Source organism: Anolis sagrei, chromosome 4, assembly GCF_037176765.1.
Source record: "Anolis sagrei isolate rAnoSag1 chromosome 4, rAnoSag1.mat, whole genome shotgun sequence".
NCBI classification, from domain to species: Eukaryota; Metazoa; Chordata; class Lepidosauria; order Squamata; family Dactyloidae; genus Anolis; species Anolis sagrei.
In genome coordinates this window covers 192,973,945-193,262,302 of record NC_090024.1, presented here as the reverse complement: position 1 = coordinate 193,262,302, position 288,358 = coordinate 192,973,945, and the positions used below count along the sequence as shown (strand labels likewise).

At 39.9% G+C, this 288,358-nt stretch overlaps 1 protein-coding gene and 1 pseudogene across 3 annotated transcripts; both read left to right on the top strand.

The window, feature by feature from the left end:
- The first annotated feature begins 582 nt into the window (after nt 1-582).
- LOC132772645 (PAT complex subunit Asterix-like) lies at nt 583-1,092 on the top strand (annotated as a pseudogene).
- A 63,866-nt stretch (nt 1,093-64,958) lies between these two features.
- On the top strand, nt 64,959-278,523 carry LRRN2 (leucine rich repeat neuronal 2). 3 transcript variants are annotated; one of them, XM_060772969.2, is made up of 2 exons: nt 64,959-65,534; nt 275,019-278,523. In XM_060772969.2, the coding sequence occupies exon 2, from the start codon at nt 275,274-275,276 to the stop codon at nt 277,422-277,424; it is 2,151 nt and encodes a 716-aa protein (XP_060628952.2). In that variant the 5' UTR covers nt 64,959-65,534; nt 275,019-275,273; the 3' UTR covers nt 277,425-278,523. The 3 variants fall into 3 exon arrangements, with proteins under 3 accessions (XP_060628952.2, XP_060628953.2, XP_060628955.2); XM_060772970.2 differs by lacking the exon at nt 64,959-65,534 and adding an exon at nt 96,172-96,242; XM_060772972.2 differs by lacking the exon at nt 64,959-65,534 and adding an exon at nt 197,011-197,029.
- The last annotated feature ends 9,835 nt before the right edge of the window (nt 278,524-288,358 follow it).

The following is a 288,358-nucleotide window of genomic DNA, read 5'->3' as shown; positions in this document are numbered from 1 at the left end:
GTGTAGCCTCTACATTTGAGCATAAAAGAAGACTGCGAACAAAGAGGGGTTTTCAGGGTTGCTATCACAGGTAAACCTGCTTAGGCATATCTTGAAATTCATGGCGAATGTCCTATTCAACATAGTAGGGTGGAGACATTGTGTGTGTGTGTGCACTGTTGGAAGCAGCAGTGATGGTGATGGTTTGTGTTGCACTTTGGACTTGCAGCCTCTCAGCTATTCCATTGGTCATTCCTCTCATGGGAGAAGGAATTGAGCTGTATGTGGTTGCTCTACGGAAAACCGCTTATATAAAGGAATATTGGATACTTCTTCATAGAAATATTTAAATAATGCATCTATCAGCATAATCAGGTATCATGTCTAAACAGGTATCATACCACATTGGTGTCATTGTATTGTCGAAGGCTTTCATGGCTGAAATCACTGGGTTGTTGTAGGTTTTTCCGTGCCATATAGCCCAGAAAAACCTACAACAACCCATTGGTGTCATTCCTAACAGAATTTTAGTCCCCATTTGTCAAATCTGAGGACCCTTCAAATGTAATCAATATTTAAAATGTAATCCATATTTAAGGCGTGCTGCGAGGGTGGGATGTCCAGCAACCACATGGTGGACCTCTGGCGGCCCAACTGCATCCTAAGATACAAGCCTCCATCCACAGAGAACAACCCAACCCTGGAAGACCCTACACCTGACTACATGAATATTTTGGGAATGACTTTTAGTATGTGTGGCTTGATGTTGAAGTTAAAGTGGTGTGCCTGGATTGCTGTCTACTGTTCGTTCATCAGCTTTGCCAATTCTTGAAGCTCAGAAGACACCAAACAGATGATGAGCAGCTTCATGTTGTCTATCTCTGCTGTAGTGATGTCCTATCTTCAGAACCCCCAGCCCATGTCTCCTACTTGGTGAAGTGCTAACTGTTCTTTTTCAGACTTCCTCTTGCAAAGGAGAACTCCCCTTCCTGTTGACAGAGGACCATTTTCTCAGGCAATGCAGATCCACTCTCACAAACTGTGGTGTTGCAAAAGTATTGGAAGAACTCATTTTGACATGCCAATAAAATTATTGTTGGGAAAGAAACAAAATGTAATCCATATTCAAACATACTTGGCATAGATTCCTCAGATTAGAATTAAAATAATTCTTAAATCCACCCACCTGCCTCTCCCTCTTTCCCCGCTCCTACTAGTCCTACTAGGAAGAGGAAGCATTTCAACATCTAAATCCTACCCTGGAACTTTTTGCGGTCATGGCCATGGTGCTATTTGTTTTCCAGGCAAAATACTGTATGGATCTTCTCTGCCCATTACACCTCTCTTCCTCCTCTGGTCATGCTGTGTGGGGAATCTGGGAGTTGTTGCCCAAAACGGTAATGTTTTCGAGCTTTACAGCTGATGCCTGCAAATGCCATCTGAAGGAGGCCAGCTTATCTCCTCCTACTTCTTTCCCATACAGGGAAGAAGTCAAAGGAATGAAGTGCTTTTAGCTACTTCACTTCTCCCTGTTCCCTTTATGGAGAAAAGCAGATAGCTTTCTGAGTTGAAGATGAGAAAATACAGGCTGTAATTTACTGAGCATTATGAGCTGGAAAACTTCATATTAGAAAATCAGGCACAGATTCTGCATCTAAAGATTTAACCATCCTTGAAAATATTTTTAAATGTCCAAAGGCAAAGCTTGATTTGATTTTGCCATTACTGTGCCATTGTATATAATGGCATTTGAGCATCCATGGATTGTGATACCATTGAATCAAACTTCAGTGAACACCAAAGGCCCACTGTATGTAAATACTGGCAGTATTGTCACTTTATATAGAACTCAGTATTATTTCTATGAATAATAATAAAAGACCAGTATTAGCAAATGAAGCATTTTCTGGATGCTTCAGGGAAAGGGCAAAGAGTAACAATGCAATAACCTATTCCATGTGCCTGATTCCGAGCTTTCAGCTATTTAACACCTGAAATATATTTTTGGTCCTTTGCCATCTTCTCCTTAAAATTCAGTAGTTCAAACACTCACATAACTTAAGTTTGTGAAAGGGGAACTACAGCAACCATGACACCACATACAGCTAATAAATTAAAATTATAATTAAGATTTTTTATAATAGTCGTGTGGGGCAAAAATTATTCCAAAATATTAGCTTGAAATTTTTCAATAACACATTCATCAATATGCAGATGGTCCACAGGCAATGACGGGTTTACCATTTTGCTAAGGTGTGCTGTTGGCTTGGAAAGCGGGAGTTCCACCTCCTTTGCAGGTGTGATTGGTGGGGATGAGATACATGGATTTCTCAGTGGTGGACCCTCAGCTAGTGATAACAGATCTGCCCCTTTTCTCCTGACCTTCAGGGGGGAAAAGACATGACCAAGCTTTTGACAAGTAATTGGAGCAGTGCAATAAGTGACTATGAAACAATGTGACTGACAAATGGAACGGCCCTGGATTATGTTTGAGTTATGTTAATTGTTGGTTTTAATTATGTTAATTGTTTGAGTTATGTTAATTGTTGATTTTAATAATTCTGGTTTTAATAGTCTGGTTTTAATTGTAGTTGTTTATTTGATATTATGTGTGTATGGCATCAAATTGCTGCCTGTTGTAAGGCTGCCTTGAGTCCCCTCTGGGGTGAGAAAGGCAGGATATAAATATGGTAAATAAATAAAATAAATAAATCTTCCTGCCAATTTTTTATGATGGATTTTGCTTATGTGGTGTAATTCTAAATTTGAAAGTGTTCTGTTTCAGAGCAATTCCAGACAGAATGATAGAATTGATAGTTTATGGGAACATGCTACAAAGTGTGGGCCTACTGTGACTACCTCCTTCAGGGCCCAAGGAAGGGGTCTCATAACTTAACTAGCACAGGACCTCATTGGTCCTCAATCCAGCACTGACTTCAGCTAGCTTTGGCAGGGAGGAATCCCACTAAACTGAATGCAGACAAGAGAGGCAATCAGTGCACAACTTCTACATATGCATATTTCAGGTCGTGAATGGACAGATTAAACTGCTCTCACCTTTGGCATGAAGACAGGCAGTGCAATCCTAATTCAGAAATATGATAACTGCAAGAAGTGACAATTAGGGAAAATTCATTTCCTGCAGTATGTTCTCAGAAATCAGCCAACAGAGCAACCTCTCAGAAGAACTGCCCTGCTGGCTAAGGATTGCTGGTTGAAGAGCCAAAAAAGAAATGGAGAAAGGTGCAGGGTGAAGGAATGCTAAGTTAAACCAAAGCCAAAGCTTCCCCAGTATAGAAACATGGACCAAGTTACTGCAAAAAGTCAGGACAAGACAAGGTAGTCTTTAAAACATTTCCAATATGCTTATGTTGAGAGGGGTCTGGAGTCACAATAGCCCTTGGCTACCTTGCCCAGCTAGGAATGCCCTATAAGTGAGTCTGGAAATGTGGCAAAAGACAAGGCAAGCGAAGATAGATTTTAATATCTGAGATGGTGGTTAATCGATAGACAATTCAGAGGTATTTCTGTAGCCCTGTTAGATAGATGACACATTGTACTTTAGTTACCTTTTGTAACAGCTTTCCAGCCCGTTATTGTGTATTTATGAACACATTAGAACTATTGTTCCTGCCAACACCAATTTAGTTGGTGCTCCACACAGGGCCGTAGCCAGAAAAAAATTTCGGGGAGGGTTGACAATTTCGGCGGGGGAAGGGGTGAAAAATTCGGGGGGGGGGGTTGAAAATTTCAGGGAGGGTTGAAAATTTCGGGGGGGGGGGGTTGAAACCTGCCTCCTAGCTCACGCTGAAGCAAAGAGCACAGCAGGGGCAGAGCAACATTCAATAGCCCGCAGCTCCACCCCTGTCAACCACCTCCACCAAGTCTGGCCTCCTTAATGAGAGCATTTAACACACACACACACACACACAACTTGGTTGCTTCACTACATCGGCTATTGCTGCAAGTAATGACAGTGTGAATAAATTGTCAATATTTCCTTGAGATAGTGCTTACAGTTCTGGAGGGACTCTTAATTTTTTGCATCTCATAGACTTAGCATGGGGATTTGGTTAACCAGTTAAAATTCATGAGTAAACTAGGTTTTTTTAAAAAAAATCTGAAACATTTCGGGGGGGGGGGGTTGAACCCCTAAAACCACCCCCTCGCTACAGGCCTGGCTCCACATGAAGGGAAGAACAATGAGCTCAGAGAAAAAAGACTTCTGTCAGAGAAAAAAAGACTTCTCTCTATAGCCACATGCATTTCTTGTGTCTGATACTCATTGGTGACCCTAGTATTCATTGTAATGATGAGCAAAAGGAGGAAATTATGGTCAGCAAAAATAACTGTATCTCACAAATGTTACTAACTGCTCCTCTCCCTAGTTTTAAATCAAGCAGCGTTTCAGCAGTGTTAAATGAAGCACTCATATTGTGGATTATTTTAGGAGTAAGTGCAGCCTGTCGCTTGGGGAATTTTCCTTTCATATGGAAATGAAAACATTTAAAACAGTACAGATTCACAAGGAGCTTTTAAAAGCACGTGTGGTGTGTTTATGGGGGAGGGGTGGGCTATATAAGATTATGCAGGATCCTTGTCCTTCTGTCTTACTCTCTTTTGCTTTCTTTCTCATTGCAAACTTTTTATTGAAAAAGCAATACTTGATGCAAATATAGCAAACATAGCAAACAAAGTACATGCATGTTGAAAGCAAAACAAGAAATTCCATGCACTCTTTCTACCTGCCTATCTCCAATGTAGCCTCCAAGTACAATAGTTTATTTTCAATCCTCTTTTTTCTTATTTTTGTATTCTTTTAGCAAATTTCTAGGTCAGACAGCTACAGGGTAACATCAATTCATACCTTACCTTATCTCCATCCCTGGGGAAAGGGCACCACAGAAATGTCAGAAGGGAGAGCTCTTGAAGGAAGGTTTGATTTACTTTAAAAAGAGGCCGCAAAAACAGTGATAGAAGTATGCAAGGTCATAAGAAATTTTTTTAAAAAACAGAGTTTTTTCTGACGAAAATTAATGTCTGGCATCCAATATTGCAGTTACAAATATGCAGCCTCAAACTGATTACAGATCATAGTACGTCAGTATGCAGTAATACTTCATAGTCATACTATTAAGTTATGTATATTCTCCAGGCCTGCACAACCTGCAACCCACCAGATGTTTGGGCTTCCAAGTCCCAGAATCCTTAGCCAGCTTGTCCAATGGCCAGAAATTCTGGGAGCCAACACCTGAAGGACCATATGTTGTGCCGACCTGAATGTTCCTTCCCAGTCCACCTTAGCATCTAGTAGCCTCCTAGCTATCAAAACACAAGGAAGAAGTATTGTTGAAGGCTTTCATGACCAGAATCAGTGTTGTGTGACTTCTGGGATGTATGGCCATGTAGATCCTCTGAAGATGCCAGTCACACATACAGGAGAAACATGAGGAGAAGTTCTGCTAGAGCACAGCCTTACCTCCAAGAACTCACACAACACTACAAGGAAGATATTTCTAGTTCCCTTCCATCAGCTAGAGAGGCTGCACCAAGAATGTGCAACGGGGGTTCTGTTCTAATTCTAATATTATCTAGAGTGTACACTGAGCCACATGTATTTGCATATTAATTTTCCCATGTTTCTCCTAAGTGTGTATTTTCCACAGTGTACATTCCAAGCCATACTGTGACTGTATTGATTTGACAAACTTTATTGGGAATGTAAATTATTGCCCTTAGAAAAGCTGACAAATGTTTATAAGGTTTGCATTTTGATCCTTTCTGGTTTGTCATTCCATATCTGCAATTTTGTGATTTTTTTTAGAAGATCATTCAACCTCTGGAGGCTCCAGATGAATGAAACACCACTCTAGACCTGCTGCAGTTATCCATTCCTATAAACCTGGTGGAATACATTGTTCTGTATTTCAAAAAATCCATTCACTGCAAAATACAGCTTCAAAAACACTTGTGTGGACTTAAAACAGGCTTCTCCTAGGCCCTCAACCAATGAATTGCAAATCCAGGAATTGCCATCATTTATATGTTTCTTTTCTTCCACTGTAATAAGAACGAATAAAGTCAGTAACAAATAGATTCCCATTATACAGTATTTTGTTTATTTCTCTTCTGTTGTTTCTTACTGCCAAGCCTTGTCCAACCCCAGGAGAATTGCAGAATGCCATAACTCTGAATGTGTAGCTGGATTTTGACTCAGCCTTTATTGTCTTAGACATTTCTGTTCCATTTTCTTGCTCTGAATTGATGCTACTAGTGATAGACTAGTTAGAAGAACTGTGTTTTATGCCTCAATTCTCTGAGCATGAAAGACATGTGATCTGATAATAGACAACTGAGATAATGTAATTATCATGGCAACTTGCCTCTTCTCCATCTGGAAAGGTTTTGCTGACATATTTTAAGGAATTGATCTTACAAATGGCTATAGTGAAACACAATATCCAAGACTCCTGTGCTCCATTGTAGTGATCACTCTCATCTGAATCCTCTTGGTAATCCCAACTTCAGTTGATCCAAGGGAGCAATTCTGGAGACTTCCTGTTCACCAAACGTTGCTTGATGATGCTTATTATACGGTACTTCACATTCTTTCTTCCTCCAATATATGCCATATATATTGCAGCCATATAGCTGCTTATTTTAGGCCACATCCAATGAAAATTTCATTTTCCCCCAAGCTTCAATGCAGCATAGGCAAAAAGAAAATCAGAAAATGGGGAGAAAATTTCTGCTTAGCTCAAAATCTATGCTAATCAGAAGACAAGCTGGTGAATTGAATATCTAGGGAGAACGTAAATGGGGCAGAGTGAACTTACATGCCCTTCCTCCCATTTCTACTTCATGGTGCACAATACTTCAACTTTCTGCTGGCCCCATTTCCATCTAGAGTCAGCAATGGCTTCCCCCTTCCAGCATGTGAATGTTTGCTATTATGAGGTTGCATGGTTTCCCAGCATCTCAGGTGACAGAACTATAGCAAGTATTCCTCAAATCCATTTCTCATGATCTAAGACAGTATGAGTGCTAATATTATTTCATGTGCCTTACCTGAGGCAATCCCAGAAATTTTACAGCAGCTTTGCAGAGTCAAGATTAGTGCTTGGGATTTTTAAATTTTGTTTTGTTTCATTTTGCTTCTCATAATTGTAGACTTATATACAAACAGCCAGCAGGGATTCCACGATAACCCTAAAACAGCACCAGAGTTCAGTAAGCCCACATTCCTTTCATCAGTAACAACTAAACCAGGAACCATCATTGTTCTTTCTCTCTTCTGTAGATATCCATTTCAGATACAATTCCATGTATAATCCAGGGAACTAGGGACAATAGCTTTCTTTAACTAGTTTCCCAGTCATTATTGTCAACAACGTCCATGTTTTACTATGCTTTTGTGTCTTGTCTGAACTTGCTGTATATCCCACAGTGTAAGAGAAGTTGCTTCTGGATGTCTACATGATGGCCAGAGACTTCTGGTTCTTATTGAAGGGTAAACTGGATTAAACCAGTTTAGCTCTGTGTTAAGGTAAATTGGGGAATTTTCTGGAGTTTGGGTGAAACTCTGGACCAGCTCTGTGCTTTGGATATAATCTGGACAGCACAACCAAATCTGATGCAAACTAGTTTGGTATTCACATGGGACACCACCACTTACAAGGAAGGTCAGATGACCATCCAGCCAGGCAAAATTGGCTACAGCCCAGGTAGGCCATATAGGATTTACCCTGCTGTCATCAGGCTTCAAACATAGATTGTGTGGACACCTCCCAAGACTTCATTTTTTAAAATCTGGACTGGCCCCACAATAATTGATCAGTACAGATGAGCCCTAAGAGAAAAATATGAAAGAAAACAATAGACATTTCAGTGTGTGCAATCTTTCAAGTATTTTCTTTAAACACACACATATGCCACATTTTCAGTTATATTTTTATTAAAATTTTCTGGAAATACAGGTACCTGTGGACAATAAATAAATAAATAAATAAATAAATGTGTCTCTTCCTTTCTTCCTCTTTACAGACATCTTGAGAGGGAAAGAAAGTCACCAGGATGGAGAGTTGCTGAGGGAACACAGAGTTCTGTACAAGCTCAGCACCACAGCTCTTTGTGGGTTTGTATGTTTTCTTTTAACTGGAGATGCTTTGCATTGCAGAAGTTTTATAGCCCTCTCCCTCCCCTCATCAAATTTACGAGCCAGCAATTGGCACTGGGAGGGAAAATAAACTCTTTATTAGAGCACAACATTCGTATACTGTTTGTTTGTTTGGTTTTTTTTAATGTGATTTAACTGCCTGATATAGTCATAACTTCAATGTTTTCACTTTAACAGTCCTTTTTTTATTAATATTATTTTATTGTCAGACCCAAATTCAATTAGAGGACTGTTATGGAAATCAAGCTAGCTGTGTATTTCGGGGTAGGGCAGTCATTTTATTGGATGAGGCCACAATCCACTTTGCAAGTTATGTTCACCCAAATCTCATGGAAATCAATAGGTTGTAAGTGTGCATTAGCTTTGTCTCAGACTGCAGTCCCAGGGCAAAATAAACTTTGGCATCGGGGGTGGGGGTTGGTTGCATGCTATCTGCTGTGGATATTATTTGCACAATGAAAGTACACAGCACTCCCAGCATCTTGGGCTGAAAGGTGCATCTACATTGTAAAATTAATGCAGTTTGACACTACTTTAAGTTCATGGCTCAGTACTATGGGATCCTAGGATTTGTAGCACTCTCTGGCAGAGAAGGCTAAAGACATTGTAAAAGTTCAACTCTCATGATTCCATAGCATTGAGTCATAGCAGTTGAAGTGGTGTCAAACTGCATTAATTATATGGTATAGAGTGCAAAATTCTACAGTGTGGGTGCAAAATAGTTGAACTTATTGACATGCAAAGTTGAAATTAATGCTGGACTGGAAATCAGGAAGCAGCTATGGTCTATCTAAATACCAAATGAAAATATGGATTTCAGGTAACTTAGGGGTGCATCTAGACCAGGCATGGACAGACTCTGGCCCTCTGGGTGTTTGGGAGTTGTAATCCAAAACACTTGGAGGGCTGAATCAATAAATCTCCAGATTTAACATCTTCAGGGAAGGGCTTTCTTTAGGTCCCACCAGCATCATAGGGTTACCTATGATAGGGTATTCCACAGCCGAGGGGCCACCACCGAGAAGGCCCTGTCTCTCGTCCCCGCCAGCCGCGCCTGTAAGTGGGGACAAAGTAGGATATAGATCACTTTTTGGAGATGCATCTGTCACAGCAAATTGCTGTGGTTCTTTGTTCAGCAACAAGCCAACTTCCTTCTTCAGCAGAAGCACTCCCCTCCCTCCAGTTAAGGAGCAGACAATCATAACTTGTATCTTTGTAGAAAACTTTATACAGTTGGATTTACAAAAGTCTAGCACAGTTTCTTGACTCTCTTCCAGCCCTTCTTTCAACACTTTACACTCCCCATGAGTTCATAACTTCACTATAATATTTAGCTCTTCTCTTTTATCTTCATTGATCCTTCAGCTCAACACTTCCAACTCCACACAACTCTTACTCTCTAACTACAGAGAAGCTTGTGCTTCTTTATTACTCTTCAGCTACTCCACCCTAGCTGTAAATTACTCAGTGCTAGCCAAGTGGTTGCATCCTTAATACTTGCTGCTGGAATGGTTCTGATTCTTATAATCACTTACTGTCGCTTCAGAAGGAGTCCTCACTGGCGCAATGGGTTAAACCCATGTGCCGGCAGGACTGCTGACCAAAAAGCCGATGGTTCAAATCCAGGGAGTGGGATGAGCGCCTATCTGTCATCCCCATCTTCTCATGCAGGGACATGAGAGAAACCTCTCTCAGGATGGTAAAACATCCGGGCATCCCCTGAGCAATGTCCTTGCAGACATCCAATTCTCTCACACTAGAAATGATTTGTAGTTTCTCAAGTTTCTCCAAACATGAAAAGAGTCACTTCAGAAATGATATAAAGTTACAAAACTCTGACATCATCAAAGAATAGCTGCCCATGTATCTTATAGTAAAAGCATTGCTTTATGGCCAACTTTCATGGTTCATGTAAAAAGAGTAACGAAATAAAGCATGTGTATGGAAACATTTCAGCCTTATCCCTGGCTTTCTAGCCTGTTTCTTGATGATATCAGACAATGTGAGCACAAGAGCTTCCAGTCCAGCACTGTTTTGTATTTCATGTTGCATTTCATTATTTTTTAAAAAAACTGCAAATTAAACATTACAAAGCACAAAAATACTCATTATAAAAGACACTGACTAACAAACTAGAAGAAACCGAAAAAAAAGATGTTATTCAACTATGTTTTTGCAGCTACTATAATACCTGTAATTTACATTTTATCTATATAATAAATCATACTAATTAGTCAAACTAACAATCATCAAAACATGCTTATTTTCTTTCAAAACTCCAGTCAGAGGTTTTCAGTGTTTTAAACATCTTGTTAATGATTTTTTAAAATCACTTTAGACAGTTTTCCATTTCCCCTAAATCAAGTTTTAGTATCCATTTTTTAGTGAATTGTTCTTCCAATTCTCAGCATATAGTGTTCTTGCAGTGGTTGCCATGCATTAGAATATTCTTCTAGGGCTCTTTTATAAAAGACTTGCTTTGCATATAATCAAAATATAATTTTAAAATACACAAAACAAAGCATAATAATCTTTCCCATCAGTTTTCCTTCAAAATCTCCAAACAGAAAATTTTTAATCGAATATTAGTGTTGTTGCTTTTTGTATCATACTATGTATTTGCGGCTAGTATTTTTTAGCTTTTTCGTATGATAAAAATTCCACATTAGATGATCCTTTATACAACTGAGACCATTATCTGGTGTCATATTCTAATGATACATCATTTTCTCCTTGAGATCAGAACATAACACACTTGCTTGGCTACAAAATAGCATCTGCCCCCAAAATCCCTTACTGAGCATGCATGAACAGCAAAAGGGAGAGAATGGAAGAAATAGAGGAGCCTTCCATATCAGTTATTTCCAGAATAAAATAAATAAATAAAAGCATTGATCTGTAAGGTTGGTCACCAAAATGGAAAACGTAAGAAAAAGGAAGGAAGGAAGGAAGAAAAATGTCTGGGATAAATATTGCAGAAAGCTTTCAAGTAATCTCTAGAATATTCATCATTATTTTGCTTACTTATGTAACAGATACCTGACCCAATTGTTTAATTTCACATGTGTATATTGTTAGTTTTAAATACATAGTTTGATGAAATATGCTGGGATGCTCTACTTTTTGAGGTAAAGGAATCTATTCCTATTCATTCTATATTATTTCTGCCCCAGTACTAAATGTTCTATTAAATAAGTAATGCCTAGAAACTCACCTACTTCATTAATTGACATATATTTGGATTTGTGTGAAAATGATTATGATGGTAGTAGTGATGATAAAACAATAACTAAAATAAACATGTTCTTAATTCATCAGTCCTGTTGTTGGTGATGTTTTTTGTGTTGTCAAGCTGGCCATCCTATGAATGTGAGAGGTCAAAGATTCAGGCATCCATTCCATTTTCAATAAACCAGATCTAACAATTGTAATTTCAATCAAAAGCAGACATTTTGTGAAGATAATATACCCTACTTACTTGCACATTTTTCTGAAACTTTGGTCAAAAGCCACACTGGAAATCCTTCCAAAAGTAAATCTCCTATCCACAAAGAGGAGTTCACACAAATAAGGAATCTACTTTGCAGTAGATTTGCTCATGTATATTTATTTATTGACATTATTATTATTATATTTATTTATATCCCAGTTTTTCTCTCCACAGGAGATTCAAAGTGGATAATAATAATAAATTTTATTTCTACCCTGCTAGAATGTCCTCAAAGGGACTCGGGGCAGCTTGCAAAATAGAACAAAGTTCCACATATAAATAATACATAGATCTAAAAATGATAAAACCATGAAATTACAATAACAAACACACAATTACACTATAAAACATTAAAATTAATGAAACCGAATCATAGCTGTGGATATAAACAGGATGTTATGCAACACATGCTATTATTTTACTAATTGAGTTGTCTGTAGGGCTGTTCCCAACCAGAGTAGATCCACTTTGTGTGTGTGTGTGTGTGTGAGGAGTGACTTGAGAAACTGCAAGTCACTTCTGGTGTGAGAGAATTGGCTGTTGCCCAGTGGTCGCCCAGATATTTTGATGTTTTACCATCCTTGTGGGAGGCTTGTCTCATGTCCCTGCATAGGGAGCTGGAGCTGACAGAGGGAGCTCATCTCTGGTCTCCCCAGATTCGAACTTCTGACCTGTTGGTCATCAGTCCTGCCAGCAAAAGGGTTAAACCATTGCACCACTGGGGGCTCCTAGTAGATCCACTTACTTAAGTGTCTACTGTTGTGAAGGGGACAGTGGGCACCTATTTGGTTTGATTTGGCTTGATTGATGGGTGGCAGTAATATGAAGAGTGAGTTACATCAAATAAATAGCCTTGGTTTTAGTGTTAGAAGAATTTAGCCATGAAACACACACACACACAAGAAAAGACTCACATTAAACAGAACAAAGAAAACATGCAGCAAATGGAACCCTAATGAGAGAAGCAGGGCAATAAACACTATCACCATCTTTAGAGATGCAAAGAACTCTGCAAACATAAACAAGGAAACAGGCCCAGAAATTACCTTCTTTGGAGATTCAAAGAACTCTGTGTGTCCCAGGGTCGTAATACAAGCGGGCAATGGCAATAAAACCTTAGAGAGAGCAGGCTTGGACGTGGGAATTTTGATATATCTTTATTTTGATAAATTGAACCAAATGAAAACCTCAAACAGTCCCAGGAAATCCCATATGGTATATTGAATGATTGTGATCTGATCAAAGTGCCAATGTGCAAGATGAAAGGTAAGAAGAGAAATGAGAGCTGGGATGAAAGAATGTCTGCGAAGTGAATTGTACTTCCAAAAACTATAAGAATCCATGTAAGATCTCATTCAGTGTAGCGCCTTCTTTTCAGGATGGTCACCTGCAGCTTATTTGCAAATAAATCTCTGGGTTTTTTTTTCTATCTCCTCTGCCTCCAAGTTCCTTATCTGCAAAACTGGGACTAGGAGGTTGTTAAGGATTGTCACATTTGAGCCACAACAATTGAGCCATTGATTCTTCTATAGATGAGACTACTTGGATTAAAGATATGAATTGTAACAAAAGTTTTGCTGCAGAGAAGGGCAGAAAGATGTAGTGACGCTGTCTAAACATTGTCAGCTCAGATGCAGCTTTAGAGGCCTATAGTTCCCCAAAGTGCCATGGAATGGTGGAGCAATATAATTTTTATAGGCTATCATCAATTGGAGTTAGACTTTTGTCTTAAATTATTGTAAATGCTACCAAACAAGATGTATTTGAAAGAACCTAAAAGGCAGGTTGAGCCGATGCCAGAAGATCACCCGATTTTCAAATTTGTTTCCACAAACATGAACTTGTTGCCCAAAGGGTACACATTGTTGAGTTCTCCTCTCTGTATTATAAACTGTTAGAAGTGAAAAGGCATCAAAACTTATAAAGCATAAATAATGACAGAGGGATTTCTAGAGAACATCTCTGCCCCTTTGTTTCACCTCTCTGTTTCTTTGATCTATGCACTCAAACTTTTGTATTTCCTTCCTGTCTGCAAAGTTCACTTCTCCTGTCTTCCAAAAAGTCCATTTGATTTTATGAGCTTTTTTATTTTTATTTTTATTTTATTTTTTTTGGAAGGGCACATCCACAAGGCTCCTGCTGCAGGATGACTTACATCTATATAAGGAAGACAGTTTCCAGGGTTCTTTTACTAAAATTTTTAGATAATATTTATTTATTTGAAACCTTTATATTCTGCCTTCTCACCCCAAAGTGGATTCAAGGGGGAGTACAACATACAAATGGCAAACATTCCATGCCGGAACATAAAATAATTATAAATATACAGAAACTTTAAAAACAGTCAAATCTACTTTAAAATCTTCTTTTCTCTAACTCCTTTTCTGTCTAAGATAATTTTCCTGAAACAATAAATTGATGTTTTCCTTTTTTTTTAACATATAAGGCATCCTATTCGTTGTCTGTTTTCTACTGCAAGCTCATTTTGCTCTGGTTAAATACAAAATATTCCAACATAAACTGCGCCCACTCACACTGTCATTCTCCTTCCATAGTGGATGCTCTCACTGATGGCACAAATAATGAAGGCATGAATATTCCAACATAAACCGTACCTTTTGTCTGTGAGGGACAAGGGAAAGGTTTTAAGGATGGCAGAGGTGGGCACTTCAGCTGCAATCATGTGTTGTGTGATTTCAACTACTACAAGGACTGCGGGTTTGGAGCCCAGCATGTCAAGCTCTCAAAGGATCAAATGAGACACAGATGGGATAAAAGCAAAGATCAGTGGCCTTTCTTCTCCTATGGTCAAAAGAGGATGTCAGCAGACTCTGCATTCTAACGATTGACTTAAGTGCAATTGCAAACAGACTGGTTTTGCATAGTCTGATTAATTCCATGCCAGTAATCTGATCTAGACATTATTGAAACATAAATACTGTCATGGTGCAGATCTATGTCTTCTAACAGTGAGGATAAATGGCATTTTAGCTTAACCTGACAGAACACTTTCTGAATCACAGTTGTTACCTGGGGTTTCAGGAACAGTGCCAGGTTAAGAAGCATCATCAAACTACAAAACTGTTCCCTTACAGAGAATAGAACTAAGGTATGTACACAGTGGCAAGTATACTGAGAATGACTTAAGGCCCCCTTTTGATATGAAACAGAGGTCTATTTTCTTGCTATTGCACTCAGTCCAAAAAAATCCCATGGCTGGCATATTTCAAGTGCCAGGAGGGATTGTGCTGTTCCCTCTTATTGGAAGAAGGGGGAAGGCAATTGAGGATTTGACTACTTTGAGCTCCTGGAGGAAGGAAAGGGCAGATGCATTTGAGAATGCATTTGATAATGCTTCCTTATTTCTTCTCCCAACTAAGCTGCTACTCTATAGACCTTTGCTCTTTGTTCCTTCTTCCCTAACTTTCCCTAGGTTTCTTCTAGGATTTGCCAGCTGGCAATGGGATGATGTAGGACTTGGTGTTCAGAAGAATGCACACTTTTAAGAACTTCACGAACCTATGTTTAAAGCAGGAATGGCCAACTTTGGAGAGCTAAGAAGGCATTGGTTGCATAGGAGACCTTGGAGGGTTGCATCTGCTCCTGCAAAATAAACAAGCAAGCAAACAAAATTGACCCCAAAACACTTGAATGGAGGCATTTTCACTTTGATTTTGGTTTCAAAACCAAAAATAAGTAAATATCTCGGGCCCCACAGAATGTGGCAGAAATGTATCTCAAACATCTCTGGTAAACAGTTTAGAGCATTTTGAGGTCAAAAGCCTCATTTTTTGGGGGAGGGAGATGCAAAATTTCTTTTTGATCTCTGGTACATTTGAAAATATTCTAAAGCAAACATTTTTTTAAAAAAAATACATCTTTAAAAACTCCTGGGGCATGCAGCTCAAGCACTACACTCTACCCACTCTTGGTACACCAGAATGGCATTTCTCCCCAACTCTATTTCTCTGAAGGATGCTTGCTTCTCTAAGGACCAAGCAGGCTCTATTTCTATTTTTTTTAATAGAACGATCTTACCACAATGATCTTGGTGAGGTTCCTGGAAAATACAATCTGTTCAAGCATCCTTCAAGATGGCTCAGACAATACAGCACAGTAGACTGCACTATACTGTCAACAATCTGCAGCCAATAAACTCCTTCCATAAGGAGCATCTTGAGAAAAGAGACAAAAAGTTTAGGTAATGTGAGCACTTTGAAAAGTGATGTGAGCACTTTTCAACAAAACTGGAAACAAATGAAGAAAGGTGCAAACATAACATGTGAAATGCACTTCCTTCCCTAAGAAGTGTTTTCTCCCAAACAGTAACAATGTGATTATTAACAGGTCTGGTATGTGCATTCCTATTTTCCATTACATTCCCTTGCACCTGTTTTTCAAATGAAAGAAGCAATTTTTGGGGAAGTTGGAGATATTTTTAAAACTACACCAGGGGTTGTGGTTGTAGTCCTAAAATGTAATCTTCCTAAGCTCTCCAGAGAACAGTAGCCTTTATACAGTATTTTATGAAGAATGGGCAGGGGTAGACAGGAGGTAGGCCTGAATTTCCTCTTAATTGCTTAGTGATCTTAAGTAACATGGGGAAAGTTCCTGAATTTTAACTACCATGACTATCAGCATTGGACTGCTGGAATGAAATGTGGCTTTAGTAATCAGGAATTAAGTTCTGTATGAAAGCTTGGTGAGCTCAGTTCCATTATGGGACTGAAAGCAATTTCTCAAGGTGTATCTTTACCAGTTATAGCACAATCCTTTTGCTTCCATTCTTCAGAATCCTAAAACACATAATTTAATTGGAGACTAAGAATTCCCTGTAAAGTAAACCATCTGCAAATCTTAAGATTCCCCAGAGTGGAACTATGATGGTTAAAGTTGTATGAAAAAGTATAACACAGGCACCCAGTTCTTTAATTCTATATCTTTTGCAGTTGTCTAGGGTTGATGGATTTTTATGTTATAATAAAAGAAAAAGCAGATTAAAAAGAAAGATTTGGACACAACTTTAATGATCAAGTGATATTAAATATTAAATGCAAACAATTTTATCTATAGATTATGTATAGCTGTCTTTTTATGCTATTAATATGTGGTAAGGTGTAGTAAACTGAGTTTTGCTCCAGGATTTTGGGAGTTCAAGGTGGAAATAATTACTGGGGGCCCATCTACACAAACCTAAAGTCTGGGTTTTTTTTTCTGGATTAGCCTGAGGTATCCAAACAACACTTCAGGCTAATCCAGTTTAACTAGGTTTACTCCGGATTAAGAAAAATACCTGCAAAGATCCAGACCTTTCAATAAGGTCCATATCTTTGACATAGGGAGTGCGTGGAGACTCTGGAAAAAAGTAAAGACCTGGCTCTTTGAGAAAGCTTTTGGGAATGCAGCGTAATAGATAAATATGGTACTATGAAAGAATGAACATGGAATGGATTAGACAATGCTAATGGATAATGAGTTTAACTCAAAGACATAGGTGATTATTTGTTTTTAAGGATTTTTATATGTTTTTATATGGATTTTTATTATGTCATGTTAAATGTTTTTAGTCGTATTTATGATTGCTGTGGCATTGAATTGCTGCCAGTTTGTAAGCCACCTTGAGTCACCTTTGGGCTGGGAGAGGTGGGATAGAAATAATGTAAATAAATAAATAAATAAATAAACACTCTTGAGATCAACACCCACAATCTCCACAGTGATCCTACCTCCATGGTCTCAAGCAGCCCACAGAGGAGGGATGACAATGCCATTCTCTCCTCCCTTGCCCACTTTCCTGCCTTAAAACATGTTAAAAATAAGTAGTTGTCAAGGCTGGAGACTTCTAAGAGGTCCATTGCACCTCAAAAATATGCAATGCTACTTTTGAGAGGAGAGGGGTGGAATTCCTCCTTGAAAGTTCCCTTGCATCATTTGCAGGCACAACACAGCCCTTAAAAACCTTCAGACTATTTGTAACTTCTTTAAAGGCAGGAATGTGAGGGAGGGAGGGCAAGGAGTTGGTGGTGGGTGGCGATACCCCCTCCCCCCCAGCTGATGCTAGTTCAGCATGGGAGGGAATGTGGCTATCTTCTCACCAAAATCTTAGAGTTTGGGGCCTGTTTGGCCACAAACCTGACAGAAGTCAGCATTTTTAATGTTGGGTTCTATCAGGCTTTCGGCCTGTGTGGAAGCACCCTGAGACATGGAAACCCTCTGGCCACTTTGAGCAAGTTACACTCTCTCATGACAAATTGAGAAAATTTTATTGACTTTCAATTGGCATCTAATCTGCTTTAGGTTTTAGTCTGAACCATAAATTAACTATCCAAGGTGCTAGCCTTGTTTGGCTAATAAGATTCAGCAGTTTGGATAGCTTCATTAATATCTAAATTAAATTCTGGAGTGAATTCACCAATTCAGAGATATAGAAGACCCCAGCTACACCAACTCTGGGGATATCATTCTCATTTTTAAGTATTTTTTTTGTTCTGACCAGTTTCTTATATGTGCCATTACCAATGTTGTGCCATTTTTATCAGATATATGTATTTATTTTGTTATAAATAGCACGAGATGTATCTTTATATGTGATGGTACAAAGAAATGGAAATTACAGTTGTTCCTCTGTATGCACAGGTTCTGCATTCATATAATACGAGTATAAAAAGAGTAATGTTAAAACTGCATACATAAGTTATCTTATTCAGTGATATTCCCACAAGATTCCTAGAAGTACCTTTTAAATTTGTGCTTCCCAGAGGTAGAATGGATGACTGCGATTTGGTCATAGCATCTCCTCATTTGCACTCTGATACTAGCCTAAATCCTGTTGTAAGCCTCAATTAAAGTAGACCCATAGAATCAATGGTATTTACATGTGCAGAGTTTAATCATGTATTCAGATCACCAAATAAGCAGTTACCATAGCCTGTGAAGCTCATATACAATAAGTGTGTGAACATAAATTAGTCAGTCATAAATACTTTTAATCAATATGTATTTCAGCTGTTTTTAAATTGCATCCAACAACATATGGAAGTTTATTGCAATATAAACATTATTGCTTCAAAATACAATAAATAAACTTCATATTTCAAGAAATCTGTCTTACACCTCGCCTTACCATAGTTGTCAATTTCATCATAAAATCTGTCTTCCAAACTCTACAGAATTGCTAATCAATTGAGGGTGTGATAACTTTTATCCAGTTGGGTGCAAAAGACATTCTGCTTGCTTTATTTATTTCAACACATCCCTCTGTATTTTTATACCACCTTTCAAGACAAAGCTTTGTAACGGAAAATGTAAAACAATAAAACAATAACATTATTATTATTATTATTAATATTAATATTATTATTATCTGCATTTCTATACCGCCTTTCTCACCCCTGGGGGGGACTTAAAACAGTTTACAACATAATAAATGGCAAATTCAATGCCTCACATATATCAAAATATCACATATCTAAATCAATAACATATAACTGTAGATAAAACCATAAAACTATAAAAATATCAAACACAGAGATAAGCATAAAACATATTATTGCTGCAATTAACAATGTAGACCCCTTCTCTTCTCCCCCCCCCACTCCCCAATTCTCTCTCCATAGCCCTTCTTTTTATACCCTCCCTGCTCCCCCCCCCCCACCATCCCAACAGACACAAAGGTACAGATTGAATACTAAATGGGGGGGGGGGGGGTTAAAAAAACAAACATCCTGGCCCTTCTAGGGGGATGGTAAATGTGATATGAGGTCCTTGGGGCAGGTGGAGGGAGAGTCTTATCTGATTATGGTAGTAGCTACTGATCAGTTTAGTAAAAGTCCAGAGGAACATAGATTTTATCAGTCATGGTGTCAAAAGTCAGGTGTGAGCTATCACTTGCCAGTAGACTGAGGATGGGGAAGGGCACTGAAGTGTAGCTGCCCCTGAGGAGAGTTGGTGTGTAGGCTGCACATTCCACTCTGGAGGAGCCAAAGTATTACATGTGCAATACAGCCACATAAAACATTTAAAGTAAGGCCAACATGAAACCTATAGAATAAAAATAGGTAACTAATCTGTACATTTACATTGAATTGAGTGGTCCTTGAGGTAGGAAAATTTGTGCACAGCCAGGAAGGGAAAGATGTTCAGACAAAATTCTACAAAATTGAAGGTACTGTAAAAAAGAAAAAAAGAAAAAAAAAGCCCTGCTTCATGTGACTATTAACCCAATGGATCTTATCATTGGTGAACGTGTGTGCTGGATCAAAAACAAAAGCCTGAATCCTATTGATAGTGCCAGCCAGAATACACCTGTTGAGTCGAAGGGATCTGCATATATGCTAATTCACCCTTTAACAATCGATTTAATAGGGCTAGTTTATTTGTGAATAAGATTTAGGTGAAGATTAAAGCATACACATAAACTATGGTTCCTTGGTATCATCTCCTTTGCCTTTTTAGTCATCTCTTAATAAGATTGTAAGCCTGAAGGTAGGGAACTATTTTGTTGTTCTTTTAACTTGCAAAGTGCTATGTGGAGTGATGGCAGAAATAACAACCACAACAATATCATCTTCAGAAGTGACATATTCATTCCTAAATACTTGATTATCTAATAAACATATAGGACAGAATATGGAGATGCAATGTTAGTCCAATTCAAGCCTGAGCAGAAGCCTGGAGGAGGAGGAGGAGGAGGTGATTATAGGAGGAAAAATGTTCTTGACTCAGTATCAAAAACCTCCATAACTTTGGTCCCCATGGCTGAGCTTAGGTTCTCTGTAGGTTTTTAGAGCTACAGGACATAATTACAACAAGACTGCAGAGACACTTTGCTTGCAGGGAGTAGTGAGCTTGTACAGCTTTCTCCTTAAATCTATAGTTCCCACTCTGCTCAACAAGTTATTAGTACATTACAAAGAAACTCTCCTGCTGATCTTGAGTAAATGTTGACCTGCAAGGGCTAGGAAGCAAGCCAAGGGTGTGTCCAAAGAGAGAGCACAGGTAGAAGAGACGTAGGCACAACAGGGCTTTTAAAATACCTGTTTACTGCAATTGACGGAAGTATGTTTATAAGCCTGGGCAGATCTGGCTCGATAGTATTTTACACAGCCAATTTTTCTCAGTGTCACTGCCAAGAGGGGAAGGCTTATCGACCCTTGGCTTAGAAGCAGTCACATTGGGAGCCCAGAATGCCAGGGGTAAAGTATGGTAGCTCTGCCAGGGGCATGAAGGTGACCATAATTCAGGAGTGTGCGGGGCCAAGGTGAGTTATGACTCTGTCCTACACAAGTGACAAGCCTGCAATCATTTACTTGGTGCTGCCGGCAGGTGATTCAGTTTATTCTTCACAGGGGAAAAGGAGGGGAGATTAGGCCTTGCTCGAGCAGCAAAAGGACTTTTGCAGCCGCTTCTATTTATTATCCTCTTTCCCCCAACCTGCCACTGCTTCTTATTTCATTAAATCAATAAAAAACATAAAAAGATTTCTGCATGTGAATAGCAATGAGATTTGTCTTTGGGATGGTTTAAAAGCTTCTGAATTCATTTGTCTTGGCTCTGCCTGGGCTTGTATTGAGGACAGGCAGAATTCCCTGGAAAATGCCTGTGAGAAAAAGGATCAATGTCACTTTCTGTGTAAATAATCCCCATTTCTCAGGTGCAATTGACTATTATTCAAGAGACTTACGCACTACTTCAATTGTATTCTGGTAGTTCTGGAAAGGAAGTCAGGGAGCCTGTGTGCTATACAGAGAGGGTATATCAGACTGGTTTCAAAATAATGAGATCAATCTAGTTTTGAGTCCTGAGAGTAAATTTGACAATACCACTGGGAGTGCCTGAAAGATCAGTAAGACAGGTCACAAAGAGGGTTGGTTTCAGGGTGTCCAGGGGTCTGTGAGGGAAGGGAAGATACCACCTCCTGTAGCTGGAGGTGTTGATGGTAGGAGGGTACATATTCTTGGCTCAGTATCAAGGACTTCCATGCTTCAGGACAAGGCTTTAACCTGCTTTGGAGCGGGTTAAAGAAATCCACTCTGAAGCAGGTTTAAGTTCCCATGCCTTTCCCAAAGACTTGGGGCTTTCCAAGGGGGCTGTTCCCATCCTCCCTCCCCAAAAAGCCTTAACCCCTCCTCCCCCCTGCCTCCTGGCAGCCTCATGGTGGCCCAGTAAGGCTTTTTAAAATTTTAAGGCTTTTTTTTGGGGGGGGGGAGGTAGATTACCTCTTTGCTTCTTTGAGCTCATGGAGCCTGAGGAAGCAAATTGTCCCCACAGAGCCCATACCCCATTAGACCTGGGCCTTTCAAGAAAGCCAGGTTCTAATGAGGTATCTACTTAATTTGGCACAAAGTAGGATTTTCCTGCTTTGTCCCAAATTAATCCTCTTTTGCCTGAGGTATCATTTGGACACTTCAGATAAAAGTCCGACAGCGCCCAAATTTTACACCCTGTCTGGAAAGGCCCCATAAGTTTGAGTGCCATAGCTGAACTTAGGTCCTCCGTAGGTTTTTAGAGCTACAGAACAAAATTACACAGCTATAGCGACATCTGGGGAGTACAGCCTGCTGTTTGGAATCAACATCAGTTTGAATTGCCAGTCTCAAGGCAAAGAATTATAAGAAGTCATGGGACCAGGGATCTTGAAGTTGTTGACTTGGTAATATTCAACAAACTATGTTAAGGAACCTTGAGATGATATCGCGCGACACTTCTAAAACAGGTTCTGCTGTTGCAAACACGTTTTGCTTAAGCCTGGATTACATGTGCCTAGCCCCAATTCTTATCACGCCAAGGCTTTCTGAACGTGCTTTGGGAACCTTACTACAACTGTAGTGATATAACTCTTCCCAATTCATGCAATTCCCCTTTCTAATGTGAGAATTGTGGAGTTCTGAGAGTTTAGTGGATTTTAGTCAGGGGCAAACAAAGTCAGGACCTGAGAGCACGTCACATACAGACCAGTTTATCCTGGGATTTCTGCCTCCGTTGTCCACACTTGCTGCTTTGTTGTGGAATTTAGATGCTCCCAAGATGGCCGCTGTGGCATGTTTTCTAGAAACATTGGTGGTTTTCGAAAAATAAACTTAGGATGTGTGTCAAGACCCAGGCAGACCAGCGAGGCAAGACAGCAGTTAAAGAATTAACGTAAGGTCTTTAATGTCAATTAACACATGAAAAAGGGCTCTTAAAAGCAGAGCAGTAAACACAAAAGAGCTTGCAGCCAGCAGGAATGTAAATAAACAAAGGTCCAAGAAGTCAGCGCTGCGAAAAGGAAAGCAATGATAACACAATCAATTCCGAAGTCCAAACAAATCAATAAGCAGTATTCAGCATGAAGAGCGGTCCAATGAAGTCACAAAGGGATAAACAGGAGCGTAGAGTGGTCAGGCAGTCCAAGGGTCAGGGCAGGAGATAAGACTCACGATTCCAATTCCGGTAAGGTCATCAGCACAGTCAGGAAGCCACGAAGTTGTAAGCAGGAACTCAAGGCAAAAGTTTAGGAACAAGGCACATGGAAACACGACACTTTGAACTCTGCAACTAGACTGCTCCCAAGCTACTCCTTAAATCTCATCAGAGTCACTGGATTCACCTCCAGGTGCATCCATTTCCACAGGTGAATCACGACTTCTCCATTGCTGCCATTCTGCACTTCAGACTGCATCCTGCGAAGCAGTATCTGAAACCCAAGTGTCTGTGAAACCATGGAACTCATTGCTGGAAGTTGGAGCATTAACCACATCTAACACTTCTTGGACCCTGGTCCAATCCAGCTCTTCATCCTCGCTGTCAAACTCCCCGCAATCTGCTACATCTTTAAGCCGTTTGGAAATAGATTCCCCATCACTGTCTGAGCTGCGTGCTACTCGCTTTACACCACGGTAATCCTCCACCTCCATTTCCTCACGAGTAAACCCCTCAAAGTCTTCCTCATCCGTAGGCTCTAAGAACAATTCCCTAATGCGCTTCAGCTGTTGCTGAGCATCTTCCTCTTCCAAGCCTCGTTTCCTTCTACTAACACCAGTAGTTACATGAGGCACACGCTGAGTTACAACAATGTGCATATGCAAATCATTGTCTAAGTTCTGTTCCTGGGTTATAGAGGCTGTATGGCCATCTGTGCAGAAATGTTTGGCCATGTACTTGTGCCTAGGAACAACAGGGTGATGTTCCAGGGTTATACATGTCTGTTCCTCATTGCTTTTATGCAAAACCTTTGTTTGTGTGTCACAAACTTCATTAAACTTGTGGAGGATGAAGTTTCTCTTGCCAGGATAAAGTTTTAATGCTCTAGTCAACTGCTGCCATGTTTTTAGGATACAAGCAATCAGGAACCAATATGTATGAGCTAGGAACAAACCAATACTTAAAAATCCCATATTTTCTGAGTGTAGGGACATACAGACATTCGAAGATACACATTTTTGAAACATGGATATTCACACACCTAAAAATCTCACCATTTTTCAGTTTATAACTATCACTTCTGTATTTTCAGGCAACAGCATTTGGCCACCCTTGATTTTGATGCAACAGCTCCTGGGATATGGTTATGTCTGGACAGGTCCTAAGACATTCTACAAAATGTTATTGTCTTGCAAGAAAAATAAGTGTTTAATTAGGTGGGAAGTGCATATTAGAGACCTGGTTAAGTCATAGAGCTGAAAGTTCCTTCATTTATTTATTTATTTATTTGAAATAATTGAAGTGATCAGAAATGATCAGGGAGAAAGGGTTAACTTTTTGCTTTCCAACCAAGAGAAAGACCACCCATAACATATCCACAGTAGATGTCATTGCCCCCAAAACTCCCTGCGGAAATAGTTTCATAGTACTGCACGACAGACACCACTTTAGAAAACAGTTTAGCATACATTCAGAAGTCTGAAAATAGACTCAATATAGCTTCAATCTGACATTAAACCGGTTTACAATGTGTTTAGGATGTTGTCATGTCATAGTAAGTTTTTTTCATTCAAGTCCAAAGAGCCTCTAAAGCAATTTACAGCCTTGTGTGGTAATGTCTTTGGGATGGATCTGCAATCAACTGAAGGGAAGAGAGCTAATTAAAGTAAGCTTCCTTACCCCATTCTCCACATTGATACAAAAATGCTATACATTCATGCTGCACAGAAGCCAGAGTCTTGAACTACTTTTAATTTCTGGATTTTAAAATATTTACTCCCTTGCTTTTCTCGTAAGACCCTAGAAAATGGTGGACACTTTCAGCTAGAGTAAGGTCTTGACTTACCAGCTGAAATCCATGTAAAACATTTAACCTTGCTGAATTATGACCAGTTTCATTAATTCACAGCAACACTGGCAAACTTGGTTAAGTGTGCGCCATATTCCTTTACTCTCCTTGCCCAGCATTGATGATTTTAGGTAAAAACAGATATTGGGAGAATTAATCATGAGCCTCATAGATCTTAAACAATTTGTTCCCAAAAAAGCAAGAGAAGTGCCCTGTATGTTTTCTCCTCAGGAGTTAAAACAAGATTCATTGTTACTGAGTGGGTTGATGGTGCAAAATGAATTTCTCTCTTCTTGATTCATAGCTTGTCTCTGACTGACTAGGGGCAAAGGTTTGGACAAATCATCATCTCTCAATTTTGGTTTTCAACATATTCTATGAGAAAAATAATAGCCAATTTCATCTGTTGTCTGGATTATGAGTCAACTGAAGGTTTTGCATCATTATGATGCAGCAGTCCCCTTGATGACTTATGCTATTATACCCAGCAGTTATACAACCTTATCTCCTTTCCCAGATGTTGCACAAGGATATAACCAGTATCTTCTGTAAAGGATTTTCACAAGTTACTCAATGGCTACCAGATGGCATCTGATGAAGCTTGGGCTGCCTCCCCACCAACCCAAATGTCCACTGATTGGCCACAAGGGTACATTGGAAGAGCGCTCTCATGCCATTGCATATCTAGCAGCTGTCACCCTTCTGCATGAGTATGTTGCCAGAATTTTACTTTACTGGCTTGTACCCAGCCAGCCTTCTCTGGTAGGATACAGGCAGTTAGAAGTATCTGACAAACAGTCATTCCCAGCTTCCAAGCATGCATATATTGTGTTTACATGAACTAAATTATCCACACATTAGGGTTTTTTTTCCATGTCTGGAGTGACTTGAGAAACTGCACGTTGCTGCTGGTGTAAGAGAATTGGCCATCTGCAAAGACGTTGCCCAGGGGACGGCTAGATGTTTTGATATTTTATCATCCTTGTGGGAGGCTTCTCTCATGTCCCCACATAGGGAGCTGGAGCTGATAAAGGGAGCTCATCCATGCCCTCCCCAACTTCAAACCTGTGACCTGGTGGTCTTTCAGTCTTGCCGGCACAAGGGTTTAACCCATTGCACCACCGGAGGCTCCCCACACATTAGATTACCATGCACTTTGGAAGACATCTAAAGAAGTAACTTGTCCAAGCCATATGATTTACACATTCATTGCTACATATATCCGTGTGTGGATCTGTGTGTGCACAAGCATTTGAAACTCCCTTAGGGAAGTTAAAGAGTCAAAGTCACATAGGATACTTGAGAGTACTTAGATAGGATACTTAGAGTAGGTTGCTCTTCACAAAGACCATCAGGTTTATATTTCTAAACCAGATACACACTCCATTGAGAGAAAGAAAATGTTATGAAAATTGCTAAACTCAATATATGTGCAGTGCTGAACAAGACCTTGATTTAAAAAGGGAAAAAATGCAGCTGCTGCTCTGCAAAGATAATCCTTTAACCCTTTATTCTTAGAGAATAGGTTCTGGATCATTTCACTCTAGCAAAAGCACAAGAATCGCTGAACTAGCAGAGAAAATAAATTAGTGCCGTCTCAGCTAAAATCACACGCAATTTAAACCTGGATCAGAGTGTACTTGTCCATGCAGAGATAGCATCTCAAAAATGACATGCATTAGTCATTTGCTGCTGTTAGCAGTCTGAATAACACAGTGTATTTGTTCTCCTGAAAGCAGTGCAAATGATTTCGAGCCTAGCAAGAAGGAAGATTTCTTCACTCCATGTTTAATGCAAGGCCTGCCTATAGTATGTGGGAACTGATGAGGAATGATGAAAAAGGGTCCATGTTCCATTGCTTCCAATTACATCTGAAATATCACTGCCAAATGCTAGACATTTTTAATGATCTGAATTATATATTACATTGCTTTTGTAGGAACCTCAACATGAAGGCCAAATTCTTGTTGATGGCTTGACATTAGTGTGAGGAATACAGTTACTGGGCATTTCATCTGTCCAGTGATTTTTATAATGCATAATCATCATGGCGGTATATTTTAGTTTGCTTAATGGCCTATACATGCTTGTACCACAGGCCTGTATTTCTCTGCTTTATATATAATTCTTAAGAAACACCTGTTTAGCAGATTGTAAGGTAGTGGTAGCCTTGGTGCTAGTAAAGATGTTTTTCACTGAAAGGAGAAATGCCTAGGCTTTTTTAGCCGGAGTGTGGGTGTGGGGGGGCAAACCTCCTTACAATGGGTAAGCATCACTATAGCTTCTAGAAATCCAAACTTATTTGGGAATCTATTGGGAATTTCATTGTTTTGATCTCAGAAAACCGAAGGCTGAGAACTGTTGTTGTCCGTAGGCACAAGTTTGATATCCTGTGCATATTCAGGGACATAAAGTTGTGTCAATATTCAGCTGAAGCAACATGGGAACACTTTTGCTTTTATTGTTCTTCATGCTTCCTTTTACTCTCAGTAATACAGCTATAGCTTCTATCCATTTTGACATTACAGTATATCTTTAAACCATGAAGGGATCTGGTGTGCCATAATATTACATATGGATATCAGTTATTTGTGGGCCAATGCACAAGGAAATATCCAGTGCCTCTACATATAATTCCTTTTGCACTAAGGCAGCTACATACCTTTTGATTGCAGCTCTGCCCCTGGCAATTGATTGAAAGCAGAGGTATACCCAAGTGCTTTTTTCTTGCTCTTGGACACCTAGTTGGAACAACCTTTGTCCTTTCTTCCCTAGACAAGCAGAAGCAACCAAATAGCACCTGGACATGTATTCACACTCAATAAATGTGCAGTGGTGGAGCTGCTCTAGGGAACTATTTGGCTGGCCTGGCACACCTGGAGAAAAACAAACGGATTTAATTCATTTGTCTTTGGGTTATTATATAGTATTTGTGGTAAAAGACATTCAGAAGTGATTTCCAATTGCCTCCTTCTGTGCCGTACTAACAAAGTTAGCTAAGATGCCACTGCTGTTGTCTCTGAGAGATCCTCTGAAAGTGTCACCTCCCACTGCTGCTGCTACCCAGTAGCAGTTTGGCACACTTAGTCTGGCTCCTCAGCAAATACCTGTCTGACTTGGCATTGATGCTATCAACATAATCTGTTGCCTCATAGAAGGATTCAGTCCCACTACCGCTGAAAATCAGTGCCACAGTGGAAAAGCCAAAGCTTTTTGTTTCTCATCTCATGAGAAACAAAAGCCCAGCAAAGCACAAAATGATGTTGCATGAGCAGTGAACTCATCAAAAGATCCTAGTTCTCCCACAGTAACAATCTATCTACTGGATAACAGCTAGGCTGAAAGTAAGCAATATCTTACAGGAAGCTGGTTTCAGTTTTATTTAAAATTGTGAGAAAGAAAAAACAACTCATATCTGACTATGAATTCTTTTCAGTCCAGGCATGCAAAAGAGCCATAATGCAAAATGTAGATTACAAATACACATTCCCTAAATCACAATATGGAGCACTTGATATCCCAAGAAGGAATGAGATCTTCCTGACAAATACAGTTAAGGGAATGAAATCAGCACACAAACAAGGACAGACGTTACTTCAGCAGTGAGAAACACACAATCCTGTAGATGTTATTGAACTATACTTCCTTTCAGTCCTATGTAGTTTAGCCAGTGGTGAGGGATGATGGAGTTATAATCCAATCGTTTCTTGAGGTTTGCAGATTCTCCATCCTTGCTTTAATTCAAGAAAGGTTACAGGAGGTCTAAGATATGAGATTTTGATGGAGGATGCAATTTTAATTATTTTGGAACCCTTGCTAATATTGTAATAGTTATTGATGGAGTTTTCAACAGTAGTTCATCTCCATTCAGCTCTCTGCATGAAGTTTGCTCACCCAGCTGTGTTTGAAACAAGGTCACCACCAAGCCAGTGACACTTGATCAATAGACTTTGGCAAGGAAAAACAGAGCCCTTGGCAACATTCATTGGATGGTCCCCAATGCTATAACACACAGTTGGAATCCTCTCTGGTTCACAGCATCTGCTGATGATGGCAAGAAAATGACATACACAGCCAATGCAAAGAGCTGCCAATATTGGATTTGTTGCACCAGATCAAAGAAACTCCCCATCTGGCCTAGAAGTCCTAGATCAAAATTTAAAAAATAAGGCACACATGGTGTTTTAAAACTTTTTTTATCTATAAAGTAAGCCCTAGTGCATTCTATCCCTTGCTCAATAAACAACTCTGCAACAATTTCATATAATTCATATTTTTATCCAATATATTGGAGCAGGAAGAAGACAGACAGACAAGATTCATGAAGATCACAATACTCTAACAATTTATCCCCCTTTGCTTGAACATAGCAACTTGGATGTTCTTGTCACGTGGAGTGCATAGACTCGAAAGGGTAAAACAGATTCATTGCAGTAGTCCAATCAGGATGTAAGCAAAGTATTTACCACCATAACCAGATCTGAATTCTCTAGGAACAAGCTTTAATTGTGTAAAGGCACTCCTGGTCACTGCTGATACCTGGGCCTTCAGGTTCTGAGCTGAATCCAGGAGTATCCCCAAACTGTGAACCTGCCTTTCAACTGACCAAGAGCACTTATGTCTTGTCTGGATTAATCTTCAATTCCATAATCCACCTTTTAAGTCATGTAGCCACTCTTCAACATGGTCAATTTATGTTGGGGGTGGGGGGTGGGCAGGATTACTGGGGATGCCTCCAACTATTTTCCTGTAGTGGGCCACATTACAATAGGCATCTGCAGGAACATTGGAGTGGGGGAGTCCTTGGAATATCTCTGCAGGTGATATCCAGCTGGAGGATATTAGCTATATAGGTCTCTGCTCTATTGGTCCCTGTAGTCTAACAACATTGCAATGACTATGTGGGAGGATGGTAGTGATGCCCGAAAGTGTGTTTTTGGAAGAATTTGGGTCATTTTGTGGTAAGTAAAAGAACTAAAACTTCTACAGCCACCAAAAAAGGCATGGGAAAAAGTGTTAGTTGGACTTGTGCTATCAGAACTGATAAATAGGATGCAAGGTATGTGTTACATTGGAAAGAGATGAACAATGATGGAAGCGATCAAATCAAAAAGAAGGGTCAAGAAATCCTTTTTTGTAGATATCAATTGTACATTAAGTGCTTTTGTATTAGTAAGGAAATGTGTATTGTTTCAGTTAATGTGGGGGGGGGGGGGGGAATCAGGAAGAAGTCCCCTGCAGTTTGATGAAGTGGAAGAGATCACCTGACCTATTAAAATGCAAGAGGAATCAAATGAGATTGATTCTTATATCACTTTTTATAAGTCATATTACTTAGCTTTTTGTTTCTCATAGGCTTAGTTCTAAATGGTTTGCATACATGCCTGTGGAAAAAACTGGACCTCAAATCCCTCATCTACATCAAAGCTTTCTAGTCAATTAGAAGTGAAGTGCAGGCATATCAAGCCAGTGAGGCTTCTACAGTGCCTTGAAATCCTTCGTATTTTTCTAACTCAATATTTCATTATCTAAGCAGCATGAGTCTGCTTTTGAGGGATTGCAAATTGACAGTATATCCAGAGAAGGTGCTAGTCTTTTTGAAAATTGAAGTTTGTTTCTAAGAGCTACTTTTGCTCTAAGAAAAACGTTTGGCTATACAAAAATAACATAATCTTTAGTTTTTGATAGAAAGTTATGAACACTTTTTCATACTAGTAAAGAACTTGAAATTTTAAAGGAAAATTATGTTGGGCAGTCAGCTGGACTTCAAATCTTGTAATTGTCAGAAATTGAGAAGAAGATGATGATGATGATTATATTTGTATGCTGGTTTCTCTCTTGACAGTGACAGTGCTAAAAATGCAATATACAATATAAAACCTAAAGGCTATCAACGCTGAAATAGAATTAAACACTCTTTAATGTTGATGATCATTAATGATCAAATGCTACATCACAATCTTACATTTTGAGCCTGGCTGCATCTAATCATAAGTGTTGATCTGAGGTGTTGCTGATCAAGTCACTAGGAAGTGGCATCTGCAGCGTGCTCACAATTGCCGAACACATTGAGACAAGCACTTCTGCAAGATGCCAAGGAGTCTCTCCTGCTGCCTGTTTTCAACATACACAACTAGGAGACTGTTGGAGATGTAATTTCCAAGCAACCCAATCTGGTGTACCTTGAAAAAAATTCAATTCAGGCACTGCCAGATTGAAAAGACAACAGAACTCTGTCATTGTAGGTGCATAATATGTAGGAGGAACTATCATTGCTAGCTTCATATATTCTGGTCCAGGAATTTGAACATTTAATTAAATCTGAATCTTTGAATACTCAATCATGTTGATACTAAACTAAGGCTGATCCAACCTGGGATAATTGAATTTGGATAGTCCAAATTAGGGAGAATTTAGTTTAAAAGTCCATCCAAATTTGCAAAGTTCTTTATATTCAGGACAGAAATAACACCAGGTTTTATTATCAATGCGAAAGGCAAAGAAAGTGAAACTGACAAACATTTCCTATCCCTAGCTGTACTCAAGTGAGCTTTCTGTCAATTTCATCAGATATGAATGGAGAGCAGAGATCTTGTTATAGTAATGCTTCCCTTCATATCACCTTTAGGATGAATTAGAACAGTGTACTCCCTTGTACTTGTAGGGAAGGCTGAGTGAAGGAAGATAGATGCTTTTGAACTGTGGTGTTGGAGGAAAGTTCTGAGAGTGCATTGGACTGTGAGAAGATCCAACCAGTCCATACTTCAGGAAATAAAGCCCGACTGGATACTAGAAGGATACTAGAGGCAATGATGAAGTACTTTGGCCACATAATGAGAAGATAGGAAAGCTTAGAGAAGACAATTATGCTGGGGAAAATGGAAGGAAAAAAGAAGAAGGTCCAACCAAGGGCGAGATGGATGGATGGTATCCTTGAAGTGACTGGCTTGATCTTGAAGGAGCTGGGGCTGGTGATGGCTGACAGGGAGCTCTGGTGTGGGCTGGTCAATGAAGTCACGAAGAGTTGGAAGCAACTGAATGAATAGTCCACAACAACACTCCCTTGTAGGGATGTGGTTTGAAAACTACAGCTGATATATGCACATAGTTCCTTTTACTTCTTGGTCTGGAGAACTTGAAGTATTTTAACCAGTTTTGGAGCTGCTGCAACTGCTACATTTCAGGGATCTGCCCAATATGTGTCAGAGCCTAACCTGGCAGATCAAGTATCTGCAACCAGATTTTAAAAATCTTTGACCCAGCCTTCCAACCTTTGGAGTACTATCTTCCCCATTGACACTTTGACATGTTCACTTTGACTTGAGACACTGTAGGTAGCCTGTGTAAAGGTCTTTTTAAAACATTGAGAGTTTTATTGTGCAGGGAAGCATAAGTCTGATAAGTAGTAATTCAACTGGACATAACATGAGCAGATGTTTTACAAGGAATCCCTTTTCTCTCCCCAGTCACAGCTCTCAGCAGAGTGCATATGGACAGTGATTCTAGCTGGTTAAACTGTTCTGCAAAGAAATATTCCCATGGAAATGTTCCTGCTGCCTATGAATGACCATTCTGTATGTGCCCATTTTTTTCATGGCATTTCATCCATTGACACTTAGAAGGTGAAGAAAAAAATGAACTCATGACAGTTAGATAAGTGACTTCCCATGTTGCCATCCAAGAAGTAGGATGGACTCTTACAAACAGCTGCATAGAAAGGACCTTAGTCAGCCTAGCTAGTGTTGCAACGTGCTGGGGACTGCAGTCTATGAACATCTGAGTGTCATGTGATTCATTCCCCTGGTGTAAATGAAAACATGTGAATAGTGAGGATTTGTTTTGAACCATTGATAGCCTATAGCCCATGATCATTTTCATTAGTTGCTATGTAGCCATGATGTCCCTGAATCCCCAAGATTGATGCCATGCCTTCAGTTTTGTCCAGGTTTTAATTGCTTTCTCTTTTCATCAGGTTTGAGCTATAAAACACTTGGTAAAGTGATAAAAAATTCTCCCCTCTCAGTCCAGTCTTAGATATGGGAAAAACCTCCCAGTTATGCTCCAAGTAACTTTGGCATAAACAAGAGCAAATGTGATCTAAAATATTCAAAATTAATCTAGAAATAAGAAGGGTTCTGGAATACAATTTAGTTTTCATTCCAGCACCAGAAACAATCTTAGTAAGATAGCTATGTCATTTTATTTGTCAAAATAAAATGGCATAGTTATCTTTCTGAATAATATGTCAAAATTCAGCAGATGTTGATTCTTAACCAGCATCCAGTCTATTTTGAAATTCAGTGTGGGCTAAAAACTGTCCAGTCACAATCCTATGCTTGCATAGTTCTTAATCTCAAATGTGAAAGCAGATACTCCAATTAGCCAAGAATAAGAAAATTCATATCTTGTCAAGCAGATGTGGTTCTATTTCGAGCCAGACACAGACTTATCTGAGTTCATTTAAAGATGGCTCTAACCACACTTAATTGATAGTGTGGTTTGCTGAGTGGAAGAGTAGGAGAAAGCAAGATGGCATTATTTATTTGTTTATTTATTTACTACATTTCTATCCCGCTTTTCTCACCTCAAAGTGGCATCCACCATAATAATGGCAAAAATTCAATGTTAAACATATATATGAAAACCAAAGCATAATATTTAGACAATAACATATAATTATAAATTAAAGCTATTAACCATATTAACCATATTAAAACATGAAGCATTAACCAACAATTACACATTAAAACATATAATTACTAGGGCTGGGCGGTTTCGTTTCGTTAATTCGTAATTCGTTAATAATTCGTTAATTTTTTCAATTACAAAATGATAACGAACCATTCTGGAGCAATTATAAAAAAAACGAATTTTCAAAAACGTTTTGTAAATGCTTCGTATTTTGATATTGTATTCATTTTGTTATTGTTTTGAGGTCGTTTCGTTATTATTTCCGCATGTCTGGGCCAGTTTTATGGTTTAATTAGTGAAAAAAAATTATAATATCACACCAACAGTCAACAACAGAGGGAGAGGGAAGCTTCAGTAGGTTTTGGAGGTTTTTTAGCGTATTTCGCGGTCGCGTCCGCCATTAACGAATCGATTTGTTATTGTTTCGGAAATCGATTCGTTAAATTTTTACCATTTACGAAATTTCGTAAATATCGAACTTTTTAAAAGGAAAATTTTGTAATTATTTTAAATATCGAAACAAAAAAAAAAACCCAAATACAAATCGATTTTAGAAACAAATTTTTCCGTTGTTACCCAGGCCTAATAATTACACTTCTTAGTATAAACATTAAAATCACATAATCCAAAATCGTAATCTGAAATCATTCCAATTGTCAATTGCACATATTCCCTATTCATTTCTTGACTCCATTACTTTACTGACCAAAGACTTGGTCCCACAGACATGTCTTTGCTTTCTTTCTGAAGATCAAGAAGAAGTGTTCTTATCTAATTTCACTGGGGAGGGAGTTCCAAAGCCAAGGGGCCCCCACTGAGAAGGCCCTGTCTCTCATCTCATCCCCACCAATTGCACCTGCGAAGGGGGTGGGACTGAGAGCAGGGCTTCCCCAGAAGATCTTAACCTTCGTGATGGTTCATAGAGGGAGATGCATTCGGACAGGTAAACTGGGCTGGAACTATTTCATGCCATAGTCTCAAACCAATCCAGAGGAATAGGAATAGGGAAAGAAGTCATTGTTGCTGTTTCTGCTGCTGCTGCTGTAGTTGGGAGAGAACTAAACATGCTGAGTATGTATCTGTACATGACAGTTTGTACTTCTGAAGTTCAGGGAACAGGAGAAGACCAGGGGAAAAGAGAATGCAAAAGATAAAGTGGAGAGAGGGGGTGGGAGGAGAACAGTGCCTGAAGGATGTGGCAAGACATGAAAACTTGTAAATTTAACAGCTTTGGCAACTTACATAACAGAGACCTTGTGAAGGGATTAAGGGGAAGCTCTATGTTTCACTACTTTTCCAAGGGTTTAAATGTGTGTTTTAATTGAAGTTTGTCCTGGAAATGGAACAGTACTGATTGTGCTCAGAGAAAAGAGACCTCTTGTCCACCCACGGGGTTCAAAGCAATCAAGGCTGAGAATTTCAAAGGAACGGTTTCTCATAAACTAAGAAGAAAGGCTCAGATTAGACTTTTCTTTACCTAACCTGCTAGATTTTTGTATATGCAGCCCTATCAGCATGGCAAGTGAGCAGAAATGGCAGAAGATTTAGGTCAGAGTGGGCTTCAATAGAACTGAAAGCAATGTGTCACATATTGTAGGGGGAAGAATCTAGAATAGATGGAGAATTCTGGGTGACCAAACAGGCAGTCAGAAGAGCAAGAATCTTCCCTGGCTACCTCATTGGGCAAAGATGTTAATAATTATACAGGAGAAGAAAAGTGACAAGCTTAGGAACACAGGCTTATATAAAAGTATCACAATTTTTTAGCTTTTGGATTTTATTGTATTTTCCCATGGTACTCCTCTCCCAAATTTTTCAAAAATTTTAAAGGACCTTAGGTTTACAAAGTATGCACTCTACCACTGAGACCTGGTCACTCTCAAAACATTATGAATCATTCCAAGAAATGGAAGGGGGAAAGAGTTTGGGCAAAAGTATGATAGCTGGAACCCAGTGCTGGTAGTGCTACGTTGGTTGCATAATGCAGCTCTGGATTAGAGAAGGGAACATGTGCGCCAGACACAGCACCATGTGCATGAGAGACCGCATGCAGTGAGAGATGCATCTATGACAGTCGACAAGGTAGTTCGGTAGAAAGCGGGGGGGGGGGGGGGGGGAGCAGCCAAGCATACTGATGTAGGCTATCTGGAGATCGTACAAATAGAATCTGGCACAGTGTCCTTGACTCAATTTTCCAGAAGCTATTAAGTTGTGAATGCTCTTTCTTGGTGGACACCCAGATCCATTTTTTGAGAGCCTCAAAAATTTGGTCAGGAAAAAAATGTTTTCCAATCAAGCAACCAAAAGATCAAGGAAGATCCAGTCCATTGGTGACAATGGGGAACCTTGGACCTCTTCACATGTGTTGCTAGTGGTGCCTGCACTGCCCCACACCATCCAGGTTTCCCCCTTATCTCTTTCATCACATGAAGGTAAGCCAGCTGGGTTCAGGCTTCAAAAAGGGAGAGCAGACTATTTCTGCTTCAATAACCCTTATTTCCTAAGCTGCTTCAAGCCTCAAGCTGGCTGGGTTCAGGTTTTAGGGGGACTTGGCTACTTTTCTGGGATCTTTTGCCCTCAAAATCAATTCAATGAAGCTGAGTTAAGGGAGGCATTCTTTTAAAAACCTTATTTCAGTGGGAGCCACACCACCTGAAGGAGCATTAGCTTTCCTTTAAAAAAAAAGATATAAATGACCTCATCGTTTTATGGTGGCTTTAGAAATGGTACCCCACATTTAAAGCTTGCCTCAAATGAAGGGCGCCATTAATGACAGCTTCTTATGTGTGTAGAAAGTAAACTGCTTATTTATTGCTATTTGAGTCAAAAAGCAAGCCAAGCCATGTAGAGCTGCAAATGGCACTGATAATTTAGATCACCAAGCTGTCTTTCTCAGAAGCCTGCTCGCAACAGAAAAATGGAAGCCCAGCTTGGCTAAAAGACAAGTCATAATTTTCTTCTGTTCTGATTGGCTCAACAGGCAGGGCTCATAGGTAATCCCCACGCGAGCACGTGGCTGCCTCTCTGTGCTCCACGTGTAGCCAGAAGAAACAGAAAGCAGTCATTTTTGGCAGCTGCATGTGGCTGGAAAAAAAATGGTGGCGGAGCCTGTGCTGTTCTGGCTGGGTGAAAGGGCCAACCAACTGAGTCCATTTGTAAAAATGAAAACATGCATAATCCTAGTCAACACAAATGAGTTCTGCTGTTTGCATTAATATACATATGCATGCACATCTAAGGTTTTTTTGTTTTTGTTTTGTTTTGTTTTTGCTGGCATATATCACCAGGAGGATGATGATAATTTTATTTCTTACCCACTTCTCCTCAGGGCTCAAGGCAGGCTACAACTGGGTCTAATATGCTGTCTCTTATGTTAGAGGAGATCACTTGAGCAAATGTGCACAATATCTATCTGCTAGGTGAAGTGCGGACAAACTGGTGCATATTAGGAGAAATGGACTCAAGGATACATGTACAAATTTTGTGATGATATTGAGGGGAGAAATCACAAACTGGTGTGCAGCCCTTTCAATGCTAGTTTACAGAACAAGCTTCAGTTTTAAAAATGTAACTAATTTCCATTATTAATTGCCATCATTCTTAGGTAACTTATTGCATGACTTTAAATTAATGGTTACATTGTGATATTTCCAATAAAGGAAAAGGCTTAGAAGAGGATTCTTGCAAAATACTCATTCTCAGTTGGAACTGGCTGCAGTTCCAGTCTCCATGACTTCATTAGTTATAACAGATAGTTTTTACCATTATGAAGTGAACTTTTTTAGTAGTAAAGAATGCAGCTAGTAAACTATAGCTGAGAAAGTATTCCAGTCCTTTAGAATTGGGGTCTAGCATCCACTTACAGCAAATGACAGAACTGGGCCTAAAACAACTAATTCCATCCACTATACAATTCTCTGTGTCTGGCTAAAATGAACTTGGGTCAAGGCGTTGTGGAAGATAGATTCTCAAGAATGATAGTGCAGAAGCAAACAAAGGAAATAGAAGCATGTGGGTGTGACTCATCCCCCATTTCAATTTCTATGAAAACAGTATAAGAAAAAGAAAAGTTTACTGTCCACCTCCTCCTGCAGTATATTTCATGCTGCAGACCTTTTCTCAAGCTTGCACAATCCAACTTAAGTGAAACTATCTGTCAGGGTCTCCCAAATACAATTTATGCCTTTCTGTGCCACCAGCTGCTGTTAATATTTGGTTAACAAGGGCTCAAAAACCCATTTATCTGACGACATAGGCCATGTTCACTACAATGCCCCAAGCATTCCTTACAGATATAATGGGCAAATGTTGCTCCCTGCAACAATAAGTAACAATGCTATCAGTTGTTGTGTTACTTTCACAATAACTTGGTTACGCTCTTGTTATCTCCAAAAGTAACATGTTACGAGTAACATTATTATTTGTAACACATTACTGCCAAGCTCTGGTGGGACCGAGTGAACTTAATGTAGGAAACAGGAGAAACTGTGCAGAATTGAAGCTGCCAGGCTTGTCCATCCCTAATCCTCACATATGGTTATCAGTTGTTATCAGACATTTCTTATATAACCTGACCAAAGCTGTAACACAGTGATATGCACAGTTTTCCAAATTGGATTTTGATTTTCCAGAGTGGGTTTGCACTCTGGGGATTTTTACCTTATGACATCTGTCTGCTTTATGAACTGAATAGTGTAAAACAGTTCATAGGATAGGCCCGGATTGGCAGCTATCATCATGTGGTTGCCTAATACTAATGAAAAAGTCATGTAATTCTATTTTCCTCTCAGGGGAACACTAGTACCTTTGAGCAGTGTTAAGCAGTGATATAGTTCAGCAAGAGTTTGAAAAATCCTTGCAAGCATGAGAAAGAGAGGTCCATGTATTCCCTTGATGCTTTTCTCTTTCAGTTTGTGGTCTCTCTTTCATCTCCTTCTAAGCCCTGCTTCCTTCAAAAGAGACCTGCAGAGTAACCTTTATCACTTTTATGACTTACACCAGGCGGGGTATTCTGATGTAAATCTGACTCAGAGCAGCCCTGGATCTAGTACAATTCAGGGGTGTTGTCCAAATTGACTGGGACCACAATAATAATAATAATAATAATAATAATAATAATAATAATAATAATTGGAAACAATAAAAATCGACAAAATTACAATCTGTCAACTGCAAAAGGCCACCTTACTTGGATCTGCGCGCATCATTCACACAGTCCTAGACACTTGGAAAGTGTTCGACTTGTGATTTTGTGATACAAAATCCAGCATATAGATCTTGCTTGCTGTGACATACTGTGCTTTTGTGTCAGTAAAATAATAATAATAATAATAATAATAATAATAATAATAATAATAATAATCTTTATTTATATCCTGCTGCCTCACTCTAGGGCCACCATCTTCTTCATTTTACCATGTTCCTAGTTGGCCAGAGAGCTCTGTCCAAGTGCCACCCCAGTCATGTCTGTAAATGTTTGGAACTTCAGCTAGTCCAGTGGTCAGCAGCCAGATTACTCACTCGAGCGGCATACAGGGAACCAGGGCCGTAGCCAGGGGTGGGGTGTGTTAAAAGTTCATCCCTGCCCTGAGATGTGTCAGGTTAAAAAAGAAACCTGGTTTACTCATAACTTGGTTAACCAGTTAAAATTCTTGAGTAAACAAGTTTGGGGGGGGGAGGGGGTTAGAACCCTTTTGGGGGGGATAGAACCCTTAACCCCCCCCCCTCCCCGGCTACGGCCTTACAGGGAACATACCACCCCCTGCTGCATCAGCTCCACTGGCTGCCAGTCAATTTCTGAGCACAATTCAAAGTGCTTGACTTGACCTATAAAGCCCTATACGGTTCTGCCCCAGTTTACTTGTCCGAACATATCTCCCTCTATGATCCACTTTGGAATTTGTCAAAGGTCTGGCAGTCCGATTGGTGAGGACAAGAGAGAGGGCCTTTTTGGTGATGGCCCCGTCAATAGAACACACTCCCCAATGAAATCAGGGTGACTCCCTCTGTCCTCTCCTTTAGAAAAAAGCTTAAATCTTGGCTTTGGGACCAAGCATTCAGGCAGCTGACCGAGCAGCAACTGCAATGACTTATGAGAACTATCAGTGCATTTTCCTTGGATTGGAACTCTGGGCTATGATTTGGATCTGCGGACTTAGGCTTGGTTATGTTTTATGGCCAATATTTAAAGTATTTTTAAATCATGATGTTTTACTTAATGTTAATTGTCTGTATTGCAATAGTTTGTTTGTTTGCTAATGATTGCCAGTTGTAAAGGACAGGATACAAATGCTCGAAATAAAGAAATACATCAATAAATATCAGAACAGGATGTCCATATGAGCAGCAAGAAGTAGTGGGTTGATCTCATCTCCTTCTTGCAGTTTGTATCCCATTCCAACATCACAGGCATGCAGGCAATGGGCAGGCACTCAGACAGAGTTCTGTGGTCAGCTAGGAGCAGCAGTAGTGATGACACAGAGAAAAGCCATCCCCTTTCCCCATGATCAATTGAAGGAAAGGGTGATTGGTGATGATGTTTGTCTGGACAGGGTATAGTTCCTAATAGGGCTCAATCCAGCCATCCAGATTGCCCTAAAGCTCCAGGTTACACTGGAGTACCAACCAAAGTCAGATTAAAGCAAGCAAAAAAAACAAAAAACCCAGAACAAAAACGGGATCATCACTGGAGACAACTGTGTGCTGTGAAGACTTCAAGTGGTGCATTACTACAGGCATGTGCAGACCCAAGAAGGTTCCCGTATGATTTAAAATTAGTAGTAAAATAATTAAACACAAATAAGCTACCATATTAAAACACCAATACCTTAGAACAATATACAGTCATTTTGAACCATGACAAAAACAATTAAAAGACAATGGAATCCACTCAAGACATTTTCATGCACAAGAAAGATTATTACCTTTTTTTGAAAAAAAAACCAATAAAATTAGAAAAGCTTCAAATCTCTTTAATTTAAAGAAAAACATATTTTCAAAAAGTAGTCCTCTTCTTCGTCTATTGTATATCCTATCAGAACTTAGTGTCCTCCCATGTTTGCTCATTTATAGCAAACCATCAATACATTATATCATATATATATATATCCATTACAAATCAAAGCAACAGACATTTCTGAGCCAGAAAATCCAAAATTACTCACAGACAAAAGAAAAAACTATGGATTAAGATTGACTTTTTAATACCCTAAGTAGATGTTGTGGGGGGGGGGGGGGGGGGAGAGAGAGAACAAATACTGTATTCAAGGGCATATGGAAGTGTCTGGGGGAAAAGGAAAAGAGACTGTCAGAAAACTCTGAAAGCTTTGTTTGAAGTGGAAGAGTGTCAGATTCCTTTTTTATGTTCTGGAAACATTTTTATTGAGCATCTGAAACAGAGCAAACTGATCAAGTTTTCTCTTTGGAACTGGTCTTGAGTCAAAATCAAGTTAATTCAGCTTTGAACAAGACAAAAAGAACCAATGTTATTTTTGTTAATATGATTTTCCTACTTACCCCACCTTCCTCCCTATCATTTCCAATTACCACTGAAAGTCTGATACATGTCCTTCTCTCCTTGTTTCTCACGTTGTACAGCCAAGTTTGCTTGACAGAGGATAGCAAGGCAGTCATGTGAAATGTAGAAAGTGTGCCACATGGAGGTTCAAGGTAAGGCGGTGCTGCGACACATGATGGAGCAAGGGAAGCAAGGGATGAAATATGAGATGAGAGTCTTCCAGGAAGAGTGGTACACAATTCACTGTTCCTGATGTGCCACCACCTCAGGTTGCTATTTCTCTGCTTGATAGTATGGAGGAGGAAGAGTGCCAAGAAAAAGAAGCATTGCTTGTCCTCCTATTCACTTGTTTTCTCCCTGGCATATATCTGGCAGAACACTTCTGAGTATTCCTTGCCTAAGAAAACCTGTTAGTTTGGAAAGGGAACAGTTTGGGAAGGGAACTGTGACAAAGATCCCTCCAGCCATTTCCCAAGCCAGATAACTATCAGACCCATTGTGTAGATATGTAGATAGATTATCCTCTTTCTTAGAACAGTAGCTCAGGATGCTTGTCAATTTAACCTGAGAGCACATGTAGCCTTATCCAGATATTAATGTATGGTTTAATGCAACCATAGATCTCCTGTATAAGTAGCTAGCAAGTACTTGATCACTGACCCAAATGAGAATACTGTTGTGGGCAGACTCTGTATTTTACAGGGTGCTTGGACTGATGTGGTTACTTCATATGGTCTAACTCCAAAGGTCCCCTGGAGGTAACCTCTGGCAAAAGTAACCCCCAAGTAGTATACAAAGCAGGAAAGAAAAGGTGTCAGAAAGAGAAAGCAAAAAGAGATAACCTCCTCACTTCAAAACCTGGCTTCACCCATTGCTGACTTCAACATCATTCACTCCCAGAATGGACCTGCCCCAAAATCAATGGTCTATAAAGTAATGTGGCTCTTAAAGAAGGATTGGCTATTCATATTATAAAATACTGACAACTTAAAGGCAGAGCAAAGCATAGATAAAAAGATAACTTCCTATGATTCAAATCTAAGATTAATTTTCATTGTTTCTTTCTTCTTTAAAGATAAAAAAACAAATTTTGTTAAATCTATTGAAACACTGAAATTTGAGCGAATGTGCTAATTACTCTCTTTAAGAAGAAGTGGGTTGACATGCTAAATGAAATTACTCGAAATCTTATGACAGCAGTATTAATTACAAATTGTTTTCAGTTCAGGCTTCTGATTTGAGGGGAAAGGACATTTCAGGACTTGAGTTGTTCTGCTATACTGGGCACGGAGGATTTCCACTAGAGGGAGCTTTCTGCTACAGTATACTGCTCTTTTCTAGATTGCAGAAGCTCATCCCTTCTTCTAAATAAACTCAGAAGTGTGCTATTCCAGTAATTCATTGAGTATTTGTGCTGCTACCTGATACTATTAACATAAAAACCCTATTGTATTTTGGAAATTATAGTTTAAATTTGAATATAATATCTGAAGTTCTGTATGTTCTTCCTTTTGGAGAGTATATATGTAAACTCACAGGCAAGCCTTCCAAGAGATCATTACAATCAGGGTGGTTCTACCATTGGGCAAAATATAGTACCTGCCTCAGGCAACAGATATTAGAATGGGGAAAATGATCATGAAGCATTTAGAGCACATCTCAGGTTTTGTATCTGAGGATCAGCTAGCTAGTAATCATGAAGTTTTTTAAAACTCTCAGGTTTTGTAGAATGTTCTATGAAGTAATCCTTTATAAAGAAATGGAGGAAGTGCAATGAGTCACACTAACTCTGTATGTGATTTTTATTGCACAATTGCTCTTCTTTATCTATGGGATTGTACTAGAGGTCTAGCTGATATTTTCCATCTGAAATCTTCCCACGTTTCCCCTCTGCACTCTGGTTTTGTGGTCAAATGTCTCCCAGTTCAATGTGTCTCTGTGTATGTAAAATTTAGCTCAGTAATGCCTACCACATATTTCTTTGTAAATGGAATGGAGTTTCAGAGTTAAGCCACACACATACAAACACAGGGAGAGCAATTCTTATCCATTCCAAATTTATGCAGGGTTCTTCTTTATGGTATTTTGAAATCATTTATTCTTCAACACCCTGTGCAGTATTGCTTTCTGGTGGAGAATGGGATACTGATTGAGGGCCAATCTAGATATGAAAGCAGAAGGTTCACACATTTAAGTCTCAAGGAGTTTGTGCATTAAACAAACTGGCTGAGAAGTGGTTAAATAAACTAGTTGAGAATGGGTAGTCAGTACAGGATCACTGCATCACCTTGGAACATGTAACTTATGTTTCTTGATATATTCTGCTATTTTTTTCATACCCATGCTCCAGTTCAGGAAATGAGTAGGAGGAGGGCATGGGAGGTAGGGGGAGACCTGCAAAGAATGGCAACTGGGACAGAGACTGACTTATTTGTTAAAATTGTTGTATCTAGCAGCACACTTGCTTTATATGTTCTGCAGAACTACTACCATCCTTAATTCATCATCAGTCATAACACTTTTTAAATTTAAGAATACATTATAACAAGTTTAATATCACAATGAATCCAGTGATTCTTATTATAGAATGGTAAAGATGGAATGTAAATATATCCATCAACTATTACTGCTTGGATGAAATAATGGTGCAGGAACTGAAGCATTGCATTGGTGTATTGCTGTTGACAAAAGGATTGTGAACATAAGGAGAGGACAAAGTCAGTAGCTAGCCTTCAGGGAATGTGCAGACACAGAGCTCTATGATCTGAACTAATACAGATTAAACATTTTAAAAAGGAATGCTCTATACAGAAAAAGGGAGAAATGCTATGACTTGTGATGCTACGAAATGTAGCTTTTACTGCTCTGTTGCTGTTCCTCATTCATGGAATTGTACAGTAGGTCCAGCTGACGTTTCCCATGTGTAACCTTTCCATATACCCTCACTGCTTTGTTTGCTTTATTAAATAGGAGACAGCTGCACAAAGTCTTTTCACTGCTAGCTCTGAAAGCTCCCTGCCTAAAAGCACCTAAAAGGATGAGCATGATTTCAGTTCTTTCACAACTGATTGTGAATACTGAATGCTGATCCATTATAAACAGCATCAAACTTACTTCACTGAAAAGATGAGTTCTTGTAGATATAGAATAGATCTCTGCATAAAATGAGTTCTTATCCATGACTTTTTCTTGGATTGACATTTCCCATGATTGCACATGTGCTTGTGTTTTCATCTCTTGTTAAAATCCTTCTCTTTGTCATCTTCTGTTAACTCATCTCTCTGAGCCCATTGCCTCTTTGTTTACCTCCAGTTTGGACCTAAATATTCGATTGGACCCAGTGACATCACTAGCAGGATGGGCCACAGCAGATAATTTCATCAGAGGAGGTGACACAACGATTGGGGTTAGGAGAGAGATGGGCAAGGCAGAAGGCAAAGCAAGTCATGTAATGCTAAACAAGTGTTCAGTTCCTCCATCTCACTGAAGGCTGGCAAGGGAGAGCTTTGTCCTTCTCTTTCAGCTGGATTTCTTTACAGCAGTTCAACTCACTCTTGTCCCTTCCCTTGTGTGTGCTCGATGAAGTCCTTCTAAGTCCCTCCCCAATTTCTCATACATTTACACAAAATGTTTCCCTGTTTCACCTCCCCGCTTCTTCATTCCCTATTTCATGCATGGATAAACTAAGGCCCAGGGGCCAAATGTGGCCTCTGGGCACTTACACCAGGCCCTCCTCATTTTCCTTATCCTCTCGGCATATGGATGAGGTGGCCTGCCACATCCTTATACAGAAATAACAGGTGAGGAAGGCACTCAGCAGCTGAGAGCCCTCTGGAGCATTCTCAGCCACCGTTCATCTCGTTCTCCTCCCAGCATAATGCCAAGAGGACAGCCCAAAGATCAGGGGAGGAGGATTGGGGAGGAGGATCAGAAGAGCTGCCCCATGTCTCTTTCCCGCTGGCATAAGGATGGAGCAAGCAGCCCCATCCTTATGCCAGGAGGACAAGCTGTAGATGGCCAAGGCTTGCCCTGCCCACTCCTGGCCCTGCCCTCTCCCAGGCCCTCCCCCTCCTATCCCACCCAGTGTGTGCCCGAAGAACCCTCCGTCCTGGCCCAATCCTCCTAGCTGGGCCCACAATGCGGCCCCAAGGCAAAAAGGTTTGCCCATGCATGACATATTAGATTTTACAGATTTTTTTTTTAAAAAAACAAGCCCTTCAAGTTTCACTTTCTAGCCAATCTGCCTTTCCTCACCATCCACCTGACTGCTCCATGGCAGTTGAAATAACTTTTAACTCCAGGAACAGCTACATGTATTTTTCCTACTGTATGCCAAATCTCATGCTTGTAAAGGTAAATACAGGCTTAATTTGTAATTTTGATTGCCGAGAGACATATTTCCTGCTGCTACATACATTTTGGATTTCTGGACCTTTCCCTGTTCTTTTCCTTCCCTCCTACCACACTCTGATCCTACTAAGTACCTGGGCAGCATCAGGTGTGTGAGCACAATTTTAGGATGTAGGCGGGGAGGAGGGTACAGAAATTTTCTGGCAGCACATGGGGAGCAGACCCAAAATTAATCAGAACATCAGCCCTGGCCTTGGCTTACTCAATTGCTGGGTATGCCTGCCCTGTTTGGCATAAGTCTGTTCACATCAAGGAGGTGAACATAGCACTGAACAAAACATGCAGAATAATCACAGGATGTCTCATACCTACATCTGTTGATAGACTCTATAAGCTAGCTGGCATTGCCCCCCACCCCCACACAAGAAATTCCTGCTAACTGTGAGAGAAATAAGGTTGAACACTGTGAAAGCCATACACTGCATGGCTATCAGCCTCCTTCCAGTAGACTCAAATCAAGGAAAAGTTTCATGAGAACCACCACTCCTCTTAATGTTTCCCCATTAGCAAGCAAGAGCATCCCTATGGGCAGCTAAACCAGGAAATCACAATTAGATGGTCCCCCACGAAGTCTTCCTCCAGGGGCTAACCAAGAATGAGCAACTTGTAAGTCCCTGAACAGATTCAGAAGTGTAGTGGGTAGATCAAAAGACAACTTTGCAAAACCCTAAAAGAATCCTCCACTTGTGCCAGTGTGGGACAGAAGAAACAACTCCAGGCCTGTATGCTTGTCCACAATGCCATGCCTCGTGTACAGAGGAAGAATTGTTTAAAGCTACTGACAATGTGGTTGCTGTTGCCTGATTTTGGTCAAAAATTGTTGAGCCGCTTGTACTCTTATTTTTTATCAGTTTTATACTTTTTTATGCAATGCTTTGGACACAAAATAAAAAAACTGGGCAAAAGCTTGGAAGCCTATTTCAACAGAAATAAATATTAAAAAATCTAATGGCAAAGTCAAGGATTCTCAATCACTTCTAAGTTTCCTTTTCTTTTGTGAGAAAAAACCAATCTCCTGATCATAAATTTTGTCTCATAATTAGTCAAGTTTGAATTGTAATGTTTGAATAGCTGTTGATAGCAATGCTTGAACTTCTGGCTTCTTCCTAAGAACACGAATTCCACAGTTTAGGGAACACTTGAAAGGTTTGCCGTTAGATACATAAGTACTTTAATTTATTCTTCCATCTCTTTGGGTGCTCAAGGGACTGTAAAACTTGCTGTGCTTGAAATGGGCTTGTACCTGAAACCCAGCATGCAGCCTAGACCTTTTGCAAATGATTAGAACAGCACCAAATCAGCAGTTTTTGGGTCAGTATCGCTACAAGGTTATGGTAACCATTTGTCCCCAATGAATTGAGTGGAAGTTAATGCAAAAGACGGCACTGATCAATGTTCAAAAAGGGATGTATTCCTGAACAGACTTCTCAACAGCAATACACAGTAGTGGCTTGAGACATTCATGCTAGTGGAGAATCTGCATTGGGTTGTAATCTAAACATTAAAGGAGTTATTTAAATTAAGAATCCTATCAGAGTTTATTTATTTATTTATTTGAGTTTTTATAACCCGGTCTTCTCAACCTCCGGAGAGGGACTCAGGCCGGCTAACAACAGAGGATTCAATACAATAAGATCAAAGCAAATATACATCATCAATATAAAATACATTAAAATGCAGATCATACAAATTACAAAAAGAGTTAGAGTACTCCCCATGGATAGCTATTTTTTAAATAAAGCCAAAGCTCTGGATGAATTTACTCTCCCATTACTCTCCCAGGATGCACCTACACTGTCGAATTAATACTATTTGATACTACTTTAACTGCTATGGCTCAATGCTATGGAATCTTGGGAGTTGTAGTTTTACAAGACCTTTGACCTTCTTCCAAACTCTGCCATGCCTCATCAAACTACAACTCACAGGATTCCATAACATTGGTCTATGGCAGTTAAAGTGGAGTCAAACTGCATTAATTCTACAATGTTGATTCACCCCCCGTCACAGAAATTTCAGCCACTACTGGTAACATGAGCAAAAACACCTGGACAAAAGTATGTGTACACATCCTTATATGTGTCTTTGCATGAGCTCCTCAGAGCAACCCCCTCTATAGCAGTGCTACAATGGAGCTCACAGGATCAACATGTGGGCCTCTTCACATAGCACAGCTATAGCACTATGGCTCCACTTTAACTGGCATGGTGGCATCCTATGAATCCTAGGGCTAGCAGTTTGGTGAGGTACTATAACTGTCTGGTATAGAACTCTAAATTTCCCTCCCTAAACTACAAATCCCAGGATTTCATAGCATGAAACAGTAGTAGCTAAAGTGAAATAATTGTGTAGTGTGAAAGGATTCCTAGTGGTTCTTGAACAACATGGATGTAGACATCATTACAACCATCTCTCTGTTTTCTTTCTGCTCTGTTTTCCCTGAGCATAGCTGGTCTTCACACCAGCTGGTGATTTCCTAGAAATTTTGCTAGCAACAATATATGTTGTTGAGCGCTACCATTGTTGTAATATCAGTTAATATCAATTATTTTGCAGTGGGTTTATCCTGAATGACCAATGAAAATATAATGCTTTTCCAGAGCCTGGGGGAAAATCCATTTTTATCTAGAACTCTCAAAATCCTCCAGCTAGTGTGTGTTATATTCACATTCTTCATTTTCTCCTTCCACTGAGATTGAATGGATTAGCAAGGCACAAAGTCACATTCTTGGAGTTGCAGTCCAAAAAGCAAATTTTCTAAGCTTTGAGCTTTGCAAAAGACTGTTTACTAGTTTGAAGGAAAACTGCTAGAACTGGTTTGGATTAACACAGCCACTGTATTATTGGACTCTCCTTAGGGTGCTGTCTGTGGCAATCATCATGAAAAGTGCATGTACTTCAAAAGTTATTACTACACCACTGTCCTTCCAGCCACACACAAAGCAGGGGTTCCCATTTCCACAGTCATTTGGGAACAACCAGAGGGGGCAAAAATGTTTGTCTCCCTTTACGTGGTCATCTGGCAAGGTGGGGGTGGGCTGCTTTCTCCGCTTGTTGTGATTTATGCTGTCCTTTTAAGGAGCTGTTGCAACCACTTTAAATCATCCAATCTCCCACACAAAAGCCCAGTATGATGCCTCCAACTCTTTTGGCAAGTGTTTTGTCAGAAGAGAGGTAAGTTTCCCAATCAAAGCAGCAAAGTACATTTTCCCACTAGGGAAGCACTACCTTGTGAATGGCCAATTTTTTGTTGTGGGAAGGGAACCCCATGGAAATTCTGCTCAGGCCTAATTATAGTCCATGTTTAACAGTACGTGCAGGGCTTGAGGAAATTACTCTTTGGGCCAATTACACTAGAATACTGGCTAAATTCTGTGTACTTTCCTTTAAAAAATAACAATAATTTGTCCAATGCCATGACAAACTACACCAGGCCTCCCAGATTTGCAGTTCAAATTTTGCAGATTTAATTTTGGCAGATTTGATTGATATGGTCTCTCAAGGAATCTCTAGGTCCTCCACTGCAATTGAAGTTGACTGCAGTGTCACACTGGTGGATCTAGAAATTCTCATGTTCCCCCAGGTTTAAAAAAGTGTTTTTAAAACAATGTTTTCTTCACTTTTATGGGGGGGGGGTGGCTTGTGCCCCTAATCTCCACATAAGTGGATAGACTATTGTATAACTGTTTCCTGTCTTGTAGTGCTGAAGAACTTGTGCTGAGCTTTCATGTAAGGTGTGCTGAGCAGCTGATCCAACCACTCTCAGGGACCTAAAGGTCACTAGAAGCCAATAATCTCAGCACTAGAGAGTGCCTTGTCAAAACAATGTTGACTCATTTCTTAATTCTGTGCTTCCCCTTTCTCTTCAAAGGAGGAGGAGGAGGAGGAGGAAAATACTGTTTTTTAGTATTTGCAGATGTCAGCAGAGAATGGTGAATCTGCTCTTTTCTCTCATCTGAAACACTGGGAGGAGAAGCAAAACCACAAAGGGAATCGTTAACATCTCTATACAGTAATCTTAGAGAATATGAATTGCCTTCAAGACAGCAATCAAGATCACCAGAGCCTACAGTGGTGCAATGGGTTAAACCCTTGTGCCGGCAGGACTGAAGACCAACATGTCAAAGTTTGAATCCCAGGAAAGCGCACATGAGCTCTCTCTGTCAGCTCCAGCTCCCCATGCAGGGACATGAGAGAAGCCTCCCACAAGGATGATAAAACATCCAGGCATCCTCTGGGCAATGTCCTTGGAGACGGCCAATTCTCTTACACCAGAAGTGACTTGCAGTTTCTCAAGTCACCCCGACATGAAAAAAAGCAATCAAGATACCCAAAGACATGGTTTGATGGGAAGCGCTCCTGGAGAGTTTAGGTTATAGGACAATCTGATGTTTCTGTTTCCTGGGATAAGAGAGAATCACTTAGTGTGGCAGCTAATAGCTACGTTAGGTGTTAGGTAAGGATCAGTGATTCAATATGGAATGAATAGCAGAGAATGGAGAAAATTAACAGGACTTACATTTCGTAGAAAACAGAAAAACAAATGGGACAAATTGGAGACCAGATCCAATAAAATCACTCCTAGAGTTTCATGTAGCTATTTGTGTTGATTTCTGCAATTAGAAGGAAGCAGGTACTCTGGTTAATATCAAAGGATGTGAAGGCTGCTACTGCAATACTTTTTATTAATTTTATTTTATTTATATCCTGACTTTTCTCCAGGTTGCTGCCAAGTCTACCCCAGACAAAATGCTCCAATATTTTTCTGGGCAACAAATATTCCAAACTATTGTGATATTTTCATTCTCACAGCATTAATACGAATGTGTCACCAAACCACTTTCTGTCAGATTCCATAACAACCTTTTGTGGCAGGGCCTATTTGAGTTGATATTCCACAAATTCTTAAGATGACTAATTGCTAACACATTTCCCAAAAAGTTCTGTGATGCAGTGCACCATTAAGAAAAACCTACTTTTATGAGCATGAGTAAGTCTTCATGTGATGACATGATGGTACAAACGTCATGACATCCTGTGACTACAGGCTAAACTGTATGCAGAAATCTAGCTGAACACTTAAATTTGCAGTGAAAGATAGAAACCCATGCTGAACTGCTAAAAAATGATCTGGGCAACTGATTAACTGGGCATGACGTTGTGTGTGAGAATGAGATTTAAGAAAACCGAATTTTTGATAGCAAATGATTCACACACTGCTCTTTTTGCTATCACTTGTCTCTTCTTTACAGCTATTGCATCTGACAATTAATTTATATAACTTTTTTAATATGAAACAGTCAATACCCATTGACTTTGCAGTGATTTCAAATTTGTTGATCTGGAATTATGACACATGGTCAAAATATACTTAATTAGGATGCTGCTGCATGTTGGAACAGAAGCATTTTGAGGGATGCATTAGATGAAGTCAATATTCCAAAATACTTGCTAACAAAAATCAAATAAAATGAAATCAATATATATTTACTTCATCATTAAAGAAAATAGTTGCACAAAGTGTCTCTGGATCCCTGCATAAATAAGACCTTTAGCTACAATGTTACTGGTGATGTTTGGAAGCAGAGAAGAGCCACCTTTAGAGATTTTCACCACAAGAGTAATCTAGATGCACATTCAGAGGTTACACTCAAGGTTGTATTTAGAAATCTACTCAGTTGATTCAAAGGCCAGAAGGTTTTGATGAGAAAGCATTTTGAAAACCTCACCAGGATTCCTGACTTAGCCAAGTAGCAGAGCAGTTTTAGGTGTACTGTCTTTTTAAAAAATAGTGCCACATAGCATGTAATGAGACTTACTTCTGTGTAAACAGGCACGGCTACAGTAAGGATTCGGCTATGTTTGGAAAACTGGGGCTTTGAAAAATGAACATGATAAGTGGGGAAGACGTGAAGAGGCATTCCACTGGTTTCTCCCTATTCCTCCCACCCAACTTCCCTCCTGTGCTGGACCCATTCTAATGGGCAAAAAGACTGTTACTATTGTAATTGGTTTAGGGTCCCTATGAGCCTCATGCCCATAGGCAAAGTTAAAGGTCTCCCCTTGCCATTAAGTCTAGTTATGTCCGACTCTGGGGGTGGTGGTCATCATTTCTGAACTGAAAAGCCAACTTTGTCCATAGATGCCTCCAAGGTCATGTGGCCAGCATGACTGCATGGAACTCTGTTACCTTCCTGCAGAAGTGGCACTTATTGATCTACTCACATTTGCATCTTTTCAAATTGCTAGTTTGGCAGAAGCTGCGGCTAACAGTGGGAGCTCACCCCACTCCCCGGATTCAAACTGCTTTCGGTCAGCAAGTTCAGAAGCTCAGTGGTTTAACTCACTGTGCCACTAGGGCTCCATCATGCCCATATATATTGTAATAAGAACTCAACAGATATCTGTCACTACTAAGATGTCAATAGATGGTGAATTTGCTCCAGGTTTTAGTGCAAACTTTAAACAACCTATCTAAATTGTTGAAACTTTTGGAGAGATTGGGTTCAGCAGTTTTGTTAACTCTTTAAAAGTTCAGAATAATATTAAGACTAACTGTATTTAGTGACTCACCGGCAAAACAATCAATCAAACAAAAAAAACCCTCACCTACTCTTTGCTGAAAGATTACCCTTTTCCATGTCAAATCATTCACAATTCCTTCTACCCTTTTTGGAAACAGAAGGGAGTGCATACTAAACTAGGCAGTCTTGAGTCTCCTTCAAGGTCGAGAAGGGAGGGTTATAAATATAGTAATAAATAAATAAACAAACAAATAAATAAATAGGCTGTTGAGACAACTCCAGTCTCTTAAAGCTAGCATATTTTGGATTTTAAACTTGTTTGGAAGAATGTTTGTGCAGATTGTGTGAGAGCTTGTCCCTTCTCCAGCAACTGCGGACAGCATCAGAGAGCTACTATATAAGTAGAAGCCCTTGTCTTCTGCATGCAAGCACTCATCCCACTCCAGCATCTAGGGAGCAATTTTAACTAGTAAAATATGGATACACAATTTCTCTTTTGGTAAGAAGTTTCAGGGGACAGCATTAAAAGGGTTTTGTAGAATTCCAGCATCACTTTTAAAGTGAAGTCATAGTAATAAAATATTCATAATAATATTGTTCTCCCTGCTTAATGTGAAACCAAGGCATTCTGAATGTGTGAATAACCAAAACTCCTGAACTCCATGCAAAGCGATGGCTGCAAAACCAACAGCAACAAACTTTACCCCATCCATATATTTTCTTACTGAACATTTCAGTTTGATGTCTGGAGGATTTTTAAAATGGGATTTTCATTCTGAAAGCCATTCATATTTCGAAAGGCATTAAAATTAGTACAGATCGAAACTGAATTTAAAATAATCTAGTCACTTACAACTGCTCCACCAAGTGCAGCCATTAGAAGCATCCATTGAAACTAGGCTTATGGACTTTATCAGTCAGGAACAATGTGCTGCAGCACATCACCAACAAAATCAGGTCACTGCATTCACTCCCCCTCACCCTCTTAATGCACGTGTGTTCTGTTTCCTTCTTCCCTAGTTCACTGCTTCAGGCAAGTTGTTAGGAATGAAAGGAAACCTAGTTGCCATCTACAATCTGATGTGTGACAAGGAAATACAAAACTAGAAACCAGTGGCTATTATTAGTCACAGTTGGTGCTTCCAGAATCCAAGACATATATGGCTCCAGCAGCTGTTGCTGAGAAAACTGTGGACTTCCATTGACATTTAGCAGAACAGATCAGGGCCAATTAAAATAGGATGAGAATGGGACTTCAAATCTGACTCACCCTTAATCATTCCACTTCCAATTCTATTCCAAATTCAGGTTTCATGATGAGGTTGTAAACATCCTCTTGTCAAGACCAGAGTCAGATTCCTATGAAAGTTTACCACTCTTTCACTGCAAAGCCAGAGAAAAGTCAAAGGTTTTTTTCTAGCTCTCATTTTATAGGGAGGATATATAAGGGGATATATAATTCTGGGCTAAATAATAAATCCCTCAGACTGATTGTTTCAAAAATTAAATTATACATAGAGCAGCATTGTGGGCATGCATGCTTCTTTGTGACTTTATCAAGCTGATTTGAGAGAAAGCTTAGAAGGGCTGCTAAAAACAGAATGCTAGCTGATGCTGTCAAAATTATGTCAGCCATTGTGTTAGTATTTGGGGCTGACTTTGAGATCTAGTTGACAGCCCAGCATTTCTCAGCTGGAGGTTTCTACCTCAATCTATACAATTTGGATCCTCTCTCTACAAAAGAAGGCATTTAAACAAAATCCAGAATTTTGGCAGTAACTGTCTTCTATATCTCAGCAAATATTTAGATGCCAGAGAAGAGAATTGGTTTTTCTGTCCTCTGTATAGGGCCAGCTCTAGACATTTTGCTCCCTGAGGCACATCAGCCCACATACATAAACACAGACCTCACAAATAGAGATGCTTAGTATCCAAAGACAGTCAAGTTATTTTGGAACAGAAAGAAAAATGTCTGAGAAGCCCACAGTCTCATACATGGCAGCAAAAATACCAATAGACGTAAGTAATGATTTGCTGCCCATTCATTTTATCTGCCTTTCTGTATAACAGCAAAACTGGCATTACCTGAGTGATCTTTCATTGGACTAATTGAGGACATACAGCTCTAAATCTGATATTATTTATATTATAATAATAATAATAATAATAATAATAATAATAATAACTTTATTTATACCCCGCTACCATCTCCCCAAGGGACTCGGTGCGGCTTACATGAGGCCGAGCCCTCAATACAAACAATACAAGCAATACAAACAATAACAGGTACAATACAAAGCAATTAAAAATAAAACACATACACAAATAGCATAAACATTAAACAAATACAGTGCACATTTAAAACTATGGCTGGGCCAAACCAAGGCATTCTGAATGTGTGAATAACCAAAACTCCTGAACTCCATGCAAAGCAATGGCTGCAAAACCAACAGCAATAAACTTTACCCCATCCATATATTTTTCTTACTGAACATTTCAGTTTGATGTCTGGAGGATTTTTAAAATGGGATTTTCATTCTGAAAGCCATTCATATTTCGAAAGGCATTAAAATTGCGGCACTCAGGGAGCACACCACTCCTCTGCTGAGCCAGCTCCACTGGCTGCCAATCCGCTACCGGGCACAATTCAAGGTGCTGGCTTTAGCCTATAAAGCCCTAAACGGTTCTGGCCCTGCTTACCTCTCCAAATGCATCTCCACCTATGAACCGACGAGGACGTTAAGATCGTCCGGGGAGGCCCTGCTCTCGGTCCCACCTGCATCGCAGGCGCGGCTGGCGGGGACGAGAGACAGGGCCTTCTCGGTGGTGGCCCCTCGGCTATGGAATGCCCTACCCATAGACATCAGGCAGGCCCCTTCGTTGCTGGAGTTCCAGAGGAAGGTCAAGACGTGGCTCTATGAACAGGCGTTCGGTCAACAAGGCAACTGAATTCATGAAGACGGTATAAATGAACAAAGGAATGGTAGAAGGATTATGAGAACGGAATCTGATTTTTACTGAGGCGTTGATGACCACGTTGTTTTGTCTTGTATTGTCTGTCATGTATGTTGTGTTTTAACTAATTGTTATTGTTATATAAATTGCATTGTAAACCGCATTGAGTCGCCGATTTAGGCTGAAAAATGCGGTATAAAAATAAAGCAAATAAAATAAATAAATAAATGTAATTAAAGTTTAAAAAATAATGCTAGGCATGGACAAGATGCAGGAGATGGGGCGTTGATGGAGAAATACAAGCAGTCTCTAGATAAATTTATCTTTTAGATAAATCATTGGATCAATGGTGCTATGCTATGATATGATTTCAGGTGTTTAGTAATCTCTGGCAATCATAGCTCAGGTTAATGTACATGGAAAGGAGCAGGCCTTGGAAAAGCCATGGAGCAAGCAAACCATGCCATAGGACAAGTTCAAGAGGTTGGGTTTTTTTTTTTGTCATGTCAAGAGCAACTTGAGAAACTGTAAGTCGCTTCTGGTGTGAGAGAACTGGCTGTCTGCAAGGACGTTGGCCAGGGGACGCCCGGATGTTTTGATGTTTTATCATCCTTGTGGGAGGCTTCTCTCATGTCCCTGCATGAGGAGCTGGAGCTGATAGAGGGAGCTCACCCGTACTCTCCCCAGATTTGAACCTGTGACCTGTCAGTCTTCAGTCCTGCTGGCACAGGGGTTTAACCCACTGCTCCACCAGTGGCTCCTGTTCAAGTTCAAGAGGTGATACACTGAAAAACAGGTATTTTGTTTCCTTTACAATTTTTGTATACCAAACAGATTTTTTGATGCTGATCACACAAATAACTTCAAAATTGTTCCATCACTCAAGATATTTGAAAAACAACCAGTATTGTTTTACAATTACTGCAAAATTTTGAAACATTTTCTTGCTTGACAGAAACTTGCATGATTTTTTAGATTGCTCATAACTTTGACAGCCATAACCAACATGTAATAGAGACTCAGTCTTTTTAAATATCACAAGAATAAATTTCTGATAGGGTAGAAACTTCCCTGGACATTCCAGAGGCATGGACACTAGAGGATGAGGAGGTAGGCAATGATGGCAATCAGATGCAGATGGAAGCTGATGCTGATCCTGATTTCATGCCATCAACATCCAGCAAGCCTCACTTACTATATCAGGCAGAGCTGAATGATCTGGTTAAAGATTTGGGTTTATCAAAGAGCCATGCAGACCTACTTGGATCACGACTGCGAGGATGGACTCTTTTGTCATCTGGTACCAAAATCTCAAAATTTCTCTATTGTGATGAAGATTTGGCAAAATATTTAACCAAGCTGACAGTCTAACCTTTTGCTGTGGCATCAACCATGACCCAACAGAATGGTGAGTGTTTATTGACTCATCAGTCTTGAGTTTGAAGGCTGTTTTGCTGCACAACAGCAATATCGACCCTTCTAAACCTGCAGGACATGCTGCTCATATGAAAGAATCATATGAGAACATGCAAGGAACCACCTTTAATACTTAAAACACAACTGGAATTTGTGAGGTAATCTCAAGGTAGTTGTAATTCTACTGGATCTGAAGCTTGGCTACACAAAGTATTGCTGTTTGCTTTGTGAGTGGAACAGTTAAGCAAGAGATTTGTATTGTATCAGAAAAGACTGGCCTTCCCTCAATAAATTGGTTCCATGGAAGCAGAATGTTGCACATGACCCATTGGTTAATTTAAAGAAGATATATTTTCCAACTTTGCACATCAAACTCGGGCTAATGAAAAACTTCATTAAGGCAATGAACAAGCAAAGTGAAGTCTTTATTTGTGGCAGATATTTCCAAGCATAAGTGATGCAAAGATAAAAGAGGATGTTTTCATTGGCCCACAAATCCGAGATGTGAAGAAGGACAACCACTTTGATGGTCTTCTACAGGGTGCAGAACATGTCCCGTGGACAGCCTTCAAGAATATTGTTTGTAACTTTATAAAGCACCAGATTATATCCAACAGCTTCAAAATCTGCTTCAGGCATACAATTAAATGAAGTGCAACATGTCACTGAAGATCAATTTTCTACATTTCCACTTGTACTTTTTTTTCAGACAACCTGGGTGCTATGAGTGACAAGCATGGTAAAAGGTGTCATCAGAATATTGCCAAGATACAGGATCAGTGCAAGTGGAATATGTTCTATGTTGGGTGGCTATTGTTGGACTCTCATCCACAAAGCATTGGATAGTGATTAAAAATTAAAATCTGCAGCAAAACATTTTTAGTTTTGTGTCCTGATGACACCAATACTGTTATAATATATGCTGCTATAGACATATAGCAATCCTTCAAATGTATGCCTTTTCTGGAAAACTGTATGTGATACAGACATGATACATACATAGTTGTGTTTAGCATGTTTAAATCTACTTGGTTCACCCAAAATTATGAATGAAGCAAAACATTCCCAAAAACTTGTTTATCAATGATATAAGGAAGTGAAATGCGATAGGCTCCCACAAGGTCCTCTCTTGCTCTGGCTGTAGAAATGTATCCTTAGAAGTTTCCCCTACAGGACTACAAGTATCCAGATGACTTCTCAAATTAGTGTTCTATTAGTCATTCTCTTGAATTGCTAGTTATTAAGTAAACACTTGATAAAGGGTGTACTTTGCTTCTATTAAAAGGTAATGAGTTTGTAGAGAAAACCCTCTCCTGTCTGTGGTGGCTCTCTTCATGAAACAGAATCCTGGAAGATAAAGGTTCAGGACTACCAGGAGAATCTTTATATATACAGACATAAGATGACTGGCAAGACCCAAAATGATTATCTCACACACTGAGACCTGGATGTTTGACTACTACACTACTCTGTGTCAGACAGGATCCCATCCACTATATGTTAAGACTTAGAAGATGTAGCATAGATTGTAGTTATAAAGCTGCAGGAATTCTGTCCCATCAACCTCCACACTTCCCAGATCTGAACACTGTACAATGCTTCTTTCGAATCCCACAAAGGCAGAAGCACTGTAACTAAAGAAATCATTCACCCATCTATCTTTGTTGCCCTCATGTCTGCTCATGACTTTGAGTCTAATGTTCATTATTTTTGTGCCTTTTCAAAGCATCACTAAGAATGAATGTGCATAGAATTGTAGTCTATGTTTTCAGTATGATTTTAGCATGATCCAATGTGATGGGTGATAGCTTCCATGTCAAGAGAAATGGTAAATCAGTTCTGGAGTCATAGAATTCAGCACCTTAATTAGCTCTTAGTTTGCACAATTATTCTTCTACATTTGTAAGATAAGCATTTGAGGATTTGGTTATCTGCAGATTACTGTATTTAGAATCATAGAGCTGGAAGAGACAGCATGGGCCATCCAACCCAACCCCCTGCCATGCATGAAACACAATTATAACACCCCCCAACAGATGGCTATCTAGCCTCTATTTAAAAGCCTCCAAAGAAGGAGCTTTCACCAGAATGTGTTCCATTGCTGAACAGCTCTTACAGTCAGGAAGTTTTTCCTAATGTTCAGGTGGAATTTCCGTTACTGTAATTTGAAGCCATTGCTTCAAGTCCTGGTCTCCAGGGCAGCAAAAAACAAGCCACCTCCCTCACCCTTATAAAAACCTTTCAAATATTTAAACATGGCTATCATGTCTCCTTTCAGCCTTACTTTCTGCATGCTGAACATACCCAGCTCTTTAAGCTGCTTCTCATAGGGCATGGTTTCCAGATGTTTGATCATTTTAGTTGCCCTCCTCTGGACATGTTCCAGTTTGTCAATATCCCTCTTGAATTGTGATGTCTAGAATTGGACACAGTATTCCAGGTGAGGGTTGACCAAAACAGAATAGAGGGGTAACATTATCTCCTTTGATCTAGACCAGTGGTTCTCAACCTGTGGGTCCACAGATGTTTTGGCTTTCAACTCCCAGAAATCCTAACAGCTGTTAAACTGGGTAGGATTTCTGGGAGTTGTAGGCCAAAATACCTTGGTGTCAGCTCACAGTAGCTGCTCCCAAATGAAGACACAGGACAACGCTCTGGTATCACTGAGAACTTTACTACAGGAAAAATAGACATGCAAAAAGCCGAGAGTGCCTGGCACTGATTGGCACTCCCTTATATACCCTCCCCCACATTCAAAAATGTAACTCCCGCCAAGACAAAACCCCGCGTAATTCACCCACCAAAACTGCAACCGTTCCCTCTCAGGGTCAACCGCCGCAGGTGTCTTATCAGAGTTCTATGTCAGTGGCCCTGATTTCTGGTGCCAGAATCAGTTGGATGAAATCAGTTCTTAATTGCAGCTCAGCTGGAATGCTGCATTCCTGGTCTGCTTCCTGGAGCTCTTGAACTTGCCCTAACTCTGAGTCCTTACTTCTCTGAGGTTCCTGGTCCTGCTCTACAGGGGTAGATTCCTCATTGCCAGGCTGCTGCTCTCTGACTGCCCCTGACTCACATGCTGGGTGAAGCAGCACTTCATCTCCATCCTTATCTCTAGCCCTGACAGGAACACCTATATTTATCTCGATTGGATTTGTCTCATGTGAAATGATGGCTCTGAAGTTATGAAGAGGTTAAATATAGGTAGAGGGGTAAAACAAAGAGGAAGAAGACCTTCCAACACAGGGAGAGATTTCCACATAGGTCCCACAGAAGCAAAGAGAAATCCCTGGTGTTCAAAAGATATTTCCACAGGGGCAAAACAAAGGCAGAGATTCCAGAGAGAGATTGCACAGAAGAGAGAAGCCCCACATAAGCAAGAGCAGCAGAAGTCTCCAAACTTCCCTTTATCCAGAACCTGCTTCTCCTTCATTTGGACTTTTCTTCACATTAGAGTGAGAAAAGTTGTATGTATGTTGATCTCAAGCCTTTTTCAGTTTAGCTACATCACTCATAGCTTCTTTAAGGCCTGTCCACACAGCCATATAACTCAGAATATCTTCTTTGAACTGGGTTATCTGAGTCCACACTGCCATATATTCTAGTTCAAAGCAGAAAATGTGGGATTTTCTTCAGCTGTGTGGAAGGGGCCTTAGATTGGTCAAGAGCAAGTTTTCTTTAGCAATAGCCTTTTGTGCTGCTTTCCTTTTCTACCTTCTTAATAAAGAAATAACTGTTTTTGTGCTACTTGACTTATTGTCCTTTTGGAGTTACTTCTCTGTTTTTAAGGCTTTAACTTCAAAGATCCTATAACGAGTACCTGGGGGAGCTTTCCCCCCAAACCAGCAAACCCCAACATTACTCTTTCATTGGATATTTATTTTGTTGCATTAATGATTAACCCAGTAAATAAACAAGCAAATAACTTAAAGACATTGTGAATTGATTGATTGATTGATTGATTTTACAGCTTGGCTTTGTCCTAGGATGGGGTTCAAGGAGACTTACAGAGTATTGTATGTTTGATTCCCACTGTTGCCTCTGACTGTCACATATTGCTACTGGCACCTTATTTATAAGTTGTCAGCAGGCTTGGTTGATAAAAAAATGAATCAAATTTGTTTTGGATCTAAGGGGCGCTGGTGGTTCAATTCTAAAGTCATTTCCAATTTTTTTTAAAAAAAGAGTCGGAACTTTCCAAAACTTCCAAATCAATTTATTAATGGCGGACATGATTTCGCAATACATGGAAAACAGCACTAGCACTGAGGAAACTCCAGAGTCTTCTCCCTCCTTCATTTTTACACCAATCTTGATGAAACTTGATATACTGCTACAACACATCCTCCTCTGTTAGCATACCAAATTTCAACATGTTCAGATGATCCATCAGTTTTTAAAAAACAAAATTAGAAATAATTTATTAACATTAAAAAAAAAGAACTACCTCCTTGAATTTTTAAGGAAATGACAAAAGGTTATAGGGGATCACTCCCAACTTTCAGTCACATTCATATTGTTGGAAGTCACCATTTGTGCAGCTGAGGCCCCGCAAGTTTGGAAATGTAGTGTCAAGTCCCCAAAACACACCCCAGAAAAAAGGGAGAGACCCCAATAAAAATATCAAAATTTTAATGCTGAGCAAAAAAGAAGTTTCCAGAAATGACTTTATTAATTTCACCCTCTCCCCGACTCCCAAACAAACTTTTCCTTCTTTTTCTCTCTTCTCTGACACCAAACCCTTCCTTTCTCAAAATCTTCCCTTCTGCCTCTGTTAGCAAAAACTCCTTTCCTCTGGCTTCAAACCCTTTCTTCCATCCAACAGCAACAAGCAACAGCAGCAACAATGGTCCAACCTCTCCTCTCCCTTCCCTGGCTGCCAATGAGCCTTCCAGCCATGTGCTTGGGTTTATGTCCAGCAATGGCTGCTGGATGCTGCAAACCCCTCCCCTCCCCAAAACGTAACCCCCGATTGGCTGGAAGGCAAGCAGCTTAGGCTTCATCTCCCAGCAGACTTAGTTACATTAAAAACGCTTCATCGTAGTTCTGACTCACCTCTGCATCCCTGAAAACAATCACACAAGGTGAATCAAAACTATAGGGGACTACAGCCTCATGGAAACGTGGCGGAAGTCCCTTCGGAAGGCAAAAAATCCGAATTTTTTTTCCGAATTATGCCACAGGATCCAAGTGAACCTATCCAACCCTAGTTGCCAGCCTCATGCTCACATTTCAGAATGCATTAGATTATACATTTTACAGTCTGATTTGTTCCTAGGGATGGTGGGATTTTAGTTTTACCCATCTGGAAACTGCCAAGTTTAAAAAGACAGCCCTAAAGCATGGTATTCAATTAAGTTTTGTCATATCTGCATCTCTCCTTTTGTCTTTCCATGCGTTCTTACCGCCGGCAACATAATCTTCACTCATGATTGAAACATAATGGACTGTTTGTCTGTATAGGAAAAGGTGAATAAGGAACAATGTGTTCATTCCAGTTAAAGGAGAGTGAAGGTCAGCAGAAAGTGGTTGCATAGATCAGTCACCGAATCAAGGCTGAGGAATTCTTAATCAGAAGCATTTTAAATACTTCTAAACACATTTTCTCTGTACTATTGAATAACTGCATCATCTATCTCCCAGTTCACTGGAAAACAAAAAGGATGATTTAGCACCTTAAGTACTTACATTTGACCAATTATTTAAAAAAAAAAAAACCAACACAATGATAAAAGGTGCCATTGTCAAACAAAAGAATGGTTCAACCCTTCTTAGAGAATGCCAAGATATTACTAGTTACATTCATTTGAAAGCTCTGCTCTCTGGTGACATTATGCTTTTAGAACTCTAGCAAAACACACCTCCACATGCATACATGCACCTTGACACACAAACATCAGCCTCCACTCCCACACTAAAGTATACTCCAATCCACCAGCAATCTCTACTGAGAACACATTTCACCAGCTTAATAAGTTACTCTTTGGGTTATGAATCCCAGAGTTCTCCAGTCAATGATGCAAGTTGATTCTTCTCACTAAGAGATCATGGGACCCCTATCTGCTGTCCCATGCAGTTTACTTGCTGATAAAGAACAGTGGCCCCTGATCACCCTTCCCAGGTAATTGGAAGGACTGTAAGGGAAAATATGTGGAGTCCTATTCACACCGTCTTACTGCACATAACAGGAGAAACCAGAGGAGCTTGAACCCCTGAAGACAAGGTTGGGAGAATGTGACACACTTGCCCCCAAAATAAGCTGACAAAAGTGGACCACCAAGACTTCAATGTAGCTTGAGGCTCATGATGTATCATCAGTTAGAACTGTGCTAAATGATCTGAGAAATACTACCATTGAGCCCTCAGGAATATCAAAATACAGACAGTCTATGCTCAGACCTGTAGCTGGGGGGGGGGGGGTAGGGGTCGTCGTCCCCCCCAAAATTTTTCAGGTTAAAAAACCCCTGGTTTACTCATGAATTTTAACTGGTTAACCAAATCCCCATGCTAAGTCTATGAGATGCAAAAAATTAAGAGTCCTTCCAGAACTGCAAGCACTATCTCAAGCAAATATTATCAGTTTAATTTATTCACATTGTCTTTCCTTGCAGCAATAGCCAATGTAGCAAAGCAACCAAGTTGGGGGGGGGGGTGTTGAATGCTCTCATTAAGGAGGCCAGACATGGTGGAGGTGGTTGACAGGGGCAGAGCTGCAGGCTATTAAAGGCTGCTCTGCCCCTTCTGTGTACTTTGCTTCAGCGTGACCCTACCCCCCCCCCAAATTTCAACCCTCCCCGAAATTTTCAACCCTCCCCAAAAAAATTTTCTGGCTACGGCCCTGTCTATGCTATTCGCACTTCTGCAGGAGAGCATGAAGAGAAGGAAGGCATTCCTAAGTAGACGTGCTTCTAACAGTTTTCAGATTTAAAGATGTTTAAATGATAATAGATGAGAAAAATCATTTGTCCTCCCCTTGCAAGTGTCTGCAAGTAGTCAACATTAAAAATAACTTGTCTACCAATGTGGACTACCCCAACACCAACAGATTTGGAATTCCTGTTCCCACTACCTTTGAGGGCTTCACAGGAAGCTATCTTAAGGTTGTTTTTATATTGCCAATTGTATAAAAAATTCTGCATTTGAAATTAATTGCAGAATTTTAAAGTTCATGGCATAGTGCCAGGCTAAGTTAAGGTAGCATTACAGACAGATGTCTGAGGGAATTCAGAGAGACGTATATGGAAATAGATCAAGAAAGTGCATGTATAGATCATCTTCAGACCTATAGCTGTTCTGCTCCATTCCTTTCCCTAAATATTTAGCTTCCTTTTCTTTCAATAAAGTAAAAAAAAAAAAAGATCAGTCTTCTGCAACTTTGGTCTCTTTAGAACTCAAGTCCCATTGACTTAGAGCACTGGTCATACTGCCCAGAGCTCACAGGAGTCCTACAACCTTATCACATGGGGAATCCTTTTCTCTAACCCCCCCCCCCCATGCCATTTTGTCAGCAAGTGTGATGAAACAGCAGGCACGAGGGCCAATGCTGTCACCCTATGCACCGCCCCAGCATGGCGATGCTTCCCTCATCACATGGGAGATACATTGCCCAAATAGGGCAGAAGTGTGCTGGTCTGTATGCTTGAGGAGAAGCCTTCAAGGATGCTTCCATCCCATTTGGGGTTGGGGCCTCTGCCAGAAGCCACTCAATGTCATGTGATAGCTGGCATGGGGCTTCGACCCTAAAGAAGGCTCAAAGCATCCTGGGATGCTTATTTTAGTAAGTGTGATCAAAACTCAAAGTTTGGAGAAGCTACATTTCAGGACCACAGCTCCAAGAGTTCCTTAGCCATGGGACCATAGAACCTCTCAAGGTCTAGATCCAGGTTGGGGAAGACAGTCCTAAATTAAAAAGGAAAAGAGCAAATTAGCCACCGGCCACACCACAATTGCCTATTTCATCTTTAGGAAATATTTAAATAAATTGGCCCAAGATCCTGAAATATTATTTTATTTAACACTGTGAGTGTGTTCCTTCAAGTCACCTGTTGACATAGTGATTCCTTGAATTGCATAGGGTTTTCTTAGGCAAGGAGTCCTCAGAAGTGCTTTAGCCATTTCCTTCCCCTAAATTTTAGTATGCAACGCTCAGTATGCATAGGCGGTCTCCCATCCAAGTACTAACAAGCACTGACCATGCTTCTCTCTTCCAAGATCAGACTGGGAGCTGGTGCCTTGAGGGTATTTATATAGAAACAAGCAATGTTGATCATATTATGCTGCTTCTAACTTAAGCTAGGTCCTTGGCTGTTCTGCATGTCTTTCTCCCCATTGGCAGAATACGATAGGTTTGGAAACTTTGAATGATTTTGCCTGAAGGTCCAGAGGTGACAGTCTCTGTAGAGAGGCAGCTGCCTTTTGTGAAGCCTGTCAGTTTCTCCAGGATTTCCATCACAACCCTGCTCTTACTTCTGCTGTCTGCTCTCCACCCTCCCTGCTTCTCTCTCCCCCCTCCCCCCCTCCCCCTCTTTCCCACACACACACACACACACACACAGACACACACACACACACACTTTTTGTTTACCACACAGAGCTTGTTGGTGCCTTGGGAGTTAAGTGGCAAGGCAGGCAGAAGCTGATTCAGGTGGGTGGCACATTGCAGTGAGAAGACTCCAGCTAGAGGGAGGAGTGAGGGAATCTAGAAGGGGAGGAGGTGAGCGTGGTGTGGTGGTGGGAGCTGCTGAAAGGAAAGGAGAGGCAAATGTGGATGTGCCTGGATGTGCCTGTGATAGCAAATGAGATGTGAGCGGTGAAAGGAAAGGAGAATCTTTCTCTGCTGCTTCTGCTGCTAATGCTGCTGCTTCCTTCCAAGAACAAGCTTTCTGAAAAAGAAAGAGACGGAGCAAGGGAGATAAGGAAGGGAAGAGAGAATAAAGGCAGGGACTGTTCTGCCATCATCTCCTTAGTACTGAATCTTCCTGAGCTTCGTCTGGGCCACAGAACCAACACCCCCTTTGCCTCCTTCTGTCTATCAACTCCAGGCATCAGCCGGAGACAGATGTGCGTGCAGCAAGACAGCAAGATAATAGACAAATAACGCTGGCTCTGGGAGAAGAGAGGAGAATCCAAGGGTAAGTTCAGCTCTATTATTCATCAGCTGTGGCAGTAGCAGGGGCAAAGGGGACTCTCCAATGCAGATAAAGGAGCTGTATTTGATACCCTTTCTTCCTCTTTTCCTGTCCCTTTCATCCTCTCATTTGGGAAGAATCTGAATGCTGAGAAAAGAGTGTTGTATGTAGCTGGCTGGTGGAAACTATCAGGATCTCTCTATTTTTGATGCTCAGTAGAAGGGAGGCGAAATGTGAAATGGGGGGAGGGATACTACATCAGAGGGAAAAATTGGGGGTGACTGACAAGAAAGTTCAGTTATAGAGCTCTAGCCCAGTAGGGTAAATTTTAAGCTGAACTGAAATACATATTTTGTTCTTGAAGCATAATGAAATCCAGGTATGCTATTCCCCCATCTGAGGAGATGAGGCTAAACTCTTAGTGTCTGGTGCAAAAAAATAAACACAGAAGTACTTATCCAGATTGTGATATGGTTTCCTTTTATGTTTAACCTGGAGAGTCTTTGGAGTGGTCCTTGCAGGCTGTGCAGGTCTTGCTTGTAGTCATTATCAATCCTTCAGATTTATCCAGGGATGCTATGACTTGTTAACCATTCTAATTAACCCCTCATGTCACAGATAAACCATCGGATCAACTAAGGCATTAGATAGGAGAAAGAAGTATTGGTGAATGTAGTCTAACCTATCACCTTGCATCCCTGCACTACAAAGCATAGGCAGCTGGCAGAAATGAGAGGGTTCAGCCCAGAATCCCAAGGAGATGAAGGAGAAAACAAAACAAACAGGAAGAGGTGAGCCAGACAAGGGAAAAGTGCTAAGGATGAACTTGGTGCATTAAGAAAGGGGGTTACTGCTTTGCAAGGTTTATCAGCTTATGTAGACAAGCCAAAGAAACAACAACAATCCTACCTTTCACCTTCCATACCACCAGCCCTTAAAAACCTTTATAATGCCAGATGATGGTTTTCTATTATCATCTCTAGTTCACAGAAAGCAAGAGCTGGACTAGCTTGAGAAAAATAGATCTAGGCTTGCCAGCAGGCTCAAACAGTGAACAACAAGGGGTTAGCTATGCTGATGGGTTGATTGAACAAGTAAAAAGTCTTGAAGGAGGTGGCTGTCTGGTCCTTCTTTTTCTTCTGTGGGTACTTAGGAAAATGAAGTGATAAAATGATTTCATACTTGTCCTTATAGAATCTAATATCCCTCTGTTCAGTCTTCCTTTTCATTTCCTTCCTGTTTTCTCACAATCCCTTCCCCTGGTTTTGATCAATTGTGCTCTGATCTGCACTGCAACCCATCGTGTTAATCCTGTGCAGTGTTGCGTAGTGTAGCTGGCTAGGCAAGGCAGAGGGAGTTTAACAACACAAGCTTTCACAAATAACATCTGGGAGAATCTGTATTTCCTTCATTTGGATCATGCAGTACCTTCCTCATGGCTAGGAAGCAAACCCCTCCCTAGTAACTCGATAGGAGTTCTCACTAATGAAGATGGGAGGAAGAGGTCAGTGGAAAATGAGTTTGTTGTTTTGAAACATAATACTTTGCACAAAAAAGCAACAGGGCACCGCCCCCCCCCCCCTGTTTTTTGTTTTGCATCCCCTGTCTTCCAGTCTTTCATTCTTTATGTAACTCTTTCAACAAAAATGTCAACAAAAAAGCATCTTGATGGAGGTCCAGAAAAATTCTCCCTCAGATTCCCTCAATCCATGTTTTTGACATAATGTTGATTTCTAGTTAAAGAGAAGTAGAACATAGGGTTTAAAAATGAAAAGGAGTAACTTAAACTATGCATGAGCTTTCCTTAGTTGCCTTTCTTACTTTGTGTGTATGGGGGAGGGAGTGTGTGCCCCCTTTGTTTTTGTCTATAGAAAAGTGGCTTTGCATTTAAGATTTTAATTTTAATGTTTTTTATGTGATGTTGCTAAAGCTGGATCACTGCTGAGGAGATGGGAGAGGTCCATCTAAAGAAATGATATGTCTTTTAATCCACTCCCACCTTATGGAGCTGATCTTTGTGAGGTTCTGCTATGCACAGCAAGCACCTTTGCAATTGTAATGTCTTTCAGAGCTTCATAGATGTTCTTTAAAGAAAAGGCTTGTCAGATCTTTGGCAGCTGTGTCTCTTTCATCAGGGGCACATGAGACTCTGTGTTTATTTTCAATTCCAACATAATGACTTCCGTCTTCTTCTCGTGTATGAAGACTCGGAGGTATCTATGAATCACTGCTGAAATCTGTGGGTATTTGGAGGATGAAGAGGCTAAATTTCAGGTTTTGGGCAAGAGGGAATCAGAAGAGAACCCAAAGTAAGATAGACACATTTTGAACAGAAATCTCACTCCCCCATCCTCTCACTCTGTGTATGTGTAAAGCTATGGGTTTCTTTAATTTTAGTGACCATACTTTGCAAGCTAAAAAATAAAGGGTATTTGCCCTTGGGAGCAGGAGACTTCTGTGCTTTGTTCAGTATCCACTGAGAAGGCAGGCACATAACATCATGTTAAGTAAGCAGAGTGAATGCTGCAGTTTGCAGGTTCTTAATGGGTTTTTTTCATTAGGAGGAATGAATTCTGTTCAAAATTATTACCTGTAGGAGAAACTGTATAGACTTGAAAACTGGCTCCCTGACATGGATAACATTTCTGCTTCTGCTATCAAAGTTTCAGTAAACAGAACCCATGATTGAACTCACTTAGGATCAGAAAATAAGCTTTCCATCAAACATCCGCCAAGGGCTTTCTGCTTGTCTTCCCAGTTTATGGGTCAAAACGTCTTCTGATTACCAAATTGACCCTTTGCCTTCCCACTGTTAACACATGGAAATACATTGCACTAGGACTGGTGTCACAGCTCACCCTGGGGAAACCACCCCTGTTCAGTTGACCTAGTTCCACACTGTTCTGTAGCCTTATGTTGTAGACAGTGACACTTAACACTAGTTTAGCGTCAGTGTTAAAAGCAAGTGTGAAACACTTGCCATTTTACATTGATACAAAATGACTGTACATGAAGCTACTGTGGTCCTGGAAGAAAAGGTACACTTCTGAAGCAGGAACAGCCTAGTAGGCGAAGACTACCTGAGTTGCCTTTTTTTATTTGGATCAGCATTCATTTTTTTACATTTTTAGATAGAGTCTTATTGTTAATTTTTGCACGTGGTTGCTATAAAGAGATACAGAATTTTATCAGTCACCAAATATGATAGTACTCTGTAAAATATATGCTGAATATGTTGTTTGGATATGTTGTTTGAAATAACTCGGCATCAAAATGGAAGTTTTAGTATGATTGGCATAAGCATTGGTTTGAGAGTATATGAAGAGACAACACAGACAGAAGGTATTGATTGAGCAGTTGTTTGTTGCTCTCATTGTACAAGCTCTGAGCTTTACCTCCGAGCTCAGATTGTACCTTCAGGCAAAACCCAAAAATAACTAGATTGCTGTGTTGCTAGGCCCCAAGGACTCCAGGAAGTAAAGTTGTGGTGATAATGTAAAAATTGGCTAATGAAGATACATCAGTTTTGTTATCCTGGAAGACTGGCCAACCCTGGGCTATGTAATTTAGTAAAGCTGCCACACCATTTTCGAATATCCTCGTTTATAGAACATGCATCTTCATGTTCAACCAGTTCACATACATAAAAGTAAACCTTGAAACAACACTGTACAACAGATTTATTATTCCCATATTATAAGAGACTAAGGGTCATCTAAAGACCTTGTAAACATTACTTTGGAGTATTTGCACCCTCAACCAATATGGTCATTGAAAGATTCAGCAAAGTACATAACTTTAAAGTTTTGAACTTAGACATATTGGCTGGTGATGTCACCAAAGTAAGGAATTAGAATCTTCAGAAGATAAAACACTAAGTTCAAAAAGTGCATGTTTCTTATAAGCCTGTGCAAAGGCAGCCATGGCTTTCTTTCCTCACCCAAACTGGTTTTGGTAGGAAAGTCTTGGGGCCCTTCCATACAGCCATAACCTAGAATATCAAGGCAGAAAATCCCACAATATCTGCTCTGAGTCCACACTGACATATATTCCAGTTCAAAGCAGAAAATGTGTAATTTTATTCAGCTGTGTGGAAGGGGCCCTGGTCTTGGTTCTCCACTGATACCAGGCCCGTAGCCAGGATTTCATTTCGGGGGGGGGGGGGCTGAATTTTTTTCAGGGGGGTTTCAGGGGGGGTGAGTTTCGGGGGGGGGGGCTGACTCTGAGTGAAAGAGGGTCTACCCTAGCAAACCTTTTGTATCATTACCCCAATACCCCCATGCATATGGGATATATTGAGTATGGTGATCAGATCATGATATGAATAAACATAACAGTTTAAGTAATGCACCAGTAAGGCCTTTTCGCAAACCACCATGAGAATTTCGGGGGGGCTGAAGCCCCCCGAGCCCCCCCCCCCCCAGCTACATGCATGACTGATACTGTCTCAAGAATTCACGGGAAATAGTTTTCATGGTCCCTGATGGTGTTGTTGGGATATCTGGACCCTTAGGAGCTCTACCACTCATGAACCTAAGACACTTCTGAAGTGCTAGAGCTTGGCTGTAGCAAAAGGACTTCCTTTTACAAGGTCTCACTACTAAGGGATGGAAAGAATGCTGATGTATCAAGCTCAGGTGCAGCTCAAGAACCTTCACAACACATCTTCACAGATTTTTTGATGGCAAAACCTTATGAAATCCAACAAAAAAATTAAATTCACTCTGTAATGCTAAAGTTTGGGGGGGGGGGGACTGCTCCTGAAACATTTCCACAAAAGACCGCTATCTAACTTTATGTTTTACAGTGTATACTGGCATCTCTCTTCATCTGGAAATTAAAAAAAACAATGCAAATATATACCAGAGTGGTGCTGGTGATATTGTTAATTTCTATATATATTTTTTCAGTTTGTTGTCAGATAGTCTGTTGGGTTTGTATTTTGTGGTGTTACTCTTTTTGACTTTATGAATGAGGGGGACGATTCTTGCTCTAAATCCATATGTTCCTTTTAGTGAGAAAACCTATAGAGTGCAAGCTTAAGGCTAATGCCTGGGTATTCAGTTCTCTCCAAGTAAGATTTATATGTTGCTTTAGCAATTCCCTACTGCTAAGGGTGGCTCAATAAAAGGTGACACCTCTTCTTCTTGCATAAGCTTATAGATCTCACCAGTATGAGCGTGGTGAAAATATTCTCCACTGAATGTATGTCTTTGACTGTTGTATTTTTTCAAGAACAAATAGCTTCCCCTCTTTTTGTTCCTCTTGGTTTTCTCACTGTAAAGCAGTGGAACAATTATGCTGAGAAATATGGAGATTGTTGAGTGTTATTCAAGGTGGAGTGGTGATACACCATAATGTCTTATGAACTGGATTCACTGAGATCCAGATGTGACAAAAGAGGACAATTTAAACAAATAATGTGCTCTTCTATGGCTAGATCAACCGAAGGGCTGTGCACAGGTTTTAACTGTGTGTGTTCAATAAATGTGTATGCAGGGGGGAGCAGGGCTGTGTCTCCCACTAGCCTTGCTTCCTACCCCATTTCTGCCATGTGTACATGATGTGCACATTGTGCCATGTGCACTTTATTGTAATCCAACTATGAAATAGCTTCCCTGTGGAGATGTGACTGGCACTAACATGACAAATTGTTTTGGTACCAGCTCAAACATTCTTTGTTTACCAGGTTTTCCATTGTATTTGCTGTCTCCTCTGTTTTTATGAAGACAGGTTTTTATTGTACTTGTGTTTTATTTAAATCTGGTCTGTGTACTACTCTGCTGTCTGTCAAAAGGAAAGGCAGTTGAAATATGCATTAATAAGGCATACTTAAATTACACCAGTATATAGCCTCTGTCCCATGGTTCAAACCTATTTAAAAAGCAGTATTCCAGTCTATATGGAGAGAGCCTGTGTGTGTCCTATTTGTATGCACAAGTCCTGTTCACATTACCCTGAATATATGGAGGGCTAAAAGAATAGTGTGGAGGTCCTATCCTTAAAAGTGCTCATGCCAGTGGTTCTTGAGAAATTTGGCATGAAAGATTACAAGTTGCCTCCCTCCCCATAACAGGGACAAGTACTATATTTGTGTACATTGGCTATAAGGATTTCTTTCTTTCTTGGAAACTTTCTGTGGACTGGTAGGCAATAGATTGTGGGCCAGCACCACTTCACAGACCACTACTTTGGGTGACATTGTACTAGACATTTTTGCACTGAACATCAAGGTCTATAGAGGGCTTTGTAATTACATTTAGGTGGACACAATTACACAACTCATATGATCAGGAGCTTGAAGGTATAGCCCTTAATCAAAGGAACTCAGTAAATGCATTTGGCTGAATCTGACTGCAAAGAAATGTCTAGATCTTCATAATGTGCATAGATATCTAAGGCTGCCATGTTCATGGACATGTCTGGAGAGCAGAACCTATCTATCTGTTTAGCCTTGCTTGTGTTCAGGTGCCTTTCAGAAAGGACTAGAGTCTCTTTTGCATGCTATACTCAATATACCTAAGTCCCATACCCCATCAAGTACATTCAGTATATAGTGTTATGATGTATGGTAAGGATTTTGGCATGTATGGTTATATACATTATTGATTTCAAATAGTTTTAGAACTATAGGTCACCAGAATCACCTGCCATTATATAGAACCTAAGGAATTGTAGTCCAAAATCAGAAGCTTTTCTGAGCTCTGGTTAACTTATTTTATGAACTGTAGAACTCTTAGAAAGTAAAGCAACACTATATTCATTGGGAAAGAAATCAGGTATTTTACTACTGCTTTAATAGTCATGCCTTTGACATTGTGATATGTGCAGAAAAAGCCAGTTAGTTCATTTCTTGAAATTTAAGTTACACTAAACAAAACGATGTTCTTCCTGGGATGCGTTCTCTTAAAATCTTTCTTTGTTCTACAAGTGCTCTTTCTTTCTTTGGTATACCCTCAGGAATATTTGAAGTTACAACAAGGTTTATTTTATGTTCAACCCATTTTTCCCTATGATTACATCAAAGGCTTCCCTGGAAAAAACTGTTTCATCCTGCTCTCTGCTGTGTTTATTTTCAAAGGCATGTTTCACATGAAGTAACTGGTTACTATATGACATCTATTTTTGTATATACATCTATATGTCTGAGCCAACCACCTTCAGTGACTGGGTAGGTAAGACTCTATTTTGTAATATGGATTTGAAGATATCAGAGGGACATATAGAATAAGTGATCTCTAAAACAACAAAATGCATGTAGGGACTTTCAAGTTTGGCTTCCACAGTGATTTCCATACTGTAACATTATAGTTGAGCCCCCGGTAGCACAAATGGTTATGCCAGAAGAACTACTGACCAACAGGTCAACTGTTCGAATTCTGAGAGAGTGGGTTGAGTTTCCTCTGTCAGCTCCAGCTCCCCATGCGGGGACATAAGAAAAACCTCCCACAGGATGGTAAAACATCCAGGCATCCCCTGGGCAATGTCCTTGCAGATGGAGCCAATTTTCTCACACCAGAAGCGACTTGCAGTTCCTCACTCGTCATGGAAAAAAATTATAGTGGCAGGCTAAAAGGAATAATAGCTGAAGTATGTTTTCCTGTGGATAAAAGGTCTTTTCTGCCAAAATGAATCCTCAAATTATAATATTTGTGTCAGACCTCTTGAAATCACTTACAACATATATAGTCATTAGGATTAACATTTTGTTCCTTTCTGAATGTTCATTGTTTTTCCTGTACTTAAATAAATGTTTTTCTGGTTTTAGTAATTATTTTGCGGTTATGAGATTCTACTATAAATTGTTCAGCTTTTGTGCCTTTACCATTTTGGTCTAGACTAAGTGGTAGAATCTTTCAGATGTAAAGCTGGCCATCCAAGAATTAGTATCCAGTAACTCATGCACAAATCTGTCATCATTATCAAGTTTTCTCAAGTTCCTAGTAAACCGAATAGTCAGTTTACAATAAATACACCATATAGAAACAGCTGGGTTTTCAGAATGTGGTTTTGGAAGAACTTAGAAAAAATTCGTTTGGTGTTTATAGTTCTCACAGTTCCTCTAGCCAACAAGACTACTGGCCATGATGGCTGATGGATACTGGGAGGTGTATCCCCCAAATTAACTCTTCCAAGCTATCGTTTCAGTATCAACAACAAATTTTGGTCAGCCTTTTCCAGTACAGATGTGCTTAACTATAACAGATATCTTGAGCAAGGTCCACCACAGCAAGGGCTTGGTATAATGGAGTCTGTAGTACTGTGCATTTGAGGGGCAACAACTTAGGGAGGGCTAACTTTGAGGAACAGATTTCGTTCTTAATCCACATTAACATTCATATACATAGACATGAGGCAAAAAAAATTAAAACTGTCACTCAAAAATTCCATGACATCTAAAATTAGCACAAATCCCACATATACTGTTTGGGGAAATCATAATATATATCACACATAACCAGAGATTATGTTCTAAGAAATAGCTATTGGAAAAGTTATCATTTGAGAGTTACAGCTCCCAGAATCTGGGAAATGTATTACAAAAAGATAATGTCTGCAAACTCTAGACTACACTAATGTGGCTGGCAGGCATGGCCATATAACAGATGGAGAATGATGCAGTGATTTTCCAGAGACACTGTTGTACCTTTAGTTCAGCATCATCAGAATCCCACTGAGTTTACTGTGGAGTTATGTAGAGGCTTCTTATATTTTGGTGAGATAAGGGAGTCCTAAGACCTGAATTATCTTTGTGGGTAGAAGCAGGAGAGGAATTTATGTGAGCAAAGGGATGCAGTTGGGAGTCATGAAATGAGCATAAGAAAGGGGATAAATTTTAGTAAGCATCGTGGAAATAACAGTTTGACAGTAAGATCCGCTAGCCTATAATAATATCCTGCTGCTTTTGGAATTTAAAACTGTATTGAAAGTGATTAATTCTTAGCTGGAGGGCCAGAAGAACCTCATTCAAGGTAACTGGTTGCTGCTGGTACATTGAATTGAGAGACATCATAACCGAATAATATTGTTGAAAAATATTGTTCACTAGATAAGATCAAAAAACCTGCCTCTCCACCTAGCTTTGTCTTTTAGATCTTGAAATGCTCTTCTTTTGAAATATAATTTTGAATATTACAATCCAAAACGTTCATAGAACTGTCTGTCTGTCCTGTCCTATGACCTTTTTGCTCTACTCAACAGCTTGAAATATAATTTAGATTTTTCAGGCAATAGTTTGTGGGAGAATTGCATTTGCTGAAAGAAAGCCCAATACTTCTTCCATTGCAACCCTGAAAACATTCTGGAGTAATTAAATAGCAAAGATCTTCCCAGTAGAATTTTCTGCTAAATTCTGTCATAAGGAATGTCAACAATTATAATAAGGTCTATAAATTCAGCACAGTTTGGGAGAGAAACACAGTTTGGAGGAACAAAATACCCTCTGCCTGGTTTAGCTATCTTTCTGGACTTATAAACAATATATTGTAAAATGCAACCAGTTATAAAGGTTTGCCAAAAATGGTATTTGGGTGTGTAAGTAATTCCAGCTTTAACCACCATATGGCAGTTATATCGCCTTCTTTATGCCATTGCTATGTAATTCAATTTACCAGGCAACAAAGTTGTTTTGTAGCCATTCTAGACAACCGAGTGGAAGAAGAAGAGCTGCAATTTCACAACTAAACTGAAAATACAGCTGCTGTTATTTGTGGGTCTCAAGGAACACTTGGCATACAATTTCTGCTCTTATGTCTACTATCATAATCATATATGCTGCTCAAAGAAACATCTTGTAATATTAATAGGCATCAGTTTTGATCAATAATTCAATGAATAGCTACAGTACCTAAGGAAAACATGTATAGAATAGGTTGTGAAGGTGGGTAGTCTGACAGTAAGATAGAAAGAGTATTATTATTTATTATTTTATTATTAACTTTATTTGTACCCCGCTAGCATCTCCCGAAGGACTCGATGCGGCTCACACTGGCCGAAGCCTCAAAAACACAATACAACAAAACATAGCACAACAGCAAAACAAGTAAATCAAAACAGTTAAGCAAATAAACAACAACAGTAACAATAACACTGAAAGACATAGCTACTAACAAAAAAAAATAGGTTTCACTTTACACAATACCTGTCTACTGGCAGTTTGAAATCATTACAGAGAGATATGATGGATTGCTTCATAATTTTCTTGTGACACAAAGATGGTAAAAGTCAACTTCTTTGATAAAAAGGGATTGTTTCTTACTGTCAGGACATATTTTGCTCTGAATTTCTGCATCCCTGCCCATTGCTTATGACAATATTCTGATGCTGATATTATGTTGTCCCGTCCCTAACAGTACCCCAAGCACTAATCCATATTTAAGAGAAAGCATGGAACAACATCATCAAAACCGATATAACTTTCATTAGCTTCCTAGTTTGATCAGTGAGCAACTAATACCACTGTTTGGTATTCAAGTGATAAGGAAACTGTGCCATCCAGAAGTATCTTAATATACATACACAGGTAGCTAACTAGGGGTGCATCTATACTGTAGAAGTTATGCATTTTACAACACTTTAACTGCCTTGGCTCAATGCTCACTTGGCTCACTTTCAATATAGTTCCAGAGTTCTGCAGTTTTACAAGGTCTAACCTTCTCTGCTCAAGAGTGCTGGTGCCTCATCAAACTACAAGTCCCAGGATTCTATAGAATTGAGCCATGGCAACTAAAGTGGCATCAAGCTGCATTAATTGTACAGTGCAGATGCATCCTAGGTAACTAGACACACACACATGCACACATCATAATCATCATCATGTTGTAAAAGGATTTCTTTGAATTAGAATTATGGCATAGTAGCCACTAGCTGGTATAACATTATGATCATCATCATCTAGTGTGAATCAGTCTGTCTCCAGCCAGTCTTCTTAACTTTGCTCTTTTAGATCATGTGGGGATTTGGCCTGTAGATACCTAAGGCCATACCACTGGGGCTAACTAATTAATTCCCTCCATGTAGGAGCTTGCTGCAGCCAATTGCTTTTGCAATCTAGCCCCTGCGCCTGGGAGCACAATGGAGATCTATGTCTCGCTTGGACTCGCTTTGCAATGAGGTGTGAGCCACTGGCGCATTGATTGATGATATCTTCTTCTGCCTTTTTCTGTGGGCAGGATGTGCCAGTAGCCACTTTTGCTCTTTCTGCTGGGTCGGCTTTTGAAAATGAAATTATTGTTTCCTGGGAAATAACTTTCCTTTCTCTGCAAATTATCAGTTTACCAGTCACCAACACACTTAGAAAGAAAATCCTGAAAAGACCTACGTGCGTGTATGTGTGCACGCTCATGCGCATGTGTATAGCAAGCTTTTGTGCTACAACACGCCATGGCAAAAATCAAATTTGCAACATGCTTGATGAGATCAAGGCTGGTGTTGCAATTTAAGGGGATAATCTAAGCCTTCATGTCCTACTCTCTGTTTACAAGCCTTATTAAAATGAACAGAAATTGCACTAGAGCTGCAGTGGATGGGATTGTGCCACATTTCAGTGTTTATAGGCTTTTCAGATAGGCAATTCCCATGAGCTTTTTGAGAGATAAATGCTCATTCTTCTCCATGGATACCATCTTCTGCTTGCTTTTCACCTTTGCTGTTACTGCTATCTACTTTCAATTGGGGGCAGCAGTGGCAGATCACTCACAAAAGAGTCCCTCTCCATTATCTGGCTGTGATTCCCTTTCCCTTAATGGTCTTATGCCCATTTGAGACAGCCATAGGTTTTATTTGTGAAGCACCTGGCTAATATTTCTCTTTTCTCCCTGCCACTACATACTTTACTAGGGATGTTATCATAGGGCCCTCCGAATGTTGGTGAACTGTAGCTCCCAGCATTTCTAACCATGGGCTATGTTGCTGAGAGAAATGAGCTACAGTCCAGCAACATCTATATGCATTATATGCAATTCTACTTTACAATTATTTTGGGGCAATTATTTCCCTCAAGAACTCTTCTTTGTACTAAAAGGAAATAGCAGCACTGGGAAAATAAGACTACGATTCTGGCTGGGCTGGACAAAACAGCCCAAATTCCAAATTCTATCATTCTTGGTATTCCAGTAGAAAATTAAAAAAAATATATAGAAGCACCCAGAAACTTGACATCTACATACTCCTGATTAAGGCAGCTATAATCTATCGACCTGCCTGGGAGTATAACTCATTTAACTCAATGGGATTTTCACCTGAATAGACAAGTAGATATCCGTTAAATCTCTACTGTTAATGTTCATTCTTTGTCATTCCCTAATTTATCCGGAAACTCTTTTCATATCTTAATCGCTTCTTGAAGGGCAAGCTGTTAGGCAGCTCTTCAGTATCCTTGGATATTTCTATACCTGATCTGTGGACAATTCCTTTCTGTGGTCTAGCCTGTTGCCTCATTTCTGCACTGTAGGCCATTTTGAACTTGGTTTATGCCTCTTCCTTACCCTTATTTCTTTCATATTTTTTCCTTCCCATGCAATAGAGTACACGAAGCAGGGGAGGAAAAGCCATTTAGAAAACCCAAAGCAGTTCCAGGGCATCAATCAGTTTATAGGCAGTGAAAAATACGTGCAGGTCTGGAGATTGTTGATGGGGTAGAGTATTTTGTGATAAATATATTTATTGCAGGTTGTGTAAAAGGCTGTTCCAATGAGTGGTTTTTAGTAAGGCCATAAATGGTCAAGAAAATTGCTCCGATTGCATCATGGTGCTGCTTGAACAGAGAGAGGCCAGTTTACTTGGAGCAGATAATAATAGAAGAGGGTGAGACCTGCCCAAGGTCAGGCACAAAATGTAATGAGCATTTCTCAACATGAATGATCCAGGGTTTTTGGTTTTTTTGGGGGGGGGGGAGGAGAAAGAATGAATAAAACTGTTTATGTGTATTACTTTGTTATCCTGAGCCTTCAAACTGTTTCATTAGGGGATTGTATCATGTAATTTTCCTGGCAAGATTGATTTAGAGGGAGGTTGCCACTGCCTTTATCAAAGACTTGGAGTGCTTCCACACAACCATATAACCCAGAATAGCAAGGCAGATAATCACAATGTCTGCTTTGAACTGGATTATCAGAGTCTACCCTGCCATATAATCCAGCTCAATGTGGATTTTATACAGCTGTGTGGAAGGGGCCTAAGAGAACATTACCTGCCTATGGCTCTCCAGTAGATTTCTATGGCTAAATGCCTATCTGAATACAAGTTTCCCAGCTTCCTAGTCAAACACACAAATCACTATACCATACTGGCTTTATGGTGGCTATATAATAACCTCATGGATTGGGGTACTATGCTTCTGAATACCACTTTCTACCGGAGGTCAGGTAGTACCTGCATTGATGCAGTGATCATTGGAGCATTAGTTTGACCACTGTGGGAGCAGAATGCAGGGTTAGATACACCATTGGCTTTATCAGGCAGAAGGAGCATGTGCATAGCAAGCTGATGAATGGATGGGATAATAGTTATAGTGCTGATGAAGATGAGAATGACAGTATTTCTCCCTGTGTCCCATTTACGTATCCTCAAGTTAGTTTCAGTGATTGTGCATGGTTTTCCCCTCCTTATTTCATTCTTGCAAGAACACAGTTAGTTATCTTAGGGTGAAATCAACTAGTCTATGATCACCCAGTGAAATTCAGTAGATAATTTCACCCATATTTCCCGAATTTCAGCCTATCATTTTAACCTCAGCTTCATACTGTTTTCTGGGGTTCCTTTCCTGAAGGCCCAGAAGGGGAAAAAATCTCAAGAACACATGAATCACATTTTCACATGATATATAATTCATCTGAAATACTCTCATCACCATTTCTGAATTTTCTGCTTGAGAAATGATAACAGCCTGGTGTCCAGTTTTGCATTTTCTTCTGTCCAGGTTTTGGATAAAGCATCCATCCCCTTCTTTACAGTTTGAGGTCTGCTTGGCATACAACAATTTTCATACATGATAATCATCGCTCCTGTATAAAACAAGTAGTCCAGCACAAACACCCTATCTTTAGTAAAAGAATGTATGTGTCCATTTCATCAAGCATATCCAGAGTTAGAAGCCACAGTCAATTAAGCTTTGTGGCAGAGAATCAGAAATACGTTAAATTTCAGTATTTTCTTTCTTTAAAACCCAACAAAACTCAAAAAGAGTTGCCTAAATAACTTAATAACTTCAGCTCTAGTGGTTTGCTTTATGTTCATAAAATATTTCATTGCATTTTATTTGGAAGAATAAACTAGATTTTCTGAAAGTGGCAACTCATACTGAGTGTTGAACCATTTTTTATCAGTGATATGTTGATATCTAAATGGTAAAAGCAGCATCATATATGCCCCTAATAATGTATTTAAAGTGAATTATTCAGGAGATCTATTTGGTATTAATGCCAACGTTCACCTCTAGCACCTTTTAAATCTTAAATACTTGGAATATCAAGTGACCCCATGGAGACTCTAATGATTCCTATTAGAATGAATCAACCTTTGTCTGTTATATTATGAAGTAATATTTACAGGAGATTATCACTGGACATAACTTTCTTCCCCAAAGTTATACTCTATCAAATTATACTCTATACTGACACCTCATTATATTAGACCGACTTTGTTCGTCTTCTTTCATTTTCCTTGTATTTTAGTTGAATCAGTACTAAAAGTTCAAAGACAAGACACCAAATTGTTCTGTTCTCTAGAGAACTATATGCATATCTGTAAAATTCAGTAATAGCAGCTTGATTTTAACCACCTTAATTGCTGACAATTTTTATTTTTTAAGAAAAGAAAGAGGAGCATTTCTGATTTGCAGTCTAGTGAGCTGTGGGTTCTGCTCTAACAGGTTTTGCTTGAACAACTATAAGATATTCATATCCTTTTGCATTGCTAAGATTTCCATCTTCCACACCATATCCTACTCAACTGATAAAATGCCTTCCAACATACAAGAGAATATTAAGATGGAAATGAGCTGAGCATTTACAGTCAGCTAACCCGGATTCATTTGTTCCCCCTGTTTTTGACTAACATGCAATATCCATGCAAAATATATTTTTGAACAAGGAAAAAGGTGGGTCTGATTGTTTTGACTCTTATCATGGAAATTTCCATTTGTCAAGCTTCATTCACGCACAGAAAATCCTAGTTCAATCCATTTGGTGAAGGAGGATACTCAAGGAATCACATTAGCATGACCGGTTAAAAACATGAGATCCACTTTCTAAGTAGGGAACAGAACTGATATGCTTTGAGAAAGATGCAGAAGAACCACCATCAAATAACTCAGGATCTGGTAGTTACCACAAAGGGCATCAAATCCTAGTCTGCCATGTAATCAAACCATTCCCAAAGGATGGCCTTTCAGTCTCTGTTTCAAAACCTCCAGAAAAGGAGGTTTGAGGCCATGTTTCCCATTGTCAAACAGTTCTTACCCTCAAGAAGTCCTTCCTAATATTAAGTGGAATCTCTATTCCTATAGTTTTATTCAATTGTTTCATGTCATGGGGTGCATCTACATGGTAGAATTAATGCAGTTTTACACCACTTTAACTGCCATAGCTCCATATTATGTTTGTAGTTTGATGACACACCAGCACTCTTTGGCAGAAAAGGTTAGATCTTGTAAAACTGCAGATCTCAGGATTCTATAGTCTTGGGGCCATAGCAGTTAAAGTTGCATCAAATTGACTTAATTCTACAGGGTAGATGCACCCCTACTCCATGTCACAGAGTTGCCAAAAAAAGACATCACTTTGCTTCACTGCAGGGCATGTGGAAGCAGCCATCCCACAGCAACTGGCTCCTCTGAGTGTTGATACCAATGGGGGTGGGGAGCGTGGTGTGCATATAGAAACCATGGCTCCCCCCCCCCCCATTAAAGTCAATGGCAACACAGAAAGTTTCCCATGAGGCTATGGCGGTGAGCCAGTTCTGCCCCCTTTCACCCATGGAGCCGGTGTGAGGTCTTATGATGGGAGCTGACTGGCTCCAGGGCTAGATAAATGCATGCTACCAGTTTTAGCCCTGTGTGATGAGGTCGTGAGTCTCTGAAGTAGTAGGAAGCAAGTGTCTCCATCTTCATTATGGCATCCTTTCACATATTTAAACAAAACTATCATATCATCTCTTAACCTTCTCTTCTCCAAGCTAAACCTACTTAGGTCCCTAAGTCACTACTCATGGGGCTTGGTTTCCCAACCTTTTACCATTTTGATCACATATCTCTGGACATATTCCAGCTTGTCAATATCTTTCTTGAACTGTAATGTCCAGAACTGAACACAGTATTTCAGTTGAATTATGACCAAAGCAGAATACTGTGGTACAATTACTCCCTTTGATCTAGTGTCTAGATCTGTAGTTCTAGACACTATACTCCTATTGGTGCACTTGACTTGCAGCACATGTCTCAAAGGTAAAAAGGGTAAATCAGGGCCATAGGAGTTGTTGTCTCAATTAGTTGCTGAAGGTACAATTTGAGAATGCTGTGGAGGGCTGTTAACTTCATTCCATGTGAGTTTTCTATATCTTGCTGGCTACTGTTTAAAACAGAATACAAGGTGTGATAGCTGTTTAATCTGATCCAGCAAGACTCTTATCATCACATGCAGAACTGCTAAGCATTATTTCTGTAACTAATAATAATTCTGCAACCAATAACACTGTCATCTCCTGAAACTTTTTAACTTGGCTGCAGTAGCAACTATTCCTCTTTTCCTTTGGGTCACTCACAAAGGTAGCGGAGGACTTGGATGTAAGTGAATCCCCTTTTGGTTATAATCTGAGCTTCAATGCAGTGATCTGAGGTGTTGGTCCTATTTGGGGACTGAGCTCAGCATGTAGAATTTTAAGTCCTTTTAAGTCTGGATTCAAACACAGAAAAAAAATCACTGACTGGCTGCCATCGGGTTCCACAGGTCACTGCTTCTTCAATACCTTTTTCTGAGAATGCAAGGACAGACTAGGGTGAAAAGACAGAAGGAAAACTATCTTGAGTTCACCATTGGTTAATTGTAGTAGGAAAGTGGAGGCAAGTGAATGAGGAATGGAGAACTAGCAAAGAATAGGAGAACAAGGCTGAGGGGGAGGGAGGGGGAGACCCAGTGGGAGTGGGATGGGTGGGGGATTTAGAGGGGAAACAGATGTCCACTTTCTGACCTGTGGATACTGTTTCCAATCTACTTTGGAGCCTTGCACCCCAGGTTCCAAATTGCCCTTGGGAGATGAAAAGAAAATTAGGTTCAGCTGCATGTTACATATTTAACGCAGTGTGTGGTTTAGTCCTCTGGCCAAGCAGATTCACAATTTAGAGTAAGCTGCTAAAAGGCTGGTAAGCAGGAATGAAGGCACCTGGCACAAATGCTCTGCTGTGCCACTACTGTGTTCGCAAATTAGAACATAAAAAGCAATAGCTCATAAATGTTTCCAGTAGTCTTGAGAACTCTGGAGAGACTATCCAAAGTTGTGGACTGGGGAATTATTTTATTAGCAAATATCCCATTTTGAATATTGAACTAATGGAAATCAAATTATTAAATTAACAAATATTGAATGAACAGTTCTGAGAAGCTCTGACAGTACATTTTTTTTTAAACTGGGTGAGAATCTTGCATATAGTGTTCAAGTGGCTTTTTGCTCTTTCAGCTTTAGAAGGGAACTCTGGGGTTGTTTTACAGTTTTCTCATACACAGAAATGTCTGTACTTGCACAGTGTGTTCAGTGTGCTTAAATAGAGGATGCTGCTGATAGTTCAAGGGAAACATGGTAGTTGATATAATAACACTAAAGGTACCCAACATCTACAGTCTGAAGAGAAATAACTAAGCACATTGAGATAGATTTCCTGTGTAAATGTGCTTCAACATCATTGGGAAAGCATTCACAATAAACAAGAAGCAAACACGTACGCTAGGTGTCTATATTGTACACCTGTATATATTTTGATCAGAGCTTGGAAAAGTTACTACCAGTCAGTAAAGGCGGATGTAGCAGTAACAACAAAACAACACCAGCTTTCCAAAGCTCTGTGTTTGAACCACAATCTAAGAAAACAGGGAAATAAGAAATACTTCCCCCAACAGTTTTACCAGAATAAGATAATACGGACAGCCAGATGGAAAGCATAATAGATCACAAAATCTCTCAATACATTCATCAGTTTTGAACAAACTTTTATTTCAGGGTGTTCATCAAATGGAGGACAAAAAGCTGTTGACTAAGAAGCTGAGGCTTCAGTCCTAAATATGTGGATTTGCTGGGATCTCAGGCACATTCTATTTAGTGAGACATATAAAAATAAACATGCATAGGATTATTTTGTTAATAAAGGCAGCTGATAAGAGTAGTAACTGTGAAATTTTTATATTGATTTTGCTTTAATAGCCGAACTCAGAAAAATACATGTAAAGGTAAACCTGTGTAAGCACTACTCTATCTCTCTCCCTATCTAGGTCAGTGATTCTCAACCTGTGTATCCTCAGATGTTTTGGTCCTCAATTCCCAGAAATCCTAACAGATGGTAAACTGGATGGGATTTCTGGGAGTTGTAGGCCAAAACACCAGGGGACTCACAGGTTGAGAACTACTGATCTAGGTTATCATCTGATTTGGGAGCAGAACAAGTCATAGTACATAAGTAATCCTTCTGGGTCAACCCTGAGTTGATACACAAGGCAAGCTGGTAATCTCTTTAAAATGAAGAATGGTAGGGCTGGCACCATGATTTGCATGACCTCAGGTGGGAAAAGGACATTGACACTCTATGTGCTATTCAGATCCCATGCTTGCTCAGTGAGCAACAGTGTTGGTGGATAGTCAACCACCAGCTATCTATCATCTGCCTGCTTGTTTTTGTTTCTCCGCCATGCAGACAAGCATCTGGTTGCAGTGATGATGAAAAGGAGACTGTGTGGACAGCTGGTGATAATAGAATAATAGAATCATGTAGTTGGAAGACACCTCTAGGGCCATCAGATCGAACCCCCTGCAAAGCAAGAATCAACAAATGGCCATCCAGATGCAGTTTAAAAACCATCATTGAAGGAGTCTTTACCGCACTCTGAGGCAGCATATTCCATTGTTGAATAGTTCTCCTGTTCAATGACAATGAAGAGATGGTTTGTTCATGTGTGCTGAGTTGTACTACTTGTAAATGAGGGAGCAGCACCACTGATGATGTTTTCTCCAAAGGACCCTCAAAATCTAGAGCAACTATTAAAGAATGATTTCTTCACTAATTGGTAGAAGGGAAGCATTCTTGCTTGGCACAATAGGAGTAACTCATCTTCTCTCTCTCTCTCTCTCCTCCCCCATCATTCCCTCCATGGCAAAACACATTGCGGGGTAGGCAAAGTGTGACTCTCCTGTTCATGTTGACCTGATCCTTCTGGTCAACATGAACCTTCTGTCTCTGTTTGGTGCAGTTAAACAATAACAGATGCCATCTTTTCTCAAAACCTGATGTATTGTTTAATTTCTAACTACAAACCTGAATACAAAAAATAAATGATTAAAATACAGCATGTATGGACAGGTTAGTAGGAACTGGTCTTTTTTACCCACATGGACCTTTTTCTCTAGTGTGGTATCTTCCCATCATAAGTGAACAAAATGACAGGAGCAGGAGAGATATCCCTGTCCCATTCACTCATATGGTTTCCAATACTCAATTCCACACTGACACCCTTTACAGCAGAAATGGGCAAATCTGAAAGTGGCACAGACCAATATTTCCACTTGTGCCCCATCCCTAGCAAGCCATACTATTGTTCCAAAGGCAACCAGAAGTGTGTTGATTTCAGCTAAGTTGTAGCTCTCTTTGGGGGGGAGTGCCTTGAAGGGGAGCAAAAATGCTACAGAGAGGATTTGAATGCTGCAATTTGGTGTCTTAAGTTCTTCATGTGGCCCATGAATCACACTTTGAACACATCTGCTTTACATGGATTCTCATATATAGATCCACAATGAAAACTGGATCAAGATATTGCTATCTTGAGTGGCTCCTCCATTCCATATCCAGTATTGGAATTCTGATAGAGTCAGAACTAACTCTACCCAAGATATTGCTATTAGTTGTGGCTTCTCTGTTCTATATCCAGTAGTGACTTATGGTTTTCGTGTCAGTGGAATGTTGACTCCATTTGACTTTGAGTCCACACTTAGAAATAACTATTCAAGGCATGGGACTATATCTGAAAAATAGGTTTGGGTCCATGACAAAACACAACCAGGGATTTTCCACCTCACTGACACCAAAGTCACTAATGCATAACTGTCCATATACACAAGCTGGTAGCGGAAGTTTACTTCAGCACTGTAAAGAGTACTGTTTTCTCCATCGCACGTTGGGACCAGAGGCTAGCCCAGGAAACACAATACTGACTGTATGGCAAACACAGTCAACTCTTGATCCTTAAGAATTTGGAAATCTCTTCAGAGATTTCCAAATTCCAGTTCTCCTGGTGATTTAGACTCCTATATTACCCAGTAATCAGGGATTCTGAGAGCTGAAGTCCAAAACACCTGGAAGACCAGAGTTTGGGAAACACTAATCTAATGGTAGGATTACTTCACAGGGGCAAGAGGCCACTATAAATGATAATATAATCCAATAATATAAACCATAAGAATGTTTTTCATGTATATACTGTAATCATAGAGTATTCAATGTACAAACAAAACTTGTCAAAGTTCAAAGTATACTCAAAGTATACACAATGATTCAAAATACAAGTATCTTAACATAAAATTTTCCTTACTTGGGAAAGGCAAATGATTCCTGAAGCAGAATCCAAAGGAATATGATCAGTGTAGAAATGACCATGAAGACCTGTTATGGAACTACATGGTCTACCACTTAAGGACATTGATTTCTAGATGGAATGTGGTGATGAGAAAGGTTTGCTTTATGCACCTTCCTCTTGACATGTTTCTTCCTTTCTCCCTGTATTTGTGTCTCTTCAAAATCCATAGCACCACTGGTAACATATTACTTCCAGTTACAACACTTGAGAAGATGACTGTAGGACTCTAAAATCCAGACTAATCATTGACAGTGGTGACTATTTGGCTTGCTTAGTCGAGAAATGTTTTGCCATGTCTTGGCACTTTCAAAGAATAGAACAACATTTCCTTGCAATCTCCCCTTGACATCATCTAAGGTTGAGTGGTTCCAAATGCCTGCTGAGAGTCATATTCCAGAGCTGTGAGATCTTCAGCTATGTCTTCCTTTTCATTGCACAACAGTTTTAAACAGACAAAACTGGTTTTCAGTAAAGCTCTCCAGATACACTTAGGGCATTCTAATGTTGTGTTGATTCCAGATAATTTATTGACACACAATATACTTTCCTCTCCTTGTGCACCTCAATGTTTCATAGCAAAATTAACCATCACTACCTTGACTGAATTTGTCCTTTTTCATTTGGCAAGTGCTGAATTGCCTCCCATGCCATTTTATGTTTCAAAATTGAATTGAGTTATCAAGAACTGTTTATGTTTAATATACACGAAGTCTCTTTCTTTTTCCTGCCCTGATTATGCACCAGTGCCAGTGAAACACTCTCCACGATGTGTGAAAAATGTGACCATTATTTTGTAGCTGATACAAAACAGCAGGAGAGCTGAATGTGAATTGTACTTGCAAAGAAGTACTATAAAAATCAATTTTCCTTTATATATGTATAAAAATTAGTAGAAATTGAGTGATAGATTTGGGCAGCAACTGAATGAGGCATAAGTGACATAGAATGATAACATAATTTAATTATTTGGCTGGTAAAATCTCATTTCCTTTTTTTTTCATACTTCGGTATCCTATTTCAAATGCCACTTCGTATGGCACAGACATTTCCGTATAATGCACTCCCACCTCACATCATAACTTAGAAATATGTATTTGGAAGTTAGTGCCTATCTTTCAAGATAAGCTCTCATTTTTTCAAGCTTCTGCAGACCTTTATTAAATATGTTAAATATTAAACATATGGGCTAGATATATTTGGCACATCCTCAGCCTTAGGCTCATACTGGAGAAAAATTCCAATATTACTCCAGATCTTGCTTTCAGCAATCAGGGGTTTTGCAGAGATTACACTTGCAGCCTGCACAAAATATAAAAAGCACAAAAGACAAAAATTAGCATCTCAGACTCATACCATAGTTAAGATCTCTCAAGGGAGCTGTATTTGGAGCAGACTCATCATGCTGAGAGAACAAGAATGGAGTAAAATCCTGGGAACAGAAGAATCTTCCACATCCCTCTTCCATTGCCAAGCATCCGGTGAAAGCTGTAAACACATCTGGGGACCTGGCTGTGGTGGGTCAATATATGAACCAGCTGTATGGTCATAGTTTCACAACTGTTGTTGAAGCCTAACAAAGTGTGGAAAAAATTTGACTAGGCAAGAGCTTTTTTGAGCAATAACCTCATTCCTTTTTTCAGTGTAACTGTAACCTTTTAGTTACTTTTATAGTTACAGGAATATTGTCTCAATAAATAGTAGATGAGGATTAGGAAATGGATCAAATACCAGTTCATTTTGTTGTCGTGTGCTGTGCTGTGCTGTGAGTATCAAGGCAATAATTAGCTCAATTTGCTGTTTTTGACAGTAACTAGACTTATTATTCTAGTTATATTTTGAAGAATTGTAATTATGATTGCAATTCATTACTATTCTGCATTAATAAGGTAACTGTAACCAGTACTTTGAAAATATGTGAGTGGGCTGTGAGTGAACCTCTTTAAGTGCATGTGGGAAGCATAGTGGTTTAAAGCCAAAGATTTTCTGATTTAGTCTTTCGTTCAGCTTATTTTAGTTTAGGATGAAGTCCTTCAATGGTCCAAATCATTCCCTCTTAGCATCCTTGCCTTTTCCATAATGGGCTAAATTCTATTTTTAGTCCCCATCACAATAAGAGCCTCAAATCAATAGAATTTGCATAAATGTTGACTGAACAAGTTGCCATTGAATCTCTGCCAATTGGAGATTTGTTGTTATGTGCCTTCATGTTGATTTTGACTTTGACAACTCTTACCATAGGGTTTTCTTGGCAAAGTTTATTTAGAGAAAGTTTGCTATTACATTGCTATTAGCAGAGAGAGTGTACCTCACCCAAGGCAGAGAAAGTGAAACTTGTCCAAGGTCATCCAGGCATTTTCCATTGAGTGAACATTTGAACCCTGGACTCCCAGGTTTCCAGTGCTATATTCAAACCACTACACCCACATTAACAGCCAGCCAGTACTGAGTTGAATTGTCTGGGTTGCTATATGGATTGTTAGAAGAATTACAGACACAATGTATGTGCAGCAGTTTGAGCACAAAGAGGAAATTGGTATATTGAAATGCTAAGGATTAGTTTTGTTCTTTTTGAGTCATTGTCTTTTGCGGATAAGAATTTTTGAAATATGTAAACCCACAAGAATTGACACTTTCTCTCCATCACTTGTTAGGAGGTTATAAAACAATAGAGTTTTATGACAGATACCATATTGCACATATATCTTTGTGTGGGCATGTTGTGCATGCATAAAGAAAGAATAAAGATGTTCATTTCAGCAGGTAGGTATCAGTAGGAAACTACTAAAATAACACTTTGGTTAGTGCCAACAAATGAAAATATTACATCTTTGGTATCAAAAAGTTAAGATTGGGGATATAAAAAGGCTTAAACGCCTGTGGGAACTTTCACATCATGCTTATTGATACTGTAAGAATAGAGCAGATATAAAATTAGCTACTGTGCCACCTGATCCCAACACACCAAAATTACATAATATTAATCCCTTGAGTTTTTAATCACATACACCTGTATGTGTAGATATTGCTCCAGAATGTGCAGCACTGAGGTAGAGTTGTGTTGTTATTATATGCTTTCATGCCAATTCATATTTATTGTGTCCTTAAGATGAATTTGGGGGGAAAGAGTTGGCTAAATTTGGAAAGGAAGACAAGAGGGCTTGCCTTTCCTCAGAGGCTGAAAGAGTGTGACTTGCTCAAAGTCACCCAGTGGGTTTTCATGGCTGAGCAGGGATATAAAATCTGGTCTTCCAGTGTCCAAACCCAACACTTAAAACACTACATCATGTATTGTTGAAGGCTTTCATGGACTGAATCACTGGGTTGCTATAGGTTTTTTGGACTGTATGACAATATTCTGGAAGCATTCTCTCCTGACGTTTCATCTGCATCTACAGCAGGCATCCTCAAAGGTTGGAAACCAACAGACCTCACAACCTCTGATGATGCCTCCCATAGATGCAGGCAAAAAATCAGGGGAGAATGCTTCTAGAACATGGCAATACTGCCTGAAAAACCTACAACAACCCACTACATTATGCTTGAGGTAGAGTGGGAGATGGCTAAACTGTTGAGCAATTGGGTATCCCCAAAAGCTAGCATTTTGATGAACATATTATTCTATTTGTTGCTACTGTTCTTATATTGCAGTATGACCCCCACTAACAGTGGATTCAGTATTTACGGTTTCACTAACTCATGCTCCAGAAAACATTCCCTCCTCCCCAAAGGTGTTTGTGGGCCTCTCTTGATCCTCCAGTATGATTTTATGGTATAGTAAAAATATAGAGTTGGCTATTTTCCGCTATTTCAGGATTCCTTGGGAGTCTTGGAATATATCATCTACAGATATGAGATCTTCCCATACTATAATTTTGTCGTCTTCTTCCTGGCTACCTTGTAACAAGGAAAATCAACAACAAGGCACACTGCTATAGACTGAAGGATTGCTTGGTGGGAAAACAGCTTAAAGAAAACTATGAACTGTGTGTGGCCATAGCTTCAAAGTGAGGTAGAAATTACATGTTTAACATTTGCATCTTAATTGTGTTACATAATTATCAGCTCTTTAAAAATGTTAGGAATCCAGTATGAAAAACAAAAAGCTTTTAGGAAACATTTAAAACACAATAATTGTATACAGTATATCTAGAAAAAGAACTCCAAATGGGCTCCAAAGGAAAAAAAAAACAGTTGTGCTCAATAGGAATTAATAACAGCCTGGGGTTGATGCTCTTGAATGCCATATGCAACATGCGAAAAACCAACTGTGAGTTGCTTACCTTTTGGTGGGAGGAGGTTGAAATTGATGTGTATGGCTCCAGACAGCATACACAGAGTGTAATGCCTGTAATTTCTCACAGGAGATGGATGAAAGGGCAATGTCACCTCCTGTTAAGCAACAAAGGGGGAGGGGATAAGACACTCCACTTGGCAGCTCAGGGAACCAGTTCCTCGTGGTGTAAATCAGCATAAGGTTCCATTTCAAGAATGACTGAATCTAATGGCTCTCTCTCTCTCTCCTGTAAAAGCATATGGTGTGCATGCCTGTGGGGCAAACCACAGAAAGATTTGGTTATGCAGGAAGAAGCATCAAACCTTTAATAATGTTTTGGGAAAGCCAAGGCAGACTTAAATATGTATGGATTCTAATAGTGAGAATCAAGATGTTATAAGTTTCTCATCTGTTCTTTCCTAACAAATGAAGAGAATTCATGGCAATACTGTTGGATAAAATGGGAACTTGAATGAGCAGAGAGTAATAAAATTAGGACTATGCATGAACCTTTTGGTTTCTTGGGCTGATGGAACAATTATATTTCATAGATTTCTACAGGTTGAGCATCCCTTATGTTAAATGTTTGGGACCAAAATCTTCCACATCTCAGTTCACCCACCCCACCCTCACCCACATTTTGGAAAACTTGAATATACATAATGAGGTATTTTAGAGCTGGACTTTAAACATGACATTTAGTTATGTTTCATACATAATCTTCTGCACAATTTTTAAAAAAAAAATGTGTCATGTCAGGAGCAACCTGAGAAATTGCAAGTCACTTCTGGTGTGAGAGAATTGACAGTCTTCCAGGACGTTGCCCAGGGGACACCCAGATATTTTGATATTTTACCATCCTTATGGGAGGCTTCTTTCATGTCCCCGCATGGGGAGCTGGAGCTGACAGAGGGAGCTTAACCCACTCTCCCTGGATTTGAACCGCTGCTGTATTGGTCAGCAGTCCTGCTGGCACAAGGGTTTAACCCATTGCACCACTGGGGTTCCAATATTTGTAATAACTTTGTGCATGAGACAAAAGTGTCACTAACTCAGTGACCCATGTAGATTACTTTGGATTTTGGATTTCAAGATTACAGATAGGGATGCTCAACCTGCATTGATTTATATCATTTGTTTCAAGACCGGAGGCTTAAGAAACTTGGAATTCAACAGTTGTGTCAATATAGCTACTGTGCATATGGTGAGGTTAGACTATTGGTCACACAAAGAGAGAAAACAATCTCACAAAGGAGTTGTGATAAAATTCTGTCAAACTACTTTGGACATACAGGACAAGTTCTGCTGATATTTGAACCAGTCTTTAGCTTTATTCAAAATGTACAGCAAATTGTAGGATCTTCACTGAGTTTTGTTGCCTATCAAGTGCTGTCAGAACTGTTAGTTTTTTCAACTGCAAATATGTCTCGGAAGCTGTGTGAAGCTTCATTTTATCTCAGCAGTGACAGCTGGATTCTGAGATTTCTGTTTCTGGTGATTACTGAAATGAGTTTTTTATTTTATTTTTCAAGTATTCTGTGTAGCTCATCACCAGGCATGGGATATCACAGAAGGGAAGCTAGAAAAGGAAAGGCAATCCTTTTTTGAAAATCATCTTCCCTACCTGCCGAGAGAAGTCACTCTAATTTGGTACTTAAGCAGGAAAACAAAAGAAATCTGGAAAGATGAAGTAAACAAAGATTATAGCTTTCTGAAGTGTTTCTTCAAAAGAAATAACAGAGCAGATACTTCATTCTCTACCAGAGATCAGAGTTCAGAACAGAGACAACAGAAACTGTTCATAATTGAACTAGGAAATAACGGCAGTTGATGGATAACTATAGCAGACTGAGGTTCTTATGAAACAGTAATGCCCTCCTGACTCTGGTACTAGTTTTCCACTGGAAAATTAAATTAGTGCTTCATGACTGCCTAAGCCAAGAAGAGCTTTACAGGACAACAAGACACATCCCTCAGGGGTAAAATCCAGAGCCTATTAAACTCAGTGGCTAGTGCTGGATCATTTTCATGCCATGTGATTTTCTTCCAAAGTATAGCTGATCAATTGATATAGTTTGACACTGTCAGGGCAGAACAAGGAGTTTTTTTAACAGTGGAAAGAAAGCTTTAAAACATAGGTGGCTCACCAAATGTTTTATGATGGAGAGTGTGTGCTTCTTCATTGGTTATCAAATCTGATTAAGAAGTAAAGACTGACTAAAGAAAGAAGCTGCAGCTTTATTTTAAGCCACCCATTAAATATTTAAAAAACTTTCAATGCAAAGCTAGGCTAGTTTTACTTCTGAGTAGATGCATGAGAATAATGATACTGGGGGAAAAAAATCTTGGCTTTTGTGATAAATGCTTCCTTGCTTATGAATTGGTATAACATGTGTGTGCTTCTTAATACCTAAATGTATATGTTCCTATTCTGACATTTGTTCATTTTTTGTGCTGGTCATCAACTATGTGTGTGTGTGTGTGTGTGTGTGTGTTTTGTATGTTTTCTATAAGTTGTGATAGAATGCTCAATAAAGCTATTAAAATACTACCAATTAAATTTTATATATTTTACATTAGGATAGCTGGATTATAGGTGAGAAGATGTTGGGTTATTAGAAACTATTCTGGTTTTGTCTCCATTTTAGAACACTTTTTATATCATTTTGTTTTGGCCATTCTTTGTGTTTCATCGAACTCTAGCCTGTTTGGATGCTAATTTCCTAATCTTTTTTCTGGGGAGGGGTCTATACTATGCCTTGCTCTCATTCCCCTGGCTCCTCCTTCATCATCAGGTTCCAAATGGTAAGAGTCAAGACAGTTTAATTTAAAATAAAGTGGAAGTGAATTTGCTGAGAATAAATAGAACTCCTCACCCATGAAGGGCAATTCCATCTCTCTCACCCGAAGAAAGGATCTTCATAATTCACTTTGGCTGCAGGGAGGGGGCTGGAGGGAGAGAATGAGTAATTTGGTGGTTTTTAGTAGATGATCCTTCCCTTGCAGGTAGAAAGTGAGCAACATCTCAATCTCCTCTGACAATCTAGTCCAGGTGAAAACATTTAAAGTAGCTACCATGGCATGAAGGAGGTGCATCTATCTAAAAGTCAAAGGTGTATCAGTAAGCCCCGCATCTGGATATCATTTTTGTGAGGAGAGCATGCCTACTAAGAATTTCACAAGGAAAGTCCTTTGTGAGCTTTTGAGGAATACCAGCAGCTTACCAAGATGAGATAGAGAAAAAAAGGTAGTCTAAAGTCAGGAATGTCTGGCCATCCATATGTTGTTGGGCTGAAGCCTCACCACCACAATCATTATTTGGCTATGTTGGCTAGGACTATTGGGAGAACATCTAGAGGACCATTTATTACCCAATCCTAGCATTATTGTTTAACTCAGAGGCAGAGGGCTTATGGTCTTTCAGATGTTTTTCAGCCCCAGCTACCATACCAATGATTAGGCTTGATGACAGCTGCAGTCCAAAACCATTTGAAGAGCTACAAGTTGGTCTCTTGACTGGAACTGTTAGTACTTCCTAACAGAGCCTCAGGGTGTTCTTTATTACAGCCCTTAGTTGCTAAGTCTAGATGCCAGATTTCATAACAAGCACAAATGTTGGGATGGACCTTTTACTTTTTCTAAGTAGGGTACTACAAACCCTCAGAAACTTGCAATATGCTGTCTGGTGCTCAAGAATATCTGACCTTTCATCATACATGCCATGTAAAAGGAAACACTCATTCTGTCCTAGATATAAATATTTATGTCAGTACAGAAAGATAGGATGGAAAAAAGCAAGTAGGAGCAACTACTATGTTCAGTTGCCTCAGTTGTTCAAAAAAGTGACTCAGCAGACTAATTGCCCCAGAAGCCTGCTTCATCTTGGGGTTTCTGGATTCTTTGTGTGCCCAATATTGCATTGTTTCACTTGTTCAGTCCAGATGTGACTTCTTCTGCTTTGTGATATTAACTACTGGATGTTATTAATCGTTTTTATCATGGGTGTTATTGCAAAATGCTCTTTCCCATACTACCTAAACACCACTTTTACCCTACCTATATGACCCCAATGTCATCTTTCCTCCATCCAATGGATTGGTGGCAAAAGAGAAGGTTGTGGTTGCTGCAGTAGTTATAGCTACATCTACTGACACCCCAGTTTTTTTGTACCTCATGCATACACATCCTGCTTTGAGTTAGGGTTGGGATTAATGACTCTCATATGAGGAATTGTAGAAATAGTTGGTAGCAACACACCAGCTTACTGGGCTCAGAAAAGGCAACTTACAGCCCCTCTTAGGTCTCTGGAACTATGTAATATCATGTTTAAGCATAAATACATACAAAAATGGCATGGCAGCAAAGTTTTTTGACATCATGATATCATTCTGGCACATTTCTAAACTGTCAACCAGCCAGCATTTCCTTTTATTTGCTGTTGCCCTTACTTTGGCATTTTGGTCTACTGCCTCATATGCTCTCTCTTTTCAAGGGCTCTCCACTGGACAACCAACAGTATGAACACTATGCAGTATGTTTCAGGTCCCCTTTATTAGAACATTCTTTCCCAACCCTATTGTAACGATCAGCCTGAGCTCTAGGGAATAATACTTCTAATAAATTCCCTAGCACACACACTCTCACGTTCCTTCGGCTGTTATATTGCCCACAGCTGTTCACCAATGTAAACTGGACTGAATGACCATTCAGCCATTAGTACCAATTTGAAGGAACGGAGTAGAGGACTTTGTTTTCTAAGGTTCCCACTGGACACCTGTTACAAAGCTTGATGCGTATTGAGGTATTACTGCCACCACTCAAATAGATTTTGAGAATTTAACTTGATGTTATGTCTGAGGTAAAGCTTGTTGTGTCACAGCCCTTCTTTTAACTCCCTCTAAAGTGTCTGAGGCGAAAAAGGTGTTAGAAATTTACTGGAACCGACTTGAGGGAATGAATCAATGTAAGGACTTCATGTAAAGTTGAACTAGAACAAAGTTTATTTAAATATATTGGAACAAACAACTGGATTCTTCTTAAAGTTACAAAAGCGTATATGGTTAGCACAGCACAATCTTCTTGAACGGTTACTAAGTCCTAACAAGCTTACTGAACTCCCCAACTGGGTATCTGTTCTTCGACGTGAGCAAATTCCCTCAGGCAGACTAAACCTATCTGTCCCCTCAGCGTATCTAGATCCCACTAGAATACTCTGTCTTTTAGAGAGTACTGACAACCAGTGTGTTTTTCCCACACACCAGTTCACAGGCGGCTATTGGCTCTCCAGGCCACTCTATAGCCACACCTGCCTTTCAAACACTCTCCCTCAGGAAATCTTCTGCTCACTCGAAAACTACCCTCTCCCCTCAGCTTAAAATCCAATCTCCCTCTCTGCTGTTAAACCCTTCTTTCTGTGATGTTAAATCCCTTCTCTCTGTGTCACAGAAGCTGTCTGCCTTTTTTACATTGACAGCTCCAGCTCCTCCCATCTGTCCTAGCCAATCCTGGGATAGCTAAACTCCTCCCCTCTGCTGATCTGACTTTCCTGGCATTCCCTCACTAAAATGGAGCCGGCTCACTGTCTTTGAAGGCTGCGGCCTAACCAGAAAGGTACAAGTCCATTACACCTGTCTCTAGCTTTAGTATGTTTTTGAGACCTGCTGTTGGCTTGTACTCAACCATCATAATCTGCTTCACCTTAGTTTTAGATGTATTATTTAAATACCCTTTCTAATGTTCTTTGTTAAATCTTCTTGTGATGTTTCACAGATGAAGTTAAACATGATGATCAAAAATGGTCAAAATATTAGAGAGGCAAGGCAGTGCAAAACATGGGAATGCAACATGAGAATGTCATCCTCATATCAATGCATTTGACATTGTAAAAATGCACAGTTTTAGTGCACTAGGTGTCAGAAAGTATATTTGGGGAGGGACCAACATTTAGTGGTAGTGCACATACTTTACATTCAGTGGGTCTTTATTTCTTGGCAGCCTGTTAAAAGTATCTTAGAGAATATATGAAGAGAAAGGTCTGTGCTTGAGACCTGAAGACTGCATTGTTCGTCAGAATGCAGAACACTGAGAGTAGGTGGAAAAATAGTCTGACCTGGTTTAATATTGTTTCTTGAAAGGTGTTTAAATGCTGGCTTAGGCTTATGCTCTTGACCTAGATTAAACTTTGAAAGAATTTGGCATCACACAAAGGCAGTATAAACCAGTATAAATCTGAAGAAGCGTAGGCACAAGAATAATGTTGCTTGTAAAAAGCAAACAGACAACCCCAGAAAGTGTGCAAATTAGGAGCAACTATGTATATGAAGACTTCATTCTTTTGGCTTCATTGCATTTCTCTGAACCCTATTTTCTTCCCATCCTTGTTTTGCACCATTCTGTGATACTTTCTGGTTGTGATCCTTTTTGAAATGCACACATATGTTTACAATATTTTCCCTAATGCGTGCAATTTTATGCTCATTATATCAGGTACACATTTTCCCCATTGTCAAAAAGGTGCCAGTACAGATAATTATTTTATCTGCACACTTTTTAGACCAATCATATGTTTTGTGTATCATAGGGGTGTGCAGACCTTTGGACCTAACCTTTATTCAACTTCAAACTGCAGCCCCATTCTTTTGGAGCAAGCAGAATTCTGGGAAATTTAGTTTGAGAAGGCTCTGACCTCTGTAGCAGAGTATTCAAAAGGCCCACCCTAAACTACATTTCCCAGAATTCTGCTCGCACCAGAAGAACGGGGCTGCCCATGTTAAATCCCAAATGTAGGTTAATCACTTGTGCTAAAATCCAAAAAATTATTAAAATCAGTGGATAGACTGATTGCTCTGAAATTTGGCAGGTTTGCTGCCATGCTCATGTTGTCTTACTGTGCCACAATTTAAGAGGATACCTCTTCTATTTTAAAAAAAAATATTTTTGACAATTTTCAAAAAGAAAATCTTAGAAATCAGTAGATAGATGAATCTTTCTGAACCTTTGCAGGATTGATGCCCTGCTTGTATTGTTTCATTGTGCAGAACTTCAAGGGGATACCTCTTGTAGTTTTAAAAAAATATTTGTAAAAACTTTTAAAAATTCCTAAAAAGCAGTGGATGATCAAAACCGTCTGAAAAATGTCAGAGAACTGATCTATCATTTTCCCCTATTGCTATTAATGGAACCAATCTTAATGAAGAAATTACAAGGCTTCAGAGATTCAGAATCAGAATGGGACCATCTTAAACTTTATGAAACGAAGTAGGGGGCCATCCAAATCTCTAAAACAAATTACTAATTGGATTTCAGCCATTTTGCACACCTCTAGTGTCTCATTTGATGCGCAACTTTATTTCTCTGAAACTGTATCAGGAAGCTTTGAAGATGTCTGTATTCTTGAGAAGAGGTCTGTAGCTTCTTGTTGCAACTGATTAGCACTATGAAAAGGCTACTTCGGTTCAGGATGTTGAATCTAATGACATTGTTTTCCATCCCTAGGATCAACTTGAGCAAGAATACGCCTCCCCTTCCCCTGTGGCTTGCAATTCCTTCTACCTTTCTCCTCCCAGCCACCCCCGTTTCTACTTTTTAAGGCTCTGTGTTGCTGTGCCTTGCAATTATGAGGGAGCTGCTACACTTCCCATCCTATCCATGAAAAAACACATGTCAAAGTTAATAAGCAGCTGACATTTCAGACATGCCCTAGTACATGCCTTCATGCTGCAACCTCCGAAATGACAAGAGAGGTTGATTGACACCCTTGTGCCCCCCTCTCCCTTGTGACGCTCTGTCCAGTGAAACCAAATTGTCAGCTTGCCTTCTTTGTTTCTTGATTAATGCCACAAGTTCCCTTTCAGCCTGGTATATTTCAACTCCCACCTCCAATGCTCCCCACCCCTCCACGTCACCCCCAGCAACCCATGGCATAATAATTGGGAGCTGCACTTCTCTTTCTATCTCCTGCGCACACCTGAGGAACGAGAGAACACAGCCCCCGGAACATCGCCTGAAAGCTGTAAATGTCAGTTTCTATGGCAACCCCACATTTTTCTTGTGCTTCCTAATGACTTATTGGCATTTGTTGTAATTTACAGCTTTTTGGCAGCTGGAGATTGGCTTGTCTCTCTGTGTCTTTCTCTTTCTCCCCCCTCCCCACTCCCATCACTCCGCAACCCAAATCCCTTTAATGTTAGACACACTAATTAAACAGGGCCATGAAAAGAACACAGCAAAGCCCCTCATCTCAACCCTAGTTAAACTTACTCTCACCCTCCTGAGCACTAAAAGCTTCCTCTTTTGAATGGACACCTCTTTTCACTGCACTTTCCGAGTCTAATAAATAGCCAAGAATTTACTATTCCACTCATGCTATTAAATCGTTGCTTATTTCCCTCCTGTCAGACTAAGGTTGAGGTGGGCAGGATATCTTCATGAGGAATATCACTTTGAATTGCTACCAGTTTCAGCAAGCTCTAGCTTGCCAAATGCAACAGTAGCAAGCAAGGGTATTAAATGGTGTGCTAAGTATGGCTTAGCAGTATAGTAAAGACCCCCATATCCATGGGAGATACATTCCAGGTACTCTTGAGGACACCTGAAACTGGAGATAATATAGTGAACTCTATATTTTGACTATACTTGGGTTGGAATTGTACTAGAGGATCCGGATAGGCCCCCAAACACTTTTGGGGTTGTTTTTTTTTCGAGAGAAAGCATTGAGGAGTTCATGCTGTAGAATCATAGAATCATAGAATTGGAAGAGACCTTATGAGCCATCCAGTCCAATCCCCTGCCAAGAAGCAGGAAAATCACATTCAAAGAACCCCCACAGATGGCCATCCAGCCTTTGTTTAAAAGCCTCCAAAGAAGGAACCTCCACCATGCTCCGGGCAGAGAGTTCCACTGCTGAAAAGCTCTCACAGTCAAGAAGTTCTTCCTTTTGTTCAAATGGAATCTCATTTCTTGTAGTTTGAAGCCATTGTTCCACGTCCTAGTCTCTAGGGCAAGAGAAAACAAGCTTGCTCCCTCCTCCCTATGACTTCCTCTCACATACTTATACATGGCTATCATGTCTCCTCTCAGCCTTCTCTTCTTCAGGCTAAACATGCCCAGCTCTTTAAGCTGCTCCTCATAGGGCTTGTTCTCCAGACCCTTGATCATTTTAGTCACCCTCCTCTGGACACATTCCAGCTTGTCAACATCTCCCTTCAATTGTGGGGCCAAGTAATTTGACACAATATTCCAGGTGTGGTCTAACCAAGGCAGAATAGAGGGGTAGCATGACTTCCCTGGATCTAGACACTATACTCCTATTGATGCAGGCCAAAATCCCATTGGCTTTTTTTGCCGCATCACATTGTTGGCTCATGTCCACGAGAACTCCAAGATATTTTTCACACATACTGCTCTTGAACCATGCGTCCTCCATTCTGTATCTTTGCATTTCATTTTTTTTCTGCCTAAGTGGAGTATCTTGCATTTGTCCACGTTGAACTTCATTTTGTTAGTTTTGGCCCATCTCTCTTTTGAATTCTGCTCCTGCCTTCTGAAGTATTGGCTATCCCTTCCAATTTGGTGTCATCTGCAAACTTGATGGTCATGCCTTCTAACCCTTCCTCTAAGTCATTTATAAAGATGTTGAACAGGACTGGGCCCAGGACGGAACCCTGCAGCACTCCACTCGTCACTTCTTTCCAGGATGAAGAGGAAACATTGGTGAGCACTCTCTGGGTTCACTCGCTTAACCAATTGCAGATTCACCTAACCATAGTTTTGCTTAGCCCACATTTGACTAGTTTGTTTGCCAGAAGGTCATGGGGGACCTTGTCAAAGCCCTTACTGGTCTATCAGGCAGAGCTGATACAGGGAAAATGCTAGTAATTTTGAGCAAGGCTTTATTAGGAAGATTTATAGGGTGCACATATATTGGAGTATTTACCAAGAGATCAACTGCTGTAAGAAAATTCAGCATCTTGACTTGTGCACTATTTTATTATTTTTTTTAAAAAAAAATGCTCAGGCCCCATCCTTCCAAAGTACATTCTTCACAAGGTAGTCTTCTGTTATTGTCCTCATAGTGGTTGACAGGGGACTAGAAGCCACATAACCACAAAGAGGTCACTAAGAGGATGGCAGCCATGGCAGTTAAATGAAGGGCTTTTTAAATATAACGTTTATAACTTTGCCATATTTTAGTGTGAAGAAAATACCACATCATTCAGGCATGATAGAAGTTACTGTCACATCACCAGTGCTGCTGTATGCTAAATGTACCTACTCTGTATGTTTGTATATATGAAAGTGGGCAGGGAAAACATTTCCTCCTTTGCCTGAGGCAGAAACATGTCTTAATATCTTCTAGGAAATGGTCCCAGTGTTTTCACTTTAGCTGCTTACATTCAAATAATAACCAACAAGGATTCAGCAAACTAACCCATCCAGACACACATAGAAAAAGATACACCACACACATACAATTTTGCAAATGCTTCTCACCCTTGCCTCAGAGCAAACCCTTGCCCTTTGTCACTCAAGACTGAGGGAAGGGCACACGGAGGCAGCCACTCTGAATCCCCTGTGGCTCTAATTGCAGAAGCAGCTGCCTCGATGATAATACTGTCTCTTGGCTGTGGCAAACAGCAGGAGAGAGCCTGCCGATTCTGGGTGGGGAGAGGAGGGAAGAGCTGGGGAGGGCAGAGACTCTTGCCAACAGATGTTCCTGCCTTCAACTCAGCATGGCAAGAGAGCAGAGTCTGAAAGACAAGACAAGCCAGCCATGCATAGAGGGAAAAGGGAAGGCATCAGGGGTGCTGCCCAAATGCCTCGGGCACAGTGTTCTCAAAAGGTTTTGCTCCCACTTAGCTATTAATGGCAGCCTGATGCTCGGCAGCCTGTCTTTCACTACCGGATATGAGCTCCTGCTATGTGAAATCGATCACAAACTTCAAAGTACTTCATTTCTATGTAGGGCTAGAAAATATCCAGAAATATTGGAGATGTGCAAGGGAAATAGGTGGAGACTTAATTTTGATTTTTTTATTAAAAAAATGCATAAATAATTAAATATATTCAGTTTGTTTATCAAAACTGAGTGGTGACTGTAACTGTAGAGCACTAACAACTCTAATGCTGTCAGCATGCAAATGTTTGCTGTGGAACATGAATCCATATTTAAGCTTCTATGTCTATAGTAGTAGAATGCTACTACTCACATCCAAAGTTTCATTGGCCAAAACAGAGAAACACTGTGATGCATTGCATCTTTCAACAATTTTTGGACTATCTTGATACCACAAATGTTTATTCGTTCCTTTTGTATTTGAGGGTGTTTACTGGGCATTCATAGCAGCAGTTTTGAGATGACTTCTCAGGCCAGTGTCTTCTGATTTGGCATGAGATATCAACAAGACCTTGAAATTACCATCATTGTGCAAAGGTTATTCACAGGTAATAGGTCCTGAATCTTTGCTCTCTCTTAAAGCCAGTTCTAGTTGGCCATAAAGGACAATAGTTTCCAGAATTGGCAAACGTTTCTTTCTGTTTTCTTTTGATTTCTTCTGCTTTCTTTTTATTGTGATGACAGATTACATCAGGATGTTTTCAACTATGAATTAGAAATAAGTTTTCAACCAAGCACAAGTTGTTCTGATGGTACTCTGTTTTTGGTGTCCACTGAAATCTTATATTGCATATTTCTAATGCACAAATGGTTTGGCAACCAAGCTTCTGATGACCACCTTCCCCCCCCCCCCCCAACTTCTCCTCTAAACATCACACAATACTTATAGAGTGCACCTTGTAGATGGAATGAGCAAGTTAGCCAGGTAAATATGCTGAACCATTTGGGTTGCAAACTTAGATGCCTCTTCTTATCCACAGTAAATACATATGCTGGCAATGGAGTCTGTGGATTTTGCATGAATTGAGCTTTCACTTAGTAATCAGAAACAATCTTGTTCATATAAAATCTAAGATCTAACAATGGCACAGCTTCTTGTCTTTGCTTTTGTTTCATGGTTTCTCTTGCAGGGCTTGGATTAGATGAACCAGTGGTAGACATAGCAGTTTCCACAGTTAATGCAATTAAGATTTAGTCTGAACTTGGAAGGAGCTAACCAAGATGCTAAACCTATTTAGTGGATAGGATTCAGCACTGGATAGCTACCTGGCATGGAAGTAGAAAGTTTGTCCATAACTTATTCACTCTCACCTCTCTAATGACAGCAAGGCAATCGGCAGAGTTTGGGAACTCCTTTTAGACTACAGTTCCCAGGATTATCCAACTTTGATATAGTTCAGAAAATAACCCTTTGTTTGTGTTATGGAGAGAAATGTATCATATTCATACTGGGAGAGGATTTGAGTCTACCAAAACATCTTTCCCTCACCATGTTCCCAACAACAGAAAAGACAACATCAACTCAAGCTGTGGTTGTGTATTCTTAAAATGGTTTTTTATCAGAGAGACAGGAAAGTCAGGAAGAAAAGAAAGAAGTAATGGAAGAAAAAAGGGAGAAGCAGGAGGAAGAGAGTGGGAAAGTGGGAAAGAAGAAAGAAGGAAAGCTGCTCTTCAACAACTTTTGATGTATCTAGAATGTATGGGCAGGGCAAAGGATATATGGTAATATTTTCTCAATGATGGGTGGCCTCCCTAGCATCTTAGCAACATTTAGTTTCATGTATTGCTTAAATCATGTCATAGAAATTCATCTAGTACTTTTTGCCTCAAGGTCAACACCTTTTGATTTGAAGCAGAAACCACGCAGCCCTCAAAATGTTCTTCATCCCTAGCTGGCATAAATCAATTAGCGCTATGGTCCAACAACATCTCAAAGCCCTGACAATCCCCATCCCAATTGCATACATTCTCTTATAGGAAGATCTTACTTCCTCCATACAAGCGAATCATTTAGCTCACTGTTATCAGACTTTACCTTCAGAAACACAACAAAATCATCCACTTACCACTCAGACCACTGAATTTGAATCTGAGAAGTCAGGGCTGCTAAACTGTATGCTCCCCTTCTCTTTTCAACCTTAATTTCGCCTTGTTCAGTTTAATCCATGCTCACATCTCCTGAGTGATCTGCTTCCCTCCTTACTATCAGGTTTATGTCACTATTAGTAAAGGTAAGATGTATGACATTCCAATGGGATTTCTCGCCATCTGATGGCAAATGGGGATTTTTAGACAGTGCAAATTGTACAAGCTGAACTCCTTGTCCAAACAGCTCAATGTTTAGCAATGAAGCAAGACTTTTGCAAAGCAAAAAGGTTTTTTCTAAATGTTTTTCTAAAAATCCATAGGGAACAGAGTAACTTTCAGAATACAAAAAAACCTCTAACTCCTATCTGTTAGAGCAGTGATTCTCAACCTTTCTGGGAGTTGACCTTCAACTCCCAGAAATCCTAACAGCTGGGAAATTGGCTGGGACTTCTGGGAGTTGTAGGTCAAAATGCCTGGGGATCCAAAGGTTGAGAACCACTATGTTAGAATGTTACCTTCCTTTGAAACATTTATAACTAGCATTTTATCCTGCTAAATGTATTTGCATTTGATTTTGTCGGTAGTCAAGCTGTCTTCTTAGCTAAGGAGATTTTTATTCATATTTAATTGGCTCCATATAATAATAATAATAATTATTATTATTATTATTATTATCCTTTATTTATACCCCGCTACCATCTTCCAAAGGACTTGATGCGGCTTACAATAGGCCGAGACCCAATACAACAACAAAAGACAACAACAATACAGCAGTAAATAAAAATCAAACAGTAAACATTAGCAATAAACAAGACACAATATACAATGATATTCCTGATATACAATGATATTCCTTTGGTGATGGAAAATTATTTGATCCACCTAAGGTTTCTCCCTATGGCATGGGGAAAGAAACAGTTTTAATTGATTCCCAGACACAAAACTCCATCTAAATTGATTTATTGGGTTGAGGGACACTTTAGAAGAGCATAGGAGGTAATGTAATGTGAGACTTTCAGTGGGGAGACAAAATTTGTGAAAGTGCAGAGGCTGGCCATAAGTTGTTCTCTTGTATTAAAAAGATAGCATTAAAGCTTGGGACTATGATAATTGAAACAGAGCATTGGAAACATTGTGGAGTTATAGATTTAAAAAAATAGAATTCCCCAAATCCACCAGCATCACCAGCAATGGCTGAGGAATTCTCAAAAACATAACTTTCATGATTTCTGATCTAAAGGGCCATTTGCCATCATATATATTTAATAGAGGCCATGGTCCAGGTAGTCAGGCATCTGATGTTCAGTGGTTATCTAGGAAAGAAAGGATCTACTCAATGTTGGCAAACTAGTGGAAAAATGGTGTCCGAGAGACACCCTTTTGGTCTTCCTTTGGTATAATTCTGGTGCCAAAGACCTCTTCTCAGGCATTTGAATCTTCTGCATATTGTTGTTAACTTATTCTCGTTTGTTTTAATACCTCTGGCTTTGTTTATATATTGTTCTTTTATAGCCTCATATTGCAGTGTTCTTGCTTTAATGCTGTTGCTTTCATTTGTTTTATTGTTTATTTCATTTAACTCTTATGAAGCTACCTTGGGAAAGTGTTGAAGAATGGGTTATAAATCAAACAATCAAGTAAAGTGAAATAAGATATTGCTAGAAGATGTACCCTGGTTAAAACCAGAGCAAAAGCCCTATTATGTGAGTTAGCTCCTATTGAGATATTAAATGCAAAGCAAAGAGATTTAACAGGAAGAAGCTCCCAGCTAGGTGAATAGGGAGTAACATACACAGGGTCTCAAAACATCTCATCAAAACCTGCCCTATTTTCTCTTATTATGTCCTTTCTATTCACATTGACATCAGAAGCCCTAAAGGAAAAAAAGATTTCTTTCTTCACTTTAAGAGAGGAGCAACTGAGAGCTCCACAAGTTCAAGGCTTGCATGACATAACTATCCCCACCACTGAAGTGGATGAGGAAGGAACATGTGGCTTCCAGTGCTATTTCATTGTTCCTTGAGTCCCCATCATGCCCTATATTTTTTACAAAAGAGCAAAAAGCATCCTCGTACTGCCAAACTCCTGGGATTTGCAGTTTAGGGAAAGCTTTTGAGAATTCTCAGCCATATAGGTCTAGTGCCTCAACCAATGGAATAATTGTGTGAATGGTCCCTTGAAAGAACAGAAATTCCTCAGTCATGAACAAATGGTTCTGAATAAATTCAAACCCTGGCAAATTTGATCAGATTGAAAAAATATGTAATCTACTACTCCATCTCCTACAATGAGTAGCCATATTGCCTGGGGGAAGCAAGAAAAATCTTGTTCTCTCACAGTATATGTTTAAAGAGATATTTTCATTGTATTTCCTATGTACTTGGAAGCTCTTGACATCTAATAGAGGCACTAGGGCCAAACTGTGGGTTGAGGTTAAGTGCTGATGGTATGCACCTATGTTTTGCCATAGGTAAAAAGAACACTGTGTTGTAATGCCCTTTTTTAGCTGGACCAGTCCAAACCATTTGGCAGGATGAAGCAGCTTCCTCAAGCAAGCTATTGTGGTGTCACAAAAGGGTATTAGCTCATTAATTTGCTATTTCACTTTTCCTGTTGAGGTTGGGGAGAGGTGCTTATGCGCTTCTTCGTCTTGTGTACTAAAATAACTTTCTTGAAATTTAGATATGTCCCTTGAATTGTGATGGTGGGTCCAGTTGCTGCTCTGCTTCAGCAAACAAAATGCCTTGAGCCAGCCTTGCTCTTGACACTGAGATTTTCTTCCTGATTATGAGCATGTTTTCCATCTGTCACTTGCAAGTCTATCATAAAAGCCAAAAGCTGCTTATACTATATCAAGGTTTCAACCATGCTTTCCATCTATTGCTAAGGGAGAAACCTCAGTGGAATCAGAAAGAGCACTGGAGATTTCCTCTTAATTAATGATTAGCTGGATTTCAAATTGCTTACACAAGATCATATTGCCACTGTCCTAACCTTGCTTATGATTAAGCCAAGGAAGCGTCATTCTCATTGCCATTGTGTACTCCTCTCTTTGCATCCATAATGATCCTTTGGCTGATTCTTTGCTTTGCCAGACATTAAACTGTTGACAGATTTTCTGCAGAAGACACTTCTCCCTCAGGATGACCCACCTTACTTTAGGAGAGTCTGTTCTAAGAAGGGCTTTCCAGACATGTTGGACTACATGCCCTATCATTCTCAAATAGCAGGGCCATCAGCTACTTCAAACAATCTCGCTGGAAGTTGGATACATTTCCTTGGCCTGGCTTTCTTTTCTAGTTATACAGATAGTGCTAAGAGTGGTTTTAATTTTTAAACACGTTTCTCTTGCTTGGACAAACATCCTCAATTAAAACAAAGATTTAGAGAGATCCTCCTTTTTGACCTTACTTTGTTGCTATATTCTGTCTTGGACATACTTCCTGCCTGGGGCAACACTGCTTTGAGCTGGAAATACTGTTTTCAGCATCTGCCATCTTGGAAGAGATAATGTTGATTTTAATTACTAATAGCCATTGGAAGTAGAAAGGAACAATTATTTTCTGCTTAATAATCATTTTCTCCACTTACTTCCAAAAGAGGAAAACTTTGAGAACTTTGATTTATTCAAAGACTGGCATTAATGTACCTCATCATTTGAATATTTTTTCTTAAAATATCTCTGGGTAGGAGGAAAAATCATTGTCTAGCTTTTTTTTTTTTTTTTGTATTAATAGCAGGAATGAAGCACACATAGAGCTCCCCCTTATCTGTTCAGTTTGATCTTCATTTAATCCAGGCATTTTTCAGAAAGATCCAGAAAGACAGGGATGCAATTTTTCGCTAATTTCATTCTCAAAGTAAGCAACGAATAGGTTAGCGATTTTTTTCACATATTATGAGAATGTATTTGAAAATTGCACAGTCTTCAAAGACTATTCACAATTCAGGATTTGTGGAAAACATGGAAAATGCTGTAGTTGGCAACTTATTCTTTGCAAAATTTACCAAACCCTTTCTCCTACTTTTTCACATTTTTATCTGAAGCTTTCCTTAAACATCAGTATTGAAACTTTCACACATCTATAAAGATAATTGGATAGAAATTGTCTGATAATATGGTACACCAAAATCAACCCCCAAACACTAATAGCATGGAATTTTAGCTGTACTGTAACTGATCATAAGGGCGAGTGAGGATTTAATTTGGTTATTTTTCAAAATAATTGTCCCACAAAATTCACAAGTTGCTCCATAAGTTCTTTTTAAGAATATGATATTTATTTTATTTCATTTTTTAAGTGAGAAAATTTGACCTTGTATAATAAATAATGCAAGTTACCTCCAGGATAGACTGCTGCAACCCACTCTATGTGGGATTGCCTTTGAAAACTGTTCAGAACCTTTAAATAGTTCAACAAGAAGCAGCCAGGTTAATAACTGGGTTGGCATACAGAGAGCACACAACTCCCATGTTGCACCCGTTCCACTGGCTGCCAGTTTGCTACCAAGCATAATTCAAAGTGCTGGCTTTGGCCTATAAAGCAATGCTTTGGAACAATACAATATGAATGGGTTCCTTCGTAGACAGGTTACAGGGACACACAGTACAAACTTTTCTAACAGTGAGTGGAACACGCTTTGTAGTTTAGCCAATGACAAAAACCTCATTTGGAAGCCGGCTGACAAGGGTGGAGCCATAGTGTTAATGAACCATACTGATTATTTGAATGAGATCCACAGACAATTATCAATAAGAGAACACTATCTTAATATAGAACGGGATCCCACACATCACATCCAATCTATTATAAAAACAGTGACAATGGAAGGACTGTCACTTGGATATATATCAGAGGATGTGTATAAGTATCTACACACTCCATGGCCCAGAACCCCTGTACTGTATATTCTACCTACATAAGAACATCAGGCCAGTTCCGGGCCGTCCTATCATATCAGGATCAGGCTCCATTCTAGAACCATTAGCAAAATTTGTGGATTACCATTTACAATCCTTTGTAAAACAGACTTCATCTTATGTTAGGGACACTAAACACTGTTCTGATGTCTATAGATGTAACTTCATTATACACTAGCATTCCAATAGAAGAGGCACGCACAGTATGTGAGTCTACTCTGAACAGGAGATCAAACTGTCACCCTCCCACTTTCTTTTTGTTGGACCTCCTTGATATCATTCTCGAAAAAAAATTCTTTAAATTTGACCAAAAATATTATTTTCAAATACAAGGAGTGGCCATGGGCAGCCCTGTTGCACCTTCAATAGCAAATTTATTTATGGATAATTTGGAAAACAATATAATTCTGAATCGTGCATATAACCCTGTAGCGGATAGCATAATCAAATATTGCAGATTTATTGATGATATCTTCATCATTATAAACTCACATCATGAGGCAGAAACATTATTATCCTGGATCAATACAGTACACCACAATATCAAATTTACAGGGAACATCAGTGCCACATCCTTGGTTTTCCTGGATGTCATGATTATAAAAGAAAACGACCGATTGAGGGTGAGAAACCACCGTAAAACCACGGGTAGAAACTCTCTGTTACACTACAATAGTTACCATCATTGGGCATTAAAAAATAATCTACCGTTTTCACAGATGCTCAGGATTAAACGTAACTCCTCGACCCAACAGGATTTCACTCAGGAGATTGAGGTAACGAAACGACAGTTTAGAAACCGGGGATATCCTGAACATATAATACAATCATCTTATCTAAAAGTAGCCAATATTCCCAGGTCTAAACTTCTAGAGAACAAGACTAGACCTAGAGTAGAAAGATTAATATGGCCACTTACTCTCACTAATATGTCCAGTTTAGCCATCAGAACAATTAAAAAATACTGGAACCTAATAAGGGACATCCCGGGCTGTGAAAGACCCCCATTAATAGCATATAAAAGAACCAAGAGCATCGGGGATTTTTTGGTACATTCAGATTTAACACATAATGTTCGGACCATGAAATCAAATCTGATTGGCAATTATCGGTGCCACCATTGCTCAGTGTGTAACCAATTGGTGGAGACAAAAAATTTTACACACCAACACCCACCATTGAAAATTAAATTCTCCCATTTTGCTACATGCACAACTAAAGGAGTTATCTACATGATTATTTGTGAATGCAATCTGATGTACGTTGGTCAAACTCGTCGAGAAGTGAAATCTAGGATTATAGAACACCGGAGCAAAATTAGAACTAATTCCAGAGACTCCATACTGTATAAACATTTTGATGATCTACGGCACAATCCTGAATCTTTTAAATACCACATATTAGAAGTAGTCACACAATCCAAACACATGGACTTAAACTCCTACATTAAACTCCTACAAAGGGAAACATATTGGATCTTCAGATTACGGACGGAACACCCACACGGTCTTAATGAATACAATTCATACAGTTGCTATATATAACCTTGAGATTTTTTGTATTATCCCTTGTATACTACACATCCCTGGGGAGTACATTACTCACAACGCCATCTAGTGGTGACTTCCTCCACACCTATAACTTTAAATGAGCCTTTAATTAACTTCTCTGTCTCCTCTACATCTGATGTGCATTTTCCTCTTTAAATAAAGGAAACCCCCAGATCCTGTTCATACTCGCAATTAGAATCAAACTTAGAAGCAGAGTATCTTGTGAGTATACACCTATTTGGTGAAATATATTGGTAAAACATTTATTTTGATATATGTAACGTTTAAATGTTAATAGCCACAATTTGTTCCTTTTACCTAGATCCCATTGCAAAAAAACTTAAGTATCTCTTATGAGAACATATGTAAAAGACTGAACTTTGTAAGTATTTCTAAATGCATTCTATTTCATTATGTTCAACCTATACAATTGTAAAATGTATTTATGTATGTAAAATTACAGACCACCCGAAGAAGGCCTAAAGCAAAGGCCGAAACCGGTCGTGGGAGGCTGATTCATGAACATACAACGACATCACTAAAAGACTGTACAGAACTTATTTCACATTGCTTAATTTTGTGACTACTGTGAATTGAACAGTCTAAGTTTCACAATTTACCTATTTGTTGGACTTATTCATTATGTTATCTTTATAAGTGGATTATTGGTGTTTAACCCATTTGGCCTATAAAGCCCTAAATGGCCCCGACCCAGTTTACTTCTCCAAATGCATCTCCCTCTTTGAACCATCACTGAGACTAAGATCTTCCAGGGAGGCCCTGCTCTTGGTCCCGCCATCATCACAGGTGTGATTGGTGGGAATGAGAGAAAGGGCCTTCTTAGTGATTGCCCCTCAGGTATGGAACTCCCTCCCTGGTGGGATTAGACCAGCCTCCTCCCTCTTGTCCTTCAGAAAGATAGTAAAAACTTGGCTGTGGGGCCAAGCCTTTGGGACAGTGCAATAAAGTAATAATAGGAAACCATGGCTGGCTTGAGATGGTTTATAACAATTTGATTTTAAAGTAGATGCAATTGATTTTATTGTTTGTGTATATTTATAGTTTGTTTTTATTCTGGCATTGAATGTTTTCTCCACCCTGAGTCCCTTCAGGGTGAGAAGGGTGGAATATATATTTTTTAATTAAATAAAATAAAGAAATAATCCAACACATAAAATTTTCTGTATTCAGCTCTTCCTTGAAAGTTTGGAAAGGATTCTTTATATATCATGTTACTGCTGAATTAAGATTGGCACCTCTCCTTTTTCCGAAAGGCCACTCAACATTGACATCTTCATGACAGACAAGTATAATATAATCATACTGATGCAACTCTATTTGTTAAATGGCTGAAAATCCTGCTTGGTTTGTTTTTTGATAAAATTCACCTATATTTGCAAATGTCTTCATACATTTGAAGGAGAGAACTTTAAAGAACTTAAATGTGGATGAAAGTAAAACAGTCAGATTTAGATTTATCCTTTTCACAAATGTAAGCCATCATTACATTGTATGAGGCTATCCACCTAATTAGTATTTAGGATCTCATTACTTAACCTTCCCACATGTCAAATAACATTTAATCTGTTGTGGGGGGAGCAATAAAAATATTCAGAAAATAAAGCCCGGCTTATTTTTAATTTTAATCAAAATTTTACAGGCATACAAAATGAATTAGGCTTAAGGTAAATTTCTGTACATCTCAAGTTTTTGTTCTTGCATGGTTCCTTGGTTTATGTCTTAGTTTAGGACCATGCACTAAAAGATACCCTGTGGGAGCTACAAGATATAATTGGTCACATTAAATTTCTTAATCAGCAATCTACACATTTAAAAAAAGAGTGGCAAAAGATGCCATTTACTAGTATGAGTAAACTGTTATATCACCTAGAGGGCCTACCTGCTGCTTGAATTGGAAGTCCATCCTTGTTTCCAATGGGTAAGACTGAACATTGAACATGCAAATGAGGACTTAACAACGGGTTAGGAAGAGTGAGAGGATACTCCTTCACAGCCCCTGGATGCTGCCTCTCTCTAAGGATTGGGAGAGTGTTCCAGCTCTGCTTCTTCAGAGCATCCTCTAATCTGTAACTAATAGGGTTTAGGAAGAAAAGTCTCCTTGAAATGGATTATCTAGCCCATTCTTTTTATTCTCTCCTAGACAGATAATTATGCTGAAGTAACAGAGCTACAGACACAATGTACCATCCTTACTTTCTAATCACTTCATGAGATTAAATAAAAACTGAGATGATCTTCTTTAACTTTACATTTCTTATGATAAGAGTAAACTTCCAGAAGGCACCATGAACAAACTACTCTAATGAGGTCTGGTGAAAAGTTTAGTCCTAGACTTTTTATATATTTTAAGTCACTCATTTGTTATTATGATTCACACATTTCTATCTATTATGAGCATTTGTTTCTGAAATATCCAAACTAGCTATTGAGAGATGCTGAGATGATAGGTCACTATATTAATCACATTGGATATCTATAACTAGGCAGCCACTCTTTTTTTTTTCAAGATATTACACTTCTGCTTGCCCTGTTTATTTGCTATTTTTCTGAGTGAGAAATAGCTATATAAGTAACACATTCCACCCATGTGTACAGCAGATGAAAATAAAGTATGTCCTTCTCTGTATGTTTCCACACTTTTCAGGTTAAAAAGTCAATTTGTTTTTTTTATCAGTCTACCTAGACCAGGCCTGGGCAAACTTCAGTCCTCCAGGTGTTTTGGACTTCAACTCCCACAATTTCTTACAGCTGGTAGGCTATGAGGAATTGTGGGAGCTGAAATCCAAAACACCCGGAGGGCCCAAGTTTGCCCAGGCCTGGCCTAGACACACACACATACATACACACAAACATGATGATAATGATGACTATGATGTCCCATAAGTGTACTTTAGAGAGGTGTCGCAAAGATTGAGATAATGTGTGTCAAATGTTTTGCACACTTCAATACCATGCAAATTTGAAATATATTCTCTATTTGTTTTCCTCTTTGTTTGTTTAATTTAAATATCCTGTACAATTAAAAACATTAAAACAGTATCCAAAAACACAATTAAAGCCTTATTAATAGTAGTTGTAGTAGTATATTCTTAACAAGGCCAATAACTGCAGGTATTACCAATTACAAAGACAATAATAAAATACTGTAAAGCAGCGGTTCTCAACCTGGGGGTTGCGATCCCCAAGGGGGCCATTAGGACATTTTCAGGGGGTCACGAAGCTGCCTTGATTGGCTCCACCCCCTCCAAAATGGCTGCCATGCAGGTAGCCTTTCCACCCGGCCCACACGCCTTTCCAAACTTGGAGGGGCGCGTGGGCCAGGCGGAGGGCTGCCCGCAAGGCCTCACCGGTTTAAGAGAGGGGACCAGCATGTAGGTAAAGAAAGGCAGGAGAGGCATAAAGCTTGAGACTGTGTGTATATATGTATGTGTGTGTGTGTGTGTGTGTGTGTGTGTATATAGTGTCCCTACTTTGCAGATTTTCACTTATTGCGGGTGGTTACGCCCATGAGAGAACACTGTATTGTGAAAATAGACAGGTTCTATGAAACAAAACATTTCATCAAATTCATGCATAAATAATAAAATAATAAAATACCAGACTAAACAAGGACTATACAACACAGAAAAAAATGTATTACTAGTTGGGTAGAGCAAACAGTTCTGTTACTCTTTTGCATTTAATCATACTTCCAATGTTTCATTTTGGGACTTTACTCTTGAAATCGATGTGTTGCCTTAAAAAATAACCAGAGATGCTCATTTTTGTAATGTCAGAAAGATCAGGTGCAAACATGACAGTTGTGTCTAGCAGAGCTCTCTGGACCCTGAGTATAAGCACATGAGGGTCTCTAAAGTTCATGTTTAATCCTATTCATTTCTGACCTTCCTGACCTTATGAAAATATGTTTCTACAGCATTTCTGATCATGTTCTGAACCTTTTAAAATGGGAGCAGGGAAAAGAGACAGTGAGCTTCTTCCCACATGTCTTGCAAGTCTGATAATATAATTTTCTTGGCACAGTAATAGTATTACCTATCATACTTGATACTAAACAATGGAAACAACCATAGCTGGAACCTGAGCTCTGACCCTGGGCACAGAAATAACATGTACTATCTGTCATTAATCACACAAAGGCCAAAATGCAGATGGAGGCCATAACTTTAGCTGTTAACACTTGGAAAGATGTTTAATAACCTATAACTACTTTACTTGTACGGGCTATTGTGCCCATAGAGTCATATGATCAACCAGAATTATTGATCAAAACCACACAACAAGGAAGTTATTTAAAACTTTGGGAGTGGAGGATGAAGATGAGTGGACAAAAGCAATGCCTATTATTATTATTGGAGATCCTGTTGGTGCAATGGGTTGAACCAGCAGGACTACTAACTGAAAGGTCGGCAGTTCAAATCCGGGGAGCGGGGTGAGCTTCCATTTGTCAGCTCCAGCTTCTCATGTGGGGACATGAGAGAAACCTCCCACAGGATAGTAACACATCCGGTCATCCCCTGGGCAACGCCATTGCAGATGGCCAATTCTCTCACACCAGTAGCAACTTGTAGTTACTCAAATCATTCCTGACATGAAAAAGTTGTTGTTGTTGTTGTTGTTGTTGTTGTTGTTCGGCATTATCTCTCCTTCAGGAGACTCAAAGCAGCTTAATAGCATCAGCATACAATTTAAAATACACAAATATGCAAACATTAAAACAAGATCAAATATAAACAATATTAAAAATTCCCAGTGAAAAACTAATTAAAACATGTTCAAAGTTTAAAAACACAGGTCCCCCTGACTAGATCTTAAAAACCTTCCTCTTTAAAAGCCAGTCTGAATAATAAGGTTTTGTCTTTTCCCACTGCAGTTGTTCTCATTCTGTTCCAAAAAAGTTTGACATAATAACTCTCTTTCAACCCCCTCTTGATAAGAATTTATTAAAAATTGCAAAATTCTTTCTAATTGGAATAAAAAGAATTTAAGATTTTTGTTAAAAGAAATGTGGAAAAAAACCCAGAATTTTATAGAATCATCCTTCCAGGCAGAGGAATATGAGTTTAAATAGATGTTAAACACCCGCATTTTGAAGCCTTATTCCAGGGTCCCCAAACTAAGGCCCTCAGCTTGGGTGCAACCCTCCAAGGTTATTAACCTGGCCACTGCTCTAAATTTTATAGTTAGGGTCACCCTATGTTTGAAACAACTTGGGTACACAATAACAACAATCCTAATTAACATGACTATCTCATCAGTCAAAAGCAGGCCCACACTTCCTATTGAAATACTGGTAAGTTTATGTTGGTTAAAATTGTTCTTCATTTCAAATATTGTATTGTTCTTTCATGATTGTTTGCACTAAAAATAAGATATGTGCAGTGTGCACAGGAATTTGTTCAAAGTTTTTTTTTAACTATAGTCCACCCCACCCCCCATGCCCCCAACATAAACTGAGGGACCATAAACTGACCCTCAGCCTTAAAAGTTTGAGGAGGCCTGCCCTATGCATTCAGTCAGTCCTATTTGTACTGGATTTGAGTTATTTAAGTTTCTTCAAATGTGTAAGAAAAAGATTTGGAAGCTGTTTTTTTTCCTGTGGGGAAAAATAAAATAGATTTTCCATCCTCAACCAGGGCCCCTTAAACTCTCCAGAGCAGCTCTTCAGTATGTGTAGATTGGGCAAGAAAGAGGTAATATTGCAAATATTGCTTCCTAATTCTCACCTCCATCCATTATAACATGCCTTTTGGGCCTGAATCCAACTTAGCAGTTCCTTCAACTGAAGTATACCTGATTGTCATTCCCCAACTTTCTAGCTCATCCATGTGGGTCATTCCACCCCATGCAAATCACATGTTCTGCAACTGTTCTGCTTGGGTTCAAGAAGAGGAAAGTATATCTTTTTTCCCATATCATGTCATCATGTTTGGGGTCTGGATCATTACACTGCTTTCAGGTTCAAAAGCAAATATTCACCCTGCCTATAAGACACCCACCCTCCTATTTCCAAAATGGCAATGCTCAGAGGGTCCCACCCTGCCAGCCATGCTTGCTCAGCTTGCCAGCCTGCAGCAGGAGTTATTCATCATTCCTGTCGTCTCACTAGCTAAAAAGCCAAGTCGGGGAAGCTGCTTGGGCTGATACAACAGGAAATGCTTTTGAGGTTAGGCAAGCCATGATACATATTACTGTGACGATCAATCTTCCTGCTTTGGGGCAGTCAGGATCATAACTTTTGCCACTATGATACAGGTCTAATGTAGAATTCAGCCTAGCAGCACTACATATTTTATCAGTGGAAATAAAATTTCACATCTTTGGACAAGGCTCTGCATATTATAAAATCTCTTGAGCAAGAAAAGCCCCACATATTTCTAAACTATATCAAATATGTTGTATTTTATCTGATGGATTTCACAATAGGTATAGTTTATATTAATCAGTATGTATTAAGAAGCATCTTATCTGGCACGAAAATGTCTGGATCAACCGGACCTCCCCCCCCCCCCCCCCCCCCACACACACACAACTTGAACCCTCAAATCCAGTGTTCAGAACCAAAATATAGTAATATAGTGTTAGTCTTAACAAGTGGTAGTTCTCAACTGCATGTAGTTCCTTAATTAAATATTTATTTACTTCCATTCCCCTTTCCCCACTTCACCCTAGGAACTTTTGAAAGCCCCCCCTTCTCATTACATAAAAGGAAATAAATATCACTATGTTAACATTAGCAAATGATCATGACAAGAGGTGGGACAGTGAAATTAATGCATCATTTAAAACATCTCCTCCTCAAAATGATGTATCAGGATATTCCTGATAAATCATTCCCTATCTATACCATCCATCAATCCATCCATCCATCTATCTATCCATTTCTCTACAAGAGGTGCTTACACCTGTGGGTACAAGATAAATCACATATTAGCACATTCTGATCTGATTTGATTTACCCACACTTTCTGAGCTAATGTGCTGCCTGGAATGTAGTTACTCTCTGGCTTTCATGTTTCCCAAAAGCTCTAGTGTTGATCCTGACTAAGAAACACATATCCAAATATAGTGTGTATGTATGTACATTAAAAGGACAATTTACAAAGAAAAAATATTTATAATTGAATATTTTGATAGGCAAATATATTTGAAAAGCTGCATCTTAAATATTTATTTAGAGATAAATGTTGTGTGTCTGTATGTAATACATTTGTAAATACATAGTTAGATGTGAGAGTGTGTGTAAATCAGAATGAGAGAATAATGAGGACAAAACAATTGGCATTGAAGTTGAGTGGATAAATTCATTCTTTTTGGTTCTTTTTGCATAGGTTTACTCATCATGCAAAAAGGCTAAAAAGTTCAAAATTAACTGATCAATTCAGTTCTGGGTTGAGGATAGCACAGAATTCTCATTCACAGGACTTTTAGGCAATTTAAATATAGGACGGCCTATTCCTGACCATAAGAAAAGATTTCTGGGTAATACTGGAGAATTGGGACGCAGTTCTGGTTGTTAATTTAGTGGAGAAAGTAGCAGGACCATGGACAGTTCTGAGTTGATTGCTAACAAAAACTTTTTTTAAAAGTTCTGCAGCAGAGGTCTTTTCATTGCTGTTTTTAATACATTTAAATGCAACCTGATAGTTTCACCTGGAGATATCAGCTCTTGAGTGTAATATCTTCTGTAATCAAATCATTTGCTCTACTGCTGATCCAGTTCACATTGCCACTTCAAGCTGGTTTCCTCTTGCACTTTGCAGATATGCTAATAAACTGAGCGTGGGTTGGCAGCACTTGAAATCTGTGGATGGAATACTGACATCTATGTTATTACATTAAATACCAAAGGAAAATCCAGAAGGATCTGTCATTTAAGTGCACGAGCCTCCGATAATTAGCAACCGGTGTGGGTGGGGTAAGGGAGGCTGCCACAACGGAAGTACCTCATGTTAGAACATGTAATGTGCTTCCTCATTTGCAGCTGTGTTCCAGTTAGAATGGAAAGCACCCAAAGAAGAAATATGTATTGCGTGGAACTCAGGGATGGCCTCATCTATTTATACTCAATAAATGAACACTTGTCAAATCCCTGAGTCCTCCAACTATTAATGGCAACTCTGCTATTCCATCTGGAAGCATGATGTAAAAATAACCACTGGATAGAGGTGTCGTAAGATTTGATTGAGAAGCATGCAACTAAAATCTTGAATGCAAACTGACAGCTGGTACTAAGGAACAAAACCGGAAACTGGGGAACCACAGCCAAATATTTGAAATGCTAGCAGAACCCATTCTATGAGACACCCTCGTATGTTATTTTCCCTATAAACACACAGTGGTACTTTTAAAGTAACACTGTAACAACAATAACAACAACAACACTTTTAAAAGGTTGGTGTGAGTGTAGCAGGAAAGAGTTTTAGATCTATGCCATTGCCCATGTTCCTTGCCTCTGGTCCCCTAGATGTTTTAAATTTCATTTCTCATTGACTATATTGGATAGGAGTCCTCTGGTGACACAGCAGGTTAAACCACTGATCTGCTGAACTTGCTGACCAAAAGGTTGCGGGTTCGAATCCAGGAAGTGGGGTGAGCTCCCACTGTTAGGCCCAGCTTCTGCATACCTAGCAGTTCAAAAACATGCAAATGTGAATAGATCAGTAGGTACCGCTTCTGCAGAAAAGTAACGGGACTGCATGTAGTCATGCTGGCCACATGACCTTGGAGGAGTCTATGGACAGTGCTGGCTCTTTGGCTTAGAAATGGAGATAAGCAGCACCCCCCAGACTCAGACACAACTAGACTTAATGTCAGGGGAAACTTTTACCTTTACCTTATATTGGATAGGGCTACTGAGAGTTGAAATCTGATCTATCAAAACTTGAGAAACACCAATTTAAGTGTTCTGGTCAAGGCAAATTTTCAATGATACTGCATTGTGTTTTGGTATCTTTTCAGTATACAAGATTGAAATCAATGAAGAAAGAAAATGGGGAATGACTGCACTTCACACTCACTTTTCATTCCAGCAGCTTTTAAAACTGTTTTACCAGAAAGGAGATACTATACACTTTGGTAGTTTAATTTCCTTGCTTTGTTGTTGTTTATTCATTTAGTCATTTCTGACTCTTCGTGACCTCATGGACCAGCCCACACCAGAGCTCCCTGTCGGCTGTCACCATCCCCAGCTCCTTCAAGGTCAATCCAGTCACTTCAAGGATTCCATCCATCCATCTTGCCCTTGGTCCGCCCCTCTTCCCTTTTCCTTCCATTTTCCCCAGCATAATTGTCTTTTCTAAGCTTTCCTTTCTTCTCATGATGTGGCCAAAGTACTTCATCTTGGTCTCTATTTCCTTGCTATAGGAATAGCAAGGAAATAGAAATTTCCTTGCTATAGGAAGGAAATTTGTATAGCAGCCCTGCCAAATCCAGCTTGACATCATTTTCAAGTCTTCTCCTCTTCATCTCTTCCTTGTATTCCTCAAAAGGAAACAGAAATTGAAACAGAACTGTTAGCACATGGACAGGTCAAAAATATAGTGCCATCTTATTCCTTTGTAACAATTTCTAAAATTTTATCATGAATTCTGGGGTACACTACTCTATGTCAGTAAACATTGCAATGCAAACAGGTTCAAGTACACTGTGGAATACTGAATAAATACAAACTCTTTCCTAAAAATGTTCATTGATGGAGCCTTTTTTGCATCATTATTTTGTGTCATATCAAAATGAGGATGTGAAAAATCTCTTTTTCCAAACCTCACCAATAGCAGTGTATTAGTCCTGCTTATGTGACTGTTAGCATTCCTCATTATTCCTACAGGAGCCCCCAGTGATGCAATGGTTTAAATTCTTGTGCTGGCAGGACTGAAAACCGACAGGTCAGAGGTTCAATTCTAGGGAGAGTGTGGATGAGCTCCTTCTGTCAGCTCCAGCTTCTCATGTGGGGACATGAGAAAAGCCTCCCACAAGGATGGTAAAACATCCAAATGTCCTGGTGTCCACTGGGCAACATCCTGACATGAAAAAAAATCATTAGCTATGCTGGCTAAGTCTGATGTGAATTGCAGTCCGGCAACAACTATAAGGCCACACAATTCTCACTTGTGCTCTATATTATGCCATCTGTCATACGTTTTTATGGCAGAGTAAAATATATGATTGTACAAATAGACTCCCTTGCTTTTGCTGCCTTTAAAACCTATTCAATATGAAGGCTACTCTGCTGCTAGCCAAACAAGTAAAGTGGTGTATGCCTAGCAATGAAAGCCGTCAACTGTATCCAGTTTATTAATGATGGAACATTCATCCTATGACATGCTTTGAGATCACAAGATCACAATGTAGGGAAAGACAAATACTGTTTAATTCATTCGCTTTTAACATTTTCTCTCTTTTTCTCTCACTGAGAAAAACCATGACCAGCTCCTCAATTTGGCCAGTGCCCTGCTCAATATAGCTCTGTTTTAAGAGTTAATCTCAGCCTTGGATGAATATTCCTAGAAAGAAAAATACCAGAGAGCTATATTCAGTGAAGAGAACAGGTTAGGGTTATGCCATGCACATACAGAATAGTGTTATTTGGAAAAGAACACATGTTAAAGAATCTCCTAGAACTGTTCACAGCTTATTTGAAGTAAGCTAACAGCATTCATGGTGGCATTTTGGAGTTACTTCTTGTATTTTTCATGCCATTTATCAGAAATGGCATTGTATTCTATTAACACATGCCCGAAGTATAGAATATTGATTTAGAAGACCATCTCACTATAAAGACTGCAAATGGTCTTCTAAGCAACCTGTTCTAATTCATCAGGCATAGCTTAAACCAATTTCCTTTTCTAGACAGCATTATCAGAAGATATTATTCTCAGGTCCCAACCTGTTAATCTGTGATGATTATTCTTTGTAGTAAATGTTCAAACAACTGTTAGTAATGCCCAAGATCTCACACGGGTGTTATGGTGCACAAATATGGTTGATATGCATCAATTGTGTTAATCAACCCTTGTATGCCATTATTGCACAACTGAATCTGGATCTGAATGCACAATCAAATGAACAACTTAAGCAATACTACCATCAATTTCAGCAAGAATAGACAGATATCAATTGGGCGTGTGAAATGGCAGAAAACCATTCTGTTTTCATATTTTTTTTTGTTTTGAATTTTGAGTCATTGTCCCCATCCCGTCCCGTACCCCTTATTTTGTTTTTGGGAAGATTCTTCCCAAAATGGAAACGGAACTCTGAATTATGAATACGAATGGCTCCCCTCCTAATCTCCTGGAATCTTACTGAAGCGAGGCAGGGTGGGGATGGAGGACCTGAAAACAGAACAAAAATAGAATGGATTTCTGCTGTTCCACACACTCCTAGTTGACAATGCATCTTTGCATGAGCAAAGTTATAACATGTGTAATTTCATTTCAATAGCCCTGAATGGAATGCTGACATTAACTGGACATAATGTACGAGCTATGCATGGTCAGATGACCTTATAAAATCAGATTGGTCTTTGGTATACGCTGCCTTGGAGGGTGGTGGAGTTTCCATTTTTGGATGTTTTTTAAATAGAGATGGAATGGCCATTTGTTTAGATTGCTTTGATTGTGCATGGTAGGGGGTTGGACTAGATGGCCTCTTCAAACTCTATGTTTCTTTGATTCTAAGGAATTATAAGATGCAAGAGGTACAATGTAAATATCAAAGCTACAAGACTTGGTAGTTAGCTTCTGGGCATTTTGGACTCTGCCAGATGTGTAGCCCTTTCATCACAGCCAGTAATCTCAGTAAAAAAAACCCAAGGGAAAATTAATTTTCCAATAACTCTTTTAATATAAATATGTTGAGAAAAACTACTGCTGGTTTTCTTGCCTGTGGGGGAATGCCTCGTCTTTAACTAGCACCAGCAATGATTGAAAAAAGAGTAATTCCGGCTCAGTTCCTCTAGCTGAAAACTTAGTAGTAAGAGGCAGCTGTCAAGGATACATTCCAAAGCTATTGGGTGAAATGGTAGAGTGGAACTATGGGGGGCCAAGATTTCATAGGGTCTTCCTGCTGATCTCAAAAGGAACAGTGGTCTCTTTTGCCCTCTTAGTGCACTTTAGGGACTTGCTTCAGAGAGCTAGGAATGTTGTCAAGGTGGTTTCTTTAGCATCATAAAGGGTGTCAGAAGAGGGCTAGGAGAAGAAAGTTATATTTTCACAGGAGCCCAAAGCGCACAGCTTGATATCAGGCTGATGTTACTTAGAGAGAAGATGTCATGATGAACACTATGCATTTTATTTGCAGTTATCTCTCTGACTATGTTCAGTAGTCATGAGAAACATTTATAGAGCTAAAAAAAACAGCATAGGGATGAAGTTCCTACCCAGCTATGGAGCTCTGTGCAAGTGCTTGTCCATCAACTGCTATGTCTGTGATGTCAGAAGGGATGCTCACATGACCAGCAAGAAGGAGGGGAAATCAAGCACCTCTTTTTCACTGGTCATGCCAATGCCACATTCTGTCATTAGCAGACATAACTGGTAACCAGGTGCTCAGACATGAGCTCCATAGACATCTAGGTGGTGGCTGCTCAGCAATGACATTGCAGTACCAATCAATATGGACAATGGCCATGCTGAATCTGGAACCTCTCCCATAGATTTAGATAACCCCCAGTTAAAAATTCCAGGAACGATTATACTATTCTCATTGTCACAGACAACAGCAGATGCAAATTAGAAGTCACAACTATCATTTCCCTTTCTGAGACAAAAATGATATTTAAAAGACAGCTGTTGGTGTTTAATTAAAACATCAACCTAAAAAACAACGCAAGGAAAGCATTTTTAAAGAATTTGTCCAAAGGCTTCCTCTGGATAATCCACTCCCCCAAAAATTTGAGGGGAAGAGGAAGACAGATAAAAAGACACACAGAGAAAAAGTTCATTTCTCCCCAAAACCGAAGAAAGAGGCAAACCTCTAAAGATCATGTCCTCTTCCCTTCCCCAAAAACATGTTGAAAATTTTAACTGAAATATCTTGTTAAATCTAGACACTTTGTCATCTAAAATGGAGAAAATGATGCCTCTTATTCCAACATGCAAAATCAAAGGACTGACAATGTCTTGGTGGCAGAAATTAATGTATAAAAATTAGCTAAGTAATTAAGTCAGAAAAAAGGACAGCTTATTTACATTTATTTTTTCACTTCACTGATGGAGTTAAGTTGGGATTTCACCAACATTGTTTCTCTAAAATAAGATTGTTAAATTATTCATTAATTAAATGAGAGAGAGTACTAAAAAGAGCCAATTTTACACTAATTAGTTGATTCTTTACCAAAAGCTTCTTGGAATTTTGTAAAACTACTCCTTGCTTTTTGTTAGTCCCTGAGGGTGGGGAATTATAAAGCTTAGGTCACAAGACTCAAATCACTTACTGAAGAGTAGTTCCAGTGGGATTAATTGGATTAAGTTGCTTTAAGGGTTAGCAGATTCAGTATCTATCACATTTCTAAAAATAATAAAGAATCCACATCACATAAAAGAGAACTATTTGTACCTATAAAGCACTTAAAATGCCTGTGGAAAAAAGGAATATTTTCAGTGCACAGTTTCAGACAAATTTCTCTTCCAGTTCACAAAACCTTATATCAAAGACTGCATCTAATCGAGCATCTTGAGTCACTGAAATTTAAATCTACAAGAATATTTTAGGTTTTCCCAAAGTTGAGATGAACAATCACTGAGATGAGTTTATACAAACATATTTAGGTCTTTTTAATTTACTTACACTGCAAATTACTAATAATCAATACACCACATCTATTAAACTATGAGGCAGATGATCATGTACTATGAAACTGAACTGTGCTCCAAAAGATATTCTGAAATGTATTTTTGAATGTAAAATAAATATGTGGCCATACTATTGGATTGGGTTTTAGAAGACACAGATTTATATAGCTTTGATACTCACAGGATTTCCTTGAGACAGTCACTCTCTCTCTCCCGGCCTGACCTACTTCACAAGATTGTTGTCAAAGTAAAGAGAAGGAGAATTATGTACATTGCCTTGAGCTCCCAAAAAAGGATTTTACTCCTACAAAAGCAACTTTAAAGGGGATTTCAGTGCAGCAATGCTTGAAAATATAGCCGCCTCCAACTAATAAGAGATTAAATATTGTACATACTAAATCAAGAAATAACATATGCATATGTGCCTAATTAATACTTCACCATCAGACGCTTACATACAAGAAAAGGAATGTTTATTTATTTTATTTAGCTTATGATAATTTGATTTAAGTTCAAGGTTATTTTTTTTTTAATCACCAAGTAGTCTGTATAGTGCAGGCATGGGCAAACTAAGGCCCAGCAGCAAGATGCTTACCTAAGGTCCTCCTCATTTTACCTGTCCTCTTGGCAGAAGAACACAGTGGTCTGCCTTTCCTTATGTGAAAAACATGGGGGAGGAAAGCACATAGCAGCTAAGAGCCCTCTGGAGTGCTCTCAGCCACCATGTGTCTCACCCTCCTCCTGCCATAAGGACAGTGCAAGCAATCCCATCATATGACAGGAGGATGGATCGAGCAAGGCATGCAGCAACTGAGGGCATTTGGAGTATTCCCAGCTGCCACCTGTCTCACCCTCCTCCTGGCATAACGGCAAGAGGACAACACAAAGATCGAGGGAGGAGGATGGGAAGGAGGGTGGGGGGGGGGGGAGGATCAGGGCAGTAGCCACATGTCCTACTTTTCTCCCAGCATAAAGATGGGACAAAGAGCCCCATCGTTATGCTGGGAGGACAACCTGAGGATAACTCAGGCCCTGCCCCCTCCTGGCCCTGCCCTCACCTGGGCCCTCCTCACCCAGCATGTGCCCAGCCCCCCTCCCTCCTTGCCTTGCCCGCCTGGCAAAAAAAAAAAAAGGGCAAAAAGGTTTGCCCATACCTGGTATACTCTTATGAGCATAGGAAACGGACTATGGAAACCATGGTTAGATTTTTTGCTCAGACTCTCACAGTTCACAAAGTTCACTTTGAGAGAATAGAGATTTGAGAGAATAGAGATCATTGCCCAGAGAAATTAGGAAAGCCCCTACTTTGGAAACTTTTAAAAAGAGTCTCAAGACCTAGCTCTGCTGTTGCGCTTTTGGAGAGTAGCCACATAATTTTACGCTAGTGCTCCCCCAACATTATTGTCCCAGGAGTCCCCCTCATGTACGTAGGTTTGCTTATTTTCCAATCTCTCTATGAGTTCTCCCTTGCAATTAGTTCTGCCCCCTTATCTCACCCAAGGTTTTTAAAATTATTTTATGTACATATGGCCCGCCCTCTGTCATTTTGTTATTATGTTTAGTTCCTATGTTCTGTGTATATTGTTTTATATGGTTTGATGTTTTATTTTAATGTTATGTTGTTATATTATTGCAATTTGTATTGCTGTATTGTAATTCTTTTTCGGGCTTGGCCCCATGTAAGCCACTCCAAGTCTCCATTGGGGAGATGGTGGCAGGATACAAATAAAGTTTTATTATTATTATTATTATTATTATTATTATTATTATTATTATTATTATTATTTGTTTAAGAAAACAGAGGCAAGAAGTTCATTTACTATTTACATATTTGTAGGTAAAATTTAAATATGTTGTGATCCATTTACCCATTAGTCAAAATGCAGTATACATTATACTTTTCGCAGTCTTTCCCCTTATTGGCCAGATAAGCAAAACACTTTTGGGTCCCACTCTCTGTCTTGGCTTGAGTATGAGAAAAACCTTGTATTACTTTGTTCCCATAGCAGGATCCATAACTCAGCCTAAACAATATAGGATCAGACTTATAACTAATGAAGTTTGGCTGTACCAGCCTGCTATCAAGAAATAATGTTCTACTAAGCAGCAGCAAGCATTACCCATCATGACCATATATCAGCATTAAAACATGTAACATCAACTATATGACAACAATGCAGTGTAATATAAGCATATAACTGGATATCTGATATATTATTGCAATAAACAGTATAATACAGAATGCAGTGTGTGTGTGTGTGTGTGATATGAGATCATAGAATCATAGAGTTGAAAGAGACTTCATGGGCCATCCAGTCCAACTCCCTGTCAAGAATCAGGAAAATTGCATTCGAAGCACCAACAAAGGCATTAGACCCCAAGAGAGCATGACAAGACCTAAGGATAAGATCCTGACAGTCTCAGAAGAAGGCAATGGCAAACTTCTGAACAAATCTTGCCAAGAAAACCCTGTGATAGGTGTGCCTTAGGGCCCTTCCACATTGCCCCCTTTATATTCCAGGATCTGATCTCAGATTATCTGTTTATCCCAGGTTATCTGGCTGTGGGGACTCATATATTCCAGTTATTATTATTGTCATGTCAGGGGCGACTTGAGAAACTGCAAATCACTACTGATGTGAGAGAATTGGCCATCTGCAAGGACATTGCCCAGAGGATGCCCAGATGGTTTTTTTATGTTTTACCATCTTTTTGGGAGGCTTCTCTCATGTCCCCGCATGGGGAGCTGGAGCTGACAGAGGGAGCTCATACACACTCTCCCTGGATTCAAACCTGCGACCTGTTCATCTTCAGTCCTACCAGCATAAGGGCTTAAACCATTGCGCCACCGAGGGCTCCTATATTCCAGTTTAAAGCAGATTATCTAGGATCAGACCTGGGATAAAGGGTGGTGGGGAAGGATCCTTAGTGTTGCCATAGGTTGGAAATGAATCAAATATATGCAGCAACAATAACAACAACATCTAGGAATTGGTTCCTCTTCTTTGCACCAAACACCACAGAAGCTTCTTGCTCTTTCATAAAACTAAATGTTTGACCTCTTAACTGTTTTTGTTGTTGTTGCTAGAATCCATATAAGAATAAAGAATCTAAATAAAACAATAGTGTAAAGATATGATATTGAAGTTGAGGATGAGAAAGGAAAAAAGAAAAACCTTAGACACAGTGAGAAACAGTTTTTGTTTTTGTTTTGTTTTTTTACAAAATCCACGTAGATATTTCCTTCTTATCAAAACCCAAAACAGAGATTGTGAAGGAAAAGGAAAGGAATAAAATCATGGATGGGAATGTTTTCTTTCATTCTGATAAGGTAGAATAATGTAGATGTAAAGCCCAATTTAAAATTAACTGCTAAAACCGTCCCTTGTCAATGCAATTGAAATCATTTTTTAAAAAGCTCATTAATGAATTAACTTAATATGTCAAACACTATCCCATTAACTTCTCAATTTCTGGGTTTTACGCACATTCAGTGGCAACAGGCCAGTTTACAGAGCTGCAGGCAAGCTGTGGGCCATAAAGCTCTGGTTCACAAAACCTTATTTCAAAAACACATCTTGAGTCACTAACATTTAATTCTACAAAAGTATTTTAGGTTTTTCCAAGTTGCATCCCACTACCCAGCACCAATTGTTTGAGGCAGTAGCCTCAGTCTGCTTAATATCGGGCTGCAGTTTTTTGGCAAATATATCAGCAGCAATGCTGAGAAATGGTTATAGATCTAGAAAATCCTATCAGCCCAAGACATAATAGGTACAATCTAGAACAATTATCTTGGTCAGCAGACTTTTTTTTGCATGTTCACTTTTAGGCTGGAAACAACTGCATACAAAAGTCCTGTAACTGCTTGAGTGGGTCATTTCTCCTTTTGTTTGAAACCTATCATAACCAATAGTCCTGTTGCTACTTGATACAGCTGCATCTTTAGCTGGCGATTCACTACAACACTTACTATAGACTCTATGTGGTAAAAAATAAAGAGAAATTGCTTGAATGCTACTTTCCCTAATATGCTACCTGCTTTTTCATTTCCTCCTCCATATTTTCCCACTTTTATTTTAAAAACCGATCCAACAAAAATAATATGTTGCCACAAGAGGCATCACAAAACAACAACCACATGAAAATTGCCCCTGAGTTAGTCTGGGAAAATCAAGGAAGTGGGAAAATACATAGCAGAGACCTTTAACAAACCAAACCAATGATTTCTATTGATGTGGCTGCACAAAACCATTGCTTGTATTTATTCAGCATTCCACAGCACACTCAAACCTGCTTGCATTGCAATGTTTGCTGACACAGAGTAGCGTATCCTGGAATTAATGATAAAATATTAGAAATTGTCACAAAGCAATAAGTTGGTACTCTACATTTTTGACCAATGTGTGCTAACGATTCTGTTGGAATTTCTGTTGCCTATTGTTCACAAAAGAAATGCATTTTTGCTTTAAAATGCAATACTTCTCATTGTGGATGGTAATTCCCTTTTATGTTTTACTCAGCCTGGCCTGTAATGTATGGATCAGAATCACAGCCTGCTAGCTCAAAAGAGTTTAATTTCCTCAGCAGGGTTCAAAGCCAATACACCTGGGATTGAGAACAATTAATTTTCCAAATCTGCAGAGCGATCAGCTTCCGAGAGAAACAATTAGCTGGCCACAAATTGTAATTGTCATCTCATTTCTAATTCTAATTTGGGCTAATGGAGGCTAAATGGCTCTGCCTCATTCTCCCTCTCCGCCCTCCTGTTGCACCCTACCTCACCAACCCCTGCCTTCCTCAAGCCATCACCCTTGCATTTTGTATCCTGAAGCAAACAGGACAGCTGGGGTTTTTTTCCTTAGGAATACAGTAAACGCAAAGCCAAGCAGGAGTGCATCACCATTAATTCCTATTGCAGCCTGCTTGTTTTCAGATATCATTTCCAATAAAGGTTTCATTTAAGGGAATTGACTGCTAGCGTCAACACACTCTACTTTGTCACAGTTTGTTAGGTCTGCCAGCTTTCCCTGCCATTTCAGTGGAGGGGGTGGGTGCATTGTCACTTAATCTTCATCTCCCTAATATGATGGTTTTCCCCTTTTCTAACTTTGACTCACTACCTGCGTTCTTGTGCATCTCTTGCTCTGTGCAGTACCTTTTGGGTTCAGCTAGGGTTTCTAATGAACTCATAGTCTCACGCTAAATTGCTTTTCAGTTTGGGATTTAATTTAGATTGAAAAGGCACTTGTTAGATATTGAATACCAACTAACCCTCCAATGTAATATATGTTGGACATCCTGTTATGGCAGTGTAAATGGGGCTGAACAGAGCCAGATGCATTTGGGCAAATTTGAAAAACTAGCCAGGAATCTGATTCCATGACAGCTGTATTATGTATATAGGGCACACTGGATATACAAAATAAATTGCAGCCTTTGTTTTCACAAGGATCTCTTGAAATCCATGTATTTTAGATATATAGACAAGATGCTAGGATGTAATGATTTTGTACAAAGTCCCATGTAGCTACTTACAGCTCACTGGAATTTGGAAACCCGTGTATCCAATGGTTACGGGCACATCCACACAAAAAGAGGCAGTGAGACTTTGACAATAAAGGAATCTAATATTTATGCTTTGGAATGATACCTGGTCAAACTGAGTGCCCAATGCAGCTTAATTAAAAATAAGACAATAGATTCCAAATCCAGCTATGTTCTATTGAAAGCTTCAATTAATACTCTCATCTGTTTTGGCAAAAAAATACTTGACAAGAGGCCTTTCCATATTACACAATTATGGTGCTATGTGTCCACGTTATCTGCCATGATCCCAACCTATGGAATCCTGGGTTTTGTGCTTTAGGAAGGGATATTTTGAATTCTCTGTCATATTTCCAGTTCCTTGCAAAACTAGAACTCCAAGGATCCTACAGGATGCAGCCATGTCAATTAAATTAGAATCATAGTGCTATAATTGTATTGAGTATAAGGGACCCACCATACTATTGATGGGTTTGGTCTATTGATCATTTCTGCAAACAATGAACTCAAATACATAGCAATAAAATGTCCTAGTCTAAAAACATCAGACTAGGGACCTCATCACACTGAGGTCAATAAGCTGGGCAGCAGCAGGGGGATTCACCACAAAGTGTGGTGAATCCAACAGGCAGTGAGAGGAAACCATTGCACTATGCCCCGCATCACCCGCTGTACCACTTTCTTCATCACATGAAGAAAAACATCACCGCCTGGCTTTCCACTGTTCTTCTGAATGAGAATACGGAAAGCATCCTAGAAAACTGCCAGGATGCTGACTCTGTGGTTCTATGGAGGAAGTGTCCTGGAAGCATCCTAGGACGCTTCCCAACCTCTGTGTGATGAAGTGGTAAGTAACATTCTGTTGCCTATCACTCTGGAAATAAACTCAATGGAATATTTTCCTTAGCTGTGACTCAAAGATATTTGCTTCTTAATATGCATGCATAGGATTTGGTTCTAAGTAAGTTTGCTATCTTAGGCACACTTTTTTTAAATGAAAAGAAGTGTGTCACATTGAGAACAGTATAAAAAGTAGGGAAGGAAAGTTGGGGGGGGGGAGTCTTGTGACACCTTTAAGGCTAACTGATTTCCTTTATCCTGCAATTTCATGAATTACAATCCACTTCCTCAGATGTACTGATGGAGTATAATATTTAAGCTTCAGGTATAAATGCACATGAAATCAGATATGGAAGCCATCATGCTTCAGAGAGCTTAGTGTAGAAATTGTGACACCTGTTTAATGCACTGGTATTAAGACAAAGGCATTCCAAAGACATTGGAAGGAAAACCACTGGATTGGGAAGCATTCACAAATTTCAGTCTATTAGTACAGATCTGGTTTAGGATAACAGTGTCTTAGTGCACTACATACATTGATAGGGTGGGTTTCATTACAGGTGTGTATATAACAACAACAAAAAAAGCTTTGCTAGGATAAGACTCTACCTTCAACTGAGCTAAATTTCCTGAAAGCAGAAAAGTGAATTTAAAACAGAAAACTGTGGGAGGTATGTTTCAAACCTATTTCCTCATAAGACTTGAGGAAGGCAGAAAATTATGCCCCATTGTGTTTTCATCCTCCACATATTGAAATTAGTGCTGTGCAAATTCCGCTTAATTCACTTCCATTTATCTTCAATTTTGCTATTATTCCTTGGGATCATTCAGTGAACTTTTTGAAGTCTTTGCAGAAAGAGACAAAAAATGAGAAAATGCAAGAATTAAAGAAATTCAATAATCAGTTATCTCAAAAAAGCAGTGGATCAAGGTCTCCCATCAATGATCTGCCAATGCTTTCTAAAACAATATTAGGATTCTGCTAGCTATAGTAGCTTCTTTCTTCTAAATAAACATGGTTAGAATTGGAAGCCAGACTGCAAACTATCATGTTTCACCTTCACCCTTAAATCTTGGTGCTATGGGCGCAAGGTATTAATCATGATGGTGTGCCCACATTTTCCTTTTCAAACAAATAGAGTTGGTCTTAATATTAAGCAGTGTTAAGAAGTCAACTCATATGGCAGATGCTTGTAGATGTCGAGCTGGTAGCAACAATGGACTATTCTGGCGACAGTGGACTATTCTGCTCCATTGAAGATGGAAGTTGTACACAGCAGGCACACTGCTGATAAGGTAGAAGATGCTGCCTTACTCCCAGTGCCAATGTAAGATTCAGATATCAGTATTACTCCTGCAATATGGAAAGCAACATTACATCTTTCACTTCTAGCATAAAATGTCTCAGACCAGCCTCACAAATACATTTCATCAGCTTTGTGACATTTCCATAAAGCAAAATCTATCTCTAGCATTTCATAGCCAAAGGTTTCTTTAGATATGGGAAACCTTTGGCTCAGCCTTAAAATAAATACAAAAGGCAACACAGTGACTACCAATTAGCATGGACCCTAACAGAAATTTGGGGCAGTTGTTGGTTATGAGTATGAGAGCATATACACTGCTGAATGAATGTAGTTTGATACCACTTTATCTGCTATGGCTCAATGATATAGAATCCCAGGAATTGCAATTTGTTGAGGCACAAGCACTCCTTGGAAGAGAAGGCTTGAGTCACCGACAGGCTGAGAAAGGCGGTATACAAATACAGTAAATAAATAAATAAATAAGGCTAAAGATCTTGTCAAACTACAACTCCCATGATTCCATAGCATTGAGGCATGTCAGTTAAAGTGGTGTCAAGTTGCAATCATTTTATAATGTAGATCAGTGGGTCTCAACCTGTGGGTACTCAGATGTTTTGGCTTTCAATGCCCAGAAATCCTAACAGCTAGTAAAGTGGCTGGGATTTGTGGGAGTTGTAGACCAAAACACCTGGGGACCCACAGACTGAGAACCAATGGTTTAGATGTTCCTTTGGCTTAATAATAATAATAATAATAATAATAATAATAATCTTTATGTATACCCCCATAATAAACTTTATTTATACCCAACGGGGACTTGGGGCTCAAGTACCATGGCCCTTATGTTCCTTTGGCTCAAGTACCATGGCCAGTTCCCCAAATGCACAAGACTGTAGTAGGGTTTGATTTTTTTTTTGGTCATGTCAGGAGCGACTTGAGAAATTGCAAGTTGCTTCTGGTGTGAGATAATTGACCACCTGCAAGGACGTTGCCCAGGGGACACCCGGACATTTTGATGTTTTACCATCCTTGTGGGAGGCTTCTCTCATGTCCCCACATGAGGAGCTAGACCTGATAAAGGGAGCACATCCGTGGTCTCCCCAGATTCGAACCTGCAACCTCTGTCAGTCTTCAGTCCTGCTGGCACAGGGGTTTAACCCACTGCGTCACCAAGGGTTCCTGGTAGTAGGTAACAACCCCAAAGAACAGTGCTGTATATATGCAAATAAAACATAAATGTTATGAATTTCTGTTGAACCTCTAAAGACCAATAGCTCATCATCACGACAAACCTGCAGTTCAGATTTTAGCACAGGTTCTGTAGCAAGAGCATTGCAACAGCAAGTACTTCTTTGCTAATTAAGCCTTATTTCTTTCCCTTGTGCCTATTGAAGTAGTTCTTTCTCTATTCAAGCTAACAAGAGGTTATCTCTTTGGTTCATGTGATTAGGCTTTCAGGCTCTGCAAGTCCCTCCAAGCGATTTTTTAAAGAGGCTTAATTGATTGCCAATTAATCTAAATTGGTTGATATTCAAGTAAGTTCAGATGTATCAGCTGAGAGAGCAAGGAGAGGATCATCCTACCTTTTTCAGAGCTAAAGAATGACCTCTGAACTAAATATATCATTTTATGAAGTTTCTTCTGTAAAACAAAATCCAAAGATTCCATAGGTAGAGGAATCTATACCTTTATAACTTAATACTACTCATAACAATTCCCTACAGGTTTGTCTTGAGCAGTAGAAGCTAGGAGAAACTGGAAATATGTTTTAGTTCTTTCTCTCAGACACCCAGACCTGGATTCCAACTAAACTAAATAAACTCATTACACATGAATGAATTAGCTGACTTGGGCATATGGGGTTAGCACACTTTTCCTGTTTCTGCACCCAACAGAAATATGTTTAAAGGAGAGTTCCTTTCTTGTCTTGAATCTTTTGTTGTCTTGTATATTATCCAGCCAACTAAAAAGGTACAAAATGTGTGTAGTTTCCCTCCATCCCCAGGGTATATATATATTTGTTCATCAGACATGTTATAAAAAGCCATTCTTATGGATCAGGCATCCTGACTCAACATTGAAGTTCCCTTCAGAACCTGATTTGATAATGTCCTAATTCAGTTTGGACCAACTCACACCTAAACTGATTCACTTGAGATATTGAATCAGAAACATTTAGAAATCTGAATCTTTGGGTCTTTCATTGACCTGCACTTGGAAGTTATAACTTTGGAGTGGTTTTTTTGTTTTGTTTTTTTACAAAAAGTGCCTGTAATCTTGAGACATGATAGGAGCAAATGATCCCTGCCAAAATGCAGGCTGGTAGCTCCAGGCATCTTGAAACTACTGAACGATAAATGTATTGAAAGAAAGAAAGACAGACAGAAAAGTTTAGAAGCATGCACATTCAATCATTTGAGTGTTCATGTTGTTTTGTGCACTCTAGTGTCTATCAACCTCATCACACAGAGCTACAATTGGTGGCATATGCCAATCTAGCCCTGGTCACCCATGAAGATGGCCAGCTCCCATCGGACAATGTCATGCCAGCTCTGTGGTTGAAGGAGGGCAGAACTGGCATGCCGCTGCAGCAACATGGGCCATAATCCATGGGAGAAAGCCATACACTTTATGCACGCTCACATTTCCCCCATGTGATTGCCCTCCCGGTGATCCAGACAATGAGAGACCTGGGGTACTGAATTCCCCATGCCTCATGGCGAAGAAAAGCACTACTACCTCCTGCTGCCAGTTGTCTGATGAGGTCACTAGAATCATGTCTGTGGCTTGTGCAATGGTGTATATGTACTTGATGGAGTGACAAGAGAACAAAGGAAAGAGAACTAGGCCACAAGTACTCTTTCCACACAGGAACAGCCCTGCTGCAGTATTGGAAGTACTGGAGAAAGCCATTAACAGTTCTATTGAGAGCTCAAGGTTCAGAGTTCAAGCAAAGATGCATTGATGACTGCAGTGAAAGAGCACATTTTTGAGAGGCAGCACAGTGGGTAGGAAGAGATCTTCTATAACTCATCAAATCTAGAGAAACAGCACAATGCGTGGGAGAGAACTACATACACACAGTTCGGTGACCTCTGGCCATTTCTTCCCCCATTAGCATTGTGATTATTGGGTTTTAATGAGATTTTTACTCCAGATGAAATAATAGATATGTCACTTAGAAAAATCTAGCTCCTCTTTTCCCTTACCCCATAAAGTGGTTTTTTTATATGATGTAGTTGGGGACACATTATTTGGTCTCCCATCCATTCATCCACTTATGTACGCACATACATAATTTTAATTCATTCAAATGATTTGGACAAGGCCATTGTGATAGAGCACAGAATTTGGGTTGGTCTGTACTTTTGATTGGATTTGAATTGCTCCAAATCACATCAATTTGTTTAGATTTAGGAATTTGTCTGAAGTAATAACATGACCCTATTGATCTTATAGTATCCTTGTAATATCCTAAGATAGCTAGCAACAGGGGGATATGTAAAAGGGGCCTAGCACAGTGAGCTACTGGTTATTTTGCAACTTTTTCTGACACTTTTGCTTTATCACACCCTTTTTAGTGCTCTAAAAGTCCCATATGGACTTATTAAAGATATGGGAGAAAAATATGACAGATGGCACAAGTTTCTCCCCAGAAGCTTTGGGGGAACCTATTGGCAAAAATCCCCCTCCTTTTTGTGGGATGTGGGCATGGGGATCTCCGGGAAACTTAAAAAACATTCTTGTGGAGTGTGTACTTTTCCTAAAGTTAGTACAATAGTTTTATGTTTCAGGTAAAATTTATTTTCCAGGAGCAAGGCAGTAAAAACACAGACTCTCAATTTTCAAAACCAGAAAAACAAATTCTTCTTTCCTACATTTGGCCACATTAAATAAAAGGAAGCATCTTCAGAATGTGTGAAAAAAAATCAGCTGCATATAACACCAAAAGAGAAGAAATCCCAGCATTTTTCCAGCAACTGCAGCCAAAACAGCAGCAGCATCCTACAAATTTGCTGTTGTAGGGCATGACCATGAATCTGCTTTTGTCTTTAAAATTTAGCTTTCAGTGCACATTTCAGGAGCATTTCAAGTGAAGTACATGTTGCTTCTATTATATAAGCAAGATTCACAGAAGTTACAAACTACCTTATTAAATCGCCAGGGTGATATTGCTATCCTAGTTGACTTCCTGCATCAAAATTGCAAAGAAGATGAAAATACTGGAGATTGTTTAACAATGGCTGAAGCTATTTCCAACTCAGCATTCAGTTTTTCCATAGCGGTACAATGTATAGTTGGTGTCATTATTTTGTGATTTAAGTTTAATAATGTCTATACAATTCTCCTTCAGTTGATTCTTCTACTGATAGCTTTAAGATAACCTTTCTATTTCAGTCCTGACATAATAATTTGTTTCTATCCCCAACTTCCAAAACCAAAATTTCCACTGGTTACTGGTGATTTGAAGTTGATTTAGCTCAGTGCAGAAATGGAGCAGCAATGGAGCAATGTACTTTGGCAGCATCTTTTCTACTTTTCTATGGTGTGCACCTACCCTTTAGAATGAATGCATTTTGATGCTATTTTAAATGCCATGGCTCAATGCTATAAAAAAACAACTGGCATTTGTAGTTTGGTGGGGCACCATCACTCTTTGGCAAAGAAAGCTAAAGATCTTGTCAAGCTACAACTCCTTTGAATCGAAAGCAGTGGGACATAGAAGTTAAAAGTGCTGTCAGACTGCATTAATTCTACAGTGTAGATGGATCTTTAGAAACCTTATTGGCACTGATGTTCACTGTATTCCAACACTAATTAAAAGCATGGCTTTCAACTAAAGCCTTAAGCTCTAACTAATGTTATCCAAATTTGTATATGTAAATGGTTTTAAATTTTCTTAAATTGTTTTAGCTGGTTTAAAAACAATTTTGTCGAATTGTTTAATATGGAATTAAGCAGCAAAAAGGAAGGTGGAAATAAGTAATATGTTTGCTGTCTGGGAAACTCTTTATTGCTTCTTTATCCAAACATATCAACAAAATCCTTTCATAGAAAGGTTGGTTCATTTGTGTATGTCTTGCTTTTGCTGTGGGTTGTGGATGTATGCTATCTACTCACATGTCCAAGATATGTTTCTAGATTACTAGAGTACTCACATATTCTCCTCCTATATGTCTTTCGGTACATTTATATTTTGTTCTTTTGGAAAAGCTTTCCAATATAGTGCAAAAATGATAAACTGTAATAGTGCTGTTCCTGTGTCTCATCCTTGGAGAAAGATCAATCTCAGTCACACCTCTGCAGTCTAAGACAGACTCATTCAGTAGATTTTGCTTCAAAGAAATCAACACAGGAATAATCTTGCAACTATGTCACTTTTAACATTTTTTTTCATGTCAGAGCGACTTGAGAAACTGCAAGTTACTTTTGCAAGGGCGTTGCCCAGGGGATGCCCAAATGTTTTGATGTTTTGCCATCCTTGTGGGAGGCTTCTCTCATGTCCCTACATGGGGGGCCGGAGCTGACAGGGAGCTCATCTATGATCTGTTGGTCCTCAGTCCTGCCAGCACAAGGGTTTAGCCCACTGCACCACCAGGGGCTCCATTTTTAACATTATGACCCAAGACAAAACTAAATTAAAATCTCAGAATAAAAAGAGTTTAAGAAAATCAATGCTCATACATACTCACTAATCAACCATCAGAACATAGGAGAAGGAAAACTTCAGCACCTTTTCACATTTTAACTAAATGTGTGGGTGTTGATCTCTCCAAGTACAAGAGTCGACTGCTTTATCACAATACAGAGTTTTTGGAAAAATTAAAACATCGAAAAGAAGCACTAAAAGGAGTTGGAGGACAGAAAGGAAAATGGGGAGGAGGCTGAAAATATCCTGGTAATGGTAAGGAGGTTGAACACATCTATTTTGATTGTCATAATTCATATTATTTCCAAAGGTTTCTGTTTTGGTTTTTAAAAAGCTCATCCTTTGGGTAAGGATTTTTGAACAGAAAAGAAGAACAAGATGGCAAGATATTATTTGGATCTTTTGAAATGAGCAGGACTGGCATCATAATAGCATATTACTTTTTAATTAAAAAGCAGGAAATACTGCAACAAATATTGCACCTTCTGGCTAATTTGCCCCATTTGTAAAACCCTTAAGAATATTTGTAGGCTAACCATACAGACTCTCAAAATGTGTGCCCTACAAAATTAAAACTAATCAATGCCAAGCAGCATATCAGAGATCAGACTGGGTGTCACTCACACTCATTCCTTATTTTCTTTGCTCTTTCAAAGATAAATATATGACATTGAAAGAAACTCATTTGGTAATGTGAACAGGTCTTTCTCGATTACATGTATGTCTTTTCCCTCTATACTACCCAACTGGCAATAAGTTGGGGGATCATAAAAAATTCAAAACAATCAACAAAACAGCAAGTTGGTTGATTTCACTATTAAAATGTTAACTATGAGGATATTTAAAAGGCAGCAATAAAACTTGGTAATAAATTCAACAAATTAAAGATGAATGGTACAGAGAAAGAGGAAGAATTCAGTCTGCTCTCCAAAATTATGTGATAGGTATACCAAGAAGGTCTCTCTAGGGAGGGAATTTCACAAATGGGTGGCTGCAGAAACGTTTCCTTTTCTAGAAAATTGTGGGTGATAGCACTTCAAAAAGTGCTTGCAGGGGAAATCCTAAGAATAAAACTATTATAATAACTACTTGTCTTCTATGAACTTTTTATAAATTGCTTTGAACTCATCTTGTGCAGAAAAGTAGTGTGTTATATCCAATATTCTGTAGATTCTCAGATTCTAAGTGTGTGTGTGTGTGTGTGTGTGTGTGTGTGTGTGTATATATATATATATTATTTATTTGTTCAACTTGTATACCGCTACTCCCAATTTGGCTCGGAACGGTTTACAGAAACAGATTAAAACAATGCAATTAGCTTTAAAATGACCATAACAATAACAATAGGCAGTGAGAACAGGCATAGCCTGGGTTGTTCATGCATCGAAAGCTTGCCGGAAAAGAAAAGTTTCACAGGCTTTCCGAAAAGCAAGTAGGTCTCGGATGGTTCGAGTTTCAACCGGCAAGGCATTCCATAAATAATGGGCCACGATCGAGAAGGCTCTATGCCTAGTAGATGACAAATGATAGATCCGGATGTTAGGGACTGCAAGCAGATTTTGTTCTTCAGACCGGAGTAATCTCTGGGGTTGGTAAGGGGATAAGCGGGCCCTTAGGTACGCCGGCCCCAGACCATATAAGTATATATAGTCTCATAATTCATATTGAAGATTGCATCTACAATTCAGGATTAATGTAGTTTGACACCACTTTAACTGCCAAAGCTCAGTGCTATGGAATCATGAGAATGTTGCAGAGTCTTTATTCTTTTCTGCCAAATAATGCTGATGCTTCATCAAATACAATACCCATGATTCCATAACATTGACCCATATCAGTCAAAGTGATGCCAAACTGCATTAAATCTATATAATAAATGCACCCAGTCATTTGTAGCTTTACCTTAGAATTTACAGCTGTGGTATTATAAATGTCATTACTGGGGAATAAGCCCTATTGACTATGAAGGGTCTGAGTTCTGAATACACTGGTACAGGTTTGAGCTCCTAGTCGGGTTGTTTTTATTTCTTTTTTAATTTTTATTGATTTATCACATTTATTACATACTATTGTATTTTGTACATCAGCCTCTTTAACATGTTGTTTTGTTATTTTGCTTTGACATTCCCCCCCCCCCTTTTCTCTTTTTTTCTTTTTTTTTTTTTCCACCACAGTGCTCCCCTAGTCGGGTTGTTATTCTTGGAACAACTCACTTAAATCAGGAGTTATTCTTAATACTTCTGTGGGGTATATTTTTCCTTTTCTAACACAATGAACTGCCTCTATTCAACAGATCATTTCTGAGGTCAACATTTCTGACCCTGTCCAAATGATCTCATTCTTTCTGTTTTGTTTGCTTGGCTTCCTCAAATATCTTTGCCAGTTTGCACAGTCCCCAGAACCATCTGCATGGAGAACAGTGCTGACAGCAGCCCACTCCCTTTTTGAAAAACCAGTTCTATACCTGACATGTGTTCAATTAGCAATAGTGCTGCACTTCCTTGAAATTAGCTAAATCAAAGCTACATTGTTTACTTGCTAGTGCTTTAGGCTCAGGAGCCATCAGGCAGAAAAGCCAAGTTCTTCCCCTGGGAATACACTGTGATTTGAATACAGGGTGTTGTTATGACTCATAAGAGGTGATTTCAGAAGCCTAACTTTCCAGCTGCTATTATCCACAGTCATAATCAAAGTGCTATATTCATCAAGGTTTTGAGGAATCAGCAAACAAAGCATAGGCTTTTAAAAGGTCCTGAATGAATGAATGAAACATCATAGTGTTCTTTCTTCTGTAGTACATATAAACCCAACAACTACACAACAGATATTATTATTATTTATTATTAACTTTATTTGTACCCCGCTAGCATCTCCCGAAGGACTCGATGCGGCTTACACAGGCCGAAGCCTCAGAACACAATACAGTAAAAAACATAACACAACAATAAACAAAGCAAATCAAATAGTTAAGCAAGATAACAACAACAGTAACAATACATCAGGACACTTTAAAACTGGGCCGGCCAGCGCAATGGGGTACAGGGTTAAAAAGTGCTGGAATGGCAGGAGGAACGTAGGATTAAAATAGTGCGGTGTGCAGTAATATTAATTGTACTAAAGTGCTTCTAGGACTTGGGATGGGGGATTCCTAATCTGAGAAGGCACATTGGAACAGCCAAGTTTTTAGGTTCTTTCTGAAAGCTGCTAAAGTAGGGGCCTGTCGAAGATCTTTTGGAAGGGCATTCCAAAGTCGGGGGGCCGCCACAGAAAAGGCCCTGTCCCGTGTCCCCACCAAGCGCGCTTGCAACGTGGGTGGGATCACGAGCAGGGCCTCCCCAGATGACCGGAGCGAGCGTGTGGGTTCGTAGATGGAGATGCGGTCACGCAGGTAGGGTGGTCCCAAACCGTTCAGGGCTTTGTAGGTGAGCACCTGCACCTTGAATTGGGCTCGGAAAATGAATGGCAGCCAGGGGAGCTCCTTAAACAGAGGGGTAGACCTCTCTTGATAATGAGCCCTGGTTAGCATCCTGGCTGCTGCCCGCTGGACCAATTGAAGTTTCCGAGCCGTCTTCAAGGGCAGCCCCACGTAGAGCGCATTGCAGTAATCCATTCTAGAGGTGACCAAGGCATGGACCACCCCGGCCAGATCAGCCTTCGCGAGGTACGGTCACAGCTGGCGCACAAGTCTCAATTGTGCAAAAGCCCTCCCGGATACCGTGTGAGCGACGAATCCAAGAGGACACCCAAACTGCGGACCTGTGGCTTCAGGGGGAGTGTACCCCGTCCAACACAGGTAGCCACCCTATACCCCGATCCGGTTTACGATCGACCAGGAGGACCTCTGTCTTGTCAGGATTGATCTTCAGCTTGTTCCTCCTCATCCAGATCGACATAGCAGCCAGGCACTCGTCCAGCACCCGAGAGGCCTCCTTGGAATTAGGTGGAAAGGAGTAGTAGAGTTGTGTGTCATCCGCATAAAGATGGCACCCAACTCCAAAACTCCAGATGACCTCTCCCAGCGGTTTCATGTAGATGTTGAAAAGCATGGGCGACAAAACAGAGCCTTGAGGGACCCCACAGGTCAAAGGCCAGGGGTCCGAGCAGGCGTCCCCCAGCTTCACCATCTGTGTTCGTCCCTCCAGGAAGGACCGGAGCCACGACAGAACCGCGCCCCCAAGGCCCATCCCAGAGAGACGACCCAGAAGGATACCATGATCAATGGTATCGAAAGCCGCTGAGATGTCCAAGAGAACCAACAGAGTCACACTCCCCCTGTCCAGCTCTCTGCGGAGGTCATCCACCAAGGCGACCAAGGCTGTCTCGGTGCCATGACCAGGCCTGAAACCAGACTGTGACTGATCTAGGTAGTTGGTATCATCTAAGAAGCTCTGGAGCTGGGAGGCGACCACACTCACCCTAAAGTCAGTCCCCTATATACATTCATCTCTTTCCATTGTGCCACTCTTTTCAGTTGAATTTAGACAATCGGGATTAATTACTCATGGGCCTCTTCTATTGCATAGCATACCTGTAGAGTGATCTATAGAGGTGCCAGTTGTATGTTTGCTGAATGCATGCACACAAAATATGGCTTTTATGCAGAATAAGTGCAGCATTTTCTGTTCTGGAAACAACAACATTATTTCCTGTACAGAAAATGCTGCTTTCTGCTCTCTCACACAGATTGATGAAAACTTCATGCAGAATAAATCCTAAACTGTAAATAGTATGAAAGGTTTCCAGTGTAAAAAGCGGGGGGGGGGGGGGGGGGGTTGTAGCAGGACAAAAATTGCTACATTGTTTCCTTTGGGAATTAACCTAGTGAAGAATTGAATCCCAACTGAGCAGAATTCAAAATGATCTTAAGCGTTTAGAGAGATGGGCCAAAACTAAGGAAGTTCAACAGGGACAAATGCAAGATACTCCACTTTGACAGAAAAAATGAAATGCAAAGATACAGAATGGGGAATACATCGTTTGAGAGCAGTACGTGTGAAAAAGATCTTGGAGTCCGCGTGGACAACAAGTTAAACATAAGCCAACAATTTGATGCGGCAGCAAAAAAAAGCCAATGGGATCTTGGCCTGCATCAATAGGAGTATAGTGTCTAGATCCAGGGATATCATGCTACCCCCTCTATTCTGCCTTGGTTAGACCACACCTGGAATACTGTGTCCAATTCTGGGCACCACAATTGAAGGGAGATGTTGATAAGCTAGAATGTGTCCAGAGGAGGGCAACTAAAATGATGAAGGGTCTGGAGAACAAGCCCTATGAGGAACAGCTTAAAGAGATGGGTATGTTTAGCTAGAAGAGAAGGCTAGAGAAGGCTGTATGACCATGTTCTAGCTGTATGACCATGTTCTCCTGGTGTTTCAACTGCATCTGTGGCTGGTATCTTTAGGAAGATGCCAGCCACAGATGCATGTGAAATGTCAGGAGAAAATGCTGCTAGAACATGGTCATACAGCCTTGAAACCACACAACACTTCTGCTCAGTTCTTTGTTACTCATTTCTTTATTTGAGCAATCATTCTATAGGTAAGACACTTGCTGTATACTTAGGAGTCAAAGCTTTTAGGCCATTTGCTGAAGAAATAGCAGGGCAAGCAGATCCAATGGAGTGGAGATAGAAAAGTAGTTCATGTCAGAAAATAGGACAGTAGTCAGTGAAAATAGGTGACATGGCAAATGTGTGAGGTTTAATGCCTTGGATAGACTAGTACATAAATAGAGGTTCTATTATACCCATGATCTCAAACAGCAATAGCTTAATCTACCAGTAGTTTCAACAGTAAAACAATTCACTTCTGAAGGATCCATATTGCATTCAATTTCACTTAGTCGGCAGTACAGACAGCAAAGAAGTACTCTACTGTCAAAGTCACTATTAGAATAAACTACGGATCCTTTCAGAGCATAGATATAAACACATGCAAGTACCTTTTACAAGGATGTAGATAATACCATGGATTGCTTAGCTAATATCTCATTAGCAAAGGAAATTATCTTTGACTGAAAGGCATTTTAAAGGTAAAGGTACAGATGATTTGCTGGAGTAAATCGCCCTTGAGAATCCATCCCTGAACCTGTCCATTCAATTCTGCTGCTTGAGTGAATTCTCTTTAGTCTCTCTGCCACAATGAATGTTAACACTCTGCGGGCATTGGCACAAAAGGGTCCCTCACAAAGGGAAATCGGGTGATATTTCTGCCATCCAGCAAATGAGGATATCTTTGCCTGTCATTTCTATGGTAGATATTCATTCTGAGCACAGATTCTTGAAATTTACCTGCTTTATCTTTTCAGGTGCTTTATTAAAAAATACTGTTGGGATTCTTGCTTTCATAAACCCATAAAGGCACATCTGAAAGCCTCCTCAGGCAATCATCACCTTTCTTTTTCATTCTTTTCTGTGAATGGTTTGAATAGCTGCTAAGTGTTCGTTCACAATGAATATTATTGTTTGCCTTTGGGGAAAACAATATTTTATCAGCTTTCACAATGCCATCTATTCTACTAGACAATTCCTTTCCTGATGCTCATCTCAACAAAAGTTACCAGTTCCAGTTATTTTATTATGAGCCACAGGATTTAGGAGTCTTGAAAGGAATTTCAGCTTCCCATAAAAGGGTTTCATAAGTATAGTTGCAGGTATAAAAATCTATTAATGTTATGGGTTTTTTAAAAAAATGAAAAACAATCTGATGAGGGGAGGCAAATGTTAAGTACAGGTTGAATATCCTTTATCCAAAAATGCTTGGGGTCAAAGGTGTTTTGGATTTCAGTTTTTTTCAGAATTTGAAATATCTTTATTTGCATATACATACATAATGAGATATCTTATTGACAATACCCAATTCTAAGCATGAAATTCATTTATGTTTTGTATTTACCTTATACACATAACCTGAAGGTAATTTTATACACCTTATTTGTAATAATTCCATGCATGAAACAATTTTTGTGTCTATTCAATCACGAGAAAGCAAAGGTGTCACTATCTTAGCCACCCAGGTGAACTATTTTGGTTCTTGGGGTATTCCAGATTTTGATATTCCAGGATGCTCAACCTGTATAATTTAGAGATGGTATGAATGATGAATGAGATGACTGAGTGGTATGAAACATTTATAATAAAAATAGGATATAATTATACAGTAGATTTCTGTTGGGAAAAATGGAATCTAAGGGAATCTAGAGGAGGTTTTTATTTATTTTTATTTTTTGCCTGTACAACCATAGTCCCCAAAACCAGTTGTGAAGGCCTGGGGAAGTCTCACTAAGGACTAAAAGGGTGAGGGAACATGACTAAGTTTCCATCATTACCACCAGCCTCTGCCATCACAAAATTGGATTTAGATTAATGGTTAAAATTAGATTATGGAATTCTGTGAAGGTTTATGCGGAAATAATCTGTACTGTGTTTAGTTGAAGTGATTTTTCTCCAGATTTTGGTATACTTCCATTTTTATATATAGACATATTGAGATATCTTCTTGATGGGACCCAAGTCTAAACATAAAATTCATTTTTGTTTCTTATGTGCCTTATACATATAACCTAGGGATAACTTTTCACACAATATTTACAATAAATGCCCTGTGGTGGGGGTGGGTGTCCTCCTGCCCACCATTATGCCTGGGGGGGCTCTTTCTTCCTAGGAGCCCCCCATGCAGGCTTGCTTCATGCCATGAGGCCAGCCAATCAGAGCTGGTTCCTGCCCTGCCCATGATTGGATGGGCCTACCATTGGCCCGATCCCCCGGCAGCATAGTACTGTGCTGGCCTGCTCTCTGCCAGTGTGTCTTCAGCTGTCCCAGCCCACCTTTCTTACCTGACTATGTTAAGGCATTTGGCATAGGCCTTGGATCCAGTTTGCTTAACACCCCCCTCCCCCAATTAGAGCAAAGGAAGCTTCTGGTAGTTTTGCAGGAATATGACGGTAATAGTGTCCCAGTATTGTGCCAGTTGGAAACAACTGCACCCCTGGGCTGTCCGATCCCTGATCCCATGCAATGCCAGCCAACCCTGTTTCTTGTCTGTAATCAATAAACAAGTTGTGGCCTTTTGTTATCCCAACACTGCATGTTTGTCATTCTTGAGTCTGTGGCAGGCAGTAGGTAGTAGTCACCCATGCCCACTCAAATGTGTACATGAAACAAAGTTCATATACACTGAACCATTAGAAAGCAAAGGCAAAGTAGATGTTTTGCACACTGGAATTTGTTTCTTGTTACTGTGCTTTGCTTTTGCCTCAGTGTCTCTGATCTTTAAATATGGCCCCACATAAGAAAAAATAATAGTAGACCTTCAAACAATTCTAATGAAAGTGAATACAGTTGTGTGTGCGAGATAAAATAAAAGGGAAATAATGTTATGGTTTGTGTACTATAATTATTTTGTTTGCCTCTTGACTTAAACACATTCATTCTCACATTCAATTTCTTCTGTATAATCTCAAATTGCTTTTCATGTTATTTTTACTAGCACTAAAAGTGCTAATTGATGAACTGGCACACATAATCAATTCATTCATTAGTCACAAATTAAAATGTGAGTGTTAATTGGATTTTAAATAGAGCTGTCCCTTAAAATGGTGCCCAGTGTTGATGGCATTGTTGTAAACAATTACATACATTGCCCCACATAAGCAATACATTAACAATGATATTTTTGAAATATTATTTAATTTATTTAAGCAAGGAAAAAGGTTACCATCAACAAATTCAGTCAAATTAACCCCACCAGATGATTATAGAATTCCTAGTGGATAAATAATCATTTTTAATGGATTGATTAATTGATCAAATTTGAATATTTCCATGTATTAACAAAAAATTCAAGCAGTGTTATTTTGGACTGGTAATTAGGTGCTTTTTTAAAAAATAAAATAAAAAATAGACCTGTTCTGTTCTTCTTTGATTGAAAATAGATCCAACTAACTTGGAATGGAAAATATTCTCTAGTAAGTATATACTGTGTGCCCTGTGAAATTATTGATCATAGTATCTTTTAATATGATTCTTCCCTTCAAATCCATTTCTATAATGAATCAAACTTTAGAAAACTTTTTTTAAAAAAAATGAACACAGCAACCTTAACACATCTCTAAACCATCTGATAATTAAAGTAATTAAATCTTCAAGCCCTGCTTCAAACATATTGAATTGTCTCTTTAAAAAAAGAACTAGTCAATCAGACAATAATTAAAACTAGATGACTAGCAAATCTTGAATGATATGCAATCCTAAAGCTGTCTAAGAGTACATTTTTCTTTGAACTAACTGCATTTTTGCCTCATATTAGAGTTGCATGGGATGGACAACTACCTGCCTCCTGCCACAGACCCAAGAACAACAAACGCAGTGTTGTGATAACAAAAGGCCACAATTTGGTTATTGATTACAGATGAGAAACAGGGTTCACCACCATGCACGGGTCCTGGATTAGGAATTGGACAGCCTATTGCTGACCAGTACCAATTTACCATGCCAGGGGGTGCAGCTGTTTCCAACTGGCATAATACCAGGGCATTTTTACGGTTTCATCCCTGCAAAACCACCAGATGTCCCGTCCCCCACCCCCCAATAGGAGGGTGGGTTAAGCAATCTGGATTCAGGGCTCATGCCAAACACCACAAAAGGAGGGGCACCTCCCCCACTGCCAACCCTGACCCCACTGAAACCAATAAACCCCCAACAGTCCCAACAGTCCCCAAATGCACAGTCCAAATTGCCCACATGGCTAAATCCTGTTGGTCGGCTCCACATAATTTCATTGAAGGACTTCATTGCCTTGATTGTGAGCAAATGACCCATTTGACTTGTCACTGTTGTAGTCAGTAATCCCGTTCACTGTGTGTGTGGCCTCTTTTTTCTTGTACAGTGCTGCAGCCCTGTGTGAGCATGAAAGAGAACACCCAGCAGTCTCCGTTCCTTCCAGGAAGAGGCCTAGCCAAATGTATGATGCATAGGCAAATTTCCAACACCACATTTTCTTAATGATGTCCACCAGGACCTCCCTCCCCAACAGCTGTGGTAGCTGCTGTGATCCTGAATGAGTACCCCCCACATTCAGCATATGGTAGGCCAAGGTCCTTAAGGGATTTTCGGAAGATGACCATGAATTGGTATTTTGTCAAGGGGCTGGGCCTCGGGTGCAAAGACTGGGCTAGAGCCCTAACTGGGCAGAGCTGCCCTGCTTCCAACCTGTGGATGGTGAGTGTAACCCCCTTTCCACCCTGGTCAGTTTTGGACTTTCTTCCATAGAGATTGAGGTTGCTGCTCTGAGTACAAACATTCCTAAGTGCAATGCCCTGTCTGATCTACCAGACTTGGAACTGTCTACCACTTCCCCCAACCTGAAGCCCCCCCCCCCCCATGTTTGCTGCACCTTGCCACAAGTCCTGCCATTGGTGTGCACCTCGGCATCTGCCAGGTACTCTCATGGGGAGTTCCGTTGACAACTGAAGGTGCACTCACAGGGCACAGGCTGGCACAGCCTTAAGAAGGCTGCTGACAGATCAGGGTGATGGCCAATGCAGCCAATCAGGAGGCAGGGCAGGACCTGCCTTTGATTGGCCCACTGGCTGTGTGGTGGAAAGCAAGCCCACGCAGGGGGCTCCTGGGAAGAAGGAGCTCCCCAGGTGCAATGGCAGACAGAAGGATGTTTGCCACCCCAACATCCCTCCCTGGTCAGTTGGACAGGGCATTTTGGGCGATTTAGTCTTCCCGTCTTTTATTTTTTGTAACTAGAGCATAGTCTTTTGAATAACAGTACTGTATGCCAGCTGGACTTATTCTATGTTTGTCTAGCAATCTTATGCGATGCATTTTCCAAGTGAAATATATGAGGAGGGAAGAAATAAAATCTGACCTTTCAAGAGTGCTTAGTAAGATATGTAGCATAAGTTGCCCGGGCAGCAAACATATGGTTGTGCAGCATTGGCAAGATTATTTTGTACCTGTTAACTACACCTTCTAATTGTATTATACTGTGCAATAGAAGCTGCAGCACAGAAGCCTAACCTTTCTCCTCCCACTGTCACCAGCAGAGTTGTCTTTTCTAACAAAACAAGAAGCATTCAAATTGGGGAAAGAAAGAAACAGGGACCTGGCACTGCCTTTTCAATTTTAAAATAATCTTTGTTGAGATGTTTTTCAAATCCTATGGGAAAGGCAAACGGGAGGGGCATGGAATAAAAGGCAAAAAAGGAAAAATGGGGACTGGGATAGGACCAGAAAAGGAATGGATGGAGCACAATTAACAGATGGTTCTTACATTTTTATTTTTATTCTTTATTTTTATCCCACCTTCCTGCTGATACAGGAACTCAAGTTGGCTAACAATAAATATAAAACAATTCAAATTCATTGAAATAAAAAGATAAACATGAAAAACAATTAAATAATTGTATAATATTAAAACCATTAACATTAAATATTACCATTTAAGTGCTTGTTTTCATATCACTTTGTTGCTTCAACAAAGCGATTTCTATGAGGCAACAGGCTAGTGTGATAGCATCTGATACTGTTATAGCATTAGTATTCCACTTTAATTGCCATGGCAATACCATATAGAATTCTGGGATTTGCAGATTAGGGAGGAGCTTGGGTCTCCTTTAAACTATAAACCCCAGAATACCACAGGATGTTGCAGCATCATTTAAAGTGAAATAATAGTGGTACAACAGTGTAGTATAATGCCATCTCATACTTGTATGGTGTCATTTTATTGTTATGGATAAAAGAAGTGGGTGGAGGTAGTAATGTAGGACTACCCTGACCATTCCTATACCTACTTCTAGCCATTCCCATTATGAAAATAATTGCATCAATTAGAGGAGAGGAGGACAAACCACAGTGATTTGTTATGGGAAGGGAGCTTCATAAAGCACAAGTCTAGTGACTTCATAAAAGTTTATACTTGATAAAAGAAAATATGTAGCAGAAGCATTTAAGAGTAACAAAGGATACATCACTATGCAAATACACCCTATGCTTAGAATCAAAGAATCATAGAATAATAAAGATGGAAGAGACCACATGGGACATTCTTGGAGTGCGTCTACACTGGAGAATTAATGCAGTTTGATACTTTAACTGCAGTGGCTCAATGCTATGGAACCATGGAAGCTGTCGTTTTAGAAGGGCTTTAACCTTCTCTGCCAAAGAGTACTGGTTCCTCATCAGATTACAATTCTCATGATTTTATAATAGCATTGAGCTATAACAGTTAAAATGATGTCAAGTGCAGATGTTCAGTTAGTTTTAAAGGAACTATCCAAAGTACTGAACTTATCCAGAAACATTATTTATTTAGTTAGGAAATGTCTTTGTCGCCTTTTGCCAGACAGATTCAAGGCTGCTTACATCATCTTAAAAACATCGTAACATAAAGCTATCAGCTAAAAAGAAATAATAAAATTTCCAAGCATGCTCCACAGTGCAATCCATGCTATAAACAATAAAGTTTTAAAAAGGAAATGGGGTTCAGCCCTTTGTAGACCTCTTTCATAGTCTGGATCTACCTGCAGTGAATTCATTGCATCATTCACATGGGACTCACCAGCTGCCACTGTTCTATGGTTAACTGATGATCACTGCCACATTTGTGACTCAGCCAATCCATTCAGGAAGGGTCCAGGTGACAGGAGCCTGAGTGGTGGATTTGAAACACCATGTTTATAATGTTGCCATAGAAATATATATATATATATATATATATATATTTGCTAAAGAGAATACAAGAGTAAACATTTCTTTAACAAATAATGATCTTTGTCTCAGTGAATCATTTTGAAGCATTAAGTTGCTCTTCAAGGGCATTGTTCGGTCGAGCCTACCATTCTCCCAAGAAATAATTTTCTAGAAAACTATACAGGGAACTTTCCTTCAGGGTATGGATGAGTGGAAGCTAGGTAGTAAGAGAAAGCTTCATGTCTTACTTTGTGGGAGAAAGTCAAAGGATGAAGAGAACACATTAAATGAAAGCATTGTTAACAATACCGTTAATGAATATCTTCTTGAACCCAAGCTCTGCATGAAACATTATCCAAAACACGTGGGTGCAGTTGAAAATGTGAGTTGTACATATGTCTGTGCCCTCAATCTGTAAAAATTTAGTGTCATCGCTTTTCTACGTTTCTGAGATCAACAGCTGATGTGAAACACTGTTATGTTGCAATGTCTTGAATGTAGTTTTGCTACATTTTAAGGAGGGAAAGGGGAATGAGAATGTGTTTTCTATTTCCAGTAACTGATTTATGGTAGGATTTAGGGTAGTGTCTAGTTTTGACAAGTTAAATGAAATATGTGGTGTCTTTCCTTCATCATATAGATGTGTGTTTTGTATGAATTTTAATATCTCTCTATAGGTGACCATTTGTGGCCATGTATGATTGTCTTCCAAGGGTAGAATCTTAGCAGTGGGTTCGTAAGTGACTTTGGAGACCTATTCTGGATCCACGAGGTCTTTCACAATGAGGATATAGATTTCCAGATGGAAGTTGGTCAGGACAAGGGTTTGCTTGACATGCCTTCCTCTCAGCACATTTTTCTCTTTCATCCTCATGTTGTGGTGCCCCACAACCATAACATTATTTTTGTTGCTACTTCATAACTGTAATTTTGCTACTGTGATTAATCGTAATGTAAATATCTGATATGCAGGATGTATTTTCATTCACTGAACCAAATTTGGCACAAACACCTGAAATGCTCAATTTTGAATAATGGCAGGATGGGGGGGGGGTTTGATTTTGTCATTTGGGAGTTATAGTTGCTGGGATGTATAGTTCACCTACAATCAAAGAGCATTCTGAACTCCACCAATGATGGCATTGAACCAAACTTGGCACACAGAACTCCTATGACCAACAGAAAATACTGGAGGGTTTGGTGGGCATTGACCTTGAGTTTTGGAGTTGTAGTTTACCTACCTCCAGAAAGCACTGTGTATTCAAACAATGATGGATCTGGACCAAACTTGGCATGAATACTCAGTATACCCAAATGTGAACCCTGGTGGAGTTTGGGGGAAATAGACCTTGACATTTGAGAGTTGTCATTATAGTTCACCTACAATCAAAGAGCATTCTGAATCTTACCAACGATAGAATTGTGCCAAACTTCCCACACAGAACACCCATGACCTACAGAAAATACTGTGTTTTCTAGTGGTCTTTGGCAACCCCTCTAACACTCCCTCGCGACCCACCCAAGGGTTCCGACCCCCAGGTTGAAAAACGCTGCTCTGCACACTCTACCTTCTGGAGCAGGTTTGAGTGATATCAGACCTACTATAGGAGTGAAAAAGAAAGAAAACTGGGATTTTGTTTGCACTGTGTACTAAAGTATACCATTGAGTCTGGGTTATAGAATTACAAAGTATTTGCTATGAATGCGGTTTAGCTATTCACTATTTTTTCCAAGTGCTGTGACATACTCTATACTCCTTCCTTTTAAAATCCATGGTAATAAATACAGAGTAATCCTGGTATGAATTGATAGATCAAAGCACTGTACAAGATTGTTGCTTGTTTTGCTTGTTTGTTTTTGCAAAGAGTTATCACTCCCTGTTGAACCTGCCCAGTTAACTAGCCAGAAGGGCTCATCATCTCCTTATTTGCAATGCCATAAAGAACACAACATTTCTATTGCTATTTGGAATACCTAGAGGAACAGGGCTGCTTAATTGGGAGAGCTCAGCAAGCAAGCAGCTAGTGTCCTGAATGCTGACTCTGCATCATTTCCCAACCCGCAGATTTGATTTCCCCTTCCTCCCTTCCCCTATAAGCAGATAGGCTTTTAAAATAACATTAATTGAAGTATGATTGTGATGGGGAAATATCACAGCTGGACACAGAAATGTTAACTAGCCCTTGCTCTTGTGCTGTGATTCCTCCTTTCCTAAATCCCCATACACACGTACAAATTAGGCTCAAACAAATCTTTTCAAAGCTGCTAGAGGGGTGATTATGAGCTAGGTGTAAATACGGTAGCAGCTACCTTGTGAGTCTCTGTTGTGCTGCCATAAATCAAAGACATCAGCCCCATAGAAGGATTCCTCCTGGTACTTCAAAAGACATGTCCTTGATGTTTCATGGTTGATCTGACCTGCAGGGCCTACAGCATGACATCTGCAGAATAGCCTTTGTTTCCCTGTCAGGTAACCACTACAGGTGAGATGCAGGGTCTTGTTTCTATGGTGAATTCATGAACAGTTAGTAAACTCATGTACAGACAGGACTTGGCATGCACATCCATTTCCGTTTAAAATGCCACTCACTTGGAAATGCTGTGATATATTGTATATATAAAAATTATAGTTGGAAAACCTTGTTTTTCTACCCTCAATGACAATCCCATCAATTCCTATGGCAGCTAGTTAAAAATATGATACAGTCAAGTGGAATCAGTCCCTGTAAGTTTTGTATTTATTGCCATTCCCTCATTTATAGGACATATGTGTTTGCGTGTCTGCATTCATGCTGCCATCTACTTTTGGTGGCTCCAAGAATATCAAAAGATTTTCTTATGTAAGAAATTCTCAGAGGTGGTTTTGTCAGTTTCTTTCACTTAATTATAGCTTACAGCACCTAATATAAATTGGAGATCTTCCATCCAAAGACTAACTAGGGCTGGTCTTGCTTAGGCTCCAAAATCAGATAGGATCCTATTTAGACCCTATCAGATCATTTCATAAGAATAATTTTCTCTCTTCTGAAGGGACGAACAAGTATGTACAGTTTAAGTTGTAGTACCATTTCACATGTTAAAAGTTTATTACATTTTTACAAACACTTTCACCAAATATATGTCTTTTGTGGATTTTTTCCTGAGTTTTATTTATCCAGTTTTTCTAAAATACTAATTTTTATTTGTATTTTTTCTTGGGTAACTGTTTGATGAAATCCAGAGACGTTACCCCCCCCCCCCCCACCCAGGAAAGATGAATTCCGTCTTGTTTATTTGTTTGGAAATGGAAAAATTAGGTTGGTTCATGCTAAAATGAAAATGATCTCAAATTTACCCGCATTTATCCTAGGTTGTATCCACATTACTGAAAAACAGCAGTTTCATTAATTGCCATAGGAGCCCCTAGTGGCGCAATGGATTAAATCCTTCTGTCAGTGGAACTGCTGACTGAAAGTTCAGCAGTTTGAATCCAGGGAGTGGCGTGAGCTCCCGTCTGACAGCTACAGCTTCCCATGCGGGGACATGAGATAAGCCTCCCACAGGATGGTAAAACATCCCCTAGGCAATGCCCTTGCAGATGGTCAATTCTCTCACACCAGAAGCAACTTGCAGTTTTTCAAGTTGCTCCTGACATGAAAAAAAATTAATTGCCATGGCTCAATGGTTTGGAATTCTGGGATTTGTTGTTTTGTAAGCCATTTCCCCTCCAGTAAAAGAACTCTGGTGCACAATAAAGGATGAAGCCATGACAGTGCTGTCAAACTGCTATAATTCCCCAGTGTAGATAGCCAACTACACTATGTCATTGGTGGCTGCTAATCTAGTATGGCCTAGCTATGTGAATGGGCTATTAAAATTCCAGTAGGCTCTCCCAACTCCCTGTTTCAAAAGGAAAATGGTTGGCTGCAAAAATAGCTTTTATCCTAGATTTTTATTAAACTAGCATTCTCATATTCTAACACTTGGCCAGATTTCTCTCTAGAGGGACAGTGAAATATTGGAGTATTACTTTGCCTAATTAATTCATTTATTTATAGGAGCAATCAAGGGTGGGGGAAAGTCACAGAGGATCACAATAATGCAGGGTCCTTCCACCCTCAAGGTCTCAGAGCACTTTAAAAACATTAATGAACCCACTCCAAAAGCGCCCCAAGGGAGACATAAATGTTACTAAAACAGTTTTATCATGAAAGAAATAGGCACAGTTGCCACCTCCCTGGTTTATTATTTTAGTTTGGCCTAGATACAGAGAGTAGGCCATTTTATATTTACATAAATTAAAGCCTGAAATTTAATGAATACATGAAGTGACTTTTTTTTACAAAGGTTATAAATAGCATCAGTGTATTTTCTGTCCCCTTTAGCATAGGTGGGAGTCAAAATCTAGTCAAGTGCAAGGTAACTACAACTTGGCACATGGCCAGCAAATACAGCAACAGAAATGGAGATGTTATTATTAGGATCCCAAAGGCCAAATCACAAAAGCTAGAAGAAAAAAGGCAAAGAAAGGAAAAGAGAAAAGAAATGTAGGCGAAGGACAAGGCAAGGACAAGAACACAGTGGGAGGAAGAGAAGGTTGAAAATAATAATGGAAAGGAACATGTTGCAGTATTCCAGCCAGCAATCCCATTGCTCAAGCACTTTGAATGGAATTGTTTTTACAATATTTTGTAGGTCATATGATGTGAGCAAACCTGGGAATTCCTGGACAGTTCAAAAGTTATTTACATTTTAGTACAATTTCCTGTTCAGATAATCCCTGAGAAAGGAAAGCAATTACATTGTTATTAGAGATTGGAAATGTTAGGGTTTTGACTGGCAATGCCCAGAATCCATGGCCAGCACCACCGGATTTCTCCACACAACTGCACACATAATTCTGGATGAGTCTAGGGTTAGGACAAGAGTGCAAATGCCCCACCAACAACTGAGAAGAGCTCTCTGCAGAACTTATTCATCACAGAAGTGTCCTCTAGATTCTCAGGGTTGAGGGTATAAATCTATTGTCAGTGGCATTTTCCACTGGCAGTTACCATTGAGATAGTTCATTTCTAAGGCAGCCTTGGGTCGATTGGAACTAAAGAGTCTTGATTGTCTTCTGAGCTTCTATGATTGTTTCTTTGTGCCAGCTTCAGATCACAACAGGCATATTCTCTTGTTGGAGCCAATGAAAATGCTGCTGGTACAGCGAGAAAGATGTGTTAATCCACCCAAATGCAAATACACGCAATGACCATTCCAGTCAAGGTACACCAGCCGTGTTGTATGTCACATTGTAGTCAGCCATTTCACTCTTTTTTCTCCAATTACTACTTTAGATTGTTCTGTCTAGGTATATTGGTTCCACAGTTCATCCATAGCCAACCTCGTCCAGTGCTGGATGTTCCACATGAGAGTGAAAATCCATCATACATAGATTGGTGGCAGACAAAGAATGGTCTCAAGGCAGCTTCCAGTGCTGTTTCAGGGCTCTGGGGCCTTTTAGGGGAGAAATAATGAAAAATATTTCATTTTGCCATCAAATGTTTTCTATGGGTCATGGAGGCAATTTGATCACATTTCCCAATAGAAAGCAAATTGGAATTGGTTTATGTACTGCTTCCTGCTGTAACAAAAAAAAAGTCCTCTCCTGGTTGTAAAATGGACCAGGCGAAGCAAACAACTTGACAAAAATGTGCCTCCACAACCCCTACATTTTACAAAGGTATATAAATATTCTGTGTTGCTGGATTGAGATACAAAACATATTGTCTTCTGATCTATCATGTAAAAGCCATAATACAGCAATATAAGGCAGTATTTGAATCTTATGATAGCCCTCCACTACTAAGTGAGACCACACCTCTATCGTACACCACATTACATTAGAAAAATATTAAACCTATCTCATACAGTAACAACCAAAATGCATTATAGTTATGGCTTAAGTTCCAGGGAAGAATTAGCTGGAAGTAACTTAGTCTAAGGACCTCATGACATTCAAAAGTTCCTCCATGCCAATTTGCCAGACTCTATGGTGAATCTGTAGGGCAGTGATGCAATCCTCACACCCTGCCCCGCCAACAGTGATGCTTTGCTCCTAATGTAACATGGGGTGTCTTCCTGATTGCTTGCACAGTGTCGTAGGATGCTTGTGTCCACCGAAAGTGAGCCTGCATCGTATGATGGACAGTGTGGGGCTCCGTGGCTCAACTGAGTCCAAAGCGTCCTACAATACTAAAAATTGATTGTGCGATGAAGTTCTAAGTACCCTAAAGGCACCAGATCCTGTCTGAACATGGAAAAATAAATCAATCTCTGGTAAGTACTTGGGTGAAAAATTACCAACGAATGTCAGTGCAGTAAACTATACTTCAGAAGAAGGAACTAACAAAGCTATCTCTGCATAATTCTTGCCTACGAAAACTCTCAGAATTTTATGGAGTCACCATAAGTTCACAGGAGACTTGAAAGCATGTACTCACACACACACACAAGTATTAACTTGTATCACTTATGTTTTCTCTGGACTCTGTTCTTATTATCATACACATTTGCTGTGCCTATTATTGTACGTAGGAATGAATATTTTGAAATAAATATGTAGTTCTGAAAGCAACAGATTCAAAGAAGTGCCATGCATCATTTTTCTATGTACCAGCATTTTCAGAACATAGTGTCTTCTAACAAAGCTTTTCCTGTGGGATATTTAGTTGTTTTTCCTTTCTTCAGATTTAGAAAACATCAAATTGTTTTGTTGCTATGGTGGAACCCTATAAATAGGTAATATAAAGGTGACAGCTGTTTTCCATTTACATCCCAGTTTGTATCTGGTTTTCTTTTTATGTTAAGGTCCTTTTAAAAATGACATCTCTATCAAAACAGCTCATTTGGAAACGTCAGGTCTGCTTCTGATAACTCATCAGTCATGGTGATTGGTGCTGACAGACGCCCTGTAATAGTGCTGTGGTATCTAATATACTATACTGCAGTCTTTTGTAATATCATATTATTTACTTTATTCAGCCTGGCATGAAATCTGTCCTGGAGGGAAATGAAGAATGGAGGAGATGAAGTTAACCCCCAAAAGGCCTTTCTAACCTCCTTCTAAGAATTTGGTTGAGAGGAAAGTTGGATTTACAACCCATGAATGTTTGGGATTTACATTTATGGTCATTAATGATTAACAAGACCCTTAAAATTTACCTTTTCAGCAGTGTCTCAGCTGAAGGGTTTCTAAGGCACTGCAGATCAGGAAAATGGTGAATGATACCTACAGTGTTCTCCCAGTTGTGAGGTGCCTTGAGACAAGCAGTTGCATCAGGATCCCACAGAGTTTATCCAGGTGCCTTGACACACCCATTAACCAGGAAAACACTGCATATGTCATTTCCAAGCACCTTCATCTACAGCACGTTATAAAAGCTTTGGTCAGGATGCTGCCAGTCTGAAAAAATGCAATTTGGTGGGTGGGGATGACATCATCAGATATAACTACAATGATGGATCAGAGAGAGGACATCTCTCCTGTTGCATCAACTGGCTGCCAGTCTGCTAGCAAGCACAATTCAAAGTGCTGGCTTTAGCCTATAAAGCCCTGGCCCAGCTTACCTGTCCAAATGTATCTCTCCCTATGAACCATCTCAGAGATTAAGATCGTCCGGAGAGGCCCTGCTCTTGATCCCGCCTCCTTCGCAAATGCAACTGTTGGGGATGCGAGATGGGGCCTTCCAGTGGTGGCCACTCGATTGTGGAACTCCCTCCCCCAGTGACATTAGATTAGCCACCACCCTCCTGGCCTTCAGAAGGAAAGTGAAAACCTGGCTTTGAGATTAAGCCTTTGGAGAATAACTGTAGGGCAATAATAGATACAGAATATGTGCAATGATTACAGGAATGGCCCCGGATTACGATTGCGGAAGGCATGATTTTAATAGTGAATGCAATGTTTTTAAATGTTTAAATGTTCATTAATTTAATTTTTTAACTTATATGTTCATTTTAATTGTTTCAAGGCATTGATAGTTGCCTTGAATCCCCTTCAAGGTTGAGAAAGGCGGATATAAATAGGGTAAATAAATAAAATACATAAATAAATATAATTGTAGATATATTTTACAATGAAGTGATCTTGGCCATTGTTTCTAGAAGCATACATACATATATATTCATGCAAAATAAATACAAAAAGCATTGTTTTTAGAATTACGCTTTTTTCTTTTAAAAAATAGTGTTTTTCACAAATAAGCATGTATGCTTCTAGAAACAGTCTTTTAGTGTGCAAACTTTATTCTTCTCCAAACAATATTTTTTCACATAAAAACTTACTGTTTCTCCTTTACAATTAGAGTAAAAAAACCTTTTTAGACACTAACACAGACCAACTTCTTGTTGTTTGCCTTCAAATAATTTCTGGCATCTGCTAACCCCTAGCTTCTTGGTAAGATTTGTTCAGAGGGGGATTGCCATTACCTTCTTCTGAGGCTAAGACAGTGTGACTTGCCCTTAGTCACCCAATGGATTTCCATGGCTGAGCTGGAATTTGAACTGTAGCTCCCAAACCTCTAGAGTCCTAACCCAACACTTAAACTACTTCACAGAAATATAATGCAGCAAAATGATAACTCATGTTCCACAGAAACAAATTAAGAAAATCATGCAAATAGATAAAGAGGAATTGTTCAGAGGTGTACAAAAAATACATATAGAAACACTGAGCATTTAATGGGAAAAGCAACACACTGAAATTTTGAAAGTCATCATGGGGGGTCTGAATAAAAAAAACAAGTCACATCCAAGATGTGAACACAAAATAGAAGTTTTTAACGGTCCCATCTGTATAAGAAAAGAGATAAAAGAGCCATTCTTTTATTGCTCCTAGCTCTGCCTCCACTTGTTACTCTGCAGCCAGCAGAGCATGAGATCTTTGATTAAATATGAAAGAAAACAACTCAGAATGTATACAATTGGGTCATAATTCCAGAAATATTTGGCATAGATGAATACCAAGTGGTAACTTTGATTGGCTTTTGAAGTCCTGAAATCCCATTAGGCTGGAGATGCTTTAAGGCCTTCTTGAAGAAATGTTGACATTTGAAGACCCAGCTGACCAGGGAGGCTGCCTCTAAGTGGAATGCATGCAGTGTTACTGACAAGTCTTTAAATGAGATTTTAAAAAGACTCAACCCACACAAAGACTAGATGACAAACTTTTGCTGTTTTCTTCAAAAGAAGAAAAAGCACATCTGGTAATAAATGACTGGCAAGTAAACCACCTCCAAAAGAAAAACAAAAGAGTTGTGTCAGAACTTCACTAGACATGAAGAAAAAAACTATCCAGAATGTGAAATACAGTTGTAAGTGATGTGCAGTGGAAATAGGCATTGCCTAGCCCATTTGGCAATGTGGTAGAACTGAAGTATCCTAGCACTTCTGAATAACAGACCAAGAACATCAAGTTTATGGAAGTGTCATAGTAGGGAAAGGATTAGGAAAGGGTATTTCATCAGAGCATGAAGATGAAGCTTAATAGTAAAGGAGATCAGGAGGAAAGGTCCCATAAAAAAGCAAACATCGACATCAACCTCCCACCAAAGAAGGAGGCATGCATGCATATATGATGGATGGAACATGAAGAAGACAATATACCGTGAATAGGAGATGCCCATTGTTGGGGTACCTTGTCTACAAAAAGCATGGAGTTAAGACTGCATTAGTGATAATCAAAAGAAAGTGATGAAAGGTTGAGAAATGGCTGCTTGTGCTTTGCCCCAACTCTCAGTCAAAAAGGGAATAAATAATACACGTGAAAACTATTTTTGAATGAAATAGACCAACATCTTTGAGGCAGTATGGACAAAGTCATGTTAGCCAAAGGATTCTGGAAACTATAGTGGCTCTGCTTCAAGTCCTAGTTCAAAATATATTTTTTCCAAGACCAGGATGATGTTATTTGCATCATGTTGTATTGTATTTTTAAAAATTCTATGAGCCATGAAAAGATCACATCTGAGAGCAGATGACAGAACTGGGCTCTCTGGGTTACATTTTAAATTGGCTTTTAAAAATTATATATTTATTTTATATATGTATGTATGTATGTATGTATGTATTTGATATGATAGATTTGAGCAACATTGAGCCACTTCACCTTCTCTAAGAAGTCAGGGCTTCTTAAATTGTGGATCAGGACCCCTTTTGGGATCCCATAACTGAAACTAGGGTTCATGAATCCAGTAGAAAAAAAGTAGAGCCCACAAAGTATATTCTGTCACTTGAGGCTGCAGACCAAAGCAAGCAGCATGGAATGAAAAATGTTGAAGATGCTCTACATCCTGCAGTATCATATATTCAGCCAAAATTTAATTATTTGTGCAAAAATAAACAAGCACATCATTCTCATTACTATGCAAATTTGTTTTCATCTTTAATAAATGGTATAATTATGTATATACCACAGAATTGTTTTAAAATAAATGTTTGATTTGTATACATATATATCTGGGGTCACATAAAAATGCACAAAAAGGGCAAAAAGAAGAAAAAGTTGAAGAAGCCCCGATCTAGTTGTCTCCTCCTACCTGCACATTAATTTATGTAAGAAGGAGAAAGGAGGGGAAAGCGGGGTGGAGGCTTAATGTAGCATTAAGAATTTGACCAGGGGCTTTGATTTATTTATTTATTTATTTATTAAAATTGCATTTGGGAGTTTTATTACAGATTGCATGAGAAGGGAAGCAGCCATTACATTCATATTTTTGATTTTGAAAAGATCACAGACTATTTCAGTTGTCAAAAATGGTCCATAATTCTCATCTATTGCCTTGTTGCTAAAGATCACCTTCTCCCTGCAACTTCATAACTTCCTGGGCCCATTATTAAATTGCTCTATAAAATCAATCCATTTGGGCCAATTCTTGATACCATTTAGCTGTAAATATATTTAAATGCATCATGTTTATTCAACATCATTTTTACTGGATATGCATTCCGCATTTTTGTATTGTAACTCACCATGAGCCATAGGTTCAGAGGAAGAGAATGAAGAGGAGTACGGTACTGCCACCATTTGTGTTATTTGACAAGATACATGTTGGCCTTCAGGCTGTGTTTGTGCTTCAGGATCAAGGTGCTTCTGATGTGGGGAATGATGATGTCACTGAGGGTCAAGATGGAGATGGTTCGGTCAATGATATTAATGCAGACTATGACATACGATTCAAAGTGTAGTTCAAAGTGTAGTTTCCCATGAGAATGTTTCTACAGAATATAGGGATGGTAGTTTACTCCCTGAGTTCTCAAGATTTGAGGTTTGAAAACAACTTGACACCTGGAAAAACTAATGAACAGACAGATAATGAGCACATAGACAGACGGCTGGAATTCAGCCAAGATAGACAGCGTAGCCAAGGTCTTCATCGTTCTTCTAGGCTTTGAGAGATAAAGGTGAGAGTCAGTCAAGGAAAATGAAACCAATTTCTGGGTGCAGGGAATAGCATATATAATTCTCACCAGGGTAATTCTTGTCAGATGAAGCATCATTTCAGAATCCCGCCTAGTCCTTAGTGTTGTTCTATGGAAGCCTTGCTTGGAAGATTCATCTTATAGATTCCTTGTTCGTGGTTTGAATCTTTGTCTCTTGAAATTATATACTCATGCTATGGATTAATGGTTTCCTGGCTCTCTGGATTTTATTGTAACAGTCTGGACTTTGCTTTTGAACTTTGCTGAACCCTGCCTTGGAATGCTTTCTTGCCTGTATACCTTTTTACTTTATTGGACTGATCAATTTTTCAACGCATATTTTTACTTTGCTGTTTTATTTGTCTTCAGTAAAAAAAGATTGTTTTCCTACTCAATGTGCGGTGTTTTAAAGTCAGAGGGTTATTCCTGTTCAGGAGTGCAACAATATAGAAAAATGCTCTTTGTCTTTGAAAGAAGATAAACCATGTACATTGAGCTGATAAAGGGAGGGGCAACATTTTACTTGACAGAAAACCAAAAAACATGCCAAGCTCTGGCACTGGAGTTGGCAGCCTGGTGGATATCGAATTCTCTGATGCCAGAATAACAATCCCAGAATGCACCTGTTCCATCATGCTGGCAGGCTTGAACTTATGGCTCTGTTGCCATTTGTCAAACTGTGAGTGGAATCATAAAACACAGGTGGGGTGCTATGTTCTCGCAGTTCCCACATTAGTTTGTGGCTGATGTGGGAAAAAGATTAGACCCCTGAGAAGAGGAATATCTAGATTCAGCACATAAATCCACTTCTCCTCTCTTCTTTGCAGGACTGGGAACAGATCCAATCTTAAAAGGCAGGACAAACTGTTCATAAAAGGACAGATGCAGTTACTATGTTGGGATGTGAAATCAGCGTATTATTTGCTCAACAGCTGAGCTCATGTTAGTGGCTTTGCCTGCACCATTGCCAGAGCTGAAGGGAGGCAACAAATTCCATATATTACAGTATGATCTTGATCACAGGTCTGTGTCTCTACACTATTGAAATGTCATATTTTACATTTGAAGAACCATCTTGAAAACATGCCTTCTCTCTTTTAAATAATGCTGCCCAATCTAAGTTTCAGTGTAAAAGTGAAAAAAAAAACAGTGATGCATTTCTTTTTGAGATGCAAATGTGTAAATGGCCATTCTAGGTCAAGAATGAAAGATGGCAAAGAGAAGCAACATAATCAATGTTAACCTTTCAAAAATCCACTATGGGATCTCTACGTGATCAAGGGTGGGTTTGCTTCTAATTACAATTTCCAACTCAGATGCATTTGAAGTCACAGCAGCTGTAACCTGATCTCAATATAAAGCTATGGACTCCAAAATTGTGGGGAGGAGGAAATGTTGTTTCCTAGTAGATGTGTTTAGATTTAAAATGTATGTGTTGGCCTCAGGCAAGCATTCCCAATGCACCGAGGAAACAAAACAATTTAAGAGTACAAAACTTCATGTACAGGCTCGAAGGAAATACTAGTTGTACTTATGAAGCACGGGGAGTTGAAATACCTTGTCTCTTGATCTGGAGCAATGCATTATTTTCCCCTGCTACCATTAAGATACTTCAAATCATATATTTCCTACATAGTAATACGAAAGGTGTAAGTAACTAACACCTCCTGGTCTAACCATCCCAAACCTAGCTGGAGTGCCAGCAGCTGCACTGAGCGATGGAGGTGGGTTCTGCTGCACAGCAGCATGTGGTTTCCAGTTTCCTTTTCCCAGTGAGAAGTCTGTGACAATCAGAAGCAAAACCCCTGACACAATTTCTTGTCATAGCTTAAATCTGCAGCTACAATGCTAGCACCTGTGGCACAAAATTATTATTATTATTATTATTATTATTATTATTATTAGTAATAGTAGTATTAATATCCTCCTTTTTCTCTCCACAAAGAGTCTCAAAGTGGCTTACATTAAAAACATGCAAATATCTTTTAAAATATACAAATATATAAATATTAAAACAGAATTAAATATCATTAGTATTAAAAACAATTCAGTTAAAATCCATAAAAACATATACAAAACTTTAAAAAAAATCCATAGCAGCCCCTGACTTGATCTTAAAAACTTTATTTAAAAGCCATTTAGGGCTTTAAAGGCCATAACCAGCACTTTGAACTGTGCCTGGTAACAGACTGGCAGCTAGTGGATCTGCTACAACAGAAGGGTTGTCTTCCCCCATAGCCAGCCCCAGTTAGCAACCTGACTGCAGCTCTTTGGACCAGCTGAGGTTTCTGAGCAGTCTTCAGAGGCAACCCCACAAAAAATGTGTTACAGTAATCCAGACAAAATGTAATCAAGGCACGTACCATCATGACCAGATCCGGCTTCTCAAGGAACAGGCACAGCTGGCACACATATTTTATTTATGCATGAGCCCTCCTGGCCACCACTGATACCCTGGCCCTTCAGTTCAACACTGGGTTTTTTCTTCTTCTAGGACCCCTCCATTGGCTATGATTACCATAATCAGTAGACACTCAAGTCCCATTATATGTAGTGGCAGAGTTTAAAGAGTTTAAAATGGCAAAATCAAGTTTGCTTATGTGAATTTGGTTTTGAAACCACCATGAGTCGCCCTTGGGCTGAGAATGGCGGTATAGAAATGTAGTAAATAAATAAATAAATAAATATTTTTAAAGCCATGGACTGTTGATTCTGTGGATGCAGAATCTGTGGATACAGAGGACTGACTGTACAGCCATTGCACTGTGTGCTGTTTTACCTTCTTTGTCCAGGTCCTGAGCACTCCCTAGGACCTAAATCCTGCAGGATCAGTCCTTGCCCTGAACTATGTTTCCTGCTAATTCTCATCCCATATGCAGCTTCCCCTTATCAATTCAAGTGTAGCGATTTGTTCTGTCACAGAAACAACCCAAGGCCATGAATCTCATCAGGGTTGCAGTCTTATCTGTCAGCTCCAAGTATGATAGACAGCATCTGTTATTCCCAATGGGGCTGTTGAGACTCCCACTTAGTTCAGATGAACCTCGTACTGTGTGGCACTTTCCAATTGCCTGAAATATATATAAGAACCTGTGGCCCTTGGGATAATGATGCATCACACACCATTGCAACCTCTTAGCACCATCCTAAATTTCTTGTTCCTTGAAAAATACAGCCCAATAAATCCTTGCCCTTTTGTAGTTTAATCTTATTCTATTTTAATGTGTTAGCTTGGCTTACATTTTATAGATCCTGTTTCCTAATTTTTTGATATAATACATTGCTTTTGGACACCACCTTGAACTATAAAGATTGATGTAATAAAATCCAGAAAGTAGATTAAAAACAAAAAGTAGATGGATTATAGCACAGGTCATAAAGGACAAAACTGTGGCTGATAGCTATTTGCTGATATATTTGGGAGTTGTATAACATACAGTTTATATCCATTTTTACACCTTCTGACTTGTTTATATGTCCAAGGGTGTATCTACAGTGTAGAATTAATGCAGTTTGACACCACTTTAACTGCCTCAATGCTATGGAGCAATGAGAGTGGTAGTTTTACAAGGACTTTGTACACTTTGCCAAGGGGTTCTGGTGCTTCACAAAACTCCAAAGCCCAGGATTCCATAGCATCAAGTGAAGTGGTGTCAAACTGCACTATTTCTACAGTGTAGAACAGATGCAGCCCAAGATGTGATTTAGAGGTAGAAGTGAGTTAAAAAGAGATTCTGGGCAAGGTCATGTTTCCTGTTACTTTGCAAGAGTATGTGATCTGGAGTATATGATTTACATGCAATTTGTTTCAGACAAAGAGTATAGTTTATATTTTGGTAAATGTGCAAATTCTTTGATAATGATAGCTCTGCACATCCTAATATTTATCAAAAGTTAAATCTGATAATAACTATGGTTATTATGATTGTGCATTGGTATGGCTAGTTCACACATCACTTTCAACACACGGTGGCAGTTTTATGTGTGATCCTTCAGTACAATTAGGAGTGTAAAGTATATTGGCAATTTTTCTTGTCCTTGATGAGAAAACATGTGAAGAAATATTCCATTTTAAAAAAACAACCAACCTATCAATCACCTGATTTTTCTCCTCTACACAAGAGCAAAGAGATCTAGCAATTTTTCTTCAGTAGCAATAACAAAAAGAAGGAAGAGGAGGGAGAGTAGGCTTTGCACTTAAAACCATAAAAATTTGTGCATAAAATTTTGATTTTTGTACGCATTGGTTTATATACGTGTTGTGGTTTATATATGTGTTGTGTATATAAACCATTTAATTTTGTACAAATGAATATTTTATCTGCAAAATATTGGATTTTGTGAAGAAGAAAAGGGATTTTTAATGCAAAATAGATATGCTGAATTTTTGGGCAAAAAAACCTCACAAAAATACATTCAGAAAAATGCATAGTTTTTCACGTAATCTTGTCCAGCTGGATGAATGTTTTGAATTGTTTAATTCTTACATGTAAAAAGGAAATATATAGGGATATACATCTCTGTTACCATGATAAAATTCACAGAAAGCATAACAATTTTATTAATCTACTTCTACTAACATTTGTTTTTGTTAAAAAATATTTCTAAAAAATTAAAAACACTGCATCCTACTCAATATGTTACTTATATTTACATTTTTAATGAAAAGTCAGTTTATTATAGGCAACTGTAAGAGTTGCAATGGGTAACTCCCAAGCTTTTTCCATATATTTCTTTTCTGCATATGTTTGCAGCCCTTTACCATCCAAAAACAGCGCAAAACTCAGCATTTTTCACCCCAGAGTTCTAGAACTCATTTGGGATGCTCATGAGATCCTGCAGTGAGATTGGGGGATCATTCCCCTTTCTGATTCCCTGGGAATCTCATGTTTTATCAGCCAAATGTATTAGACATTAGGTGGTATCTCAAGTGGCTTTTTTCATCTAGCACAATGATATACATGTTTTGCTTTTTGACACCTTATAATGTTTCCTGTTCAGAACTTGCAAAATGATTTTTTCCTGTTATGATATCTAAATTATTTAGTGACTGTGAGTTTCACCCCTGTGCTTAGTGTGCAGTGATGTGTGTGTTAGTATTTTAATTTAACATTTCTGTGTCAGTGTAAAATCAGAACTTTCACAAGAGTGCTTCAGTGTTGATTCATTTTTCTAAACATTGAATATAGCAGCTGTGAACATTTCAATAGGGGTCAGAAACAGGAACCAGGAGAACTCAGGCACAGCTTTTGTTTAAGTTTGGTTTGGAGTGGGCTCTCTTACATATTGGCTGGTTTTATCCATTTTCTCTGTTTCTCCTAAGTTGCTGGAAAGGCCATTATGGAATGTCAGTCAATGGTAGTTCTTTTCTGCAATCTCTAATTTCATCTTAGAATGCTTGTTTGCTCTCATTAAACTGTGTCTGATCTGTGAAATATACTTCTTATTAGTTGGAACAGGCAGGCCCATCTGGGATTCAAGTCTGCTCTACTTTCTAAAGAAGGAACTCTAACGCAAGCCAATATTCACTTTGTTCAGTTCTCAGAGCACTGGGGAGTGCTTGGGTGTGGGGATACACTAAAGCCTCTGAATGTATCATTTCTCCTTCAAATCCTTCTTATTCAGATCAAGGCATGTTCATGCATCAATTTTCTATGTTCAGCAGTGAGCACAAGAGCCACAATGTGGGATGTGACCTAGATAAAGGCAAGCACCATTTTAATCCACTCCCAAAAGGAGTGTGGGAGGCTCACCATAAGTAGAGCCCTTGTTGCTCTTTAAGGTAGGTTGACTCACATTGACAAATCTGGGATAATAATCTGCACACATAGCATAAGAATAGCAACCCCACTTATATCAATCTGCTCTATTGACCAGGTCCACAAATATGTCCCAGTTTTCATGGAAGAGGGTTCTACTGTTGTTCATATTGTGTTACTCTGCCTATCTGCAGTGGAGTGCTTAGCTGAGTGGCTCACAAGGAGATTCTTTCCCCATATACGTAGTCTGTCCCAAAAAAATGATTTCGTTTTTAAAATTGAATATACATGCAGTTACCATTTATACCCATGAAAATAATATTCTTGTGATTGAATACAGCAAATTTAGCATTGCTGTCACTATTCTTAGCAGTAGAGGAAGTCTTCACTTGAGATGTTCAAAGTCCTCAACTGTCTCAAAATGGTGTCCTTTGAGGTGGGTTTTGATCTTGAGATAAGAAAGTGGTCCCTGGTCAAAGTGGTCCATAGTCAAGTAGTCTCTACACATCTACTGTACAGTCAAATCAGGGCTGTACGGTAGATGGGAAGTGTTCAAAACAGCCTTCACATGATCAGCCACACTGTTCTCAGCTCTTAAAGATGAAGGACATTGTCCCAGACTCCTCTGCATTTTCACTCAAAGACAAGACCCCAAACCTACTACACACTTTGGTAATGTTGCAACTGTCACAAAGGTACAAACTCAACTGAAGCAAGTCTAACTAAATGTCTGAGTTTCCCCTCAACTTGCCTGAACCCACATTTTCCCTTTCTGGCCCTTCCTTTTGGGACAGACTATGCCCTCTGCCTGTGCTGTGGGTACTTTACTAGAATGGAGCTTCCTGCTCCATTTACAGGAAACCATTAAGGGGGGGGGGGAGAGAAAGAGAGATTTGTACCCTAAGCAAATGAAATGTGGGGATAACCAAATAATAAATAATAATTTAAAAAACGTTATTTGTATTCTGTCCTATCTCCCCGAGGGGACTACGGGCAGATTCCAACATAACAATGACAAACATTCAATACTCTTTTAAAACAAACAAATACTGACATAAAATCCCAGAGAAACCCCACATATGAAAATAACATTAAAACCTAATATCAAATTAAAGCCTGACATCAGTAAATTAAATCTAATATCAATAAATTAAACTACACATAGTCAAATATATATGTATATATAATAATCTAAAATCTAAACAAACATCCACATGAATGCACAACAGCCAACTAAAGCTCACAAAACAGTGTGGGTTGGTTGTGTAGTCAAATGATGGCCATTGGGCTGGCGTGGACTAGGAGAGCCTGAATACGAAATAATTCTCAACCAGGGGGCTGGTAGTAATCTCTCATTTAGCAATGCGGCAGCATAAAGTTAAACAGGATAGCTATTGCTAAAAGTGGCAGACAGGAGTGAAGGTAGATATGATACCATGGCATTGTTCAGAAGTGTTCTTGCTCTTGCTCCAGAATCTAGAGTATCCTGTCCTTTGCCCGGTTCTCACCCAAATTCAAATTTTCTAGACTGCAGAACATTGCCTTTTTCATACAGTTTTTCTCAAACTTTGCTCAAAAGACAGAAACAGAAACCCAGAAAAAATACACTCAGCAAAAATTTTATTGGACAGCCCCTTAACCTCAAACAGAATTAATATGCACTGTGTGTAAAGAATGTGGCTTCATTTGTAAAAGTCCATGATTAATAATTATTTGAGAGGCAAGGAATTCATGAGAAATATCTCTAGTTTTTCATACTGCTCCAAACAAATATCCCTCAAGAATCAAATGCTTTCAGCACAATGAAAAATGTAGTTTTACTTAACACATGGGAGAATGTTAACAAAAGCTTTTCACACACACAAAAAAAACTTTGTTATATTGATTTGGGATTATATTGATTTACCTAACTAATGGCCCTTTAATCCAAGAAGCACAATTTGCCCAAAAAGGATTACATTGTGGATTTAGGATACATAGACATCTTAGTCTGGAATACCAGTATAGACGATTGCTTCAAGATCCCTTTGCTACAAAATCCCTTTGCATGATGATGCTGAAATCTAGTTCTATTTGTAAAGAATAATCTCTAGTTCACTTAGTTCACTGTTGCTACAGTTTCTACATTGTAGAATTAATACAGTTTAACACCATTTTAACTGTCTTGGCTAAGGACCTAATCACGCTGAGGTCCTGAATCTGGGGGAAAGCAGGGCATCTGTGGGGCAGCGAGGCAAATCTGGTGGGCAGCATGGGAACCTGTCACCCCATGGTCTGCACCACCCACATCACCCCCTTTGCCTTCCCACGGGAGAAACGTCACCACCCAGCTTCCCCCCTTGCTTTCCCCATTCTATCGAATGAAAACACTGGAAGTCTCACATGTTCTCAGGGCTCAGTCATAGGATGCTTCCAGCAGAGTTCATGGCTGGAGCCCCTCAGAAGCAGCTGTGTGTCGTCTGATAGGATCTGGCGAGCTCTGTCCAGGGACTCTGCTTGAAACACCCTACGACAGGTAAGAAACCCCAAGTTGTGAATGTTAAGCCGTGAATCATGTGAGTTGTCATTTTACAAAATCTTTGGTCTTCTCTGCCCAAGAGAGCTATTACCTCACCAAATTATAACTCCCAGGATTCTATAGCATTCAGCAATGGTGGTTAAAGTGGTGTTAAATCACCTTATTTCTACAATTTCAAGACATATTTAGTAAAATGTATGCAGGACTAAATGTGCATATAAACAGATGCTTTCCCTTCTAGCTGATTCCTTGCTAAAAGTTTCTGCAAAGTTGACCAAAGCATTTATGTTGCAACCAGCTATCATTTTATTCTCTAACGTGGCATTGCTGTTTTGATTATTATGTTTGAGACTGTAATTTTACAATGTTGTTGTTATTATTATTTCTTTTATTCTTTTATTGTAAACTTCTTTAAATACCTTTGTTAGCCTGCTATAGTGACATAAAATACTGCAATATATGCACATAATTAATGTTTTTTTGTTACCATCATGTGAAGTGGTCTGGCATGGACAGATGGGAATCAAGACAACACAAAGCAAACTTCCAGGGCTCATTATATATCTCTCCATGCATCTACTTGCCTGCCTGTTTATGAACTGAAGAAGTCAATGTCAGTATTTGTATGTGTATGTTTTCTTGATAAGGAAAAAATCTTAAGAATCAGCTTTAGGAGAATATTCTTAGGAATATCTTCCAACCTGATAATTTTGTTAAATTACATTTGAAACAATTATTAAACAACAACAGCAATTATTAAATGACAGTTTTCTATTTATTAATGTGCTTCTTCAATACAACTGTCACAAAACCTTCCAAGCGTTAAAATGAAAATGAACCATATCTTTGCTTTTTTTTCAAAACTTTCATCACATTATGTTTTTTTTCTGATTGGACTGTCAGGAGGTAGCATGTCAAAATGATAGATTCATACTCTGAAGCATTCAGGAACTTTGCTTAATTTGGGTTGATCAGATCCAAGTAATGTGGTTTCATTTAACAACAGGATTGATTAGCCCTGTAGCCGAAGTACATCTGAGGAAAGAACAGTTAAAATAGAATATTTAACATTATTTAAAATTATTTTAAAATGTTTTAAAACAATTCAATTAAAATAATATTATTAAAACAGCACAGTACTCTATTCAAGTTGTTATTTTAAAAGGCCTTCCTTTCTCAAAAATGTGTCAGCAACAAAAGTTTTGACAAGCTCGCAAGAGGATAACAAAGAGGACATAAGCCTAGTCTCACTAGTAAGGGAGTTTGGGGGCATTGGGGCAGCTACCAAGCCCTGTTGCATATCTCCTGGTGATCTCTGGTCAAATGTACAAACAACCATCATAGGCTATATTAGCACAACTCATGGGTTTTACATTCCATTTTATGGAGGAAAACCTTGACATCATTAAATGGGCAAAAATAGCCCAAGTTCATATCCACAGCTGAAGGGGAGGAGAGAGAAACAAATACGTAGCGATGATTAAAGTATCTGCTCATGAAACATCAGCATTCTTTTTCTTAAAGAGCTTAAAGCAAGACTGGCCAAATCTGGTTCTCTGGGTGACTAAATAATAGACATGTGCACGAAATTCGTTCCAACCATTTCTACCATTTCTTTCATGTCTTCTTTTCATTTGGATACATGAAGCAATAAGCCCCTTCCCCACACAAAAATCTGCTTGACACGAAAGCCTGCCTACAATCTGCTTTCATGTGCATCCAAACTTGTCTCCTTTCCTTTGAAAGAGTGTGTGTGTGTGATGGGGCAGGCAGGCAGACAGGCCCAGAACTTGGCTGCAGGTGCGCTTCAGGCCTGCCTGCACACCCCGCCACACATGGACTCCCACAGAGTGTGGCTGGGCATGTGTGGCAAGATGTGCAATCAGGCCTGGAATATGCCTGCAGCTGAGTGCCTCTTACTCTAGAGTAAGAAACATTCAGCTCCAAGCACTGGTAGGCAGGTGTGCTTTCTGGGCCTACCTGCATACCCTGCCACACACGCACTTTCTTTCCAAGGAGAGTGTGTGTGTGGCAGGGCATGCAGGAAGGCCTGGAAAGCATGCATGCCTGCCAGCACCTACAGCCAGTTGTTATAAGGATGGAGAATATTCATGGGAGGAGGTGAAAACATCATTCAGCTGTTTTCTAAGGGCCCATTCAGACAGGGCCCAAAATGTGCAAGCTTGCACACCTTTATCAGAGGAGTCCAAAAGACTCATATTGAATTAATAATAATAAATGTTTGATTTTGACAAGGCAAAAGCACAATATATCAAGTGTTTTGGATTAAGTGTTTACACACTTAATCCAAAACAGTCTGAAGAAACCAATGGGACGCCTATATGCTGCATTTGTGGATTTTATCTCGGCTTTTGATTCAATAAATGTTTGTTTAATGAAATAAAGTATAAAAATAAAAATAAAATGGTAAAATAGGAAGTAGTAAAAATAGTAAGAATTACAAATTACCTAGATACTAAACATTCTGTATGGATTTGCTTTGGGAATCTTTGTAAATGTCAGAGTTAGAGCAAATCCCAGTGTCAAGGTATATTTCCAGGCAAAGATTTATGGAGAAGAATTCCAAATAGAATTAATTTAATACATAAAGATTCAGTGTATTTTGAAGAGGAAAAAGTCCCTTTCACATTCCAGGATGTTTGACTAATTCAACACCTGACACATAAGATTCTCTTGTTACCTCATGCATTTCTTGTTATCTCATTATGCACTAAACAAAGTAAGAGTCACATCCATAACTTTTTGGACTCTGACCATGCCTACTGTTGGTGGGAAGATGCTGATAGATTTGACCTGAGAGAAGACTAAAGAGCAAAAGGATTTTGTCCATTTCCACACCTGGCCTATGAAATAAGCAGCCAATTCTGTTCTGTTACAAACAGATGGAACACAAAAGAGTAGCATTCATGCCTTTGCAACTAAATTGGGTTATTAAAGGATTGCCTTTTAATTAGCAAGTCTTGAGCAGATAGCTAGTTTAACATTGTTTAAATTCATTGTGTGCACCCTGCCTGTGAAGCCCTGGATTAAGATACATCCTTTTTGGCCCCCCATTTAGGCTCCTTAGGCTATCATGTTAGTGACTTATACCAGCATAAATGTTTAGTTTCAGTGGTATTTGTACATTCTGCTGATAAGGAGGTCTTGGTAGACCCCACAACCTCAGAATTATACCCAGGATACTATAATACCATGCTGGCTTTCAACTGTGTCTTGGCCTTATGATGTTCTTCCTCACCTAACGTACCATCAGTGATCAAATGCTGTGACATGGGAAAAAACACAAAATGACAGGAGAGACCCAAAAAGATATGTTACTTTGCTCTTTCCCAACACCACCTGCTGTTTAAACATCCCTTACTGCTTCTCTGGCTCAAGTTAATCCACCATTATTTGTACCAGCCCAGCATCAAATTCATAGGAAGCATCAATAGGCTGTGAAGACCAGGTTTTCAAATAAGTCACCCTACAAAAAAATAAACCACCTTTTCAGAGCTCTAGTACAGGAGCATGATACTGAGACACTAGCTTCATGATACAAGAATTACAGTAATTAAAGTTTGGTGCAGAGACAAAGAGAATTTCTGAATCTGACAATCCATCATGCAATGAGGAATACAGAATTTTCTTTCGTCCTGAAGAGAAGCTAATGTCAAATTACATGCAATACAGGCATCATGTAGATCAGTGGTTCCCAACCATTTTTTGACCATGGACCACTTTGACCGGGGACCACTCTTCAACATTAGTACCAAGAGGGTTACAAATCAGTTTTTGGTCAACTTTAGATTTGGCTTAGTTATTTGGAGTGCTGATTCAGAAAATTGCATTGGATAGGCCACATCAGCTCTAGTTTCTGATACAGAACATATGCCATCCAGTAGTTGCCATCTGCTCGCCCACAAAAAACTATATTTAATATTCTAGCGCTGATGTGGTCTATCCAAGGGGTCAGGGCTGGTCAGTGACAGTGAAGGAGTGGCAGGTGGTGTGAAAGGAGTGGAAATAAATAAAATAAAATAAAATAAAATAAAAAAGAGAAAGGAGGCTCGCAGACCAGATTTTCGTCCTCATGGCCCACTGGTGGTCTGCAGACACAGGTTAAGAATCCAACCTTGTCAGAAAACTATGGACAAAAGATGTTCATATTGGTTTTCTTTTGAAAATAAAGTGATTGTGGAGAAATAATTTTTATTTTAGAATATGGATTAAACAAAGTTCCAAATATATTTCAAAAATCCCAAATTGGGCATCACCATAGAAAGCATTCTCCAAATTACAATACAAATATACATTGTGACCAACATATAAAAGCCGACTGAAACACAAATAATAAGAAATTATTAAAATCCCTATCAGAATTCCAAAGCGACTTGATCTCCTCATTCCAGTATTTCCAAATTCATCGGTGATGGCAAGATGATCAAAGAGTAGGTATTCAAGAAGCAGATACAATATTAGATCTACAATTGCAAAGAAAAGGCAAACTGGTTGCTAGAATCTACAAAGTGTTACAAAACACACACACACACACACAGAGATGAAGATCAGGTGAAGACCACATGATTAAAGGTACACAAAACATTGAATGAGTACATGGGAATACATGTGGAAAAAAGGATAAAATTAACACAAAACTATGGCCTCCATGAGAATTTTTATAAGGTGATGTATTGTTGGTATACAACACCAGAACAACTAGCTAAAATCCAACCTAAGAAAAAGACTATTTGTTGGAAATGTAATGCAGCAGTTGGTTCCTTGCACCATATGTGATGGCTATACCCACAAACTAAAAAATATTGGTCAAAAATACACAATATAATGGAAAATATATGAAACATCAAAATTATTTTCGAGCTTATTTTCATGTTTTTCACCTCAGCATAGGTCCAGAGATACAGGTAGACAAACCACTTGGTCAACTGATTTCCTGTTTTTCTTCTAGCAATTGATTTTCTATGCTTCTAATTTTCCTAGCCCAACTACAGCAAAAAGGCAGGGGGAAGGAATGTATAAAAACTACTTTTGCACACTGTTTGTATCAGTTTGAGATGGTTGCTTTAGAAATATGCGTGTACCTTCAAGTTATCTGACAACTTCTGGAGACCCTACAAATTGTATAGGATTTTCTTAGTGAATGAAAACACAGAAATGGGTTTACCAGTGCCTTCCTCTGAAATGTAGCCTACAGCAGCACCTGGTATTTCTTGGCAATCTCCCATTAAGTATTAACCAGAGCTGACCCTGCTTAGCTTCCAAGATCAAATAGGATTTGATGCCTTTAGGGTTTTTAGGCAGCTTTAGAAATATTTACTCTCCTAGTAATAGCCGCTGACACCTGGTGAGTGGTTTTCATTTCCTCTTCCTTCAGAGGTGACTGGTTATATTGGGGTATTAATAATCAAAGGTTGGGAGGTCTGAGGCTGCTGGTCTTAGCAGCTGATTGCCAAGAACATTCGTCTTAGCTGTCAGGACTCATTGTACACCCAACATCTTTTTCAATAAATGACTTAGAAAATACAGTGATTCTTTTGTTAGCCAAGGAAAGGGGGACTCTGCAAACAAATGGGAAAGGCAAAGTTTAGTGGGCAGCTGGCTTTGGCACTTGGACCCATTATTCTCTGTTCGTAGTGCCTCAGGCTGAAGTCACTCAGCATCATTTATAATATGGTTTAGATAATGGTCCTGCCAAATTTTGCAGCAAATCAGAGAACATAATACATTAAAGACTGTGAGACACTCGGATAAACGTCAGGGGAAAAGGAGATTTTAGATGAATATATTTGTTCATTGTGCATGGCAGGTCAGTTTCACAAAGAGAGTGAAATCCATGTCCTAAGTAACTTTATTGAATTGGTGCTTGAAATATAATCCATAGCCTTCTGCTTCTGGTTCCTTGGTTACCACAGTTTGCTGTATCTCCCAAGGGGTCTGCATTTGTGTTGAACCAACATTTGTGACTCATTTTGTGTTAGTTCTTTAAAAGTCAGGTAAGGAACTAGTGAGAAACTGAGGGGGAAAAGAATCTGGTATCTTTTCAAAAAGAATATACCATTATTTCATAAGCATTGTCAGTTTTTAAAAATAATAGCATTCTCCCAGAAAAGTTTGGGATATAGGTCAGCTGAAGCTGCCCTCTTTCTGAATAAGTGCAAAGGACTGTCATTTTACCATTGAAATGATGCATGCTAATAGCTGAAAAGGCATCAGCCCAGTGAGCAGTATTATACGTTGTTGAATGGTGGGTGTCATGAATCTAACCTTTTGCCAGGAAAGCCGAAGCCTGGAAAGTCAGTAGCTGACATGTTGAGAGATAGACAGGAGAGCTAAGAGGCAAGAGGGAGGAGTCAGCCGACTCCTGATTGGCTAGAGCAGTCAGGGGAGGAGTTAGGTTTTAGAGGGGAAAAGGCTGTGTCTTTTTGACAAGCTGGGGAGTTGAGCTTTAAACATCGAAGAGTGTAGAAGGATAGTTAGGAAGAGGGAGCTGAGAGGAATTTAGACAGAGAGAACTTTTGAAGTGAGCCTTGTAGTTAGAGCATTGGGAAGGCAAAGGTTCCTGTATCACTGTACTTAGGAGGGTCAGTGTAGGAAAGCCTGTTTGCTCTGTGAGGCAGTCAGTGGACTGTTCTCAGGGACACACTGTGTCAGTGTAGTGAACAGTGTGAAACAAGGAACTCACAGGGAACAAAAGTTATAGTCTTAAGAAGAGACTGCTTGTCTAAACCAGCTAAGCCTCTGAAACGCATTAAGCTTTTGTACCACTCTTATTAAGAGTTGATTTGTTCACCAAGTTTCAATAAACCTGTTGCTTATTTCATCTTAAACTGGTGTCTGCCTCGGTCTGTCACAATCATTAGACCTCTGTTAGCCTGAAGACAACTAAATTTCAGTCCAGTCAGCGAGAGAAGCAGTTATTAAAGAAGAACTAAAGGCTTGAACAAACTTTACCTATTTTCACATTCACACTTATGTTTTCCTCAGACATATAATTGAGGTGGCGGCGGCGAATCTACCTATTACATCGGTCATTAACATCGTTAGCACAGTTGGTCACTCAACAATATTACTGTGGTGGGGATAAGAGAGTCTATCCCCCTTGTCATAGTTGTTTATCGTCGTTAAAGTAGAGTCCAGCTAAACGTTAACTCCTTTACACTGTTGGACAGAGTTGGGATTGCCTGTCCCCCCTGCCCGGTGTGTTGCTTATCTTTATTACACTGGTGGCAGCTGTGGGATTGTTTGTCCACCCTGCCAAGGTTTACGTTGATCTTCGTTATAGTGGGCATCTATGGAAACCCATTGGATGACCTTCGGAAAGTCACACTCTCATAGGGTGCTTCTACACTGCAGAATTAATGCAGTTTAACACCACTTTAATTGCCATGACGCAATGACATGGAATATTGGGAGCTGCAATTTTACAGGTTCTTTAGCCTTCTCTGCCAAAGAGTGCCCATGCCTCACCAGACTATGAATCCCAGGATTCCATAGCATTGAGACATGGCAGGCAAAGTGCTATCAAACAGAATTAATTCTGCAGATTAAAGCTTATATTTAAAGGTGTCAGTGCTGGCTGGGAGGGCTTTCGCACAACTAAAACTTGTGCACCAGCTGCGACTGTACCTCGTGAAGTCTGATTTGGCCATGATGGTCCACATGTTAATTACCTCCAGATTGGACTATTGCAATGCACTCTATGTAGGGCTGCCCTTGAAGAAGGTCCAGAAACTTCAATTGGTCCATTGTTTGGCAGCCAGATTGCTAACTGGAGTGAATTATAAGGATTGGCCTACTCCTCAGTTTAAGGAGCTCCATTGGCTGCCATTCATCTTCTGGTCCCAATTTAAGGTGCAGGTTATCATCTATAAAGCCCTGAATGGATATGGTGGCAGGTTGCAAATAAACTTTAATCATAATAATAAAATTTAATAGGACTGTCCAACTCTGATTAAAACATTATTCTAACCTTCTTTAATGCAAATGTGCTTATGCAACATTCCAATAATAATAAAGAGAGTAAAATAATAAATGTAATAATAATAATAATAAATAGAATAGAATAATGTAAATGTAACAATACCAATAATAATATAGTAAAATAGTAAATGTAATAATACCAATAATAATATAGTAAAATAATAAGTGTAATAATAATAATAGAGTAAAATAATAAAGGTAATAATAATAATAGAGTAAAATAATAAAGGTAATAATAATAATAATAGAGTAAAATAATAAATGTGATAAAAAATAATACTAATTACAGTGTAAAATAATAAATAACCTTGACTCGAACATAAGCTGAGCTGAGCTTTTCAGTCTAAAAAAAGGGGGTTGAAAAACTATGCTTATACTCAAGTATATACAGTATTGTGTTTCTGTTTAAGTACTAGTAATTATTTCTAAATTCAGAGCTACTGTATATGCCTCAGCATCTGCTAATTGTATATTAATCCACTTGTTTTTGGTAAAATATAAATATCTAACCTATTCCTCCAGCTAGCCTTGTGGGTAGAAGTATTTATTTTTCATTTCTGGAGGAATCTCATTACCCTGGTGGCCATTTCTTCCAGCTGCAGGTCTAATGTAACTATAAAACACCACTGGCACCTTTTAGCAAATTCCTCTGATAACAATGATGAAATGTGATAATCTATTTCTTCTTCTTCTTCTTCTTCTTCTTCTTCTTCTTCTTCTTCTTCTTCTTCTTCTGTCATTTTGAAATTTGTTTTAAAAATGATTTTTCAGTGTTTTCTTACTGATTTGTATGTTTTTAGTACTATGATAGAGTCTGAGTGCACCCTGATATAACACTCCAGGGGAAAGGAATGCCTATCAGACTGTTATCTTTTATAGTCATCTTAGAAGCAGATGCTCCTGAATTCAAATTTGAAAAATCAGACTCTTCAGTGACATTATATGATATGACTCTGGTTGTCTTTTGGGGAACACAAAATGTTGTTGGGTTGCATACATTTTATTTTTGTAAGTTCAGGTACAGGTTGTTTCAACAAAGCTATTTTATACATATGTGAGTTTGCATGCAGGCAGTCCCATTAACACATTTTCAGAACTGTACATTGCTCAACAAATCTAAACTGACCTCCCTCTGTGCTTTTCAAAAGCTAACATCTATGCTCTTCAAATGTCCCACTTTAGCAAATAATTTTCTATCTGTTTTCAAAATGACCCTTGTAATTTCACCCTTTGTTTTAAGCGCACATCAATTGCTGTAAAATTGGCTTCAAGTGCAAAAGTAGTTGTACTCAACTTAGCAAAAGGATAAGGAGACAAGATAATGCAGTCTTGCCATTTGCAGTACACATGGATAAAAGCAAACTTCTGCATCTTCTCCTACTTCCTTTGTCATTCCTCATTAATATGTTCTGCCATCTTGACCTCAATGGGAAGTTGCTTCGCCTCATATGTCCTGTCTTGCATCTGTGAAATGTTAGAGGCTATGTCTCCTTTTGTATTAAAAAGGTATCTCTCTAAAGAAGCACTATTGCATCTTTCCAACAAATCACTCTACACTGCAGTTGGCCAAGTCCCCTGTCATTCCATCATAAGTCGGCCTTCGATGAACAGTCCATGAAGAGCTCATTAAGTAAGACTGAGAGGCACATTTGAGGCTGTTCAGGGTCATATTTGAATTATTCAGCATATCACTAGACAACATGGCATTCAGGAGGAATTTCATTATAAAGAGCAAGGAAGTTTGTTTCCACCTGACATATTTGGCCTCCAAGTTGCCCTAGAAGGAAAGTTCTACATGTCCATAACAGGATTCATTCTGCCACAAAGTAACATGCAAATAAGAAGTCCTTTTGTTTGAAGGCCTATTTCTGTTGCCTTCAAGCACTTCCACCTAGATGAAGATTAATGGTTTTCTCTGCTAGTTAAACTCTCACATATTAATTTACATAGTTCGAGAATACAAATGGTATCCAGACAGAAACAGCTGCCTGTGTTCAATGCTTGTTTCAAGGCAATTATATTGCCCACTCTGGTGCACAACTAAGAGAAACTTATGCACATAGGCATAGCAGCAACGGCCTCCATTCATTGTTTCTTTGACTCTCTAGTTAGTATCAGTGAAAACTGGGCCTGTGACAAAGAGTGTCTGCTGGCAGACTGAACAGCAGCTGAAACTTTGCCCTGTGCCATCCCCAGCATGCATAGAATTGGCAATCTGGCAATAGACCTCAGCACTCAGCCTCCTGTGTCCTCTTTCCTCCATCCTGAACCTTCTCAATCCAAGCCTTGCCTTCTGGTCTTGGATATGCAAAGCCTTCGAAGCCAGAATTACAGCTAATCAGAGAAGCCCAAGGGGCATTTGAAGAGAAAGAGATGTACACCCAAAATTGTGCATTGGGGAAGATGTTGTTGCTATAGCTACAGCTGCCTGGGCAGCCTGCAGTCAGGGGCAGCTCAACCCATTACGCAAAGTAAGCATTTGCAGTATAGTTCATTTTGCCCAGGGGTGCTCTTGAGGTGCTCTTGGGGGAAAATAGACCTTGACATATGCGAGTTGTAGTTACTGGGATGTATAGTTCACCTACAATCAAAGAGCATTCTGAACTCCACCAATGATGGAATTGAACCAAATATGGCACACAGAACTCACACGACAAACAGAAAATATATATCAAGGATTGATTGTGTGTGTGTGTGTGCCAAAATACTGTTTGCTTACCATTGAAAATTACCTAGGGGCGTCTCTGCCTGCAGTATGGCATGAACCTAAATTGGGGAAGGACTGCTGGCAATAGAAGAGACAAGGTAAGGGACACAGCGAGTTGAATGAAGGCAGGAGTGATGAGACTTACGTACAATATGCCTGAACCCTCCTCATAACCCTTTACTAGACTATTTCAAGGACTTCTGAAATCAATATTTTCAAAACAGTCTCATTTCTTAGCATTCAAACACAGAAAGCTTTGCAGCACATTTGGCAGGGAAAATCTCCCAAAAGATGAAGTCTGTGTATTTCCCCCCTGTGTCTTATCAATAAAACATATATATTCTCCCAATGCAAACATTAAAATGTGATTATATCATAATAAATATATGACATATACTCACATTCTCCCTTCCTAAAGTTTTTCCCTGGTATTGAAACTCTTCCAGTAATAATAATAATGTAATAACTTTATTCTTATAACCCACAACCATCTCCCTGAAGGGACTTGAGGCAGCTTACATATCAGATAGCATGACATAAAAGCAAAACAACCCATTAAAAATACAATTAAAATAAAACATAGAAAAACATAAGAATCAAATAAAACACTATTAAATAAAACATAAGAACATAAAACAACAGCATTAAAATTACATCAAACAATGCTTGACAAATAAACCAATAACGAGAAATACTAAGATGGGCATGATCAGGCTATAAAAGGGCCAGGCATGGGACAGTGCAAAATAGTATAGCATAGGGTTGGGGGCCTGGAAAAAGTACAGAGAACAGAGTACTATCTGGCAAACTAGGGACTGGGTGTTTCTAAGTAGGGACTAGTCATTCTCAAATGCTTGTTGGAACATCCAGGTTTTCAGGTCACTTATGGAAGGAGGTCAGTGTGGAGACTTGCCTAATCTCCCTGGGGAGGGAGCTCCAAAGTCAGGGGGCCACCACCGAGAAAGCCCTCTCCCTGATCCCCACCAATTGTGCTTGTGATGGTGGTAGGACAAAAGGAGGGTGTCCCCAGTAGATCTTACGGCCTGCACCGCTTCATAGGGAGAGATGCAGTCATGAAGATAGATGGGGCTTGAACCATTTAGGGCTTTGTAGGTCATAACCTGCACCTTGAATTGGGAGCGGAAACTTATTGGCCGCCAGTGGAGCTGCTTTAATAGGGGCATCGTACACTCCCTATAATTAGCTATAGTTTACTCTTCCAGTAAAGCTGAATGATGGGAGATTGAGGACAGAGAACACAAAGTATTGCTCCACACATTGCATAACTAAACTATAAATCAGTGCCAGAGGGTATAGGTATGGTTGTCATCTTGAACAGCTTTGATAGTTGATTACTTAAATTCATGAATGTTATGGCCTCCTGACTAGGATGGCTATGTATGACTTCAAATATTAGTGGCTGAGTGCCTCTATACATCAGATGCTAGGGAATGTGAGATGGAAGATGCAGTAGTGTCTTGCTGGAGGCCTTCCCATAAGCAACTAGTGAGCCACTTTGTGAACTGAATGCTGGATTAGAGAGGTCTTTAATCTGATCCAATATATGTGTTTTTTTAAAATTATTATTATTATTAAAAATGGAGTGTAGTAATGTTGATGTTTTTGATTAGATGTTTTGATAATGATGCACTGCGGATTGTTTTTCACTATGTTTGTATTTTGCACCTGTTTTTCTATGTTGTACACCGCAATGAGTCGCCATTAGGCTGAGAATTGCGGTATATAAGCATAGTAAATAATAGGCCTGGGTAACAACGCAAAACTTTGTTTCTAAAATCGATTTGTAATTGGGGTGTTTTTTTGTTTCGATATTTAAAATAATTACAAAATTTTCCCTAAAAAAAGTTCGGTATTTACGAAATTTCGTAAATATTTACGAATCGATTCGTTAAGATGGCGGACCCCCCGCGCATGCGCAAACCACTTCTGAAGCTTCGTTATTGGTGCAGGGGTCGATTCGTTAAGGTTATAACGAATCGATTCGTTAAGATGGCGGACGCGATTTGCGCATGCGCAAAAATGACTTCCGAAACTTCGTTATTAAATACGAATCGATTCGCTATTAAAATAATAATGAATTGATTCGTTAAAATGGCGGACGCGATTGCGCAATGCTAAATGCTCTATAAACAAAATCATTTCATAAAATAAATCAAATAAAATAATCAAATAGAACAAGATATTAAGATATTAAATAAAAAAGTAATAAGATAAAGTAGCCAAAACTGAGTCAATTTAATAATATAATGAAATAAACAATAATATAATAATAAAATTTAAATAAATAAAATATAAATAATAATAATAAATAATAATAATAATAATAAATATAAAATTATATAATATATACAATACAATATAAAATAAAATAATATAATATAATAATATATTATTATATAAATGAAATAAATAATAATATAAATATTTAAATAAAATATAATTAAATTTATAAAATATTTATAAAATATAATTATAAATAATAATAAAAATAATATATAAAATTAAATTATTAATTATTAATATATAAAAATAATATTATAAAAACTTAGAAAGTAAATATAAGAAATAAATAAAGAAAAAGTAACAAAAAGTAACAGAAATTGCACTTTGAAAAAACTCTGAAAATTATCTGGGAAGTATTGCATATACATACTAATTTCTGTAGCAGTATTGCAAGTTAAGTAAGAAGGACCAACTTCACATTTGGGTGGTGTATCTTAATGTGCATCCTTAGCCCTGTTGTGGCAAGATGCCTCATATCTTTTCCTCTGCTGACGCTCACACCGCAATGCCTGCAAACTGCCAAAGTGGCCCTCTCATTATGGACGTCGTAATGATCCCATAGGAGCGATCTCGGCCTACCCCTACTAGGCACTTCAGATGTACTCATGCTCGTGTTTGGACTGTCGGTGTTTGTGGAAGGGAGTATAATTGTTGGTTGTTTCTGTAGCTCGCCCTCCATCAGCATGCAGTCCTCATCTTGATCACTAATTCCTGTGGTGGAAGCACATTCCATCTTGTCTTCCTCCCATTCCTCTGACACGTCCGCCTCCTCGCCCTCCTCTTCATAACAAGTAGTATCAGAGGTAGTTGGAAGGACATCAGGATCTGAACGTAGAGTCTTTTGAACTGATGAAGAAGAAGGTTCTGCCATCTCACAGCTGGTTGAAGCATCTGTGGGTGTTTCAATAACCATCTCGTTGGATGAATGTTCCTTTCTTGTCAATGTGTTCATCTTCAGTCCCCTGCCTTTCTTCGGTATTCGCGATAGCACTTGGCCCTTGCGACTAGCAAAGCCGAGAAGGAAGCGTTTCATCACACTGGTTGGAACTACACAAATAATGAGCAAAAGGACCGCACTGGTTGGAACTACACAAATGAGAGAGCACTGTATTATAGCACTTTCTGTTGGCAAAAGGAGCGCACTGGTTGGAACTACACAAATGAGCGAGCACTGTATTATAGCACTTTGTGTTGGCAAAAAGAGCGCACTGGTTGGAACTACACAAATGACAAACGCACACACAGCCACCGAAGACTCTTTTATTTTTTTAGAATATTTTTGTATTTTTTTTAAGAATAAAAGACAGGTATTTCAAAAAAAATATTCAAAAATGGAAAATTAACCAAAAACTGGCCCTGATGTGGACCAAACACAGCCACGAGACAGGGCAAATGAGAGCACACACCAACAGAAGACTCTTTTCTTTTTTTAGAATATTTTTTGTATTTTTTTAAGAATAAAAGACAGGTATTTTAAGAAAATATTCAAAAATGGAAAATTAACCAAAAACTGGCCCTGATGTAGAGCTAACACAGGCAGGAGACAGGGCAAACGAGAGCACACACCAACAGAAGACTCTTTTCTTTTTTTAGAATATTTTTTGTATTTTTTTAAGAATAAAAGACAGGTATTTTTAGAAAATATTCAAAAATGGAAAATTAACCAAAAACTGGCCCTGATGTAGAGCTAACACAGGCAGGAGACAGGGCAAACAAGAGCACACACCAACAGGAGACTCTTTTCTTTTTTTTAGAATATTTTTTGTATTTTTTTAAGAATAAAAGACAGGTATTTTTAGAAAATATTCAGAAATGGAAAATTAATCAAAAAATGGCCCTGATGTAGAGCTAACACAGGCAGGAGACAGGGCAAACAAGAGCACACACCAACAGAAGACTCTTTTCTTTTTTTGGAATATTTTTTGTATTTTTTTAAAGAATAAAAGACAGGTATTTTTAGAAAATATTCAGAAATGGAATATTAACCAAAAACTGGCCTTGATGTAGAGCTAACACAGGCAGGAGACAGGGCAAACTAGAGCACACACCAACAGGAGAGTCCCTTTTTTTTGGAATATTTTTTGTATTTTTTTAAAGAATAAAACACAGGTATTTTTAAAAAATATTCAAAAATGGAAAATTAACCAAAAACTGGCCCTGATGTAGAGCTAACACAGGCAGGAGACAGGGCAAACGAGAGCACACACCAACAGGAGAGTCTCTTTTTTTTTGAATATTTTTTGTATTTTTTTTAAGAATAAAACACAGGTATTTTTAAAAAATATTCAAAAATGGAAAATTAACCAAAAACTGGCCCTGATGTAGAGCTAACACAGCCAAAAGACAGGGCAATCGAGAGCACACACCAACAGAAGAGTCTTTTCCAACGAAGCCAACCCAATGCAAGTCTTTTTCCTACCCAAGCCAAGCCAACCCAAAGCAAGCAGCCCTCCCGGACCTCTCTCCTCCCTCGCCTCCGCGCAACAAATGAGCTCTGCGGCCACGCGGAGCCGCTTTTAAAGGCCTTGCCGGCCAATCAGACACTGCCACGGTGCACTGCTTGCTTGCTGATTGGCTCCAGCCTCCCAGGGCACCAGCATCCTCCATCCCATTTCCGAAACGGACGGAAGCTCGTTAAAAGTATGGGGGATGCCGTTTCGTTATTTTTAAACCCTTCCGGGTTTGAAAATGTGTTTTGTAATCGTTTTGTAATTATTAAAAATAATGAATAATTAACGAATTACAAAATTAACGAACGAAACTGCCCAGGCCTAGTAAATAAATAAATAAATGATTATAATGGAGTGGTCAGAGTATATCTATCCTGACCTCATACCCTTCAGCTCTCCTGACTGGGCAGAGACATCCCCAAGTAATCTCCTGGCATCCCATTTTTTAACTTCTTTGCAAATGACCCAATTTCCCCCTCCTCCCACTTTCCCCACTTAGAATCATAGAATCATAGAATCAAAGAGTTGGAAGAGACCTCATGGGCCATCCAGTCCAACCCCCTGCCAAGAAGCAGGAATATTGCATTCAAATCACCCCTGACAAATGGCCATCCAGCCTCTGCTTAAAAGCTTCCAAAGAAGGAGCCTCCACCACAGTCTTCAGCTTACTTGCAATTAAGCAACCAATCAAGCAACCATTTAATTGCTACAGCCTGAATTCAAAGTGCAAAAGTAGTTTGCCATCAATTAACTCTTACCCTTAATCTTACCCTTCCCAGTAGGCTCACGCAAAAGCAACCTGATGGAGCCACTCCTATCTTGCGTATTTTTCTTCATTTACAAATTTAGCCATCTTGACCGCACTCCAGTATTGCTTGTAAAAAATGCCCCACTTCTCATTTCTGAAATATTGGAGGTTATGCTGTACTACAGTAGTAAAGAATGTGGTTTGCCAGCAGAATGTCCCAGATTCATATCATCATCTGTATTTGCTTCTCCTCTTAATTTTGTTCACATTACATGAACCACAATGCAAAAGGCAACAATGTCTTGATGTATCATTATAATAAACAGTTTAGGATCAATTCATTTCAAAACTTAATACAAGAAACTAAATGACTAATTCCTCCCTTTTATATTAACTTCAAAAATGTTTAACAGAAAAAAAAATCTGTTAAACATTTTTGGGGCAAATGTAATTTTCTCCTACTAGTGGGGAAATAGTTTTCCTTTGATTAAGAATTTTCTATTTAGCCCCCAAATAAAAAGACACGACCCATTTCTGATTAAAAAGAACAGGAGTTTTGCATTTCATAAGAGCTATTCCTCAATTTAATTTTTATACTTATTTTATATACCTATACATCTGGGGTCATGAAAAAAAGGTCAGGTGTGAGACTTGGCTGATTTGATCCCTCTGGTCAGTGTAGCATTTCAACAGGAATTTGGAGAGAGGATGGGAGTAGTGTTTAGATTTCCATATTTCCTTAAGTCATTTATGATAGAACCAAGTACAACTAGTGCATTGGTAGCTATTTTGTAAATAACATGCATCAGTCTAAGGAAGCCCCAAAGACACAGTTGTTGGGTGCCCAGCTACAGGGACATTGTTTCTCTATCACTCCTGCTTTCCAGCACCAACCGAATAACTGTGTCGGGTAGGGACTGGAATCAGCTGAATCCCGTAAGAGGAGAGTGTGAGGAGGATAGATGGAGGAGAGTATCACTTGGGTGGAACTTTACACTCTATCTCCCCTTAAAGAACTCTCAGCAATTGTCTTATCAGATATTTTGCATTATATCCCATATCTTCTATGACAGGGGTCCTCAAACTTTTTAAACAGAGGGCCAGGTCACAGTCCCTCAAACTGTTGGAGGGCCGGATTATAATTTGAAAAAAAAAATGAATGAATTCCTATGCACACCGCACATATCTTATTTGCAATGCAACCCCCCCCCCCTTAAAAACAATACAGTAATTAAAATGAAGAACAATTTTAACAAATATAAACTTATTAGTATTTCAATAGGAAGTGTGGGCCTGTTTTTGGTTAATGAGATAGGATTGTTGTTGTTGTGTGCTTTCAACTTGTTTCAGACTTAGGTTGACCCTGAGTGAGTGCTGGGTAAATGACCTTGAGTGGCTGTAACTGGCCTTAGTTTGAGGACCCCTGTTCTATGAGCTCAAGTTGGAGAACATAGCCCTCTTCTTCTTCCTTCTCAGTGAAATATATTGTCATCATGTGTGGTGGAATTATAACTTACCTGCTTTTATTTGACAGATAGAGCAACCTGTCCCCATCTCTGTGTTCCCCACATTTCTCTCATATAAGTGAAAGGAGACCCCACTTCAATTTGCTTCTCTCAAGGGGTGGGGGAGATATTAAAACCTTCTTTACCACACATTCTGTGCCTCATCTGTCATCTCACAGCATCTGTCACAGGAAGCCAAATGTGAATTTTATTTGGAGAAAGGAAAGGTTTTCCTCGGTCTGACAGATGCACAGGGGAGTTTTGATCGGTTCCCTGTGCAAAAGGGAGGCTGTCAAATCTCTCTAGGCTTTATTGGTGGCATTATCATAAACAGCGTCCTTTGCCTATTAAAGGGTCACTGAGATGCTTTCCCTGTCGTGTTGTTTCACAGCCAGAGCTGACAGCTTAGCATCCATGCAGTGAGACCAACCTGAGAATTAAAATATCAGGGAGCAAGAAAGAAAAGCTTTTGCATGTGGAAATCAATAACTGGAGATTTTTATCTCCAACTTGATAATAGGAAGTGGGTTGGAAGGTTTGTTTCAGATGACATATTTTTTGTATCTGTGCTCCACACTTTGTCAAGCAGTGGGTGTTTCAGATTCAGTGCTACTAGAGAAAGTTTCCTTTGGATGGATGAACACAGGAGATGCATGGTTATGATCCTGTTGACTAAAATGGCTATGCCAGGGTAGATGTTAGTAGCATGGGTGCAATGGTAGTGCTAATATGGCCACAGGCACTACAGCAATGTGTGTGTGTGTGGGGGGGGGGGGGGGTGGTAAGAAATCATCATTTCCAAGTCAGAAAGTGGAGCTGCCAGCTGCTGACATTTCCCAGCTCCTGGCAGGGCAGTTTTCTCTCTGGACAGAGATTATTTTCTCTTCTATACTCCTGCTACTGCTGCATACCACTGCAAACAGTGCCTTGTGGTGTGGTAACAGCCTTATGCTGCTGTAAATCATCAAAAAGAGTCTAGCTCTAGTGTCTTTGTCATATTTTCTTAGAAATTTCCAAGGAGACAATAAGTGAAGGAAAACAGGTACTCCTATAAAACAGATCTCTACAATACAACCTAGCTGCGTGAAACTCTAGAACTACAACTGATCATCTTGTTCATTCTCTAGTTTTCCCCCAGCAATCTCTCTACCCATTTCCATTAAGGCAGAGGGTTGCCACATTTTCTCTGATGGGTATACCCCAAGGAGTATTGCCTAAGTTTTCTAAGAAAATGTGTAAGATTTCTCTTTTCCTATGAAATTTTCCAGATTTTTATCCAAATATTTCCCACCTTTTCCCCTTTAGTTAAAGGGCATCATTTCCCCTATCCTCAGTATCTAAGGATAATTTCATACAGCTGTATTTCTGAAGCCCCCCCCCCCCCCAAATGCTTATTGTTATAACTGCAGTTATAAATACATTTTGTTGCAGGTACAGTTTAATTTACACATTTCTCAAAAATAAGTAAAAAGAACCAAAAGCATGAAAAACAATTTAAGTCATGCAATTTGAAATAATGGAAAACATAGTTATGTTTTTCAGTCAAAAGCAGTAAGGAGGGGGTAAGTCTAGCATTCAAAGTAAAGAAATTCCAGTAAAACTACTGAAAAGGAGTGTTTTAAACTTCAGCTCCCAAAATCTTTCTATTTGAGGAATTCTGAGAGCTTCAATCAATATGGTCTTCTCTTGTTTTTCCTTTTTCTTTTTGCAAAAGCACTTTTGTAGGAAGATCTCTATACTGGTATAGTACAAGGCTGGCCCAATTTGTTTAACTGCCTGTGGTGGAATAGTAGTAATCAAATTGTGTGGGCCATGGCTTCAAGTCATCCGTTGACTTACAGTGACTCTATGAATTTTTAAGGCAATGAATTCTCAAGAGGTAGTTTGCCATAGCATTCCTCTGATATATAACTTACAGCCTTGGTATTCCTTTGTTGTCTCCCATGTGAATGCTAACCAGGGCTAATTTGGCTTAGTTTCCAATATCTGGTGGCTTCAGGGTATTAGGCAATAGAATTATCCATCAAGGTGCAGCTATGTCATTTTGACCCATGAGGTACGTATCTTGCCGCTGGTTTCTTCCCCCATCTCAGACCATTAAAAACAGAAATAATGACAATTTGCTACCCTTAACTGACATCCTCAATCTGTTACAAGAATCTTTTGTAATTATAGTCAGAAATATTTGGAGCTTGTTTTCCCATGGGCTATTAATCTCCTGACCAAGTAGTAGCTACAGTGTGCAGGACAATAAGACTTCTATAACCACAGCACCATGTCTGAATTCATTACCAGCACCTGTGGGAAAATGGTATCTCTAGGTATTTGCTCACTTTTCCAAGCAATTCTGTGTTATGTTTCTCCTTGGAGACATCATAAAGTTGCCCAAAGTTGCAGCGTTTCTCAACCTGGGGGTCGAGACCTCGGGGGGGGGGAGGTTGTGAGGGGAGTTTCAAAGGGATCACCAAAGACCATCAGAAAACACATATTTCTGATGGTCCCTGTAAAGAATCAGGGAAGGCCACCAGTTTGTAACGAAGCATGCACCTATATACAGTCCTCTGTCAACACTTTAATATCTGAAATGCTCTGTGTGTTGTAAAACAAAAGCCTCTTGGCTTTGAATCACAGGCTGGAGTCTCTCTTGTATGAAACAAAGTATCAATGTTTATTCAAATATTCCAAGCTCCAAACGATTGTGGTTACAATTACTATTTTTGTTGCGAACTTGAGTTTCAGTCACGTATAATATACTTGTTGCACTTTCCTGAAATAGGCTTTCAATATTTCTCATTTATCAAGATGGTATTTGCTAGGCCTGGGTAACAACGGAAAAATTTGTTTCTAAAATCGATTTGTATTTGGGGGTTTTTTTTTGTTTCGATATTTAAAATAATTACAAAATTTTCCTTTTAAAAAGTTCGATATTTACGAAATTTCGTAAATGGTAAAAAATTAACGAATCGATTTCCGAATCAATAACGAATCGATTCGTTAATGGCGGACGCGACCACGAAATACGCTAAAAAACCTCCAAAACCTTCTGAAGCTTCCCTCTCCCTCTGTTGTTGACTGTTGGTGTGATATTATAATTTTTTTTCACTAATTAAACCATAAAACTGGCCCAGACATGCGGAAATAATAATGAAACGACCTCAAAACAATAACGAAACGAATACAATATCGAAATACGAAGCATTTACAAAACGTTTTTGAAAATTCGTTTTTTTTAAATAATTGCTCCAGAATGGTTCGTTATCGTTTTGTAATTGAAAAAATTAACGAATTATTAACGAATTACGAATTAACGAAACGAAACTGCCCAGCCCTAGTATTTGCTTTACACATACAGGACTAAAAGTACTTTCCGATTCAAGCACCACTGGCTTTTCTTTAGGTTCCCAAAACTTGTACTCTATTTGACTAGCGGCTTACTTTTCTAACAGGATTTATTAACTACCATTCATGAACAGGAATCCCTAACTCTCTGTCCTTCACAAACTGCAATCCCTACTCAACTAACTCTCTTTTTAAAACTCTCCCTCTAACTCCCCTCCTTTTTGAACTTAACTCCGCCCCTTTAGAATGTTCGGCCCTGCTCTTCCCAAGTGTCATTTTGTCTCCCAACCTGTTGAAATCCTGGGGCTATGCTAATCTGCATATGACCAATCAGCCTCCATATGCAAATAAATCCTGTCCCTCTGTTGCTATCCTCTCTTGTCTCTAATCTTCCTTATCTGCCCCCTGCGAACATAGATCTATGCACTAAAATTTCATATAGAGTAACAAATTCGCTACAGTCCCTTTGGCAGATAACATTGAAGATCTCTCTACCTACCTTTCTCTTCTTTTTTGGAAACATACAATAAATCTTCCCACCAAAAGCCTTCCTCCCGTTGTGATTGACCTGTCTCTCAACCAAGGGGAGGACTGTTTCTGATACTCAAAGTGGGGACGGGAGATCAGGCATGCTCAGCACATGGCAGCATGGTGTGCATGCTCAGGCAAAGTAGAGAGTGAAAGGAAGGAGGAGGCTCATGCCAGCGAGTCCCTTCAAGGCAGGGGAGAAAGCGTCCATTCAGTGTGGGACTGAGGGTGGCCCAGCAGCATCAGAAGGAGGAGGAGCAGCAGAAGCAGCTTAGGTAATTAATGCTATTTACTGGTGGGGGGAATCAGTCTTTACTTTTGTTTTTATTAATGTTCCCATTAGAAAATGCATAAGTATGTGGGTGAACTACAACTCCCAAAATCCCACCAGTATTCACAGTTGGCCATGTTGGGTCTGTGTGTCAAGTTTGATCCAGATCCTTCATCAGCTGGGTTCAGTGCTCTTTGGATATGGGTGGACTACAACTCTCATATTCCAAGATCAATCACCCCCAAACTCTCCCTGTATTCACAGTTGGCCATGTTGGGTCTGTGGGCCCAATGCCCATCATCACTAAGAGTCACAGAGTTCTCTGGATGCAGGGAGAACTACAATTACCATCATGTTGAGTCAATATCCCCCCCCCCCCCAAAAAAAACTCCACCAGTATTCATAGTTGGTTATATTGGGTATTTGTGCCAAGTTTGGTCCAGATCCATCAGTTGGGTGCACGTTGCTCTGTCAATGAGGGTGAACTACAATGCCCAACCTCTCACATCAGTTCCCTCAAAGCCCCATCAGTATTCAAAGTCTGGCATGTTGGGTATATGTGGCAAGTTTACTAGTTCCATCACCAGTTTGGTAGAGTGCTCTCTGAGTGTTGGTGAACTACAGGTCCCAAAATTCAAAAACAGCCCCATTGTGGCCCAATTTTATCATTGGTGGGGTTCAGAGTGCTCTTTGATTGTAGGGGAACTATAAACTATAAATCCCAGCAACCACAACTCCCAAATGACAAAATCAATACCCCCCTCCCCCCCCCCCCCCCCCCGGAACACCACAGTATTCAAATTTGGGCATATCAGGTATTTGTGCCAAATTTGGTCCAGTGAATGAAAATGCATCCTGCATATCAGATATTTACATTACAATTCATAACAGTAGCAAAATGACAGTTATGAAGTAGCAATGAAAATAATTTTATGATTGGGGGTCACCACAACATGAGGAACTGTATTAAGGGGTCGCAGCATTAGGAAGGTTGAGAACCACTGCCATAGACGCCCTGGCAAATTCCTAGATCTTCCAGGCTGACTCTATAGTATGCCAGGACCTGAACTCAAGTAATTTAATGGCACTTTCAGGTAACCACAGTCCAGCTGGGAACTGTGGATACATTCCCGGAGGTCCTGCTGTATAGTTCTGAATGTGTTTAATGTAATTCTTCATATTTTCAAACCTTCAGGATACACATGAAATGATGCTTTAGTTCTGGCCCACATATTCTTTTGAAATAATTCTCTTTATAAAAATACATTTCCCTGTACTCTGATAAAAGCTTGTGTTCATATATAGTTGTCAACCATTTATACATTTTTATTAACATAGAATATCTTCCTCCCGGAATTTCTAGAGTTCTGGAATTGGCAGTCAATCATGGGTGCCACATGGGTGCCACTGGAAGTATTAGTTCCATATTTGGCACATCATAGAAATCTGTATCTAACAAAGTAAAAATGGAAGGAAGAGAATCAGAGAATTAAAGTGGTAATATCATAAGTCATAGCCTTACTACTGAAATGGGAAACTCATTTTCTACAAGGCTATGCATAAGGAGAATCTGGTCATAATAAATTTTAATCTGCCTCCTTTTATTTTAAAAACAAAAACAAATAAACTTGGTAGTGTGTACAGTGGCACAATACATTAACAGAACCTAAAAATTACACAACCAATTACACTATAAAATTATATCTAACTTTAAAAAAATTAAATTATTTCAGATCATAAAAGCAAGAGCCCCAGTTTACCATGCTCCCAAAGGTTCACTAAAAAAATAAATTCAAATAAGCTAAATTGCAAATATCCAAAAGTACCAGCCAACCTGCCAAGACCAGAATACAATGGTGATATCTAATTGAGTTGAACTAACTGGCTATCAATGAACTGGCTATCGTTCTTTAGTCCTCCTCCTCTCCATTTGCTAAAGTACACAGGTGGGTTTTTAATAGTTTTTTGAAGGAGAGGAGGGAAGGAGCTGTTCTTATCTCTTTTGGGCATTCCAGAGCTTGGGAGCAATCACAGAGAAGGCCTCTATCATACTTGGAATGAGGTGGGACTGAGACTAGGGCCTCCTCCGCTGATCACAGTGTCCGAGTAGGTCTATAGTGTAGGACCAGGGTTTGAATCCACACTGAGTGATCTTGGACAAGTAACAATATCTTATCCTCAGAAGGAAGCAAAGGCAAACCCTCTGTGTACAAGTCTTGCCAAAATAATTTCAGGATAAGTTCAGTTTAGGTTCACCATAATTAAGAAATGACTTGAAGGCACACAACAATTATAAATTAGAGACCATCAAGATCCCCAGTCATCACTTGCCCTGCTCAGGTCTTGTAGACTTAAAGGACCTCATCACATGGAGTTCCTTGAGCCGGAGGCCATTTGGGTAGCATTGGAAACCATCAGCCCCTTACCATCCCACATGGAAACCTATCAGTTCCTGGCTTGATCATGCTCTGTCCCTGGCTTGCTCTACGAGAACATGGATAATCACTTGTGTTCTCCGGGCTTAGCATGCTGCCAAGATGCATTGTGCACAGAGCCAGCATGGAGCCCTGCTGGAACTAGCTGTGTCATGTGATGGGCTCTGTCCTAGCTGTATCTTGGCAGCATCCTAGAATGGGCAAAAAGCCCATGTGATGAAGTCCAAAGTTGTGGCTGCCTTGATTTAATCTGTCTGTAATACAATCTTCATCTTTTCTATTGTCCTCTACCTCACCAAGCATCATTGTCTTTTCTAGTGAGTAATGTTGTTTCATGATATGTCCAAAATACGACATTTGCAGTTTAGTCATCTAAAGAACAATTCAGGCTTGATTTGGTCAAGGACCCACTTATTGGGGGTTTGGACTATTTGTGGCATCTGCAGAATTCTTCTCCAGCACCACATTTCAAATGAGTTGATTTTCTTCCTAGATAATTTTGACTTTGACATTAAATAATACACTTGGAGATCTTGTTTAGTTCCTTCATAGCTGCCTTTTCAAATCCTAGCCTTTTTTTCTGATTCCTTGACTGTAGACTGTAGACCTGAATATAAGCCGAGGCACCTAATTTTACCACAAAAAACTGGGAAAATGGATTGACTCGAATATAAGCCGAGGATGGGAAATGCAGCAGCTACTGATAAATTTCAAAATAAAAATAGATACCAATAAAATTATATTAATTTAGGCATCAGTAGGTTAAATGTTTTTGAATATTTACATAAAATTGTAATTCAAGATAAGACTGTCCAACTTTGATTAAACCATTATTCTAACCTTCTTCAATGTAAATATGCTTACATGTCCTCCAATAATAATAAAGTAAAATAATAATAATAATAATAATAATAATAATAATAATAATAGAGTAAAATAATGGAATGTAATAATAATAATACAGTAAAATAATAAATGTAACAATAACAATAATAAATAGAGTAAAATAATAAATGTAATAATAACAACAATAATAAAATAATAAATGTAATAATAATAACAACAACAAAGTAAAATAATAAATAACATATAAGTATAAGCCGGGGGAGACTTTTTCAGCCTAAAAAAAGGACTGAAAAACTAGGCTTTTACTCGAGTATATACAGTAATTGTCAAGGTATAAAATATGTCAAAGTCTTTGCCATCTTATTTAAATGTATGTAAACTATTTGTGAGAGAGCCAGTGTGGTGTAATGGTATGAGTATTAAACTATGATTCTGGTGACTATTATTTAAATCCATTGGGTGATCTTGGGCACTCACCACCTCTCAACCTCAGAAGAAAACAAAGAAAACCCTCCTTTAAAGAAATCTTGCCAAGAAAACCCCATGAAAGCACACCATAAACCAAAAGTGACTTGAATACATAAAACAACACATTATTTGCTTCTTAATGTTCAGTTGTTATTCTGACTTTACACTTTCATCCTTCCCCTTCTTTGATAGTCTTTGCTATCTTCTGTTAGTAATGTGATATACTCGGCATATCTTAAATCACTGGTATTCCTTCCTCCAATTTGGATGGGTCCTTTAAAATGCAGACTAAAATCTAAAGCAGATTTACTGTTCTGCTGACATGGAAGCCATCAGTCACCACTGGTGTGTAGCCAGTCATTAGAAAAGTTTCCTTTCTTGACTACATATTTCCCTAGCCAGCATGGCAAGTGACTTTGATAGAAGTGGGTGGGTGGGGGAATCTGGGAGCCATAGTCTAGAAAAGTAACTTTTCAAAGTTCCGCCTCTATTGGCTATTTCTGTCCTTATTGATCATGTTGGGATCACAGAGAACTTGATATATTGTTAAATAAAATCTCTATGGAAAGCTCAGAAAGGGCACTTTGTCTTCTTTCTATTTATTCCCCTCTCTTCAGAGTCTTTTTTTCCACAGTGAAGGAAAGAAGGCATCCCAGGAGGGCCCTTGCTTCCTTTCCAGCCCAGCAGTCTTTCTCTTGGATGGCTTTTGCTACTTATGTTCCCATTTATAAATATCTAAACCCTCATGGTGCCACCAATGCTAGAAAGCAGGTATTATATTCTGTGGCAGAAGTAAGCTGCTTTGGAATTCATGTCTTATCAGAACTCAGCCATCTGTAAAGCTCTTAAAACACAATGTGATGTAATCTGTTGCAGCCTAATTCTTTTTTATTTTATAAGACAGGCTCATCTGCAGAGAGAAAGCATAATTTTAATATGCAGTGAAAAAGAAATGTCCATTCTGGTTGCCAATTCAGCATCATCCCAAGCCCTTAGGTTTCTGGGCAAGACTAGAGGTGGTTCAGATGGCTGTCCTTAAGCATTATTCATAAACCACCAACAACAGTTGCTCAGAACTTGTCATTCAAACACATAGAGAAAGAGAAGGAAGGAGAGAGAGGGAGAACATATTTTCTTGTTTCGGAATGAAGGCAGAAATTTTAGTTAATGGGGCTTTTCCCTAAATGAAGTGAATATTAAGGAACATTTGATTTTGCCTTACTTGCTTCTGCCCAGTAGATGGATGCTTAGCAGAGTGGAAGTAAGAAAGAAATTAGTATACAGTGTTCCCTCACTTATCGAGGGTGTTACGTTCTAGGACCACCCATTATAAGTGAAAATCTGCGAAGTATATATATATATATATATATATATATATACACACACACACACACACACACACACACACACACAGACACACATACACACACATACATACACACACACATACACAATCTCAAGCTTGATGCCTCTCCCAACTTTCTTTCCCTGCACGCTGGTCTCCCCTCCCCCCTCCTGACCCCAGCATGCTCTCTCCTTCACTCATGGTCTTCCTCTTCCAGGCCAAGCTCCTCCAGAGGCAGGGCAGGGGCAGTTCACAGGGCCAGCAGCAGCAGAGGGGTCACCAAGACAGGGCGATGGCTGCCTCACCCTGCTCCTTGCTCAGGCCATGAGCCGCTATGGCAGTAGCAGCAGCAGCAACAGAGAAGCCTGGTCGACCTCCACATGGAAGTCTGGGCCTGAGGCAACATGTGGGAGCCAGGTAGGAAGACCTCATCCTCCTCTTCTTCTCTGAGGTGCTGTGGGGAAATGTGGGATGAGCAAGGCCTCATCGGGGAAGGAGGAGGAGGAAGAAGAGGAGGAGGCAGCATCTACGCTGGAGAAACAATGGATATACAGTCTTCTCTCGCTACTTGTATATTTTAAATTCATTTTTTAAAAACCGCAAAATAGCGAGCCTGCTCAAAGCGAACTGCCCACAAGAGAGAATTTGCAAGCTGCAGCTACAAATCTATTAATCCTTGCAAACTTTTACAGCTGCTGTTCTATTACCTGACATGAAGATTTGCACACAGTTTGTTTCTTTTGTCAGAGCTGAGCCCATCAAAATTGGAGAATTTGCACCTTCATCTGCTGCCTGATTATGACATGTGAAAACTGGAGATTCAAGAGCCAAGTCTTTAATATTACCCAACCTTTTATTTAATTATGCAATTAACTTTTTTTTCATGTCAGGAGCAACATGAGAAACTGCAAGTCACTTCTGGTGTGACAGAATCGGCTGTCTGCAAGAATGTTGCCCAGGGGACACCGGTATGTTTGATGTTTTACCACCCTTTAGGGAGGCTTCTCTCATGTCCCCACATGGGGAGCTGGAGCTGACAGAGGGAGCTCAACCTGCTTTCTTTGGATTTGAACCACTGATCTGTTAGTCAGCAGTCCTGCCAGCACAAGAAGTTAACCCATTGCACAACTGGGGGCTCCAGCAATTAACTAATTAGGTATCAGATATTATCACATTTGACATCTGCTGCTCCATCTCCTCTTTTACCTTTTTGCAAGACTGAAAAATGCAGTTTTCCCATGCTAGTCTTCTGGTTTTAGTTCCAGAAGAAAAGAAAAAGTTCCCAGGATTCTTTGCGTAGAAAATGGACAGAGTCACACATGGTTATCCATGTGTAATGATCTGAGGCATCTCTCATTTTTGAACATTTTTGTGCTTTCCGAACACATTCCATGGGCAACTGAACTCAAAGCTGTACAAAGCAATGTTTCTCTGTGACTTGGACTAAGAGAAAAAAGCAGATGGCACAAGGTCTCCTGCATTCCCCACATAAGGAGATGCTTATATTATGAGCACATTCTCATAATCACTCCAAGCCATGCTGAAAAATCATGCTCTTCCACACACAAAAATGGCTCGATTCCCAAAGGGTTCTATTCCAGTTTGAGTCAGTTGTATTTTCCCAGTTTTGTACACCGGAAAATACAATAGATGATAGCGCTATCTATCATCTGTCTGTCCATCTTTCTATCATCTATCTACCATTTATTTATTTTTAACTGTCTTGTTGTTTATTTGTTTAGTCACTTCCGACTCTTCATGATCTCATGGATCAGCCCACACCAGAGCTCCCTGTCATCCGTGGCCATCCCCAGCTCCTTCAAAGTCATTCCAATCAATTCAAGATACCATCCAGCCATCTTGCCCTTGGTCGGCTCCTCTTCCGTTTTCCTTCTATTTTCCCCAGCAGCATTGTCTTCTCCAAGCTTTCATGTCTTCTCATTAGGTGGCTAAAGTATTTCATCTTTGCCTCTATTATCTTTCCCTCCCGTGAGCAGTCTGGCTTTATTTCCTGAAGTGTGGACTGGTTTGATCATTTTGCATCCAAGGCACTCTCAGCATTTTTCTCCAGCACCACAGTTCAAAAGCATCTGTCTTCCTTCACTCAGCCTTCCTTATGGACCAGCTCTCGCATCCATAAGTTACTACGGGGAATACCATTGCTTTAACTACGTGGATCTTCATTGCCAGTGTGATGTTTCTACTCTTCACTATTTTATCGCAATTGCTCTCCTCCCAAAAAGTAAATGTCTTCTGATTTCCTGGCTGCAGTCTGCGTCTGAAGTAATCTTTGTGCCTAGAAATATAAAGTCTGTCAAAGAAAACTGCCTCCATGTTTTCTCCCTCTATTTGCCAGTTATCAATCGGTCTGGTTGCCATAATCTTGCTTTTTTTGATGTTTAACTGCAATCCAGCTTTTGCATTTTCTTCTTTCACCTTCGTATAAAGCTCTTCAGCTCCTCCTCACGTTCAGCCATCAAAATGATATCATCTACATATCAAAGGTTGTTAATATTTCACCCAGCAATTTTAACTCCATCCTTGGATTCGTCAAGGCCCACACATTGCATGATGTGTTTTGCATACAAGGTGATTAGGTAGGGTGAGAGTATACAGCTTTGCCGTATTCCTTTCCCAATCTTAAACCAGTCGGTTGTTCTGTCGTCTGTTCTTACTGTTGCTACTTGGTTGTTATACAGATTCCTCAGGAGATAGACAAGGTGGCTTGGTATCCCCATATCACCAAGAACTTTCCACAATTTATTATCTGTCATATATCTGTTTAAATATGTCTAGGTCTCCTTTAAAGACAGGCATGGACAACTACACTGGATGACAGTGTTTGTCTTTTTGTCCAAAGCTTGACCAGAAGTTGCAAGATCTGATTACAACATCTGGAGTTCCAATAGCATTTATGGGCATGAGTTGTTTCTGTTCTGCTTCTTTTACTTCACTTCACTTCACTTCACTTTATTTCTTAATTAGTCGCTCTCCACCAAGGTGCTCTGAGCGACTTACAGTCTAAAATAGCATTTACACAATATAAAAACATTCAACATAAAAACATTCAACAGTGACTATTTGGCAAATTAGATCTGATTACTTAAATGCACGACCCTTCTTTTAGAGCCCTTCAGGAATATTTTTACTTCTGGGAACCGTTTTCTACCACAAAATGGGGAAATTTTATGGGGTTTGGAGTTTCTCCACACCTGTTTCAGAACATAAGAGAACATCTTTAAAAACGTAACATTTCAATCTCATTTTTTTTAAAAAATGCACAAAATAATTTTAAATTATGCAGAGGTTAGTGAAACACTACTCTAAAACTGAATTTGAACCAATGAAAACAATTTAAAAGAATTAGCATTTAAATTCATTAGATGATTAAACATCTAATTAGCATCTATTCAAACTTTAGATATTCAAAATGTAGTTTTCTGTCTATCAAAAAGTTATTTGTGATAAATAAGATGTCAGGTTCCATTTAGTGGAATATGATGGCTATCTTTTAGAAAAGGGTTCCCCAGATTTCAAGGCATCACAATAAGGGTTCTAATTTTATGCCTTCCACAGCCAGAAGCTCATAGAAACAATCCAGAGCAGTTATCATGAATGTGAAAACAATACAGATAAAGGAGTGAATTAAATAAATGATTGTGCTCATTTTGCTAACCGAGAAGTGGGAACCAGGAGGACAGTATGACTGAGAATCTGTATAAAAATGGAGAAACATAAAGTTTTGTCACTGTGGAGTTTGCTGCTGGAGAAGGAAGACAGAGGTTAGCCAGCAAGGCAATGGCATAAGAAGTTTTTCAATTGCCAATTTAGGTTGTAGTGGAGCAATTCCTAAACTTGGTTGAAACTTGACTCACCCATATAACCTGTGCCATAAAGCTCCAACAGAACTATGGCCATTTACAGCTTTTTCTGCAGCACTTCGGCTGCCAAGCAACATGGTGGATATTAGAAACAACTGAGTTGCTCCATCTTTGGGTACATCTATGCTGTAGAATTATGCTGTTTGATACTATTTTAACTGCCCTGGCTCAATGCTATGGAATTACAGGAGCTGTCATTTTACAAGGTCTTTGGCCTTCTATGCCAACGTGTGTTGGTGCATCAAAATACTATAAATTCTAGGATTCCATAGCATTGGGCCATGGCAGTTAAAAGCTGTGTCAAACTGGACTAATTCTACAGTGTAGCTGTACCCTTTGACAGCTTTTTCTGCTGCTGCTTAGTAATCTCCTCTCCAAAGTGAAATCATACTTGTTTTGTTGAACATTTCCTCTTCTAGCCTTTCTGTTTCCTTAGTAGTGTATGGGTACCAGATAGCCTTGTTGACTAAGGGTCCTTCTAGACAGGCCTTTAATGTGAAACCTGTCTTGCTTTTACTGAAGGCATCCAAATGATATTTCCAGTTAAAGCAAATTAATGTGAAGTAAACTGGGTATTGCTGGTTTACTCCACATTAATGAAAAACTGCAACAAATACTGAAAGGTCCAGGTTTGTTGAGGTGCTGTACCTGTGGGGACTGACTTCAGGGACTGTTTCCACAGTCCCAGGGGTAATTCTCCACAACCCTACCGCTTCTTCGGGCTCTGAAAAGCCCAGAGGAGAGGGATGGCATCCACTCCCTCCCATCCAGCCCCCCATTTGGGCCCCAAAACTTATCAGAAAGGCTTACCAGCAGCACAGGCCTCTCCCTATAGTACTCCTGGTGCAAAAAAAAATGGCACTTCAAGAGGTGGGGGGGGGGAGGAAGAGGGGATTCCCCCCCCCCCCCAAAATGATGCATCACTTTCCCATGCCAGAAGGGCTGTAAGAAGAAGCCTGAGCTGCTGGTAAGCCTCTCCAGTAAGTTTTGGAGCAGAAATGGGGGTTTTTTTTTGGGGGGGGGGCGGGGGGGCTGGATGCAATCTGCCAAAGGTAAGCCTAAACTTAGGGTGTGGGGTGGAGACTGAAATCCAGGAAAAACCAGGTTATTTTAACCTGCTTCCTCCTGGATTTCGGTATAGTGTAGAAGGGTCCTAGGTATGAAATATATTAAATGGTTGGTGAGATTCCCAAGGTTACCAAAAGCAAATAAAATATTTACCAGTCCTTTGATGGCAGAGATGAAGAAGGATAAGGGGGGAAAGAAGCAAGAGCAAGAAGACTGGCAGCAGCAATAACAACACTTAAAGAAAGGGCAAGAGACAACAAATCAGTCTAGATGCTGGTTGTGCTTCTTGACTGTTTAAGAATTCTACAAGATAACAAGGTAAAGCCAGCTGTGGCTGTTTACTGAACAAAACTCCTTGGCACCCCCCCCCCCCATCCTTTTTTGCATCTTTAAAGTAAACAGAATTAGTAATATCAGCCTTGCTACATGGAGAAACAGAGACCGACAAAGAGCATCACATGGTATCAAGTTCAGGAGATGTAATGAAAAAATGGCAAGACATTAAGTGTTTAAAACAAATGGGTCTCAAACATAAAAAGTATGTAAATGTATGCTTTCAGCCTATTTACTCTTGTTTCCTTTTAAGTCAGGTTGCACCCAGCAGGCACTCTGGTACAGAATTCTTATCCATTTGGGAAAAAGAAGTCAGTCAAAACAGAATACTAAAAGATACCAGTTCTGAAGTTGCAAAAATGCTCATGAATACAAGGGTGCATGAAGTATGCACAGAAATATGCAGGTGCATGCAGAATACACACTCACACATTTTTGTATTAATGTCCTACTTTTTCCCCCCAAACTGGGAGAGTGCCCAAAGTTCATCTCCCAAACATGTACTGGCATCTAATTTTAAGACATAAAAACACAATACCAATATAAAAAAAAAACCATCAAAATCAGCATAATACCTCAAACAACCAAAACCAGAGACTAATGATGCTGAGTAGAGCATTTTCCCTAAAAAGTTAGAGGGACCCAAATATATGGAAGAATGTTTGTAGCTAATGTAGAGGGAAGAATGCTCCAGAGCACCACTTGGAATAATTACTTTTGGGAACTACAACTCCCTCACACACACTCTCTCACATACACACACACACACAGAGAGAGAGAGAGAGAGAGAGAGAGAGAGAGAGAGAGACCACAGCATGACCAGTTGCCTAGATGCTGGCTAGGGGATTGTGGAAGTACAATCCCCACTGCGTTCTCAAGATCAAGCAAAGATATAAAGTAATGAAATCTAAATAAAGCTCTATTGGTTTAAATTGCTTCTAGATCTCTTGGTATTTATGAATGGGAATTTTAACATTTCAATTCCTAAATGATAACCATGGAAATCTCTCATCTCCTCTAATATAAACTCAATGAAAAACATAATAAATTATACCATAACAACCCTGTAAGGTAGGATAAGTTGAAAGGGAATTGCTATCTCAAGGCACAGATTGAGCCCCATGCCTAACTTTTCACTTTGAATACTAATCTTCCTGGTCAATCCTAGACTTCATCCAGTAGGAGTAGCTAATAATACCAAGGTTGGCAACTGTTAGTGAGTTATGATTTGGGGTTGGGTGCTATCAGTATGCTGATGAGATCCAGCTCTTTTTCTCCTTGTCACCAGAGTCAACTGAGGCTGTGCACAGGGGCAGCTCAACCCATTACACAAAGTAAGCATTCGCAGTATAGTTGATTTTGCCCAGGGGTGCTCTTGAGGTACTCTTGGGGGAAAATAGACCTTGACATATACGAGTTGTAGTTACTGGGATGTATAGTTCACCTAAAAATCAAAAAGCATTCTGAACTCCACCAATGATGGAATTGAACCGAATATGGCACACAGAACTCCCATGATGAACAGAAAAAATATATCAATGATTGGTTAGGGGGGGGCAAAATACTGTTTGCTTACCATTGAAAATTACCTAGGGCCGCCTCTGGCTGTGCAGGTGCTAGACTTGTATCTAGATGCTGTACTAGTTTGGATGAGGGTCAGTAAAGTAAAGGCAGAACCTGATAAGATGAAGGGTTTGCGGATTTGTAGTTCTCAGGTCAAGAAATACCCTCACTCACATAAGTCATGCATGGTCTCTATTCATGTCTGCAATTGTTTCCCGTGACTGTAACATGAGCAGCACAGGGTCTATCTATTTGCAACTTCAGCAACACTAGAACCAAATCTAATTCAGATAAGGAAGGGTCAGTATTACAGTGGTCGCTCTGCTGACTAATGAAACCTTGACACTCAGCACATCCATCTATTAGTACTGTCAACCTCATTGTGATTGCACATTCATTTCTCAGGCAGCTATAACAGCTAGAAGTCTAGCTGAATACAGTCTCCTTCATTAAGTTAATATTATAAATGAAAAAAGCTGAACTCAGCTATGAATCTGCAGTTGCCACGGCAGCTTTATTAAGCCTGTACCCTTTTGCATATTTATTTGGAAACAGGTTTCCTTTGAGATCAGAAGAGCTCCAGGCAAATTCACATGACTCCTACAACCCTTGCTAGACAGCATAGATCAAAGCCTGAAACTGCAGCTATGAGTGAATGTCAAAGGCCAAGCTCTGCTAACTCCATTTCTTGACCTCGGCATTCATATAACCAACTCATCTTTGGACGTGATGCTTAAAAGTCATGGCTTGCAATAGAAATAATGTAGTAGAATATTCTTATTTAAAATTGTCCTAGGCCATCCTAGTTCTACAGACAAATGTAGCTGTCAGGATGGAGCTTTAAATGCCTAAAGCTTATTTTGGGAATCAGCAGGAGGTCTGTGAGTTGTGAAATATCTATTCTGTAAGAGCTTAGTATAAAAATGCAAAGGAGTGTCAATGTTATATTGTATTCAGGGGCATACTGTAAAGGACTAGAAAGGCACTTTGTGGAGCTTTGGTGAAGTGAGACAAGAAAATGACCCTTATATCTTGAACTGCCAGGAAGCCCAGTTCAGAACGCCTTCAAAGTCATGTTACCCAGATCACTCTAAAAATCATCCTATAACACTACACTATGTTGAAAATAAGGATGAATTTCTAATGGTTAGGCTGTAATCTTGTTTTGATTCTAAACCTGAAGTGTGAATATACTGTTTGTAAAAGTGAAATGAACCTAATGTGTGTTCAGATCAAAGGTCTATCTCTAGTCCACATTAGCTAAATATCTATGGAAAGCCTACAAGCAAAATGTGAGTATAATATTACCCTCGGTTTTGGAAGCCTATTCACAATTTCAGACATTTCTGTGCAAAATTTACATGTGATTGTTTTGCATGCAGGAAAAAATCATTTTTTTTTCTGTGAATAAAATAATATTTCTATGCAGAATACCTGTTTTCTATGCAGAAAATTATATTTCCATGTAGAAAAATTATTTTCTGTGCAAAACATCAATTTATGCATTTTTTCACTAAAAACATAAGTCTTGAATTGTAAAGATCTTTATAATACAGAATTCATTTTGTCAGCATTTCTCAATGATTGAAAAAATGTTCTTGATGGTTTTTCAGAAATTATTTTTTTTTCAAAAGCATTGCATAAATTAGTATAAAACTGATAAAAATAGAAGGAACGCAAGCAGCTATATATCTTTGGACCAAAAAATGGGCAACAGCAATGGCATTGTCTGTAGCCTCCAACAATTCTTCTTCTGTACATGAGGCAGGGCATAGTGGACAAGCATACAGATGTGGAGTTGTCTGTTTTGCTCCACAGTCACACAAGGTGGAGGATTCTTCTAGGTAGTGCCATTTTGCCAGGTTGTCTTTTGATCTGCCCACTCCACTTCTGAGTCTGTTCAGAGACTTCCAAGTTTCTTGGTTTGCCCCTGGAGGAAGTACCTCATGGGGGACCATCCAGTTGGGATTTCCTGGTTTAGCTGCCCAGAGGGATACCCTTGCTGTTGCTGGGGGGACGCCAAGAGGAGTGGTAGTTCTCATAAAGCTTTTCCTTGATTTGAGTCTACTGGGAGGAGGTTGGTAGCCATGTAGTGGATGGCTTTCACAATGTTCAACCTTATTTCTGTCACATTTAGCAGCAACTTCCCGTTGCACATCGGGGGGGGGGGGGGGACCAGCTAGCTTGTAGAGTTTATCAACAGGTGTAGGTTCAACAGCATTGAACAAAACATTAGGCATGTTTCGTTCAATGCTATGTTCACCTGGTTTGCATGGGCAGACTTATGCCAAACAGGGCAGGCATACTCGTCAGTTGAGTAAGACAAGGCTAGGGCTGATGTTCTTATTAATTTTGGGTCTGCACCCCATGTGCTGCCAGTAAGTTTCCGCAGAATGTTATTGTGTGCAGCTACTTTGTGCTTGGTGTTCAAGCAGTGTTTCCTATATGCTAGTGTTCGATCTAAGGTGACACCAAGATATTTAGGATGAAAACAGTGTTCAAGCTCTTGACCTTCCCAGGTGACTTTCAATATCCTGTTGGCTTCAGGGTTGTGTAGGTGGAAAGCACGTACTTGTGTCTTGGCAGGGTTAGGCTTCAGGTGGTTATCTTTGAAGTAGCTGGAGAGATCTTTCAAGGCATTAGTATGTTGGATTTTAACTGTTTCAAAGTATTTGAAGCTTGTGTTGTTAGGCCAAAGTCATCAGCATATATAAAGCTTTTTGTGAGTGGTGGTTGTGGCTGATCATTACTAAAGATATTAAACAAGGTTGGTGCAAGAATGCTGCCTTGGGGTAAATCATTATTTTGCCTCCTCCATCTACACGGAAAGAGCCTCCTCAAAGACTGAGTAAATACAGTCAGGCATCCCCTGGGCAACTTTTCTTGTAAATAGCTAATTGTTCCAAATCCAAAAGCATTGATTTTTTCAGGTATGTTCAAATATTATTTCAATCCTTAATGGGATTTATTGTGATCAGTGAGGACCATACATATGACCTCATCTTATGGAGACACACTGTAGGCATGGAGTCCACCAGAGCCCATGCAGGATTACTTCCAGATGATGCAGGATTACTTCCAGTAAGGCTCTGTTGGGCTCTGTGCCAGCAGTGTGCTGGCATCACAAAGACACAGTGCCCTGAGGAGTAGGTTGTACACCCAACACCTCATAGAAGGAGCCAGGGAGGATGCGGGAGAAAGGCAGGGACAGTGCAGAGACATTATGGTAAGAAATCCCATGACTAATCATGGTAATGGGACAAAGTGATATGCTACCCCACAGTTTCCCCCACTGTCCTCCAGCTTCTCGGCCTCCATGTAATGTGGTCCTTACATTGTATTCCTTTGATCCTTGACTATGGCTACAATTTTATGCCAGAATTGTACATGTTGCAAGAAATTTTCCTTCTTGGTGAAGAGTTTCCAATTGATGGATACAAAGTCTTCTTCGGGAATGACATGGACAGGTCTGTCTTGTATTTTGTAGTGGTTCTTTCCTCTCATCATCATGGAGTCAGCACGTGCAAGATCGGGTGGCTTTTCTTTGGCATAGCAGCAGAGTCTCTCCCCTTCTCCGGCTGCTAGCTATAATTATTGTGCCCTTAATCTTATACCAATAATCACAGCCCTTGTCCTCCCACACTATTGCAAGTAGCAGAAAGCATTTACCCATCTGTTGCTCACTTACTCAATTACATTTAGTCACTTTTACTATCTGGCTAGGCTTGTTTGATGAAGGGTATGAAAGGGAGACAGGACTCTGGCATTTGGGATTCATGTCCATATATTTGCAATCATATGCAATAAACTCAAGTTACATTCAACAGCTCACCTTTCACCTCTAGATACTCAGGGAGAGGATTAAAACCTGTAAATGCCAATTTTAGCATACCAGAAAACTTTCTCATAGACATAAGGATTCCCTCACCACTAATTTTCCTAAGATAGGATTAATATTGTAGAAAAGCATTGCTTTGATGGGTTTTTTTTCTTTTCTTCAGTTCTAAGGTTTGTTTTTTAGCTTTGCATAAAACTATTTTTAAATCTTATTTTTATTATTTTCTTCTCTACACTCCCCTTGTATTTAAGTCACCAATCCTCTCTGTGTGTTAAGCATTCACAATGCTACAGGAAAGAAACGGTATATTGTTGAGCTTTAAAATTGTGATAGATTTTACTGTCTGCTTACTTACATAAAATCATAGAATAATAGAGTTGGTAGAGATCACATAGGCCATCTAGTCCAACCTCCTGCCATGCAGGAAAAGCACAATCAAAACATCCCTAAAAGATGGTCATGCAGCCTCTGTTTAAAAGCCTTCAAAGATTGAGCTTCCTTTTCCCCCATACAGAGTAATGTTCCATTTACATGAAATGTGCAATCATACACATACATGTTGGGTATCCATTATCCAAAATTCATTGTACCGGAAATGTTCTGTATTACTGATTTTTTTCATATATATAATGAGATAACTTTAAGATGGGACCTAAGTACAAACAGGAAATTTATTTATGCTTTGATATACCATATATCTTATACACATAACCATATTGCATGCAATATGTTAACTTATCTTGTCTCTGGAATTGTATTTATAACATTTCCAAACTCTGTTTGCAGAGTATCTAATCCCACTACATTAGCTACCAAAAGCATGGAAACAGTACATTTTGGAATTGCAAATTCCCAGCTATTTGCCTGTGAAAGTAAGATTTGGAAAGGTGCATTCCAACCCTTACACCAACTCAAAAAAGAGCTTTCCCAAGTTCTCTTTCCAAGTAGGGGTGAAATGAAGCTGGTAAGTCTAGGGCAGTATTTCTCAAACTGGGGGGGGGGGTGCTGTGAGGGGGTGTCAGAGGGGCTGCCAAAGACCACCAGAAAACACAGTATTTTCTTTGGTCATGGGGACTCCGTGTGGGAAGTTTGGCCCAATTCTATTATTGGTGGAGTTCAGAATGCTCTTTGATTGTAGGTGAACTATAAATCCCAGCAACTACAACTCCCAAATGACAAAATCAATCCCCCAACCCTACGAGTAATCAAATTTGGGAGTATAAGGTATTTGTGCCAAATTTGGTCTAGTGAATGAAAATACATCCTGCATATCAGAAATTTACATTATGATTCATAACAGTAGCAAAATTACAGTTATGAAGTAGCAACTAAAATAATTTTACGGTTAGGGGTCACCACGACATTAGGAAGGTTGAGAAACACAGGTCCAGGGCAATGCAGTGGACAGCAATGCTAACTCTTCTCCAGCTAGATGGATACTTTCAATAATTTTTCCAGACATAGCTCCTTCCATTCTTCCTTCTGGCTTTATATTTTGTGTGAGTGCAAGTCATAAGAATTTTCTGAAATGTAAAAGGCAATAATTATTGCTAACTGGAACACCATCATTGTTGTTTTTAACAACCAGGTTCAAACACAGTGGTACCATCAAATTGCCACTGCGCTGACTGATTCTATGAGGATATCCCAAGCCCCTCCTCTCCCATCTTTAGTTCTTTTGAAACATTATACGAAGGGTTGTGGAAGGAAAGAGGCGTATCCTTTTCTGCTTTTAAACAAACCAGTGAGATTACAGGGATTCATAGTGTAATGGAATTTAATAAAATGCCTCTAAAGTGACAACTTTATTTTTTGTTGTTGTTGCCAGCTTCTTAATTAAATTGCCTAATGCTGTTTGCGATCACAGCACAAACTCCTGTGTTTAAAGACCATGGTGTTGCCATGGTGCTCACCCAGTGGATGGTGTGAGGCTGTGACAAAGCATACAGATTAGGAAAGCTAGCGTTGCTGCAGGAGATTTGGTTGCCATGCTACAAAGGGAGATCCAGCACATTGGTTTTACAGCCCAGTAAAGCCTTAGCTGTGTTGTGCTTTTTCATTGCCCATTTTGTTACTTCTGCAAGTAACTATTCAAGATAGCAATATCCCCATTGTACTGTTTGGAAAGCAAAGGAAATACCAGGCAAGAAATCTGCCATAGCCCCCAGCCAGGCATGTAGCTGGGGGGGGGGGGGGGCCTTGAGGAGTTTTAGCCCCCCCCCCCGAAATTCTCATGGTGGCCCGCGAGAAGGCCTTACTGGTGCATTATTTAAATTGTTATGTTTATTCATATCATGATCTGATCACCATACTCAATATATCCCATATGCATGGGGGTATTGGGGTAACAATACAAAAGGTTTGCTAGGGTAGACCCTCTTTCACTCAGACTCGCCCCCCCCCCCCCCCGCCAATCAAAATCCTACCTACGGGCCTGCCCCCAGCTTTTGACAAGATTTGAGAAGGGAGGATCACTTTCTCTTTTCTCGGGAAAATGGGAAAAATCTACATTTTCTCTTCATAAAATGACTTCTCCTACAATCAAGACTGACATAATATCCAGGCTTAGCTACATGTATTTGTGTATGTCTTAAAGTTGCCTGTTGACCTATGGCAACTGTGTTACTTTCATAGCATTTTATTAGGCAGAGAACACTGAAATGTCATCTTGCCTATTCCTTCCTATTCAATTACTAACCAGCGATGACACTGCTTAACATCGTAGATCAAACAGGCTCTGTTGTTATTAGGATGCCTTAGGCATGCATATTCACAAGTTGCAAAGTTCAATGTGTTTGCTTTGAAAATCTTATTCTAATTTTCCCCTATCTAAGCGTTTTTACTTTATTTCTTCAATTGTCAGGTGCCATTGATTGTAAGATACACCCCAAATTCAGTACCACCACTGCCAACAAAAAGATATAAAATACACCCGTGATTCTAAATTGCATGCCATTCTTAGAGATATTTATATAGGAAAAATGTGTGTATTTAAATTGAAGAAACGTACTTATGTACTTAGCAAACATTAAATATGGTTGTATTCAAAACTATCATCACGGATGACCGGACACATTTAGAAATGTGCTTTAAACCATTCCTCCCTTCTTCACAGATGCAAAGTGAGCTCTTGGAAAGCCTTGGCCCAACTAGTGAATATCTCCAGTTCCATGAAATGCTAAATGAGCAGTGTAACATTTCAGTAACTAGAGCTGTGCTACAGCTATTCAGAGATGGATGCAATAAAGATGGGAAAATATTCAAGTCATACTAGGTTTCTCAGACCAGAAGTATAGTTGTTTTGTTTGTTTACAGAATGACTAGGTTGGGCATATAATTACTGCAGGTAGGCATCTTCAATAAAGTCTGGCAGAACCTGCCCTCTTTCACTGCCCTCAACACCACAGAAGACTCTCTTGGCTTTGAGGAGGAAGAATGTAAATAGATGGTGGTGAGAGGAGGACGAGAGTTGTATCTCTCACCTAGGTTGCCAAGCAACAGCCATCATGTAAGGAGAGCTCTCTCTTTTTCCTCTTTTTGGCACTTAACATGCATAACATGCACTTGTCAGCCATTTCTAGTGTCATGAACATTTCATGGAATTTAATTCTTGTTTGCATACAGTGCACCAAACAGAGCTGTTTGAAATTACTGCCTTGGTGCCCTTTCAAACACAATTTTTAAAGGACATCATTTCCTCTGGAGTTGTCTCATGGAATTTAGGTCCTACTCTAAGTAAAGTCATCTCCAAACAAGTGTAATTACAGCATTACTATGAACCCAATTTTGCTCACTCATACAAGGGTAAACTTAAAACCTAATTGGAGTGGGGAGCACTAATGGAATGCTTTGAGCATTTAAAAATTACTCCATGGAAAGTTTGTCACTGAAATAATGATGAACTTTGAAAGTTTTTTACATTCTAGAATCATCCACAGACCCATAAATGGAAACACAATATTTTCATTTCAAAACCAGAATAATCTTGGATATAATACTAGACTTGTCAGTATTTTTGAAGCCAAAGTGCAGAGGTTGACTATGATGATGGCTCATGTTCATACTGGTACATACTGGAAGAAAGCTAAACATTCTTAATGTACAGGTGGCCTTTTCATTTCTCCTCCCTGTTGTACAACACAACCCAGGAAGAGCAAGAAAAAGGTAAAGGTGAATAACTGGCTCCACAGATGGTGTCAGGAAGAACATTTGGCTTCCTGGACCATGGTCTGCTCTTCCAGAAAGATGGCCTACTGGCACGAGATGGGCTGCACCTTACAGAAGTAGAAAGGAATGTTTTTGCTCAGAGACTGGCAATCCTGATTAGGTGGATTTTAAACTGGGTTATGTGTGGGAGAGTGACATTATCCTTGGGAACAGTAGTTTATGAGGCCTGGAATGAACAGACAAAAGGCCAAAGAGAGGTTTGGACAAACACAACAAGTACCAAGATCGCAAACAGTATTTATTTAAAAACAATAAAAAGGGCTTCTATTCTTATGTCAGTAGAAAAAGGAAAAACAAGGAGGCGATAGGACCTCTTCGAGGAGAAGATGGGGCAATGCTGACAGGGGATAGGGAAAAGGCAGAACTACTTAATGCCTTCTTTGCCTCGGTCTTCTCACAAAAAGAGAGTCTTCAACCTCAGCAAGATGGAGTGGATGAGGGATTGGAGGACATCCAACCCCAAATTGGGAAAGAAGTCATCCAGGAATACCTGGCCGCTCTTAATGAGTTCAAGTCACCAGGGCCAGATCAACTACACCCAAGAGTATTGAAGGAACTAGCGGAAGTCATTTCGGAACCATTGGCAACCATCTTTGAGAGTTCTTGGAGAACGGGAGAAGTTCCAGCAGATTGGAGGAGGGCCAATGTGGTCCCAATCTTCAAGAAGGGAAAAAAGGATGACCCAAACAACTACCGTCCGGTCAGCCTCACGTCGATACCGGGCAAGATTCTGGAAAAGATTGTTAAGGAAGCGGTCTGCAAACACTTAGAAACAAATGCAGTCATTGCTAATAGTCAACATGGATTTATCAAAAACAAGTCATGCCAGACTAATCTGATCTCTTTCTTCGATAGAGCTACAAGCTGGGTAGATGCGGGGAATGCCGTGGATGTAGGGTACCTGGATTTCAGTAAGGCCTTCGACAAGGTCCCCCATGACCTTCTGGCAAGGAAACTAGTCCAATGTGGGCTAGGCAAAACTACGGTGAGGTGGATCTGTAATTGGTTAAGTGGACGAACACAGAGAGTGCTCACTAATGCTTCCTCTTCATCTTGGAAAGAAGTGACGAGCGGAGTGCCGCAGGGTTCCGTCCTGGGCCCGGTCCTGTTCAACATCTTTATTAATGACTTAGATGAAGGGCTAGAAGGCATGATCATCAAGTTTGCAGACGACACCAAATTGGGAGGGATAGCCAATAGTCCAGAGGACAGGAGCAGAATTCAAAACGATCTTGACAGATTAGAGAGATGGGCCAAAACTAACAAAATGAAGTTCAACAGTGACAAATGCAAGATACTCCACTTTGGCAGAAAAAATGAAATGCAAAGATACAGAATGGGGGACACCTGGCTCGAGAGCAGTACGTGTGAAAAAGATCTTGGAGTCCTCGTGGACAACAAGTTAAACATGAGCCAACAATGTGATGTGGCGGCAAAAAAAGCCAATGGGATTTTGGCCTGCATCAATAGAAGCATAGTGTCTAGATCTAAGGAAGTAATGCTACCCCTCTATTCTGCTTTGGTTAGACCACATCTGGAATATTGTGTCCAATTCTGGGCACCACAATTCAAGAGAGATATTGACAAGCTGGAAAGTGTCCAGAGGAGGGCGACTAAAATGATCAAGGGTCTGGAGAACAAGCCCTATGAGGAGCGGCTTAGGGAACTGGGCATGTTTAGCCTGAAGAAGAGAAGGCTGAGAGGAGATATGATAGCCATGTATAAATATGTGAGAGGAAGCCACAGGGAGGAGGGAGCAAGCTTGTTTTCTGCTTCCTTGGAGACTAGGACGCGGAACAATGGCTTCAAACTACAAGAGAGGAGATTCCATCTGAACATTAGGAAGAACTTCCTGACTGTGAGAGCAGTTCAGCAGTGGAACTCTCTGCCCCGGAGTGTGGTGGAGGCTCCTTCTTTGGAAGCTTTTAAGCAGAGGCTGGATGACCATTTGTCAGGGGTGATTTGAATGCAATGTTCCTGCTTCTTGGCAGGGGGTTGGACTGGATGGCCCATGAGGTCTCTTCCAACTCTATGATTCTATGATTCTATGATTCTATGATTCTATGAAGGGACAATAATCTCAAACAGCTAATGGGAATGTCACATGGACTTAGATGTCTCTACACTAATCCCCAAAGCATAGGAAATAAACAAGATGAGCTGGAACTCTTAGTACCATAAAAACAGTTACAATGTAATAGGCATAACTGAAATTTGGTGGGATGAGACCTATAATGGGAATGTAGTAATGGAGGGGTATCATCTATTTCAGAGAAACAGATGGAACAGGAGAGGGAGTGGAGTAGCATTATATGTCAAAATATTTACACATGTGAAGAGATGCAAGACTTCAATCATGGAAACCAGGTTGAGAGCCTCTGGATAAGAGTACAACAATAAATTCCTCACTTGCCTTGCAGACAGTTTTATAGTCCAGAAGGTAGAAGGGGCAACAAGGGGATCTGCTATTCTGAATTTGACCCTAAACAACACTGAAGATCTGGTCAATGGAGTGGAAGTGGTGGGATTCTTAGGTGAGAGTGGCCATGCGCTCCTGGGGTTTGTGATACAAAGGAAGGGTGAAATTAAGAAAAGTCAAGCACACATTCTAGACTTTAGGAGTGCTGACTTCAGGAAATTTCAGGAAATACTGAGACTTATTCCATGGACAGGAATACTAAAAGAGAAGAAAGTTAATGGTGGATGGTAATTTGCTAAAATTGAGATATTGAAGGCAGAATTGCAAACAGTGCCAGCAAGCAGAAAAAATAGGAGAAGTGTAAAACAATCAGAATGGTTGTCCAAAGAACTTTTAACTAAGCTAAGATTTTAAAGAGACATGCATAAGAAATGGAAAAGGGGGGAAATCACCAAAGAGGAATTCAAACAAATAACAAACATATGTAGGGAAAGGGTTTGTAAGGCTAAGGAACAAAATGAGCTTAGGCTTGCCAGAGAGATTAAACCAATAAAAAAAAGGTTATTTGGTTATGTCAGCAGAAAAGGGAAGAAAAAGGAAACAGTGGGACCTCTGCATGGAGAAGGTGGTAAAATACTAATAGGGAAAAGGCAAAGCTGCTCAACACCTTCTTTGCCTTAGTAGTCTCCCAAAAGTGGATTGGTGTTCAACCTAAGCAATATGGAATGGACAAGGTAATAGGGGAAATGCAACCCAAAATAAGTTAAGAAGTACAGTAGAGTCTCGCTTATCCAACCTATGCTCATCCAACATTGTATATTATCCAACACAGTCTGCCTCCCACCCGGATCCATAGCTGTTTCAATACATGGCGATGTTTTGGTGCTAAATTGGTAAATACGGTAATTACTACATAATGTTACCATGTATTGAACTGCTTTTTCTGTTGATTTGTTGTAAAACATGATGTTTTGGTGCTTAATTTGTAAAATCATAACATAATTTTATATTTAATAGGCTTTTCTTTTATGCCTCGTTATTATCCAACATTTTCGCTTATCTAACATTCTGCTGGCACGTTTATGTTGGATAAGCAAGACTCTACTGTAATCCAGGAATACCTGGCTACTCTAAATGAATTCAAGTCTTCAGGACCAGATGAACTACATCCATGAGTATTGAACAGTGGTTCTCAACCTGTGGGTCCCCAGGTGTTCTGGCCTACAACTTCCAGAAATCCCAGTCAGTTTACCAGCTGTTAAGATTTCTAGGATTTGAAGGCCAAAACATCTAGGGACCCACAGGTTAAGAACCACTGGTATTGAAGGAACTAGCAGAAGTCATTTCAGAACCACTGGCAATAATTTTTGAGAAATCTTGGAGAATAGGAGAAGTCCCAGCAGACTGAAGGAGGGCAGATATCCCTATCTTCAAGAAGGGAAAAAAGAGGACCTAATAAAACAAGTCATGTCTGAATAATCTTATCTCTTTTTTTGATAGAATTACAAGCTTGGTAGATGAAGGGAATGCTGTGGATGTAGCATATCTTGGTTTCAGTAAGGCCTTTGACAAAGTCCCCCATGATCTTCTTTCAAGCAAACTAGTCAAATGTGGGCAAGGCAATGCAACTATTAAATGGATCTGTAATTGGTTAAGCAACCAAACCCAAAGGGTGCTCACCAATTATTCCACTTAATCCTGGAAAGGAGTGACTAGTGGAGTGCTGCAGGGTTCAGTCCTGCGCCCATTACTGTTCAATATCTTTATTAATGACTTGGATTAAGGTTTAGAGGGCATGCTTATCAAGCTTGCAGACAACACCAAATTAGGAGAGATGGCTAATACTCCAGAGGTAAGGATCAGAATTCAAAATGACCTTAACAGATTAGAGGGCTGAGCCAAAAATAACAAAATGAATTTCAACAAGGACAAATGTAAGAAACTGCACTTAGGCAGAAAAAAAAAAGAAATGCAATGATACAGGATGGGTGATGCCTGGCTCGACAGCAGTACATGTGAAAAAGATATTGGAGTCTTCGTGGACAACAAGTTGAACATGAACCAACAGTGTGATGCAGCAGCTAAAACAAGCCAATGGGATTTTGGGCTGCATCAAAAGGAGTATAGTGTCTAGATTAGTATTTCTGTCTGGGATAGTTTGTCCTTTTCCTGCATGGTGGAGTTGGACTAGATAGCCCATGTGGTCTCTTTCAACTCTATGATTCTATGATTCCATTCAGTTGTATTCCATTCAATGCTTGCTGACTAGTTTAATTCCAGAGCATGTTCTTTGCTTGGATTTTAGTGTTATATTGCTTCAGATTTCATTGTCTAGATTTATATTTTAAATCAGACCAGACAATGAACCAAGGGCCAGTTACCACCCACCCACAACAGAAGGGTGCGGCATTGCATTTCCAGCTGAAAAAAATACTCAAAATGAAAGCAGAGTACCTTGTGTAGCACTAGGATTTTACCTTAAATGACAATTTGGAGTTTAGTTAATGAGAGACATTTATAATTCTTAGTGAAATTGATCTAGTGCCACCCTAAGCTACAAAATCTAGGATTCCATAAATGTGTTCATACCAGTTAAAATGGAATCATAGTGGTATAATTGTAGACTGTGGAAGAGCTTCAGGAAGTTGAATTCTTTTTTGAATTTCCTATATTTTTAGTTTGTTTTGGAGTATTTTGGAGTTAAGGGATGGGGATGATGAATTAGTGGAGTGTATAAATAATGTCATAGAGTATCTACATTTTTGTGGAGGGGGTAGCATATTTGAGCATTTTTCTGTCCTGAAGAAGTTGGTGGTCCAGTGGCTCAGTGTATGTCTAGAGAAGGTTTGAGGAACTGAGGCCACATGTGAGTAGTCATGACACTTTCCCTTTCCCTCTTTAAAACCCTTTTAATTTGATCAATTATCTCTCAGAGCCTAAAACTAACAGAATGCTTAGTTAACTATGCAATTCCAAGAGCAGGTTGATTTTTTTCAGGCAAGGTCAGGGAGGGAGGGATGGGACAGAGTGGTTTGCACTACATCTACCTCTGATTGCATTGTATAAGAAGCAGAAGTAGAATAAATTATGCATTTTCTATTTTTGCATGTGTGTGATAGAATTTATCTGTCTATGGTGATGAATTTGGAGTAAGTTGAATTAGGGCTTTGATTGCACTTAAATGTGTGTGTGCATGTATGTGTAGCACACAAACACACACACTGATGTAGAACACACTCAACCATGATTATAATTTATTCTTTCCTAATGACTGAATGGGCCAGAAGAAAAAATAGGGAGACTCTGACCAAAATACCATGTAATACCCTGTAAAATCACAGTTCATATACAGCATATGTTGGCAGCTTCCTTTGTGCCTGCCCTTGTCACAGAGCACCTTAATGGTATGAGTCACACTGTAGGACTATAGCAGCTTAACACCACTGCCATGAACTGCCATGACTCAATGCTATAGGATTCTGGGATTTGTCATTTGTTGTAGCCCCAGAGGTGCCTGACAGAGAAGGCTAAATATTTTCACAAACTACTGTTTTGTTTTGTTTTTTAAAAAAATATTTTTTATTATTTTATCATGGTTTAATACATTTGTTATACATTGTTTGTTTTACAGCAGATACATATTATTCGATACAACCTGTCATACTTTGGCATCTATTCACAAACTGATCTTAATTGTAAAAAAAAAAAAAAGGCCAGTAATATTTAAAGGAAGGGCTGCTTTCACAAACTACTGTTAAAGCAGCCCTTCCTTTAAATATTATTGGCCTTTTTTGCAATTAAGATCAGGAATGAGATTATAAATTACAGAAGTTTTATTACTGCAGTAGAAAATTAACAGGTGCCTCCTGGAACAGCCAGGTGTACCACACAGAACAAAGAAAATGGTAGTATTTATACAGCTGACAGACAATCACACAGAAACACACTAACATTCATTTCTTTTAGGCCCACCTCTCAACTTATAGAATCATAGAGTTGGAAGAGACCTCATGGGCGATCCAGCCCAACCCCTGCCAAGAAGCAGAAAAATTGCACTCCTTCCAGTTCTATCTCCTGGTTGTCCCTCCCAGTTCCTGCGCTGAGCATGTCCAAGTTTCTTCAGACTGAGACCTATTGTTTATTCAGTTTGCAACTGTCTTATCTTTATCTGTTACTTCCCAAGCTGAATTTACCCTTGACTTGAATGAGTCCTGAATGTCCCTTTGTTTGTAAAGCTGGCTGCTCATTCTTAACTTTTCTCTTCTCCCTTCTCTGTTGTGTTGCTGAACCACATTTCAAAATGACCATTTAATACAGAAATTATCCCTCTAACAATTATTAAAAATTATATTTCAGTCAGGTGCATCTTCACTACAAATTCCAGAGTTCTATAACATTGAGCTATGGCAGTTAAAATGGTGTCAAACTGTCATGATTTCTGCAGTGTGGCTATACTCTAAGTCAGTGGTTCCTAACCTTTGGGCTTCCAGATGTTTTGGGCTTCAGCTCCCACAGTTCCTAACAGCTGGTAAGCTGGCTGGGATTTTTGGGAGTACAAAACACCCGGAGGCCCAAAAGTTGGGAACCACTGCTCTAAGTCTATCAAAATAAATTTCAGACCAAGCCTAGTATGTAGCTATGATGAAGGTATTGTCTACAGTTCATCAAGCAACACACTCTCCACTCCCTTCAACCAAGTCTTATCATTTCATCCAGTCTGAAACAATGTGTAGATTGAGTGCAGCTTTACTTTATAATATATCTCCCATGATGTTTAACGCTGTTAATTGTACTTGAAGAACATGTTACTGCTAACTTCATGTGTTGATTGGTTGGTTAAGCTATCTCCCAATGTGGGACCCAGGTGACTCACAATGCAGATTAAAAAAACACAGATAAAAACCAATTGTAATAATTACAAATTAAAAACTATTACAAGCATAACATATACATGCATTTAGAAGCTTTTAAGTATAACAATGACAAAAGTACAGCATAGACTCACAGAAATTTCTCATCATTCTACTTTCTGCAACAACCAATTAATAGCCAAATGTCTGTCTAATTTTTTAAATCCTTCCTTCCAGCAGAAGGAAAGCAGAGAGTAGGCCAGCCCAGACTCCTGTAAAAGGGAGTTCCAGGGCTTGAAGCAGCCACCAAGAAGTATGTCCTCATCAAACATATGTGCGATTGGGTTGTTGTAGGTTTTCCGGGCTATATGGCCATGTTCTAGAGGCATTTTCTCCTGGCGTTTCGCCTGCATCTATGGCAAGCATCCTCAGAGGTAGTGAGGATGCTTGCCATACCTCTGAGGATGCTTGCCATAGATGCAGGCAAAACGTCAGAAGAAAATGCCTCTAGAACATGGCCATATAGCCCGGAAAACCTACAACAACCCAGTGATTCCGGCCATGAAAGCCTTCAACAATACATATGTGCGATTTTTGTGGGGAGGGGGAAGAAAGTGTTCTCCTGAAGATCCCAAAACTCTGGCAATCTCATTGGGAGATGCCAGCTGTTAAACAGCCTGCACCTCAGCTGTAGATTTTTTAAAGTCATAGCAAGCACTCTGAAATACTTTCAGAAACAGATCTGCAGCCAAAGACACAACTGTGCTAGTTTGGAACATCAGGATGCAAAGGGATTTTGCAGCACCTTAGAGACTAACTGAGAGAACAAAGTTTGTAACATCTGAGGAATATCATCTATGAAATCTTATGCTACCAACCTGATTCTCTCAGTTAGTCTCTAAGGAGCTACAAGAACCCTTTGTAGTCCTGTATACATGAAACTCTTGTAACAGGGTTCATTGGGGGTTAAATCTTCTTAGCACTTATCTCCTCTACTCTGGAAACTTCCCCACTCATTCAAGATGATGTTAGCTGTACTTACAATGTGTTTAGGGTAAACTCCAATAAAACTCAGGAAATTTTCAGGCCAGTCAATTTTTCCTTCCAGCATAGTATTCTCTACTCTGTCTGGCTGTAGCTCTCCATGCTCACAGACCAAGCCAGACAAGTATTTCCCATCAACTGCTGCCCGATTCTTTGAATGAAATGCTGGAGATAGGCAGATGTGCTGTGTTACTGACTGATGGTCAAAAGATTCAACTGTGGTCCCTGGTTGAACCCTTAGTCCACTGCAACCCTACCGTTCTACACCATTTATGATCCATCAGTGTATTTCAGATAGACTTACACATGAAAAATATCCTTGATATTCAATGGAGGGAAGGGACAAAGGTGATATTTCCACAAAGATATGCTCCTGTCAGTGTTAACCACAAGTGGTTCATCCAAAGTAATTGAAATTTAATAACATGTGTATTTTATGTTAAACAAATTGGGGGAGGGAGACAGTAAGAACAGTCATTCAAGATTAACAGCTAGGGAAATGGGTATTCTAGAACAGATCATCCAGAACATGGAAAGACCCCATATTTGGAACATCCCATATTTAAAATTCACAATTCAATAACTGTCCTTCTCAGGCAGTTGCAGTTTTGTCTTGAACTTTTTATTTGTGCCTTTTGTATACTTGTCCTGTGTAGGAAGAACACAAAATTTGATCTGGTGGGATTTTTCTTCCACTTGTACACTGATCTTTCACATAGGGAAGATTACAGGGCTAAAAAGAAACCAGGCTCAAAGTCTAAGAGGCAAGCTGTTCAGTAGATCTGTTCAGATACCCTTTCTATCATTACTCACTGCCTGCATTTGCTGTTTTGCAATTCAACACTGCAAAATAGTGGTGCAGAGCATTACACCACTCTTAGTGGCAGTTGAGAGTTTTTATATCCCTGGGACAGATAATCTACTTTCAGTCCTAGAAAACTTTTTAAGCCAGTGATCTAAGGTACTGGACTATATGTTCGTTCATTTAACCAATTACAGATCCACCTCACTGTAGTTTTGCCTAGCCCACATTGGACTAGTTTCCTTGCCAGAAGGTCATGGGGGACCTTGTCGAAGGCCTTACTGAAATCCAGGTACGCTACATCCACGGCATTCCCTACATCTACCCAGCTTGTAACTCTATCGAAAAAAGAGATCAGATTAGTCTGGCATGACTTGTCTTTGATAAATCCATGTTGACTATTAGCGATGACCGCATTTGTTTCTAAGTGTTTGCAAACCACTTCCTTAACAATCTTTTCCAGAATCTTGCCTGGTATCGACGTGAGGCTGACCGGACGATAGTTGTTTGGGTCACCCTTTTTTCCCTTCTTGAAGATTGGGACCACATTGGCCCTCCTCCAATCTGCCGGGACTTCTCCCGTTCTCCAAGAACTCTCAAAGATGATTGCCAATGGTTCCAAAATGACTTCCGCTAGTTCCTTCAATACTCTTGGGTGTAGTTGATCTGGCCCTGGGGACTTGAACTCATTTAGAGTGGCCAGGTATTCCTGTACGACTTGTTTCCCAATTTGGGGTTGGATGTCCTCAAATCCCTCATCCACTCCATCTTGCTGAGGTTGAAGATGACTTTCTTTTTGTGAGAAGACTGAGGCAAAGAAGGTATTAAGTAGTTCTGCCTTTTCCCTATCCCCTGTCAGCATTGCCCCATCTTCTCCTCGAAGAGGCCCTATCGCCTCCTTGTTTTTCCTTTTCCAACTGACATAAGAAAATAATCCCTCAAAATGAAATATCTGATTTGACCTTGGGCCATCTTTTTTTTCAACAAATTATTTATATCCTTTGGACCTTCTTCACTATTGTTATTTAAGGACTGGACTGTGTGGTGTTAATTTGAATAATTGATTATTTTAGAGATTTATTGTATTTATTATATGTTTTACATACATATTTTTTATAGTTATGATCTAACATTTCTTGTTTATCTTCCGTTACTTCAATGAGTTAGGTTTTATTCTTCCTTTTTATCCTGTTTTGTTTGAAGCTAGCCAGCACCTAATAGTCTGGTGACGCCAGCTGCAGATGTTAGAACAAATCTTGCAAGTTATTAACAGGAAAAGATTGAATGAAGCCTTTGTATAGCTTTCTCAGAAGAAATATCCTGGAATAGATTTCTCTACATTCTTTGGGATCATCTATACTGTTAAATTAATGCAGTTTAACACCACTTTAACTGCCATGGCTCAAAGATTTGGAATCCTTGAAGTTGTAGTTTTAAAAGGTCTTTAAAGTGCTGATGCTTCAATAAATTACAAATCCCTAGATGCATAGCATTGAGCCATGGCAGTTAAAATGGCATCAAGCTGCACTAATTCTACAGTGTAAATGCACCATCTGTGTTCTCAATCTCATATCATTCTGTTCAGAACGTTTTCCCCATTTCACTCCTATTGAAGATGCGCTGTTAAGGTCTGCTAAAACTTCTGATAACACCTGAAGGAGCACAAGATCCCACTCATGTTCTAGATCAGTGGTTCTCAACCTGGGGTCCCCAGATGTTTTTGGCCTACAATTCCCAGAAATCCTAACAGCTGGTAAAATAGCTGGGATTTTTGGGAGTAGTAGGCTAAAAACATCTGGGGACCCCAGGTTGAGAACCACTGTTCTAGATGCTATTTTACTATCATTCCCATGACCTCAGCTATGGTTGCTAGGAGCTGCAGTTCAGCAATATCTAAGGAAGGCAAAGGAACATCATCCTTGACCTAAACAAAAACAGGGTTTCCCCAAAAAAGAAAAAGTATACACCTTCTCCTTATTTTTAATTCCTCTAATGTGGAACTTTCCAATCATTTCATGCTGGTGACAAACATTTTTTTAAGGATGAGCACCTTTAAACAGCTTATAGTAGCAGCTATGCTAATTATTTTAAGACTAAACAAATACTTATATATTGAAGAATAAATGTTATAATAATAATTTAATCATCATTACAAATTTCATCTTACGTTGCTATTTTATGCAAGGTGTTTAAATTGCTGTATAGTCGAGGTACAGAGCTGCAAACCCCTCTTAAGGTGTCTCTTGTAATTTCATGACATTTCTCTACTTTGGCATTCAATGTTTGCCATTTTTCTGTTTAAAACTGCCCCAGGTCCCCTCAGGGGGAATAGGGTGAGTTATAAATAAAGATGATGATGATGATGATGATGATGAGTATTATTATTGTTATTATTATTATTATTATTATTATTATTATTATTAGAATCTCTAATGCTGCTAAAAGTCAACACAATTTTGAAGACACTCTGTGAAGGGGCTGCCTGATCAAAGGATGTCCCTCACATCATGGGTTACTGCATGCATAAAACATCCCTTCAGTTGACCATAAAAGAAAATGGAGTGGGCTACATTGGCTTCTATTCTGGAGCCTTTGTTCTGTTATTAATTTTCCAAACAAGTAATGAATGCCCCCCATGTGTTTTCTAGTCAACAGAAATGGTTACTACAATTAAGCATTCTGAAAGCATGTTTTCAAAAGTGATTATATTATTACTTTGAATCAGTTAATTAGTCCATTACTGTAAAAGCACAGTAGTTAATCACATTTCTTAAATCTGCAGTTTATTGTCACTTTGCATTTGAAAAACAATTTATCAATAGTCCTTTCACCCCAATTCTGCTCTACACTGATATTCAAGGAAGTTTACATCATCATTTCATCCCAAGCTCTCTTTGCTCTTTGATTCAAGGGTAATTTGAATAATATGTTTCTGTTATGTTCTTAGATTACATAAGGGTCATATTGGATCAGGCCTCTCCCAATAAGCACTCCCTTTATTTATTCATTTTTATTGATTGATTGCAATATTTTTATCATGAAATGTCAGGGTGGCAAACAGATAAAAATGTAAACGATTTAAACAACCCCAAATTAAAATCAATAAAGAATTTAAGCAAGATAAAAACACACTAAACAATTCAAGGAAATTAAAAGAGCTTTAAAGGGTTAAAGGGATTAAAACAATGTACAAGTTTAGAAGTAAATTATGCTTCAAAGGCTTTAATAGATCTGGTATCAAAGAAGTCAATGGTGGCACCAGTCAGGCCTCCAAGGCCTTCTGCCATGTCCTCCTCCATCATATTACTCCTGTATTGAGACACAAAGGAGGGTCAATTCACCATATTCCAGTCCTTGGCACATTTATAACCAAAGAAAGAATCATAGGGAGCTGGCTGTATTCTCTTCCCAAACATTTGAGTAGCAAGGTTGCAGAATGGTAACACAAAATGACCACACAATCTTTTTCTCTACATTTATATTCACTTTTGACCAATTGAAATCTGTTTCCTTTTGCATGAAAAGAGTTTGGATAAATTGTTTTCCCAGGGAATCAATGCACCCATTGGTGAAGGCCTCATTTCCTCATTTTGTCCCAATATAGGGAGCAAATTTCAGCACAGCTGTTCCCAGGTTATTGTGACTGACCTCCCACTCGTGCCTGCTGTCACCTAATCTCTTGTGAAGGGAACACAAGCTGCTCCCTTTTTTCTTACATCTGTCAAGCATTAGAGAAAAAGTTGGACTAAAGTTAGTAAAGTCCATTATCTGTTCTCTTGTTGCCGTCAGTGGTCATAACTGAAGCTTACAAATCCCTTACTGAGTATAATATTAGGCATAAATGTATATAGGAAATCATGTAGGATATAGAGGCATATAGGAAAGGTTAGTGATGATACTGTTGTCTCCACCTTCAAGCTCATTTCTCATATATTTATACATCAAAACACACCTTTTCTAAGGTACAGAAGGTACAGGTAAAGTGAAGAGATCCAGTATTACAGCCAAGACAGAGAAAAAGCACCTGCAGAAAGAAAATGCTAGGGTATTACCCATGGGAAGGAAATGGTTTTGTTCTCATCATCCACCCAGGCCCATTTATTACTCAACCCTCTTCACACATGATTAGGTCACTCCCACATTTAAACACATTGAACCCTTCCTGAGATTTTTAGTTTTGGTAAAAAAAAATAGAAAGGAAAGTCTCAGGCATAAACTTAAAGTGCAGCAAAAACAATGTTACTGTGATTTCATGGTGCCCAAATATATAACACATATCCAATTTGCTTTTCCATAATCTCAATGCACAATGAACTGCATCAGCTTTCTTTTAATCTGCTCATATCTCTCCCCTTCCCCTTTCCTCCATTCACTGTGTGGGTTGGTAAATGGATACCATTTTAATAAACAGGACTGATTTAGGTTTGGATGTTGAATCAATTGCACAAATCAGGCATGTAGCCGGGGGCGGCGGCTTTGGGGGCTTCACCCCCCCCCCGAAATTCTCATGGTGGTCTGTGAAAAGGCCTTACTGGTACATTATTTAAACTGTTATGTTTATTCATATCATGATCTGATCACCATGCTCAATATATGTCATATGCATGGGGGTATTGGGGTAATGATACAAAGGGTTTGCTAGGGTAGACCCTCTTTCACTCAGACTCAGCCCCCCCCCCCAAAATCAAACTCAGTCCCCTCCCCCCCCCCCCCCCCCCGAATCAAAATCCTGGCTATGGGCCTGGCCCAAATGAAAAGTAGATTTACCATGGTAAATATATCTGCTTCTGAGTTGGCGGGAGGGCAAGTCTTCATCTTGCACATCACAGGACACATAACAGAGTGTGTACTGTGTATGGGTATCACCTTATATTATAAATATGAAGTAGCTGTTGGATACTTTGAACATGTCCACTCAGTGTCGTAAGTTGGTGCAACAGAAGGTTACAGCAGCATATGTATTTGGGAGGACATTGTGCAAAGATGTATCCAGTAACTCCTTGTACAACTGTTTTCTATGTTTGCATATTGCCTCCACACAACACAGCCACTGAATGCCCTGAGGACTCTAAGGGTCTTTCATTTTGCCATCACACTCCGTCCCAGATCTCTTGTGTAACTATGGTGACATATCTTTATGCTTTTCAAGCATTAAACTGAATCTCGCCTATGGTTTGGGACATTTTGCTCAACGATGTGTGATGTGAAGAATTTTCAAGATTTCTTGATACACTGTATCTGGCAGTATTCTACTTATAACAGTTGAAGCAGTAGTGTGAAGACAACTAGGTTTAACAAAGACCAACTGAATTTTTGCTGAACACAGCAGGAGGCAAAAAAATCTGACTTTCATTACTGAGTAGAACAAAAGCTTCTGTATAATTACACCACTTCTATACCATTGCAAAAACTACCTGTATGGGAGACTCGCCCTATGATGGGTGACAAGCATTTTTTAAAAGGTTAACAAAATGTGCTTTGTTTTTCTTATTTGGGATGCAATGACCTTGAGGTTTGTCATTTTCTTTTCTACTTGACCTACATGTGGCTCACAAACAGATTCATTTATTGAGGCTCAGGAGCTTGATTACTTAACAACTTTGAGTTGCAATCCTTAGGTATGCCACTATGATTGAGTAGCAGCTGCCGCCTCTTTTTCTCTAGGAGTCACCTCATTTCTGACTTGACAGGAAGATCCAAAATGATCCTTCCCTTTCAGAGAAAAGATGTATCTTTTAGATTTGGCCAGAAAGGATAACTGAAAATTTCATTTCATGTCAAAAGAATTTATCAGCATTCACAAAGTGTATGTTTATGGTAGAAAAACCTTAAAAATTCAAGCACGAATTAAAGCAAAATGAACAAAGTTTCCTATCTCATCTAGGGATAGGAAAAATGAATGCCTATTTACAACTCACACTTTTCCCCCAGAATGGTTAACAATATCTCTGCCTTATACTTCTTCCATTCCATTATCTTCACTGTAAATCATCTTGTTTAAATTTGATTTTCTCTTCCACTTTCTCCTTTTCTTTTTCCGCAGTCTCTCTATTTTTATTCCTACTGATATGAGCTACTTTGTGTGGCTATGACTAGAAGCATCCTCTAAGCAATGCGTAGTTTTTCTTTTTATTCCATTTTATCAATATATCCTTGTCTAGAGTGTAAAATATATCAATAGTGGCACAATTGTAATTGCAATTAATTTACGCTATTCAAATATTATTGATTAGAACAAGCAGCTGCTTAAATCTGCCTCCACTGTGTTACAATTCTTTTCAATTCCTGGAGAGTATTTAGATAAAAACAACTCTTGATCTACACAAGTTGTAGAAATGCTGCCATCTTGTTCTTTTTCCGGCAGGGCGTCTGAGCTTTTCATTCAGGTTTGGGGTGCAATGCCCCAGTAAAAGTGGAAAAAACAGAAAAATTAAAAACACCTTTTTTAAAAAAATCTGAAAGAATCTCCAGGAATCTCTATGTCCTCCAACTTGGTTCTAAATTCAACTTCCAGCAGAAGTTGACCACAGAATTGCATCGGAAGACCTGGTGATTTCTAGAGAGAGCTTCCATTTAAAGTTAATCATGGACTCTCACTGGAGGACCTGGAAATAACGTTTTAATCAAATCCATGAACAATCAAATCTATGAAAGTCAAACTCATAAATATGGAGGACAAGCTGTAATGGGCAGCAATTTATTTTTCATCAGTATACCTTCATGCTCAGGAAAGCTGTATTTGTATGGTGTCGATTTAACAATATAGATATTATACCAGACATAGTATTAAGAATGAAATAGGGGCTGTATTATAGGCTTTGGATTGTTGGGTTGGTTGAACTTGTGGTTCAAGCTACTAATCAGTCATACTGCTAATGGGTTCCTGGGATGGATTTTCTTTCCAGATTGGTGCCACAGTTCCATACTCTGGGCTCCTATCACTCACCTTGCCTTTTGACCCAGATCCTTCATTGGCTCTGGTATTCTAGCCCCAAAGGGACCATTGTATTGGACAAGTGAATATGTTTAATTATGAAGGAATGATTGGTTTTCCACATTCAATCTTGGTGAAAATATATCCAGACAGACATCCAGGAATTAAAACAGTAAATATCTGTTGTATATTATGTGCATTAAAACATCTAGCACATCAGTGTATAGACAACAAAATATAACCCCTTAGTTAAAGAAAGTAGCACTTTCCTCTAAACTCTTTTAGCACCCACATCTCCCATCAAGCTCAAGTCTCTGTTGTGGCCTTATCCATGCCTAGCTCTAATCATTTCTGTATTCCTAACTGGCCCTAGAAAAAGTTTATACACTTCTATCTGCCCTCTGTCCCCATCTCCACTTCTAACTGACTTTGTCCAATAGTTCTGCAGACAGGCCATTAGTTATATGTTTCCCATAGGCTCCTCAATCTACAGTCTCCCCAAGGTTGGGATTGGCTGGATTAACCAGTCCATGGAGACTTATAGTCCAGCCCTTCTTCACAGTAATCTCAGGCAACTCACAATCTCATAGCTTCTCCTGTCTCTGAGGTTGTTTTGAGGATAAACATCAAAGGAGGGAACCATATATTTGAGGTCTTTTGGAAAAAAATGGGGAATAATCATAACAAGACATTAACTAAGAACATAACATCTAAGATTATGGGACCAAATTATGTTGTTGTCATTGTTTTTCAGTTTTATTCTTTGTAAAATAATATATATACCATAAGGACATTTTTTTATTGTGAGGAAGCCCTTTTCCTGCAAGGCAAACATAGCTCAGTAGTTGGAGTCATGAGTGGGGGCTGCAAATCTGCTTTGGATTCAGGCTGAATTTAAAGGAATTATCCAAAGTGCTTAATGTAACTTGGGAGAATGGAGCCAAGTACCTTCAAGAGTTATTTCAAGTTTGATCTAAATTCCAGAACAGATCCCACTACTCCACTTACATGGAAGCCATCGGCTACCATTGACAAGAGCTCGGGCTGTATTTCCCTACCACTGGCAGTTAGGTTACAGAGACAGAAAAAAAAATCTCCATCTGAGGCCTTTGAGAATATGCCTGTCAGAATATGTAGCATTGGCTGAGGAACCAATATTCTGATTCAGTGGAGGGAAAATTCATTTTGTTCTCCTTGCACACCATGCCGTAAGGAAAAGATATCTGAAAAGAGTAGAATATCAAGCCCCAGAGTCTTGCTGTCAGAAATCAGAAACAACCTCCCGGAGAATTAGGGGCAGGGGAAGGACTTTATTAATTGGCATTATTAACCTGCAGCTCAACTAGAGACTTTACAAATTATCACTGAATAATTTTGCCAGTGGCCCTTCAAGATGAGTAGTTTGCAATTGCCACACAGCCACACTATCATCTGCCTGGGGTACCAAGCACAACCAATTGGGTCATTAATTACAGACCAGAACACGGCTGGAGTTGAATGCTTTTTCGCATTAACATCCAACCCAAACGTTTACAGCAGGGTGTTATTCACTGATCCTGAACTCAATTTATTAGGTTTAGGCTTTGTGGGGGAAAGGCATAAAAGAAGGAGGAAGCTGCTGGCCTGTAATCTCAAAGCTTTTCAATTGCTGTACTGCAGAAAGTGCAGAAAATAATGTAAAGATCGGGATATATCTAGCCAGGGCTGTACTGAATATCTTCCAGCTTGATTTTTCAGAGGCAAGATTTGATTTTCAGAAGCAAAGAAATCCTCTCATTCACTCTTCTCCCCTCCATTTAAGTGGGTAAATATTAATTTAAAAATTCATTGTTTCCCAGGCGGCGGTGGCTGCTATATCAGTGCCCTGTTTGGCATTTCTCCCTCTTCTCATCAGTCAAGATCATATGGTGAATGGATTAATGTCCTGACACTACACAGCCAATCAGATTTTCTTAGATGATGGCAAAAGCACAGAAGGACAACTGAAAGCAAGGTCAAATCAATCAAGTCCTTTATACTTGACACATACATGGGTGGTGCCACTTGGTAAGAGATCATGCATCTCTCCTCAATTAGCAAGTAGATATTGTCATTATAAGCTTTAGTCACTAGATGGCAGTGTGCTTAAGTTTACAATGTTTCCTTACTACTTCGCAGTTCACTTTACGCGGACTCGCTGTTTCACGGGTTTTTGAAAATATTAATAAAAATATAAAATATAAAATATTTACATCCAATGGAGGCCAGTGACCCTGGAAGTGTGGCAGCCTGAAGCATGGTGAGGAAGCACGGCGAGGCCTCCACAGACCCCGGAAGTGTGGTGGCCTGAGGCATGGTGGGAAAGGCATGCCTCCCTGGTTTGCTGCTGCCTGCATGGCTCCAGAGGCTCTGCCAGGGTCTGTGGAGGCCAAGGAGGCAGGCAGGCACCCTTGAGATGGGCCAGGAGGTGGTTAAGGAAGCGCAGGTAAGAAAATAATGTATAAAATAAATAATGTATAAATATTAAAATTAATATAGCATCCCTACTTCGTGGATTTTCACTTATTGTGGGTGGTCCTGAAATGGAACCACCACGATAAGTGAGGGAACACTGTATTGGGTTTGAGATGGGAGTTTCCCTTACCTGTTTTGTTTTGTTTTTAAGGGAAGCTGGCGTCTAGCTCTCAGATTCGTGGGTTTTCTGTGTAAGCCATAACATTGTGCCAGAAATCAAGCTTTAAAAACGAACTAAATATGGCTCCTTTTGCCATTGATTATCCAGAGGCAAAGCCTGCAAATGGACAAAAATATTTGCTTCCTTTCACCTGCTTTGGAGACCAAATAGGGACCCTTCCACACTGCTCTATATCCCAGAATATCAAGGCAGAAAATCCCACATTATCTGAGCGTGGTCTCAGATAACCCAACTCAAAGCAGATATTGTGGGATTTTCTGCCTTGTTATTCTAGGATATAGGGCTGTGTGGAAGGGCCCTAGGAGGGAGAAATGGTGTGGTGAAGTTTACTCCTTTATGATATAATGAAGAAGCCAGTGAGTTTGCAAACCCTCTAACTTTGCCAAAGAAGGCCACAAACACAATGAACAGGCTGTTCTAGCCAGTTTTGATGACCCAGCTCCCTCTGATGGGAATACAATCCAAACAGAAAACCTGCATTTTCCCCCAAGTGGTTCAGGAGCCAAGAAAACCTGTTGAATCATTTGTTAGATCTTGTATGAAAAGGCAGAATGCCGTGGCTTTGCTGATGAAGAGAACCACCTTAGAGCTAGACTGCTGCTTAGAATTCAAGACAGAGGATTTTCTAAATGGATGCAGCTAATAGAGGCCTTAACCCTTCACAAAGCCAAGGCCATTTCAGTTGATCAAAGCCCACAACAGGAAGCAAAGAGAACTTGGGGTGAATGTTTTGGGAGAGGTAACCTTCACTCCACAAAACACTAAAAGCCAGTGCAGCAGGCATTTTCAAAAGGATACATTCTGCAAATAAGTGTTTCAACCCAGAGAGAGATTGAGAGAGAAGAAAAGCAATCCAGCCATTTTAAAGGCACCATATAGCAAAAAGGCCAATCCTTTCTGATTGACAGCAGTGTTACTACATAGAAAGGCTGTCATTCTAGTCAGGTTATTCAGAAGCCTTGCAGATCTGCAACTGTTTGAAGGGGTATCAAATCGATGATGGAACAGATTTCATTTACTGATACTCTGAGGGCAGGAAACAAACTGATGGGTCCAAATTAAGTCAAGAAAGCTTTCAACTAAATGTTAAAAAGAACTATTAGGTAAAAGCAGTTACACAATGGATCATACTGTAACAGGAGTCTCTTTTTGTTTAAGGGTTTCAAAGCAAAAACTGGATGGCTCAGTCTTAGAGTGGAACAGATGACCTTTGATATCTCTTCCAGGTCCCACATATCCATGGCTTAGAAATAAATATCTATATTATTTGTGTTGCATAGATGATCATTCATTTAACTATTGTTGCATTAAACCAGCAGTAGAAAACTGTGTTCCTCCTGGTGATATTGGACTATAGCTGCTATCAGCCCTAGTTAGGAAGAATAATGGTGGAGGATTTTGGATAACTACAACTCTAATCTAATTACAACAGCTTGTGTATCCTACTTTAAACAAATTTAGAAGTTCAGGGGTTGTGTGAGGAAATGACATAATGTTTCGTCTTTGTTCAAACTGGACATAGATGTATCTGGATGAAATTAAGAGTTCCCCATCTGTTTTGAGAAGGGACAATAAGTCTAGCTTCAGAATTTCATTTTAATGTGTGGCACAAGGGTTAAACCCTTGTGCCACCCTACTGACAGAAAGGTCGGAATTCAAATCTGGGGTGAGCTCCCATCTGTCAGCTCCAGCTTCACATGCGAGGACATGAGAGAAACCTCCCAGAGGATGGTAAAACATCCAGGCATCCCCTGGGCAATGTCTTTGTAGATGGTCAATTCTCTCACACCAGAAGCGACTTGCAGTTCCTCAAGTAGCTCTTGTCACGAAAAAAGTGATTAAAGAAAAGGAAGTGGAAAGTACTTTTATAAAAGTTTTTTTTCACAGAAAGAAATGAAAAGTGGTATTGTCTCCAGATCAGTACTTAGATTGATGCTATTTGATATATTCATAAATGATCTGGAATCAGTGGGTAACCAAGTTTATGGATGACACCATCTTGAGGGTGAGCAATATCCAAATGCAATATGAAAAACTTCCAAATGATCCTGTCTTCCACTTTGGGGTTTTGGAAAATAACATGTGAGAGTCACAGCAATGCAAACTGCAGGGAAAAATGCAAATTAAATATTTGGCTTAAGGTCTTATGAGCAGAGTTGTGCACCTGGTGCTATTGCATAGGGATGTACACTTGACATTGTACATAGATACAAATGCATATTTGACTGTACATTCAGTTGCACATTTGATGTCTTAGTTCAGTTTCACAGTGATGCTATTCAAAACCATTGCTGTGCAGCACAATAAATGCATAACTCCACAAGTGGAGATTTATGCTATGTAAACTGATGTAGGATCGTGGCAGGAATCTCCACCACATGATTTGTCTAAGTGCAATAATGGACTTGCAGCATTAGAGCCATCACTCCAGGGGCCCAAAATTATTTTACACATTGTTAGAGAAATCAGCCTTTAATGAAATTCATGCCAGAGGCTATTGAAGTATCAGTGTAAAACAAGTGGATTTGTAGCCACAGGTTTCTGGCTCCATCCCATCATCCCTCTTTCTGTTTTTCATTGCTTCCTTTGATCTGGCAACTGCCTTTGTTATGCATCAAATGCTGCCTTTACAAAATAATAATAATAATAATGCTCCTAATAAAATGTTTGCAAGACATCTCAGTCTCCGATGTTTGATTCAAACGTTGGTAATGTTCTGTCCAGTTCTGAGTAATGTTGCTGCTCCTTGGACCAGCCAGCCAGCACTTTTGCAGTCATGAAAGTGACAGTCCTTTGCGGTGAGAGAGTGAGCAGGAAGAGAGGCAGGGGAGCAGCAAGCAGCCAGCAGGGAGGGGGAGATGAGGTGGGATAGCCTGAGACTCAGCTGCAGCCATTTATCTCCCGAAGCTGGGCTATTAGACAGATGACAGAGGGAGAGAGGCAGCCAGCTCAGGCACTGAAACTTAGGCTGTTTCCAGTTGGTGATTTATCTCCCAGCTTCATCTGGCAAACTTGCTGATGGAAGGACTCTTCCCTTCTCTGCGCCTCATCAGTTCTCATTCTCATTGCATTCTCCCCCCCCCCTTCTGTGGAAAAAGGCTTGTGGTTTCTTTTCATTTAATCTCTCTCTCTCTCTCTCTCTCTCTCTCTCTCTCTGATAACTATTCAGTTTCTTCAGGCAGTCTAAAAAAGATAATATTTTGGGTGGGTGTTTTCTCAAGCCTGTTGTGCAATTGCAACTATCATCTGGACAGACGGAACCATGCATTTAAAAAGCAGCAGGCACAGATTTTAAGTACTTCCTTTGTAATTCAACTAACAACCTTTGGGGTTTGAGGATTCAAAAGGAGACCCTTTTAAGGATATGTCCTTCTTTAAAAAAAGAGAGATCTGGATAACCCTCCTTCCTTATTAGAAGTAGAATGCCTTCTCTCCAGTGCTAGGAATCCCGCTACTTATATATGTTTCTTTGCTTCTAGGTATTTGGTGTTGGAATAGTCAGAGTATTTATTTAATTTATAACTGACTTTTCTTTCAAAGCAGTTTACAATGAAAAGTACAAAAAGTTGCTAAAACTGTAGCTGGCATCATGTTGGTATATTACAATGGCAAACATGGAATTAATACTATTTTAGCTCATTTTTTTATTGTTTCAGAAGTTGGCATTCTAATTTGAGCATGCAATGAGCAAAATTCCTCCTCAAAACCGAATTTGAAAACAGAGCTGTCCCACACCCAACAGAGACATATCCATATTACAGATGAAAGTGATTAGCAGGGGTGTGTACAGCTATTTCATCTGCATGGCCCCCCTGAGGACCCCAGAAGTTCCTACATGAGATATGATGTGGATGATCCATCATTGGACCTCCTTTTGGGGTGGTTTTAAAACAGAAGTCACGGTGGGAAATGACTAATCCTAACTGATGCCATACAAGCTCTTTGCTCAAATCACTCCAAGAATCTGCAATAAACCATAGAGAGGGGAAGAAACAGCATAGGTACCCTGTCAGTTCTGAGGACAAAGTTCAGCTGCTTTGGATACAGTAACAGGAAAATGAGACAAATCATTTCATCTGTGTCACTGTGACCTGGATCCATCTCAATTCAACTTGGAAAGAATGCTTTGTTTATTTCCCACATCGCTACTGCTTTAACTCTGGCTGATACAAAAACTTCTGCATGACAGGAAAACATGGCTCATACAGCATACCCTCTGTTGATGCCACAACGAGTTTTGCAAAGTTTCTCACAAGTGGTGCATAGGAGCTCCATGTCTGGATAAACAAGACCAATGTAGAAGTGCTAAAACATAGCTCCAGATCAGAAGCAGCTGTTGATCTCCATGACAATGGCAGTGGAGAATCCAGACTAAGTTTTAGGACTTTTATCTCATTAACTGTTTCACTACACTTGCATTAGCATAGACAGTGGATACATTCCATGTTGAGCACCTTCAATATCAAACCTGTTTTCAGATTGCTATTGCGTTGATTCACACTTCTGTGTTCTTGTGATCATATTTCCACACACCTTTGTAACTCCACCTTCCTGCACTACTGCAATTCCTTTTTTATTTTTAGTTCAGTTATACAATTTCAGCATTTACAAATGGAGCCTCCGGTGGCGCAGTGGGTTAAACCCTTGTGCCAGCAGGACTGAAGACCAACAGGTCGCAGGTTCGAATCCGGGGAGAGGCGGATGAGCTCCCTCTATCAACTCCAGCTCCTCATGTGGAGACATGAGAGAAGCCTCCCACAAGGATGATAAAAACATCAAATCATCCGGGCATACCCTGGGCAATGTCCTTGCAGATGGCCAATTCTCTCACACCAGAAGCAACTTGCAGTTTCTCAAGTCACTCCTGGCACGACAAAAAAAAGCATTTACAAACAAAAAAGTCAAAGATAAATATAAAAGAAAAGTAAAAAAAAACTTGGGGACAATGAGGGAGAGAAGAATAATCCCACCCCCTGATGTCATGGTAATAAAGAAGTAGAAGAGGCCCATTGCACCAAGGTAAATGATGGGAAATTTGTAGGACTGGGAGTTATTGACAGGTTTTACTTGTTAATTGATAGGGACAGAGGAATGAGGGAGGGGAGACAAACCTGTAATTGAATACACATGGTTTTGTGTCCAATCGCAGTGCCAGTTTACAGTCCTTATTCTGGACTTCCTGTGATACAGTCCTTATTCTGGACTTTAAGGAGCAATACGAGGCACTGAATGTTATTACACAAATAGGACCAGCACCTTGGAGAACTCCTTTAAGATTCAAACTGAGTCACAGTGTGCATTAACTGCCCCACTGGCATGAAGGCAGACAGCCACCCCTCTTTGTCAGGTTTGAGTCCCAGCACAGACTCAACAGTTCCCTTTTAAGTACAGGGGCAGGGCAGTCTATATACATATTTATGGTTCTGGCAAAGTGACTGCCATGTGGTGTCATTAAGGAAGTAATTGATGGCAGGAACAGAAAAGTAAGACTCGGCATAAGCAGTGATATCGGGGGAGCCTGTATGTGTCTGTATGTACTTGAATACCTCTGAGATCTGTTCTTGGTTATCCTTTTTCTCATGTTAAGTGTTTCCCTTGAGGGATGGAGCATGCAGGCTTCACAATTTGCATCTGCTGTCCAGATCTAATATTCTACTTGTCCCCATATGAGATCTTTTTCCAGCATATTGTATTTCCCATCTCTCCCCTGTCCCACCAATAGGGACAGCACTATCCTCTTGAGCTGCTGAGCCTTTCTGCTTAGAAGTCCTTTTACATAAACTCTTCTTCACCATAGCAATCTGCTGCTCCCATCATATCATGGGGGAGAGTTTGGCTTTCCTGCCCAACAGGCCTCCTCCAAGGTCACAGCCCTGTTGTTAAAACCATATGCCATTTTTGTAACTAGGGCAGGGTATACATTTACACATGAAAGTGCTAGAGTCAGAGCTATTCCTGAAGGCATTAGATGCAACAGAATGGTTTTGATCTGAGTGCTGGAGTTATTAAAAGGTAAAATATACATGCAGAGCTGAGAGGATAATTTCTTTTGTGGTCCATGAGGAAACTAATAACATTGAATAGAGACTCTTCCACACTGATGTCACTTCACACAATATAATCCTTTGTACAGGGGGTTCCAAAAGTCACAAATACACACATACTGTATATGATGCTATAGTACTGGACACCATTTACAAGATTTTATTTTTCAGACATAATATACATTTATTTCCTATGTATACGGTATTTGATGTTATGGTATTGTATATTAAAAACAAAAATAAAGGATTTATTAAATGTTGAAACCCCTCTGTGACTTTTGACCCACTCTCTTTTCGGCAGTTGTCATCTCTGTGTTACTTCTCCAATATTGAGATCTTTGTTGTGATTTTTGAGGGATCTGGAAAGACTTTCAAAATCTGAGGTATAATTTGCTGAGGTAGCCCAATAGTTTGAGATGCAATTACACTCCTTTCTGTTTTTGTTGTTGTTATATTACTATAGTACAAAAGTACAATTTCACTGATCTACTAATCTACTGATGGAAGGATGGAAGTGTTGGTGTTGTACTATGACTCAGAATTAAGAAAAAACCAACTCACAAGTGGAAGTGAAATGTTGCAAATGGTGCTGGAAATTGGCAAGAAATAATATGACATAACAGACATTTCTTTTGGATAATAATGACCCAAGAACTATAGCAATTAATTCCACAACTTCCTGGTACATTTATCCCATCTAGAGGGGCACAAGGACAAGTTTTAGGGGACAAAGAAGCAATTTGAATAAGTACAATATTAATATTTTTTAAAGGCCTTGCTTTCCAGCCAGTCAAAATAGTCTGTTTAATTTCCTTTGAGCAACTTGATCACAGAAAGGCAGCAGTGACACTTTTGTTTAGCTAATATGATGACCATCTTGAGATCTCTGTCCACAGACATGTGTAAGAAAGATTAAATTCAGAATTTAAGGAACCTGAGCAGATATTTTAAAATATTGTAGTCATATATTCAAACTTAGGATATACTAGGTGAACAGAGAATTAGATTATATGTAACACTGGGTGCATAGATATTTCTAAATTATATTTCAGTTGAATTATATTTTAGTTATGCAACTCCCAGCTAATGTTTGTTAAAAGATAAACAGGATGCAATATTAATACATTCACTGTTCCCAAATCCCAATAAGTACCATCAAGTTTATTGGAGGAGAAAGTAGTGAGAAACCCTTAGATAGAATGACATTTTTCCTTAGAAAACCTTGCCAGAGTTACAAAAACCTAGTTACTTGTGATTACTTAATATATTGAATACCTTAGGCATAATTAAATTGCATTCTGATTGCAACCTAAAGAATAATTTCATTGGGTTGCTGTGAGTTTTCTGGGATGTATGGCAATGTTCCAGACGCATTCTCTCCTGATGTTTCACCCACATCTATGGCAGGCATCTTCCGAGTTTATGAGGTCTGTTGGAAACTAGGCAAGTGAGGTTTATATATGTGTGGAATGTCAAGGGTGGGAGAAAGAACTCTTGTCTGTTTGAACAGCAGAAGGCAAATTCATTTTGTTCTTTCTACAGATGAGTCATATGGAAAGGTATTTGAAATATGCAGTCCTCTCTTGGGGTCAGACATCAAGAAAAACCACCCAGAAATTTAAGAGAACGAAATTGGGGTCATAAAAATGTAATCATCATTATTACACTGCAGCTGAATGTGAGACTTTACAAATTGTATTTTGTCAGTAGCTCTTCAGAGGAAGTAGTTTTCAGCAGAAGAAAAACATCCTAAAAGATGTGATGCTACTACTGGGCTGTCATTTCTTCAATCTTCTATGCCTCTCCAGACACATAATGGCAGTGTAGGTGAATTCAGGGTGTCTAGAGTAGTTTGCATTGGGGGTACCTTGGTTACTCCAGAGGAAATAAGGCAATGCCAACCTTGGCACTGACTAAAGATATACATACAAAGGCATAAGGTTAACATGTCTCCATTTACCAGTAATAGGTTGTTAGCATATATATGTAACTAATAATGATAAAGTAATGATTAAATACTGATAATGGGGAAAAGAGGGAGGGAAGAAAATCTTTGGAGTCAGCAGGTATTAGCACTAAGAAAAATAGGCAAAAGTATGATAGCTGGGACTCTGCACTAGTAGCTGGGACCCTATGCTGGTTGGTTGTACAACGGGGGCAGAATTAATGAAGGAAAGCCATGTGCAACACGGTTCAGAAAGGGGGGGATAGAAAGGGGGGGACAACAAACAGCCAGGCATACTGCTTAAGGCAAGTGAAGTAATGTTAGAGTTATTTACTGTTAAATGATAAACAACGGCTTACAAAGATGGTAAATGGGGTATAAATATTTCCTCTCCCACTTTCTGGCAAATAATGTTCCCAGGACTCTGAAAGGCTTCACAGAATGGCCACAGACACCGAGTGGGACTGAGGAGAAAAGGGGAGAGGAGATTTCCTTACTAGCACCTTGTTGTTAAAGTCCTGCATCATAACAAATACAGATAGAATTAGGCAAGTCCTGGAGACACAAACTGCTGAGTCTCAGCTGACAGCAGCTCATTACCAAGAGATACAACGGGCCTTTACATTTCCAACATGCATCACGTGGCTCCAGCATTGAATTTCCAGTCACATAGCAAGTGTTTTTTCTCCCTCACAGACTCCCGCATGCAGCACCGTCGGCCGAATCTTTTGAACTGAAGATCATAATAATAAAAAACTCTTGAAACCCTGAATCTGAGCCCACGCTTCCCTGAGCAGAAGCAGCAACAGATTGCAGGCAACATGCAGCAAATGCGTGAGCTACACAGGAGCTAATGAGGAGGTGTCCTTTCGGCACACCGTTGCCAACTGAGAGCTTTGTCCAGCTCCTGTTGGAATCTGTCCATTGATTTTAATGACAGCAGGAGCCAACCCTCAAGCCGAAATAATAGCTTGTTTTTCCCTCTACCTCTTTTATCTCAAAGGAACCTTGCAGGTTTCTGCAGACTGGCTCCTTGTGTGTTGTTTCAAATGCAGATGTTGCTTGGGTCCACCAGCCATGGGAGTTTTAAGTCTATTTTGCAAAAGAGTGAGAAAAACAATTTGTAAATGTCCTTTACACAGTGGTGGAAATTGGATCTTAATGATGAAGGTTAACTAGAACAATATAATTAACCACTGTGAAAATGCCTGCGTAGATTTTGTTAAGGACCTTATGAGCAACTAGAATCATTAAAAGTAACAGAATTTATCACCACCATTAGAAAGAGCTTGGCTTCATTCAACTCAGAAAAAAGGAGGCAGGGAAGAAGACATTATAGTAGACTACAATCTTATCGAAAGCAGAAGCATAAGAGAAAAAGAAGAGCTACTTAAATCAAATAATAGCAGTGGGAGGAAGCTTTATGGCTGCAAATTGGTTATTAACAAGTTTTAGTTTGGAAAGTGCAGAGGTTTTTCAAAAGTCTTTTATATATCTTGGTAAGATGCACCTTTGAGTTTAATGGAGTTTCTTAACATTCACTAAAGAACTGATTCTGAATGCCAGGAGACCAGACTGCAAGCACAGTAGAAATCCATTTATTCAGGCAGAATAAAGTATTGCTTTGCTGTCATGTTATGAAATTGAGGTAAACTATGCCCTGATGTATACCTGGCTATGCATAACATCCACAAATCCACACTTAGGAAAAAGACCAGACTTTAAAAGTTAGCTGATTTGCTTCAAAGTTTGTTTGACATGCAAGCCACTCTTGGCTGAACCTGTTGCGGTTGCTTGTAGTTGACATTTGAAACATCTGAACTTCCAAAGTGTCCCACCCTGTCTTAGCTGATCATTGCTAGTGCACTGGGTTATTATGTTTTTTATCTTTTTGTATACTACCATTAATCCACCGAGCACAAGACCATGTGCAAAACTCTCCTACCCCATTTCATCTCCCCATGAAGTTGGTCCAGTAGAGAAATAATGAATGTCCCAAGAACACTCAGGGCCCTTCCACAAAGAAATATAACCCAGAATATCAAGGCAGAAAATCCCACAATATCTGCTTTGAACTGGGTTATCTGAGTCCACACTGCCATATAATCCAGTTCAAAGCAGAAAATGTGGGATTTTATTCAGCTGTGTGTAAGACCCTCAGTGGAGATTTGAAGCTAAACTGCAGTCCAGACTAGATCAGAACAAGTCATGACTCTCTTGGGTGGTGTCCCCATGATTAAAGTTAGCCATAAACACCTCATCATGAAAGCAGCTAACCACACCCCCAGGGATATGACTGTCTGTCAGATAGCATGACCAAAGGATGTATGAAAGACTGTGCTTCTCTCAAGGACAAACAGGAAGATTCTAGAGAGAGCAGAAAGGAAGAAAAGAGCTACAGAACCAGTAAAGGAATCTACTTTGCCGGAACCACAAATTTGTGGTTCTTCCAGAAATCTCAGTGATTGGTTGTGACTCTGTGAAGTTATTATATATCTCAGCGGAAATCTTTGGTCCTTTGGATTTAGCATTGGCCAGTAGGGACTGCTGTTGTCCATTATGTTAGTTGGCAATGAATCCACTCTGTGGTTTAGTTAGACCAGAAGTTCCCAAACTTTGGTCTTCCAGATATTTTGTACTCCTCATTCCTTAATCCTGAACATCAGTCAAGTTGGCTGTGATTTAAAGGAACTGGAGTTCAAAAGACTTTGGAGACTAAACTTTGGGGACCACTAAGTCAACACATTTAAGAGTGTGGAATCTTTTCTGTAAGTAAGATAAGCAATTTGGATGGCACCTTTAAATGTAAGCCTAAAATCTAAAACACATCCACTGTCCCAGACATGCAAGCCACTCTTGGCTGAACCTGTTGCGGTTGCTTGTAGTTGACATTTGAAACATCTGAACTTCAAAAGTGTCCCACCCTGTCTTAGCTGATCATTCCTAGTGCACTGGGTTGACTACCAGTGAGTTTTGCCACTGAAAATTCCTCTTTCTGCTCTCTGTAGGAGTTGTTCTAGGGTTGTAATGTCTTCTGTCATCAATGTTTTATCCTGATTAATCCATCTGCTGGATTTAACTCAGATGGCAGGTACATTCCCATTAAAAATAATGCTAATTCCACAACACCAAGGGAACAGTTAAACATGCAACTTCCCCCACTTGGAACAACCTAACAATATTAGCTCCAGTGTGACTATGCCATGATTTTGCTTCTGTGATAAGTGTTCTTTTATAGCAAATATTCACACTGTCATATCACCTTCTTGTTCCAAATAGTCATACATTAAGTTAGTTTAGAAATGTATAGTTTAGAAATGCTATGATTTGTTAGATTTAAGTTCCATTTTTGAAAATTTAAGAAATATTTAGCAAAAAAAAAAATTCCTACTTTTTTGTACTGCAGTTTTTGGAACCACCAATAGCTGAGAGATCTGGGATTTGTAGTCCAAACAGAGAGTCATTTAAGCTCTTCCTTAACACAGGCCATGGAATGATCACAGCACATACAAACCAACACAGTTATGTGCCTTGTACGGTTCTACATGTAAAATCTGTTGTTATTGTTGTTGTTATTATTATTACCATTATTAGAATTAGAATTAGAATTTTCCTTTAAAACTAACAATGGAAACAATTTGGCTATTGTTATAAAGGAGACTCAGCAGCTATTGCTATGACCTTTTAAAGACTTGCGCATCTCTGAAAATTGCTCCTAGATTCAGCAATCATGGTTGTGATTTATGGCAGTCTCCAGATAAGTGTTCTCTTCATTACTACTAGATGCACTGCTGCTTTAAGAAAACCCTTTCAAATCAAAATGAGCAGACCATTCACCTATGAAAACTTCTGTGTAACAGAGATGCCAGAGTATAAAGGCTTGGATTTACATTTCACAGTCATTCCCCAGGGAACAAGAAGTAAGAGAGCATGGACCAGTTTCATCCAGTGTCATGAAGTTTAGCTGATGGATAATTTCGATCTCAGTGAGTAGCTAATAATATTTATTCACCTTTGAGATATGCTGAAAGACCTGTGGGTAGAAAAGAGGGAAAGCCTATTCGAATTATTTTTCATTCTCCCCCCTCCCCAACTGTAAAAATATTAAGATTGCTCAATTCCTTCTTAAACATTTGAAATGAGTATTCTACCTCTACATCATTTATTTCCTTCCCCTGTACACTGGAATACATCCCAATGGCTGAGACATTAAAGCACACTCATAAATGTCTCATCTGGTTCTTCCTGCTCAAAAGGGGCTCCCTGTTTCCCCTCCCTGAAGCCAGACTGTGGTGCAGTGCAATAAAACAGCAAATGACTTTGCATGCTACCTCCTGGCATCATTGGCTTCTAATTAAGAAATAATGAGGCAGACTCCATTCTAGACTGCAGAACTAATAAATGACGACCAACAGGTCCCCTGCCCCAGCTTTATTTCAACAACGGAAATAATCCTGCCCAGCTCAGTGCTCCCATTTGCATAGGGCAGATTTTTGCAAGTGGGAAGAAGATACTCATTATCTCTGTCGAGGTTGGGAAGGAAGCAAAAACAGAATGGACTCTCTCAGCATGAATTCTCTCTATGCTTATGCCCTCTGCCCTGAGTACAAAGCACACAGGCTACTGATTGTCCTCCTGATTCCAATATTGAAGTAGTCTGACTTGGCTTGTGGATATTAATGATTTGTGTTCATTCTTAGGGTTGGTTGTTGTAACAATTCCTATGACCGAAGGAGGCCAGAATTGTGGGGTGGAGTTTGGTTATATTCCTGTTTCATCACCTCTGGATGAGTAGTTATTATCCTTCACAGATAACAACTCACATTTCTCAACTTTCAGCACTTTTAAAGTGGTGAGATTGAATGAGGGTTAAATAGTGAGGAAGGCACAGACAGAGGAACGTAGAGTTGGAAGAGACCATAAAGGCTACCCATTCCAACCACCCACCATGCAGAGATACACAACCAAAGCATTTTTTTTTCTAAACCAGTGTAAACTGGAGGCTCCCTTCAAATGAAGTACCTAATGCCTCAAGGTCGTGTTCCAGCAGGCTTAAAATGAACGCACAGAAAGAGAAATATAGACTCAAAGAGTTGGAAGAGACCATAAAGGATACTCATTCCAATCAGCCATCATGCAGAGATGCACAACCAAAGCATTTTTGTTTCTAAACCAATGTAAACTGGAGGCTCCCTCCATCTGAAGTACCTAATGCCTCAAGGTCATGTTCCAGCAGGCCAGCGTAAGCCCCTTTGGTCAGTACAGTATTAAATCTTGACCATTCTCTCTGTCCTGTCCAGCAATTCACCTAAATCCCACTGTTATTGTGACATTTCTTGAGCTTTTAAGTCTAGTGGATGATGAGGATTCCTTTAGGAGAATCTGTATTTGTTGTTTGCTTGCCATCTTTGGAAACATATTTTTCTAGATGTCAGGACTTTAAAAGTCTCATAGGAGCAAAAGCAACTCAGAGGAGGAGAAGCACAGCAGGAAATTAGTAGGTGGGAAAACAGTTAAACATCCTCACTCCCACATCTCTACTGAAAAATCACCTTTCTGAAACTGCTTCCACATAAAGACGAATCCAAGTGGGTGGGGGATTTTTCTAATATGTAATTACAAACTGGGGTGGTTTTTAAAAAGAGAGTTAGGTAAATTCACATAGGATTCTTCTATCAACAGCTATTAGCTGTCATAAGGAAACCCTGAAGGCAGTAAATCTTGGAATGCTGGTGCTAAAAACTGAAAACAGGGAATTGCTAGCAAACTTCCCAGAGGCGTGTCCCCATACTACTGCAAACAGAATACTAGACTAGATGGATATTTAGCTCAATCTGTCAGTACTCCTATTTTGAAACTGGCACCCAGTCCCAGAGGGCAGGAAGATATGCCTGGGGGAAGTTGCAGATTGATTTGGGTAGCATTTCCCTTTCTGTTCAGTCTTATTCTGTTGTCACTTCACTTAAACAACTCATGTGCATTGGTTACTTCCTTCTTTCCATCCTTCCTTCATGTGCATAAAAACATTAATATTAGGATTCACCAAGAAAGGAAAACAGTGTTCTAAGTAGAACATTGTTGGTTTTCATTTTAATACTAATTCATCATATTCAACCTTCCAAAACCTGACCATTAATCAAAATACAGTTATATAGTCAGTCCTCCATATTTGCAAGTTTAACTTTTTTTGGATTTGAAGATTCATGAATGTGATTTATATGGTCTCTCTGGAAATATCTAGGCCCTCCAGTATGGTCCCATGGTTAATTTCCACTGTAAGTTGGCCATGGATTTTCTCCAGGGCCAAATCCATTGGCAAGAGATGAGGGCTGGGTTGTGCTGGAATGTCTAGAGCAGTGGTTATCAACCTGTGGGTCCCCAGGTATTTTGGCCTACAACTCCCAGAAATCCCAGAGTTGAAGGCCAAAACATCTGGGACCCACAAGTTGAGAACCACTGGTCTAGAGGTTCCTAGGGAGAACATTTTTCTTGGCATGTGTAGGTCCTCCAGCACAATTCTGTGGGAGGTTGACCATTGCAAAACACTGGGGGACCTGGATATTCATAGAATCATAGAGTTGGGAGAGACCTTGTGGACTATCCAGTCCAACCCGCTGCCAAGAAGCAGGAAAATCATGTTCAAAGCACCCCTGACAAATGGCTGTCCAACCTCTGGTTGTGGAAATAGGCACTTAAGCCAATGCAGTGCAATCCCACAGCCTCCCTGGACTTCTAGGAAAACCTTCATAAGTCTGTGGGAAAGTAGTTTTCTTCATGCAACCATATTCAGAGAAATCAGTAATGGTAGCAGTCTCCTACCATCCTCCCTACAACAATGGAGGGCACACTGACACAAGAAGAGCAAGAAGGGAAGAAACAGAGCTATACCTGCCAGACATTTATCCTCCACTGATAAAATGCAGGATCTCGGGCATTCTATTAAGTAAATTGCTTTTGGAAATCTATTTATTGGGAAACAGCATATATAAAATGGAGACATAATGTTAATTTTTTTTTAAAAAAATCCCATTGATGCAGAAATAGAACAAATGAATTTTGTGTTGTAATAATGAGAGTCTGAACAGAACCAAACAGATTGGTCAATTCTCAACCTTAACCAATCTTAACCAATTGATGATAATTGTTACCTCCTTAGTGGAACAGAGCAAGACAAGCATTGGTGATAACTGGTAATTATCCTACAACTAAGAAAATCAAGTTATCTAGGAACTTGCCAAGAAACTGAATTGATTTTTTGGTTGAATCTCTTGGAATAACAGTTTTAAAGTTCAAATCAAAACCCAGAGTAGATTCAACCTCTCAGTGACTTGGAAGTCACCAGTCATCACAATATGAGTTTCTCCAGGGCCAAATCCATTGGCAAGAGATGAGGGCTGAGTAGAGAATTCAAAATGCTAACTTTGGCCTATGAAGCCCTAAATGGCTTTGGCCAAGTTTACCTGTCCGAACGCATCTCCCTTTATGAACCACCGTGAAGACTAAGATCTTCTGGGGAGGCCCTGCTCTCAGTTCAACCACCGTCGCAGGTGCATTTAGCGGGGACAAAAGAGAGGGCCTCTCAGAGATTGCCCCCTGGCTATGGAACTCCCTTCCAGGTGAGACTAGATCAGCCTCAATCCTCCTGTCCTTCAGAAAGATGGTAAAAACCTGACTAAGCCTTTGGGGCAGTGCAATGAGGCAATAATAGAAAACCCACTCTTCTGACTGGAGCCAGCATGGTGTCTTGAGGTGGTTTTAAACAGCTGATTTTAAAGAAGATGTAAGGTATTTTTAATGTTTGTGTATATTTATAGTTTTATTTTGCTCTTTCCCTATTGTCAAATTTTGATCTTCTGAGTCAAAAATGGATCTAAAGACCATGCATGAGTCTTCTCATGGGAGGGTGAGGGGTGTCAAAGGTAATCTATTACACAATAACTTACTTCATCTTTGAGGAGTTGCCCTAGCTAAATTCCTAGTTTCTCTTCTATTCTCAAATTGTCTAAACTTGGCATTATTTAATCACCAAGAGAGGTCTTTATTCCCCTTGTCAAGTTCTATATTGATGATATCTCACTCCCTATTGTCAATCTCTGTTTTCCACATGCCCTTCTGCATCCCAAGTCTTTCATCTTTGACATGCACCTCTGCCCCTTTCTTACTATGATGGAGGGAGAGTGTTTTCATGTATAAACCATACCTTAGCCATCGGTAGCACTGACGAAAAGAGAAATGCTAGGAAAACAGTCCCTGGCAGTTGAATAGATGCCAACTAAAGTATTGCACAAGGTCAATTTGCAGCAAGCCTCTGCAGAGCATTTGTCAGTAGAGAGAGCAAAAGCTTTGTAAACGGACTACAGAGTTCTTCCTGAATGCATTTGTAAGGTTTCCTACTCATCTCCTCCTTCTCCTTTTTCCTCCCCCCCCCCCCCCCCACTGCAGTTTATCTTCTCACAAGACGATAGGAGTTTATCAAAGTTAGAATCCATTAGGCCAGCCATATGTTCTTCAAGGTTCAATCCAACACAAAGAAATGCATAAAGCACAATGCAGGGCTCAGGTGATCCATCAGTGCTCAGACCTTCTAGAATGTGACTGTCTGCAAGCTAGGAACATCACAGCAATCATGACTGGCAGCTAAATTTTGCACACCAATTTCATCCAGCATAAAGAAGAGACCCTGTAGAGGAAGAATAGACTTACCTCTCTAACATCAGTGCCAAAAAAACAATATTGCCCTTTATACTCCATATCCTAAAGCTAGATGTTATTGTTTCCTTCTATAGTGGGTCCTTTGGCTTCACCATTTTAGTCCAGTAATTATGTTGTCAAAATATAAGGCATGCAGAGGGTATTGGTCCTCAACAGAGCTATAAAACAGCAATGTAACCCCAGAAAGTGATGACAATATTTCTCTTGGTGGAATCCACTTGTGGTATGTGAGATCCAGAGAGGCTGGAGGAGAGAACCTATCTGCTTAGTATCTTCATTTTATTATTGCATACATAAAACAAAGAGGATAGGCTTTACATTTATGGGCCTAACCATGGTCTGGGTGATTTATTTTGCTGGTATAGAAAAGAACAGGTTGTGTTTTTAAATGTTTATAAAACATTTAGTGGATTGAAATTGCAAGAGGGGGAAAATGAAAATCCACCTTATAAATATTATATTGCAAATGTACAAAAATAAAACACTGTGTGATTTTAAAGACCTAATTCACAAGTTTCTCCCATAAACATGTTTATCAAGTACATGTGGATTGGGATTGTACATCCATGGCATGGGCACAGCATCAGTACATCCTTTCTGACCAATTTCCCCAATTCCTACTTATTCTCTGGCTCACAGTCGAACTGTACAGTGTTCTCTCACTTATTACGGGGGTTCCATTCAAGAACCTCCGCAATAAGTGAAAATCCGCAAAGTAGGGAAGCCATATTCATGTTAATATTTATACATTATTTTATACATTATTTTCTTACCCGCACTTCCTTGCCCACCTCCCAGCCCATCCCAAGGGTGCTTGCCTGCCTCCTTGGCCTCCACAGACCCCTGCAGAACCTCTGGAGGATGCAGGCAGCAGCAGGCCAGAGGCAGGCCTTCCCCACCACACCTCAGGCCGCCACACTTCCAGGATCTGTGGAGGCCAGGGAGGCAGACCTTCCTGCCACACTGCAGGCTGCCACACTTTCGGGGTCCCTGACCTTCACTGGATGTAAATATTTTATATTTTATATTAATATTTTCAAAAACCTGTGAAACAGCAAGTCTCCTAAAAGCGAACCGCGAAGTAGCAAGGGAAAACTGTATGTGCATAGTGGTTTCCATGCTGTCTGGAACCCTATGTAATCTTACATTCCCAGGCATATATTTACATGAGACTCCTTTCAGATGTTCCACTCCAAAGCCTAGACTCCTTTTTTGCCCTTCGTCATAGCATTCAAAGCTTTTAGTTGCTCTCAGAAAATGACTGTCCAACTGTTTTCTTTCTGTAATTAATATACATACATGCCATGTTTGGCTATAAATACAGCCATGTTTGGCTATAAATACAAATCACACAGGCAGAAACATAAGGAGCTTAAAGGGAACTAAACAAAGATTCATCACTGTTTCCGATTTTCAAAGCAAGCAAGGCCTTTCAGGAGCTGGAGAAATGTTCCAAGTTTGTAGCAGCTCCAACAATTAGTGCTTGGACACTCTCTCACAAGTTTCCATTGTCTACATCATTAGTGCTTTCCTTTAGCCCAGTATGATTGAAGACTAGTCCATGCAGTTACAGTCAGCCTGCCATATCTACAGATTCTGTAACTATGGATTCAGTCATCCATGGCTTGAAAACGTTTTTTTAAAAAAAAAAATCCAGAAAGCAAACCTTGAATTGCCACTTTATATAAAGGACACTATTTTGCTATACCGTTGTATATAAAGGGACTTGAACATGCTCAGATTTTAGTATCAGGGTGTATGTATATGTGTGAAACCTAACCCCATCAGGTAACAAGTGCCCACTATATATGCGCCAGATGTTATATATTTTACCAGAAAGTATTTGCTTTTACTTGATACAACTTAAGGATATGTGCACCTTTAACTGCAGTTCTGTAAACTAGGACCAGTCCCAGCATATGGCATCTTCAGCAAATGGATTCCAATGGATTCCACTATTCACATGGGCCACTGGAATCACCATGCATCATGGTGAATCCAGTGGCCATTGGCGGGGGAGGGGGTGGGGGGACACGAAGCTGATCCCACCAGAGGAAGCATTGACCATGCATCATCCCTCCATTGCTTCCTGTGCAAGACAGGAAGCCTCCTGTGTTGGAGCTGTACCAGCATACACCGCCTCTGCTCTAGGTTACCCACAGAGTCCCACTGGAAATTTATCTGCATCATCATATGAGAGCCAAAGGCCCTGTGGATTATCTGGGGCTCAACCGGCATATGCCACCAAAAAAGCCCCATCTGATGAGGTCATAACACTAAATGCTCCAATAGATTCCACTAGCACTGAACCTAATCTGCTACAGTCCTTAGCATTGCTTTCAGCACTACAATGTTTATTATTTTGCAGTCCAGTATCATATGTACTGTGTTGCATTGTCAAAGAATTAATTCTTTAAATCATAGAATTGAAAAAGGACCTCCCCCTAATCTCTGTTCAAAAACTTTTACTGAAGTGACACTCCACTTCCTTTCAAGGTGATCTGCTTCATGAACAAACAGATCTTACCATCAGGAGGTTCTCCTTAATGTTAACTGGCAATCTCCCTGCTTATCATATAAAATGATTCATTTCGATTCTATCCTCCAAAACATCAGAAAACAATTTACTCCATCTTCCACATGACAGGTCTACAGATATTTAAAGATGGCAACTGTTTGCCCCATCTGCCCAACAATAGAATAGATACCATTGTTGGAATGTTGGTCCAATTTTGAGACACTGAAAAAATAGTCTATTTTCTAGCTTCAGGTTACATAGGGCCCTTTTCCACTTATTCAATGTCCACGGTTTCTCTTACCCATGCTCTAAAATCATCACCCACCCTCCCTGGAAATGTTTATCGGCCTCTCTGGGCTGGCCAGTGTAATTCTATGGCATACTTCCAGACCAAATATAATCAAAATATAAATTTACAAAATATAAAAGCCATGGGTTCACATATCCACATAGAGTCTTGCAATGTATCCCTCATGGAATGGAGGTCATACTAATCTTTAGAAGCGATTCCAAACAAATTTACAATAATCCAATAACCATGCTAAGCTTTCTTTTCACTGACCAGCAAATCATTGAAAGTGAATTCTAAAGTAAAGTAGCATTTAAAGAAACCCTGCATCACAGGCCTATAGTTCCAATAGAACATCTGCCTCTTCTGCCTTATACACAGAGGGGGAATGAACAGTCACAGAAATGGGACTTTGCTCCATGATGATAGGGTGGGAACTGGCTGGTTTTCAAATGATAAAAGCCTTGCTGGCTTCTATGCTTTTCCTGCCGGAGCTGCTGAACAAATGCTTATCCAATCAATTTAAAGCAGGAGAAAGAGAATTCAAAGTGCTGCCATTTGGTGCTTTGTTGCCTGTTGAAGCACACATTCAATAAGCCTTTTCCTAGGGGTATTTTCATGGCAGCACACATAACAAAGAAAAGAAATGTAGTTCGAGGAGACTAACACTGCCTTACATATCAAGACCTGAGGACAAAAGCCAGTGAGAACTAGAAGAATAATGAGCAAAACAAAAGTCCTAGCCTCTTGTCGGAGGAATGCACTCTTTCTGGGACTAGATTATGCCTCTTCCTCCCCCCCCCCCCTCCCCAGGTCTTTTGTCTATCCTGTCTGGGCCAGGCTCAAGATATTTCACTGCCTGATAAAAAGTGCTAGATTGTGTTTCTGCCACCAATCCACAGGCAGTAGGTGACTAGCTGCCTCTTCCTGGAGTCATGGTGATGGGCTAGAATAAGCCTACTTAAATGAGCTAACACTTTCAGATGCACAGTTATTGGTAGATAATATGAATCCATCTAAAATTGACTTTGGATTTTCATCATCTAAGATAAAGTTAAAATCCAGTCATCTCTGACTCTGGGGGTTGCTGCACATTTCCATTTCTAAGCTGAAGAGCCAGCATTGTTCATAGACACCCCCAAGGTCATAGGGCCAGCATGACTGCATGGAGTGGTACCTATTGATCTACTCACATTTGCATGTTTTCGAACTGGAAGGTTGGCAGAAACAGGAGCTAACAGCAGGAGCTCACCCCACTCCCTGGATTCGAACCAGCGACCTTTCAGTCAGCAAGTTCAGCAGCTCAATGTTTTACCTCACAGTGCCACCAGGGGCTCCAAATATTCTAAATATTATATATTATAATATTAAGATAATGTATTAATAACATAATCAAAATATTAGCAATGTGCTCTATAGATCACTTTAAAAAAGGCTGATGCAAACAAAATTCCTACAATTTTAAATAGTTCCACATGGCAAACTGGTCCCACATGAAGAGGCAGCAATCAAATTGTGGGGTTTTCTCTGTGCTACTTTTGTTTGGTTGTAGATTTATGTTTGTGTGGAATAAATTCCCCTCATCAATATGAAGAATATCTGCATGTTTTGCAGACTTGACAGGTGGATCAGGGGCAATTTGGCCACACAGACACTACTGCCATTACCCATTCCCGGCTCTATCAGCACAGAGAAGGGAATGAGTCATTTCTGTGTTGCCACTACTGTTCCTTGTCAGCCAGGGAGCTCCCTGTGAATCCCTGTTGTATCTGTTGAGGTCTGAATGGATCATCCACCTCATTAGCAAGAAGCGGGGGGGGGGGGGGGGTCACTCTGCCTTCTCCTTGCTGATACATGGATAGCTTGTTATTATCTGAGGAGACATGACCAGTGGCATCAAGGCACTCACAGGAAGCTCCACGGCCAGTGGAGAAGAGCAGCAGCAGCAACACATGGACAAAGAGAAAAGTCAAGCAAGGGAAGGGACTGAACTATGTGGACACATGGCCCCAGATTCAGCTGGTACATACTGAATCTGGGGCAGCTCTGGGACATGAATCTCCCCATGTAGATGAACGCTAAAATTACAGTTTTAATTGGATGAAGGGTCTACTATACACATTTCTGGTCACATCTATGACTTAGAGGACAGAGAAGCAACTAATAGCTTATCCACCAATTTTGAAAACATAAGGCCAAGTGGTTAATGAGCTCTACCTCCAGCCTTCAGACAAAACACACAAATCTTTCATGCAGGTACTTAAGCAGTGTCTCTTTGTCAGCAGCAGCACAAAATGAAGGATCCACGCAATCAGTGGAGAGCAAATCAGTTGCAATAATTGGTTCAAAATGAAGTTTCCGTTTGAGACAGAATAAGCTCTTCATCAGAGGAAAATTAGCTCAAAAGAAGTTTCTTTTCATGAGCATGGCTATCTAGCTCCTGCAAAAAGTACTCTTTGTGTTGGCAGATTGCATGTGTTCAGCCATCTTGTTCTGTTACTTGCCTTTGAAAATCCCTTTCCTGGCCTATTTCTCTTCTTGCCTTACATTTTTCTTTCTATTACAGTTCCACTTTAGGGGTATTTTTCCCACCCTCAAATCTTGGAGCTGAATATAGCAGGAGGGGTGTGGCAGGTGGGTAGAGGCTCACTGGTTCACAAGCTTCAGGTGGAAGAAGATGCAATTTCCAATTTTTCATTCTAGCACTGTGTGTTATAATGCTGAACCTAAATCTCAGCTTGCTGCCAGGAATTGCCTATTGATCCTGGCCTGGGAATGCAAACAAATTTATTTCACTGAGCAAATAAGGTTACACAGAGGAGTGGCTGCTTTTGTAGAAATTCTCCCAGGCAGCCAAGGTGTGATTCAGGGATGAGGAACCTGTAGTTTTCAGATGTTATTGGACTGAAACTCTCATGATCCTTGACCCTCAGGCCCCTTCCACACAGCATATAACCAAGAATATCAAGGCAGATGGGTTATCTGAATCCACACTGCTATATAATCCAGTTCAATGTGGATTTTATACAGCTGTGTGGAAGGGACTTCAGTCACACTAGCAGCCCTTCATGGGAAATATAGTCTGACAATATTTGACAGGCCATACAGATTCCCCAGCCCCAAAATAAAATGGACTTGCTGCTCAGTCCCTGCAAGTTCACTCAATGCACAGTTGAATTCACGGCAGAAGCAATGCATCCAACCGTTAATGCAGGTCAATGGAACATGGGATTTACTTCTAGATTTGGCCCACATGTCCAACAGACCCATCACTGTGGCACTGGCAACTCACCCTCCCAACCCCCCCCCTGAAAAAAATTCAGCCCCCCCCCCCCCCCCGAAACAAAATCCTGGATACGGGCCTGGTGGCAGCAGCACCTATGAGTCCTCAGTCCAACCAGCCATGTGATTGGCCAAAAGCCTCTGATGATGTTCCTGCCCTCAATTGGAGCTGCAGATTAAAGCACCCATTTGCTTTAATGCAGATTTATCAAGTAAATGTTGACATATCCTAAGAGACTGCAAATTGATATTGGTAAATTAATCAACTCACACTATGAGCACAGACAGATTTGAATTGTGAATTGAGAAGTAAAGTGTGGGAGTCTTACAAGCAGCCTTGCTCCATCTTCTCTTTGTAGGAACAACTTGTTCCCAGAATTGTCTTTTTCACCCCTCCAATACTTTTTTTCAAAGAATCATAGAATAATAGAGTTGGAAGAGACCACATGGCCCATCTAGTCCAATCCCCTGCTGTGCAGGAGAAGCACAAAGTACCCCTGACAGATGGCCATCCAGCCTCTGTTTAAAAGCCACCAAGGAAGGAGCTTCCACCACACTCAGAGGCGGCCCTAGGTAATTTTCAATGGTAAGCAAAGAGTATTTTGGCGCCCCCCCCCCCCCAAAAAAACCCAATTACACACACACACACACATACACACACATATATATGGGCATGGACAAATTTTGGTCCTCCAGGGGTTTTGGACTTCAACTCCCACCATTCCTAACAGCCTCTGGCCCCTTCCTTTCACCCTTTTCCTGCTTAAGCGGCTGAGGGGGAAAAGGAAAGGGCCTGAGGCTGTTAGGAATGGTGGGAATTGAAGTCCAAAACCCCTGGAGGGCCAAAATTTATCCACACCTGGTGTAGAGCCAGCCTATATCTTTGCATACAAACATTAGCATGAGTCATGGAAATGGGGTGTTTTGAGTGTGTCATGTTCTTGCGAGTAACACTACAATTCCAAAAATCTGGTGATGCACTCTCCACTGTGAGTGAAGGAGAGGCCAAAGAGCAATGGAAAGCCAAGACTTTGTCCTGAGGTTCTCTCTTCTTTGAAAGTCCAGTTTTGAACTAACACAGCCGCATGACCTGCAGCATCTCCTGAAAGCCTCGTTTTACAAGGCGAAGGAAGGCTTGAGAAAGGGTGGGGTGGGGTGGGGAAGAAAGCAGGGTGCCAAGGCACGCAAGAGCACTCACAAACTGCCCAAGAAAAGGCTGAGGACAGAGGCCAGACACTTTGGAAAAGTCAAAGGGTGCATCTACACTGTAGAAGCAAAGCAGTTTGACACCACTTTAACTGCCGTGCCTCAATGCTCTGGAATCCTGGGAGTTTAAGATTCGTAAGGTCTTGAGCCATCTTTTCCAAAGACTAGTGCCTCACCAGCCTACTGGGTGCATATACACTGTAGCCTTAATGCAGTTTCATAGACTCCTAGAGTTGGAAGAGACCTCATAGGCCATCCAGTCCAACCTGCTATGATGAAAATAGTCTCATCCATGCACAGAGGCACTCTCTTAAGGACCTCAATTGGATGGCCATAAAGATACTTGCTATGTCCCTGCCATACTTGCTTTTTTTTTTTTTTTTTTTTTTTTTGTCGTGTCAGGAGCAACCGCTCCTGTTGTGAGAGAATTGGCTATCTGCAAGGACGTTGCCCAGGGGATGCCCGGATGATTTTGATGTTTTATCATCCTAGTGAGAGGCTTCTCTCATGTCACCGCATGAGGAGCTGGAGCTAATAGAGGGAGCTCATCCGCCTCTCCCCAGATTTGAACCTGCGACCTGTCGGTTTTCAGTCCTGCCGGCACAGTGCTTTAACCCACTGCGCCACTTGCTGAATGCCTTGGTCCCTCACCAAACTACAATACTTTAGCCTTCTTTGTAAGTGCTGGTGCTCCACTAAACTACACTTCTCCAGGATTCCATAGCATTGACTCCTGGCACCTAAAAGTGGGTCATAATGCATTAACTTTACAGTGTTAGATGCACCCAAGGTTTTTAGCCTTTCTTACTAAACTGCTGCCTCACCAAAAAAAAAATTTACGTGTCAGGAGTGACTTGAGAAACTGAAATTCCTAGTATTGGGTGCTGTTAAAAGTCAGCCAGACTACATTCATTGACAGTGGAGATGCACTCTGAATTGCAATGAAAATACAGTCTTACCTATACAGAGAGGGTAAGACTCTTCCTTAGGACCTCATTTGGATGGCCATAACGATTGCAATACTTGTAACAGAGTGCTGGTCCCTCACTAAAACACAAGTCCTAGCATTGAGCCATGGCAATTAAAAGCGAGACTCAACTGCATTAATTCTACAGTGTGGAAGCACCCAACATCTCTCAGAATTCCCTAGCATTGAGCCATGGCACTTAAAAGTGGCGCCAACTCAGACATGGACAAGTTCTGGCCCTCTGGGTGTTTTGGACTTCAACTCCCACCATTCCTAACAGCCTCAGGTCCTTGAACAGCCTTTTCCCCTTCAGCTGCTTAAGCAGGAAAAGGGAGGAAAGGAAGGGGCCTGAGGCTGTTAGGAATGATGGGAGTTGAAGTCCAAAATGCCTAGAGGGCCAAAGTTTGCCAATGTCAGGGCTAACTTCATTAATTCTAAACTGTTGATGCACCTAAGATCTTTAGCCTTCTTTACCAAAGCGTCCTGGTGCCTCCAGGATTCCCTAGTACTTATTTATTTATGGTATCAAACCAAACAAGGGTACCTTTGCACTGTATTTAAAAGAAAACATGCACACAATCAAAGTTTGAAAACTTGGCATTATATTATATAATTTATTTATTTACGGCATTTATATGCTGCCCTTCTCACCCCGAAGGGGACTCAGAGTGGCTTACAAGATATATATGCATACAATATATTATAATATTATTAGTAATATTAAATGTAATATAAAATATATTATATTTTATATTACTGGGAGCCCCCGGTGGTGCAGTGGGTTAAAGCACTAAGCTGCTAAGCTTGTTGACCAAAAGGTCGCAGGTTCGAATCCAGAGAGTGGCATGAGCTTCTGCTGTTAGCCCCAGCTTCTGCCAACCTAGCAGTTTGAAAACATGCAAATGTGAGTAGATCAATAGTACCGCTCCAGTGGGAAGGTAATGGTGCTCCATGCAGTCATGCTGCCCACATGACCTTGGAGGTGTCTACGGACAATGCCAGCTCTTTGGCTTAGAAATGGAGATGAGCATCAACCCCCAGTTGGACACGCTGGATTTAATGTCAGGGGAAAACCTTTACCTTTACTATAAAATATATAATTATTATTTTGTATTATTATTAGTAGTATTATATTATATTACATTATAATATTATAAATATTATATGAACACACAATATTAAATATCCTGGACTGGCTGGAAAGCCTGGGGCTGGATTTCAAGCCTTTTGCAGAACCCACAGCTCGTGGAGAGGGAAAGGGAGAGGAGGAGAAACTTGGGAAACTAGGAAACGCTCCATATTCCCCAGATCTGATGCTTTACAAACCTCGAGAGCTTCGGGGGAAGATCTCGAAGGAAAGTCTCTCCTTCCACGGGAGAAAAGGACGCGGGAGGGAGAAGGGAAAGGAAAAGAAAAGAAGGGGAGCCTGCTCTTGAAAAGGATGGGGGGGGGGGGGGGAGAGAGAAAGAGAGAGAGAGAGATAAGGAAGGGGAAAGGAAGGGAAGGGAAGGGAATCCTGCTCTTGGAAAGGCCGGGGGGGGGGGGGAGAGAGAGAGAGAGAGAGAAGGGAAGGGAAGGGAAGGGAAGGGAAGGGAAGGGAAGGGAAGGGAAGGGAAGGGAAGGGAAGGGAAGGGAAGGGAAGGGAAGGGAAGGGAAGGGAAGGGAAGAGAAGAGAAGGGAAGCCTGCTCTTCGGGCAAACCATTTGCTGCAAGCCAAAGAGAAGCAGGCGGGAGCAACAACAAAGAGTTCAGTCCCTGAAGGCAACACACCAACACCTCAGGACTCCTCGCGACACCAGGGAGAAATCTCTGCTCCTCCTAAAGTAGTGGGAGGAGGAAGAGAACGAAGAGGAGAAGCCATATTCCAAGCCTTTCTTCCCCAAAACATTGCAGAAAAGTAACCAAATGGGAATGAGTTTCCCACACCAAGTCACGGATTGTGGCCAAACTGAGACTCCAACTCCTGAACCCAATGGAGGGGAAAGACAGGCAGAAGAGGCGTCTGTCCCTTTGCCCCTCCCACGGCTCTCCTTTTGCCCACTTTGCCCCCTCTTCTCTCGCCAGCCCTCCCCAGGCCAGGAAGCGCCATATTGATCTTCCTCATGCTCTCCACCGAGTCCCCCGTCAGTTCTCATTTCCCCCGGAGGCCATGCGTGGGAGCTCAAGAGTGCCCCCCCCCCCCCAGACGCGTGTTCTAAGCAAAAGTGTAATTTGCCTTGAGCCGCCTCTGGAGGCAGAGAAAGATTGCGACTCGCAACTGTGGAGGGGCATTTACAGAGGCGCCTCGGCGCCCCTGAAAAAACAAACTATTCTGCAACCGCTTACTTAGCGTAATGGAAGAACCGCCCCTGACCACACTCTAGCATATGATGACATGACAGAATCCATTCTAGGCCAATTCTGTATATTACAAGAATGCCACTGAGCTCTGTTTATTTCATAAGCTGTGCTATTCATAACTGGGAACATTCTTTAAACAGAAGACATATTTATTGTGGTAAGCATAAACATTATGCCAATGTTTTCACAGCAAATCAGTTGACTGTAGAAATACAAAATAATGCAAGGACGTTTTAAACACCCATGTGCACCTTGGAGAAATCTAGTTGGTCTGATGAATAAAAACATATAATGACAGCTGAGTCCTTAACCAAACTTTAAAGAAAATGAAAATGAAACTTGGAGCAAAGAAAAGCTGGGTGCTCCCTTGGTTCCTCTAGGGAACTTCTGCCTTTAACTTCAGTCCCATTGATAATGGTGCAGGTTGCAGTGCATATACATTCATGTAAAAATTGCAAGTGTTCAACAGACTTGCCTTCTATGCAAAGCCTTAGTGTTATCCTACTCAATAATGACAAAATTTTATGGAGTGCTGTCCTAAGAGTCAAAACAACCAATCTGCTGTGCACCATCTTATACTTGGCCCCTTCACATCATTCCCTTTCTTTAAAAAAAAAAGCTATTGGATGCCCTCCTCCAGATTAATTGGGGTAACCTCACCCTTTACCCTTGTATCACAGTCCCAATCCAGTCATCTCAATTCTAAACCTATTAGTAACTATGGAGAAGGAAATACACAGTACATACCCTGAAAAATCTGCATGTGACTCACCTATTTGCATTTTTCTTCAACCCACTGCTTGAAATAGCATAGGTTTTCTTGATACTGATCTTCCTCTGTCCTAGAATTAAATTCTACCAGTGAGATTTACCCTCCTTTTTGTCCTACCATTAAATATTTAGGACATAGGAGAGAGGCCTTATCTACAATGGTAACCTACTTGTCGAATGTCCTCTTTTTGTCCAATCAACTCTTTTGGTGCCACAATAAAACTTGGATTTGATTTTTAAGCTTTCAGCACCAAAGTAATATTTGAGTTTTTAACCACCATTATGGTTATGGCTTTTTAAATTTCAATTTTATTATGTTGAATGGTTTCAAATTGTTTTATAATGGATTATTTTTTTAATTGTTTGCACCTCATCTTGAAATCTCCAGTTGTGGGGAGATATATAAATATTTTAATATATGAAATAAAATAAAACAGTTTGGGGCATTACATTTAAGTAGCATGTTTTGCTGCCAATATTTGCCTGTTTTCTCTTTTCCCTCCTCATGCTTTCGCCTGCTCATACTTTCGTTAGATTGTAAGTTTAAGTGCATTTTTATACATACTATATTCCACCTCTCTCTCTGAAATGTAAGGCTGATCAGTATTGATCACATCCCTTGAGTGAATGTGTGCAGCCTAAAAAGTAACCGCAACAACTGCCCATAGCAAAGGGTGCTTTTGAGCATTTTAATCTTGAATACATCCAAGATCAGACCTTTGAATCTCATGTGGAAGCTCTCCATCACCATGTAGGCTACACAAAAAGGGAAGCCTGAAGCTAGCTAGAGGGCTGTGTCATGATAACTGAATGGATGGTTCATTCCTGCTTTTCATCTTCTTTGTAAATTCAGGGGTGGCTTGCTCTTTCTCTTCACTGTACAATAAAGATTGTGTTTGAGAGTGAAAAGTTGTATGTATATAATCCATAAGCAGTATCTTCGAAACACCTATAATGTGTTAAAGCCTCAGACAATTTCCTAGTGAGATGACAGAATGCACTACTAATGGATTAAGCTGCCCTTCTTCTGCAAACAGTTGTGCTCCCCTGCTGTGGCTGGCTAGAAGGAAGCTGGATTAAACTTCATTGAAATTTGTGGAACACATTTGTAATTACCTCCTTGTGTGTTTTCAAAATGATGTGATCTTCTGCTTCTTTTAAAGCTAGAAAGAGTAGAACCAACCTAGAGTGTTTGGATTCAGATGTATGACACTTCAGACATTCTCCTTTAGGGAAATCCTCCCAATGCCTACATTCAAAACAACACCCCATATCCATGGGGGATACATTCCATGGATATATGAAAATGCAGATAACCTTGACACCTATTATCTTCAATAGGATGAGCAGTAGAGGTACAAAGAAGAAGGTATAGCTTATACAGGAAGCCCAAAGTGAAACCATGTATATGTGTTCTGCAGATGTGGGGATCATGGAGTATATTATCAGGTTTTGGCTTCTTAGAAAGAAGCATGGCAATGGATGAAACAAGACAGTTGTGGGGTTTTTTCCTGCAAATTAGGCAGGAAATGGAATTTTGTACTGTGGTAGAGCTTCCCAGAAAGGTGTATAGGTAGGGATGGAACAAGTTTCTGTTTTTCTTCTGCAAACTGTGCAAAAGAAAATGTTGGCCAGTGGTAGAGCTTCTCAGAAAACCAACAGTGGCTGCAATCTCTCTCTCTCTCTCTTTCCTTCTCTCATGCAACAGTTACTAATACAGATTCCTATTATCTTTTCCACTGATTAACATAAGTGGCCATTAATTTCAAAAGATAAACATCAATGAAACATGGGGCATGGCAAGTGTTCTGGAAACAGAGAGTTCAAAAGTAGAACAGTAGAGACTGAGAAGAATGTGCAGTCAAGATCCTGGGGCATCACAGCTTGGAAGAGCTACTTTTTGAAGTAAAGCTCCAAGAATTTTCCATCCAGCACAGCCAGTGGCCATCCTAGCTGTGATATAATGAGAGCTGTACTTTTTTCAACTTTTCAGAGCTCTGAGCACAACATAATAATGGAAGAATTCCCAGATCTGCCAGTAGACCAGTTTAGGAATGGTTCTGATTTTTACACATTAAGTGTCCTGCTGGGAACCAATTCAGCGAGAGGGATATTGCCTTTATGCCCTTTTTGTACCTACAAAGAGGAGGCACAGGGATGAGTTCACATGGTGAATCATTGATCTGATTCAGCAGGGTTCCTCTTATGTCAGAAATGAAGCTGATGACTTTTACATCATCTGAAATACATACTGTACTTTGTTTTACTTTGTTTTTAGTGTTCCCAAACATGCATTTGCAAATACCTAATTGCTGTTATCGAGTGATGAATATCCATGTATAAACTAGTTTTCCATTTTCTGCTTAACTGGGGAAAACACAGGAACTTGTATGCATTCCAGGAATGTAAATCTTTGCATTCTTCCTTCTTATAGACAGGAATGAATAGAATGTGCATTTTTCTCTTCAGTGTGCAAAACAATTTTTTTTTGCAGAAATAGACGTTATTTTATACCAAAAAATATGGTTTTTGTAGAGGAAATAGTTGTTAGTATGTGTAGTTGGATTCCCATGCAGTAGCTCAAGCCTCACAAAAGCAGGATGATAAAATAAAAAATGTAGTTGTTTTATGGAAACTACATTAAATTATATTTAGAAACTATTAGGAAAACATAAAGCTGATATCTGAGACAGTAGCATATAAGGACTTCCTTTAAGATGTTGAGCCATGTAATGAATCTGGATCAAGTCTGGGTTACCTCAAGATGCATCTACACTGGATAATTAATTCAGTTTGACACCATTATGATTGCCATGGGTCAAGGCTATGGAATCACAGAAGCTGGAGTATTGCAAAGTCTTTAGACTTCTCTGCCAAAGTGTACTGGTACAAACTACAGATCCCAGGATTCCATAGCATCAGGCATGTAGCCAGGGGGGGGGGGGGGGCTCGGGGGGCTTCAGCCCCCCCCCCCCCCCGAAATTCTCATGGTGGTTCGCGTAAAGGCCTTACTAGTGCATTATTTAAACTGTTATGTTTATTCATATCATGATCTGATCACCATACTCAATATATCCCATATGCATGGGGGTATTGGGGTAATGATACAAAAGGTTTGCTAGGCTAGACCCTCTTTCACTCAGACTCAGCCCCCCCGAAACTCAGCCCCCACCCCCCCCCCCCAACCCCCCACCCCTGAAAATTTTTAGCCCCCCCCCCCCCCGAAATGAAATCCTGGCTACGGGCCTGCATAGCATTGAGCCATGACTTAACTGGTGTCAAACTGCATTCATTCTGCAGTGTATATGTACTCATAGTTTCCTTTGGAAGATGTAATTCTCACTCTTTAATGTAACTTAAAACATTTTGCAGATGGCACCAGGACATTTCAATTTCTGAGAACAGGAATCTTTCCTTCTTCCAGCCACAGGGGCCACAGAGCAGTTGAGGACTCCTGACTAGTGAGCATTAGAATCATAGAATCGAAGAGTTGGAAGAGACCTCATGGGCCATCCAGTCCAACCCCCTGCCAAGAGGCAAGAATATTGCATTCAAATCACCCCTGACAGATGGCCATCCAGCCTCTGTTTTAAAGCTTCCAAAGAAGGAGCCTCCACCACACTCACAGCTCTAGAAAGCAAGCCCTGCTAGGATATAAACCTCAATTTCAAGGTACCTCTTTATCTCAGTCCTAGAAAAAAGAAAAACAATTTCTTGCTTTGAAGATCTTTTAAGCCGTAGGAGATCTAGAGTTCCATGTTTACCCAGAGACCAGATCTATACCAGCTGCACTTGTATTTTGTATCAACGGTGTTTTTGTTTTGTTTCAGGTACTCATGATCCACTTAAGTCAAGAAGGCTCAATTCACTCAAGTCAAGACATACATGGAAATCTAGATCTCCTAGGGCCTACTAGATCTTCAAAGCAAAAAGTTGTTTTTCTTCTTTCTAGGACTGAGACAGAGGTACCTGGAAAATGGAGTCGATATCCCACCAGGTCTTTTTTTCTAGAGCTATGGTAATGCTCACTCAATTCAAGACTTGACTGAATTGGGTCTTCCAAAGAAAATGAGAAAAATGATGGTGAAAAAGAGGAGGATGATAATAATAACAAAAATTACAATAACAATAACACAGGTAGCATATGAATGGCCAAATAAACTAGAACTGGGTTTTATAAAGCAGCTGCATCCAAAAAAAGATTTTTAAAATACAAGTTTGAAGAATTCTAATAAGGAGAAACATTTCTCTTTATGGATGTGCTCCTCACTGACATTGCAAATTTTTCTTCCATACTGCTTTTCCTTTAAAATTGCCAGTGACAGCCAAAATTTCATCAACAGGAAAATCACTAGCATTTCCCCCATATTTCCCCTTTATTTTCATTGTGTAAACCATTTAGTGAAAAACAATCCAGATCTGGGGGGGGGGGGGGGGGGGACAAGGCTCAGCACAGTGTTTGTACAAAACTTTTTTTTTCCGAAGAAACAGTATCTATGTTCCTGTACTAAGAGACCCAGCAATGGAGACATAGCTATGACATCTCCCAAAGCTACCTTCAAAGTCCTTCCATTGACGTCTCACATGTCCCATACCATGCATCTATTTCTGAAGCACTGGAGAGCTGGATGGTGCGTAATGATGCATCTATAAGGCATGCTTTCAATGTGCTACAGAGACCCCAGTGGGGTCCAATCAAAATCCTGTCACAGCTGTCTGTCTCAGCATGCCCTGAAACCAGGAAAGAACTGGGAGTGACATTATTCGCTGGGCTATTCTCCAATACCTTAGAAATGGCTGTGTCGGGAGACATGAAGCTTCAAAGTGGACTACTGGGGACACTTTTCATCATTGTAATCATACAACAACTGTAAACATAAAATGGAATACTTAAAATGTCATAAGTCAGGCTTGTAACATCATAATTATTGAAAAGCATGCCAGCCAACAATTTTTACAGAAAGAGAATTTTTGAAAAATGCAAAAAAAAGGTCATCACAAATGCACAAAACCTCTTACAATCTTATCCACAGGGCAGAACATTCCTGAATTTTTTCATTCTCATCTGTGAGAATAATAAGCCAAGATTTGCACCCTCACCATCATGTGCAAAGCATCAGGTCCCTCTGCTAACCTATTGGTGAAATATTGCTTGCTGTCAATTGCCATGTGGCTTAAATAAGAGCTCTTCACTTTTTGAAAGTATCTAGATTTTAAGGTTTTTTAAACAAAGCACTGTAAATGTCAATATTTTTTCTGTCGTGAAGGAAGTGTAAGAATGTTTGTGCTTTTACTGAAAAGCAAGTGTTAACTATAGATAGATAGATAGATAGATAGATAGATAGATAGATAGATATACACTTCCTACTTCCTGAACTCTTAGTAGTAAAAATGCTACGTTTCAATTTCTTTGGTTGAAAGAACACTAGAGACGCATAGTATCTTTGTAATATGCAAATAACAAACATGCTGCAGTAAACAGATGGCAAACAATTGCAAATTCAGTATCAGATGCCCAGATGTGGCTGCCAGTTCCCAATCTGCATTCCAGTATTCCACTTAACTCTATGCTGCCTCTTTCCTCCTTTCTCTCTCTATCCTAACTCTTAATATTTGTTATCTACCTTGAACTGTGCAAGGTAAAGTTACAGTCTAAACATTTAAAATAAGAATGTTCGTTGGCTGAGTGCTTTGGTATTAGTTACTGGAATCAGAATATGATACCTAGGTATGGAGAACTTCCAAAATTTCTTTATGTATAGCCAAGTTCATGCACTTCTGATATCGGTGTAATATGCATAAAGCCAGGATGTGTATTTCCATTCCATCATAGGAAAATGTGGGAGGTGGCTTTACCTCCTGAATTTATGCCTAACAGACAGCTCTTAACCCATTCCAGAAAAATGACAATGGACAAAAATGGGCAATAATTGCAGCTGGAGCTTTATGTAATAGCTCTATAAAAATAAGCCACACAGTACCATAGAACTCAGTTCAAAGGTGTTTACAAGAACAGAGATGAGCCTCTGGCCTCCTACTGATTACCCCTGCAGCTCCTCTATTAGGTAAAATTGCTAAATCTATACCAAGAATTGACCAGTCCATATGCCTCATGAGGCTATTAACAGAAAAGAACAGACAAGGAATCAGTAATGATGAGTGATAAACACAAAATGATTAATTAGAACTGACACCCAGAGCTGTTATTCTGCACACTTACTTGGCAAGATGTTGCACCTGACTGCTGCAGAAAAGCTACTAGTGGAACTTCAGCACCATCAGAACTCCATATTAGGTTGCTGGAACTAGAATTGTCATTTGATAAATTGTCAGCACAATTGAGCATTTGGAGTCTGTGTGTAGCATCCCAAGAAGACTTATTTACCAGAGTTCCCATGGCAGGCACCAATAATGGAAGAGGATGACAGGACTACACTAGCCCTTCCCACAATACCTGAGAGAGCTCAATCCTGTCATTGCCTATATTATTAAGCAGAGGCTGGATGGCCATTTGTCAGGGGTGCTCAGAGTGTGATTTTCCTGTTTCTTGGCAGGGGGTTGGACTGTATGGCCCACGAGGTCTCTTCCAACTCTATGATTCTATCATTCACTCATCTATTCATATCCTGCCTTTTTCCCAAGAATGAGATTTGGGAAGGTTTATAACAATTAAAACAATCACAAATAAAAATACAAGTAGGTAAAATATGGAAAACAGATTGTATTCACTCTATATTATTATAATAGTTTGACCACATTTTAACATCTATGGAATCTGGGATTTTTGGGTTGGAGTTCTGTTTCAAAGAGTTCAGATTCTACAGACTAGAGGATTCTGAGGACCTCACCAAACTATAAATACTAGGAATTGATACAGTGGAACCATAGTAGTTGAAGTGGTATCAAATACAAAAAAAAAAACCTGTAGTGTGGATGATACCATAGTTAAAATGCAATTAAGCTGTCAGTAAAATGCGTAAACACTTTTAAATATGCATTGAAGGGTGATGATGGCAATGGCAATGGCAATGATGATGAACAACACTTTATTCAAAGCACTTGAAGTCATTTTTCAAAAAGGTAGCTTATGGAAGGACAGCAACGAGGGAACCAAACTGGCCTCCTTTGGAAGAACATCTTAGAGCTCTAATGGTCAGAACCTTGCTTCTCCTTTGGAACCATCTCCATTTTTTTTAAAAAAAATGAAAAATAATGACTACTCTATAGGATGACCATACAAATGTAGCACCTCAGAGACTAAAAGAGAGAAAGAAGCCAGTAGCACAAATTTTCATACACTTTGGTCTTGGAAAGCTTATGCTATCAACTTTTTTTCTCTCCTTTCATTTCAGAGGTGCTATAAAAACTTTTTGCATACTGATCCAGACTAATATAGTTATGCCTTTGAATTTTACCACCACAGGTTAGTCTTTCTACTTTAAAAAGAGGGTCCCAAATTGTTTCTCAATGCACCTTGAGAATAAATACCATGTCCTAATTTATGCATTATGTTTTGATGATGTCTTTCATCACATTTCACGCTTCTTGTCCCAAATGAAATCATCAGATCTTGGAAAGTTATTTTCAAAGCTAGGTTTGATGTTGACTGTTTTTCAAAGCAGCTCATTTATTGTTGTTGCATGTTATTTTATGAGTAAGGTGCTAGTAATGTTTTGCTAATAAGTGAATTTTAAATTATTTTAAAAGCCCCACAAGGTAAGTCCTGTTTTAGAAGTAACATATTTTGGTATACCAAAATTTTATGATGTCATTTGTTTTTATATTATATCAGAAAAAGAATATTGTTAGGCTCTTGTTACCCCCTGCAATAACATAGTCTATATAATACATTGCTCCAAGCTGTGGTTATTCCAAGGCACACACAATTCCATTGTTGCCACAGCTGTACTGACTTCTTGTTTCCTGGCAAAATCTAAAGTAATGGTTACGACCTAAAAAGCCCTATAATAATTATTGGATTATTGGATTTCCAAGATTATTGGAAAGCACATATCCTCCCATAGGAACTTGACTGTGTTTGGAGATCTTCTGGAGAGGCCCTTCTCTCTGTCTTCACACCTCTCTAACTCTCTTCCAAGAGAGAAGTTCAAATGGTATTATCTTTGCTTTCTTTCTTCAGGCAAACAAATACTTCCTTTTCCCTTCAATAGGCCAAAGGGAAAAGGAATTGGCTCATGTGCTTTATTTTCTATTTGCTCTTTTCCTTTTAATGATTTATATTTTAACAAGTTTGTTGAGTGCTTCTTAGTTCCTCCACCACCACCACCCCCCCATGTATATTTAAAAAGGCCAAAAGTCAAAATCAAAATCAGATTATGATAAGCAGGAAAAAAACCTATCAATTGTTAATAAGCTTAAGCATGTGACTTGCCACATATTATACACTCAATTCAATAAACAAGACCATGATTTTCCAGAGTCTATGTTATTAAATATAGTGTGTTCATTCACATGCCCACATTCACATACCACTCTTCTTTTAAGTGGTGTCTGGGTAAAGATTATATACTATGGCTTTGCTGTGGTGCATGCACCAAAATTGATCCTTTGCATTTATGCCTCTGCTTTCTGCAAGGTCTTTGGTTTTCATTATACAATCTCCCATAGGAACTGCACTGAAGAAAGGATGGGTTGTATTGATTTTTTCGTTCTTCATGACAAACCTTCATTTTTCTTTTCTCATTCTATGAAGTGTTTTTTTCTTCTATAAATCTATTAGGACACAGCATAACAATAAATTTCCTTCTTTAAATTTAGTTTTTCTTCTTTTTCTTCTTTCTTTAAGACAGGAAAGTGATCTGGGGCACAGCATCTCAGATTATTAAAACTGAAGATTATTATCTTCAGCATGACCATGCTAGGTGCTATATAGGATAATATTTTGTACAACCATCAACACCCCAATTTCAGGGTAATGGGCTATGCATCCAGCTTTTCCTTGATATGCTAGTTTTTTACATCTGTGCATGTATCTACTTCCAAAGTTGGGAGTGGCATAGTCCAGGGTTTCAAGAGCCATTTTACTGGCTGGATGAAATCCAGGCAACACGACAGCCCTTCCACATAAATCCCAAATGCCACTTCCAGATTAAAAAAAAACATTCCCAGGTTGTTGCTGTGTGATTTTTAAAAAACTAATAATACAATCTTCTAACTGAGAGCACACTTCATTCTAAAGGCAAATCATGGTTCCCAAAGGCTTCAGGAATCACAGTTCTCATTTTTGAACAAACATAATGGATGTTGGCCCTTGGCTGGGATTCTGGAAGAATATGACTTTATAGTAACATTCATACACCTCTATTATTGGGGAGTCATCTAAAATCTCTGGTTGCTTCATGGAAAAGACAAATTGCTCATCCCTTCCCTATTGCAGCAGTTGAACTTTATTTCAACCATAAGGACAAACTGGAGTTCCCCACCACAGCTGAGGACCGTCAACTTCCCTAGACATATTTCACAACTCTGTCCTGAAGCTGCAACAGAGGGAATGGCCTGGGGCATTTTCACACTACACAATTCTAGTGTTGATTTCGCTCTGTCATGGCCACAAACTATGGGATTCTGGGTCTACAGCTCAGTGAGGCACTACAGCCCTCTGACTGTAAATACTAAATACCTGTGCCTTTGAATTGTAAACAGCACCAGCATGGTGTAGTGGTTTGAGCATTGGGCTATAACTCTGAAGACCAGGGTTTGACTCTCTACTCAGTCATAGAAGCCAACTGGGTGGCCTTGGGCAAGACACATTCTCTCATCTTCAAAGAAAGGCAAATGCAAAAAAACAAATTTTGTCAAGAAAATCTGTGAAAGGTTCACCTTAGGGTCACCATATGTCAAAAATGAAGGCACACATGATAATCATCATCATCAACAGCACCCTGCAAATCCAGAATTCAATAGATTGGAACCATTGTAGTTAAAATGGTTAACTACAGCATATAATTCAGAAGTGTGAAAGAGCCCCTGGACAACTGAAGATGAAGTATGAAGGTCAGGAAGCTGACAGGGCTCACCAGCCTTCTGTCTTTCCAGCCACAGGACAGGAGCCATTCATTTTCTCGGGGTCTGTCTCCCCAACCAGCTCCACTGCATGTAGTTCATGCCCGATTTTGTCTGGACAGTATCTTCTAACTCAAAGACTGCTGCCAGCAGATAACAGTATTAACACACTGAAGCAGCCAGAAATAATCCCCACATGAGTTTTACAGCCTATTCACAAATGAAACTAAGAGCTCATTCAAGCCTGGAATGTGTCTCTTGCGAAGGTCATTAATGTGGGTTAGGAAATGGGGAAAAGTCATTTTACACCAGGCTCATTCTGCCTTCCTTCTCCAGGAATGTGTTTTGCGAGAATTCCTGTGTGTGTGTGTGTCCACCTCCCTCTCTCTTTCTCTCTTTCTCTCAGATTAAACTTTGACTAGATTAACCGATAAGGCTGCCTATAGAACCCTTCTGTATTCTCTGTATTCCTGAAAAGTGCATCTGTGTGTGAGCATGAACATGTATACATAAACACTTATCCCTCTGTAAGAGAAAGAGGGATGGGGCACATCTCAGTAGCAGAAGCAATGTATATTATTTATGTGTATTATTTCTTCCTTTGTGGTCTGCAAATCAGCTACATCTAGATTTTGCTGGAGTCTGCAAGAGATTTTTCATATTTAAGATACTAGTTATACATTCTTTTACTATTCTTTCTATTCAGACATTCCAGGAAAGTATGATAAAAGATGCTTAGGACCTCATAACATTGATAGTGTGTGTGGGGGGGGGGGGGGATTTGCCAGACAGTGTGGCAAATCCATTGGGCAGTGGGGGAAACTGGACCCCGTGCCCTGCATCATCTGCATCACCCCCTTACCCATTCCATGACGGGAAGCAATGCTGCCCAGCTTCCCCCTGCACTTGCCCCATTCTTGTCTATGACAACACAGGATGCCTCCCGTGTTCTCTGGGCAGCGTCCTAGGACACTACCAGGATGCTGGAAGCAGCTCTGCATCATCTGATGGGCCCCAGCAGTTTCCACCCTCTCAACATTCTGGAAGCATCCTAGAATGCTAAAAAATCTCAATGTGATGAGGTCCTAAACTATTATTAGCTCACTATCTGAACTGACAAAGTGTATTTTGTGAATGAACATAAAACCAGTATAAGAAACCATGCTTGTAATCCATGGTTCATTCCACCTGTAGCTTTGCATGCTATCTGATTTGACAAATCACAATTGCTTCAAGTTTGAAGACCACTGTGCCTACATTCAGAGTCCATTTTGAAACCAATTTGATTGTCATGGCTCAATGTTATGGAATTTGTCATCTGATGAGGTACCAGCACTCTTTGGCAAAGAAGGCCCAAGACCTTGTAAAATTCCAATTCTCATGATTTCATAGCACTGAGCCATGGCAATTTAAGTGGTGTCAAACTGTAGTAATTCTACAGTGTAGATGCATCCAGTGCTGCAGAGAAGTTAGAAAGTAAGTTGTCCTGATTTAGTGGTCGGAAAGTGGTTTCACTCTAGAAGCCAGTAAATTCTGCATCAGCTGCACTTTAAAACTTTAGAACTACTCAGCACGAAGTCACTTTAACCTAAGCACCTAGGTCCTTTTTATCAGAACCATATCATTACTAAACGGTCAAGTGGTTACAACAACTGCACTTTATGCTCTGTACTCCGGGTTCCCACACTATTAATTGGAGTAAGCATTTTTATTGTTAACATCGATATATTATTGTTATCCTTATGTCAATGCTTGCTCTGCCTTTGCTGCTACTGTTATCCCTCCAACCTCTAGCACAAGTGCACTTTACAACAACCATAGCACAAGTGCACTTTATACCAGCTTCAGCACGAGTGCACTTTATAGCCCTCGATACACTAGAGGGAATGGTCAGCATTAAGGAATGGGATCATCGGGACCCAGAGACAGATAACAATAATGGTAAGCATGTGCCTATCAATGAGACTACAGCTGCTGGAAACGGAGGGAACATCCCCGGGGGGGGGGGGGGGACCGCGGGTGGGGGAGCCGCCATAGAGGTGGTGACTGGTAGAGGGAGATACGGGAAAGGGAGAATAAAATTTCCATTTTGGCCCAAAATTTATAGCAATAAATTGGCTATCCCTAAAGATGCTAGAAATCAAAGAAGCAAATTCGGCCCAAAATCTTTAATAGGACATTGGCAACTCCAAAAATAAACACTACTGTTCGGCCCGAAATTAACAAAAATAGATTGGCAATTCCAAAACCTACTCCCGACAAAATACAGCTGAGGTGCCAAGACGGTGGCCCCTCCAAACTAAAGGTGGTGCTGTTCAATGCCAGGTCGGTAAACTGAAAAAATTCCATCATTCAAGACCTAATCCAAGAAGAACGAGCCGACCTGGCTTGAATAACAGAAACCTGGTTGGACGAGGGGGGGGGGGTTAATCTCTCCCAACTCTGTCCACCAGGTTATTCTGTTCAGCACCAACCAAGGCTTGGAGGGCGGGGAGGCGGAGTCGCAGTGGTCTATAAGGACTTTATCCCACTGGTCAGGTGTCCCATCCCACAATCATCTTCCTTTGAATGTGCCGGCTTTAGGATAGGTGACCGGGACAGGATAGGGATTCTGGTAGTGTACCGACCACCCCGCTGCACTACAGTCTCCCTACCTGAGCTAGCGGGAGTGTTCTCGGACATGGTGTTGAACTCCCAACGGCTTTTGGTCCTGGGAGATTTCAACATCCATGCCGAGGCTTCTCTCTCCGGAGCAGCTCAGGACTTCATGGCCGCCATGGCAACCATGGGCCTGTCCCAGCTAATATCTGGTCCTACCCATAGTGCCGGACACACCTTGGATTTGGTCTTCACTCAGGGATGGGATGAGGGTGACGGAATGGAGGAGCCGACCATCGCCCCTTTGCCATGGACTGATCACCACCTGATCAGTTTTAGACTAACTGTGCCTTCTAACTTTCGCAGGGGTGGTGGACCCATTAGAATGGTCCGCCCCAGGAGACTGATGGATCCAAATGGTTTCTTGATGGCTCTTGGGGATTTTTCCACCTCCTTGGCTAGCGACACTGTCGATGCTCTGGTCTCTGGCTGGAATAGTGAGTTGACCAGGGCAATTGACACTATCGCTCCGGAACGCCCCCTCTCGAGTAACCGAGCTAAACCAGCTTCTTGGTTTACTGAGGAGCTGGCAGCAATGAAGCGAAAGAAGAGGAGGTTAGAGCGCGTGTGGCGCCAGAATCCCACCAATCCAGCCCAAACACACCTGAAGGCCTTTTTAAGGTCCTACGGTGTGGCAATAGAGGCGGCTCAGAAAACATTCATCACAGCCAATATTGCATCAGTGAAGAATCGTCCAGCGGAGCTTTTTCGAGTTGTCAGGGGCCTGTTAAACCCGCCAAAAAGCGAGGCCTCGGATAACTCGGTGGCTCGCTGTGAAGCATTTGCTCGATCCTTCGCGGATAAAATTGAGCGGATTCGGTCTGGCTTCGACGTCATGTTAACGGCAGTCTCTGGGGATGTAACGAGAGCATCTGCTTGTCCAGTTTTGTTGGATTCATTTCAATTGGTTCAGCTTGAGGATGTGGACAGGATCCTTGGAGAGGTGCGACCCACCACATGCATCCTAGACCCCTGCCCTTCCTGGCTGATCAAGGAAGCCAGAGGGGGGTTGGCAGAGTGGGTGAAGGTGATGGTTAATGCCTCCTTACAGGAAGGAAAATTTCCAGCGAGCTTAAAACAAGCTATTATAAAACCGCTGTTGAAGAAACCATCACTGGATCCCACTCAATTCGACAACTATCGGCCAGTTTCCAATCTCCCCTATTTGGGCAAGGTCATGGAACGTGTGGTGGCAACACAACTCCAGGGGTTTCTGGTAGACACTGATTATCTAGACCCGGCACAGTCTGGCTTTAGGCCGGGACATGTAACTGAGACAGCCTTGGTCACCTTGGTAGATGATCTACGCAGGGAGCTAGACAGGGGGAGTGTGTCCCTGTTAGTTCTGCTGGACCTCTCAGCGGCCTTCGATACCGTCAATCACGGTATCCTTCTGGGCCGCCTCATGGACATGGGGCTCGGAGGCACTGCTTTGCGGTGGCTCCGATCCTTCCTTGAGGGACGGACCCAGAAGGTGTTATTGGGTGACACCTGTTCGGCCCCATAACCGTTGTTGTGTGGAGTCCCACAGGGTTCAATCTTGTCCCCGATGTTATTTAACATCTACATGAAGCCGCTGGGAGAGATCATTCAGAGTTTCGGACTAAGATGCTATCTCTACGCAGATGACGTCCAAATCTGTCACTCCTTCTCACCTGTCACCAAGGAGGCTGTCCAGACCTTGAACCGGTGTTTAGCAGCTGTATCGGACTGGATGAGAGCTGACAAATTGAAATTGAATCCAGACAAGACAGAGGTCCTACTGGTCAGTCGGAAGGCCGAACAGGGTATAGGGTTACAGCCTGTGTTAGACGGGGTTACACTCCCCCTGAAGACACAGGTTAGCAGCTTGGGAGTGATCCTGGACTCATCGCTGAGCCTGGAACACCAGGTCTCAGCGGTGGCCCGGAGAGCTTTCGCACAATTAAAACTTGTGCACCAGCTGCGCCCGTATCTTGGGAAGTCAGATCTGGCCACGGTGGTCCATGCTCTTGTCACATCCCGGTTGGATTACTGCAACGCACTCTACGTGGGGTTGCCTTTGAAGACTGCTCGGAAACTTCAACTAGTCCAGCGAGAAGCAGCCAGATTGCTCACCGGAGCGGCGTACAGGGAGCACACCACCCCCCTGTTGCGTCAGCTCCACTGGCTGCCAATCCAATTCCGAGCACAATTCAAAGTGCTGGTTTTGACCTATAAAACCCTATACGGTTCCGGCCCAGTGTACTTGTCCGAACGGATCTCCCTCTACATCCCACCTCGAAGTTTAAGATCTTCTGGGGAGGCCCTGCTCTCGACCCCGCCAGTGTCACAAGTGAGGCTGGCGGGGACGAGGAGCAGGGCCTTCTCAGTGGCAGCCCCCCGCCTGTGGAACTCACTCCCCGGGGAGATCAGATCGGCGACTTCCCTTCTAGCATTTAGGAAAAAACTAAAGACCTGGATGTGGGACCAAGCTTTTGGTCACTCTGACAACTAACTCAAGGACCTGGCGATAGACAAGGACAAACGGAATAGAATGGATATATGGACTCTGATATATGGACTCTGACATGAGATTGTTTTAGGATTTATGATTTTATTATGTATTGATGTTTTAATTTAACTGCTGAATTGTTATATTTTTGGATTACTTGTTGTGTGATTTGGGCATCTAATTGTGCCTTCCCTGTAAGCCGCCCTGAGTCCCCCTTGGGGTGAGAAGGGCGGGGTATAAGTGAATGAAATAAATAAATAAATAAATAAGTTTAGAGGCACAATTCTATTCAACGGCTTGCCTGCATGTTTGGATTCCACTCTAAGATAGTTTTGTGTTATTTTTGAACTAAAGCAATGATCCCACATTTTCAAGCACAACAATTATTTGTCCCCATGCTTATCCTACTTTTCAGTTTAACAACTTCAGACATTTTTAAAGTGAGAGGAGGAGGGGATTATCAAGATCCAAACTAACATCCCCCAATGTCCAAACGTCCAGGGCTTGTCACTGAGTCATGCACCCATTCGTCTCTTTTTAGATTCATAAACAGTCCTTTGTATCCTTTGGGGTTTGGTTCCAGGACCCCATATGGATACAAAAACCCATTATGCACCAATGACAAAATTAAGGCTTGCTTTTGGGGGGAGGGAGATTTTCAAGATGTGGATTATTGCAATCATGCACTTGGAGAACCAAATGAACACAGAAATATAGCCATAGGCATAGGTATAGATATATAAATTGTACTGTTTCTGCTACCATTTTAGGCAGTATTCTGCGTGAGGCAGCCAATTATTGGGCCTGCTCCCTTCCTGCCTTTTTCTGCATATTAGAATGCTGTACACAGTTCTCATCACCATACCTCAAAGAGCTAGGAAAGGTGAGAGAAAGTACAGCTGAATGATCAAGGGACTAGAGCAGTTACCTTTTGGGAAAAGATGTTAATATTTCAATCTGTTTAGTTTATTGGGTAAAGCTAAACGTGATAGAGGTCTATATATTAATGCACACTGTAGAAAAAGTAGATGAGGAACATTTTTCTGCCTCTCTCATAAGAGGTCACCCAGTGGATGTAAATATTCACAAATTCTGAACACACAAGGGTAAACCAGGGAATTCACTTCCACGAGATATAGTGACTTGCCACTGACTTGAATAACTTCAAAAAGGGATTAGAACATTCCCTACACATCACTTTTGTTCAGCTGACTGTTCAGTTCTTTTTCACTTTCTGCAGTGGGATCTAATAGTATTGATTTGTAGACTATGGTGCCTGAAAATTATTTCTTAAGACTTCAGTTTCATTTGTAATGTCCATGAGTGAACACAGTTAGGAGTAAGACTGAAATGCTTCCAAAGGCTGGATGCTTTTTTGGCCGAATGTATTGGAGCAGTTGTCACACAATGTAAAGGCATAACAGAAGCTCTACCCGTTCTAAGCTCTGGGGTCGTGAACTCTAAAGTGCCTGTAATGCTGTCCCGCTATGCTTTGGCCTGTATGTTTCTTTTCTCACCCAATTTTTTTTGTTTCATCTTTTTCAGGTGAAACCTTAAGAGGCAGCTTTGACAATGAAAGCACGAGAAAGAATAATTCACCTATGGAGAAAGAAAAGGAGGAGCTCTGAACAGACAAAGTAATGTTGCTTGATTCATTATGACCTTTTCAGCTGAGGAACCCTCCTACGGCAGCACAACACATTCTCTTAACAACTGTAAAAGCATCTAAGGGTGGCAGGGCAAGGGGCTGCTTGCTGTCTGTCTTACCCTTTTCTGCACTTTGTCCATGTTGAGTTCCAAATGTGTCCCGAAAAGGCTTTGACTTTGCATGGAAGTTGGACTTGGCAGTTAAAAATGAGACACTTCCAACTGAACTTGCTTCTCATCTGTATGGCAACCACTGCTGCAATTCCTGTCGTACCCTGGAAGGTCAAATGTCCACTGCAGTGCGTCTGCCAGATCAGGCCATGGTACACACCCAGGTCCGCATACAGAGAAGCAACCACAGTTGACTGTAATGATTTGTTCATCTCCACAGTGCCTGAAAACTTGCCAGAGGGGACACAAATCCTTCTCTTGCAAAGCAACAATATTGTCAAGGTTGAGCAAAGTGAGTTGGATTATCTAAGAAACCTGACAGAGCTAGATCTGTCACAAAACAGCTTCTCTGACATTTTGGATTTTAGCCTGAAGAACATGCCTCAGCTGCTGAGTCTTCACCTGGAAGAGAATCAGTTGGCTGAACTGCCGGATAACAGCTTCACAGGCCTGGCCAATCTCCAAGAGCTTTATCTTAACCATAATCAAATACGCAGGATCTCACCCCAAGCTTTTGCAGGCCTTGTAAACCTGCTTCGACTCCATCTGAACTCCAATTTCTTAAGAACAGTTGACAATCGCTGGTTTCAATTTCTGCCTAGTCTGGAGATCCTCATGATTGGAGGCAACAAAGTGGATGCCATTTTGGATATGAACTTCCGATCTCTATCAAATCTAAGGAGCCTGGTTCTGGCTGGAATGTACCTGAAGGAGATTTCAGATTATGCATTAGTAGGTCTAAAAAGTCTGGAGAGCTTGTCTTTCTATGACAACAAGCTTGTCAATGTCCCTAAGCGAGCACTGCAGCAAGTTCCTGGTCTTAAATTCTTGGATCTTAACAAAAACCCACTTCAGAGGATTAAGCAAAGTGACTTTACCAACATGCTGCACCTCAAAGAATTGGGGCTCAATAATATGGAGGAGCTGGTTTCCATTGACAAGTTTGCCTTGATAAACCTGCCTGAATTGACAAAACTGGATGTGACCAATAATCCTAAACTATCTTATATCCACCCCAGTGCTTTCCACCACCTGCCTCAGATGGAAACCCTCATGCTCAACAATAATGCGCTCAGTGCTTTGCATAAGCAAACCCTAGAATCCCTCCCCAATCTACAGGAAATCAGCATTCACAGCAATCCAATTCGCTGTGACTGTGTCATTCGTTGGGTCAATAGCACTGAAAACCACATACGATTCATTGAGCCACAATCTACACTATGTGCTGAACCTCCAGATCTAAAGAGAAAGCATATCCGGGACGTCCCTTTCAGAGAAATGGCTGATAGGTGCCTGCCCCTCATCTCTGACAAAAGTTTTCCTTCTCATTTAGAGGTAATGGATGGTGAAGATCTGTTTCTCCACTGCAGGGCTCTGGCTGAACCAGAACCAGAAATATATTGGGTCACCCCATCAGGTTTCAAGCTGATGCCCTATTCTGAAGATGGAAAATATAGAGTGTACCCTGAAGGAACACTGGAGATCCACAAGATTACAGTACAAGAGGCTGGGCTCTACACATGTATGGCTCAAAATCTCATAGGCGCTGACACTAAGAGCATCAGTCTAATGGTCAACAATTCTTTTCCTGTCAGTGAGGACAGGCTTGAGCTGTTAGTGAAGGAAGTCCAGGCCTACCACATCCTGGTTACCTGGAGACCTCATCTCAACACAGTTTCTTCTAACCTCACATGGTCCAGTTTTGATCCTAGTTTGGACATGACCAATGTGGCTCGTATTCCCACAGGCACTCACATGTACAACATCACACGGCTGCACCACAGTACAGAATACTGGGCTTGCCTTCATGTAGCTTTTGTAGACTTGCAAAGCAAAGTAGCCTGTGTCAATGCCAGGACTAAAGAGGCACCATACCAGCACTTGGAAAGGAGGCAGGGTATCCTAATAGTCCTGTCTCTTTGTCTTTTGCTGCTGACTGTTAGTCTTATAGGCAACTATGGCTTGGGTTCTTTCAAGCCCCAAGATGGGAGCCAGGGGCCCTGCAGATCATGGAAAACAAGCTCATCCTCAGTTCGAGTTGTGTATCCAACTTATATCAAACGCTGGGATCAAGGAAGAAAGGGTGATACACTCTTAGCTGTGGAAGTACAAGCAACACTGCTGGACTCTTGAAAAGTGTTGGTTGATATCCCCCCCCCCCTCCAGAAGGGTGGACAAGACCTGGACGATTTTTTTAAAAAAATACCAAATATAAAGGGGGGAACATGGTCAACCAGAAAAAACAATAAACATGGAGGATACAGACTACAAAGGCCTAGTGTGTCTCTTATCCACCCAAATCACCAGTTTGGTCAAACATGATCCTTTATGCCAAGAAAGACAATCCATTTTTATGAAAGGGAAGTTCTTACAAAAACAGGCAGCATCCCAAGTAGATAGCATGAGCTGAGAGCTCCAAGCCTTGTATCTCAAAGTCCTTCTCGTCATCCATGGATCCTGGGGCAACATTCTGTTACCAATACATTTTGCTCAGCAAATGTCTTTGGAAATACAAAAAAGGCCTTCCCTCTGGGGGTTTCTTTGTGTGTACATGTGTACTGCCATCAAGATCTTAAACCAAAACCGGTCTGCTTCTTCTGGCAGACTGTGTGGTTTTCTTCCTGAGGACCACCTCTACAGAGGCATATCTGAAAGGAAGGCAACCTTATCAGACTCGGGAATCAAATAGCAATGATCCTCAAACCAAGGAATGCATCTTTGATTCAATTAGCAACATCAATTAGCAGACATGGATTGGATTTCAACCCAGAAGCTTAATTTCAAGGCTATTTTGTAAACTTTTGTGAATAATGTTTAAAAATGAGGAGGGAGGTGAAGAAAATCCTGCTTTTCTGTTGTTGTTATTTTTTTGTAAAAAAAAAAATGAAAGACAGTAAGTAAGAAAGAAAAAAAATCATTTGTATGCCAATCTACCATAGCTAGAAAGCTTTATGCTAGGTCAGCATTGTTTCAGCTACATGGTGGCAGTGGGGGGGGGGGGGGGGAGGATATGGGGGGATCATCTTTGATGCAAGAAAGTTTCAAAGAATACAGATTTCTTTGGTTGGAAGTGGCTGATCTCCATATTACATAACTCAAACCATCCCAGGAGACCAAACCAAGTGGAGTTGGCCACGGGTTGAGGAAAAGGGAAGAGGATAAATATTCCATTTTCTAACTCTGTCATCGCCTCTTTGTCTCTGATAAGCCAATTAAAACTGCAAATGAATTATACGTGTGTACAGCATGCTTTTCCTCCAGACATCCTCTTCCTTGGCTTCACAGAATCAAAAGTGCAGCAGTGGTTCTTTGGAAAGGATCTAGGGAGTACATAATAGTTAGAAACAGATGGCTGCCAAATGGTGATGACATCCCAGGAAAGAAACCTTCACAGCAGGTGTGATACCAGAGAGAGGAAGAACAGAGCATGGGTCAGTTGCTCTCTGTGCTAAAACTACTAGAATCTCCCAGTCAATATTAAATTTTGAGAATTGTAATCCAAAACATAAATTTCTCTCATCTTTACAACAGAGGTACAATGTCTCTGAGGTGAATACCATATCAGGTGCTCTCCTCGGAGCCACTGGTATCAATTGCATATGCTAGGATGAAGTTATGACCTTGCCTAGGGCTGAATCAGCCATTATTTTGCCTATGGTGGCATACTGCAATATGGGATACTCATATGTTGTTGGATTGCATTATCAATCCAATTTAAGACAGCATTACCAATAGTGATGGATTATAGGAATGCAGTCTTAAACCTATCCAAGGCCATAAGTTGCTCTCTTCTGGTCTACTAGTTAAGGCATGGGTGAAAAGAAGGTCTATTGTAAGCGTGAGAAATTTTTTGTGTACAGCCCACACTATCTATACTGGGTGAGGCCCATTGTAGCTTTGGACAATATTTGGACAATATTTCTCATCATAAGGTATGCTGATGGAAATATAAAGGAAAAATCTGCAGAGCCAAAAAACACCTTGCTCCAATCTGCTGGTAAGCACCTGCAATAGATTGACAAGAATTTCTGGGAGTTGAAGGCCAGTTGTTTTACATCAGCAACAAAATGACTTTCTGCTCCTGTAAAGCTCGAAATTATACTGCTAAAGTGAAGAATGCTTTGGACAACCAGAAGTTGATTTTGTATGGTAGTTCTGATGATTGAAATAAGAGTACAGAATTCTTTACTTCTGAGTGTACGTATCTTTTGCCCAAAGTTAGAGGATTTTTTTAAAGGTAGAGCTCAGACTCCTGAAACAAAGTCATCACTTCACAGTGCCATATTCCACATCCCTGCAATTGACCACTTCTTTGTAGTACAGCACTAGAGCTTTCTAGCAGAACTGGCATTACTATTATTGTTAGTATTGTTGTTACTACTACTACTACTACTATTGGCCAGATGTGGGAAACCATCAAACCACATATCATTTTTAACAGGAACGTTTTGAGCACAATCTTTACATTCTAGGGGAAGATAGCTTCTTCAAGATTGAGTTAGCCTTTAGCCCAAAGACATCTTGTTTTATTCTAAATGCAGAGAAAGAGACAAAAATAAAGTCATATCTGCACACATATTCCATTCATACATTTTTCCACAAACATTTCTAAATGCTGTCTTGTCATTTCACTGAGATTCCATCCATCCAGAATATGTAGATGATGCTCTCAACTTAAATCTTTCCAATTTGGATGAGTAATCAGCTAGAACAGGTTACAACACCAGGGAACAGAAACCATATCCCTGCCCACTAGACAGGTCTTTAAACTAGAACTGTCAGTTTCATTTCTCTTCCTACCATTTCAGGATAAATTTGACTGCACCTTAAAGATATTAAAGTGTCTCCTGGCTGATGCTAGGTTTGCTGATTTTGGGGGGGTGTGTGTTAAATCCATCTGGATCATGAATATAAAAGTAATTTCTTCAACAGAGAATAGTTGAATCATGTATTTTAAAGAATAATCTAGTTACAGAAAAAACATAGCCAGTAACAGAACTTGCTTGTTTCTGGTTATTGTGTGCCTCCGGTCATTTTTGAGTTACAGTTTTCTTGTAAAATACATTTAGAGAAGGTGCACCTGAATTAACACCGAGAGAGTGCAAGTTGGCCAAGGTCACTCAGTGTGTTTCCAAAGTATTATTTCAACACCACTGTGTGTATCAAGATGGGGATCAAATGGGAGGCAGATATAATAACAAAGAGATGCTATAGCACAGGATTGAGGACATTAATGTCATTTTGTAGATGAACATTGCCCAGGGCTTTTCTTTCTCTGAATCTCATTCCTACAAGGATTAAAAAACTTATAACAGTTTTATTAATTAAAAAAACTAAAGCGGCTGCAGGAAAATTTCAGCCAGTTTTCAACAAGTCATTATCTAATGCAAAATATGCTGCATTAGCAAGTTTACAAAGCCCAAAGGCTAATGGATAAGATGTGCCAGAACACTACAAAAAATGATGCTGCCAACTCCCCTTAGAAGGAACGCCCTTGGTCCTTGAACTTGATCAGAGAGAAGACGCAAAACCAACAAGAGGGAATTTCCCTCATGATGTTTGTAAGCGCACTGCAAGTGACAACAGCAAACAACTCAGCATTGCTCAGGGTGTACAGTAGAAAGGCTGTCATTAAAAATTAAACCGACATGGGGTATGCAGTCCCAGCTGTAGCAATTTGCCAGCCGTGGCAATGTAAGCTTTAAGGGTGGGTTCAGAGGAACGTGAGTGTTGCAGCAGTTGTCAATCAGCTTAACATTGAGGTGCCTGCAGCAACACAGAAAGCCAATATTTTTCATTTTCATTTTTTATTTACTATTCCACAGCCAGTACATTTTCCACCATATTGCTGAAAACTACGGCTGATCTGAGTTGTCATGTGGGTTTTGAAGCAGACATCAGAAAAAAATGGTGCTTTAAATGCTCCAAAAATAATGTAAGAATAAATGCGTGTGTGTCATCTGGATGATTGGTAGTTACACAAAAGGCTCATTGATCTGCACTTTCCAAATATATTTCACTAGTACTCACATATCTACTCTCTGATGTATCTTACATTGTCCATGTTTGGGTACATATTGTGGTACTTCTGCCACAAGTGGCTCATTAAGGGAAAAAATCATAATTAGTTGGTTAAGTTACCCATTTCTATAGTCAAAGTAAAAGTTCTCCCTTCTTTCAAGATCTTGAAACATCACCAGAATGTATCTTGGGACCCACAATATGGCATAAGGCTGAATAGCAGGATATAATTTATCCATGAATTGTGCTTCCTTCCCTGGTTATCTGTTTTCTCCTGTTTACAGTTAGTACTTGTTATGGAGCCAGAGGACTGAATACAAAAACTGATAAAGTATAAGAGGAAGTAGAAATGAAACAAAGCCACAAATGAGATGAAAAGTGAATAATATAGATTTAGCTGTATCATGAAATCTGGCTAGTTGCAGAAATTCAGATCCAGACTTTTCCACTGACTGTTTTGGAAAACAGAAGGTTAAATTGGCATAAATCCATAAAACTAGCCTTTCAAATGGGATCTTGGCAGAGACTGGATGCTTAATCACACAGACAGCACAAGCACAGAACATAAATATCCACTCATAATCAATCTCCATCTGAATACCAAAAATATCAAAGTTCATTATATAGCTGCACACAAATTGGCATTACAGACATAATAAATTCAAACAACCAAATATCAACCTAATTTTGAATTCTGTCAGCATTGCTATTTGTGACAGCTTGTTCACACCTTTGTTCCCCAACTACTGGTCTCTTGCAAATGAAATGGCCACTTTACCCATATTTATTTATTGAGAGAGCAAGTGCAGAATCTGTACTGTCTGATGCAAATTCCCCTGCTTGACTTCCACTTGGTAAAGGAAAATAATTTGCTTAGTGTTATTCACTAAGTTTCAAAGAGATCCCACTTAGGTCTACACAATAGTTGTGAAAATATCTTCTAGCCTTTTCTTCATGCACTTAGACCAGTCCACAGCAATCTTTGTCACTGTGCTTCTCCTGGGACAAACTGTGCACTTTTCTTTTGCCACTGTATTCAGAGAAAGGTGTGATTCCTTTTTTTCATAAGAGTTAAGGTACAGTCCTTACATTGACTAATTAACAAGTAGACCCAAGGGTTGATTTTTTTCAATGAGAAGTTCTAGACTTCTACACAAATATATGCAATACTTCTATGCAATGCTATCCATTTATGGTACTTCCCCAGTACTGTTATTTTAAAAAGCCATTCTAGGTAGGACAACTGCTGCTTTCCCTCTCAGTCTAATCCAGTGTGTGGAAGGATATACAAATATAAACAGCTCCTTCAGTGGCTACTTTGACAATCCCTGCAAGTAGAGATACCCCCATGCCACGCATAGCTGTACAGTTTAATAACTATGGGCAAAAAACTAATTAAACTGGAAAATGATACAATTCTTGCCTGTGCACACTGAACTAAAGTGAATTGGGTGGCACACGTGAGAACTGCTCCAAGGTATGCAAGTGGAGATAGCATTTCAAGTGAATGGTAAAAATTGCAGATTTTCATTCTATGAGATAAAACTTGAGATATTTCATCCCATCAGTCTGTAATATGACTCTGTATGCTTTAACAAGCCAAAACAGAGGAGCAGTTTTACATTTCATAGTCACAAAAATATACGTCCCAAATGATGCACAACTTTATCTAGGAATAGAATTATCATCACCTTTCCATCTCACTTGCTGTTTTCTTCATGTCTGAAATTACAGGTTAGATTAAGTGGTTCTCAACCTGTGGGTCCCCAGGTGTTTTGCCTACAATTCCCAGAAATCCCAGCCAGTTTACCAGCTGTTAGTATTTCTGGGAGTTGAAGGCCAAAACATCTGGGGAGACCCACAGGTTGAGAACCACTGGGTTAAAAAATTGTTTGTTGATTTGCTTACTTCTACGTTCGGAATTCTCCAGCAAGTATAGCCTATGGCCATACTACCTGGGGAATTTTGGCAGTTGTGGTCCAAAAAGTAACTCTTCCAAGCTCTGGTCTAATTGAGAATTTAACCTGGAGCACATAAACCTGTAATTGTTACTTTCCTTCACAATCAGCCAGTTTCCTGGCATAAAGAATATAAAATTGCTAGGGAATAAAGATAAAGTCTGGAGCTTTTGTTGTTCAGTGTGCGAGAGGGGATTACGCTTAAAGTTAAGCATTTGCTTCTGCAAGTCTGCCTTCTGTGGCAGAAAGCAAGCTTCTTCTTTGTGAGCTGTCCTCTGTAAACACAGCTGTATTTAGCTGGGGAGACATTTTCTCAACAGTTGATGCAGGGGGGTGCAGTATAATTCTTCAAGCCCTTGTTTTTAGGGGTATTCCTGATAGCTTTTGAACACTTGCTCTTGGCAGACTTGGTGTCATTGAGCACAGTATTTAATCTTCTGTTTAAATTTAATCATGTGCTTTAGCTCCATTGAGTAAATGGGGCTTAATTCCCATGTTTAAATTAAATGCATGCTTAAGTAACTTCCTAAATGAGGGCTGCTGTCATCCCGAAGCAAGGGTTCTTTGATCTACAGTACCCTTTCAAAGGAGTTACTCAGGGGCATATGTGGAGGATCAGCATCTTCATTTTCCCTTTTATGCCATTTAATGCTGTATTCCCAAACCATGCAATTCTAAAATATTGTGCCAAGTCTTAGCCGAATATATGGAATATTTGAGCAGAAAAGCACACTGTCCTTTGCTTTGTGGGCCTGATTTATACAACATTTTATTTCAGAGATAGGAAACACAGCACACTCCAGATGTTGCTTGACGACAAATAATATAATCCTTGAAATTATGGAAACATTATTTTCTGAACTGCAATCCCTCAGTCAGCATGACTAGTGGTTATGGGTGGGTAAGGATATACTGAGAATTTGTTGGCCAAAAAAGTCAACAAATTTGTTGGTCTCCAAGCACTGTAACCACCATCATTGACTGCCTGAAGCTAGCAGGAATTGAGATCTTGAGTTCCTGAGTTCTACAGCATTATGATTTCTTAGAGAAAAATCAATAGTGAGGAGAAAGGGTTAGAAACCAAAACAAAAGGCAGGCAATTACTGCTTATGGTCCTTCCATTGGGAGGAGTAGAATTCTTCCTCCTCTCCCTCCTTACATCCCGTGCTGAGTTAACTGAGTGCAAATTATTTTTGCCCTTCAGGTTCAGTTTGCAACAAGTGAACTATGCTGAGCAAAATGGGGGGAACGTGGGAGGAATGAAAAACTGGGACATTTGAAAAGCAGCTGCAAAAGTTGGGATGGCAGAGGAGTTCCTGGGACTGTCCCTGCTAAGGTGAGTATGCACAGGTAATAGAAACTGAATGCCACTTGAGCTGTCATGACTTCACTCTATGGAATTATTGGATATTTGTAAGTTAGTATATCCTACTCAAGAGCTCCAGTGCACTAGTCCAAGAGAGCAGAATACATCTCTAGAACATGAAATATATATTTCTGAAGAAATCTTATTGTGGGAGGAAAATGGATTAATTGCATGGAATACACAGTCCCTTAACATCTAGCTTAATTCTGATATTTTAGGCATTTGCTTTCAGCCCATTCCAATGTGAAAAATGATCCCTCCAGACAGAATGTCAAAAGGGTCTAAAGTACCAGATAAAGAGTCTACAAAAACTAAGTTCACAGAAAGAAAATATACGAAATACTGTAGAAAATATTACAATGGATACAATATTTTGGCTATGGTGATGTGGAGAGGTTCTGAGAAATACTGATCATAATATTCTCTGTTGTAGAAAGAGTTTAAATCTTTTGATATTCCTTCTAGAAGGGTAAGGGTTAGGGTTAGGGTTAGGGTTATCTTACTGATATATGAAACAAGGCCTTTTGCTGTTTTTTCTTTCACTTTTGTAAAATAATATGAGTCTTTTCCCAATGTATGCAACACACTCCACCCCCTCGATGGACTGTCACCTTGTCGTGGTGAGGGGGCTTGTGTGTTCCAATGAACCTGCGGGCACAGCGACTGGAGTGGCCGCGGGGGAGGTTCCAAACCAAGCACAGTCCAAAGACCCAAAGACCTCAACGGCGGAGCAGGCGGAGGATAACATGGTACATGTTACAATGGCTGTGAAGGTGGAAGAAGGCTACAACAGATTGAGAAGCCATGGTCATTGTGTTAAACTACACCACCAGTGGAACCTCACTCTGTGAAGACTGTGTGTTGATCAGTTGTGCACTGACCTCCACACATTAAAAAAACTCACGCACAGGCGTCTTCCAAAGAAAATAAAAACAAACCACAAAAGTCCCATGGCAATCAGCGAGTGGTGACGGGAGCAAGACGGTGAAATCTGGAAGCCCCTAGTCACAGACTGGCACATGGGCGATGGATATGGACTCAGTCGTTGTACTTCAAGGTCCGAGGCAGTTGAGTAGTTCAGCAGCTGTATCCATGACTGAGCAGCCCTTTTTAGGACCCACTCTGCTCACCCCACATGGGGAAAGGGCTAGAAAAGGTGCCCTAAACATAGTCTGCCTCTCTTATCCCTGACTGGACTGCCGCGTCCAGTGGGGTCACCACCCTGCGGCCAAAAAAGAAAAATGAACTTCGGTACATGGAACGTACGGACACTGATGGACAATACTGACAGTGAACACCCCGAACGCAGAACTGCTATCATTGCAAGGGAGCTGCGATGCTTTAACATCGACATAGCAGCCCTTCAGGAGACTCAGAGAGCAGGAGAGGGACAACTGAAGTAAGTAAAAGGAGGCTACACCTTCTTCTGGAAGGGACTGCCCGAAGAACACCAAAGAATGCACAGAGTTGGGTTTGCTATCAGAAATGATCTGGTGAAACATCTGACCGAAGCACCCACTAGCATCAACGAACGACTCTCAACCCTCCAAATTGATCTTGCCAAAAACCAACAGGCAACTATCATAAGTGCCTATTCACCAATACTAGATGCTGATGAAGACATCAAGGAAAAAATTTACTGTCAGCTGGACACCGTCCTATCAGAGATACCTAAGGAGAACAAAATCATCCTCCTGGGGGACTTTAATGCAAGAGTCGGACGAGACTTCGACCTGCGGCCAGGGACCATAGGAAAAGACGGGGTTTGAAACAGCAACTCGAATGGCATCCTGCTTCTCCCCAAATGTGCGAAACACAACCTTGTCATCACCAACATGCTCTTCCACCAGAAAAACAAGTTCAAGACATCATGGAAGCACCCCCAGTCAAAGCACTGGCACCTCTTAGAAATGATCAAAGCACTACGTAATCACAAGTGCCAGAGACCACCATGACATACTTCTCACAAGAGCCATGACAGGTGCTGACGACTGCTGGACAGAATCCCAGAATGGCTTCTGCCCCTCCAGAGGAACAGTGGACATAATCTTCACTGCATGACAGCTCCAAGAAAAATGAAGGGAAAAAATCAACCTCTGTACATGGCATTCATTGACCTTGCAAAGGCATTCGACACAGTGAATCGCAGCACTCTCTGGACCATCCTCCAGAAAATCGGGTGCCCTAACAAATTTGTGAACATCCTGCGGCTCCTCCATGATGACATGATGGCAACAGTCTTGGACAGCAATGGCTCCCAAAGTGACCCATTTAAGGTGGAATCAGATGTCAAACAGGGATGTGTTAGTGCCCCAACTTTATTCTCCATCTTCATCGCTATGATACTTCATCTTGTTGATGGGAAGCTTCCCACCGAAGTGGAAATAATCTATCGGACAGATGGCAAGCTGTTTAACCTCAGCAGACTGAAAGTCAAAACCAAGGCCTGCAAAACGTGGACTGTCTACAGATGTCACATACAATTCCTGGAACGATTCTATCAGTGCAGCCTCCGGAAAATCCTGCAAATCTCCTGGGAAGACAAGCGGACAAATGTCAGTGTGCTGGAAGAAGCAAAGACCACCAGCAACTCCGCTGGACCGGCCACGTTGTCCAGATGCCCGACCACCATCTCCCAAAGCAGTTGCTCTACTCCGAACTCAAGAATGGAAAAAGGAATGTTGGTGGGCAGGAAAACAGATTTAAAGATGGGCTCAAAGCCAACCTTAAAAACTGTGGCATAGACACTGAGAACTGGGAAGCCTTGGCCCTTGAGCGCTCCAGCTGGAGGTCAGCTGTGACCAGCAGTGCTGCAGAATTTGAAGAGGCACGAATGGAGGGTGAAAGAGATAAATGTGCCAAGAGGAAGGTGCGTCAAGCCAACCCCGACCAAGACCAGCTTCCACCTGGAAGCCAATGCCCTCACTGCAGGAGAAGATGCAGGTCAAGAATAGGGCTCCACAGTCACCTACGGACCCACAAGAATACTTTTCCTGGAAGACTATCCTACTCGGCCAACGAGGGATAGCCTAAGGTAGTAAGTAACCCACTCCAACCACCACTTGCAAATTAACACAATAATGGGCATCACTGCTGATAATGTTGACTGTGTATTGGCTATTTTGTTATCACTTTATACCCCTTAAACAGGGACCTCTTCACACAGGTTAAAAATCAGTGGCAGCCACAGGGTTTTTGCACACACCAAAAAAGTTCTTCCGGGGCATTTCTGTGGCAAAAGTGCCCAAAAAAACTCTTCCGCTATCGAAAAATAGCAAGGAGTGCATGATAGGAATCTTCCTATTTTTTCCATAGAGAAAGATGGGTTGAGCTGCCTTATCGAGGCTTCCCCCTGTGTGATGAGGTGGAGGGAAGCCAAGGCAGTGCAGGGCGACAGGTCCCTATTCCTTCTGGGTGGGCGCAGCCACGATCACCATGATCCGCGACGATACTCAGCTATTCTCGCGGTATGTGTGAAGAGGTGGCTAGACTCTATCCTCCTAGGACCACTTGCAAAAATGGATTTACCTCATTAGAATCATAGAATCATAGAATCATAGAATCATAGAATCAAAGAGTTGGAAGAGACCTCATGGGCCATCCAGTCCAACCCCCTGCCAAGAAGCAGGAATATTGCATTCAAATCACCCCTGACAAATGGCCATCCAGCCTCTGCTTAAAAGCTTCCAAAGAAGGAGCCTCCACCACACTCCGGGGCAGAG

Bases quoted from the DNA above. Each gene is read 5' to 3' on its own strand.
- LRRN2 (XM_060772969.2), top strand. From the start codon at position 275,274: ATGTGTCCCGAAAAGGCTTTGACTTTGCATGGAAGTTGGACTTGGCAG.